This window comes from Ixodes scapularis, unplaced genomic scaffold (assembly GCF_016920785.2).
Source record: "Ixodes scapularis isolate PalLabHiFi unplaced genomic scaffold, ASM1692078v2 PGA_scaffold11__112_contigs__length_91849675, whole genome shotgun sequence".
In the NCBI taxonomy this organism is placed as follows: Eukaryota; Metazoa; Arthropoda; class Arachnida; order Ixodida; family Ixodidae; genus Ixodes; species Ixodes scapularis.
This window is the reverse complement of record NW_024609837.1, coordinates 25230528-25471399: the sequence shown is the minus strand read 5'-3', so window position 1 is coordinate 25471399 and position 240872 is coordinate 25230528. Positions and strand designations below refer to the sequence as shown.

General features: G+C 44.4%; 10 protein-coding genes and 3 non-coding genes across 14 annotated transcripts; 8 read left to right on the top strand and 5 right to left on the bottom strand.

The window, feature by feature from the left end:
- Nucleotides 1-7941: 7941 nt before the first annotated feature.
- Nucleotides 7942-21462, bottom strand: LOC8031714 (28S ribosomal protein S30, mitochondrial). Its single transcript, XM_002406893.4, has 5 exons — nt 20045-21462; nt 17911-18066; nt 17084-17195; nt 16762-16932; nt 7942-8463 (listed from the first exon to the last, which is right to left on the bottom strand). The coding sequence occupies exons 1-5, from the start codon at nt 20654-20656 to the stop codon at nt 8000-8002; spliced, it is 1515 nt and encodes a 504-aa protein (XP_002406937.3). The 5' UTR covers nt 20657-21462; the 3' UTR covers nt 7942-7999.
- Nucleotides 21319-40863, top strand: LOC120844251. The gene is made up of 12 exons (XM_040215924.1): nt 21319-21336; nt 21409-21593; nt 24871-25008; nt 26223-26393; nt 28635-28848; nt 29357-29480; nt 32306-32433; nt 33993-34095; nt 34572-34730; nt 36660-36745; nt 37103-37178; nt 40771-40863. Exons 2-12 carry the CDS (start codon nt 21434-21436, stop codon nt 40861-40863), a joined length of 1452 nt encoding a protein of 483 aa, XP_040071858.1. The 5' UTR covers nt 21319-21336; nt 21409-21433.
- Nucleotides 40864-47533: 6670 nt separating this feature from the next.
- On the top strand, nt 47534-104057 carry LOC8031712 (serine/threonine-protein kinase ATR). Its single transcript, XM_040215910.2, has 44 exons — nt 47534-47643; nt 48224-48473; nt 48802-48876; nt 49186-49299; nt 51596-51790; nt 52737-52901; nt 53806-53898; nt 54646-54803; nt 55025-55144; nt 55653-55751; nt 57376-57490; nt 57609-57677; nt 59783-59871; nt 60579-60711; nt 61550-61686; nt 65245-65356; nt 65598-65735; nt 67711-67872; nt 68517-68690; nt 72351-72456; nt 73186-73336; nt 74056-74149; nt 76990-77073; nt 77360-77475; nt 78074-78209; nt 80248-80390; nt 80849-80948; nt 82449-82571; nt 85217-85392; nt 85580-85775; nt 88014-88124; nt 89485-89553; nt 92186-92388; nt 92877-93003; nt 93623-93712; nt 93877-93984; nt 98279-98436; nt 98531-98626; nt 99427-99580; nt 99746-99811; nt 101429-101514; nt 102207-102309; nt 102450-102563; nt 103671-104057. The coding sequence occupies exons 4-44, from the start codon at nt 49201-49203 to the stop codon at nt 103728-103730; spliced, it is 5028 nt and encodes a 1675-aa protein (XP_040071844.2). The 5' UTR covers nt 47534-47643; nt 48224-48473; nt 48802-48876; nt 49186-49200; the 3' UTR covers nt 103731-104057.
- Nucleotides 104058-106718: 2661 nt separating this feature from the next.
- LOC8031711 (E3 ubiquitin-protein ligase TRAF7) lies at nt 106719-117236 on the top strand. The gene is made up of 3 exons (XM_029989237.4): nt 106719-106988; nt 113892-114207; nt 116015-117236. Exons 2-3 carry the CDS (start codon nt 113908-113910, stop codon nt 117044-117046), a joined length of 1332 nt encoding a protein of 443 aa, XP_029845097.2. The 5' UTR covers nt 106719-106988; nt 113892-113907; the 3' UTR covers nt 117047-117236.
- On the bottom strand, nt 110189-113401 carry LOC121835004. Its single transcript, XM_042288853.1, has one exon. It carries the CDS (start codon nt 113399-113401, stop codon nt 112247-112249), a length of 1155 nt encoding a protein of 384 aa, XP_042144787.1. The 3' UTR covers nt 110189-112246.
- Nucleotides 117237-120674: 3438 nt separating the features above from the next.
- Nucleotides 120675-121585, bottom strand: LOC8031710 (28S ribosomal protein S7, mitochondrial). The gene has a single exon (XM_002406889.4). It carries the CDS (start codon nt 121563-121565, stop codon nt 120864-120866), a length of 702 nt encoding a protein of 233 aa, XP_002406933.3. The 5' UTR covers nt 121566-121585; the 3' UTR covers nt 120675-120863.
- A 339-nt stretch (nt 121586-121924) lies between these two features.
- LOC8031709 (protein PRRC1) lies at nt 121925-143597 on the top strand. Of its 2 annotated transcripts, XM_029989235.3 has the most exons (8): nt 121925-121991; nt 122375-122482; nt 123239-123581; nt 124473-124508; nt 129224-129377; nt 130001-130055; nt 136280-136553; nt 140954-143597. In XM_029989235.3, exons 2-8 carry the CDS (start codon nt 122380-122382, stop codon nt 141252-141254), a joined length of 1266 nt encoding a protein of 421 aa, XP_029845095.1. In that variant the 5' UTR covers nt 121925-121991; nt 122375-122379; the 3' UTR covers nt 141255-143597. The 2 variants fall into 2 exon arrangements, with proteins under 2 accessions (XP_029845095.1, XP_029845096.1); XM_029989236.4 differs by lacking the exon at nt 124473-124508 and having other exon boundaries at nt 121933-121991.
- A 43-nt stretch (nt 143598-143640) lies between these two features.
- Nucleotides 143641-144418, bottom strand: LOC8031708 (NADH dehydrogenase [ubiquinone] 1 alpha subcomplex subunit 2). Its single transcript, XM_002406887.4, has 3 exons — nt 144289-144418; nt 143932-144038; nt 143641-143785 (listed from the first exon to the last, which is right to left on the bottom strand). Exons 1-3 carry the CDS (start codon nt 144381-144383, stop codon nt 143694-143696), a joined length of 294 nt encoding a protein of 97 aa, XP_002406931.1. The 5' UTR covers nt 144384-144418; the 3' UTR covers nt 143641-143693.
- A 9666-nt stretch (nt 144419-154084) lies between these two features.
- On the top strand, nt 154085-172921 carry LOC8031706 (cytochrome P450 1A1). The gene is made up of 9 exons (XM_029989199.4): nt 154085-154254; nt 156160-156339; nt 159948-160041; nt 162382-162537; nt 164534-164742; nt 167107-167232; nt 167723-167827; nt 169324-169455; nt 172566-172921. Exons 1-9 carry the CDS (start codon nt 154095-154097, stop codon nt 172919-172921), a joined length of 1518 nt encoding a protein of 505 aa, XP_029845059.2. The 5' UTR covers nt 154085-154094.
- Nucleotides 159088-159160, top strand: Trnas-gga. The gene has a single exon. It is a non-coding gene; the product is annotated as a tRNA-Pro (tRNA).
- On the top strand, nt 159392-159464 carry Trnap-ggg. The gene has a single exon. It is a non-coding gene; the product is annotated as a tRNA-Pro (tRNA).
- On the top strand, nt 159696-159768 carry Trnap-ggg. Its single transcript has one exon. It is a non-coding gene; the product is annotated as a tRNA-Pro (tRNA).
- A 27700-nt stretch (nt 172922-200621) lies between the features above and the next one.
- LOC8031716 (cytochrome P450 1A1) lies at nt 200622-228424 on the bottom strand. The gene is made up of 10 exons (XM_040215915.3): nt 228175-228424; nt 225116-225291; nt 221202-221381; nt 218682-218775; nt 216927-217082; nt 209179-209387; nt 207371-207496; nt 206768-206872; nt 203274-203405; nt 200622-201136 (listed from the first exon to the last, which is right to left on the bottom strand). Exons 2-10 carry the CDS (start codon nt 225273-225275, stop codon nt 200781-200783), a joined length of 1518 nt encoding a protein of 505 aa, XP_040071849.1. The 5' UTR covers nt 225276-225291; nt 228175-228424; the 3' UTR covers nt 200622-200780.
- Between the last annotated feature and the right edge of the window lie 12448 nt (nt 228425-240872).

Sequence of the window (240872 nt, the reverse complement as noted above, 5' to 3'; positions counted from 1 at the left end):
ATTAAAGACCAGTTTATGGGACGTTTTCGAGACTAGCTTCGACGCAAATGTCACGCCCACAACTCCGATCGACATTTCGTTTTTTTTTTTTTTTTGTTTTTGTTTTTTTTAATAATTTTTGATTGATTTGACTGAAAATTGGAGACCGAAGCAATATCTCTTTCTGAACTGCTGACCAAATTCTTTAACCAGTCAAAGTTTTCTCTGCAGTTACTGGATTTTTAGATTACGCCTTTCGTGTAAATTCTAGCAGGCGACTCTTCACTGGCAACACTAGACAATCCCTACTTTTCCCTACCCGTCTACGGGTGGACGAACCAGCGAACAAGAAGGGGTGGTTTCTTCAGCGAGTTTCTTTTTTCCGCAACTTCAAAGTTGCAAATCCCTTTGCAACGCATGACATGATCTTTTACAAAGGTGAACAGATGCTATCATACAAACTTCCAGCGCGCTAAATTATCTCAATAACCAAAATACGCAACTTGTGATGTTACCACTAAAAGATATCTAATCATTTTTTCAGGTAACTTTTTTTTTTTTTAAATGTGGTGATTGCATTTAAACTGAAAACTTAGTCACTCTTCCGTATATTTTCTTCAATTCGTTACATAGGTATGTCGGGTTCTCACTTGACTATTGCGTAGTTTTGTGTGGATCCTCTGAAAGCTCTTAAATGGACGTGTAGTGCTAGACACACACACGCACACACACACACACAGATATATATATATATATATATATATATATATATATCATCTCAAATCGGGCAGGCTAAAAGGGTCTAATTTTTAATTTTCACGAAAAAAATATATGTTTTTGGGGTATTTCTCAAATGAAGGAGGGCGCAAACCGCATGTTCTCCCGATTTTTTGTTCTCGAGTTACGAGCCGTAGAAGCCGCAGTGGCAGAAACTAGTGTTTTTGCCTGCCGTCGCAGGTCGCGTGTTTGACACCCTCTGCTGACGTTATTGTATTCTCTACACCCTTCTAACTTTTCCCCATCATTTAATAGGTATTATAAAAATACCTTGATGTATTCAAATATTTTTAGGATATTGATTGTTTTCTAAAACACTGGTCAAACTCGTCACTCCGGTCGCTTTTCGGTTAAATTTGACAGGTCATTACTTTGTCTGTACTTCAGGTAAATTTTCTTTCCTTGGCTCTACAGAAAGCCCAAAGATGTTCCTAAAGTCCCTCGATGTTTTTTACGTTAGATGTTCCGTTCTTTGCTGGCGTTTTGGGGAAGATCTCACGCTTCAAGCGGTCCTTGCGTGAGTCCTGAAGTTACCAAATGCAGGCAGACAAAAGCTACCGAAGCGTCAAAGGGTCGATACTGTCTTACCACTTATTTCTGTTCGAAGTAGGAGAGGTGATTTGATTTGGCGATTTAAAATATTCTGCAGTAATGCATTTAAAATGTTTATATATTTTAAACGCGAAAGAAGCATACGTGAGTTCGTCGATTTTGTTTTAATTTCGACATTCGCTTGGCATATCAGCTTGTGGAGGCTGATTTCTACCGCAATAAAACAAACATTGCGAAAATTTCTTCAGTGAAGCTAAAAACAGAACAAGCTTTTTGGTAGTAGCGCGTCACATTTGGAAGTTGTGAAAGTCTCGCGCTGAAGATGCTTCGTTTGACCCGAACCAAAACATTCTTGATTCAGTATTCTATGAATTAGAGGCAAATGTATTAGACGAGAACCCGCACACCTTTTATTATGATGTTCGTCGATTGCGCGTCTTGGCTGCGATGAGCCTTTGGTCAGCTGTCACTGTTGGGCGGCCAAGAAAATCTCATTGGAGAAAAGGCGGCGTTGAAAAGCTCCCCGGAGAGAAGCTCGGCGGTGAAATGCTCACCGCAAAACCGACAAATGCGGAGAAAAGCTCATTTACGAAATAATTTATTCAACATTTAAAATTTAATATTCTCGGCATTGTTCGCACTGCGGTGTTTATATTTAAAACTCACGTCCACACTTTGCTCACCGCTCATTCTGCGCTTTTTGGGTGTTCGTATACTTGTAAAACCAGGGGTTCTTGTTCAGTCCCAGAAAAATAGCTTACTTTCTAAGAAAAATGGGGAAGAGGCAGACGAATCCACAGTTTTGCAGAATGCGAACAATTAAAAAAAAAAAGGGGGGAACTCGTTTTTTTTTTTTCATTTACATGGAGTCTTAGGCCATATCACCGAAAGAGGTCATTGTTTATTACAAAGCAAAAGAAACACGGAACATAATATTGCCGCGTGCGCAGCTGGCCAGGTAGGCAACACGCCCATGGCCTAACGGTGACCGTGCTTACCTTCGACGCAAATGGCCGAGGTTCGATGCCTGGTAACGGATACACTTTTTTGTTGTTTCTGTAATGTCGCGTTCTGATAAGTTCTGAGCCCTGTTGCTTATTCGAGGTTAGCTGATTCTACCGCCGAACCTTCTACGCCGATTGTCCCAGAAGCCCATGCGTGTACATAAGGGGCTCCGCGTGGCGAGCCGCAGTCAGTCTCGATCCTGCTGTTTCACCGACATCGACGCCTGCGACGCTAACCTTCTATTTTGTTCACCCGATTAAACGTTTAGCTTCTAAAGTTATTCACCGCCTCATCAGTTCTCATTCGTGACAATATATTTATTCTTTGGATGCAAAAGAAAAAAACAATATTTAAAAAAACGAGAAACGATCTGGCCAGAAACCATGATGTTCCATAAAACGGCGTTCTACTAAACGGCTTCGATGAAATTGGGTTCCAATAAATGGCGTTGAAATAAATATCTTTGATAGAAGAAAGTTCGATAAAATATAGAGAGCTGCGAAGAAATAATGTTAGATCGGTTTGTAAAGGTGAGCTTTTCTTCGCATGTATCAAACGTCTGGTGAGCTCCTCTCCGCATCGGCGGAGAAAAGCTCACAGAGCTTTTCTCCGCCGGAGAACAGCGCAACACCGAGAAGCTCACGGGAGAAAAGCTCACCGCAAAACTGACAGATGCTGAGATAAATCCACGCAAGTATTATACGGTCAAGCTTTAAAATTTAGTATCTGCGGCTCTACTCTAGGTGCCCTGTGGGGAACACAAAAGGAGCTATATACAAAATTTGTATATTACAGACACCAATAGAAACGAAGAAGTCCACAGTTATGCAGGATGGGAACATTTAACAAAGTGAAAGACACGTATTTTTTTTTTTTCTATGAAGACATTGCCTCAACTTTGAGTTCTATAACGAAGAGACCTCGTCATTGCACCCGACGACCACAGACCAAATTGTGTCAGGACCCATCCGCACCAAAAATCATAAGTTGCTCAAAATAAAAGATACGGAAACGATTGTTGCTATTATCCATATACCAAAAGAATGCCATTTCCGAAAACGAAAATCGTAGGCGAGTTTCCACCGCATTCATCAAGAGGCCGGTCAGCTTTTCTCCGCGTCGGTCGGTTTTGCGGTGAGATTTTTTCTATTAACTTTTTTTCCGAGATTCGTGACTTCGGCATCGACCTGCACCTTTTTATATCGGAACCGCAAAAAGATCGCACGTGCCTGAAAGACGATGCTGGTTTTCAGTCATCATATTTTCACAAAGCGAGGCATCTGAGGTTCTGTAGCGCACTAGATCAACCGCACCTGGAACCGGACATTTCACCGAACGCCGTTTCATTGAATGCATCATAAGTTTCTGCGAATGATATTTGAAAATTTATTCTCTCTTCGAAACCATTGAATCTTGCAAACTAAGAAGTAATTTCTCATTGTCCTCTCGTACGACAGACGCTTAGATGGCACGACGGAGGACACGCCTGGAGTTGTAACCAAGCGGATGGATTCGCGGTTTCCACCACCTCACCCTTCCACCAACCCCGATTATATATATATATATATACAGGGTGTCACAAAAGAAAATTTACACGGTCTTTTTCACTGCAAAAATAAACTAGCCATCGCCGAACGCTCATTCTCCGCCCAAAGGTAGAGCTAGAGGTCACAACCAGATGCCAAAGTTTCATCTTGATCCGATTACTTAATCAAAAGTTATAAGTGATTTTCTGAAAATTTCAATGGGAAAATGGAGCCCATTTTTGCCCGTTTTCGGTTTCTGGTGCCATAGAGCCCCATGTGTTTGAAAACTCCGTCGGCAACCATTTTCCCATTGAAATTTTCAGAAAATCACTCATAACTTTTGATTAAGTTATCGGATCGGGCTGAAACTTTGGCATCTGGTTGTGACCTCTAGCTCTACCGTTGGGCGGAGAATGAGCGTTCGACCATGCCTAGTTGATTTTTGCGGTAAAAAAGACCGTGTAAATTTTCTTTTGTGACACCCTGTATATATATATATATATATATATATATATATATATATATATATATATATATATATATATATATGTTTTTTTTTTGATTAGCAACATTTTTGTATGTTTTTTCCGCTATTAAGATTTTTTGTTTAAAAATACCGGCCAATTGTTGCAATTGAAAGTTTCGGTACGGGACGACCACCTTTTCGATGAAACGGCGTTCGATTAAATGTCCTGAAACCCTACGCGTTTCTCATTTTTCCGTTTTTTTTCCTGCGTTTTTTTTTTTTTTTTTTTTTTGTTTTGCTCGACGACAACTTAGGTGCAGAATTTGAGCCCCCCCCCCCCCCCCCCCCTTTTTTTTTTCTCCCTCGGTACGCGGAACACGATAACGCTTTGCTAAAACTTCCTATTGATTCCGAATGAACTAAAGGAACACAACACGGTAACCCACTGTGGCCAACAAAGAAGAAGGCTCCAATAAATATAGCTTAAAAAAAGTTTTTCGGCTAGTTTTGGCGCAACATGTGCGCTTGAGGGCAGGATGGCGCAGCGAAAGTGGATTGGAATGGCGCATCGCTTCCACCCCTGCGTCTGAATCAAACCCATTTTGAATAGTCCGCGAAAGTAAAATAATTCGACATCCATCGCGCGAGCACGAACATAGCAAAAACAGCAGCTCTGATCTAGGCATTTTCAACTTCGCAGTGTAGCAACTCCTGTCGAGCGAAAATAATAATAAAAAAAAAAAGAACAACTGCACTACGTGCAAAACCGATTCTCACGACCTCTTCAGGTCGCACGTTTCGAAATTTCGTTTTTTTGCGGTGGTGCTCAGATATTTATTCCCCATCAATACAAGCCACGTCGTCGTCCGTTCATTGGACCTAAATTAAAAAAAAAAGAAAAACAATTTATTGATATATTTATGTATATATATAAATATATATTTTTAAATCTGAGCCGCTGTCATCTTGTGCTAATTACGCAAATTAAATTAAGAATTCAATATTCAAACGTTATTAATTTTTCTAAAAGACCCTTTGAGAGAAATCAACAGGATATCAACCCTTTGCATTTGTTTTTCAGTCCTAGAACTCCTACCTAAACGGCACTATTGTAATTTTTAGTCGCAACACAAGTTGTTGTTTTATCATGAGCTTTTTTACTTTGGGCTTTCACTGTACTAAGAGAAGAAGGAATTCTTTTGTTGGTTTTGTGGGCATGATCTTTTAAAAGTAAAAGGTAAGGTACTCCGGCGTTTTTTTCATACTCCCGAATTTGCCTGAAAATCTGCTGAACAGACCCATAAACATCGTGAGAATAGTAACCCAAATATTGGGCCAAAATAATTTATTTTCGCGAAGTTATTAAATTTACAATTTTGGTCATCACGATGTTTTTCAAAGTGAAAGTCTCGTCTGGCAACAATGAAAAAGTGACGTCGCCCGAAGGCAGCGGTTCTCTCTTTAGATTGCAGACTTCGTCCCAAACGGATTACAAGCACTTTCATGGTGTCAAATGAATGCTTTGGAGGCTCACTTCAGCACCCGCGCAGAGGCACGAAACAAATGCTCGGCATGGTCCAGTTTTAGACTGCCCGGTCGACCTGCAAGCTTGCCTTCCACTGACGTCACGGCACTGAAAAACGCGGGTACATTTGAATGTTTCTTTTTGCACAATATTTACTTGGCGATTTCACAATAACTATTCTGAATTTCGCGATACTATATAGCATGCCGGAAAGAGCAAAGACCGGTGATTTCGAATAGATAGTTGGGGTAGCCCAAGAAATTCCTGGAATACCTCTTTAAAGGGATACTTCAACGAAATTTGAAATATTCCCGTCGTGTACTATCGGGGAAAAATGAAATGCGAACAGAGGAGCGCGTGGCTTGCGGTACAGGCTGCGCCGCCTGGTAGTGAACCGAGGGGCGAGGGTGCTTGGCCTACTTCGATGTGTTCACGCCTTTCGATTGGCGCTCCCCCAGCTTCGGCAGTGCGCCTCTCGGTGCGCTGAAAGCTGTCACCGCTATCTTTGCCTGCTCGGCGAGTGCGGCGAGCTTCTTTGCACCACACGCGCTGAGCCAGCAAAGATAGCGGTGATAGCTTTCAGCGCACTAAGAGGCGCACTGCTGAAGCTTGGGCAACGCAGAGGGAGGGGCGTGAACACGTCGCAGTAGGCCACGCACCCTCGCTCCTAGGCTCACTTCCAGGCGGCGCACCATGTACTGCGAGCCACGCGCTCCTCTGTTCGCATTTCATTTTTCCCCGATAGTACAAAAATAGGTTGAATATGATCCACAATATCCGTAAATGACAATCGCACATTTGTATTTTGATCCTGGTGGCTGTATTTTTCGTTATAAACGACCCACTCTGGCAAGCGCTCGGAGAAGGCCCAGCTTAGAGCACGTGACATCCAACGCAATCGTGACGTAGGTCGTCTCAAGACGAGCAAAGCTACGGCGAGGCTGACGTCGAGAGGATGGCCTAGTCGTTCCAGCCACCGAAGCGGCTGCTTTTGTACGAATTTTGAGTGACGGGTTAATCTTCTATAATCTTCTAGGGGGACAATAGCGACTTCTGCGACACACAAAAGGGATTCTCGGGAAGAGTGGAGTTCCTCCTTCCCCCCTTCTCTCGTCGTGGCCGGAGACGAGACAACCTCCGTCACTAGCTGTCAAGGTTCCTAGACGAGCATTACAAGCGAGGCGTTAGCGACATCCACCAGGTGCTCTTTGATAATCGTTTAATTCGTTTTAAAATTCCTTCTCGAGACTTTTTTAACAAGATATTGGTATGTTCCATGTGATACTGCTCTTTTGAACACATATAGACCAAAAAATGAGCGCCTAAATTTCGTTGTAGTATCCCTTTAATACAAGCGCCTTTATGGGAAATTGCATATAAACACTTTAAACATTCTTTGCTTTGACAGAAATTTAACGGACACTAACCTGATTTTTTTTTTTTCTTTTCTTCTTAGTGACATTTGAGAATCGGTGTCCAAAACTCACTAATATAAACATAAAATTGTGCTGAATAAAAAAAAAGTGAGGATTTTAATTGGCTGACCCAGTACAATATATCGAAACTCGGATGAAATGGAGCTCCGAAAGCTCCGCTCCCCGAAGAGGCGACGTGTTGCGGTGCCACATTTACGCAAGAACGAGGCGGGGAAGTGTGCGCGCAAGTAGTCTGCTAGTTGGAATTTCGGGGCAGATGTAAAAACTTGTTTTTTTTTTAAACAAACTGGTTTTTCCGTCACAAAGCCAAATCCTTGCCCAAAAAAGCAAGGCAAAATGGAGGAACACAAGGTTAGACTCGGAAAGTGACATGGATTGTTTGTTGCATTATATTTAGTAACGGATCAATTCCATCACTCCTAGTAATGAAGGTACCCTAGACGGCTTACACTACTTCTCAAAAAGCCAGAATACTGCATTCTCATCATATATGATTGAGAAAAAATGTGGAGAAAGGGCAGTCCTCAGCTGCCATTTCCCCACAGGTAGTTTCCACGTGAAAAGCAACACAACCTTGAGCCACAAATTTTTTTACGTGCTCTTGTAGGTTATTACAAAATCTGGATGCACAAAAACATATATAACTAAAAAAAAAAAAAAAACACTGCCACAGGGTTTTTAGACACAACTAATCCTGCTCCTTTATTTCCCTGACCCGTCCTCTGATGAAACACTACTTCAGCTTGCAGATCGAATAGGGAGCATCGGGGTGCCTCTTGTAGATCTTGACCCAGAGTGGGACTTCCCTCTGGAGGGCTTCCCGCAAGATGAACCTGCAGTCGTAGATCTTCATCCACTCCTGCATCTTTGCTTTCCTCTCCTCCTCGCTGCGCATGTCCTCCCCCAGGTACGGCCTCAGCTCGAGTCCCTCGGGAGCCTTCGGCCGCTGAAGCACAAACCTCAGCAGTGTCTTCAGTACCTCGTCGTCCAGGCCCTTCAGCTCGCCGTTTTCGAACACCTCGAAGAGGCGAAGGTTGCCCGACGACCAGCACAGGTTGCGGGCCGTGTTGTCTTCGTAGAAGTCGGGGTGGAGTGACACGGTGTTCAGCTGGTAGACTGCAAAGGTCCAGTGCTGCCCGTCCGTGCTCACGACCTGGCTGACCAGCGGGTAGGTCGGGTCGTGGAAAGGGCTGAATCCTGTGCAAGCGACCAGATGCAGGCAACTCCGTGAAGGTTTGTAATGAGTTCCCTCAACCAAATATGCTCCACCCTATAAAAATCTTCGACGAGCTACCTCAACCAAATACGCTGAACCCTGTAAAGATTTGTGACGAGTTACCTCAACCAAATATGCTTAGCCCTGTGAAGGTTTGTGATCAATTATCCCAACCAAATGTGCACAACCCTGTGAAGATTTATAACAAGTTACCTCAACCAAATATGCCCAACCCCGTGAAGATATTGCCGCGTGTGCAGGTGGCCAAAGAGGCAGCGCGCGCGTGGTTTAATGGTTATCGTGCCTGCCTCCCACGCGAAAAGCCAGGGTTCGATTCCTGGGAGCCACGCATCTTTTGTTATTCTTGTTGCTTGTTCAAGGTCGGAATGTTCTATGCGTCAAACATTCTATGCCCATTCTTCCAGAAGCTCACGCATGTGTATAAGGGGCTCTGCGTGGCGAACCAGTCAGTCTCGCTCGATCCTGCGGTTTCGCCGACATCGATGCCCGCGACGCTCTGCTGTTTTCTTGTGTTCATTTTTTGTTTTGGGCAAAAGTTCGCCCCATTAAACGTTTAGTTTCTTCGGTTATCATCGCCTCATTAATTGTCACTCGTGACAATATGTGATGCGTTACCCCAACCAAACATGCTCAATCCCGTGAAGATTGTAACAAGTTACCTCAACCAAATATGCCCAACCCTGTGAAAATTTGTGATGGGTTACCCCAACCCAAAATGCTCAACCCTGTGAAAATGTGTAATGAGTTATCTCAACTAAATATGCCCAACCCTGTAAAAATTTGTGATGAGTAACCTCAAACATATATGCCCAACCCTGGAAGTTTTGTGATGAGCTATGTCAACTAAATATGCCCAACCCCATCAAAATCTATGAGTTACCTCAACCAACTATGCCAAATGCCAAACCTTATGAAAATATGTGTTGAGTTCCCTTATATCAAATATGCCCAACCCTGTGAAGATTTGTGATGAGTTCCCTCAACAAAATATGCCCAACCACATGAAAATCTGGAATGATTTACCTCAATTAAATATGATCAACCCTGGGAAGAATTGTGATGAGCTACCTTAATATCCCCAACCCTGTGAAGGTTTGTGATGAATTACTCGAATATGCTCAACCCTGTGAAAATTTATAACAAGTTACCTCAATCAAATGTGCCCAACCCTGTAAAGATTTGTGACGTGTTACCCCAACCAAATATGCTCAACCCTGTGATGACTTGTAATAAGTTACCTCGACCAAATATGCCCAACCTCTGAAGACTTGTGAAGGGTTGTCTAACCCCGTGAAGATTTATGAAGAGTTCCCTCAACCAAATATGCCCACCACATAAAAATCTGTGATGAGTTACCTCAACCAAATATACCCAGCCCTGTGAAGGTTTGTGAGCGATTACCCCATCCAGATATGCTCAACCCTGTGAAGATTTGTAACAAGTTAGCTCAACCAAATATGCCCAACCCTGTAAAGATTTGTAAAGAGTTACCTCAACCACATATGCCCAACCACATGGAAATCTGTGATGAGTTACCTCAATCAAATATGATCAACCTTGGGAAGATTTGTGATGAGTTACCTCAACCAAATATGCCCAACCCTGGAAGATTTGTGAAATGTTACCCCAACCAAATATGCTCAATCCTGTGATGATTTGTAACAAGTTAGCTCAACCAAATATGCCCAACCCTGTAAAGATTTGTAAAGAGTTACCTCAACCAAATATGCCTATCCCTGTAAAGATTTGTAAAGAGTTACCTCAACCAAATATGCCTATCCCTGTAAAGATTTGTAAAGAGTTACCTCAACCAAATATGCCTATCCCTGTGAAGATTTGTGATGAATTATCTCAACCAAATAAAAAATGAAGATCTGTGATGAGTTCCCTCAACCAAAAATGCCTAACCCTGTGAAGATTTGTGATGAGTTACTTCAAACAAATATGCACAAACCCGTGAAGAATTGTGATGAGTTACTCAGCCAAATATGCCCAACCTTGTGAAGTTTATGATGAGTTATATCACCAAATATGCCTAACTCCTAGATAATTGTGATGAATTAGCTCTATTCCATGAAGATTTGTGATGAGCTACCACAACCAAACATGGCAAACTTCTTAAAAATATGTGACGAGTTAGCTCAACCAAATACACTAAAACTCCAAGATGACTGTTCACAAGTTAGCTCAACCAAATACAGCAATCCTTCGTTATAACGAAATAGCTTTTTTCGGATTATCGCTTTTATCAAAGTTCAATGTGGTCCCAACCGAAATGCACACATTTTTAACCGGGTTATTCTAAGTGTATCGGCAGCCGACCATGCTCATTACGAAGGCCGCGACACTGAAAGCACGCAAGCCTACGCGGAGGCACACAGAGACCCTTGCGTTCCCTCCCCCTTCTCAACCGAGGCAAACGGCCAACTGGGAAAACGGAGTAAACGGGTGACAGAGGGCAGAGCGCACAGAGCTGGCAGAGTGCCGCTTCCAATGCCGATAAGCTGACGCAGGTACGCAGGCAGGGAGCAGCAAGAGTAGTGTTAACGTTCCGACGCTACTTGCGGCACCCGTGGTTGACGCTGCCCGACTCCTGTCAGAGTTGGGTCAAGGGATCAATAGAGCCCCAAGGAGAGCATCCCTTCACGAGCGCCCGACGCGCACGCCTGCGGCGTACTACATGCGCATGTGCGTCGTATGGGAGATTTGAAGTGTTTACCTAAAGTCGCTCAGATCTTCGAGGTTGAAAAAAGTGGCTAGCCCAAGTTCGAAATCGCCAAAGAATTATAACAATCCAGCATCGGCTGTTCGACATTGCCCAACATTTTTCAGAACAAGCAAGGAATATCGGACAGGTTCAAGAAGTTTTTCACGCAGTGGAAAGCGTGCCCACTACCCGAAGATGAAAGATCGCCAACTGCTTCGCGCGCGTCGTATTTTCTCTCGCGAGTGTGCTTGCCGAGCCTGCACACGATTTCCATAGCTGCGACAACCTCTACAAAACTGTGTGAAAACATGTTGGCAAAGCCACTGAGGATAACTTTGATTCGTTTGCGATTGTTGATGCGGACGTTCCCGATGTTGCTCCTGCCAAGGATGCTCTGATCGTAAACCTTGCGTGCGGCCAGGGTAAACACGAAGCGACATCGGAGAGGCACCTCGAGAAATGCCGACGAATGCAAAAACGCAAAACATCCTACGACTGCTTTGAAAAAAAGTGAAGTGCAGCGGCGGTGACAGTGTTCTTGCAATGCCTGGAGCAGTTCGAGAACTGATGCCCGGATGAAATTATAATTATCGGCAAACTCAGCTTAATTATTTCTTTTTAATCGGTCGTACCGCGAGATGTTCATAACCAAGGTTTGTTTGATTAAATATACGGTCAAAGTTTTCTGCAGTGTTCCCTTCCATCTTGAAGTCTGCAGGCACTGTTTTTTGGCTCTATCGCTTTTATTGAATTACCGCTAATATCGAATTTTGTTGCCGTCCCGTTGACTTCGTTATAACGAGGGATTACTGTATGCCCAATTTCGTGATGATTTGCGGCGACCTACCTCTATCAATAATGCCCAACCCTGTGAAGATTTGTGATGAGTTATCTCAATCAAATACACCCAACTCTAGATTTGTAATGAGCTGACTCAACAAAAATACACACGACCCCATTAAGACTTGTGACGGGTTACCTCCGACCCAATACACCACATTTCGTGAAGATTTGTGATGAGTTATCTCAAACAAATATGCCCGACCCCATGAAGATCTGGGATGACTTACCTCAACGAAATACATTCAACCTTGAGACGATTTGTGACGAGTTACCCCCATGAAAGGAGCAAAAGGATTTGTATTTTAAAAGTTCTGTTCATGTCCTCTTTAGCTTATTTCTGGTAATTCACTATTTCCCCAAAGAGACAAAGCTAATTTGTCCCTCAATGAAACAAGAAAAAGTTTTGTCTACTCCTGCCATGTTCTGCTAATTCACGATTTTAAAGGAGCTGTGCAACAATTTCAGTGCTCTGCTTAAATAATTTGGGAGTTGGTATCTCGACCTTTCAGAACCAAAGAGCAAAAAACCGCTTTTGCCTGCATGTCCTAATTTTTATTTTAAAAATAAACAAAACTTGAGGTTTCCGGCACCTCTCAACTCCTTCACCGTCTTCCGAGTTATGTGCGCTGTGACTGGAATGGGGGATGCGCATTGCTCTGGTGAAGCTCTCTCTCTTTAAAGCCATCAGTGAGCAGCGAAAACTCACCCGCTCGTGACCACGTGCTTGTGCAGCGCGATCAACATGCCAAAAGGAGGAAAGTCTTGCTCAGGTCCGGCCATCCCCGTCCGGTTCTGCCCCCGTCCCCCTCCGGCTTCTCGCGGCTCTTCGTGGTAGCAGATAGAGCTGACGGTTTTGTTGAACCCGGATAGATGACGCCACTAAAACTCCGTATAATAAAAGTTTCGTCGATGATACCAGGTTTTTGACACATTTATATTTATGTTGGAATGACAAGATTTATAAAAGTTACTTTTATCGTGCAGGTATTTGCACAACTTGCTATCTATTTACAAGTCCCGTATTGACGTGATGCCACATGGTTCTCATGGCTGCCGCTCAAGAAATATTCTAACTTCTACCTCGCGATTACGCGGCGGAATCGCAACATTTTGAAGGAAGGAGATGTGCTTTCTGTTCTTTGTGACAAGATAAACAATGTCAAAAATAGAAGATGCAAATTCTTTCAACGTTAAAATCGTTGGACAACTCCTTTAAAAGGGGGTGCAATGATTTTAAAATTAAAAGAATTTGCATCTAGTCATTTTATGTTGTTTATTGTGTCTCGGAGGATAGAGAAAACATACCCTTCATTAAAAAAAATGCCACAGTTCCGCTGCATAATCGCAAAGCAAAAGTCTAGCTTTTTCCCCTACCTGCAGCCGCGAGTGGCAGCCGAAGGAATTACGGCGAAAAGATTACGTGACCTCGCTCGGCTCTAAGCTGCAGAATAACGCCCTCTAATCTGAGCAGAGAAAGGGAGAGGAAGCGTCCTCCGGATAGCACACAAGAACCTACACGGCACCCCGAATCACGTCACTAGGAGTGCGACCAGGAGTAACCTTGAAGACTGGCAGTGAGTTAAGGGGTGCCAGAAATGCCAATATTTATCTTTTTTTTTTTTTTTTACACAACAACTAGGACACGCAGGCAAAATTGGTTCTCTGTTCTTTACTTAAGAAGTGTCAGAGGGCAACTTCCACAAACTTTTGGCCGAAGTCCGGAAATTGAGCGCCCAAGAGAAGAACAAAGGAGATGCAAAAATTGTTTGCCGGCTATTTGCAGCTGCATAGTGTAAGTGTCAATTAATTTTTACTTGTTCCTTGCATAAAGATTGAGACAACAAAAAGAACCTTGTTTATTCAGTTTTCAGGTAAGTTGTCAAAGGATTAGCATTATTGCTGTTCAAACTAATATTGCCTACATCGTAGCACATATCGCCTGATCCAGGTAAAACAATTTATAGTGGTTTGCCTGTTCCTTAATATTTCTTAAAATGAGCAGAAAACAAGAGTGAGCCATCTTTCGCGGTATTACAGTACAGTGCCATCCACTTATACCGATACCACATATGACAATCAGTTTCTAGTTTCTAGACTAGAAACAATCAGTTTCTGGTCAAAGATACGATAATCGGTTAAAACGATTGCATTTTCGGGTCTTCTCATTATTGTTATAAGTGGGTCGCACTGTAGTTCATTTCGGCACAGAACCTTTCAGTGTTCATTTCTATTTCTTGCTAAAGTTGAGGTTTGGGCGAGTTGGTGCAACATTATTCGGGATTAAAAACAGCACAAAAGACGAAGGACCAGACGAAGCAACATGCCGCGCTGCATCTGTGTTACTTCTTCGTCTGGCCCTTCGTCTTTTGCACTGTTTTTAATTCCAAATCTATTTCTTGCTTTTATATACTAATGTCCTCGCACATCTTCTGTAATGCTAGTATGAGCTCACAATAAACAATGACGATGATAAGCAAACGCCTCAATTTCCTTTTGAGCACTACTTATTATCCATTACGACGTCACACCAACTAGTCCGACTTCCTGCCCTTTTGAACTAATGCTTATACCCGTTGCCAAAAACAAGTATTATTCGACCCATTTCTGGTGAAGATGTGGAAGATGAATGAGTGTACTCAAGTGTGCTGTGCTTGCTTGTAATTGCTTACGTAGGTGGCCCTGTAGCACCATTCCATCCGCACATAACCTGGCTAAAGGTTTTGAAGTATGTGAGATAAGTCTATGCACTGCCTGTGAGAAATTATCGCTTATAACATTGTCCAAACAATCTCACGCCCGTAGTAAAAGAATGACTCGTGAAAATGACAAAAATATGCAGGGTGTTTTTTTTTATCGAGTACAGATTTGTGTAAAAAAACAATTTGTGAAAGCTACACAAATGTGGTCTGTGCAAGTGAGTCATACGACCAGGCGGACATTATGTTCAAGAGAAAATGCAACTAAAATTTATTAATTAGTGAAAGTTCACAAATTACTCTCTTGATTAGATGTCTTAGGGCACATGTTTATATTGAAGAAATGGAGGCAATCAATGTTGAAGGCCAACCCAGTTTTTTAAAAAAATCCTCGAACGAGCATGCAGTTGAAGTGCTCGTTCGAGGATTTTGTTTCGGAAATCGGTCGTTACTGAAACCAAATGCAAAATGCCTGCCAGAAGGACAATCCTCGATTGATGCTAGAGGGTCACGTGCAAATGACGGAATTTGCGTCGCAATGCGCCGGGGCCGATTGCAGTCGGCGTTCCGCAGCTGGCGAACTAGAGCAATAAGCCACCTTATCGGCCAAGACAAGTTGCTTTGCTTTGCTGTGCAACATCACTGAAATACACGTGATTGGTCATATTTTAGCTGCATTCTCTCTTAATAATGTCTGCTTGGCCGTGTAACTCACTTGCACAGACCCCATTTGTGCGGCTTTCATGGCTTAATTTAGAAAAATATGTATTCGAAAAAAAAAAGAGAAAACACCCTGTGTACGTAGGTCGAACGTGTTCCAGGGTTCCCCGACAGCGGGCGCCAGCATAGAGTATGTTCCCCCGTCATAACTGACAACAAGCGAGCACAGCGTGCTTGAGAACACTCAAATACAAATGTGTGAAACAGCCTTAAAAGGGCACTGACACGCCAAAATCATGTTGTTTTTTCAATTGTCCGAAACGATTGAAAACGATGCCTGGATATTACCCTCAAAATTCGAAACTTTGAAATTCAGTATTTGTGAAGTAAAAAACAATTTCCCAATGCCGAATTTAAAGTTCCCCCGTTATCCACGCCAGTGCAGTGACGTCAGATATTGAGCGGCTTTGTGAGTCGACTTTCTTTCACGCCTCCGCTCCAAATGTGTGTGTGTGTGTAAGAGGTGTTGGTGTAAGCGTTGTCCACCGTTTACGCTGCGACCCGAAGCGAGGAGGTGAGGAGCGGAAAAGAAGGGCGCCGGCGTACCGCGAAAAACCGGTTTCTTCTGTGCTTGCCGTGCCGCCTGCCTATCGCTGCGAGCAGACGACGCTTGACACCTCGCCGCTTCTCCGTGAAAGGCTGCCTCGGCGGAGTCACAACCAAAACTATGATACACAGACACCAAACCCGTTGTTTTGACCGTTTGACGATTTCCTTTTCGAAGTCTCAGAGGTCGTCGGGCACCTAAAAAAGACCATTTCGTCCGATTCCCCGATCAGCCATGTTTTCCAAGGGAGGATAAAAATCCAGGAGGTGACATCACAACAAACTCCGATTTTCGGAATTTAAAAAAAAAGAAAAGGGCCGTAGTGTGTTTGCTATTGCGTTAAAAAACATGTTTAACGATAGCCGTTATTAAACGCTATAGAAATGTCGCCTACAAAGCTTCTAAATTTCGTAATATTTGACGTCACAAATCAAACGAAGCGAGGAGGTGAGAAGCGGGAGAGAAGGGCGGCAAAAATAAACGCCAACGCATAGGAAAAATTTTTTTTTTTTTGCAATGTGGTATTTTTTGCATGTTTATGACTACAACTTGCATCGTTTTAGACAATAAAAAAAATACGACCTTTCGGGTGACAGAGCCCATTTAAGTCATCACCCTCTGTTTGTCACTTTCTGTGTCTCCCTGTTGTGTCCTCGTCCTCTTGTGCTGTTGCTTAGTATCACGAGTCGGCCAATTTGCGTATAAGCCGTTGCCATACCAAAAATAGCCGGATACCAAAACTTACCGAGTTGGCTGGCAACGCCGTTGAGCCAACCGAAGCCTGCTATGATGGCCGACGCATTCACCGCATCGTTAACCTCTTCTGCAGTCTTGAACGGACTTTTGTCGTTGATGAGGCTGGCTCGCTGATGAAAGCTGACCAGTGGGAAACTGCATCCATGCAGGGGCCAGGTACCTACAAGCAGGATGACTCAGCAAATGAGCCCCATGATGAAACCCTCTGGATGTTCGTGTAGTGCATGGGTGATTGCACAATGCCGCGTTTTACGCATCGGGCAAGAACACACCTGTGACTGATCAGCTAATTGCAACAATTCTGCACTTACCAGGCAGACTGGTCAGGATTTTGTTCTTGTGTACCCATCCGAAATTGCAAGGATGGAAAGGAAAGTCGGTCACTTCTCTCGATTGCACCAACGGGTCGTCCATGTCAACAACCTGCAACAAACCACCACTTAACTAAAAAAAAATGTATGGCTAATAATCCACAACACTTTGACCGCTGGTGGTCAAAGTTTGCATGACTTCACCACTCCACATGACGCAACAAACATTGCACCAATTAGTGCATGGACGAAGTGACACGCCATGTATGCTACGAAGACGCATTCGCCACACTCACATTTTATGAATGAAATTTGTTCAAAGTAGTAATAACCTTTTAATGAACTACTCATTGCAGCTATGAAGTGAGCATGGCGGGGCGAACGGTCACTCCGTAAATTTGGAACTTACCTGGCAAAAATAAGCTACAACTCACGAACACTACTTCATGACTTGTATTAATGCACCTGACGGGAGCACGTAACATTCACGCGAACAAGCACAGTGAAGGCATTTGGGAAGAAATGCAAAGTAAAGGCTCTTCTCACTACCACCGGCCAGCATCTACAGTCGAGCCACGACTGCACTTGCCCTCAAAGCAATACTCATTATTACACCAGCCGGATGTCATGAGTGGTGCTCCAGGGCTACCTACGTAAGTGATTGCAAGTGAGCACAACACACTTGAGTTTGAGTACACTAGGACCGCAATCTGTGAGCCAGCCTCTACAACTTCCACATCTTCAAAAGAAATTGCTCGAATAATATTCAGAGTGATTGGCAAGCATATCTCCGTGCCCTCAAGGTTCAAACAAATTGTGTGACTCACGGGAGGCAGCGGTTCCACCACCCTGATCTGTGCATCGGGCTTGCCTTGGTACTGGAATGGTATCGTCACAAACTCCTTGCCCTTGTTCCGCCCCCTCATGTCCGGGTAGTAACGGCCGTGCCACCAGAAGGAGTCGCAGCGTGGCGACAGGTCCACCTGCAACCAGATCGACGCCGCAAAACAGCTCGTGGCGCTCGTCCGCTTCAACCTGGGGGACGGACATTTCACCAGGTGGCGCTACATTGAGCCCCGGGACACGAGAGAACAAAAAACAAACCTTAACGACGAAACCCGAGGCTCGTAAAACTAAAATAAAAGTAGAGTGATCTTCATTAGGAGTGGAGATGAAGGCGCAAAATATGACCATGCCTCGGGTTGTCGTCTGCTTACAAAGTTCCGAGTGTTGCGTGTGACGGTTAGCGCTTCGGTAGACGTAGAGTAACATGCTCAATCAAATTTTATGAGTTGCCTTTACTTTTGTATGGAAAGGTTGCAGACAAGAGGATATCTTCCAGGGACATATTAAAGTCGGTTATGTCCAACCTTAATGCCGACCAGCTTGACGGAGCCACATCTGTGCTAAAGAGTGGCATGCACTAGTGGTTTATTTTGCGCACAGGTCAGCGTAGAGACGGGTCGATATCAAGAATGTAAAAGTGACTGTGTCTACTTCATTCGTCAATTTTCCCTCCATTGAAATACCTGGAGGGCCATCTAGTGGCTGAAATATCAGTCCAAATTGTATGCTCATGGCGGATAAAATCTGATACCTATTCATCAACGGTAGACATACGGAAATTGGATGCTCAGGCTCTGCATCGGTTTCTGTCTTCAAATTCTTCCTTCACCAGCCATCAAAAGGGCGCCAATCGCATGTACAGTGGCCCAAGTTTTTAATAATATCAAGCGAGCGTCGACCGCCGGGATGTGACGACACGGGAGTGATTAGGCGCGTGCGCAGAAAGCTCTTTCCTTTGCGAGCGTCGTCTTCTAGGCTATTCCGTTGCTTGCACTCAGCCCCTGTTCATTATCTGCTGGCAGAGCTAGCTGCCTTTAAGCAAAGATCTGAACAGCACTTGCTTGCCTAATACAGCTCAGGCATGGCATAAACTGCATGTCATCTCAAGTTTAATTTAGTTTCTTTTTTTTTTTTTTCTTCTTTTATGTTTGCGTTTACCTTGTGAGCACCAACAAAAAGGAAAAATACGGTGAAGTGACAAACTGAATGCAACGATGCATTAAACTATACACTGTGTAGCCAATTCTAGGAGCCATCAAAACGAATCCAGTGCTTTCACCCTGCCACGTGCACTTGTACCCAACTGGAAGCCCACGTGACACACTTTGAGCGATGGACTGGCCAAGATGGCTTGTAGCGTCGGCTGCAGTAGAACACAAAGTAAAACGGAGTATAGACAGGGTTTTTGGTATTTTGTATTATCAAATGTGTTGTTGCTGTCGTCATCTAGCCTACGTAGCCGGGCAGTCACACTCCTCGTCAAGTGCCCATAGAAACACGGGCACGTGTTGTGAGAATGTCGATGGGCGGCAAGATGCAAAGGGATACAGCTATAACAGTCGGGGTTACACAGACTACCGTCAATAGGATTGTGAACGCCCTTCAAGAGGGGCGTATCGGCGATGCACTTTGACATTGCAAGCGCCCTGCCCTCCTTTGCTACGGAGAAGGGGCTGTGCGCAGTCAACGGAATAGCCTAGCAGACGATGCTCCCACCAGACTTTGGCTGGCTTTGTGCGCACGCGCTTAATCTCTCCCGTATCGCCGCAAGACTCCGCGGCACGGGGCTGGCCGCCCCTGCGGTCGACGCTTGCTTGATATTATTAAAAAATTGGGACACTGTACAGATGATGCACACTTAGGTGATGATAGCAATCGAAGTGGCCAGTTCGCTTCCGTGATCTTTTAAAGCTACATGTAAGAGTCCAACCTAGGTGCCCAGAACATGACGGCGCAAAACTGACAAGGCTGCAAATCCTGCGTCAGTTTTATGTTGTTTATTGTCATCGCACGAAGTTGTACCAAAACACCAATCATTGTTGTTGCTATAATAACAGCGGCACGATCATTTCGACGGGAGTCAATGGAATGTTTACGCAGAAAAGAATCATTTACCTGTGAGGTTTCGAGGTGGGGAACTTCATTGCCGAGTCCCTTGAACAGGACGGAAAGAACCTGGGTGATGATGCAGTTCTGTCTGATGGCCTCGCCGTCCTTGTGCTCGGGCAGCCAAGATGTCCTGTCTATTTCCAATTCGGAAGTTATAGCTTCGACAAGGTACGGCTTAATTCGAGCGTAAGCGTCGTCAACGTCCAGTTTTGCGAAGCGCTCTGGCAGCCCGTCGATCAAGTGCGTCCTTGTAGCGTACTGGAAAGCGGGCAGGCTGTTGTAGTACGTGGAGTTTGGTGTCGCGATGTACGTGAAGAATTGCCTCCCCTTTTCGACCATGTCCCGGTATTCCTGCTCCACCTCCGGCTTGGCGACGAAGGCGATCTCGTTGAGTTTCTGGTCAACGGTCGGAAGATTTCGGATGTGGTCGTACCACTGACGGCGTCTCCGCAGTTTGGTGCCTTCGTAAGTTGTGTCGTGGATCGGGGGGTATTGGGGCACATCTGTGTACTCGTACTCAGCTTCTAGGTCCGCGTTGATTCTCTTGGTGTGGTACTGAGCGCCCAGGAACTTTGTAACGGCGCCGACCCGTTTCGGCACTAGTATTTTGGCGGCCATCTTCGACGAAGCACATGGATGATCAGGGTTGTTGCGTTGTTGCTATCGTCCGCTAATTTTAAGCGACTATCTAGTCGCTTATAATATAAAGGAATCAAACTTAACTTTGATATGCCCACAAAAAGATGATGATTTGTGGTTTTAGACTACTCATTTTCTTCTTACGTAATAAAACATTTCAAACTAACCTCCTTGGGTCACAAGGTTACAAGACCTCGGTCTTTTTTGTGTTTTATATTTTTATATGACCGGTATTTGTTCTTCATGTCGTGGTCTCGTGGTCGTGGTCGTTGTGTCAGTTGTGCTTTGTCTGCCTTGATATGTGAGCGCCAAAACAGCTAGAAACCGCCAAACGTGCAAACGAAAGTGACGGCGAAGTGATCGATTGGCGGGAAGTGTCGGGACATGTGCGCCCTGTTTCCTATGGTTTTCAAACGCCGACAAAGCGCGGTAAATTTCACGTCATCAGTCGGCGTACGGTCATGATATCATGATATGACTACACCAACTTCACTGCGATGAATGCGTAACAGCCGCTGGCAGTTCCGAAATCAAACATAAGATGTTACAACCTGCGTGTCAAACAGCTTGCTAGAGAGATCTGGCGAATACGTCATTTGGTAAGATAATATTAGAAAACGTCCTTGATCGGTGGTGCCTGGGACTGGCTTGTTAGGAAAGTAATGTCTTTGTGTGGAGAACTACACATTGCTAGGTGAATAACTGGGTAAACGTCTTGCCTTTCTTTCAAGATTGTCGGAGACAGTAGGCAAAAAGATGGCACTGAGGCACGCAGCTTCCCTGACGGCGCTGACAGCCCTCAGCCAGATCGATGGAACTTCCAACCCGGCCGCAGTGCCTCACGAAGAACTGACGCTTCGCTACAGACACTTGCTTGACAACATCCTCACCTCTCTGCTGAAGGATTCGGAAACGGGTAAGCCCCAATAGTCCTCATCAAAAAGTCCCGATGTCACAGAGGATGTCTGTAAGGCCGCCTGGCAGTGATTTATACATCCCCCTCCAACCCCCCCCCTCCCCCCCAACCTCCCCTTCAGGGTGAGCCCGACATCCCTCCAGAATTTTCTGCGCAAAGCACATACAGGGCTACATCCCCCCTCCCCTCACCCCCTCTACGCCCCCCCCCCCCCCCCCCCCCCCTCCTCCCAAGTTGAAACTTCTGGATAAACCTCTGCCGTCTGGATCGTCTTGGTTTTCATTCCATTCTGGGGGCATCACTTGGTGGCTTCGAAACGAAAAATTCTGAGGACACCTAAGCACTTCTTATGAGTTGTGAATGTGAAAGCATCAATGTTGTTCTTCCGCTCCCTTAGGTCGTCTGCAGTGTACTAGTGCCACGTTTCACTAATGCCGGGGTTGCGGCCAACGGCCGAGCGCACGCTCTTGTAAAGTAGCCACGTAGCCACTCCGGAGCCTGCCTGTGCGGGCTCTGCTGGCTCAGCGGCCAGCCGCTCCCTCTTACCGGCGGCCAGGCTGCTGCGCCGCCATGGAGAGGGCTTCTCTGGTGGCATTCCTTGGAACTACGTCGTGCAAGAGCCAGTGTGTGTGTACGTGCATGCGTGCGTGCACTTTGCCTTAGAATGGCACAGGGTTGTTAGCCGTTTTTGTATGTGTATCTTTCTATTTTGAGTGTTTGTATTTATTCTCCTCTCCCGTATCCCGCTCCCCACTTGGCGGCGGGCTAGCAGGCGCACCTGCGTAAGGGTCTCAACTTTTCTGCCTAGCCTTGCACACTGCCGAGTGGGTATCACAATCTGTGCAAATAAAAATTATTATTATTATTACTTAGGTGCCGTTTGGTGTAGCTTCGAAAGCTGAAAACGCCAATTCGCTCCATGGGACAATTAATGCTTTCGCATTAAAATGAGCAGGTGCAAAGTGAGGGCATTGTTCTTCTGTCCGGAACGACCAGCTCCTGTGATATTTGACACGTGATGTGTATAGCTCTACTTTCATATATCATTTGGCTTTTTCATCATTGTTCGTGAACCCTAAAGAGGAAATCATTGAAAATATGTGGGTAAATGGAATCCCAAAGAAAAAGCTCATTGGAGAAAAGCTCACCGCAAAACCAGCAGATACGCAGGAAAGCTCATAGGCCATTGAGCAGATGCGGAGAAAAGCTCACCGATTTTTTTTTCTTCTTTTCATATGGAGGCTGTTGGATCATGTGTAACATACTTCAATTTACTATCATTAAAATTAATCAATTTTGTAAAAAAGAACCTTTTTTGTAATATTTGTTAAGCTTATTGGGTATATTTCTCTCAAAATCTTATTTGCGGGCGAGAGTTTTCTCTGGTTTACTCTCTAGGCAACGAAAGCCTAAGTTAAAAAATTATTAACTTGAAAAACAGGAAAAAGTTAATGCCAGCCTAAAACTTGAAAAGCAAAACGGTAAATGCTGAAAATCTGAAAGTGCATGCACAACGTGGTGCCTGAAATTCTCTTTGAAGCTTTTGTTGACCTTTGAAAACAGGATAGAATGATTAGTAGTATATCGAGGTTTCTTTCTTCCACAGGCAAGCACGTTTTCTAGCCGTTCGTGCTGGTGTTTCCACACGTTGCCTTTGTATCATAGTACCCTTCTACGGCGAACCACCTATGACCTTCACAGCTGCACACTGTCACCGCTGTTACTCGTGACCTATAGACCAACACACGGCTCTGACGTCGCACAGCTGCGGTGGCGCTGTCGATGGCGCTGCACATGCGCTGACGCTTCACTTCACGCGAATTAGGTTTCTGTGCACGTGCAGTGCCCACACCTGGTGTGGGCAAACACAGGCTTGTTTGTAAACAGCGTGTCGGTTTATATGAGAACTACTCTTCTGCAAGGTAGTGAATTGGGTGAGTTGGTAAACGTTATACATGATGATACAGCTCGAACGACGAAGAGGGAGTGAAGACAACAAACACGACAAGACAAAGCTGTTCTTGTAACTAAAGTTTTATCAGTGAAAAAAAGCAAAGAAAAAAACAAGCCAACAAACACCTACTCATCTATCAGGCACCACATAGTCTTCAGAGCTGAAACGGTTCACACACCGCTAGTCATATTAGCTTGCAAAAAACAAACCTCTTTATCTGACACAGCTACCACTGGCGCACTGTCAAGCTGTCAAAAAATTGTCTTTTCTACGGGTGTCCCATGCTCTGATTTTATACTTGCGGCATTATTAATTGGCAGAAGGGTGATCGCTAATTTCTGAGGAATTTATAAATATGCCCAATAAACTTCAACAATATTACAAAACGGGACAATTATTTTAGCAAACAATTATCCGCTAAGCAAAAAAAAAAATTCTATGAGCTTTTTTTGCATTCGCTCAAGGGCCGGTGAGCTTCTCTCCGCATCTGCCGGTTTCGGGGTGAGCTTTTCTCCGGTGAGCTTTTCTCTGTTGCCCAGGAGAATGAGCCATACTGATAGAACGGAATGCCTAAGTGTTACAAAGCCTCCGAAAGACAAAATCTTTGGCAATGCTAGAGTTCAAACTCTTTGCTGGTTAGGTATGCTAACCACGCTGACCTTCGGCATTTCCCGTCTACCTTATGAATGCACCGAAACGAGATGTGTCCAGTCGGGTGTTCTAGATGACACGTCGCTGAGTGGAATGCTGTACGACACTTATTGGCACGCAGTACGGCCTCGTTCTGCTCAAGCAGTCCCCTCACTGTTTGTCCCACCACGTGTACATGTATGCATTCTTGTTTATAAGCTTTAACAAAGCAGTACCATCATCTGCGTCATTTCAAAGCCACATTAAATATATCGCGAAGCAGTTTCACCGCCGCATACGGTCTCTGAAGAGGAAATAATAAAAAAAATATGTAAGTGAATCACCATGCTGATCAAATTAAGTAATTGTTATGAATTAGTAGTTCTGAGAGGCTGGAGAAGCTAGTCTGCCTTAAGATAGCATCTGGAGTCTGCGTTGTACACGGGCAGTTTAACCAGTTCAGTTCGATTGCTAGCCTTGGGTGTTCACTGCACGAAGTGCAGTAGGGACTGCTCGCTGGTATGACGTTTGTCCAGGGTGCAGTTTTATCTTGTGGAACAGATAGATTAACAATTCTTGAGTGGGAGCTTGTAGGATGCTTAAATTAACAATTCTTTGGTGGGAGATTGTTCTGTTGCAAAAAAGGAGTAACTTGAGGGCATTTTAAGTTGATTGCCTTTGTTCCTTCGGCAGCTCTTGCAGATGCAGCACAGAGCGCCTCGGTGCTGGAGCGCCTGCTGGAGTGCGTCCAGCACTGTGTCCAAGCACTGCCGTTCCTTTTTCTGCCTCAGGAAGCAGACGGACAGGACGCTGGAAAACAGGATGCGTTACGTATGGGATACATCGAATGCATTATTCAGTATCATTCGCCGCTTTATTTGCCGACAGAAATGCCCGACCGCCATTGCATGCTCTTTCCCTGCCTACATGCTTTGGCTGTACGTGCATGCTCGGAGTCCACGAGACTGCAGAATGTTGTCGATGGTTAATTGAAAGCTTGCGTCGGAGGCGGGGTAACCGAAAGGCTTTTCTGCTGTTTTGATTTCACCTGGTCGAGATAGATTGCCTTCTCAGTTGATAGGTTGCTCGGTCGCCACTGAAACGCGAGGACGTCACTTCAGAGGTTGTCGCGTTTTGGTAGTGACAGGAAGACCTGGAACTACCAAGAGTTGTCAGATACCCACTGCAGTGCAGTCTGCATACCGCACAGCAAACCCGTGTGTTGCAAAATAATTTTTTTTTTTTTGCACAGGTTAGCTTTTATATTTGGTAAGCCTTACTTAAAATTTGTGTGTTTTGTCCCTATCTAAAGCGGAGGTGTAGTAAATAATTAAGCATATTTTATCTGTTGCAACTAGTTACAATTTCATTGACTCGATACTTTCCCGAGTTCCCAAGAAATTTTTCAACTGTTAAGTTAGTTGAATTTTTGGGGTAACCTATGATTTAGCTCAATTACTGTTAGTCTTCAGGATATAGGTTATGTTGAGAAATTCACCAGTCCACATTGATGCCAGTGTCGACATCAACACTTGGTGTTGTTACTGCCATGAGTGAAGTGCTAAATCGAGACCTAACTGGGCCTATATCTTTTCCGTGTTGGAAACTAAACTGTTTATTGGCTTTTGTAAGTAACTGTTGCGAAATACCTCTAAAAAATATGTAATTGTACTTGTAACCTAGTTCTATTTTAGCAAAAGCAACTTTTAATTACTTTTAAGAGTAACTTTTACAGTTCTGGTGTATTGTAATTCTTATTATAACAGCTTGCTGTGTGAATGAATGCTACAAGTTGGTTGTAACTGCATTTTAAGAAAGCTCTAATTAGGGTAAAGAAACTCTGCGAGTGTTCACTTTCTGGTATCTTATCATAATACCCCAGAAACAGACCAGCCTGATTTTTCTCTTTTTGAAATAGCATGGAAAGATGGCGCAGCCCTGGAAATCACATTAAGTGGGTTGAAACGATTTGTGCAGTGAGTTAGGGTACATGGTTTTTGAAGATGTCACTTACTTTCAACAGTGGAGGGCTTGGTGCATTTCAGGTTTCAGTGAGAGCCTCGTGGGCCGACTGTTGGCACTACTCAGCATCCCTGGATTGGCTCCCCTGTGTGGGCAGTTTTGCCAGGTGCTGGAGTCGTTGCTGCGCCTCTACAAGCGCCACAAGGTTGTTCTCCTACGACAGTTCTTGGACAGCCTCCTGGAGCTTTTTGTTGGTGAGAGCACGCACACTTTTGCTTCGGTGCCACTTTGGCATTGGCCGCTTTTTCGCTGTGGCCTTGAAAATTTTTGGTACAAGCTCAATTATTGAAGCTTCAGCTAGGGTGGATAAGCTTTTGCTGTCGTTTTGTAGCTCTACAACACTTCGTTATGGGGGTGGTACGTAGGGTCCTAATTGATACGGGTGAATGGCATTGAATAATTTTTATCTTTAGTGTGAAAAAGTGGGTTAAAGCAATGCGGAAAGGGTCTAGGTGGTCATGTCCTAAAAGGGCCCATATCGCTGGCCGACGCATTAATATACGCCAGAAAGCAGGAAAACACCAGCTTTAAGGTCTGCACCTAGCCAGGAGTGGAACGGTTGCGCTATTTTGCGCCAGACGCATTTGTCTGCGCCATCCTGTGCCATATTGCGGAAACTGTGCCACAGCCAATACCATGTGCCATTATGCACCAAATTGCTAAACGTGCGCAAAAAAAAAAAATATATTTTATCTTGGTTTCGGTTTCTATCGACTCGATTGGCAACAATGAGCGCGTTTAGGTTGGTCGACCTTGCAATCCTTTGTTCTGTTTATTCTCCCTGTGTATCCCGAGTTGGGAGCGCGCGAAGAAACTTGGGGGTCGGATTCCAAGCGCTACACCACCTGCGACTGGATTGTTATTCTTCGACCATGAGCGGTTAAGCAAGTCAGCTGAGGTGAGGTCGAGTCGTTAAAGGGATGCTGAACCGAAATTCTGATTTCGCAAAAAAAGCTTGCACAAGTGTTCAACAGGGCGCCATAAACCATGAAACGTCACTCATATAGCCATATATTGAGCGGATGGCCAGGTTTCTGGAAAATAAAGGAGCGAATGAGGGAAAATATTGACGTCATCTTATCGCAGAAGAGTTGAGAATGAGGAGAAATGGCTTTGCTCCCTTTCCTCTCCGCGCCCTCGCGGAGTCAAAGCGAAAAGAAGAGGAAATGAGAATCGCGAGGTCACGCATATTTTCGGCCTTGTGCGACCGCGCTCTTTTTTTACAAAAAAACGATGAACCGTTAGAGATACCGCTTTATGAGTGACGTTATGGGATTTCTAGCGTCCCGCCTATCGATTCTGCATTGTTTTCTGAAATTCGATTTTCGGTTCAGCATCTCTTTAAGCGTCAGAGTCAGATTGCCTGAGGCTCTGCGGCCCGGGATTCGGACGTCAACAAATTGAAAACAAATGAGCAAAAGATTCCTTTTAGTACCTCATCGTTAGAAGTTGGAACCGCATTCCCGCAAGATAAATTGTAATTTGATAGAGCTGAACCGCGGTTCGGTCTGAAACCTTGCCGGCACTAGCAGCTCTTGCGAATGGTATATCTGCTCGGCGTACTTTTACCTTGCTCCTGCTTATCGCTTCGAATGCGATAACTCCGTTAATCGTAGTCTGCTGCTTCGATATTGAGTTGCGCAATAGTATGAACTCTTAAATTTGTTGCTCTGTTCCTCTGCGCAACTGCTCGTCCGTTGCTTACGCACGTCATGTGGTTCGCACATATAATTACTGTGTCGAGCACGTGTGGGTTGTACGATAAGCAGTGCTGGTTTGCATTTGGAGCAGCTGAAACCCACTCAGAAATTATCAAGGACACTATCTTCAGAAACATGGTACTTGCCTTTTGGTTCTTATTAAGGCCAGCAAAGTTTCAAGTTTTTGCATCTGTTAAACTGTTATCCCAATTACCTAGGTTCCTAACCACCCATGTTCGTCTGTGCTCTAAGCACAATTGAAATTGCCCCACGCTTGTCTAAGACACAAGCTGGAGGGCAATGACTGCTGATCTGAACCCCTCCTAGCCTGCTCCAGAATGTAGTTTTAGCTGCTCCCAACATGCTCCAAAACAGCTGTTTCAGCTGCTCCCGTGGCTGCTCCCAAGTACATTTCATGAGTTCCACCCCTGCTAGTTTTTTTTTTCTAGCTCGTTTTGCAGAGAAACAGCGGCATTATGCATCATACAAAAATAAATGCAGTCAACAAGTACTCAAAACAACTTCAACTCATCACGGCAAATAATCACGCCTAACCTATCATCTGCTTTCATTCTCTGCATATCTATTGTTCTCTTGATTCTTTTTCTCGAGACCACTGATGTCAGTGTTTATGATATGCCGCGTTCTGTTCCTGTCTTTATGGGTTGTGTCTAGCTTATCCTGGCTATTACGGTAAACCAGTCAGAGCAGTGATTGTTAATTCCCCATCCACAGATGTTTGCCAGTTCTGTGCGAGCGACACTGGCAATGCTGCCGTCACGAGCCAGTTTGGAGTGACGCTTTCGAGCGCTCCCGGTCCTCCAGTCTCTTCGGAAGTGCGGGCAGATGCAGAACCGGCGGGAATGCAGGAAGAGGCGCAAGAAACTGAGCGGGCGGTTCTCCGGATCGCGTTTGTGGACGGAGGATACGCCTTTCGTCTGTCGCTCGTGTGAGCATAGTTCTTTCCTAGGCATGTGGGCCAAAATGTTGTGCTTTTTTTTCTGTGAATTTTGGGGTCTTAAAAAGCCATAGAGCCAGACTTGACCTTCGTTTGCCAGAGTCTGGTTATCTTGGCCCTAGTTCGCCTAACAAATGCAAAAGAGGGCTTCACTGCTGGCAGTTTGGCTGTCACCTAGCGTCTTGGGGCCCGTGTCGCCAACAAGTGCCAGAGTCGGGCTTCGTTTCTGGTGGTTCAGGTTTCATGTGGCATCTACGGGCCTAAATTGCCAAACAAGGGCCCGATTTATTTTTTTTGTTCCTGTTGCTTGATTCCAGGAAAGAGTGTATGCCCAACGAACACCTAAGAACAGGGTGTCAATGAGGACTGTCCTCGCTTAGAGCGAAAAGCAAAGCAACTTCCAGAAAACGGTGTTTTTCGGAAACCAGAAAGTCTCACAACCTGCACTGTGTGCAGCTGTTGATTGCTAATGCCTGGCTGTCAATCATTGTCCAAACAGCAAACTGATGGGTCGGCTGGCCAGTGATCTGGCGACGTTCGGAAGTGGACGCCGGTTCGGGCGAGATCGTCTCACCCGCTGGACCTGCCGCCAAATGCAACTGGGTGACGCGACGTTAACGGAGGTCAGTTCTGCGAATCAAAACCTGCTTGTGTCGAGTAACCCGGTTGGATTGCGGTGCGTGTCAAGGGGCCGGAGCAAGTTATTTCTTTGGGCCCACACAGTCCGACAGCTGTGGCTAAATTTGTGGCTCAAAAAAGCCGATTTTTTTTTTTCTCGTGCCCTCGTATAAAGTAGAACTTTATCAATCCGTTTTTCGAGGGACTGCCGTAAACCGACATCTCGGGAAAAATGTAACACACCAACTTTGGGCCTAATAATTAGTCCGGAGGCAAGTGTTTAAATGCAATTTATTTTACGTGGATTCTCGTGGCTGTGGGGTGCTGCCATATTTATCCGGATAGAGGTCCAAGCTTTAAAAAGCAAGATTTTTGAGCATACCGACCTAACCCAGATGTGCCCCCGTGTCAGCCACTGCTCCTAGCATGCCGACACAACGCAGTGAAGCTCGACGTGCGAGCCGGTGCAAATTGGTCAAGAATGGACCCTTTTCCAGTAACGAGCACCGTCTGCGGAGTTGCCTTCGAACTACAAATGAAGGGCAGCCCAACTTGCCTCCGCCTGTCAGAAGACATTGGCATTGTGCTGTTGTATTAATCTTCGTCGTCTTTTATGACACATACTACTATACTCCGTTCACCCTTAAGCTGAGACTGGAAGCTCCGCCTTCAGCGTGAGCTCACTGGCTTCTGCAGTGCTTTGGTTACACGTGCTTGCGCGTTCACACTTGTGTTAACAAGGGCAGAGTGTTTGCACTGAAGGCGGAGCTTCTAGCCACAGCTTAAGAGTGCACGGAATGGCCGAAAAAGACGAAATATGTGCAAAGATAGGTGCTGAATATGTTGGTCGACTGGAACTTTGCCCTTCAAAAATGGCGACGGCAGGAAGCAAGGTCAGAAGAGGGGGTGCACACACGCGCAGAAGCTTACTGGTGGAAACTGGTTAATTGCTAGACAGCAATTCTGAGCCATTTATTGGAATATTCATTATTGAGTCCACTAACACACTCTTATGTGTAATTGCTAGGGGTGTGTAACCATTCAGAAGCTGATCAAGTAGAACCTGGTGTTCAATTTAAGCTAAGAATGGGTGACTCTTTAACCAAACATACAAATTGAATATCAGAAGTATGAATATTAAAAATTTTGAATACTCATTCAACCCCAGTGATAAAAATGACAGGAGGACACCTGAACTTTGCCTTTAAGAGTGTAATGCGATAGCTAAACATGTAGACCCCCGCTTGTTCTCAAGCCCTGCAAGCGTGTCTGGCTTGCAACCAAAGGGTCATGGGTTTGCATCCAACCTCAGCCTAAAATTCTTTAGGGATTTTTTTGTTGTTTTGTTTAAGGCAAATGAATTACTTTGTAAAATGAAATTATTTGAGACATGCGATGATCTTTAATTTGCATTACATGTCAAGTTTCAATCACTTTCATTTCACGCGTGACTTCACATGAGCGTTGTGGGTTTTTTAAAAATTCCCGTGCAAGGTCATGTGGGTGTGATGTCATGACCCTATCTACCAATCGGGAATTTCCCGTTCCACGCCACCGGCGCCGGCTTTTCTGCGATACGAGCACCTTAAGGCTATCACTTTAAAAATTACAGGGGGATGCTTAAGCTTTACCTTTAAGAGTGGAATGCGATAGCTAAACATAAAAACCCCAGCTCCTTCCCGAGCCGTGAAAGCGTGTCTGCATGGCCTAGTCGGTAGCGTGTCTGGCTCACATCTGAAGGGTTGTGGATCTGAGAGGTTGTGGATCTGAAGGGTTGTGGGTCTGAAGGGTTGTGGGGAAAGAGTGTGGGCACACACTCTTTCCTAGAATCCGGCCTCTGCCTAATATTTTTTGTATTTTTTCTTTAAGGCAAATTAATCACCTGATAAAGTGAAATCATTTAGACATGCGGCGACCTTTAATTCACATTACATGTCATGTTTCAATCACTTTCATTCCACGCGTAATGTCACGCTTTACGTGAGTGTTGTGGGTGTTGTTTAAGATTCCCGCTCGAAATCATGTGGCTGTGACGTTACGATCCTATCGACCAATCAGGAATTCCCCGTCCCACCAACGCCGACGCTGGCTTTTCTACGACATGAGCTCCTTAAAGCTACAGTTAAACCCGTTTTTAACGAGCAGCAGGAAACTCTACGATCAGTTCAATATAGCTAGTAGTTTGATATAGCAAGGACCATTTACAACGAATTTCTGCGATGCGTTTGTTGTAAGGCGAGAGCTTATCTTTCTTTCTCATCTCATCGCTTTTGCCTTGTAACAAGGCGCTAGAAAGTTTTTTTGTTTTTTTGCATGCATGCAGAGTTTTTTTGTTTTTTTAGCTTTTTTTTTAATTCTGAATTGCTTCTCTTCTCTCAATTTTGTTTGCAACTTAAGCTTTTAGAATTTTCTTTCTTTCCTACTTTCTTTTGTTGGTGGGGGCGGAAGAAGGGACAGGCTAGAAGACGACTTTTTGCGGGTTTTTGGAAGCCTTCCCGGGGGAAAAAAGTTCCAATATACCCTTGCGAAAACAAATCAACAAAACAAATAAAGAAAAAAAAAAGTTGTTATAAAAAAGTACTTTTTACATGCTATTTTATTTAAATTTTACGTGAGTTTGATATCGACAATAATTAGCTGTTTGTAAGTTCGTTCTAAACGGGTTTCACTGTATCACTCTAAAAGTACATTGCAAATAAAATGCTGAGCTCTTCTCGATTAATTTTTTAACAATCGCACGCACCTAACAATAAGACGCGAGTTGGTCAATTTTTGGAACAACTCGCGAGTGATGCGGTGAAGCGTTGCAACACTCTTGCGCCATCTGCAGGAGTCCCTGAAAACCCTGCAAGCCTTGCTGGAGCAGTACTGGCCTCTCACAAACAACACTGAGGCTCAAGTCATCCTGTGTCTTGCCCAACTGCTTCAGCGTGCCTCTTGGGACGAAGCCTCGATGTCGTACGTGACGAGTTCGTTTCGTTTTTTGTGAGCATTATTTTAAACCAGGGGTGGCCAAGCTGCTCTTTGCGTAATGAAGTGCGGCTCTCGACTCCCTCCCCTACCACCCTCCCCCTACCCCACCCCCCCCGCCTCCCTCCCGGTCGCACGAGCACTTTCCCTAAAAGAGAAACGGAATGGGTTTTAAATCGAAAGACAGGTTGCGGTTTGGTTTCAACTGACAAGTTCAAACCAAACCGCAACTACTGCTACCTTACGTACACGTGTGCTACTGCTAGCTTACGTACACTTGGACTGTTTTGACTCAGATAGATTGAAAGTAGTTTGAGTTTCGTTTATTGCCCTGTACGAAATCTCTCTCCCCCCCCTGCGGCTCTTGGAAGTTTCATGGTTTTGTTTGCGGCTCTTAAACCTGGTCAACCTGGCCATCCCTGTTTTGGACGGAGAGTGCGCAATCGCTTTTTGCGCGCTGGCTGCACATTGCTACGCTCTCGCACTGTAAATACCGAGCACGCACTCACATCGAAACAAGAGCCCACTCCTCACTTTCAAAGTATAATCGAGGGATGTATCGAGCCCGCATCCCGGCAAACTTGTGAGCCGACCGGGCTGACCGGGATGATCCTCCGTGTCAGTTGCTTCTTGGAGCTCACCGGTGCGAGGCGGTAAAGCTTTACGCGCACGCATGCGAAGCGGTGAAGCTGGGCACTAGAGCGCAGGCGCAAAGCGGGGCTCGGTGAGAGCAGTGGGGGTTCTTTAAAATCGAGGATTTTGGACCCCTATACTCCTACACAGCTCTGTCGGATCAAACAGGGTTTACTTCACCCTTCCACTTTTCTCCTCTCAGACCTGACACGTGCCCATCCCCATCTTCTCATGGCTAATGTCTCCGACCTGTGGGTGGGCACTCGATCAATATTTCACGTTATTTACTAACCGCACCTCAAATGTACAAAATCACTGCTTGCGTTCAGAGCAAGGGTGCACCGTTGTCTGAAACCATTTGTGGTATTAAACGGGCACGACTAATGAAACCAGGCTGTAACAAAATTGGGGGAGTTTGAGAGATTTGCTTTGGGGCATGGAACTTAAGAGCCTAAAAGTCTGGGAGTGAGGAACCTTGCATCAATATTTCTAGGCAAGGCGTTCAAATACTGTAAATGACTTAATTTTCGCGAGGATCTAGTTTCGCGAATCGCCTACAATTGACGAAAAATGGGTCCCCCGAACAGTTCCAGTAAAATGTAAACACATTGAAATCTACATTGAGATCCCACCGCGTCGTGAAAATTAAAACCCGCGAATGGTTCCAAAACTTCAGCTTTGTCCTAAATCGCGAAATACTGAGCCTGCGAAAAATAAGTCGTTTACAGTATATTTTCTTCTTGGACATTTTTTTTTCTTTTTTTTTTTGTGAGTTAGATAGACAGTTGTTGTGTGACAGTTGCAACAAACATTCTGCATATTTTATTGATGCATTTTATGCTTGGTTTGTCAATGCCAGAATGGGCGCACAGATTTGAGTTCGGATTGAATCATATTAAGCTGGATTTTGACAGGCCGTCCCTGCTGGAAGCACTGTCCTCCCTGGTAGGAGCCATGCCAGAGTTTCCTGGCGTCTCTCCCTACGTCACGGAGGAGATTCTCTTGGCTCTTTCTAAGGTGGGTGAAGAGTGTTTGGTCCCTGGCACAACGTTGCCAGTTTCTTTCAATAGGGCACGTGAGAATCCACATTTGTTATGAACAAGACCAGTAGAGGCTGACGACCACGCTCCTTGTTAGAAAGTGTTGGTTCGTCACGTCCAACATGGGTGGGGGGTTGGCATTTGAAATTACATCATGACGGTCAGCCTACGAAAGTGCACATTCGAGGGGAATGGCCACCAATCCCCTCGATTAGTTTCAGGATGCAGGCCTTTGTCTTTTAGGAATGCCGCATTTTCACGAGCAGTCCCGCAAGTTGACAATTTGTTGGAGTGCTGCTGCAATTAATTGTGTCGTTACAACATTGAAAGTAACGTAGAAGAAAGGGCTTTACTGAAAGGGGACAGTTGATTTTAAACATGCCTACTCCTCGAGCTCACGTTTGTAGTTTCTTTATGAAGAACTTACGTCCCGACGAAACTTTCGTTGCATAGGCCATGTGCAGCATGCGGCATCAAGATGGACTGTTGGCTGCGACGGCAAGGTGGTTTGGAAGCCTCTCCAAGAGCTGGAACTCTCATCCTTTGGAGATTGTTCTGGCAGAGTTACAGAACAGCTTGCGGTCCTTGCTCGACTGGAGCGATCCAAACATTGTGGGTACCTTTGATCTCTCTCTCTCCTATGGCTGCAGTGATATTCACTAATTGCATTGCAAATTTTTTTTCCTAAAAGCTAGTTCACACATTTGAGTCTAATAGATGGTGCCAGTGTGCTAGTCTATTTTCTCATCACCAATCGCAAGCACTTGCAACGCAGCCAATCACACTGAATTGCAAGTGTGTAAACCGTCCTTAAGTGGCAGCTGCACTTTTTCTTGTTCAGTGCGGTTGCCCTGATTCGAGACTGTGTAGCTAATGTGAAGTGTGAAAACGTCTAGAGATGTTTATCTCTTTTCTACCGTATATAAGGTGTGCATACATGCGTATGTCTTAAATACAGACATACCAAATTGTTTTTTTAGTCGTATGGCCCTGGCTGGAATTATTTTGGATAGACCTCTCACTGTATATGTAAACGTTTGTGACATCGCTTCTGAAGTGGTAGCTTTATAGGGCCAATCAACCTCTGGAGCCGCGTAAGCACCAAATCTGTAGAGCGGTCAGTCTGTAACTGCTAAACTACCGTATTTATTCGAATATAGGTCGACCTTTTTTTTTCGGAAATGTAGTCAAAAATTAAGGGTCGACCTATAATCGTGACCAAAGAATTTCGACCTAATTCGCGACCAAAATTTGAAACCCTACCGAGGGTATGGAGCTATCAATCACCTAGCCGGCGTCCCGGTAGAGCCACGCGGCTTCTTGTTTCAAAAAGCTTTTGATGCACAAAAACAACCGAACAGCAGCAGCCGACAGCCCGTGTCCGCCGGCTACGGCTCTCGCGCACATTCCTCGGGCGTCGAGTTTCGCCATCACGCCTGTAGCGTTCCCCTCGCTGGGTAAGGGGGAAGGGGAGGGAGAGGAACCTTGAGGAACGCGATGCGCCATGCACTTTGCACTTTGCCCTCCTATGCGCTCCATTCCTCTCTCCCTCGCAAACGCGCAAACAAAAACAAAACAAAAAAAACGGAGGTACTTTAGTTTTTTTTTTTTTTCGGTGGGTCGCGTGTTGCTCATGGGGTTGGAAGCGTTGCTCGTGTCTTTGTGTTTGATCTTTCGTCGCTCGCCCGTCTCCACCTTCTTTCGTTTCTTCTTGTCGTCATTCATTTTACAACGGTGTCAGTGAGGTTTTGTTGCCAATTTTCGAGGATGTCTACCAAGCTGACTAAGCTTTTTTGACATCGCCCTGTGATTTAGCTGAGAGTGCTGTAAATAAAGGTTTGTTTCTTTTGCCCTAACTTTCCCCTGTTCCTTAAAAAAAAAAAAAAAAAAAGAAAGGTCGACCTATATTTGAATTATTTTTTTTTATTCTCGGTGGGCTCGATAAATAGGGGTCGACCTATTTTCGTGGTCGACCTATTTTCGGGTAAATACGGTATCTTGAAAAAAATGGCAACTAGTACCAGGAATCGAATCCCGGTCACCGGCATGGAAGCCAAGTGTGCTGTTGATTGAGCTATGGACCCAGATTCCAGATTGCAGGAACGGGAGGTGCAGAAGCAGGTGGTGTGAGAAAGCGTGCGGAGTGGAGAGGGGTAAAAAGGGCAAGAAAGAGGAGCAGAAACAGGTTGCCTACAAAAAGTGTGCAGAACAAGTAGTGGAAAGGGCAGGAAAATGCTTCCTCACTTCGGTGACGCGAAAAATTCAATGAAAAGGCTTTGTTATCTGGGTGCTGCTGAAGGGAAGTGCAAATAGCGTTACAAAGAGGCAGTGATGTGACATAATCTTTTTCCATACAAAACCCTGCCCTAGGCACGACCCAAACTAAGAACACCACATTTAAACGCGTTTGTCAGAATGACTAAACATAGAGCCAATTTTTCTTCACCGTCTTTATTTTTTATTTTTACGTATACAGTATTGCCGTTATCTGCTTGCTTAATTTTGATTAGCGGTCTGAAGGTATGCTGGATTGCTTTGTAGGTTCCCTCCAAGACATACACTGGCATTGTGTTGGTGACACTCCGTACATCTCTTTATGTGGACAATGAGGAGATGGACGTTTCTGGGTAAGCTTCCTATTTCAAATTTTTTTCTCGTGTCTTGGTTGTGAGATTTTCATTTGTGATACATGTTACACATGCAATAAAGGATCATCTTGTTGTCACAGTCAAATTAGGCATGTGTGAATGATACTGATGACCTCTTTATGGATACGCTTTTCTGCACCAACCAAAAGACGTATTCTGCAGTCTCCACACATTTATCCGAGCAACGGCGATCTGCCCAATTCCGATCGATTCAAGTATAGGCTGAATATTCAGTTTGCCAGTTAAAACAAAAGGGCAAAAGCAAGGTGTACATTAGAAGTCTGGAGGATTCAGCTGGTTGTCGTGCAAGTACCGTAAGTGCACATTTCGTTTCAGGAAGTCTGATTGCGTCGCTGCCTGTCTGCGCAGCAGTTTCGTGGCGGAGCACCTTGAGCGGCTTCTTCAGAACCGGGTGGGTTGTGTCAGGTTTATGCTTCCCACCATGTGAGGCTTGTGTTTTTTTTGTACCGAGCAACGAAAGTCGTTTTGTTCACAGAACGGAGCTAAATTTCCTCAGTCCTGCGCTTCTTACAAGTAGGGACATTTTTTGCGGCACTGTCTGATGGACAGCGGAGGATTTTGCAGGAACACGACAGAGTATAGACCGTTCCATTAGGGTCATAGCAGAGAGAGTAAGAGAGAGAAAAAAAATGCCCTCCCTCTCTCACCCGTTTGTCGTCTGCTCCGCCGAGTGGGCTGTACCTAGCATCCGGCTGGCGTATAAACTCTGTTTAAAATCGCGTCATTTTGGAAATTTCAAGCGCAGATGCGCAGATTTTGGTATCCCAGTTATTGTGTAATACCATTCTAAATAAAGAAGACTAACAGGGTCCAATTACGCCGTTACCTGCGTGCAAATAAAAAAAAAAAAAAAAAAAACAATAAAAAACAGGAAAATTGTGTCAGATTGGCCGGTCTCTCCGGCGAAAAGTTAATCCGGTTACTGTACCTTTTTTACTATACAAACTTCGTACTGGTGTAGGCCTTTAGCAACCATGAGTGGGAGTCTGCAATAATAAATAAAAACGTGCTCTCCTGCTGCAATACATGCAGTAGTTGAGGGTGGTGCTGCTGGCTGACTCAAATGCTATTTAAGTAAAGGAAAAAAGATATGCTAGTTGATGATTTGCCAAAATAGAACAACAGAGAGCTATAGGCTGATATTGGAGTAGCCATAACTTTACTAAGAACGCAAACCACTTCACAACGGCAGCCACGAGCGAGAGTTTGATGTTCCGTACAGCCCACCGGTACAGCCCAAAGATGGAGAATGGCAACCTCCCGGTTCGTCGTCTGCTAGCAGAGTCGGGCGCGTGCCCTCTCTCTCGTTTTACCCCGCCGAACCCGCTGAACTTCTTGGATGTATGGAGAGGGCGCTGCTGTCGAACAATATGGTGCCGCCCAGAGAGCGGTAAATGGAATGGTCTATAGCAGTGGAATAAACTGGGAAGATGCCATTTTCTTCCTTCAGAATGTACTTTGTCATGTGGGGGGTGGCTCTCGCTACTTGTAGGAGACTGCTAGGCACGGCATCAAGGGACCTTTGAGCAGAGTCCTTGGGAATTGTGCAAGCCTTTGGTTGTTCAGATATATCCCTTTCTGTTTCACTGACAATTAATATTTATGCAGTTTGTGAAGTTGTTTTTAACATTTTCGTTATTAACTTCCCTGAATAAGCTTCAAAGTATCCAAAGTTCACTCAGGCCTTTCGAGATAATGATGGAGAAGTACATATTGCTAGAATTTGCAAATATTGACACTCTTTTTTAGCCTCCCTGAAAGGGTGAACAGCATCGATAAGATATATGCAACCGTACATCTATAGAAAGGATTGAAATATCTGTATGTGCTGTAATGACATTTCTTGAGTGTTTGTAATTTTTGTGAATAGAATATAATTAGGAAAAGTTGGTCACAAATAAATCTCTTACATCGATTATACACCAACTCATGTTTACAAACAAACCGGAGCGCCCCTAGCGGACGTCACCGGCGCCGCGCATGCGCCGTGGATGGTGGGCAAGAAGCCCGCCGTCGCCCATAAACAAACCATTGAATTGCGTTGTTGTCGGCGTCGGTGGGAGTCCCCGTGCTCTTTTTCGCGTTGGAATTGTTGATTCTACGTCCTCCTAACAATGTCTGACTACTTGAGCGGCTTCAGCAAAACTATCGAGGCAAAACTTTGCGTGAATAATGTGACTTGCGGCGATTCATTTCACGTGGACGCCGCAGAATGGGCGCTAAAGCCTGACTCCCATGGCGAGATTCTGCTCGCTATTTTCAGTCGCGACGTCGCTCGGACTGCAAAAGCGTGTACCGTAGCTGAGATGGTGGACATCGATACTGAAAACCTCAAGTAGAATCGGGCATTACAAGTAGGTGATGGCCACTGGTAACAATGATCAACAACTTCTTGTATCTGTTTACACTTAGCCGACTTACCCCAACCAACCTTCAAAAGTGTTTTGAGGCCTGCACTTAGTTCTTATCGCAATTACCGGGTCAACGTTTGGTTTACGAGCCACTGTCGTTTGAACGAACTGACGACAAAAAGCAGCCAAGTTTGAAAGAGCAGACGACAGTTGGAACGCACGCGCAATGGAGTACGGGCAAGAAGCACCGCGTCCCGCGTCAACAAACCATTCGAATGTCACGTTGTCGGCGTCTGTGTGAGTCTGCATACTCTTTTTCGCGTTGGAGTTGTCGATTCTACGTCCTCATCGCAATGTCTTACCACTTTAATCGCCTGAGCGAAATCATCAAGGCTCGTTACGCCGCTAAACTTTGCATAAATAATTTGACGTGCGGCGATGTATTTGCATGACCGCCGCAGAATGGACGTACAAAACCATGATGAGACTCTTCTAGCTATTTTCGGTCGCGACGACCCTCGTGCTGCAAAAGTGTAGAAGGTAGCGGCGATGATCGACGTCGATACTGAAAATCGGAAGCGGGAGCAGACAAAGCATGACAAGTCGTTGATGGCCACCGGTACCAATGATCAACATCTTGTATCTACTGCTTACACCGAGCCTAGTTAAGTCTTTTGAGGCCTGCAATTACTTCTTATTGCAATCACCGGGTCAAAGTTTGGTCTACGGGCCGCTTTTGTTTGAACGAGCAGACGACAAAAAGCAGACAACTTTGAAAGAGCAGACGAAAGTTCGAACGATCAGGCGGCCGTGTGAATTTGAAGACGCACTGAATCCGTGGGTGGTCCGGACAACTTGGGGGTTTTCTCTCGGTCATGTTGGAACAAAGCAAATACATCTGGCGACTACAAATTGTGGCCCGCACACGCAATCGTATAGTTCGACAGCGTCAGGTTTGCCCTTTTCACGGCTGCTATCGACGTTCTCGGACGAACGGAGGGTGCAAAAACACATGAAAACTGATCTTCAAACCTTCCCAGACTCTCTTTGTAAAGCCCCCGTCGCAGCATTTTGACGAGAAGGCAGGTGTTTTGTCTCGTTTCTTCCAAAGGAACACAGGAATGCATGTCTGGCACGGGGACTTCTGCCCACCGCCCCAGACCGGAAGTGCGTCCGGCGCGCCACCACCGTGGCGTGACGTAGGAGTGTTGAGTTGGTGTATTGCATGAGGCCCACATATTAGTATGGTGCTGACCGCATGACTTCATTCCCGCAAAATATTTGTAAAAGTGGCACTTTTGCAAATACGCAACACTTTAAGCCTGGGGATGTACCCTCTATTAGAAATGTGCAGCAAAATCTCTGCGAGCGCCGTGCTCCCAGAACGATATTACTGCATTTTTATCAGGCATACTCACTCCTGTTGAGTAGCGAGGGTAATCGATTATATGTTCATCGCAAGGGCATTTTGAGCCATGTTCGTGAGCCATGGAACGGGAAATTCAATTTTGGATTTACTTCCAAACTTTTACTGTGGGGTTTCGACAAGTGCTGTTCAGTTTTGGTCGTGCCTGAGATGCCATTAGCAATTGTTCCGTCATCATTCCGAAGTGAGTAATTTCTTGACCGCAGGAAAACAGCCTCGGAAGCCTTCAGATGGTTTCCCTCTGTTTGGAAATCCTTCAACAGGCTGCTGTGAGAATCACACATTTCTCAACCATGTAAGTTTTTTTTTTTTTTCTTTTTTTTCTTTTTGTTGATGATAAACTCTTATTAATTTGAATGAGGGTATAGTCTCTCTTGTTTGAGTTATCTTGCGCTAGGAAACACAAATGCAGAAATATTAGTAAACCGGCTGCCTGTTTAGACATCTAAATCTTGTCACGTGACTGGAAATATGCTTCATTCGTTGGCTTCTTGCTGAGCACGGTAGGGCTAAGAATTGAAAGGCGTTTACAAATCTCTGTAACGCTGAATTAGAGTGCAGCCCTTGAGGTATTTTAATTTTGCAACATACCGTGACGGGAGGGTACGCAGGAGGAGGAGGGGAGGGTACAGAGGAGGAGGAGGGGTTTGTACAGAGGAGGATGGGAGAGCATGGAGATGGAGGAGGGGAGGGTATGGAGAGGGGCAGGGAGTAAAAGGAAAGGAGGGTACAGAGGACCCTCCTCTTCTCTTTTCTCCTCCTCCCGCTTCTCTTCCTCCTCCATTACCTCCCCTCCTCCCACAGTTTCCCCGCTAAATTTAGCTGGAAAAGTGATGCCACGTGACCTCAACACCAATTGAATTCCCCGCTAAATTTAGCGGGGAAATGAATTGGTGTTTAGGTCATGTGACGTCAGTTTTACCGCTAAATATAGCGGGAAAACTGAATGCGCAGTGTTGCATTATGGGACGTCACAGATCTACATATACATTCAGTTTCTTCGCTAAATTTTGCGGGAATTGAATTGGTGTATATAGGTCTGTGACATCCCATAATGCAACGCGCCCGGTTACGGCAATGGCGCAAAACACGGGAACGAGCGCCTAAGTGCTGCGCTCTAGAATAATATTATGGATATGGATGTGACTATGACTGGAATGGCTATCTAAACTGGATTCTCTAATGATTAGCATGCTTTCTAATAACTGTTTGTTGGTGACTTCACCAATGGCCTTTAATTGTATCGATAGCAAGGCCAGCCTTGCTATTGAGGCTGGCCTTGCAGTCGATTAAGACGTTTTAGGGAAACATTCAAATAATTGCAAGCCAATAAAAGTTTAAGATAAGATTTGTGCAAACTAATTGAAGAGTCTCAATTATCCAAACTCGAGTTAATGACAGTTTACTTAAGTGTATTCCTAGCCCACTTGTGGATGTTTTGCCACAATGTGGCAAGCTGATTTGTGCACTGCCTTTCTCATTTCGACGCAGCGAAGCAGAAGGCAGCGAAGAACCCGACTTGTCCGCTGAGATTTCAAGTACTGCACTCTCTTTTTTGCTGAATTATGCGCCATCGATATCTGCGCTGGTCCTGCAAGGGCTGGACGGATCTCCGGATGACGGCGTGCTGACGGAGCATCTTCGGAACCTCGTCCTACTGATGCGCTGCCGAGGCGAGTGCTGTGACAGCTCTGTGAGATAGTATTCATCAAATCTAGCTTGCTCCTTCGTTTTTTGTTTTTCTCTGTTCTTTTTTTTTTTTTTTGACTAGACAATTTTCATTTTCACGTGACTATTTGCATTTTCCGGCGACTTAATTTCCACTTTGCGGATGACGAGCAAACAATTTGCTGGAAATAACAGCATCGGTCAGATTGCCTGCGGACCCAGGTTTCCCCGCCTGCTTTTCTACTCGGAAGGACGTCGGACAAAAGCGGTGATTTGGAGTCGCTGGAAAATGTGAATCTGAGCCCGCATATGTTGGTGACTTAGGGTTGAATTTGCTTTGGCCTGATTGGGTTGAACGAGCGTCTCGACGGCTAAGTGGCGTAGGCCGCAGGAGCGATCTCCTCATTTTTACCATCTTTTAGTCGACCGGAATTTCGCTCTGGAAAGGTGTTTACCGGGCTAGGAATTTTGTGGCCGTCATCGAGCGAGGTTAAAAGAGTCAATTATAAACCTTATGGTGATCGTGTGGCACTTTCAGAGCCGTCAAGTACCGAAAGCCTTGTCCAGTTTGTTTCAGTCGTCGTGACGCCATGGGCATCCCGATTTGTGAGTGATATTTCTTTAATGTCCTTTGCATTGTTTGTCTATCATGTTTAAGCCATTTTTCATCTCTTACGTTTGATCATGCTTCAGTAAGGTTCTTGTTGATGAGGAGTGCAGGTATTATTTAGACGTGTACATTTTCGGCTGGTCACTTCAAGATGAAGCTTGTGCTCTGTTGCAATTCTCGGGCAATAAACTTCTTGGGTCGGAGGAGAAAACGGCCCAAGTCAAAAGTACCTTTAGTGCCCAAGTTGGTCTGTGACCATCTGCTGCCATTTGCACTTGAAACATTCATTGTGCAGTTGTTGTACATACCTTATTCTAGTGTAAAAACAATCAATGGGGTTGGGAAATTGGTCTAAATTATGGTTACTTCTCAAAATTTTGTTGCAAAATACTCTAATGTATACTGATTTAGTCTGAGCATCACTGCTATGTGTTGTCTCTTGTCTCATCCTCTGCTGTGACAAGGGTGCTGAATCGAAAGGGAACTGTATCAATATCTTCTCTGTGCTGGAGACAGCAATTGTAGCAGTACATATCGGCATCATGGTATATTTTGAATGTGATTGAAATGTGACTTAGTTGCTTTTTGTGTATAACTGTAACTAGACACGTTTGTAAGAATATAACTGAATTTGTAATGCAACCTAACTAAATTTAAACCCAGGCAACTAATTTGAATATTTATAAGAGTATAATAAAGCAAGACTAATAGTCGAGTTATAGTATTGACCAAAATGGATCTTTACTGCTTTAAATGAGTCAAGAGATGATATTTCCACTAAAGGTGCAGACAGGCAGTTCCACTTTCTTTTTCATACCTTTGCAGCTTTACTTGTCATTTTCATGTGTTTGATATTTAACTCTGTTGCTTAATGCTGTCGTGGTGACACGTTTTTGCAACCTACTGAAAACCGGTACCCTGACAGTGGCGGTGTTGGAGGCACTGGACTGTGTACGTACAAAAAGGCTTCCAGATAAGGCTATGAAAGTAAAGACTTGCAGACCCTCTGTCTTACAGTGAAGTGCGCTTTCAGGGTGGCCGACCCAACACAGAGTTCTTGGACAGCGGGCGTCGGATGAAGACTGGGGGAAATGACCCTGTGCTTTGTGCAAGCCTGGCAACCCTGGCTTTCTTCTGCCCGGATGACCTGCTGACGGAGCCGCTTCTGCACCTCGCTCTTGTGAGTTCTTCCCACCTTCTTCGTGGAACTTTGGGATGTTCTCGTGTCTCTAAAGGGACACTGGTGTGGATTCAAAACTTAGTTTTATGGTTCAAACATAAAGGGAGGTTATTCAAGGCAATGCAGTCCAAGTTTTTTTCTACACAAACAGTCACTCGGACGGATTACTACTTCTTAAGTACTCCGAGTTTTGTTTGGAAAAGAGTGACGGAAGCCCTGAACAGCTAACGCTTGATTGATTGGTGGTTTTCATAGAGAAATAAGCCTGATTTTGATTTGAAAGTGTTGTGTCCTGGTTGTTGGGCCTCCTTAGGTTATGCTTCTGTTGAAATCTATGCTTGAATCCTGTCAGAGGCCATTTATGAAGATGTTTAAGGTAACCAGACTAAGTAGCCGCCTCAAAGGGAATTTCTTTGTTCTGCTCCCAACAGACTGAGGGATCACCACAGGTAAAGGAGGCGGCACTTCGTGCCTTGGCTCCGTGCATCCTTCGAGGCAACTGTTCGGCCAACATCGTACGCAGCTTGTTGTGAGTCGAATCCTCCAACCATTTCAGCATGCAGCATTGCACCGATGGCGCATGTTTTTACTTCCTAGCCTTGGTTCAGAATGCAGCTATTGGGCACATTCAGTAGCGACTCCCTCAGCTCCGAACAGAGTAACTCAAGTCGGAGCTGTCGGAGGGTCTACTGAACAACAAAAAAGCCGGGCTTTTCAGCTGCTCCTATGCAGTTCCCGCTTCTTTCCCTATGGCAGACGCTCTCTGAATTAAATGGAAGCAGATTACGCCGAGCACGATCACTTTTATTTGACGCCGGCATTGAAGAAATCTCGACAAAGTTGTTAGAGAAAAAGCGAGTAACCAGACATCAGCGCTGCTGTTCGAAGCAATACAAAGTAATTGAGTCCTTCACAGGGCAGTGCAAAGGCTGCTACTGTTAAAAAAAAAAAAAACAGTGAAAACATAGTCAACTCAGGCAAAATAAAAAGCTCGGTGTATTTATGCCGCCGACTGTGATACTTTTATACAGTCATATGTTTGTTCTGCACTTTTTTACAAACTTTTTATAAAACTTATTCATATATGGTGCAATCCACTTATAACGATAATGAGAAAACCCGAAAATTTGATCATTACAACCGTTTATTGTTATATCTGGACTTGAAACTGAGTGTTTTTAGTCTAGAAACTGATCGTTATAAGCAGTACTTCATTATTTTTGGTATCATTATATGGGGATTGCACTGTAGACACGGGAAGTTGGCCGCACTTGGCAATCAAGGTTTTGTCGGCCGAAGCGAGCGTCGGCTGATGTCTCATACTCGCACTCACCCCGATTTAGCTACGCAAACAAAACATCAATCAGGATCAGTGGGAGTGTCCAACCGCACACGCCAGAGTAACGTTCACACCCTGCCTCGCTCTATTCTGCGTGGACTGGTCTATCGTCGGTAATCACAAAATTTGTGTGCAACGGCGATCAAAACACGGCGCCAAATGAATATTTACATAATTTATTAGCAAAGCCAAAAAAAAATGCTTTAAGACTTTTTTTAAAAGAAGTCCGAGCTGGTAACGAAATTCAAACGTGTTATTCGTTTTACCTTGAGCACTTTTCATTAACAAAAGCGAACGAACCGCAGACCCACGCCGCAGCCGTCACGGCTTCTCCTGCCATTTTTTTGTTTTTTCTCTTTAAGCGCCGAAGCTCAGTCCGCAATCTGGAAATACGTCATGTTTTCGACTTCTAGTGGAAGGAGCGTTGGCTCCTTGACTTCTGGAGATCCGGAGACACTGCTGAATGCGCCCACAGATAATTCAGAGTGTGCAGTGGCGGTCTGCCTACGAGAGTGGGCTTTGTTGTCCCGCTTGCTCAAGATGTCTCTTGGTGTTGTTTGCCAGGTTGGCGATCGACAATATGTCGGAAGGCGAGCTGTTGGCCACTGTCTGTTGCATCAAGGACCTGTGCTGTGTTTTTTCCAAGCAGGCAAAGAGGTTTGCCGATTGTTTCTTTTTTTTTTATTATTTTTTGTTTTCTTTTTGTATTCAAAATTCCTTTTCTTTTCTTTCTTTTTAGTGTTTACCGCGCTGTTGATTGGCAACAGTCCGTCGTCATCAGCTGCTCTGCCTGCGGAGAGGGTGAGATGCTGTCTTCTCAAAGGCGTTCTGTGTCGCAGTGAGATTCCATTTAAATGCTGCTGTTAGGGTGTCCTTGGACTCTTAATGAGGGCTATTCATGGTCCTCGAAACCTCCAATAATAACCACAAATGGTCTTCATTACTGGATTGTATGGATTCATGTAATATAGTAGGACAGCGGACTACATCACAAAAGAGGGAATGAGTGGGAGAAACAGGTGAACATAAAGGAATTAGTGAATGGAGCTTTATGTAGTAAATAATTACTGTTTTACTCATTTTTGCTCTCAATGTCCTTGTGTATTCAGTTATTTTACAAGGGGAGCTGTTAAGGGCTAGTTTCCCCAGAATCGTGTCTCCCGCAAAGAAATGTCAACACAAAACTCTGGTTGCCTCCGTCGCTCACAGATGGCGGTAGCTGTCCAGAGTGTTGTGTTTGCCGGTTGTCTGCGGCCGGCCAGTACTTTCTCCTTCGTCCTCATCTCTTGGCGCCGTTTGAGGAAGAAGAGCGGGAACGGAACGAGCGGCGATGTGCGCAGTAGTGCAAATGGTTTCGCAACCGCCGCGAGGCCGCTTTCGCCTAAAGTTACTCTGCGTCGGGCGCTTCAGATTCCCTTGGGAAAGAAGAGCAGATCGCTCACCTGGAAAGCTACTGCCGAGAACAGAAGCTACAGCTCCGCTGCTCTTCCTTTTTCACCGCAGTGGAAAGGCTGAAAGATTTTTTTAAGGTGAATCGAGTTAGTTGCTAGATTATAAAAAATGAAAAAAAGAAATGGTGCAAAATACAAGAGAACACACCACTGCTCTGACTTACAATTTAACTTTTATGTACAGTGACAATCTAAGTACCAATGACGTAGACCGAAAATGCTAAAGTAAAAAATCGTGGCCTTTCTTGTGATTTTATACTGTTTTGGGTTGACGTCTTCAGAGTTTATTTTGTGACATCAACTCAAATAAAGATCAGTGTTAAGTCAGTGCTGTGGTGTGTTAGTATTCTCTTCTTTCTATCGGCCTTTGCATGTGTTGTTTTTCAGTTACTTGGTTCCTAATTTTTCTCTCTTATTGTGGAAACACGTCTTATTACAATGCCTTTATGATTCCTATATTTCAGGGTTTATAAAAATACACTTCTAAGATGAAGGCTAACAATAGAGGATGATGATTGTGCAGGGTCAACAAAGGCTCCCCTGTTGGAGATTGAGAGTGGTCTGCTCAGTGAATGCCTTGTCAAGTTGTGTTCCAGCACCCATGTGACGGTGCGAGACGGTAAGATTGCCTCAATGCTGCCACGTCACGAGGTACCGTTGTCTACTTTGCGGCTGGTTCATTTCCCGCCACTTTGGGGCTTGTTCATTTCATGCAGGGGTGGTGTTCTGCCTTTCAAGGATCTTGAACCACCTTCCCGTGGACTCTCATTTGGTTGCCAAACTCTTGGATTTTCTCGTGGACCCTGAAGCCAGCATCCGATACCGGTTCAGGTAAGAGTTTCAAACCGCAAAAGCATACCATTGTATTCGTTCTTCTTCGATTTTGCCCACACGTCGGCAATTCGAAATTAGATTCAAACTTTTGTGCAGCTCCGTTAAAGGGGAGCTTCCTAGATAAGTGAAGCTTTGCAAGATGCTTGTTTGATCCTCAGAGTCTTCAAGGTGGTCCCCTCCTTGGTCCTTCCAAGAAAATACAGTAGGGCGCACAGAATAGGAACGAGAGCCAGTAGCTTGCACAATTTGTGGTTCACGCATATTGCACAATTTGTGGTTCACACACATTGTACAATTTGTGGTTCATGCACATCGTGCTAAACGGAGCGGTAACACCAATGAAGGATTGGAAATTGTGCCTGCACAATATATTGTCACGCTACCAGCTCGGATACCAATCCTACTTTGTGTTTGTGGAAAGGAGGGGAAGGTATGCTTTTCGGAAGCATTATCAATCCAAATCTGTTGAGACACTTTTTTCTGTTTTTCCACTGCTAGGGAAACTTTTTCTTTTCGGGTACGGAAAAAGGAATAAGAAACTTTCCCTCTATAGTGGGGGAAATTTTTTCCCTAACAGTTCATCGCTTCAAGGATTAGTGGCCGCCGGAGGCTCGGACCTTCAGGACCAGGTCATCCGTCGGCTGAGGAGAGCATTGGACGACGCCTGGCAGGCATCCAACACCCAGCTGCAGGACTCGCTGCTGATTACAGTGTCGCAACTTGGCCGTCACCCCCTTAACACCGAGCTCCGCGAATTTGCAGTGCTGTGTTTGCTTGAGCACTCACTCTGCTGCTCTCCTAACGTGGCCGAAGCCGCTACGCAAGAGGTCAGCCTTTTCTAATGGCTTTCTTTAGAGACTTTCATGTTATACTTTGTTATCCAGAGTGTTAAATGGATTCTTGTGAGAACTTATTAAAGGGTCCTGTAGAAAAATGTCTAGGGATTGTAAGGACATTGCCTAGACAATTTAAGTGTTTTTGCTGGGTTTGGGCTTTTTTTTTTTTTTTAAGAGAAACAATGTTGTTTGCATTTTGATTTAGGAATTGCTTCCCCAACAGATGTTCTCTTGATTTCTGTTTTCTTAGCATTTCCTTGCTCTTAAATAACTTTCTAAAAATCCTCATTATTGACTGTGTATTTCTTTTCCTTTTCAGTTGGATGAACTGACAAGGGCTCTCAGCTCTACCACATCAGACTTCTTCAAGCAGTTTCGTCCGCTGGTGGGCAAGGTACGGTCAACTCGGATATCACTCGTTACCATGGTACATCCCTAACCTTCGCATTTCTTTATCTTGCTCCATTATGATGACATCTCTGGCCTCAAATTGTTCGATATTTTTCATTACTTACGCGCGACCCTGCCTTCACATTACTCTGTTCTTCCCACATGTGATTCTTCGCCTGTTCCCCTCAAATGTAATTCCTCGTTTGGGCGTCCACTGCACGTGGCGAGTGCACATCTCTCCGATGCCAAAGTTGGTGCATCCAACTTTGGCGTTTTTATGTAACTTTGCGGCATTCTTTTTCCGGCACTCCAGTTCCTGTTTGAGAGCATGATCAAGTCCTGTTCGGAGCGCCGGTTCTCTTTGGGGAAGTTCCTGAGTCCGCTGGTGGGGGCCTTTGGCTTCGCCGACGTCCGCGCCTTGCTCATAGTGAGTGGTTTTTACTTCCGGCGCTGTTCTGAGTTGACGTGCACCTTTGTAAGCACAGTGCAAGTTTGTCTGATCCTTTTGCGAGGGTTGTGGTGACAACAGAACTTCAAGCTCTGATCGGCTCAGTGGGTAGACCTTGAAGCGAGCTGCCTTGAGGTCTACCCCATGTCCTTCAATCGGTGCTCAGCGTTCCTACTTCACCGCAACTCCCGCAAAAGAAGCAGACGAACTTGCACTCGGCATATTCATCATTTAAAGAAAAGTGTATGAGGTGGGCACAAAAGAAACGCGAGTTGCACAACTCGTTGCATCGGTTGTGTCTCTGTCTTTTGCACACTTTTTAATCAATAATTTAAAATTATTAGTGCCATTATGGAACAATGTATCCGTGGCGACTAACCCAGCATACAACCCTGTTGCACTTCGCTGTATCTCGGCGTAACTAATCTGTGCCCCTGCACTACCAACCTGCCAGAGGCCGGGGTGAGGTACGAACTGAACACAAGTGCTTTGTCGGCGTGTGGCTCAGACTCGTGTTCAATGAGTGAGAACACAGGTTCCTGATGTACGCTAACTCACCACTCCTGTTCAGTTTGTGCCTGAAAGAAGCGAATGTGAAAGCATGCTTGCATGTTTGGATAACCAATCCTCTGTGTGCAAAGGTGCTTGGCACTTGGGACGAACCACAGAAAAGAGCTAAGGCCACAAGAGCTCTTGTTTGTTTCCTAATTGAAACATGCTTGGACTTTTGCTTGTAGAGGATGAACCTTAGCATTTGTGAACAGTGCTTCCCCTCCTCCTTAAATAAAAGATTTTTTTAATCTCCCCATCACTCTTCCCCAATGCATAGTGGTCAACTGGAATAATTACCTAGTTAACTTCTCTGTCTTCTTGTTCTGTTCCTCCTTGGAGCACTACAGCCTATGCGTGAACTTCCCACTCTAGTCCCGCTGGAATGATAGCTTTGTCAGGGCTTTCTTTTGAAAACACTACACCTGACAACGTTTGCGCCGTACCACTGCTTCCGCTGCGATAATATGGGAATCAGGTGAACTTTTGTAAATTGCCTACGAGGTAACTGTTTAACGTAGGGGTGGGCGAATGTATTTGTTTCTTATTCAAATTGAATAACGATTCTCCGAATAATTTGATTCGACTGTAGAATTTTTAGTATTCGAGTGTTTGAATAATTTGATTCAATGAATATTCATTCTGCTGGCAAAAATTCTGGATTATTCGGGAACACTTTTCATATGATGTAATAGTCCTAGCAGGCCTGTGTTTAGTCATTTAAATGAAGCCCACATTGAGAAGCTTTGCCTCACGAACCATTTCGACAGAAGGAAGTTCCTTTCTTGTGTTCCTCGAACGAAGCAGTCGTTCTCCCCAGATTCTCCGATGTGCTCAACGAAAACCATTCGACCACACACGTCGCCATTTTACATTCAAAGATCTTGCGTCACCTGTAGCCAACTTTGTGCACTACAAAACCTGTTTTCGGTTGTTATATTCACAGTATGACACAATATGATCAAAATGCAGATAGCAGCGATAATTTAACCAACCTTTTCCGCTAACCCGTTGCTCCTCGCCGCGTCGAGCGAGGAGCCAGGGCTAGGGCAGTAGTGCAAGACGTCACTCGATTCAAACGGTTCAGAACGGTGCATGTCCACGACGGGGTAGATTATTCACGCCAGTCTTATCTTTGTTTGGCGTGTCTTACAGGAAAATAAACATGTATATGTTTTTGTTTATGAGGATTTTTGTTTTTTTTTAGTATCGTGAAAATTGTGTATAACAGTTTTGGTATTCAATTCAACATTCAACTTTTTTGACTACTGTTCGATTCGAATTCGATTTGAGCTGAAATTTCACCATTTACGCACGTCTACCATAAAATACTGAAAGATGCCCCACCCCTGAAAGGTGACCTGCCTCTTATCTTTGGCTTGATTCGCTGTTTCATTTTAAGCACCGTAACATAGCCCACTCCTAGTAATCGTAGTGTTCGGATCAACAATACCTCAGCGTAAATGCGTCTAGTTAGCTATGGCGGAATATAAGTGAACGTTACTGACTGGGAAGTATGGTCGTCTTTGCTTTGTCGCCCCTCGCCGTGATAATAAGCTTGACAGAGACACATGATTTAAAAATAGAATTCTTTTAAACTTTTCTCGATTGCACACCGAAAGTTGACCCGCTCCTTATTTTCGCCCAATTTTCTCTCGATTTTAGGTGGGCCATCTCTCGGGATTTTATGGTAGCTTAATTTTTTTTGTCTCTGTTACTTTGTCAGAGCGTGCTGCGTTTCCTGTTGCCGCCGCTGGTGCTCCAGTCGGACACATCTTCCTCACGTCTGCTTCGTGCCCTTGCGCGGGAGTTGAAGACAAACCGTCGAGACCTGCTCATGACGCACTTCCGACACGTCTTTGCTTACCTCGTCTGCAATGCCGCTGACAGCCAGCTTGCAACCGCCCTCTCCTTCGTCGAGGTGAGAGATCGACAGCGATTCGGTCGAACGAACCAGTAACCTTAGTGGTGTGTGGTGTTGCCCCACATTAGAGAGATAAAGGGGTCTTTTTAATGTCAAGGAAGGCGAAGAAATGTCATTTAAACAGCCATCCAGCGCCTAAATGCAGCGTGACATTGGACAGCGGCAATGTTTTGTTATCAGCTGAAATTTGAGCACTTTGCTTTTCTGATAGTTTTTTTTGCAGGATTGTTGCTTAGCTTTTGCAGAGTTTTTTTTTTTTTATTTGCAACACCACTTTCATTTTATTTGTTAAAAGTGGGCTAAAATATATTAGAGGTGTGCCAGCAAGAGCGGGCAACGAACATCAGCTCATTATAACCAATATTTTGCTATTCCCAGGTTTCTCATAACTGAGTTTGACTGTACTTCACAAACTGGATAAACACTTTAAAAGTCAGATGAGTCACCCTGTCCACAGCTAAACCACTAAGTTCGCCACAGTGATGGCACAGAGAATACATTCTTAAATTTGTGTACAAAAGCATAGAATAGCTAGCGGGGAGTGCATTTCTCCAAAGAGGTACATGTATGCCATCTTCCATTTACATTTCCAGTAAACCAAAGCTTCACTTGCTACCATTAATATGGAGGTATCTCAGTTTACAGGTTTGCCACAAAGTGATAAAGGGGCCTGTTTGTGTGTGTGAATTGTTTAAACATTAGATTAGGTAATAATGGCCCCAACGTTCAAGACTGCATTGACGCTGCGCATTGAACCGCCTGCACATTGAACCTTTTGCTACTATTAACGTTTGGCAACCCAGAGCTGCATACTTCGTCACGAAGTCACACTTGTAACTATTTGCTGATTCCTGTGCTTTACATCAAATTACCTTTTTTCCCTTAACTGAGTAAAATGTGTCAATCACCTCTGGCTGCTAACTTGCACACTTTACGTTTTGAGGCGGAGACGGGCCTGGGAATCGGCAATGTCTTGCGCTTCGACTTCCAACGGATTCTCAACGAACTGCTCTTTCATCTGGGAAGCCACTACGACCAAGTCTCCGACGGACTGCTCGTCCTGGCCAAGGAAGACGGATTCCGTCCCGTCATGACGACTTCCGATTTGGTACAGTGCCCTCGTCAGCGTTTCCCACTTTGCTGAGGGAGTTCTAGTAGATCGTTTTAATACCTCCAGTAACGGTACCATTAACAATATGACGCATGCGTAAAGGTGTCGGCGGAGTGTCGGATATCGTTATAGGAGGTATTGGGACAATCTACTAAAATTGCCTATTAAGGGAGTCCGGTTTTAATGGAAAAAGTGACGTAAAACAGTGTTTGTAGCGATACAAATCTGAGAATGCACTGCTTAGGCAAGAAAGTCTGTACATCGAAGTTGAAGGTGCAGTGCCAAGAGATAGGGAATAAAGATGGTTATAACTTATAAAACTTCCATTTCAAGTGCACCTGCACAGATGGTAATTTTGTTTTAAGATTGGGCTGAATGCAAACAGAGTAGTCGTACCCATCGAATAATTTTTGATCAAGCGGAATTGTTTTGAATAAATTGAATAATGAGTAAGAAAGGTGTCATGTCTTGTTGCTGCACCATTCATAGCACTGGAGGGAATTAACAGAAAATAAAGTCTCGCAAAAAGAAAAATTTTTTTAGTCCTCTCTTATTCTCTAACACTCCATATGTATTCTATTCTGTGTCTTTGATTTAGCGCATAAGCATCTGTTATAGTGTTCGCTGTTTTCCAAGTTCTGTGTTCGCTGTAGGTAGTGCATGCTTTCTTTGATGTGTTGTGGCATCATTTGTTTGCCCCTCCCCCACTATAGTGTCCTCGCAAATGCTGTGGGGCGTCTGGAATACTCGTTATTAGAGAAATACTCAGTTTGGTTAGGGGTGCCAAAGTTGTTACCGTATGTAGGTAATGCCAAAATGTCACTATGCGTTTAGGTGCTGTTTTTGGACCTGCCTGAGAGTTCTGCCATGGTAAGGGCGGCGCTGGTGTTTGTTTTTTCAGACCGACTTCCTACAGCCGAGGCTTCTGGGGTTTCTGACATTCTTTGACCTGCAGCTGTTGAACAGGAATGTCACAGACGTCAAAAAGAAGCAGGCACGTTTGTTTTCTTCCCATTTCTTTCGCCGAATATGTGTTGTAGAGTCGGATCGTGGCAGTCTTTTCTTTAAATTTACTAAAGGAATTAAGGTGGCAGTGTGCCTCATCTTTTCTCTATACTTTTATCTATGCTTCATCTAGTCTGTTTCTGCTAATTTGGCACTCTGTAGAAGCTATGGTCCAAGTGACTCAATGGTGCATAGCACTGTGGAACACCGTCATGTGACTTCCTCTGTCGCTTTTAATGAATCAAAGAGGTCGTAACTTGCTATTGTCAAGTTAGTTTAAAATTAAGTATTAAGCAATATACACGTTCGCAAGTCCGGTCTCAGGGCGCCGCCATCTTGTTTAGTGGGGAGCGCTTGGGCGCTGCCATAATCCGATTACGACGCCAGGCTTTGTAATCGGATTATGGCCGCACCCAAGCACTCCCCAGCCGAGCAAGATAGCAGCGCCCTGAAGCCGGACTTGCAAACATGTATAGCATCAGCGGTAAATGCATCGGTCAATGTAACACTTCCGGTATGCTTTATTGTTTTGAGGTCAGTGCGTTGGTGTTGTCTAAAAACCTACGAAAGAATTACATGTAGAAGGACAAAACACAAACAGCGCATATTTTGTCTGAAAAAAGATGTGCTGTTCATGTCCTGTCCTTTTATGTGTAATTCTTTCGTCAGTTTTCGGTATTGCTTGGTAAGGTTCTTTTTGTTTCCTTATAACCTATGGATGGTTTGTTTTGAGCAGGCGCTTTCAAGCCTAGAACGGATCATCAAGCTCATGGGACAGCGTCACGTGACAGCGCTGCGGATGAAGCTGATGGCGACACTCAAGCTGGCTCTCAGGCTCCATCACGGGGAATTTCCGGCCATCAATTGCAGCATTTGGAACACCTTTGTGCACAAGTAATTTGACCTTCGCTTCTCTCTATACCTTAGATGGCCACTCTGTCCGGTTTACGGGGAGCTTTTGGTGCAACCCTTGCTGCAGTTGTTGCACAACCTTTGCTGCAATCGTTGTGCAACTTTTACTGCAACTTTTGCTACAAGTTTTGCTGCAACTTTGAGCATGCAAGAAAAAGTGATAGTCTCTGCAAGTTCAGGTCTAAGACGTGCATATTGTGCAGCCTCGAACCAGCATCTTTGGGTCCGATGCTGAGCCAAGTGACGGCCATCTTGCTCCCCCTCCTCAAACTCGACCCAGGAGGAGCCAAGGACATCTTTGACTTTCTCTTTGTTGAGAACAGGTGGGCACTGAGCAATCTTTTTTGTTGGTCAGAAGTAAATTAGCTCTTTTTACAGCGGAGCTGTTAAAGGCTAGTTTCCCCAGTATCGCGTCTGCGGGCAAACAAGTGTCGACACAAAACTCTGACAGCTACTGCCATCTATGAGCGACGGCGGCAACCAGACAATTGGCTTGCCTGCAGCTGATGGACTAGTTACTTCAGTCCTGTTAAGGCCAGTTCGCAGGTACACCATAGCACTAAATCAACACTAGAATTATCAATGATGCAGCACTGAATCACTAATAAAGTTCAAATCCTGCACTGCATCAGCAAGGTCAGCACTATTTTCAACACTGACTAATACCACTAAGATAAAGTGCTGTGGTGTATGTGAAACCAGAGATCAGTTCCTGCACAAATTTGAAAATGGCCCAAAACGACGCAAACTGTCTTTGCGAGAGTCTTAGACTTCTTTTTAAGTGCTGTTTATTTAGCTCAACTCCTTTGACAAGTTTGCTTCCCCATCTAGGGAACGCTTCGAGGAGTATTTCCCCGACCTGCACTTCATTTCGGAACTTCCGGAGCTGGAACACGTCAAGGACGCTGTGGCGCCCTCGGAACAGTCTGGGTAACTGCACTCCTTTAGGTTGCCGAATGTGCCGGGCTGAAGGCCCTTGGATCACCGTTAGTCCTGCGTCTTCGTGTCGAGGACGGCTATAGTCCGTTGCAACCTAAGACCGAAGGGCGAGGGTAAGACGGGCCAGGGAGGAGGAAGCAGACGGAACGCTGAAGAGAGAAGGAGGTTTCGCCCTCTCTTCTCTAGCATTCCTTCTGCTTCCTCCTCCCCGGCCCGTCTTACCCTCGCCCTTCGTTCTTAGGTTGCAACGGACTATAGTTTACATGCGAGGCTGCCTCGTATTGTAAACTAGTCGCTGCCTCGTACCGTAAACCTGCAGGGGTTTTCAAACTTGAATTTCGAAGTACCCCCACCTCCCCACTTTGCTTGAATGGCATCCGGGGAATCGTTCCCGGTCTCAATATTGATGCGATAAAGCAGTGCAAAAATGTACTGTCGAGACCGGTTATAACGAAGTCAACAGGAATCGGAAATCATTTTGCCAGATCCGCTATTTCGTTATAACCGACTTCACTACAACCGGTCTCGACATGCCGATGACAGAAAGTGTCTGGTCTATAGATGGGCACAACTCAAATCTGCTAAAACAGTGCTTGAACTGCAAATGCACTTCCCTCGGGGACGAACGGTCGAGGGAATTGGGGAGCACAAGCAGCCCTTGGGTTCTCAGGAGAAGCTGCTCTAAGGTGAGGTTGATCCAATTGTAAAATTAACACTCCCCTGCACCTAAATAGTATCATTTCACTTTCTGTAGTCCCGAGACAAAATTAAAGTCTTAAATCCTCAATTAGAGTTTGTACCTTCATTAACCTGAGCGTGGAGCTTGACTAAGGCCGCCGACCAATCTTTCGGACTTTGCAGGGACCGAAAAAACTCCCGAATAATTGAGCGGTCCGAAAAATCGGCAGATTAAAAAACTTGCCTTTATTGCATCTAAGCGGTCTTAGAAAAGCCGTTAATACTGCCTTGTTTCAGGTTACACCGCCGCTTGCGTTTGGCCACTTTCTATCGCCTTGAAAATCGCTTCCTTCTTTTCTAGCATTATGGTCAAGTACTTTTGCGCTTCTTAGCAACACTTTGCGGGGCGGAAGAACAGCTAGGCCCATGACATCCAAGGCAATGTAGCCCGAAAACAAAATTCACCAAGACGAGATGAGAGGCGCAAGTCCACGACTGCAGGATGGTGAATGAGCAAAGCAAAATGGTTACAATGGTGATGATAATGATGCACATAGAGAGAAAAAAAGCCATAGCATAGCGTCACCGTAGGTGACTCTATGCTACTGCTTTTGTCCTCTTTAAGTCGAGATTGGTTATAGCGAAGTCGGTTATAACGAAAAAGCGGTTACAGCGAAGCGATCACGATTTCCCATTCCCTTTTGCACTTCGTTAACCGAAGTCGATTATAATAAAATAGCGGATATAGCGAAGTGATTTCGGATTCCCGTTGACTTCGTCATAATTGGTCTAGACAGTATATGCGTCATGTTGAGTTTTCCCTTGAGCACCTATGGTCTCATTATGGCCATCAGCTGTTTGGGAAGCAATGAAACAAATTGATTCTTTAAGTCTTGTATTTGCAGGTTTATTTGCTGAAGCATTGTTTTCTTCCCAGGCAAGCAGGCCTAAGCGCCATTCTTGGCAGCTGCTTGCACGGAATTGCTCATGAAAACCTGGATGTTCGTCTGCTTGCATTGGGCAAACTGAAGAAGGTTCTCTCAGCTAATCAGGTAAAAACAATAGTCTTGATTGTGTGATTGCTTGACCCGTTAATGCATAGACTACCCTGATGGCTTTTGTTTCTTTGCTGTCGATTGAGTGATTGATTGATTGAAATTTTATTCTCAGAATGAACTGGCTGAACACCTCCTCACACGAGAATCTCTGGAGCCACTGGTTTCCAGGCTAGTGGTGCAGGTATGTTTGCAACCTATAGTTTTCATTTTGGGGGTTGAGGGTATGATTGCAATATGACTCCGATTGAATCTTGCCATGTTGTTGTCTAACTATAAATTGCACTTCCTAGGCTATTGCTTTCCATAGGCATTTTAAATTCCCTAGTATGATTGCCAGCTTTCAACTATAAAAAAAAATTGCAATCACTTTGTTCACGTCAGTTGTGTCTTGTCCTGTCTGACTTGTCTGAAGCCACTTTGTTATTTTTACTGCATTTTAGTTCAGTGTCCTCTGTTATAATTAGGGTTCGGAGTTTTCGGTTTAAACCGATAAAAACCGATAAAAGTACGCCGAATTTATTTTCGGAAATTCGGTTTTTACCGAAAAAGGTCAGTTTTTAGGTTCGGCATTTTTTTATTAAAACCGAAAAAAGTAGGTCGAATCAATTTTCTAAAATTCAGTTTTAACTGGAAAAGGTCACTTTGACCTTCCAGTCGTACCGCAGAGCCGTGGCGAAAACGTGGAACGACAGTGTCTATCGAAACGTGTCCGAATGTAGGGGATACACGGATGCCATCTCGACGTTTTGGAATAATGTGCGCATCATCGATCGGAACGTGAAGTCCGAAATGCCCAATAACTTCGCCATGTACGAGCGATTTCTCGAACTCGTTGTAAGGAAGACTGACTTGATGCAAGCTCTGCATGCTGTGTTGAGCTTCACAAAGTCGCACCGTCTCTCTTTCGGCGGTCACAATTGGTTGATTGGCCGATTTTGGCTCAGGCAGCGCTTCATCTCCTCAGCCTGCCAGTGTCCAGTGTTAGCGTTGAGAGGGCATTCCCGAAGCTCAGGGTCATATTAACAGGAAAGAAGGAGTGCGGATCAATGTGGAGAACCTGGGAACGTACATCTGGGTGTACTATTATAAGATAACATAATCCTGATGTACAGAAGGTGAATTCTATGTTTTTCGGGCATAGGCTTCATATCTGACCTGCTTGTGCTTCTCAGGTTTTTCCTTGTTTCTATTAGAGCTGCACACATTTGCCAAATAAAGTGTCCATTTCTTTTTCAATGTACCTGTGGCGTTATTCTTTGAGTGATCACAAATATCAGAGCTACAAGGATCATCCGATCCGGTGTCCGTTGGTTTTTATTTTATATTCACCGAAAAAAGCCGATAAACTTTTGTGGTCATAAATATACGCCGAAAAAAACCGAAAATTGAATTTTAAAATAAACACCGAAAAAAGTACGCCGAATTTCGAAAAAATAGAAACCGAAAACGCAGAACCCTAGTTATAATGTGCATTGCCTGTGCAATTTTTATTTAAATTTCTTTTTTATTTTTTTATTTTTGGGTGAATTTAGTTTCTGCTGGTGGGTCAGAGAAGCTCGCAGCTGAGGAAGGATCCACAACTTGAATTTGAATGTCAAAAGTTCTTTGGCTAGGTGTTGAGTATTTTGCGAAGCTCAGATAAAAGCGTGGCCACGAGGGCCAACACTGATTGGTTGACGGGTGGGAGAGGAGGAGTGAGGTGCTCGACGCTGATTGGTTTACAGGGAGGTCATGTGACCAGAGGGGTAGGCGAGAAGGAGTGAGTTAGGCAAGGAGGAGCTCGACCACCTGTGCGCACCGAGGGAGAGGAGCTCGCGAGTATGGAAGGCTCTAGAAGATCGGCCAGGTTTATCAGCTTGATTAGCAGTAGTATTGCTTTATTCTAGGAACAACTATCAAGTGTACACATGGTAAGCATTAAACTACCTGATGAAGAGTGCCTTGAACGTAGGCGTCTGGCAACTCTGAGTATTGCAAATCGTTTGTAATGCTAGAATGTTTCCTTGTACGCAACACTATTGCCTAGCAATTTGCCATCATTTTATGCTCCCATCAAGTGGTCACATTGATTGCTAGCTGCAAGAAAAGCAGCGAAAAATATTTACGATGAGGCAGTCGTGATGTGCCTGACATGGTACGGTAGTCCATCATACTCTCTTGTTTTGAAGTTGGGTTAATGGTGCTAATTATACGTCGTCTGTCTGTCTGCTTTGCCAGTTTCGGTGGCTTTTGTCATATGTTATAGTGAGCAATCAGTTCATCAGCTACCACATCATTGCATTCCAGTTGCTCAGTGGTTGCAGAGAAGCGGACTCCAAAGTTCACATTCTGCTGGCTGAATGCTTCGGCGAACTTGGCGCCATTGATCCTGGTCGGTAAGCACCGTTTTTTTTTTATCACACTTGACACGATGGCCCACGCCTTTAATTTTTCAATACTGTAAACTACTTTATTTTTCCTAGCCCAATATTTCGTGGATATTGCCGAGTGCACGTTTCGGTAGTTGTTTGCGGGCACAAAAGTTTGCGGTTTGGAATTGTATTCCATGTACTCTTTGCCATGGGGCAATATATTTGCGTGACAAATTTGTCGTGGAATTATATTTCGAATTGTGAAATTCCCAAAAATTATGTCCTCGCTAACATTAAATCGTTTACAGTACTCGATCAAGGTTTGGGAAGTTCACGCCTTTGGTTTCACCGTGTTTCGATTTGTCTGAGGCCTAAGTTCAAGTAAGGTCCAAGTTCAACCAAACTCCAAGCTCAACCATGTCGCAAGTCTAACTGAGTTCCAAGTTCACGATAAGCCTAAGTTCACCAAAGTCCCGGTTCGGCCAAGGTCCCGGTTCGATCAGATCTCAGTCCAACCAAATCAGTATGACTACGTACCAGTTAGACCGAAGTCCCAGTGTCACCTAAACGTCCACTGGTAGCGAAGTTTCAGACTTCTTACTGCACTGGAAGCTTCATTTCGTCGTAATTCGCTGTTTAATCTTGAATGAAAAAATCTTGCAAGTCCTGCAATGGTTGCTTCTTGGAGCTTGGAAGCTTATTGCGTGATGTGTATGTGTGTTTGAATGCAGGCTTGAGCTGAAGGCCCTCTCGACTGGCGAAGCGGTTGTGGTGCACACGGGCATAGACGACGAGAACTTTGCATACGACCTCCTTCAGCGACTCTGCCGGTCCTACCTGGCAGCGGAAGACAGCAGGGTTCAGGTGCGTCGGAAATCGTCTTGGCAGTTGTAGGCACACAGGTGACGTGTGCGGTGGGTTCAAAAAACGAGGTTATCAATTAACAGTATTGCTTATTTCATAGGTTAGTTATTTTGAAAACGAGTAAACCCATCTTGGTGTGTCGTGTCATTTGCCGGTAGTCCTCTATTGTACGATTTGCTATATTGTTACTAGTAATTCATAACAGTATCATTTGTGCACTGTATTCATTGACAGCTTAAGAAGCGTAGGGCATGGCAAGTTTTGAGCATCTTATTAGTGCTCTGTAACCAGCGAGATTTTAGCATCAGCCAATGCGAACACCAAAGAATGAATCGCTAACCAGGAAGGGTGAACACAATAGCCTACGCCATGGGTCTCAAACATGCTGCACGCGACTCTGGGATGCCGCCCAGAGAGTCGCAGCATTTCTATCGCCTCTTGTTTTGTGTGTTTTTTTGTCCAAAATGTTGATCTAATGTTGTGTGCCCTTGACATTTCGGGGGTGAGGTGTCTGGCCCCCACACTCAAATGAGTTTGAGACCCCTGGCCTACTCCATGAATTTCTTAAGCTATTAGTGATACTGTAGTAAGTATATCCTTTTAACATATACATGCATGATATTCGTACATCCTACGTAACTTGTCCAGTGAAATTTGCTATTCTGCTTTCTGACTCTTGATAGGAGTGTCGCCTGTCTGCCCAGAGAGAAGTCTCTTATTTTTCGTACATAATCATAATTATTTTTTAATAGTTTAGAAGGGGCAGTGATAATCCCGTGGCACTGTTTAGGTCCTCATTAACGAGTGTGGCTTGTTCTGTTGCAAAACGATCGTCCAGGACTGTTCATCGTATGCCATCCAAGAGGTGCTCAAGATCTACAACTGCAGTGACAGCCAGTCCAAATCGGGGCAGAGCCTGTGGAAGCGGTTTTCATCCGACGTCCAGGAGCTCTTCACACCAATGCTCAGCTCGAGGTACTGAGGAGACTGGACTTTGGATGCGTTCACGTTACTTATGGAAATTAATGAGGCATAGGTAGCAGAACTGGGCTATGCTCACAGCCTACATGCAACTGCATGAAACGGTCACTTAGTAAACTTGCTTGTTATGTGCGTTATATGCATACCTCGGCAAAGCTCACTCATGAGCGCCCTCACCATCACAGGTGAGGTGAGGGTGAGTGAGTGAGTTTCTGAACCAAGAAAATTCATGACTGTGAGGGTGAGTGAGGACTGTGAGGACTGTGAGTGTGTGAGGGGTATGAGTGCTTGAGGACTGTGAGTGCATGAGGGCCATGAGTGCATGAGGGGCATGAAGGTGAGTGAAGGGCTGAAGGTGAGAGTGACTGAGGATAAGGGAGAGTGAGGGGCTGAGGGTGAGTGTAGCTGTGAGGGTGAGTGAGGGCCTTAGGTGAGTGTGGCTGTGAGAGTGAAGGTGAGTGAGGGCGACCTAAAATGCTGACCTCTGGTTATAAGTGAGGCGACATTGGCACAAAGTGGGCCTTGTTGAACATTTAAAATGGTTCTGGCTTGTGATGACAATCCAGAACTTACTCAGCTGCCATGCTACAGTGGAACCTCTATTATGCGTCCCCGGTTTATGCGACATCCCGCATTTTACGACGAATTTGCCGGGTCCCGACGAACCCCCCACATAAATAGTGTATTAAAAGTTTGGTTTACATGACACGTGAGTCCTACGCGTCCCGCATCATAAGACGTTCCGGCGGGAAACGCACGACGAATTCAATGGCTGCATGAGGAGGCGGGCAGCGGCTCGGCAGTGCATAAGAGTTCTGTGTGCCGTTTCAGAGGGTAAGAAAACATGCCGCCGGCGACCAAAGTCAGCCGCAGCGCCGGGAGGGAGCGAGAGACAGCGCTTTCTATTCTCCCCGGGTTCTGAAATGCCCTGGCGTTTTCGCGTTGTGTCCTTGCTCCGCTCATCCCATCATTTTCTCATCTCTTGTTTACCCTCACTCTCCTCTGCGCTCCACTGTCTCCATCTCGTTGCTCCTCCCAGGATTGAGCACACTTCCGCTGGTTCCCGCTGCTCCAGCTTTCGGAAAGCGTGAAAAGCGACAAGGATCCCGTCGTCGCGATTGTGCACGCCAGTGAACGATGTCTCGCAAACGGGTACCTTTGTCAAAGAACAGCAGATTATTAACTTGGACATCATTTAAAACCTCCGCTTGTCTTTTTTTGGTGCAAAGCGGATAACTGTATGCGTAAATATAGTTTTTTCGGATGATACGACTCGTGGATTATACAACGATTTCGCGCGGTCCCGCAAAAGTCATAAAATCGAGGTTCCACTGTGATGGGTGTTCCTTGAAATGAAAAAGTTTTACTCCTGCATGCCTAATAAAATAGTAGAAGCATTTTTTGTAAAGTTGTATACAGTTGACTCTCATTAATTCAAACTTGCTGATAATTCAAACTAACATGCAGGTCCCATCCTGTGCACCTCTATGGGAGGAAACTCCTGATACAGTGTAGACCGCATATAACGTATGTCGCGGGAGTCGCGAAAATCCGCACTATAAGCGGTACCGCGTTATAACCAAAACATCTATTTTTCAGGCCAAAATACATGCCATGAGACAACTTACCTTTGTAAAAGAATTTATTTTATGTTAGATGAAAAATAAAGCTTAGTCTGAGGAAAGTCTTTATTTCACCAGACTAGTACAGTTCTGTCTCAAGTGTGTCACACATTTTGAAAGAAATTAGCGGCTTTTGCCTGGCGCAGCCTTTTAACGGCGTCGCGGGTTGCGGACGGACGTTGCGAGCGTTCAGGATTGCTAACCCTAATCACTTTTCTCCGGAGATGAAAACGCGTGAAAATTCGCATCCTTCATACGGTACGCGCCAGTAATACCTTGAACTTGAGCACACGCATGAAATGCGCCAAATAAGAAATCCGGGCGATGTACTGTAGTCGAAGTAAACAAACACGACGACACGGGCGTTTCTGCCGTCTCGAGAGCGCCGCCACGACATCGCCGCACGAGTAGGTGAATCTTCCCTTCTGGTACGTGCTGGGTTATCATAGCGACACACAACGAAAATTCACAGTCAAGGATAGCGCTTTTACGCAGAACGATGAGATGAACTCCGTCTACGACGACGATCACAACCGACACCATGTTTGCGGAGAAGCAGCCGGCCCGCGACCGGCACGCAACGCGCGCGAACACTTCTCCTCGATCTGCGATTGGTCTGTCGGTGCGGTTGTTTGTTTCTTTGTTTCCAACGCAGCGGAGGGACGCACGCACGTGTCGTGCGTCCCTCTGTCGCTACGGCGACTGAAGCCTCTCTCTTCGCTTCTCCCCACTTCTTCGAGCAACATCCTCGCCCCGCGCCGTCAGCGCCGTTATCTAGTGTCGCACAGGGAAGCGTGCCCGCTGCTCCGGTCGTCGGCGCGGTCGGCGGGCTGTGCCAAAAACCGCACTATAGCCGGTATTTCCCTTCGCGCGCCTGCATTTTAAGCGGTATGTAAATACATGGAGTTCTATGGGAGGCGAACCGGTGGTTTAAAAAAACCGCGTTATACCCGGTCCTGCACTATAAGCGGTTACGTTGTAAGTGGTCTATACTGTAATTCAAACTTTGCTTAATTCAAACAAATTTTCGGTCCCCCTCAAGTTTGAATTAATGAGATTCGACTGTACTCTGTTTCACAATAACTTGGTGAACTCTGGAGGCTGTTGGCCTCCGCATCCCAAAAAGAGCGTCGGGGCAAATCACGCGATAACTCTCCACGGTCGGGGTCACGGAGGCCTAGTTACCGCCACAGCAACAGCGCCGTACGCGACAAAAAGTAGTTCTACGTTTATTTTTCTTTTAACGGCAATGGAACTCGCACAATTCCATCTCTATCGAGAACATATGAAACATAAGGACTAAATATCGACGAATTTATGAGTTTTCCATATCTGCTCCCCGATTTTTTTCTTGTAGCGCCGTGGCTGTTGGTGATTGCAGCTGTGTAATCGACTGCTTCCGCTCACAACATCGCCCTAGCCTTAGTACTCGCCACAGATAGGCGGGTAAATTGAGTGTATTGTCTCATGAACTGTTCCCGAAGAGCTCGCTACCCTGGCGAACGGCAATGTTGCAGTGGTGGACGTTCATCTGAAGTTGGTTAATTTCGCAGCAGACTGCTCTTGGTCAGCAGACGACAGCCGTTTCCTTAACGCAGTGACACACGCGCTCCCGTGACGTGATGATACGTGCCTCGCTTCAATGCTCTTGTTGGGTCGCGGGGGCTCTAGCCTCCACAGTTTGTCAAGTTATTGTGAAACTAAGTATATGCAAAGTGTGTTATAGGCATATTTACTTCTTCAAATGTTTTGGACGTGTGCAGCTTTTGGCTCCCTGGTTGTAGCTTCCTTGGAATTAAAAGCTAGATTGAGGAGCAGCAGTGACTTCTAGAAAACTGTCTGTACTTGCATGGAACGTTCTGATTACGAGCTTTGCATCGATACGGTGCAGAAATCAAGAAGTTGTAGCCCTTCCTTTGCTCCCCTGCAGATACAAGGCCAACAGTGTTTCCGAGAAGTACCCCCACCCTTTGTTTGGGAGTGCCTACGGACCAAACTTCCGTGACTGGCTTGCAAACTGGACCCTCGACCTCTTGGACAAGGTAGCGTATGCTTGTAGCAGCACCGCAATAGCTGAAAAGAATGACGGTACAATTGAAGGTTGGTTCTGTGCATTAGTAGTAATTCAGAATCTTCTACCCCACATTGCTTGTTGCTCTTATGACTGAAAGATTTTACTATTGTTAATTAAGCAATACAGCCTTTGTAAGTTCAAGTAGGTGCTTGGTGTTTTCATTTTATAGTCAAGTCACTTATTGATGTTTTTTGTGTTTTTTTTTTCAGGTGAAAGAGAAGACTGCGGTGGATGTCTTTCGAGCGTGCTCACTAGTGCTCAAGAATGACTCAAGCCTGGCCCTCTTCCTTCTGCCCCGAGTTCTTGTCTGCGCGCTGGCGGATTCTGACCAGGCCGGCCGTGAGGAGGTGATTTCATTGTCCTTCAGTTTTCTTTCAATTCGTGGTTTGCTCTTATTGTTATTGAATTCATTAACTGCACTTCTTTTTCTTCAATTGATGGACTGAATGTAGTGCAAGTTAAGTTAAGAATGTGTGCATCTAGTTTGTTCACTGTTGTAACCGTTAATTAGCTTTCATTCACGTAGAAATGCCCCATGCATGTTGTTACCACCAGGATTGTATAAATTACTCCAAAAATGTGCCTAGGATAAAATTGCAGTTGGTAGTGTTCAAATGTACCTTGTGCCAGTGTTTCGTGCAAGAACGCCATGTCCCTGACATTTCATTCCCACGGCAATTGGGTGTTTACTTTCCAATTTGCCTGGGATGAAATGTTCATATCAGGAAATACTTGGACTGCAGTTTTTTTCTATCTAGAGTGTTGTGCAGATAAGAGCCTTTACCCATTTGCTGATGATACCAGAAACATACTTGTGGGAAAGTACCTTATAGCTATAGTAGTGTCTATAAAAAGACTGATATATACATTGTGTGAATACAGATTATAGAGAAGCACACTTGATGTATGATTGGGTGCTGACATGGTCATTTGAGGTAGTACTGATATTGTGAAGATACTGATACAGTCGGGCCCAATTATATCACACCCGGGTATTTTGAATTATTTGTATCGAACAGTCCAAACATCCCCTTGAAAATCACATGTAATAGTGTAAGAGCGTTGTTTTTCTCTATTGAACTCCCATGGCAAGGGCACTCGATATAGCGAATTAAGCATGGCCGCCCCTCACTTCTCTCAGGGTCGGATTGCCCCAGTGGGGGCTCTCGTTGCAGGGCTGGCAGAGGGGCTGGCAGACTGCCAAGCCAGCATATGCGCACAGGGATACGCAACAAAACAGCAATTGTAAAAAAAAAAAAAAAAAAAAAATGTGGAGGTTGGCAAAAGCAAGGGGAAGGGTACATGCCACGCGCTTAGGGAGGGCAGGGAATGCCCGCTGTTGGAACAGCAGCGTGCGCTCTTTCCTCGAGCACTGCTGTCGCTGGGTGACTCCTTAGCCCCAAAATAAAATAAGCAAAAAAAGAAAAAAAAAGTCTTTGTCAAGTTGAGTGTGTCGACAACAATGGTTGAGCAATCGCTTTTTGAATGCCTTACCCTTGTTTACCTTTTTCTTCCGCCGTTTTTTGCTTTGCCTGTTTTTCCTTTTTTTGCTTGCCTGAATTTAGTGAGGTTTCTTTTTTGTTGCTTGCTTAACTTTATTCTATGAATCGAGTTTTTTTTTTTATGCAGCTCGCTTTTTTCGTTCTTTTATTTCATTTTATTATTTTGTGTTTTGTTGTTGGCACTGTGTGGAGGTCGTGGCCCAGCGTAAACGATTGCAAACAACATCGCGTAAATGCGGCGGTGTTTGTGATCTCAACCAACTAAGCTCTACTGCATTAGGAGCTCTTAGAAACTCTATTTACTAAGGTCCCGTTTGTCGCGGCCTTCGGTAGTAGCAGAGACGCGCAGAAATTTCAACTGGAGCTTAAGTTAACATATTTTTGTATATCAAATTATCGATATATCGAACTATTTTACAATCCCGTTTGAATTCAATATATCCGGGTTCGACTTTGGTATATTGAATATATTTTCCTCGAACAACTTGGCTTTCTCATAGAAGATAGTTTGTGACATGTTAAGAGTGCTAAACATTTTATGTAATATACAATTACAGTTATCTTTTGTCAGTTACAATATATGTGTGTGTATAAAAATTTTTTTTATCAAACATAACTAAAGCAAACAACAGTTTGCAATACATTTGTATCTCAGGCACAGGAAGAGTACCTAATTACTGATTGGCAGCTGCTTGTGCCTACATTTGTATCTTTGGCACGGGAAGAGTACCTATGGCAGCTGCTTGTGCCTAGGTAGGTACTCTACGTCCCTGAGTACCCCCTGTGGTAAACGCTTGCATCTTCTGTTCCGTCTCGCCAGGTGATGCTGGAGGTGCTTACGGTGCTCCGGCACTGCGAGCAGACGGACGCCTCTGGACTTCACCACCTCAGTGCCCAGACAGTGTTCTCCATGCTGGACTACCTTGCAGTGAGGGCCAAAAAGTTCCGGAGTACGACGAGTGCCGGTCCGTCGTCTGTTGGCTATGGTTTGTTGCAGAGAATTTAGCATCTACTAGGTCTGTAAGAAAAAATTAAACCCATATTTTTTTTTTTTTTTTTTTGTCCTGCATAAATAAACTGTACATCGCAGAAAGCTGGAACTCCGTGCGTGTGATAAAAGGCAAAAGAGAAAAATGAATTTTCTCTACGAGTTGACACCTACCTAAGCTTAATAGTATTCGTTAAACCAGGAATTGGCATTGCGAATGCCTGTTGTGTCTATATCCGCAAAAAAAAAAATGCAGCAAGAAAGAAAACAATATTGTATTTCTTACTAACAAGTGCTTTTTTCAAGAGGAGACTTTTAAGATAATTGTTATAAAAGAACCGTTGTGTCCTACTTCCTACTTCAACTCTAATTTAGGAGACAAAATTATCTTTAGATGTTGTATGTAGTGCATATATTGATGCAGGGTTATTCACTGCAAAGGGCTACTGCTCATTAAACTCGCTTGCGCTAGCCCCCTGATTGTCTCATTTTTTCTGCACTGTAGCAGATTAGCAATGCATGTTTCCTACGGAAAACGCTAGATTGTTTGTTTTTTTCAAGCAGCTTTCTGACGACTGGTTGGAATGACCTCCTTTTGTGTGGGCAGCAGCGTTTGGTGATGAGATGGTTGTGTGTGTTCAGAGACACTTGTGCTGGGGGAGGAGGAGGCAGTCTTCACACGGAGCATCCCTCAAGACCTCCTGGCTAGGGTCTCCTTCAACTGTCAGGCCTACACACGCTCCTTGCTTCACCTAGAGACTTACCTGCACCAGCATCCAGCCAGCTTGCAGGAGCACCTAAGATTCCTCCAGGTGATTTAGTATGAGCCAAACCTTGAAACTTCAAGCAACAAAGGAGAGCTGTTCCTGTTGTTGGAAGTTCCACCTATCAGAAAACAAGAAAACCACTTTGGAGATATTAATGAGTATTTAGCCAAGCTTAATTTTTGCAGAAGTTTTACTTATTCTTCTTGAAGAGATTCTACTGCATTTGTGTAATGCATTTTTTTCGTACCCAGTTATTTGTAAACTTTCTGGCATCTAGCATGTTGACGTTCAAAGCTTGTCCGAGGCTGAAATTTCACGCCAGTCTGCTAATCTTCAGAGGATTGTGATAAACTTTGATGTCTGTGTCTTATTGCACATCACCCTAATACAGCATTCCGGTAAATAACCTTCAACATTGGTAAATAACCTTCAACAATGTACAACACCTTCATCTGGTGTTGTACATTGTCATCAATGCCGACACAGCCTGTCTCTGCTTGTTCAGGTTTATTAGGGGCGAAGCTCCTTAGGGTCTAGCCCTGTCCGTCCGGCGTCCGTGCTCACGACTATCTTGTTGGTGCTCGTGCTCGTGATCGTGATCGTGCTCGTGAGCTCACATGCTCGTGTAGAGCAAACAATGAAAAATGGTGAAAAAAAAAAAAAAAGTTTGCGCAGTCAACAGGATTTGAACCTGTGTGGGAAAACCCCAATGGATTTCTAGTCCATCGCCTTAACCACTCGGCCATGACTGTGGGACGAGTAGTAACTCAAAAGCTGGGGATGTCATGGATGAAACGTTGCATGTAGCCGCTCAACGTCTATACAGGAGAGGGCACTGCGGTCAAATGCATATATAATTGCGTTAAGCTTTGCATGCATTGACTCAATGTTTATACATAGACGAGAGGGCGCTGTGGTCAAATGCTCAAATGCGTATATAACCACATTCCATACCACACATTCTCTTTCTGACATGGATGAAAACGAACGAAATGCACAGCTGCTACGCAGACAAGCACCACCAGAGCTTCGCCCCATTCAACATCGTTCACCACGTGGAGATGCGGTCAAGTTTTTTGTACGCCGTGTGGCACAGCCAGTGTGAACATTACGTCAACACTTTTGCATTTTTCACAGGTGGGGCATTGACGCAAGTTTGTGCTAACGACGTCGTGTTGCATTCAGTTGTGCTGCATTTAGCGTTAATTACAGTCATGTCTCGTTATTATGGACGCCTCCGTTCCCCAGAAAAATCGTCCATAATGTGAATCGTCCATAATAACGAATCAAGGTCAAAAACACAAACATTAGGTAATAATTGTTAAAAAAAAGCATTGTTTATTTCGCAAAGAACGAGGAGATATGAGTTTGCACTGACGCTTTCGATCCCACTTTAGTGTCCAAAAAGCGCAACACTTCGGCCACTTGAAGTGCACGTTCTCCGTCCCCCTGCTGCTCAAGGTAGGCGATCGCTGTCTCCAAGCCACGGCGAGCTTCACATCGAGTAACGGTTGGTCTCTCTTCTTCATCGTCTGTTTCTGTCGGCGCAAAGTTTTCGACAAGTTGATGGCCCTGTTGAGCGGATTCACCGACAAGCTCCATGATCTGCTCGTCGCTCATAGGCTCCCAGCTGTTAGTCTCTTCGTCTATGTCCAAGAATGCCGATGCCTCTTCATCTGGGTTTTTCTCCCCGAGTTGTCGAAGAGCTTCACGAAGGGCCGCGAGCGGAAGTTCATCCATCGGATCCTCCACCTACATAGCAGAGCTGTTAACAAGAATACCTGCGTGACGCCAGCAGTTCACAATGGTTTGAGGCCTCACCGCGTCCCACGCCCTCTTCAGCTTTTGAAGGCACCACCTCAAGTCAACAGTTTGCGGTTTGTTGTCTTCCGCGCAAGCGATGTAGTGCCGCACAAGTTCACCTCTGTAGTGTGCCTTAACCGCGCGAATAATTCCTGCGTCCAAGGGCTGTATTTTGTCAGTCATGTTGGGTGGAAAGAACTTCAAGGTAAGGTTTTCATAGTCCGCACAAACAGAATGGCATGATGCGTTATCAACCAACAAAACAGCCCTCCTCTTCTCAGCCTTCAAGAAGCGGTCGAATTTTGCCGAGAAGATTTCAAATATCTTTCCTGTTATCCATGCTTCCTTGTTGCAATTGTAAGAGCAATACATGTTCGGGTCAAATGTCTTTCCAAAACATCGTGGTCGCTCCGCTTTTGCCACGACAATGGGCTTCCACTTGTGGGTGCCGCTCGCGTTGCACAAGAATCCCACCGTGATTCTCTCTTTGCTTCGCTTGTTTCCAGCCACAGGTTCAGATGCCAGAGTCGAAGATGGGCCCAACTTGTAAAAAAAACCAGTCTCGTCGAAGTTGTAAATATCATCTGGAGAATACTGAGCAAGAAATTCCGCAAGCTGTTTCCGAGCACTGGCAACGGCGGCTGTATCCACGCTTCCACTCTCTCCATGAATACTGTGGCTTGAAATTCCATGCCTTCTCTTAAACCTGCTGAGCCAACCCCTTGAGTAGTTCAGGTCATGAATGTCTGCATAAAGACGTGAAGATTGCAGACATTAAAATAAAACCACTGAAGAGAGAACAGAAACAGTTATTTTAACGTAGATGCGTAATTGCACAAGAACGAGCAACTAGAAAAATCATTAGAAGAAACAACATTTTTGGGGAGGAATGCGTAACATTTTGAGAAAACATTTTCAAACTCGGTGCTTAAAAAGATACGCTCAGAACTCACTTACCCATCGTTGTGCCGAACTGCTTCGCCTTTTCTTGCAGCATCTCGTCGCTGACGGCGGCCCCTCTGGAGCGCATTTCCGCAAACCAGATGTTGACGGCCTCCTCCAACTTCTCAAACTTTGGGGGTCGCTGCCGGCAGGAACTGGAGCTGGCTGTGGGAACGCTCATCCATTTCTTTGATTCTTTTAGAATTGCGTGGACTGTCGATTTTCCGAGATCAACGCCAAGGTTTTTTCCACTCCACTCTTTCACGTAGTGAACAGACGCTGAAGGCTTTTCAATTTTGAATTTGCATATCTCTTTTTTCAGCTGAGCAGAAAGCTCTGTCCGTTTACGCTTAACACCTGCCATCGTCTCCACCTCCGAAATGACCGGAGGAGCGTCCAGCCCTGCCTCTTGCCTCTTATGCACAACGAATGTGATTCATCACGTATGCCAACCCGGAAGGAGATGGCATACGTTTAAGCTTAAAAGACAAGAAACAAACAAACAAAAAAAAAAAACGACCACCTTCAGGCGCGCAGCTCTTATCTCAAGGGCGGAGGACAATAGTGAATTCCGGGTACAAACTGTGACCTCTACGATTCACTAACCTTTTCTTCTGTCGGGTATGTGGACTCGCCTTCAAAGTAACCAGGCGGGGAACAAAAAGGCAATGGTGAATTCCGAGTAGTACACACTGGGGTCACTAATATTTTTTTTTCGTGGACACGTGTCCATATTAACGAGACAAAAATGCCTGTATTTTCCCGTTTCGTCCCCAAAATAGCCGTCCATAGTCCGGACTGCGGGTTTCTGTATTAACGGGGCAGAATTGCATGGCGGGAGACCGGTCGCCGAAAATTTCGTCCATATTGCGGGGTGTCCCGATTAACGGGGTCCATATTAACGAGACATGACTGTATTAAAATATTTTACAATTATATTGTGCTTGTTTCTGTTTGCAGAAAATCTATGTGGCCTTGGACGAGCCAGACGGCATTGCTGGCGTGGCAGCAGTTCGCAACGGCCGTGCTTCCCTCGAAGATCAGATCGTGGAGCATCAGGCCATGGGTGAGTGAGCCTCTTGTCACACAATCACCTGAGACAGTCACATAACCACCTTTTGAGTTGTGATGCTGGTTGCACATCGTTATCTTTTGGATGAACCTCTTTTCAGCGAATGCGACTGTGGTGTTTGATTTCTTTGGATGTCTTACCTAACCTCCCCTAAATAGGATGACTTTCTTTTTAATGGATGCAGCCCTTGCATCTCGGGGATGTTGGTACTATTGTTGGTTTGAACCTGCAGACAATTTTTCCGCAGTCTTTAGTAGCCCACGTGTTTGGGGATTGTTGGGTGTTAAAACGATTGTTTTATCGCAGAATGTGTTCTAGGGCTGGTTTTTAAGCCTAGAGCCTCACAAAATGTGGAAAAGAAAATAGGATAACCTGGCTAGTTGTCTTTACAAAAAACCCCACTCAGCAGCCTGATTATAGCTGCTATATATATGCTTGTGTTCTCACAAATATTTGTTGTTTTAATAGTGGAAGGAGCTCTAAATAAGGTGAACCGTCCGTTTCTACAGATTTCATTTGTAGGGTTAGGATACATTTAAATTTCCCTCTGGCATCTTCTGGATTACCACGTACAAACAATGTTAAATGTCGTTCTTGCCATCTCCTTTGCCCTCCGCCTTGTAGTTCCAATACTCACCCTCCAGAGAACCCTAGTTTTTAAAACGATGGTTTAGGAGTTAGTTGTTTGACCTTGGGTTTGAGCATGTGACCTTGGGCTTGCAGGCAAGCTGCAGGATGCCCTTGCCTGCTACGAGCGTGCACTGCGGCTGGAGCTACCCCAGGCGTCCCGCCATCAGGGACTGCTTAGCTGCCTGCTTGGTCTGGATCAGCCCAGTACGGCGCTGACCCATGCGTCTGGACTGCTGGCTCAGAGGTATCGTCAATGGACACGCCTCCCTTCTCGATTTACCTTGACCAACTTTTAGGAGGGCCTTCAGATTGCATTTGGCTTTAGCTTTTGCCTTGGTTAGCTGCATGCCATACACTAACTTAGACACTTTTTTATTTGGAGCAGATTTAGTGAAACTGCTCATGTCCCAAACACCCTTTCTTCTCCTATAAAATGTTTCAACTTTAGAAGGTATCTGATGTCTTGAGATGTTTTTAGTGTTAGCTTTAAATGTGTCTTGTTTTTTTTTAGCTATTTACTTTTATAAGCCTTTCTGTATATAGTGCGAGACTGTTAGCACAAACAAATAAGCACCTTTTTTTTTAGATTATTTTTTTTAGAATGAGAAGGCTGGTCATTGAAGCTAACAGTGTGTTATAAAGTGCTCATTTGAGGCACTAACCTAAACTGTTGAATTCGCTGTGAACCTTCAACATGGAATGCAAAAAACTGCCAATGTCCTTTTCGTGCCAATAATGTCGTGCAGTCTACATTGCCTGTGTCCCACGCTGCGTGTGGTTTGAAAAAAAGTACAATATTAGTAGAGGAACCGGGTGTGGCTTCCCATTTCATTATCAGTGATTGTTTTTTTTTTTGTTTTTTTTGCAAATCTACGCTTCTGTTTTTTTTTTTTTTTGTTTTTTTGTGAATGGTTTTGCATTAAATAGGCAGACATTTCTTAATGTTTCTGGCGATTTCTGCAGGAGCGACTGGCTTCGAGACATCAACGAGTACCGTGTAGAAGCGGCTTGGCGACTGAGCAGTTGGGATTCGCTCAACGAGTTCCTCCAGGCACAGGCGAGTTTGCTTCTCAAAAACATACCTCACAGTTTGTTTGGAGTCGCTTTATTTTTAGCCTTAATGTAGCATTCACTTTATACTGCTTGCCATTTTACATTGACAGTCTGGTTTCGTTTGGGGGTTTAAATAATGACTGTAAGCTGGGACCCCCCCCCTTTCCTCAGTTAACGCCGTAACATCCCTAGTCGCCGCCTGAAATTCATTAAAAAAAAAGCGGGTGGGCCACGTTTCACCGGGTAAGTGCAAGTTTAGAAAAAGCTATAAGAACGCCCATTTTTCTGTACGTATCTAGCATGGCTGCGCAGGAGGTACATTAAAAGTGGACGAGCAAACAGAAGGAAAGAAACTCTCCCTCAGTTTCTTTTCTCCATTTGAGAAAGAAAGAGACCCTTGTCCTTCCTGCGTGAAGTAGCTCAAAAACCCACTCCTGTGGGAAGAGGAGAAGGAAAGAGAGCGAGAGTGAATGGCAAGAAGGAAACGTGGAATCAGTTTTCTGCCCGGCAGAAGACAATTCTGCAGGTCGGCCTTGAAACCTTTAATCTCAAATTAGTTTAATTGTTTCACACAAGAAATGCTTATGAAAGAATGTTGTACTATTGTGAAGTCCATTGCTTGCACATGCACAATGAAACCTGTCAGTCGGCACGCAGCGCGAGCGCTTGTTCCTTGAAAGCGCGTTTCTAGCACCACTATCTTCTCATCGTAATTAAAAAAAAAAAAGGTCAGCAAGAAAATATTAAAACCAACCAGGGGCAACGAGCGAGTGAGCAAAACAAGCGATGCTGGGGAAGTGGGAGAGCCGTCGATCATACTTTGGTGTCGGGCCAAATTGGACACCTTGTGCAACTTTCTTGTTTGCTGCACGCATGCGTCCGTCCGTGCGTGGTTTGCTATCGACGCGGATTGAAACGGCATCGCTGCACGGCGTGGACTGCACCACGAACACGGAGCTCGAAACGGGACGCTATACAAGCCTCTGTGTGCGGCGTTCCCGCAAATCTTCATTTTCCCGTCGGCTTTGTCTCAAACATTGCACAACCTTAGCAAGTGTGGTCGCAACATTCTGGGAGAATATATCTGCGGTGACCCTATTTTGACGGAGACGGACTTTGACCTTACACTCCGCGGTTACGTTCAAGGATATGGGTGTTCGCTGAAACTCGCGGTGCCTGAATGGGTTGCTGCTTGTGTTATCTTTTCAAATTTTTTTTTTTTTTTAATAAACTTTGTGAGCACTACAAAGTTTTATTATGTTATCTCCATTGTTTTCCTTTCGCACGTATGTACTCAGATTTCGGAGTCGCGGAAACCGGGGAGGAAATGCGTAAACAAAGTGAAGTGTCTTTCCCTCCTTCATTTTACTTTGTTACGGACGTCCTCAAACTGTAAGGTCCGCGGCCATGTTATTCGGGTAGGATGTATGTTTGCGGATCGCAGAGTCCTTGTTGGGGCATTTGTAGGGCCAGGCGATCACTGTGTTTTTTTTTTTTTTTTTTGGAAATCGATATTTGCCCGAAAAGTGGGATGGGTGATGTCTTGGGTAGGGGCAATGTCTCGGGATATTGCCACACGTGTCTCTGAGCAAGCGCTCCCGTGGCCGAATGGTTATCGGGCTTGACTCCTATGCAAAGGGGTCAAGGTTCGATGCCTGGGAGTGGAAGCACCTTTTGTTATTTTTGTAAATGTCGCGTCCTGGTAAATTTGAGAACCTTGTGGCTTGTTTGAGGACCGAATGTCACGAATGACAATTGACAAGGTGACGAACAAATGAAGAAATCTAAATGTTTGATGCGGCGAACTTGTGCCCAATACAAAATAGAAGAAGGCTAGCGTCGCAGGCGTCGATGTCGGCGAAACGGCAGGATCGGGCACTGGGGTGACACTGACTCCGGCTTGCCACGCGGAGCCCCTTGTGTTCACGCGTGGGCTTCTGGAACAGTTGGCGAAGAACATTCGGTCCTCGAACAAGCAAGAGGGTTCTCGAATTTACCAGAAAGCGACATTTACAGAAATAACAAAAATGTCAGTTTTCAGGCTTCGAACCTCGGCCTTTTTGCTTGGGAGTCAAGCACAATAACCATTCGGCTACGGGCGCGCTTGTTCGGAGACGTGCATAACAATATTACGGCAAGCCTCTTTCTTCAAATTCACAAATCGCACAACTCTTCTCTGATTCGACCGATTTCCTTTATTCTTCTAAATTTCAGCGATGGTGAGAAAACGTTTTCTTGTGGGAAACAATAAAAGTATGAAAACTTAGTTTTAAGCAAATCATTTGAGCACTCAGTAAAAAATAAGACTATGAAATCCAAGAATTTTTCCAAGACCAGTTTGATTGAACCTTCTTTATTTTCGGTCTAACTTTAAAGTAATCACTTCTTTCGTTTAAATGCTATGTGACTTGACAAACATTCTCATATGGGATGCATTGGAAGCGCACAGCTGACACATACTATGATAAGGCCTACCTGGGTTGAAAAAACTAAGATAGTTGAAAAAAATGTTTTGTTCCTGTCAGGTCCTTCCTCACTCCATTTGAGTTAGATAACTTTGGTTTCTTTCAATAAAGTGTAAAAACATCCGCAAAAAAAAAGTTCTTTTAAAGGAACACTATATCAACTAAATAAATATCTCGCTTGATGCTGGAGGACAAGTAAGGAAATAGTATAGTGCAGCATGCTCAAATTGACCCGCAAATGCCCCTCTTATTCAATGGCTCTGCACAGCTCAGAATGATTCGGTTGTAAAAGTTTCCCCCATTAGTTTAAGGGTTTAGTAGAACATTTCGTCAGGTACGGTGAAGCTCGCTCAACGATTGGTGTACCTTTTGTGCCCAGGAGAATGTCCCTCAAGACTCTGGGAACAACTGGAGCAGTTGGGGTGTTGCCACTGGAAGGATCCTTCTCGCTGCCCACAACCTGGTGAGCACTTGAAACTATACTCAGCACCAACCGGCTACGTTGTCAAGACCAGCTTAGTTTCTGCAGTGCTCCAACACAGTCAAAGCTACGCTTGTGTAGTGTCTGTGAACACTGATGCACAGTGGGGTGTGTATGGTTCACACCTATGCCTCAGTGCATGATTCGGGTATGCTAACATGGTGCCTAGACTGGGAAAACGCTTTGAACCCCGGGAATTACGATCTGCCAGTGCGTCCCGTCTCCCGACAGCGGTTGTCGTACTGATAGTGTCCCTTGCACATTGCAGCACGAGCAGTCGTTTGTGGAGAGCTTGGCGCAGGCTCGCAGTCACCAGACGAGCCCTCTGGCAGCGGCAGCCATGGAGCAAGAGGCGTACCAAAGGGGATACCATTATGTTCTCAGGTAGCTCTTTGAATCTTTGAACCCCCCCTCTGTAATGCCCAAAAGGGTCCTTGGGGTAAATGAATAAATGAAAAGAATGGATGCATTGCTGTAGGAATCTGTGCTCCCCGACACTCTGTTTTCTAATTCTAGTTCTAGTCACGAAAGACTGTGTTTTTCTTTTGTTTGTTTCTCACAGCATTTTCCTGGAAGCAGCAAGTAAAGCACAAAAAGAGACATGGCCAGTCTTGACATTAACACCTCAGTAGTATATGCAACATTATAATACATAGAATGCCAAAGGAGGGATACAGACAGAAACCAAGTAAGAGTAAAATGGCAGACACGAGTAAAGTAAAAGTAAAATGGCACATAAAAGTTACCATTTTTTGTGTAAAAAACATTATGATGGTACACTTGTTATTTCATTGTTTAGTGAGCCCAAATGGCTTTTAAGATAAATGAACATAATAAGGTAAGGTAACGAGACGAGACGAGGTAAGATAATATAAAATAAGAATAAAATGGCACATACAACTCATCATTTTTTGTTTAAAGAACATTATGATATTGTTTCATGAATGTTTAAATTTTAAAAATGACGAAATTGGATTTTCAGGCTCCACATCCTGACAGAGGTGGAGAAAGGTTTTGGCGTCCTTCTGAACCTAGATGCGAGCAGTGACAAGGAGGAAAAGCAGACGGCAGTGACATCTCTTCTAGACGTCTGGAAGTCTCGCAAGAGCCTGGTTCAGGTGTGGTACCGTAAAAACTGCATCTATCTTAGGGTGGAGCTCCCTTTTGCAGGAACAATTGTCACATATCTGTGGTGCAAAAAATTATGCCTCTCAAAGATGACATAACAACTTGCTGCCCTGTCGTGTCCTCACCATGCATTGTTCTTTCGACATGTTTGCAAATTTTGTTCTTGTAACGGATGCTCCTCAGACACATGCTTGTGATATGTCCTTACGACGCACTGCTCTCATAACACACTGTTCTTGTGACAGACTGTGCTCATAACAGACTGTCCTTTTGATGCTGTTTTTGCAACACATTGTTCTTGTGACACAGTGATTTTGTGATGTGATGTTCCTGTGACATGCTTTCCTCTATGGCTCGCCATTCTCAGTACAAATTACCCTATTTACAGGATTGTAAATCAACCCCCATATTGCACGTCAGCAAAAAAAGAAAAGAACTTTCAGTTTTTCTACTTTGGCGAAGAAGGAAGACCAGCGAAGCTGTACTATGGTGGGAATGAAGTAATGGCCGGCCGCAAGTTGGCAAGCTAAAGTGGAAAGGCTGGAAAGGTTGCCGCCATCGCTAATAGATGGCGGTAGCTGTCCAGAGTTTTGTGCCGAGATTTGTTTACCCACGGACACGATACTGGGGAAACGAGCCCTAAACGACTCCGCCGTAAAAAAATCTTCAGAGGCACACTTTACGGCGAATGCGCGAGAGCGGCAGGGTACCTCTTTCGAAAGCCCAGCCTCCAGCACGCCATCGATGCCTTCTGGCGTGCTTTGGCTGTGCATGGACGCGCGAGGCGCATGAGGTTCCCAGGCGCTATCGAAACTAGGAAGTTCACGCTGGAGGCGGGACAACTAAGGCTGCTCCCTCTTGTTCTCACTCTGTCCGCGACTAGAGACTACGATTCGTCCGCACTGGTGCTGTTGTTCGCGTCGTCATCACTGCTACGTTCTCAAAGCACGTCATTGGCGTCGTCCAGCGAAATCTCGCACTTGGCAAATGACAGCATCAACCGCATTCTTCTGCACTTGCTCAGCGATCGCGTTGCACGTCACGGGTAGGAACCGATTGTGCACTTCTGCGGCGTTTGTTGCAAGCCTGGCCTCTTAATTCCGGAAGGCATTTCAACCTATCCAGACTTTGGCCCACCGAAGCCTCTTCGTTTGCCGTCGCAGTTAAGATCCCGCGCCGTTGCAGACTACTGTAGCACCACCCGCTCTGCCGAGTCAAACTTGTGTCCAACAGCGCAGTTTTTGTTTCTTCTGGGTGAACAATGACTATAAACGAGCACCGAAAACCTAAACTGCCCGGATCAGCGTGTCAATACAAAAAAACATAGTTGGCCCTCCAGCATGATCTCGACACTCTATCAAACGATGTGCCACCGTGAATAGTACGAAAAACTGCGAAAAGAAGCCATGGGGAGTGAGACACGAGGCTTTTCTACTGGCACTTCCTGAGTGGCTCTTACATGAAGTGCCGCCATCCCCGGGAGTCGGATGCACCATGCGCTGTTCTCCGCCATACATTCAAGCTAATTTGCGAATTGCTATCAATAATACTCGTTTGCGCAAAAAAAAAAAACAAAAAAAAACTTTGTAAAATGAGCGCACAGAATAGCGCAATGCCACCAGTACAGCCAGCTGAACTCGTCGAGGTCTTCTTGATATCACTATCGTTTCGTTTTTGTCGGCGGTGGGATGCTTTGGTTCGATTAAAAGTCAAACCTCCCTTTTCAGATTTTCAAAAATTGAAAAATGGGTCGATCTACACTCTTGTAAATAGGGTATGCTCATGACACTGCCTTTGTGACTCCAGTCCTTGTGACATGCTGTCTCTTGGCACATCAGTCCCATAACATATTTCTGTTTATGACTTGTGATCAGTGCAAGACACTATCCTCGTGACTCGTTTTGGTGGTTTATTGTTCTCATGGTACGTTTTTATGCCCTACACTCCCTTGTGGTATGGTGTAATAGTACTCCGGAATGACATTACATTTCTAGCACTGTGCCGAATGACAGTGTTGTGTCATTTCAGTGCTCTCCACTCTTCATGGAGCCCCTTCTGAATGTCCGGAGGGCATTATTGACCATTGCAAGGGACAAGCATCATGACCTGGAGGACCTCTTGCAGACAGAGCTGGCCAAATGTTGGCTGCAAAGTGCCAAGCTTGCCAGGAAGTGAGTTGGACTGTTTTCTTTCTACAACTACACTTTTGGCGAGAGTGATGGGAAATCATTTATTTTGAAGGAGACTATGGGTGAATGAGTAATGGCTTGCTCATTGCAAACGTCTTGTCTAACGATCAAATTTTGTACAACTTGAGGGTTCGCTTTTAGGATGCTCTTATTATGGTGCAATAGCGTCTGTGTACCAGTAAAAACAATTTACAACAGAAAAAATCTGGAGCTACTAAATGTGAAAATTTTATATTTTGTGTAAATGGACTTCACTAAATAGTAGTGGGATTCGACTGGATTTGTATTGGTGCCGATTCCCGAACAGATCAACGGACTAGCAACAGCTTTGTTTGGTTCGGCTGAATTTTGGTTGGACATTTGGTTGTTCATTGCGGCAGTGTCCTCGCATTAAAGCTCTCTTTGTTTCTGTCTCGTTTCATTTTCATAACATAACAAAGGACGGGACACCTGCAGCAGGCCTACAGCTGCTTGCTCGAGACAGAAATCTGCGACTTGCCGGACGTGTTTCTCGAGAAAGCCAAGTGGCTCTGGGCCAAGGTGAGGGAAATAAAGCAATGTTTAGGATTTATTGCACTCAAATGTCCTAGGTTGGCATATAAACCCTTTGATTGCCGGCATATTTTTTCCCGCACGCCGAACACAAATTTTGGCCTCGGTAACACTGTGGCATGCTCTGCAAAGAATATTAATTTATTGAAGATACAATGTTTCATGGGAAAAAAGTTTATTGATCTCTGAGTGCTTCCAACCTACGACATTTTTCTCGCGTTACACTTTCCGAGACACGGTACCACGCAGTGGCACCTTGACTTTGCACTCCAAGGTCACTATTTTGAGTGGACTCTTTCTGCCATTTTTTCTTCGGAACTGTAACTTTCGTGTTTTTACGGTCGTCAAATACAGAGTTTGTCAGTATTTTCTAGATCTCGGTGTTCGCCATGAATCGCAAGGTCGAACTACATAGACTCACCGTTCCGTAACAGTGGGAGAGCGTACCGAAACAGAGGTCGCCTAAAAGGCTCTTTTACGTGCCATAGAAAAGTGACACAATAACATAAAATATTGCTTTCTACACCTGCTCATACGTAGCGCTACACATAAAAAAAAAAAAAAAGAAATTGACAGCCCAGCTGGGAGTATTAGGGAGAAAACCGAAACTGAAGCCACATGGGTGTGCACAATAACATAAAATATTGCTTTCTACACTTGCTCATACGTAGCGCTACACATAAAAAAAAAAAAAAAAGAAATTGACAGCCCAGCTGGGAGTATTAGGGAGAAAACCGAAACTGAAGCCACATGGGTGTGCACAATAACATAAAATATTGCTTTCTACACCTGCTCATACGTGGCGCTACACATAAAAAAAAAAAAAAAAAAAAATTGACAGCCCAGTTGGAAGTATTAGGGAGAAAACCGAAACTGAAGCCACATGGGTGTGCGTCCCAGTATACGCGAGAATGGCACTCAAGGGGTTAAAGAAAAACTAAAACACTTCTTGAAAAAAAAAAAAAAAAGAGTTGGAGGGGGATTTTGGCATATTTTTATTCCGTAAATCTTAATATCACGTTTGTTTTCCCCATAGATGTAACTAAACGTGAGAAAACACTAAAAACCTCTGGCCAGTCGTGGCGTCATACTAAGATCTTTGGGCCGCCAAGCGCGTGTTGCTCGTGGGGGCAGCGCTTGCTATCGTAAGCTTGTCAGGTGTATTTTTCTGCACCGATGCCAATCATGACGTCTATTTGTGACCTTTTTCGAAATAGCAAGAGTGCGCGTGCATAGCTTTGACAGGTGCTGAAGATGCGCGAGAGCAGGGATTCCGAAAACTCCTGGTATGATGCCACGCCCCAGGAAGGAGGGGCTTCGGCGGTACTTTAAAAATTAATTTCTGCAGCTTCCGTGCACCAAACTGAAAAATAATCTCGTTATTTGTGATCCTGGAGGCCGAATGAAGACGATTGAGGTGTTTTTCCTCAAATACAGAACCGCTTCAGTTTCCGTTTAAGGTGACTGTTCTCTTTCGTGGTGGTGCAGGGTGAGCGGGAGCATGCCCTCAACGAGCTTCAGAGGGGCATAGGACGCCACTTCTCCAACCTGACGCCGAATTGCAGCGGCGACCTGACCACAAGTCCCGAAGACCGCTACGTTTGTGCAAAGGCAAGTCGAGCGTGCGAGCCAATACTGGCGTCGAAAGTTGTCGCCTAATGTCTCGTCATTCGAGTGTGAGTCGTGCTCTTTCGCTGGAGGTTTCTTTCTTGCCATTTGAATGTGGGAAGAGCATGAAGATGAGCCTTTAAGATAAGGGGGGACGAGGGTCTTTAAACAACAAAAAATTACAAAATTGTTTTGAATTTTTCAAAAATCACAATTTTGAAACCTTATTCAGAGTGGAGGGCGTGCTGATATGGATAATATTAATCATGGGAAGAACACAAAACACAAGGACGGACAAGACGATTTCCCAACTGGCAGCAGACGTTTATGGCTCGAGTATCTCTCCACAAAATATGATTGCTCATTTCAAGGAGAGACTTGAGAGTGATTTGCTCTACTTCTTTCTTTTTCGTCCAGTACCAATACCTAACGGGGGTTTTGACACTGTTCTCCTAAATGGATATCGGGCAACTTGCATCATTGTTTTCTGCAATAATTGAATTGCACCCTAAAGCTTTACTTATTGCCTACACTCGATAGGTAAAAAGTAATTAGCAGCCACTGAAGGTAATTATTGTCCCATTTATTTTATTTTCAGAATTTGGATTTTTTTTTATATTAAATAACACTACTTTATAAAGATTCCGTTAGCTTTAAGCTGTGGAAATCACAATATGCGGTTAGAAGGAAAGATTTTCAGCAAGATATTACCCTAATGACTTGTAAGAAATCAAGGCCCGTTCACGCACTTGCAACCTCTTAGAACCGAGTCCCTTGGAACCTCTTAAATCTCTTACGACGAGAGGACACACTGGCGCCATCTATTGGGTAGCAGTGTAAACTTGGTGGCCTGGCATATTTTCTATTTCTCTCGCGCATTATCCTTTCTTTCTTGGCTCAAAAAACTTTTGTCAACATTATAAACGAGCCTTTCTCCTAGGTATTACGCACATTTGACCTCGGAAATCCTGCAAAACCTTCGCTCTTGCGAAATGCAGTTTCAGGGTCATTGCATAGATGGCGCCAGAATGCCATTGTGTTCCCTTGTCCTAAGAAATTTTAAGAGGTTCTGTAGGTCTCGTCTTTTTCGGTTGTACTCGGTTGAAATTGTACACTGCAAAAAAAGTTTATTTTGAAAAATGCCATATTTACATCCACCAACATCTAGAGAGTGTTCCCAGAAAGTTTCATTAGTTTACACTGCATAGTTAATTTTTTATAAATTATTTTCGGTCCACCAAAGAAAAGATAGGGGTCAGAGCACTTTGAACACATATTTTATATTTTTGTACCACTTTTTCGCATAAATTTCACTTTAGGAAAACTGTCGTTCGGTAATGAAACAAAAGGAAAGACTCACTCATTTTTTTTTAACTGGAATTTTGTTAGCAATGCGATTGGGGAATTGTGTTTTGACTTTGTGGATATCTTTTATAAAAGATGTTAAATTTTGTCGACGACATAAAAGGCAAAAAATTTATTTGATTTTTCACTGCAATGTTAGCATAAAATAAATTACTTTTAGGAAATTTTGTTTTCACAGTTGCACTCTCCAGGCATTCTGCTGCAGATCTAGTGAAAAAATACATTAGGTGTTGTATTATTTTTCAAACGTTTTCCTGTACAAAGTCAGTGTGTTCTTGATAAAAACAACTATAAGTTATTTTACAATTCATGTACACATATGAAACTTTGCACTGCATTCTGCCCCACAATGGCCAGTATATACTGTAAATTTCATTCATATTAAGCCAAAAGGTTCAAAAGTTGACCCCCTTGGGTAGTGTCCCCCCTTAAAAACCTTTTAAAATTTCTTTCGCCATCTATCCGGTAGGCGTGAAACACTTGCAGTTTGCTCATGCTTCCTATTTTTTCCATTTATCCATCTTTCTTTTTTGGCTCGAAAATTCCGCAAAACCTTCGCTCTGGTAAAATGCAGTTCCGGGGTCACTTTGTAGATGGCACCGGCGTGCCTGCGTGTTTTGTCATCGTAAGCGATATCAAGAACTCGGTTCTGAGCAAACGCAAGTGTGTGAACGGGCCTTAGATCTTCCGCAACGTAAGATTGGCAGTAGATGCTCCACCTCCAGTGTGAGCTTTCTGCCTTCGATCATACTTCATCGCGTGCGAGGCCAACCGTGCCGGCAAGGAGCACGTGCCGTTTCAATCTGAACGAGCGTCGTACCGACGTGCGCTCGTATGCTACGTGATCCCTACTGCGTCAGAGAGCCTGGCTTAACAGTCGTACTGCACTGGCCAAGTTTCCCATCTATAGTGGAGACGCCAGATGCCATTTCACGGCGGGCTAACTTCCTAAATTTTCCTGCAACCAATGTGGCTTTTTTGGCTGGCGAGTGGGTGTAGATTTAATTCCAAACGGAGACTGTGGTAAAATGACAAAGACCTTGTCTTTGGGTTGTCCTTCTTGTTCTTATCCTGTCCATGCTTGTCTTTTGATTGGCATCTCCAGTTTTCGAACAGTATCCAACTGGAGCATTCTCAAATCATGAAACTCGTTTGGGTGCGAGGCGAATGAGTAGCTAAATGAGCTAATCAAACGGTTAATTACGTATTCGGCAGGTAAATGGTTAATTGAACCGAGATTGCCCGGATTAGACGTGGTAACCGAATTGGGTACGACGACGCAGGCGAAGCTCCTACTGGCACGGTACAGCGAGGAGTCGGCGGCGGTGGAAAGCACCAAGCTCGCCATACTGTACAAGAGCGCTGCCCAAACGTGCTCCGCCTGGGAGGACGGACTCTTCCACCTGGCCAAGTATTGCGACACCGTGCTCAACCTCCACGAGAAGCAGGAAAAGAGAGCGTGAGTCCGTCGCCCCTCGAGTCCGAGACAATCCGCACTCAAACTCGCGTTTGCGCTTCCCTCGTGTGAGCGGCACACTGAAGGCTGCAACAAATGCCTTCTCAATAGTAAGATGCCACTATTTGGTGGGGGGTTTGTGAGTAAGTGAGTAATGGGGGAAGGTAATGTAAGGGGGTGCTCTCCGCAGGGAGGTGATGGTGCACGTGGTGCGGCACTACGGGGAGTCCCTGCGCTACGGCTGCGAGCACGTGTACCACTCGATGCCCCGCCTGCTGTCCATCTGGTTTGATCTGGGCTCCCAGGTGGCCGAGATGGGGCGCGCCCGCCGCTCTTCCGCCGCGCGGGAGAAGCTCGAGCAGTACTTGGCGCACATGACCGACAAGGTGGGGACGGCCTCCTGGCTCGTATTGGATTCTGACGGTCAAAGACTTTGTTTGGTCGCAAAAACCTATTTTTTAAATTGTTCCTAAAAGGGTACATACTTTGGCGAGTCGGTGATTCATTGTACGGAACGAAAGTGTCAGAAAGACGACGGAAGATTTAAAGGATGACGAACACTGCGAAGCACTACTTGCAACTGAAGTATAATAATAGGAAGACATTATGCACCGTGATATCAAAAAGACATGTGTACTAGCCAAAGTGCTTTGTTGATCTAGATCTTATTGTGCCAATGTTTACCGCTCAAACAATTTCAAATATGCCATCTCAGAGGCACACATTATAGCGCAGTGCAATGAGGGCATGTGTGTCAGTGCCTCGTCGATACCCTTGCTTGGCTCTGAGATGGCATATTTGAAATTGTTTGAGTGGTAAACATTAGTGTGATAAGATGTACATTGACAAAGCACTTTGCCACGCGTCTTTTTGATATCAAGGTGTATATGTTTTTTATTATTATTAAACTTCAGTTGCAAGTAGTGCTTTGTGATGTTGGTCGTCTTTTTAGCAACTTTATCCTCCTAATTAATTTAGTTCTTTTTTGATGTCCCATTTCCTTAGCTTTCTCAACCACATGTAGCATTTCGGGATTACTGACCGGCACAACGAATGCATTTGTCAATTCAGTGGGGGTGTGCAAATATTTGAAACTTAAAATACTTTGTGAATAGCGCTTGCTATTCGATTCGATTCGCTTCACACTTTCGCTTTTCGAAGTATTCGAGTCCTTTGAATACTTCAAAAACTATGAATAACGTGGAACTCGCTGATTAGTGCCAACTCGCGGTCGATTTCCCCATTTTGTTTTTGTACTGCGCAGTGTGATTTCGAGCTTGGCAAACCCAAAAACCCGACATAAGGGCCTTTTTTTTTTATTAAGCACTGGAAAGTTATTTTGCGCTCGGTAGCGCCATCTGTCCTTTGCTTTGAACACCGAACGTGGAAAAGGCTCTGTTCTCATGTTCTCATGGTTTAAAGGGATGCTGAACCGAAATCTGGATTCCACAAAACACCTGGCAAAAGCGTGCAACGGGATGCTACAAACACCAAAACATCACTTATACAGCGATATCTCGAACGGATGACCGTAATTTAAAAAAAAAAAGGAGGCGCATTTGACAGATATGTTTATGTCTTGTTTTTCCGGGAAGGAGGGGGAACAGCCTCGCGTCTTCTCCACCTCGCCGCCTTGAGGGGGCAAAGCAAAGAGAGGAGGAAAAGAGATATCTCTATGTCACTTTCCTTGTGGGCGTGGTTCAATCCCGACCCCTTTTTCCAAAAATACAGCCGTCCATTCGAGATATCGCCTTAGTAGTAGTGTTGTAGGGATTGTAGCGTCCCCCGCCTACATCTCCTGCATTGTTTTTTTTAAATCTAAATTTCAGTTCAACATCCCTTTAAGGACGCAAGGGTGCGAAATTCGCTATTGGCTGGTCAGCTTGTTCAAACGAAAGCAATCAGTTTGGCGTGTCTGCTAGTGTATGATGACTTCAGCGTGAGCAGTGGTTGGCTTCAGCGCAGTGGCTCCAGGTGAAAGGGCACCAGCCCAAAATTACGTCTTTCTTCAAATAAATTAAATAATGAATCAAGCTAACGTGGTTTTTGCGTTGCAATTGATACCCTCATGTTCCACTCTATTTTTTTAAGGCTGCTTAGTGACAGCTAAGGATCTCGTGGTCCACGATATCTCGTTTTTATATCTTAGTGCAGTGCACGTTCTTGCACGGGCTGATTGCAGCATTGTTCGCGTAAATTTTTGTGTGTGCTTTTATAATGAATATCGCATATAGTGAACAAATTTCTGCTCGTGATGCTAGTTTGTTATAACAAGGTTTAACTTAGTAGTGAATAGTAAGTGCCTTGTTCCTATTCCCTTTTAAACTCTGCTGGGCATTGGGCATTTATGGGTGCAATAAATCAAACTAAATAAAAAGTGCCGGTGAAGGAGCTTTCTGCCTACAAAAAAGCACTATAAATTAGTTTATTTTTATTGTTTGATATATTTATCATTTCTTGGTAACATTTTTATTAAATTTTGCGAGTCTGACTTGAGTTACTAAAATTTTAGAACCCACCCCACTATCGGGCGATTGCAGTGTACCATGGTCTGCACAGCATAAACAATTTTTGAATATGTTTCTAGTTTGTTGTGTTTCAATGTTGCCAAATCTGCTTTGCAGGTGGTGGCTGTTTTTGCTGATCAGCTTCCCTGTTACCTCTTCTTCACCGCTTTCCCGCAACTGATCTCGAGGATCTGCCATTCACACGAGCAAGTAGCTCGCCAGCTCAAGGTGGGCCTCGGACCAGTGTTGATCGATCTACGGCTTGGGCCAAATGGACCAAACCCACTTTAAGTGAATCACAAACGTCAGTTTTGCATGCTACGGCTCCATACTTTGCCACAAGCGCGTTTGCTTTCTCAAAATTTTGAAGTCAAAACTGTCGTCATTCGGAAGTTTGAGATAAGAGCCAAAATTTTCCTATGAATCGACGTCAAGTTGGAGCCTTGTTGGTGCCGGGAGTGAAAAAGATGTGCAAGGACATGTTTTATTATATCAAAGACATTTGATTTCACAGAAACGAAAAGAATGAAAGAAAATGATGGAGCTTTTTCGAGTAATGAGTGCCGTCCGACGGCTCGTCTATAAGCTACCAATGCGAGGCAACCTAGCAGACCACTGCCTGTCAGAATGCATTGGCGTGGCATCATCATATGCCGTAGAATACCGCGCATCCACCCATTTTACATTAAGCGCCCATTCCCAAATTTCTAAGATCTGAGAAAATATGCACAGTAGCTTGATATATAAAATTGATGACCGGACATGCGCCCGTCCTCCATTTTTTCGCGATTATCTCTAAATTTTGAGTGGGCTCTTGTCCGGTATTTTACGGTAGGACTTCATAGCTTTTTTTGGCCCTTTATTCTTTTTCTTTCTAAAATTCACTTACATATATCTTAATTCTCCTCATCAAGGGGGAAACTGATAATGTTCCGCAAGGAGCCAAACTTGTTTTACTACGGTTCTTGAGGCTTCTCTCCTTGGGGAATCTGCACGAGTCTCTGGTACCGGTATAAGTCACTTCTCTTAATATTTTTGGAAATGCTGCTCTGGCTCCCCAGTTGGAGCACTATGCTTCTCGGCATCCATGGTCATGCCGGTTTGGCTCGGAGCAGTTGGTGGCAAGCCGTAGTTTCCCATCAATTGATTTTGACAGAGTCTCGGTGTGATTGGCCGCAAACACGCCAGGACAGCATTTTAAAAAAGAGATTCAGGATTAAATGTTGCATTTTTTTTACAAAGCATACGAGTCCACTTAATCAATGTAATCTACGAAAATTGATCAACTCAAATTTATATTGAGAAATGGGAGAAATATAGGCTGCTAGAAACAGCTTCCTTTTGTTTTCTTGCCTGTATTCTTGAATTTATTCAGGTGCAGTACAAGATGAAGTGAAGGGTTGATCAGGCCATTGGGTTTGTGCATCATCACTGTTCATGTCTCTAGTGTAGCACATGCACATATTGAAAGTTTTCTAGGAAGTTTGGCATGTGAGATGGTAGGACTGGAACATGTTTTATTTAGGCAAGAGATTCTTAGAGCAGGTGTTCGCATGTGAATGATTTTTCTTTCTGCTTTGGGTTCCAGGCAATTGTTGCTCGTCTCTTGAGAACCTACCCGCAGCAGGCCGTGTGGATGATGATTGCGGTGTCCAAGGTAAACTATATTCTGAGTTTTTCTTGGTACCTCTTGTGGAAATTTGCGTACCGCCGCCGATTCGCCGTTTCCCACGTGGTCCGTCAACAACCCGAGTCCAGCCTGGTTCTTTCACGGGAGCGGGATTCCGCTCCCAGTTTATTAGTACAATAAAACACAACGCTACAAAACACTCAATCTAAACTACAAATACAAGCTGCATTACACAATTATTTACAAATGCACGTTAAGCCTAAAGCTAAACACAAAGAAGGCCCTTAGGCCTCGCGTCCCGCGATATCCTAGATCCGGTCGCCACCCACTTGCCTGCCAGTGCCTGCGTCTCGGTCGCGTCCGGAGCTCTTAGAGGCCTCTTGCCCCCTGCCCCACCGAGTATATCTCTCGATGGGCGAGGAGGTTTCTCCTCGCCTGCCACGGGGGCGCCTGCAGCGCCCTCCAGTGGCTAGGAGAGAAAGCGGCGCGTCGGGAGCCGAATTCGAGATCCCGATCGACCCCGCGGCAACACGACCATGTGATCATGTCGCGGCCAAGATTGGCCGAATGGTTTGATGGGCGCCCTCATGAATTCATGGTGTGCCATACTCTTCAATAACTTTGTCAAAAGCAAGCCAGTAATTTTCGACTATTCTGAGTAGTAAGGCTGTGCAACAATTGAAATCGTGAAGCACTGAAATATGAATGGTTGGGAAAGCCATTGGTATTAGAAAAATACAGTAGCACCACCTCTTATGGGTCCCTCCTTCCTCAAATAAAGTTTTATAGTATTGTTATTCTATGGAAAAAGTCAGGAGACAAGAAATCTGAAATGTGCGGTGTGTTTCGAGCTGCGCTGAGTATTTTTTTGTGAGCTGTCCCGAGTTCCAAATTTGCACCAAAATCTGCTCGATTTAGCGGACTTGCGTGCCGCTGAATTTGTCAGGAAGCGTTTCTCCACCAAATATAGCGGGGAAATGTAAATTAGCGTATAATTATACATTAGTTCAACTTCAAACTTGTGTATCATCGTGCACGAAAAAAGTCCTTTGTCTCGAGTGACAACGCGCAGAGCAGCATGCTTCTCAAAAGCGTTTCTTGTCTTACTTTTTTTTTCTTCCTGACAAGGCTTGGTAGCTGCTGCGGCTGTTTCTCTCTCCCTGCTCGACATCATCTTCGACTCTTGGTCTTTTTCTTTTCATTCTTTTACGTCGAAGCTGTATATGACTCGTTGGTCGGGTTTTTTTCGCGTCCGTCGACAGAACAGTATGTAGTCGGCAGAATAGTCGACAGAAAACCATCGCCCGCGCCTTGTCTCTTATCATGTGGTTCTGGCACTTGTTTCAACAAGAAATCCACAGAACAAATGTTGAAACCATGTGATAGATGATAAGCACGTAGCGCTCCCCACTTGCGTTTCTCGGTAAAGATTGCGGTTGCATAAGCTTCCATGGCAACGGCAGCGTTAGTCTTTCATATATAAAAAAAAAAATCTTTTGGTACACTGCATTTACTTTTCTTTCGTCAATCATTTGGCATAGACCATTTTTCTGTTTATAAACATGAACTGTCGCTTGCGTCCTAAGCGACTTCCGGTCGCACCGTCTTTGCAAGCCTGTAGAGCTTGCTTATGTCACCAGCGCTAGAAAGCATAAATGCTACACGAACAACAAAGTTGGAGATTTAACGAGGGCCTTCGGCTTTACAATAATACATCTTGGAGGAGGCAAGCTGGTTTACAAAAATACTCTAAACATTTTAAGAGATCTCGCACTCCTTCGTTCTCTTAGCGTTCACCTAGAGATTTGGTGGTTAGACGTTTCATCTACATTCCAAGCAGCGGTGTTAAGGTGGCCTTTATTCATTCTTTTTATAAACCGGAAGTTCTCTGGGACGCCAAAGGCTGGAGCACCATTTGGTGACGTTTTCCATAAAAAGGGTCTATAGTGCGGTGGGCAATCGTTGCAGCTGATACCACAGCTTTGCTGTCCAACGACCTTCAGAGTGTGGATTGGAGCCTTAATTATTTTTCTTTTTTTCTGGGTTTTTTTGGTTTTAGCGCGTGCAAGGAAAATTTGGTACCTTGCCCTCCGCTTATCTCGAATTCTTTTCTAGTCTTTATGAGTTTGAGTTAAGGAGGGTTTACGCTTCATGTGGGCGGGCTCTTCCGACCAGCGGACGACTTTTGTTCTAGCATTATTGCAACTCGGATGTTTCTTATTTTACCGTCGGGATATAAACGTAGTAAGTCCCTCGGTAACTGTATTTGCCGTTCAGAGGCTATAGTCACCGACAGAGCAAAAATAGCGGGACGCGCCTTTCTAACGCCCGACCTCCAGCACCCGCTCCGTGCTGGACGTCACGCCTCGACCAAGCGCTCGTGCTCGAGGTGTATGAGATGTTGAAGCGTCCTCGAAGGTAGCGAGCTTGCGCTAGAAACTAGACATTCAAAGTTCTCTGCTGTTTTCACCTCGTCAGTGACTATTCCCCCCCAGCCCCCCGTATGCATAATCGAGGTAGGTATATAACATGTGCGTGCCACCTGCTTCGTCGGTTACAAACCAAGCCACAGACGCGAAAGTGAACAGTGTCCGTTCGTAACTGTCGTCGCGTTGAAAGAGACAAAAAGGGCCGACCAGTCTTAACGTTGCGCTTGCAGTCCTCGTACCCGATGCGAGTTCAGCGCTGTCAGGAGGTGTTCCAGCTAGCCCGTCAAGAGATGCCCAGCCTGGGCAAGTTCCTCGGCGACACCCTGGCCCTGTGCGACAAGCTGCTGGAACTGTGCAACCGGCCCGCCGGCGAAGCCCACGTCCTCAGTATCACCCAGCAGCTGAAGAGCCTGCACCGACTGCTCGAGGACAGGTGAGCCCGAACCGCGGAGCCTCGAGCATGCGTCTTTGTCCGGCACGTTTGACGTCCCATCTCTAACCACGCGTCCATGTGTCCCGAAGTGGCAACGAATGATTACGGGCAAAAAGACAGAAGTTTGGGCAAAAAGTGTAAGCAAATGCGACTGTTGTTGTTGTCTCTACAATGTTCCTTCTGCGGGGACATTGAGACTTTTCAACTTTCCTTGTTTAATTCGGGGTGGTTCATGAAAACGGTACACTTTCATTGTTCGAAGACATTGCCATGGGCACTGATTTACCGAGCCCATTCTATTAGTTTCCGCAAAGCCTGCCTCCAACGAGCTTTGCGGCCCTCGGGCAATGCTGTCGACGAAGGTCCGTCGTTATCTGTAAACTAAAATTCACTTCGGCATCCCTTTAACGGGAGAGGGTATTTCGGAAAAGAATTAAGTAAAAACTTTTAGGAAGTGCCATTTTTTTTTCTGGATGCCTCTTTTTCAGAAATTTCAGTCAGATACTGCTGCCCCTGCAGTCTGCTATTTCGGTGACCCTTCCAAGTGGAGGAGCTTCCAGGGGCCACGACCCGTTCCCACAGACTCCAGTTCACATTGTGGGCATCAACGACAAAGTAAGAATGCCTTTTCTTTTTCCGACAAAGTCGGTCTGCGTTGTGACGTAATGCGAGCTCTGTGCAAAGTGTCAATGTTCGAAGGAGCTACCTCGAGGCAGACAGCTGCAAGCTCTGTGCAAAGTGCCAATGTTGCAGAGCTAGGGTGTGGATCTGCCTCGAGGCGGACAGCTGCAGTCCAGCTTGTATGTGTTCAGAAGATTTCGAAGCCACAGGGTCAAAAGCGCACAGTCTCAGGCTCGCAAAAACCTTTATTAAAGGTGATTAAAATCTCAGTGACAATGTTTTTGCTGAAATACTATATAGCACACAAAAGATTGAAGTTAATAAATAACTCCTTTACATATATCTTTTAAGAGTTTGTGCATTATTAACTAGTTTATGAGACCGCTCCTGCCTTGAAAGTCGAAATCCTATAAGTTTGCTGAGAGAAAATTTGTACATAGTTTACATTTGTAGAACTTAAATTGTGTGAGTTTCAGTTCTGTACTGGTGTTTAGCATCTTCTGGGAACTAGAGAGACTCTTTGTTCTGCCGCAGAAGACGGTGAAAGGGTATTATACATTCTGATGGTTCAGCTCCCTTTCTAGTTTCAAACTGGCCTTTCCTTGCATTGCAGGTCGAGATCTTGTCTTCCCTTCAGAAGCCCAAGAAGATCACCATTAAAGGAAGCGATGGAAACTCCTATGCCATGATGCTGAAGCCTAAGGTATTCAAAATTGCATTTGTGCTTCTATCACGGAATATAGTTCTCATTCACTGTTAGCGAGCACTGCCGAATAACAGAACCTGAAACTTGACTATTTCTCTGCAGTCTGAAAGTTGGGGTGTGGTTTCTGGATGTCCGGGTGACGGGAATTGTTGCGCACACAGGATGACCTTCGGAAGGACTGTCGACTCATGGAGTTCAACAACCTGATGAACCGCTACCTCCGACGCAACGCAGAAGGACGGCGCAGGCGGCTGCACATCCGGACCTACGTGAGTAGTGGGGGCTAACGCAATCCAGCTTGTTGCAATGCTAAAATTCAATTGATTGCAGGTTTTTTTTTTTTTTTTTTTTTTCATTTATGTGTACTTTTTTGTCTTGATACTGATGGTCTGTAGAGCAGTCATCTGTCATAGTAGGACTTTGGGTTTTCAGAGAATGCTAAGAGATTCCCCGGGGCAGCAAGGATTGAACGAGAGTCCCCGATGTAGTGACAAAAGAAAAGGCAAATTGGACGTTGGATGTTCCGGTGGTGTGGGGTCAATTTGCCTTTTGGATATGGCAACACTGGTTCACGCCATAGATGAGATATTTAGCCAGTGTACCATCAGCCTGGGGTCTTTAACGTGCACCTTGCACTAGCGAGTGTATGACCGCACGCTGGTACGACGCTCCCCTAGATTGAAAAAGGCAGGGACGAAAATCATACCCAGGAACGATTCCCGGATCCTACGGCCCATCTCTGGCGCCGGCTCCCAAAGTGACCGACAGAATAGAAAGGCGGGGCGTTTCTTTCAGATGCCTGGCTTCCAGCATGCGCTCCATGCCTTCCGCCATGCTTTAGCTGTCCGTGCATGCTCGAGGCCCGGGAAACGCCATCCCGATTCGCATTGAATTAAATTTGTAAATAAGATATGATTCTCTTTGCTCGCGATCATGGTTGCTTTTGAAATTAGATTGTAAAAATGCAACGTCCAGTTTGTCAATTCTGTGTTTGTGTAAAGCCAAATGTTCTGAAATGGGGAAGTTTGGGAAATGATTTTACATGTGCTGTGTGATTGCTAAATCTCAATCGAAAAAGTGAGCTGGTCTGGCCCACGTACTGCTTACCGCAGGTGCCACATGTCAGGAGGTATATCGCATCACTTGTGCCGCAGTTTAAGTTTCCGTGAAATATGTGGTTGAAATTGAAACTCATACTCTCTACCGTGGTTTTAGGTGTCACGTGTTGACACACCTCGCAATTTGTTCTTCCGCAAGGGCGACTGCTAGTGCTTTCAGTGCACAGTGCAAGTTGTTCTAGATCTAACTATGGCGCCCAAAGATTGCATGAGCGTCTATAGACTACTCGGAAAACGGAAGGAATGATTCTCGGAAGGCGGTCACTTCGCTGTAAAATGTTAAAATGTTTTCTTACTATGGGAAAGGGGCACGCTGGCAGTGTCGCCTGTCGCCTATCGTTCGTAGAGAGCCTAAATTGTAGAGAGGGTCCAACTCAAACGATGGGGAGCGTTTGCAGTTTAATGGCGGACTCCTCTATCGGAGAGCAGTCGCAAGTGCTCATGCGCTGCGTTATCGCGTGGCTAGGAGGAAAGCAGGTGGAAAGGGGGAGACGCTCGTAAACGACCAATGCGTTCGCCCTGTGGATCGTATTGCAAACGCGGCCCATAAACCAATAATTTTTAATTAGTGAAAATAGACACATGGTTCCAATTAGAAACTTGATGAGCGTCATCGAAAACCACTAAATCAACTCTTTTTAGAAAGAAAAAATGCAGGGGCAGCATTTTACAGCATTGCGGAACAACACTAAATTTGGATGCGTTTCTAGGTTTCTGCCTATTATCAGAGCGCATTTCTGCACCCGCGGTCCTTCTCCCCAGTGGTTGAGACGCACAACACACATGCGCGATACTTCCTTCCATCCTGCGAGGCGGTGGCTTCGCACCGCGACCACCAAGGAGCAGGACCGCAGGCGCGAAGACACGCTCCATTAAGAAACCGAAACCTAGTAAGGCATCCCAACTGTGCGTTTTTCCAGAACGCCATAAAATGATGCCCCTGCCTTATATATTTCTAAGAAGAGTTGATTTAGCGGTTTTCGATGATGCTTCGCAAGTTTTTAATTAGAACCATACGTCTATTTTCACTAGTTAAAAAGTTAACAAATTCTACCTGATTAGCAGACTGATTGTTACGATTAGCCCCCAGTATTATGTTCCCATGACCGTATAACTCGCCTACACAAACTGCATAAGTTCCGCTTTCATGGTTATTTTTAAACAAATCTGTTAAAGGGGCATTGACAGGTCAAATAATATTTTTTTTTTTTATGTGAAAGGATTGAAAACATTGCCTGGACATTAACCTCAAAATTAGTGAAGTAAATCATAATTTGTAAAGTAAAAAAATTTCCGAAAACCGAATTTAAAGTTTTTGTGGGATCTGCACCAGTGCAGTGATGTCAGAGATTGAGTCGTCCTGCAACTCCAGTTTCTTTCACGCCTCCGAACCGCCCCGACCCAAAGTGTCATGTTCGCCCGCGTCCCGCAGTCAACCGCTCTTCCCCATGCCTGCCGCCTATCACTGTGAGCAGACGACTCTTAACTTTCGAGTTTGAAGCTCTTTTAGGGCCCTTTCAGCGATCTCAATTTCTTTGAAACATTGTGAGTCGAAGAGAATGTGCAGTGGACTTTTGTGAGCGATGTGAGGGGTCACGTCGCACCGGTTCTTCGTGAAAGGCTGCCCCGCGGAGTCACAACCGAAGCTATGGTACACAGACACCAAATCCAGTTGTTTTGACCGTTTGACGATTTCCTTTCAAAGTCTGAGAGGTCGTCAAGCACATAAAAGAGATCTTCCGATTCCCTGACTCACTAATCGTCCTCAGTGCTGCATGTGCCGAGCGCCGCCAGTGCCGCCATGTTTTCTGAAGGACGATAAAAAGCCAGGATGTAACATCGCTCCGAACTCCAATTTTCGGTATTTCAAAAAGGGCCATAGTGCGCTCGCAATGGCGTTAAAAAACAAGTTTTACGAATGCCGTTATTAGATATTATAGAAATGTTGCTTAGAAACCTGATAAATTTCAGAAGTCTTGACGTCACGAATAAAAAGAAGCGAGGAGGTGAAAAGAGAGAGAAGGGCACCAAAAATAAAAAAAGCGCGTGCGCACATGCAAAACTTTTTTTTTATTGTGGTATTTTTTGTGTGTCTACGAGTACAACTTGCATCGTTTACGACAACAACAAAAAATATGGCCTTTGGGGTGCTGTGTCCCTTTATGCTCGATAAAAGCACTATTTTTTTTTTTGTGTTTGAGGGAATCAAACCTGCCGTGCAGTAGATGCTAAAAGAATCTTAACACATAATATTTGCCGTGGTATGAATAAAAATAAAGTGTGTGCATGTGCTCCAAAAGTACTTCTTAATGCTCCAACATGGAGTTCTGGCCGCTCCAGAAGGTGCTCCAGAATGACTCGGGCCAATCACATCACTGTAATTATCAGTACCATGATTGTTGTTTTCCTACTCATCATTGCCATTATCATTGTTATTACGGTTATCAGCAGGGTGTCTAGCGACCAGGGACACCGGGAATTGTCAAGGAAATTTCAACTACCGGCAAAAATCAGGGAATTGTCAGGGAAATTGTCAAAAAGCGATCCCAGTCAGGGAAAATGAGCCAGAAATGGCATCGAGTTCCCTGAGCAAAAACTTCAGGACTTTGGGGGCAGAAAAATAGGATATAAGTTCTGCTCAGAGCGGAGCACAGGCTCTGCTCACCCGATGTAGAGTGTACTACCCGATGCAAAGGGAACAGCCGAAAAATCCAGTCCAAGCCATGCATTGGATTGGGTTGAGGGCATGACACTAGGCTAGATCCAGTTAGAGCTACTAGATTTAGTAACAAATGGGAAAGCCGCCGACCCCAATCCAATCCAAGCCTTAAGCCAAAGTTATCCGAAAGTGAGCATCTGGCGGCCATGCTGCCATTCGGTTTTTGACGTGTGTGGTCGAGCGTCTTGTTTTCATTGAGTTTCCGGAAATGGCCTCTTCACTGATGATGTCGGCGGCAAGAAAGGGCTCATTTAATCCGGTCTGGACGAACCCGAATATTTCGGAATATGCGAGTTGGATTCAGTCCGTGCAAAATAATCCTCACAGTGCTCAATGTCTATAGTCCGTTGCAACCTAAGAACGAAGGGCGAGGGTAAGACGGGAAGGGGAAGGGGAAGCAGACGGAACTCTGGAGAAGAGAGGGGGGAAACCTCCTTCTTTCTTTAGCGTTCCGTCTGCTTCCTCCTCCCCGGCCCGTCTTACCCTCACCCTTCGTTCTTAGGTTGCAACCGACTATAGTGTTATAATGATCTTATATACATTTAACCGCCTCTACGGTGGTCAGAAAATTTCACCCGAAATCGTCAGGGAAAACCTGGAAAAGTCAGAGAATTTCAAAATAATATTTTGCTAGACACCCTGATCAGTATCCGAATTGTCACAATCCTTATCTGCATCGTCATTGTTATCATTGGGGTCGTCGTTGCGTCGCTGTTTCCCCTCCAGAACGTGGTCCCCCTGAACGAGGAGTGCGGCCTCATCGAGTGGATCCCCGACCTGCAGGGTTTCCGGTACATCCTGAACCGCATCTACCGGGAGAAGGGGCAGCTCACCACGGGTCGCGAGCTGAAGGACATGATGCCCAAGCTGAGCGCTTCGCTCGCGTGTGTACTCTTCCATGAAATTATCTTTTTTGGTAATGAATCAAATGGCTTCTTAATTGATCCTTTGCATGCCACAAACTCCTTTGTGCTACAGAGAGAAGCTTGATGTCTTCAAGAACAAGCTCTTGCCTAGGTTTCCGCCAGTCTTTGTGGAGTGGTTCCACAAGAACTTTCCTGATCCCACAGCCTGGTGAGTGCCTCTCTTATCCTGGCAGAAGTAAAGAACTTTCCATTTATGCATTAGCATATATGTGGCAAGTAAGTAAACACTCATGACGAGGATGATGAAAAGGGCTGTCTTGAAAGGGCACCGACACAGCAGTAGAGGATCAGAGTGGAGGACTGTGGCGTCAGAAAATCCAGGAGTCGCCGGAAATCACTTGGGTTTTCTCTCTTCCTGTGACTAGGCATTCAAAGTTTTTTTTTCTTTTTTATCTCTGCAGTTTTCGGTGTTTTGGCGGTCACAAAAGTTGTTTATGGAAATAATTCTTTTTATTAATGAGGACTTGCTGTAAGCAGCTTGCTGCCTTTCAAATATCATGTGTTCTGTGTTTTCATTATCACGAGCGACCGATAAAAAGAGGTCCAGGAAAGCCATGCACAGCCGATTCTCGGCCGATAGCTTTCTTCCGGAGAAAAGCCAGATTTCGAGCCGCAACTACCACTTGATCGTTGCACCTTTTAGGTCTCATTTCCGTAAAAATCTAGCCACGCATAAATGCCCCGCTATCTTTACACCCGAGGAAGGGAGAAATCTTTCTTTTTTGCTGCATAGATGTGGTTCTGGGCCCCTAGTACTGGGGAAACAGTGCAAAGTGGAATGTGGAGAGGGAACTTGGGAAGGAATATTCGTTCATGCTGAAAATTATTTATTACGTTTGCCAAGCGACGTTCTGAATTAATCTGTCTTGTGGAACTTTATATTTTTGTTTCCTGTTTAGTGTGTGGTGCAATCACAATCTCACATGCGCCATATCGTTGTCGTCCCAGGTACACCGCGAGGCTGTCCTATGCGCGCACGCTTGCAGTGATGAGCATCGTGGGCTTCATACTGGGGCTGGGCGACCGCCACGGCGAGAACATCCTCTTCGACGCAAACTGCGGAGATGCGGTTCATGTTGATTTCAACTGCTTATTCAACAAGGTGAAGACATTGCTTCGCTTTGCTCCATCTTGCTCTTGTTTCTTTTTTCATGCATGTGCATGTCTTTGCCTGCTTTTCTTACATGTTTATCGTTGTGGCCTACATGTTCTTTTTTTTTATACCTGTCTTTCCTCTTAACATTTTTCTTTTCGCGTGACATTTTAGGGGGAGACATTTGATTGGCCTGAGCGTGTGCCTTTCCGCCTGACGCACAACATGATTGATGCCATGGTGAGTCTTTGCTTCCGACGACGATGGAATAGCATGTGTGACAATTAATGTGATGATAGAGACGGCATAAACTTAAATGCAGTTTCATTTTGAGAATCGCTTACTCTCACAACCCACTACGATAGACCCTTTATGCCGCGCCATCTAGCGGCGCCGATTCCAAACTATGCACACTTGCTGGGAGTGGTCACATACGCTGCTTCGGCGGGTGCGCGGCCGCCATTATGGTGTATATGGCTGCAGAGGCTAGAACTCTGTAGTGCCCGCATAGCACGTTTCCAGATACTTTTTTATAGCTGTGCGTCACTGTGCGAGATGAAAGGCGTGAAGGATAACCTGACAAACAGGACGAGATTTACTGTTTTTCTGCAAAACTACAGCTGTCAACAAAAAACGCATCAATACGAACCACAACCCATTAGGTGCGCGCTCCCTACGCTCAGAATGAATGAAGTCGGGATATGCTCGCGTGCACGAGGATTCATTGTGACAGCTCGTGCAGCAAAAAAAACTGTCATGGCTATATGAGCACATGCTCATGGCACGTGGCAGGTGCTACGTCGGGCAGACGGGGCGCTGCCTAAATGATTAGCTTTGCAAGCACAGTAACAGTTTGCAAAAACGAAACTGAGGCTTTCTTGACTTACATTGCAAGACTCGCGGTTGTACCCCACTGTTGGATGGATGCGTAAAAATTGGGAAATGCAAGTCAACATTAGCACGCGAAATTGTAGAAGCCGAACATGTTGATTATTTAGGAGACACGTGTGTTGCTGTGCCGCCGATTGCGTTATCGGAGAAGGAACTGGTTTTCCTGAGAACGAGATAGTGTTTTTCCCAATCATGCTCTGATGGTTGTTTCTTTGCTTTTGTTGTTTTGTTTGTTGTCGTTTTTTGCGTTGTGACGATGGTTCAGATTACAAATACCAGTACACATATTCAATAATAATCAGTTGAGAGTTGCGCCTCGTTGTGTCCTGTTCTCCCTTTTGTCCTCAACCTTGCTGCGCACAAGATTGCATAAGATGTCAAACCAACTCGCCCAAACAACCACTCTTCTTAGTTACACCACTGAACCCGCATTCCACCGCTCCGAGGCGCAACACCTCCTAGATAACAAAACCGTAGTGCTGAATGAGATGGCGTCATAAGAGAAGGCCAACACTGGGCCCAGATTGAACACACGACTGTGTCAATGTTCGGCTCAAAGTTCAAACTTGACTCGAAACCGAGTGCTGACGCGGTACTCATTTCGAATCTGCATCCAGCAGTGGCCTTCTCTGATGTCGTGATCTCATTCAGTACTAAGGCTTTGTTATGTAGGGGGTGTTACGCATTGCCCTCTTTCTCTGGCTCTGAGCCAGCTGTGTGTGTGACTGACGAAAACCAAAGGGCTCGTCTTAATGAAAACCTGGCGGTGTCTTTTATTTTCTCAGCTATGGGGAGAGAGGAAGAAGGTGGGGGAGAGGTTGATGCATGCTGACATCAGCGCTTTGAACCAACGAGAGCTTTGAACGCGTCACGCTCTCTCCCTGTAGCTGACAAACGAAAGACGTGCCGGGCGTTTGTCAGAGCAAACGTTCTAATGCTAACGCATTAAAAAAAATCTTGTTTCAGGGTCCCCTTGGTTATGAAGGCATCTTCAGGAAGGCCTGCGAAGTGACACTGAGGATCATGCGCAATGAAACAGATGCTCTTATGAGGTGAGTTAGTGAATGCCTTCAACAATAAACAAGACTTGGTTCTATGTAAGTGTTGATTAATAACAATCTAGAATGACAAAACAAGAGAACATAAAAAGATTTATTGACTGTTATTTACCTCTTTCTGTTTTGCCTTTCTAATTTGTAACTAATGTGGATGCTCATTGAAAGTGACGTTTATCAAGACTTGTTTTGCATTGGAATGCTTCATAGTAGAAAATTTTGCTTAGGAAGAGCTTGCACATTTTGGATTCTTGTCCAATGCAACGACACTGACCCACAAGTTAAGTTTCCGTTCCGTTATTTTTCATCCGTCCGCTTCTAAAACCATTGTGTGATCCAAGTGACCAAGCGGGTGATTGGCTGATAATATGTGATCAGATTTTTTGCCACATTTATCGGTGCCTTGCACCCAATTTAGTAGTCCACTGGAGTGTGGTACTCTGTCAGGTAGCAAGCAAGGTTGGAGAACTGAGGAAGTGAAACGAGGGTCCGTGCAATTCAGTAGTTCTATTTGCTCAGCCAATCACAATGGTTAAATGGACGAGCTTTCAGGTAGGAGTTTTAAAGGAGTTATGGGTCAAGGATGTCTTGCAACGATACCCCAGTGACAGCAGTGTTAAACACCTGATAGATGTTGCTGATTCTTGAAGGTGTTTTTTGATGAATGCTTGTTACCTCTTTTTTTGTAGCGTGTTGAAGCCATTCGTGCATGACCCCTTGGTCGAGTGGAGCAAAGCACCTAAGGGATCCAGGGCCAACCCACCGGACTCTGGCGAGATCATCAACGAGAAGGTGTGTTTGCTTTTTTCTGTTGCACCGTGTGTTGTGTGTTGTAGTATTTGTAGTTTTAAACTAGCATCCATAATGTGGCTGTCAACTGGTGTAGGGAGGGACGCTGGTGATTGTGTTGAGACGTTGCTCGTCCTCACTAGGCCCTCGCCAACGTGAACGGGATCGAGCAACGGCTCAAGGGAGCCTACAGGGGACGGAACAAGGCCGCCGGACCGCCCCTTTCCGTGGAGGGGCAGGTGGACTACCTGATTCAGGTGAGTCGGATGGGGGCAGCCATCTTGGAACACCCAGTGGTTAAAGTGACTGTGAGGGCAAGGATCAACCCTGTCTCCCACGCGTGATTACCTCGGAAGGATGTCACTGGGTGTCCTGCGTAGCACGGATTGTTCTGAAACAACTGTTGGCTGCAGTGTTGTTTTTATGTTTTGTTTTGTTTATTTGAGCTTTGCTACCTCTTTTGCAATCATTGCCTGGTAAAGGGCTGTCCACACTGAACACGATTTTTGACATCCACAACAAAAGTCGTGTTCAGTAAGGCAGGCCCGACTAAGCGAATCATCCATTGCCAAATAGTATCCTTTTGTTGTTTGTTTCAATTCATTGCCTAACAATATTCTTGTTTGTTTTAATAAAAGGACCGCCTGGGTGGATAGCTGGGGAAGAAAAGGAATGAGAGCATCTTAAAACATGTGCATGGAAGCAATAACAGATTTCTGTTTTGTGGTTTTAGCTTTTGAAATGTTTATGTTAGTTGAACTACTAGTCAAAGATGTGTTTGGGTTAAAGTTTTACAAAGTCTTGCAGTGGCACAATCATGAGAGAACACGAGGATAACGAGCCAAAAACTTAATTTCTGCCACAAAATTTAAAAAGTAAGGGTGGATTTTTTTTTTTTTTTTAATTGTGTTGAACTTGCAGTCCTGAAAGTTGACACTTTCAGTCTCGAAACGCAATGACGAAATGTGACTCACGTATTGCCCTTGAGCGCTGCATTGTTGCTCGGATGGTGCTCACAGTACGCTGGGGATGTGTCGGCAGGCATTCGTTTTCACGTTTCTGACCAACTAAAGCGGTTATAAAAAGCGGCAAACATTTGTGGCTCTAACAGGCGAAGGAACATGCAATAGCTTGTTCTAGCCACTAGTTCGGGATACTTGCAACAGTTCCAAGATTGTTCTAGGAGCACCGTTTCTTTCTTGCTCGGAAGCTGAATATAGCCCAATATTTTGGTGAATTTCACGAACTGATTGGTCCATTTTGTTTTAAATGATTTCTGGGTTAGGAAATCAGCAGCATGGTCGATTAAGGTTTGGTTAGTGTTATCCAGATATGTATAATGGTGTTTGTTTTTTTGTCAACAGGAAGCCACGAGTGAAGTCAACCTCTGTCAGATGTACGTGGGCTGGGGTGCCTACCTCTGATTGGTCGATGCATCGCTATGGTCACAGCCGCAGCATTTCTAGTTTGCCTGTTCTTTCAAAAGTGGTTCTGTCTAGTTCGAGCAAAGTCTCAGGGCACAAGTGTTGTTAGCTCGCTGAAATGAGCCACATCTTCCGTTGTAGGCATAGCGTTTCTTATATCGGAGAGTCCTTGTCTTGTGAGTATGTTGTGTTTCTTTGTGCTTATTCATTGTTTTCTTTTATTTCTTTTTCACAAGAGCCTCAGGAACAAATTTTTTAAATTTTGGCATTGTGGCATATTTTATGTTCATACTTTAACTCGAGTTTTGTTTCGTTTTGGAGTTGTAAACTCGTTGCTTGTTTTAAATAAAATTCTTTAAACAATTTTAATGTCATTCAAATTTACTCATATATTTGTTACTTGTTAGTGCTAGTGCAAACAATTCTGTGATAGCAAGCCGTTTATCATACACTCATTTTCACTAGTTGCGCACAGAACTTTGAAAACATAAGTGCATGAATGCGTTACTTTGGAAAGTACTTACCTTGCGGAAGCGCTTCTCTTAAACAAAACATTTGGTAGATGCCCCTCTCAAGCCTCTGACGGTGCCACGCACTACTCATGAAATTGAGTGGAGAAGGTGTTTTCGCGTAGACTTCAAATAAATTTGCCCTTTTCCCAGACTATTGAGGCAAGAACAGCAGTAGCAGGGAATGTTTCTGTGTGTCGCCCTGTGGCGATGTTGCACGGGCGAACTTGATAGGCATTTTGTGCTTTGGGCGTACGAACATCATCGTGCATAGCATCTCAAAGTCAGTCCTGCCTAAACTAGCGCTCGAGCGGGGAGTGGAATGCAAAGTTTGCAATTGCGTCTCTAACATGGTCATGTGCCTAGCTTGGACCCTGCTGTTTCACCACTCTCTGCTTCCTCCTAAGCATGTGCTTGTTCTCTTTCCACTTGTCTCCTGCACACTTTATCGTCATGTGCAAGCACCCTCAGTTAATACCTTGTAGCATTGGGAGGAAGGACAGAATAGGGGGACGGAGAATTTAACCTAGGCTTGTCTCCCATTTGACTGTTATGCACTGAGGGAGGAGATGTTTAAAGAGGAAAGGAAGGGGAAAAAAAAAAGTTAAAAGCTACGAGGCTAGAGTGCTAAAAACTCTGCACCATCCTGAAATGCTAAAGTTGACCCTCTACAAGCAGAAGTCCAGGCATACAGTCTAAGCTCATTATAACAGACCTGGTTACAACAGACATTTGGATATGACATACCAATTTGTGAAGTTCGGTTGGTTTTCCTCTTTGCGCCATTGACTTAACTTCATATCTGCATACAACATACTCTTTTTACAACAGACCGAAAACTTGGAAAAAATCAAGGTATGTTATAACGAGCTTAGACTGTATTTGGACCGATGCCTTTATGGGCTTTGCTTTTTTTCTGCGGTTTGTCCCAGGCACCAAGCATGTTTGCCACGAAGAAAGGCCAATTTTTTTAGGCATGCAAGCAGGCTTCAGAATTTACTCCTTTATTTTATATGTCGCCTACCAAAGGCTACCGTTGCACGCATACTAAGACACAGGTGCTACGTCGGTGTTCGGCTGTGACTCAATCGATGAGGTTGCGAGAGCCAGCCATGCGTAGTCGAGCCGCCGATCGCACAGCAGTTCACCGGATTCAAAGGCATCTCGCTGCCGACTGAGCATACGAAAAGCGAAGCGATTGTTCATGCATGTGCAGGGTCCCATCTCACTCTGCCAATTGACGGCGTGCCCCGGGTTAGCGGGATAATAAAAATTGCCGAATGCTTTCCAGACATACCCCGTAAATATTCTGAACGAGATGGTTTTTTTTAACACTGAGTAACTGGTAAATGCAGAGCTGGATTAAAATGGATACTGTAATATCCCTAGAGATAAGTTTTAAAAAATGCTAGTTTTAGATTCTGTGACCTGCAAAACTTGGGATCACAGGGAAGGGAGATGAACCATTAAAGACTATTGCCCTTTCCAGTTGGCAATGTTCGCTTTTCTCCTGCCGTAATTAACACCGTTTTTGCCGAGGTCACCATTAAGCTATCTTTTGGTGTTTCTGAAAAAAAAAAAAAAAAAAAAGAATAAAAAATAGCTAATCATGCCGAAAACGAAGGTGCCGGTTACCTTTCGGGGATGGGGCATCTCTGGATATTTAATATTTATGGTAGGTTCAGCAGGATATCACGAGGGTTTTGAGAACCCCTTCCGAATTCCCTCCCCCATCCCACTGTCCGCGTTGCACGAGGATCAAAATCAAGGAGGTTCCTTGATCAAAATAAGGTAAGGCCAATAACTTGTTCAAATTCATTACCAGCGCAGCTGATGCTCTTTTTTTAGTGTTTCTTCGAGCATATTTTTTCGCTTGCCACTGGCTGGCGGCCATCTTCTGGAGGCGGGCCTGAGTATCTGGTACCTGGGCTTTTAACGGCATTTTACAGCAACGCCGGTTGTGTCGTCTAGTTCATTGTGAATACTGAATAGAGGGCAGGGACTAGGAACATAGATGACTAGGAACGACTGACGACTCGCACACCACCTCCTCGCCCTTGGTAAACTGGTAAACTCGCGCTATCTAGAACATGGAACATAGGCTATAGGCTACATAGCCTCTAATTAACTTTAATGCCATGTGCAGCAGTGGTGTCGGTCTTCGGCAGTCAAGGGGTCAAGGGCCACCCGCATTCATATCAGCGCGACGCGCGCGCGCTCGGATTTAAAGTGCTTTTGGCTTGGATGGGATTGAATATTACGCGCTATTTAACCTTTAAAGTTGACTTGCTCGAATAATTTAAAAAGAGTGAACGTTAAAACAAAAGCTGTTTTCGATTTTAATTTTTGTCAGTGCAAGTATTACGGTTTCTCATTTTTTTGCCACCAGACAAGCGGGTGGAGCATCGAAAGCCAATCCGTAGTCGCAGTCGATTGGCCGATTGGCGGAAAACAAACAGCGCAAGGACAAGGACAGAGTAGAAGGCGGTAGACACACACAGCGCTGTGCGTGTGTGTCTACCGCCTTCTACTCTGTCCTTGTCCTTGCGCTGTTTGTTTTCCGCTAATATGAATGACCAACTAGCCCAATCGTCAACACTACTGGCCGATTGGCCATGGCATGGTACATTGTTCCCCCTTTTTTTGATTGAAGTTGACGGCTCGCTTTGTCGGCGTGTGGTTTGAGTGTTGTCAGGTTTAAATCCCACTGGTGTTAGCAGGGCCCTTCATCGTTAAGCTCCGTGAATCGGTAAGCACACTTTCTTTGACGATTAGCACTACCAGTCTCCAGAAATCATTATTCGCGGGTCCATTTTGACTGGCCGCATGTGAGTCGTGTTCGATTGTGTGCAAACAAATGTTTTTTTTTTTTTTTTTTAGACGCGCAGCAGGATAGCGTGGGTTCGATGTTCGATCCCACTCTTGCCGATTTCAAGATGTACGGGTGCTCCCTAGAAGCCGTAGTACCTTTATTAAAAATATTGCGGAGCAAAGTGAAGATATATAAAATTTCGAAAGAAGCACTTCGACCAATACACATGTTCGGGAAGCAAGACAGCGAACAAGAGAGGAGCCGTGAAAAGGTGTGAGGGATCGATCCTGTTTACGGACAAAGCTCTACAAAATGCAGACGTCATTCTCTTTGGTGGGCAGCAAGCAACCTCGTGGCCACAAGTTCTTCGCTTGTTCACCCTGCAATTGTTTTGTTGGCAAAAAACAACATATGTCCTCTGAACAGTTTTCCCTCCCCGTTTCGCGAAGGCCTTGCTCGTAGGCAACCGGTGGATTTCCGACGCTGCATTCCCATTGCATGAGGAGCGACAATGATCAGGACACGCCCTGCCCTGCGTTTATTGAAGGGGCGCTAAACCACTTCCTGAGATAATCTACTTATGGTCATAACTCAATCTATGGGCTCTTAAGCATCCTAAGAAACCAAACGGTACATTCCCATGAGCACAAGATGTCTCGTAGCCGGCTTGAAACAGTCGACTAAGCAAAAGACGTCTTGGGCTACACAAGATGTCTCAAGATATCTTGAGACGTAGACGTCTAAAAGACATCTCAAAAAGATGACTCACGTCTTGGGCGTCCTGTAGCTGTCACTAAGATGTCTAGGAGATGCCTTGCAAGGCGTCTTGTAGCCCAAAAAAGAGGGAGCGTTATGAAGTCTACAAGGCGGCTACAAGATGACAAGAAGTCTTAGGCTATCACGTCTTGCCAAGACGTATACAAGACCTCTTGTTCGTCTTGCCAAAACGTCTTTAGACGTCTAATAAACGAATTTGTGTTCAGTGGGACTCTTGCGTGGCTGATTTCTCTAATAAAATTGGTATGAAAAGATTAGTACCTCGGAAGTATCGCAGGCACCAGAGGGCGTCGTCGCACGAGGGAGAGCCTTCCTCGTCCAATGTCATCTCATGTCATTCTTTTGGTTACGATTAATACAGAAATTGGCCGTGCGTGTATATAAGGTTTAATCTTTTAGGATGCTTAGAGCCCTTAGATTGAGTTATGGCCATACGGCATACACAGACTATCGCAGAAAGGGGTTGAGTACCCCTTTAAGCTGTTGGTGGCATTAAAGGGATACTACAACGAAATTTCGGCGCTTATTTTTTTATCTATATGTGTTCAAAGGAGCAGTATCACATCGAACACACCAACATCTTGTTAAAAAGTCACAAAAAGGAATTTTAAAACAAATTAAACAATTAGCAAAGAGCACCTGGTAGATGTCGCTAACGCCTCATAGTGTGATGCCCGTCTAAGAACCTTGAGAGGTAGTGACGGTAACTGTCTTGCGTCCGGCCACGACGAAAGAAGAGAGGAAGCAGGAACTCCCCTCTTCCAGAAAATCCCTTTTGTGTGTCCCAGAAGTCGCTATTGCCCTTTACAAGATTATTGAAATTACCCCGTCACTCGAAATTCGTACAAGAGCAGCCGCTTCGGTGGCTAGAGCGACCAGGCCACCTCTCGATGTCAGCCTCGCCGTAGCTTTGCTCGTCCCGAGGCGAAATACGTCACAATTGCGTTGAATGTCACGTGCTCTCCGCTGGCTGTTCTCCGAGCGCTTGCAAAGTGGGCCGTTTATAGCGAAAAATACAGCCATTAGGCTCAAAATACGAATGTGTGATTGTCATTTACGGATATTCTGGATCATATTCAACCTATTTTTGAACACGACGGGTATATTTCAAATTTCGTTGAAGTATCCCTTTAATGTGTGATGCCGGGGCTCGACACCACGATGCCACGTCACCCCTACTCAGAGAGCAGACAAACTTCTGCCCTTGTGTCCGCGCATTATATCCTTCAATCGGGTTGAGGCTGTGACATCCTTAAACTACCATGAATGGAACAAAAGAGTTTTAGAGAGCACTGCAGCGGGGTTTACTTAAAACACAGACCTGGTGTAAAAAGCCACTGTTGTTATTTGCATCGAAATTGCAGCCCCACCCCAGCCCTGTCATTCATTCATTCATTCATTTATTTCATTCATTTATTGATACTGTCAGCCCTTGCACAGGGCTATTACAGGGGTGGAGAAAAAAAAGGACAATAACAAACAAACATGTACGCTTACACGCAAGCATACACAAAGGTTACAGACATATTGAGAGGCTTCGTCATTTCGGCAGTTTACGAAACGAATATCACTTCGTAGTTGTGAAACATTTCTTTACACAAGCTGTAGTGGTTTTAGTTTGTAGCACATACAATAATATCACTGACACGGTCCAGAAATTCATTTAGCGACATAGATGACACAGCAGAATCAGGTAATATATTCCAATCTTTAATAGCCCTCGGAAAAAAACTGTACTTAAAGCAATCGTTTTTAACAGATGGATTAGGAATGTACATGCTATGACGATGTCTTGAGGATTCGGTGGAGGAAATTTCAAAGTACTCGGATTTCCTTATTTTTACGCAATTATGAATAATCTGAAAAAGAAACTTTAACCTTTCATACTTCGTTCTTGATTCAAATGTAGGAAGATTGGCAAGTTCACATAGTTTTGTGGGGGAATGAACGTGGCTGTATTTATTAAAAATAAACCTGGATGCGAGTCGCTGGATTTTCTCCAGCTTATTGCAATTTGTGACGGTATATGGGTCCCATACAATTTTAGAATACTCGATGACGGGTCTTACCAGTGTCTTATAAGCTAGACTTTTTATTTCAGGAGTTGCAATAGCGAGGTTTCGTCGAAGGCACCACAGTGCTTTATTAGCTTTGATGCATACGTTATCAATGTGAGTGTTCCATTTTAGATCAGGAGTAAATATTAAGCCTAAGTATTTATGTTCTTTAACTCTCTCCAACTCAGCACCCGCAATGCAATAATTATAAGCCAAAACATTTATTTTTCTCGTAATAGACATGAAGACAGATTTTTCAGGATTTAGCACCATTTGCCAATTTTGACACCACTTTATAATTTTTTCTAAGTTACAGTTTAATTCGACTTGATCAGCCGATGTTTCAATTTTATTGTAAATCACACAGTCGTCGGCGAATAGTCTGATTGGAACCGAGATGTCATTGCGCAGATCGTTAATGTAAATCAAAAATAAAAGAGGACCCAAGACACTGCCCTGGGGTACGCCTGAAACAACTGGGGACATAGTGGATTTGCTACCCCCAACTTTAACGTACTGTTTCCGTGATGAAAGATAAGAGGAAAACCACTTCGTGATGGCTGGATTCTTAAAAACAGCACTGATTTTCAATAGCAATTTGGGGTGAGATACTTTGTCGAACGCCTTTGCGAAATCTAGGAATATTACATCAGTTTGACCACGACAGTTTATCCTTTGAGAGAGATCATGAACAGTTTCTATGAGCTGGGTAGTCGTGGAAAGACCTCTGCGGAAACCATGCTGCGATTTAAATAATATGTCATATTTTTCAAGGTAAGCCAGTAGATGTTTAGATATGATATGTTCAAGGAGCTTTGAGCATGTACTAGTAAGGGAAATGGGGCGAAAGTTACAGACGTCATTAACACTACCGCTCTTGTGGATGGGAATAATTTTTGCTATTTTCCAAGCGCTGGGAAAAGAACCGCTACTCATAGACAATCTAAAGATGATAGTAAGGTATTTAGAAACCCACTCAGCATACCTTTTTAAAAATTCATTCGGAATTTCGTCTGGACCTGGGCTCTTTTTTGAGTCGATGTTAAGTAGAAGGTTAAAAACTCCTTGCTCACTTATATCTAAGTTATTGATGGGAGGATTGTTGGAAGAATCACTAAAGCTTGGCAAATTTCCATCATCGTTGGTGAAAACGGATGAAAAAAAAGTGCTAAAATTTTCAACGCTCTGCTTTTCATTTTTTAGGTCAGAGGCACGCTGCTGGAACTTAGCCGAAGGGTTGACGTACCGCCAGAACTTCTCAGGTGCCTCGCTAAGGAATTTTTTAAGTGTTATACTATAAAACCTTTCTTTAGACTCTCTAACTAGACGCCTCAGCTCCCGACTCAATCGCTGAATGCAAGTTTTTTTTTCTACACCTGTACCATGTGAACTCACTCGTCTCCGCTTCAGTTGTCGTTTTGCGTGGATTATTTCCCTTGTAATCCAAGGATTTTTGTTCGCGATTTTTTTAGGGCGCTTTGGTATAAATCGCTCAATACACCGTAACGTCATGCTTGAAAAATAGTCCCATAACGTGTCTGGGCTAGCATCTGATTGGTAAAGAAACATAAAATCATCAAACGATTGTTCAAGGCAATCAAGTACGCTTACATCATCAGCACTTCTAAAATCCAAAAACATCTTTCTTGAATGACTGTGCGATTTTTCTGGGGTAACATTCAATGAGACGAGTACCATCCTATGATCGGATAGGCCTTCTTCGGTTTCACATTTCGAAAAATATGGTTTTAAACTCTCGGAAACAAAAACTAGATCTAAAATTGTTGACGTTGTTGAACATACTCTAGTGTAATCTGTTACCACCTGGGATAAGTTATAGCAAAATACAAGTTCTAATAATTGATCGCAACTAGCTACTTCCGCCGTTCCATGAGAATATGATGACCAGTCAATCCCAGGTAAATTAAGATCTCCCAGTAACAAAATGTTGTCTCCGTAACGTAAATTGGAATCCATGTAGCCCCTTAGTTTTAACAGCATTTCAACTGGCGAATTCGGGGCTCTGTACACGCCACCAATATAAACTGTACGGTTATTCAATTTTGTCTTGATCCATAATGCTTCTACATCCCGTACTTCCTCAAGGACTTCAAATTTGATGTTATTTTTAATCATAATAGCAACTCCGCCTCCCCTTCCCTCTCTATCTTTTCTTATTATTGAATAATTCGGTGGAGTAACTTCGGAGTTTAAGATATTTTCATGAAGCCATGTCTCGGTAATTACGGCCACTTCAGGATCGTGCTCTAGCATTATGCTTTCGAACGCGTCAACCTTGTTTGCAATACTTCTGGCGTTTATGTTTAATATTTTAAAACATGCTGAATCATTTTGTTTTAGTCACTCGTTATTTGCTTCCGGTGGAACGCGACACTTGTATCTCTCATTGCTGACTTCATTCCAGGCGTACAGAACATTGTTAAGCCACAGCTTATCAAAGACTAGATTGACTTTGGCACCGTTTTTCCTCTCCTCTGCGGTTGAATTCCACAGGTTCTTTCGAAGCTCAACAACCCTCTTGGAATAGTCTTCATTGATGCTAATTTGGGTACCTTTAAGTTTGACACAGTTTTTCATGATAGCCATTTTCTCTTTAAAATCCCCAACTGTAAGTATTACAGGGCGATCTCTACCAGTCATCTTTTTTCCAAGTCGATGTATACGTTGGATAGAGTTCAGTTTTTGACCTAGTATAGCGTCAAACACCTCATTGTTGATTTTCCTCATTAGTACATCCTCGTTTTCAGAAGACTCTTCCTTAATTCCCCTTACGATAACGTTATTTCGTCGTGAACGATTTTCTAAGTCATCAATTTGTTTTACAAGAGTATTTATTTCGACATCGTAGCCACTAACAGAGTTTTCAAGTTTAGCAAGCCTGTTCTCAGTTTCACCTACGCTCTCAAGTTTTTTTTCTATCGCAAGTAGCCTGTTTTGCATTTGTAGCATACTTTCTTCCGAAGAAGTCTGTTTTACTTGTACCTCAGTAATTTTAGCAAGGATCTCCTTTTGTGTCCGAATCATATCATTAAACATTTCTTGCGTAATAGGCCCAGGGTTTTCCTCCACATCTCCAGCTAGTATGAGCAACAGGCCTGCTACAGAGAAACAATCGCGTACACAAGCTGCAATTGTGTGTGGACACGGCAACACAATCAAACAGAGGTAATCGCTGTGAAAAACATGTTTTCTATCACCAACCTGCATGAGTAGTGGTACATTAGGCGACATCATCACGGCTGGGTTGCCGTGTCCACTGACGCCCGCAGCCGCTTGCGTTTCCTTTATAGGCAGTGGTGGCGCTGCTTCTTGAAGTTCTTCTGACGTCATCGTGCCCGTGAAGGGTGCGCTGTAGATGTTGGCCACGTGTAGCAACTGCAGATGAGCGATGTCAGCGCGATATCCGATAGGCGATGAAGACGACGTTTGGCCCGAAGCGATGAGTAGGCACCAAGTGCAAACCTGCATGAGTAGTGGTACATTAGGCGACATCATCACGGCTGGGTTGCCGTGTCCACTGACGCCCGCAGCCGCTTGCGTTTCCTTTATAGGCAGTGGTGGCGCTGCTTCTTGAAGTTCTTCTGACGTCATCGTGCCCGTGAAGGGTGCGCTGTAGATGTTGGCCACGTGTAGCAACTGCAGATGAGCGATGTCAGCGCGATATCCGATAGGCGATGAAGACGACGTTTGGCCCGAAGCGATGAGTAGGCACCAAGTGCAAACCTGCATGAGTAGTGGTACATTAGGCGACATCATCACGGCTGGGTTGCCGTGTCCACTCAAATGCGATTTACTACGCAAATCGCATTTGCTCTGGCAAAGTGTAACTGAAGCCGCATTTTCGCTGCTTTTGAATGCACAAAATATCGGTCTCGAATATATCTTCGGTGTATCCAGGCAGCTTGGCGATTTGGAACTCGAGTGCATTTGGCCCATCAGTTTAGCGGGTGCCCATTAAACTTGGTCTCATCTGGCACCATTACAGGTTTGCCTCCGAGAAGATGGCAGCAGACGACCATGGCGCCGTAGAGGCTCTTTCCCACCGCATGGTTGGCTTCTCCGACGCTCTAGACTGGAGACCGCTGCTTTTCGTGGAGCCCGTCATCGCAGAGCGAGCTTGTGCCCTGTGCGGTGTGGTTTGCGGGACGGCGGTCAGGCTGAGCTGCGCCCACACCCTCTGCCCGGACTGCTATGCGGAGTGCGTCGAGCAAGGACGCACCTGTCCGCTAGACCAGGAGCCCTTTAGCGAGGACGACCTGCTGCGACTGGACTGCTCCACGAGCTACCTCGGCAAGCGCAGGGTGAGTTGGTCGGAGACTTCGGAAGGTGTAGACTACGGTTTCCAGAGCGCGTCTTCGATCGGTGTGTTTACTACATCCTCAACGGTGGTTCCTCGATTTCTGCCCGACGACGTCAGCGAAAAACAAAGCAGATGCGGGACGGGATGCCGCGTCAACAGAGGCACCTTGTGGTCGCCCATCTTTTTCACCAGGATCGCGACGTCCGACAGCGAGGCATCCCCGCTTCCACGACACAATTTATTGCCATTTGAGACCACTTTTTATGTGTGGGTGGGATAGGGTGTGAGTGTAAACGCACTGGTCAAAGATACGTTCCAAGCACCGTAATGCAGACACATATTAACGCCACGGTGACCGTGATACCCTGCTGCAAGGTAGGCCTGTCCGGACGATTGCGAATGACGTGAGATGCTCGAACTGGTAGACAGGGCTCCATCTTTCTGGACGTTGGGTTGCATGCGACGCCCTGAATCCCCGTTGCAAAGACAAATCTGTGAAAGATGCTTCTGAGCATTTTGGCCTTTTTCTCGACTATGCTCCGTATGGTGGATTGCAGCAGACGCCAAGTGCCGTCGGAGCCCAGGCAATGCAGTACAAATGTTGAGTAACCTTTCGGAGGGGCGCAGCAACGTGTGGGGCGTAAAGTCACACGTCGCATTCACGTCGTATTTGGCTCGGAGCGCCCGCTGCAATTCATTGAAAGGTGAGGCAGACCATAGTTGTACCTTGAGCCACTGCGTGTGCCCGCTTCAGCTGCCAGAAGCACTAGTTTTAACCTTATTTTCTGGTCTTGAAAAATCCCCTTGAACCGAGATTTTTCCCATGTTTATTTTTAAGGAAAATCGGAAGATGTTGTTTTTGGCATTCTTTGGTTAAAACCGGAATATGTGAAAAACACATCAGCGCCCAGTTGCCATGGGCAGTCATTGTCGCCGCAACTGGTGAACAGCACGGGCATATTGCACTGGTGAAGTGGCTTCAGTGATGCTGAAGCTGCTTCACCGGTCACTTTTTAAATTTTTATAATGAACTATTTATTGTATTTACTCACGTAATGAACGCATTCTCTACAACATAATTGTCAGTATATTGACTTTTCTCTTCTCCTACGGATTCGCTGACTCAATTTAGCTACCAAGCAGCCAGGCCAAGCCAAGCCAAATGAAGCATGGCAGCACCCGCGCACAAGTTATGAATATTATAGTGTCACTTTATTGTGGGTGCAAGTGGGAAGCTCTGGAAGCGATCAGCAGAGTAACTGCGTGGCACGCACGACCAACAAAGCTTGTGTTGAGGAATCGCCCATCCCTTGGACATATTACGTCCATCAGATATGAATTGACGTCAACGAACATGTCGTGGCCTGTGGACCATTTTGGATGCTGAAATAGTGAGTGGTTAGGCCCAGCCCCAAAAATGGGTGCGTCAGATTTTGTGCTTAGTGCTGCAGATGCGAAAACTGTGTTGAGTGTCGTAGTGTGCTTTTTTGTATGCAAAAAAGACGTTAAAAGTTTGATTTTCACAAGTTGGCGTGCTCGGCTAGCTTCGCAAACGACAGTTTTTTCGACTTCAGTGATCGGACCAAACAAGGGCCCACTTGACCACATGCTCCTTCTGCACTTTTACTCTTGGACCTAACAAGTGCCCATTCCCCAGTTTTTTCACAATTAACTTCCAATTTTGAGTGGGTGCTTGCTCCGTATTTTGATGGTAGCTATACAGAACCAATTTCCAGATAAGTAGCGACGCCAAACAGTTGCTTCACCAAGCTGTAACTCACATCGTGCATATTGTTTCCTTTCTGAAGGTGGCCTGCTGGAACGCACCCAGTGGCTGCGACTTTATTGGTCCTGTCACAAGTCTCCTAGATCATTTCAAGCAGTGCACCTTCCACACCGTGTCCTGCCCCCAGTGTCACTTCCCTGTGGTGCGAAGCAACATAGTGAGACACTGCAGAGGTGGCTGCTGCTCACGTCCAGCCACGGATACAGTTGCCAAGAACCGCCAGAGCCGTGAACGTGACAGCATTCAGCAGGCACGTGACGAACTCAAAGAAGCCCTGGGAAAGGTGTCTGAAGAGCTCATCTCGCTGCAGAGCGGTTTGAACCAGTGCCGCGAAGACATCAGAGCAACTAGAGCAACGGGTACAAGCTGTCAACATCTGTTGGAAAGTCACGCTCTAAGGCTCAATGCTCTCAATGCACTCTGCACCTCATCCTTCACCGAAGAACGGAGGACAGTTGAGAAGGTTGCGGCAGATGTGGCGGCGATGAAACTGAGCAGCAGTCTCACAAATATTGAGGTTTCGACACTGCGTTTGGCACAGAGTACGCAGAGCAACCAGCTGATTGCAGCCACAGAAGACTTGTCTTATAACTTGATTCGTTTTTGTGGACCCAAGACATTTCACTGGTACGTTAGTGATTGGGCAAACATGAAGGCAACAGCACACCAAGGTCGCACTGCCTCTTCCGAGAGCCCTACGTGGAATGCCTTTGGTTACAATGTTTGCTCCTTTGTCCAACTTGTGAAGAATGATAACCGGGGGCTCAATTTCAACTGTTACTTCAAGATTTACGCTGGCAGCAGTGATTCGGAGCTTGGATGGCCCTTCAGCAAGACTGTTGTGTTCAAAATTATTCATCCCAAGGACAAGTCAAAGGACATTTCCTACAAAATGGATGCAGATAATTATAGAGAAAACGACTCTTTTCACAGGCCAACAGGAACGTCGGATGTGGGGATTGGAATCTCTTCCCTCTGCACTGCGGGCAAACTTCATGGAGAAGGGTTTATTCGTGACAACAAACTGCACATGCTTTTGCAGGTCAAGCCATAGATGGCCAAAATGCTTTTCTTTTAGTACATAATGTTCTGGCGAAAGATTGATGTGACAACCTCTACCCAGAAGTGTATCAGATATGTATTTCTTTAACCTTGGAACTGCAGGTATGTATTTTTTGGCAGTGAGCTCTATCCAAACAATATTTAGACGCAAATAAAAGATTCCAACTTGATGTGCAAAGAAAGTCGAAGCTGTCCCCGCTGTCTCCTTTGCTGGCATATATGACAGGGCATTCTTTTATTCCTATGTCTTGGCTACTGCTGACCTTGCCTGCATTTTCTCAGACTTGCACCCTGTATAGTACATACTTCATTCATACAAGCTTTATTTTTTGTTTTCCACGACATGTCATGCGAACATTTGCGCCATACATTTGGAGTTCTGCTACCAGTCTCGCCAGGTTTGATGTGCACGGGCCGTGCATGCGCATGTGTGCGTGCAATCGCTAAGGCGCGAGGCATGTGGAAAGACCACTGGCCTGCAGTGGAGACGCATATCACCGTTTTGAGACAGACTGAATGACTCGTCAAATTGACAGCAAAAGGTCAGTCTGCATGTTGACATCATGTCACTACGAACTGACATGACAACAGGCAGGAAGACATCATAGTTGAATTGGCCAGATGGTACAAAATATCCTGTTGGGTAGTTTCAAGTTGTGTAAGCCGCCTATTTTTTAAAAAGTGAATGCCTCTTAATTACAATGTCAAAAGCAGGGTAAATGTCAGTTCATGTGTATTTTGAAGGTGATTCAGTGCCATGGCAGACATGGGAAACATACATCCCCAACAAATAGACTTCTATGTTGCATTCAAAATTTATTAAACATACTGGTAGAACTTAAAGCATGTCTTCATATCTTGGGGATTTACATTTCATTAGAAAGAAGTTGTATTTAAAGTTACTTTTATATGCACTGTCTAAGGTAAAGTCGGCACTTTTTTAAGTTGCGAGTACATTTTGTCATTCATCTAGCGAAATTTCGTTACAAAGAAAGGTAAGTAGACACCGTGGTGTGGTTTTTTTTTTTCCCAAACACTCGCTATTTTTTACTATGACCGCCGCAAGCTAATGCCAAAGGGACTGAAATAGTTTGCTTACATTTGCTTGCACTTTTCTCTGGGCATCATTGGAGGTCACAGTCAAATTCGATGGTTTTACACGCCAAACCAATGATGGGCATCTGGCACGCCCCAGAGGACTGAGGATCAATTTGGACCACCTGGGGATCTTCCGACGTGCAACCAAAAGCTCGGTTACACGACGCCTTCTCCGCAATAGGCCTCAGTCAGATTTGGGGCACATCAGTTGGGATTTGAACCCACCACCTGGGGATCTGTAGGCTGGCGCTTTGCCTTGGAGCCACCAAGGCGGCTCATCAGTGTTTGGCTATTCCCACCACCGCAGCAATTTGACATGAGCATCAACCCAAATGTCCAGCTAGGCATTGACTAAACGTCGTAACTGATCCCCTGTCAAGCTTGCAGTGCCCATGTTCAATTCTTGGGCCACATATGACTCGCTCTAGGGTGATTCCCGCTAGAAGCCGACAGAAACGTCGGCTGTGGGATTTGGATTCGCTCCCCTCTGCACTGCTTGCGAACTTCACAAACGAGGATTTCTTTGTGACAACAAACTGCATATGCTCTTGCAGGTCGTGTCATAGCCTGTTTATTGCACTTGCATCGATCGTTAGAAGATTGCCCAACTGCCGGGAAAGGTAACGTGAACATTTTTCCTTACAGAATGTCTCGGCAAGAGATTGACGTAATAATCTTTTCTCAAAAGTCGGTAACATAATTGTTTCTGTTGTCTTGAACCTGCAGATATATACTTTTAGGCAGTGAGCTCCACCTAAACAATGCATAGACTCAAATAAAAATCTGATTTGATTTGCAGAGAGTCGAAGCTGTCCCAACTGTCTCCTTTGCTGGCATGTCATTCTTAATTACCAAGATCAATCTGGACATGGGCATGTGTGCCCTCTACATGACTTGAAAGGGCGTATGCACGTGAAGGAACAAAAAGGACATTCCCGTATTCCTGGCTGTCCATTACCTTGCCTTCATTTTCCCAGGCTTTCACCCAAAGTAGTGCTTAATTTGTATTGGTGCAATTCTTTTTTCGTTGGCCGCCGCCTTAACACACTGCAACATGCTAAGTGCCGACCTTGTCATTTTTTACACAGGCGTACTGTGAATGAACAAGTGCATGTAATCGTTAACCCCCCCCCGTGCGCTGCACTCGGGGTAGATCCCCCCTCGTGATGCCACTCATTTATCTAGCAAAACTTGTGGAAAGAAGGTGGGCAGACTGTAGGGTGGTTTCTCATCTCAGTCTCCCATACTTTTCACGTGGTTATGGCAAGACAGTGCCAAAGAGGCCATAAAACGTCTTTTTGGGATTTTCGTTACATACTGCTCATAACCTATGCCAGTGGTTCTCAAATGGGGGTCCATGAAGGCATTCTAGGGGTCCGTGAAGCTCTGCCTTATCAGTCAAGCCCAGCAATTAAAGTTGCATATTTTTTTTATATTGGCATGAAACAATCCAATTTTTGGGCGAGTTTTCTCGTGTGTATACCAATCAGAAAATTCTACTTCACACTAGCCCATAGTTTTATTCATTTATTAACTCGTTATCATAATTAACCTAAACCTTTTCCTTCCCCTCACCACAAACAGGGTCCTCCATCATATCTGCCAATCCACAAGGGTCCACAAAACATCAATGGTTGAGAACCACTGGCCTATGCAATGTGCACTAGTCTCCCTCTCAATGCATTTGTCAATTGTAAAAAAGATGAAAAATTAGCAGCGTTTCTCCCTCAACTCTTAGCTAAGACAAGCAATAACGTGGAACAATGCTGATCCCCGAGCATCCCACAACAATTGGACATAAGCAACAACCCAAATTTCCACCAAGATTTTGATGCAACAGAGTTCAAACCATGCACTCCCGCAGTGCTCGTATCCAATCTGTCGACCGCATTCGACTACCGTCACACTGGTGGAATCTTTGTGACTGTCGACAAGTCTCGCAAAGACTGAAAGAAACAGTCTGCAACTATAATTTAAATTGTGCAGCAACAAGAAAGCTTCTGGTGCACTGGCATTGCTTGTAAGTATGCTTTTGTAAAGAGCCTAACATTCATATACAATATTGTTTCATGGCCCCTTTGATTAAGCTCAAATATCGATCAGAAATTCCATGAAGTGAAAGTATACATGGCTTGCACATGAGGTCTTTGCACCATGTTGGTGGTCAACCCTACTCGTTCTTGCCAGAGTACAAATTCAGTGATGCAAATTAATGGCGCAGAGGCTAACGGCTCAGCAGCAAGACCACCACAATGGCAGCCAATGTGACGTCAATGCAAGCCACCCGTACACAATCTGCTGCGTTGGCCATGACAGCAAAAGCTTGTTGGAGTTTCATGCTACAATGCTTCTGCATTTGTCAAAGTAAAAAAATCTTAGTGTATCAAGTGCCTAACAAAGTTATGTGAAATAAGACTTCGTAAGAAAATAAGATCAAAGCACTCGCCACAGCAACAGGCTCGCGCCGAGATTGCACAGCGCGTCCACTTTCAAGAGCATGGAATTAATCGGACAGGAAAATGGCCAAGGAATGGGCACTCTCAGCATTGCTTTGTTAGCCATCACTTTACAAGATCTCGTAAGTATGAAGACATACTACTCAAAAGGGTGTTCAGGCGCCATCCTCAATGTTCTGCTCATCTAACGTTCGCTAACAATTTACGGCAGTACGTTAAAGCATAAAGACCTGGCTCAGTGGTAACACTCATTTCTCACGACCACCTGTAATGAGCGTAAGCCTTGTTGGCCTCGCACTGCTTGTGCAGTTCGTGCTTCTTCTTCACCACACGGCCCTGGTTGTTGAACGCGTCCATGATTTCCTTGGCGAGCTGATCTTCGAAGGGAACCCTCTGGTCTTTGTCATTGGCCGCGTCAAGCATCCACTTCATTGACAGAAAGCGGGCGCGGTTGGGAGTCATCGGAATCGGGACCTGGTAAGTGATACCGCCCCGCTTGATAGGCGAGAGCTCTACCACCGGGCGACAGTTCTCGAGTGCCTTGTGCAGGATGGTCACTGGGTTACACTCGATGCTCTCCTTCGCGTCGGGGTCTTGCTCCCGATGGTACTTGGTGAGCTGCATCTTCTTGACGTTGAACAGCGCGCTTTCCACGTTCCTGGTGGCGAGCGCCTTCTGTCCCTTGCGCATCAGCATGTTGATGAATTTGTGGAGGACGGGGTCGTAGAAGACGGACGACGTGACATCGCTGAGTGCCGCCTTGATGGGGGCGAACTTGAGCTCCTTCGTTTCTCCGGCGGCCTCCAGTTCTTGAAGTTGCGTCTTGTCCACAATGGGTTCTCGGTATCCCTTGTGGTAGACGGACGTTCGGACTGGCACCGCGAACACTGGGTGTATTCTGTTCGAAAAGAGAGTTCGCGTTTGGGAGCACGCGAGAACTCGAGTAGACGCCGCCATTTTAAAGGAAAAAAAACTTGTTTGTCAGCGTTACCAGACGACTGAGAATTAAGCGCTAAAATTATCCAAATGACAGCTTTTAAAGTTTACGTGATTAATTGGAAGCATATTAATTATTATTATTTCAATAAATCTTCAGCTTAATAATCATTTTAGTTGCGTGGGATTTTGATGAAAGTAACTGACGCCGCTGACCCAAAGGGAATGTTTAATACAAATTTATAAAGTTTAATAACGTTTTCCGTACGGAACACTGAATGGAATTGAAAACCACATTTGTTTGTGGTCAAGAATGAGGAATTCGGTTGAACCGGTTCAACGATTTCTGCCTCGTTTTCATTTGCGTTTACATTGCAAAACCATCACCCAAGCAACACTGGTCTAGACGTGGCGACAGTTCGTGTTTTGTACTCCCGTCGCATCTCGGTAATCTTTTCTCACTCGAATTTTCTTCCCTCCCTATCACCGCAATCGAATTTTCGATACAAATTGTGAACATACTGCCAATCTTTCCTAGATTTAGACATGCCCAATTAGAATCGAGGCCCGATCTGTAGACCGGGCAGCAGGCAAACATATCGTACCCCGATTCACATTTCCTGGGGACTCCTAGTCTTCCGGTCTTGGCGTAACAGGTTTTTAAGAAGCGACATCCCCTATAACTTAAAAGTTCAGTCACGGCATGCGATCTCCATGTCATTATCCTAAATAAGATGACCACTACATGCGGTCGGTGCACGGTTGCATGCTGCCACCGAGCTGAATGCATGCTGATGTGTGCGTCCATGTTTGTGTTTTCGTGTCTTCAGCCAAGATGATGGAAGAGGCGGCAGACGACACAAACGGCGACTCCACGTTCGAGTTCGTGGGAGTTAAGGATGCGACTGGCCACCAAGACGCCGCCGACAAACAGCCGGGTATGTCCACGGGGTCAGAAATACGGGGTGTTCCGAGGGAAAGCAAACACGTCGAGAGCCGCTTAAGAAGAGCGACAGGCTCGTGCAACACGTTGCATCTGATCCGATTGATGCTGTTAGCCATTTCTCACACAGTACCAAAATTTCAAACCTGTACACATTCCGCACGAAAACCTGCGATAAGTCATCAGCTTTGTTGGCAAACGTATTCCCTTTCGTATTAGAGTTACAGTTTGATTTGCTGTGTTGGATGTCATCTATCGTGCAAAAATAGCAGGCGATGCCTGCGACATTATTTATTGCTACTTCGGGATTAATTTTGACGGATGGGCGCACTATAGGATGCTAGGCGCACCACTCCAAGACACATTCCAGGCATCGTGGTCCTGTCTCATGACTTATTGAGGACAATTTTATAGGACAAGCCTTTCCAACAAAGTTCTTTGCTCGTTCTGATTGATTGTTTCCTCCTCTCCGGCATTCACTTTGCTAAAGTTGAAAGAGTGGGGGGCTTGGTGGGAAAAAGCTTGTCCTGCTTTCCTTAACCTGCAAAACAGATTGTAATACTACTTTTCCTCAACTTTTTTTTTTCTCGTGTGTTGGGAGTGGCAAGTAAAATACATAGATAGCATTCCGAAATGATTAAATAGAGCTGCAGCTTTACTAAGGTATTAGGTGCACCGCAGCTATTTGCGTTTAGCTGTACCTCGATACCTATCATGATCTCAGAAACGCTTTCTTCCTGACCCCACTCAGACGGCGGCAACAGCAGCACGGGGACTGGCGACAAACCACCGTCGTCCGCACCACCCATCGTTGCCACAACAAAGCAGACAATGTTCCAACCTGCCTCGCCGCAGACGACGACCCAGGCGCAGATTCCTCCTCGACCAATCACGTCGCCGTTTCAACTGACTCAAATGCCTACATATGCCGTGCCAGCGCTGCCCACTGTACCAAACGTAGCGCCAGCTGCCGCTGCACCGGGACCACAGAGTTTTGTGTCGAGCTTCCAGCCTCAGCCGGGTTATCAGCCTCAGCCGGGTTATCAGCCTGCCACACAGCAACCAGCAGTGGCTCAGCCGCCACCACCTCAGCAGTGAGTGGTTTCTGCCGTCTGTTTGTATGAGTTTTGATCTATACGAGTTTATATGAACTTAAGTGAATCAATACGAGCTTATGTGAGTTTTATGGGATCTGTGCGAGTTTATATGAGTCTTGTGGAATTTATATGAGTTTAGTGCAATCCACTTGTAACGATAATGAGAAAACCCGAAAATTTAATTGTTATAACTGATTGTCATTGTATCTAAAGCAGAAACTGATCATTTCTAGTCTAGAAAATCTAAAAACTGATTGTTATAAGCAGCACATGATTAAATGTGGTATCAATAAAGGTGGAGTGCACTGTATATGAATTTCATAGAATCTATGCGAGTTTATACAAGTTTTTTTTGCTATAGACAAGTTTTACAGCGTAGTGAAATTAGCCGAAAATTGATTTGGGTGTGCCGGGTTTTATGCTGTTGCTCATACAAGCCAGTAGAAATGTCTTCACTGTTTTCATTCCTTAAAAATACAAATGAACGGCTGAAAAGCTGCTTTATAACATTTCATTATTACAAAGATAACAAACTCACTTTGGTTATTCATCCACACTCATGGGAGTTGTGGCTGTGCCTTCCAACTGCAGATTAGGAAGATGGAATTTCGTATAATGTCAAAACTAAGCTTAAAATAGATTCTGCTCTTTAGGATTAGTGGCATGAGTTGGCACTCACATCTAGACATTGGTAATATGATTTGCTCTCTGGTCAGATAAAAGTATCTTTGCTATCCTATTTTAACCAGCTAGACACAAAACAAAGACAATCAAAATAGTAACCATATTTCAAGCTGAGGTTACCATTTTGAGCACCACTTAACCAAAGGGTACTAAAATGTAAACCTGGGATGCTTGTGATCCTTTTTCTTTACCCTCTCCTTGCAGATATTACACCCCTGAAACTAACTATGAGGCTTACATGTAAGTCTCTTCTTTCCAAATCTCTCGCTGGACTAACCGCTTGCTTGTCCACAGGCTGGGTAAATTGGAGATGCCGGGTCGCATTAAATCTACTTTAAATGTCGCTGGCATATGTTGGGTCGCATTAAATCTTTTTTGGTGTCTTGTGCAATAATTTGCTATGTAGTTGTAGCTATACTGTGCATATTGTTTATAAAAATATACAAACATATAATCTGGATGAAAAGTTAGACAAGGAAGCTTCTTTTCATCCACTCTCCACAGAGAAAATCTGCAGATGATCTTTGCTCAGTTGACAGTGGTTTGAAGCTGTCAAAGGCATCACATCAAAGTTAGCAGCGGTTATTGGCCATCACTATGATTAGGCTAATACCATCTGCTGATTAGCACTGTCATTATTGGCATTGGGATAAAGCGATGGTCATGCCTGCGCAGCATAGCACATGCATATTTACACACACACACACACAAGAAAAAGTTTTTTACTTTTTTTTGTGTGTGTGTGTGTTTTACTGGCAGCGGGATTTACTGCTGTTTATTGATAAGTTCTTGCTTTTTAACTTTATGTCCAGATAACTTCATATTTCCACATTTCGAGTGCGAATGGGCATCGTCTCATTACGCAACTCTGACGAATTGCTGTGTGGTAACTTGAAGAGCTCCTTATCAGTCCCTTTCACCCACACTGTTATCCAGTACAATAACCTGTTTCTCAGATTATACAAATCCTCCTAACCTGATTGATCAAAACTGGGGTTTCGTCAAAACTGGCATTGCTTCAAATACTTGTAAAGTGGCCTCATACCGATAAGAGGTCAAACAAGACAAGGGGTATGGATTCGAAGAAAGAAGCAGCCTCACAAACAGCTCATTAGTGTTTGTGTTCCAGGTAAACGCAAAATCATGATGTAGTTACAGATTTGCTTCCTGGGAAGCTTGGATTTTCTTCGTTCAAGGAGAGCTCTGATTTGGGGTTTTTGGGTTTTCTCAGCTCGGGGGTTAATTTTTGGGGTTTGTTGGTACTATTTATTGAAATTACGGAATTCTTACCATAACCAACGAAATAATGTGAGTTGATGGCCGAGTTGGTTAGACACAGGGATGGGCAAAATACATGCAAATATGTATCGAAGTTCAAATACAAAATACTTCGTCAAAAATGTATTTAATTACAAATCTAATTACATTTCCAGAAAAAGCATTTAAATACAAGATACAAATACAACCAAATGTATTTGGTCTCCTCCAAATACTTTTCCAAATACATTCCTTAAAATTTGCGTCAGCAACTTCAGGGCACCTGCAACGGGTTTCTGGGTATCTCATTTTAATTTTGCATCGCACACTCGGGAGTTAGTGTGCGAGGCTCTAGTAACGTAATAGAATAATAATCACACAAAAAAAATGTAATCAGCTTGAACGTAATAGGTAAAAAAAGTACAGAGCTTCAAGCAGCTTTTTTTTGTCGATTACATTTTGGTATAGACCAACAAAGAACCGGGACTCCCCCCCCCCCCCCCCCCCAAGACGCGCAGCACTAGCTAGATATTTCTTTTATTGTTGCAACTCGCACCAGTTACGAAAATCTACACGACCCGCACATTTAGAATTGCCAGGAAAAAATATGGATGGAACATATGAATCAGGCTGGAAAGCATCACAAGTTGTCACAGGCACTTATTTACAGACTTGGACGTAGTTCAACTACTCTACTCAAACTACTGTAGTTTAACTACTTTTTCGAGTAACTTGGTAACTTTCGATTAGAACTTAATTTGGGTAATTTGTAGTTTAATTTAACTACTTTTTTCAGGTAACTTCTACTCAAATTACTAACTACTTTCGAAATTATATAGTGCTAAATTTGCCCATCACAAAAGTTTGAGCGCAGAAATGAATAAGACGCCGGCAAATAAGGTGGCATTCCCGAACAAGGGGCCCCCTTGTTCGGGAAGGCGTCCTTGGGCCAAGGTGGCGACGAGCAGCCAAAATATAACACCGGCACGCACGAACGCAGGAAGAGATGCTTAACAAGCCTTGGTTGGGTATTGACCTAATCCGGTAATGCACGCAGGCGCCGCGTTTCCAGCTGCAACCGTGAAAGACGGGGACACTCCGAGAGTTGTTGTTTTCGTGTTGTCTCTCTGACTCAAGCGGTAGGTTCCACGGGAGGCGCCACTGGAATGACCTCGCAGCTGAACGCCTGTTCGTATGGTCGCCTTGTTGTCAGCGCATACGCCTTTGCAAAGCCGGACTCCCCCGCGCACAAACCCTGGCACGGATAATCCGTTCATGGGATTACGTTCCCGCTTCCATGCTTGTTCACGTAATCCTTCGCGTCCTTCCGACCATCCATGCCTGGGAGACCTCCTCTTTGTTAAAAACGATTTACTTGTCAGGTGTGTCAGGCGCATCAGAATATTGTAGTCGCCGGCGAGGATTGCGAGTTACCCTTGGGAGATCATTTTGTTGGACCCGGCGTCAGCGGCGAAGTATGCTTCGTTTCATCTTCTGTTAAATCAAAACTAGCACTACAGCGGGACGCGCAGTCGTCCGGATGATCTCGTCGTCGTGGCGCGAGACTTGAACCATTGACGGTCTGGTGCACTCGCTCGGCGTACTCTCAGAATGACGTCGGGATAAAGAGGGGCCAGGCATAAAAATCTCAACTTGACGAAGAAAAAAGAAAAAAAGGAGGAAAGTTTGTTATAAAAGACCCTCCGAGGCAAACCTCACGTGTTTAGTCATGGGCACCTAAGATGCCGACACTCGCTTACCCGACCCTGCACAGCCTGTTTCTCAAATTCAACGCTGCGGTTCCATCCAGCCCGTCGGTGGAACGTCTATTTAGCTTGGCTGGGGACGTCCTTAGAAGGAAAAGGGGAAAACTCTCCTATCAAGAACTTTGAAAGTCAATTGCCTCTGCGAGCAAATAAACTATTTTGGCGAAAACGCAAGCCATAAATCGAGTGCATTCATCTTCTGCTCGCATGGTTTTTCATTAATCAAAACTGCTGTTCATTTTGCTACCACAAAAATACAAAAAAGTAACTTCGAAAGTAACTTCAAAGTAACTCGCTACTTTTTTACAGTAGTTAGTAGTTTACTCAATTACTATTACAAATGCGTAATTTCTACTCTACTCCAATTACTTTTGGCGTCGATACTCAGTAACTTAACTTAACTACCTTTTTTGAGTAATTTGTACATGTCTGCTTATTTAGCCAGTCTGCCTGTGAACGTCGATTTCGTCACTATTCTTGCCCTGGACTAGCACCGTAATCACAAAGTCACTAAACGCTTGTGCTTGAATGAGAGACACTGCATTCGGTGCAGAACGCAGTTTTCTTCCTGCTCTGGACAGTGACAATAAATTTGAGGGATATATTTTCGCCCACAAAATTGTATTTAATCGCAATTGTATTTGAAATACCCACGTTTTCGTATTTAAATACACACGTCAAATACATTACCCAGTTTGTAATTAAATACAAATGCAAAATACACAAAGTATTTGAAATACGTATTTCAAATACTTGTATTTGAAATACTGCCCATCCCTGGTTAGACATTTAAAAAATAGCTAGCACGAAAGACAAGGACAAGTAGAAGACTGGGCAGGACAGGTGCTAATTTCAAATGAGGTTTTAATAAAACAACTAAAAATCAAAACTTAAAAAAACAAAAAAATGAATATGCTTTTCTGAAGGGGTTGGTAAGAATAATAATTAATTAATCTAAAATTAAAAAAAAAAAAAATTAATAAAAGAGCAAAGAGACAAAAATTAAGTTTAGGAAAAAATATGAAAGTAGTGATGGGACAAACTTTTTTCCGAACCAAGATTCGGACTTGAATCTGGAGATTTGGAAAGGTTCGGATAATTGACCAAATCTTCTAGCAATTCAGACGGTTCGGATAGATTTGGAACGTTGCCAGACCACACCACACCCTTTGGAAGAAGCAATGAATCCTTTGCTCACTCAAAGATATTTATTATACGTGCATTATAGACGACGCATTAAGCTTCCATATTACGTTCAAAATCTGTATCATACGAAAGGTTGAAATGAATAAAATAAGTACTCACTCAATCCTAATTCCTGACAAAATGTTGGGACGTACTCCTATGCGTCCTCAAAGCGCGAAGACCCCGACCCGAGAATCGGGCTTGACGCCAATGGCGGAGATTGAACCTTGTAGGCACGCACCATGTGCATGAAACAAAACGATGGGCTACCCGTTTCTCTTCAATAACGTCTATAATAAACAAAAACTGATTTATTTTCGCGAACAATACAAGACCGCTGACGAGTGACAACCGAACCTCCGAATATTCGTCTCGCAAAGTTCGGAAACTTCCAAATTGACCCGAATCCGAATCTCTGGTGATTCGCCTCATCACTAGTTGAAAGTACCACTTGCCCTGTCCAGTCTCTTACTTGTCCTTGTCTTTCGCGCTAACTGTTTTTGAGATATAACCGATCATCACCACAAGGAACCTTTCCCTAAACTTGCCTGCCACTTCTTTAAAAAAAAAGGACCTGCCCAGTTTTTATGGCTTTGCTCGCTTATCTCCCTTTTGCCGGACAGCCACCAGCTCTTCGCCATTGCACAATTCTGTGCGATGGCGTCATGAGTTCAGGAGCGCGCCCCGGACTGCAGAGTTGGAAGTGACTTGAAGTAGTGCCTCTTCTTCTACCCTCCTTTCCTCCAGTGGATCTGGGGACCAGTCGTCCTTCTCGTTGTCCCTTCCGACGGACTACGAACAGGGCGTGCCCCACTCTTCGGCAGGTGGGGCCCCGACAGCTGGGGTCTGGGGCTGGTTCAAGGGAAACGACTTCCTCAACAAGGTGGCCGAGAAGGCCAAGGTGGGCCTCACTCTTTCAATTCCTTTATACAATCCGCTCCAGTCTGACGTGCATCTAAGTCACGGAGAGGACGAGTTGTAAGTGGAGCCCACATTTCTTATCTGCTTGTTGTTACGACCTGGTGATGGTCAGAACTTTAGTCTGTCCGATCTCTCCAAGGCATCTCTCATATAGCTGCCTTTCATTCCCCCCCACCGCCCTCTCTTGACCCGTGTATATATCTATGCTTCCCTTCTTCGCACAACAGAGTGCCACTTTGCACAGCAAGGTCCGTGCTGCATGCTCCACCAAGGCCACATCCCAGCCTCTGACGCCAAAGAGCTAGAGCTATAAATGCTGCACATTTACAAAACTTCTACCTGTTTTAGTTTTTACTCAGCTAAGTTCATTCTTCGAAATTTCAATACACAAGATTATCCCGGCTGTAAGTCGTAGCATGATACAGCAAGAAACCGATCATTGCAGTATTCTGGAAAGGCTAACACTCCACCAGTCCACTTGGCTTTTTAAATTTTATATTTCGAGCGATCGACATTCTGGCACCCCGAGATATTGGATTTCGTGAATGGTATTTGCATACACTCGTAACATTTTTCACGAGATATATATTCTTTTTCTTACAGAACTCTGTGGATTCCATGATTACTACACTGGATCCTGGGATGAAGGAATTTATTTGTGAGTTCTTAGCTAGTTTGTTTTGCCTGTTTATTGCGGGCTGTACACGAATGTTATAAGAAACCATTTTATCTTAAAACCCAATCATTTCTCTCGCACTCCTTTTTTCCAATTCTCCGTTACTGCCAATTGTCTTGAAGAAACAATCTCTCTGTTGTAAATCAAGAAACAGTCGTTTTGAATAACCACAATCTATGACTGCAATATTCAAAAAAAGATGGCAATTTGCACCAAATGCGAATAAGCACAAAATTCAAAGTCTACCGATTGCTGAGCCTATTTAGCGGTGAATTGGTTAACAACCCTCACGCACGAAGTTTTTGATAAGCAGTTCTAATGTTTCTTACATTAAAGTAGAATGCACTGCGCGATAGATTCTTTACAGAGATCCCATCGAGCAACATTGGTGGTCACCATCTTTTGGTGACCACCATCTTTTGGATTGTTTTGGGCGCTTTTGGGCGACGAACGCGCAACGGTGTTCGGCGCGATGTGCGATTTTTCAAATTTGTGTCGTAATATAAGTAATTTTGAAAGAGTTGCAGAGGTGCTTCTGATGCGTGTGTACTTTTGAAAAGTGATAAGACTCTAATTGCCTCACGGGGACGTTGAGGAGGTGATCAACGTTTTTGGCGGGGAGGAAATAAGCGGGATGCGACCGTTGGAAGGAGCGAAAAGTGACTCCGATCGAGATAAGCGAGGGGGCAGAAAAACTACAAGAACTAGAAAAACACCCCAAGGCACACCTCAAGGAAAGACAGATAACAAGGCCAGCAAGCCAAGTAAGAAGGAGACAACGAAACAAGCGAATACGACCGAGAATGACGGTGGAGGGATGGTAAAGTGCGAGGGATGCGACCGATGGGTAGATCTAGAGGCGACGCCATTTGAAGCACTCGAGGAGGCAGAGGCAAGCCGCTACAGATGCGCGCTGTGCATCAAAATTGAGGTACTACAGGAGATTTTAGAGAATGCCCTGATGAAGGCAAAGGAAGAATGGAGAGAACGAGAGGAGTGTCTCAAGACGCTTTTTGAAGAGGAGAAAACTTTGAGGACAGCAGAACAAGCGAAAAGGGAGAAGCTAGAAAAACAAGTTGCAGAGCTCATCAACACACTAGAGACAATCCAAGGTGAGACGAGGAAGGAAAGGAGGCCACCGAGCCCGCACATGACGCAAGAAGGGGAAGGGAGGATACAGGAGACAGGCCAAGTCAGGCAAGAGGGTACGATGGCACCTCCGAGAGGTCGAAGAAACTCCCAGGTGGGAAATGAAACCCAGGAGGTGATAGACGGGGACAGCGAAGTGATAGACCAGAATGGGGAGAAAGCAAGTAGGGTAGAAAACGAAGAAAAGACAAAAGCTGAGGAAGTGACTAGCACAGACAGAGAAAAGACGGACAACACAGGGGCAAAAACAAAAATAGCCTTCCTGCTAGGCGATGCCAATGCGGAGAAACTAAAGCCCGTACTGGAGGAGGAGGTGAAGGATGCTAGAATGAAGACGTGGTTCAAGTCAAGGGCAACTTTGGGACAAACTCTGGAGCAAGCAAGAGATCTGAAAGAACTGGATGGAAGAAAAAGAGCCCTCGTAGTCATACACGCAGGCATGGAGGATGTCATGAGTGGACAGGAGGTCACCAGCACGATCGAAACGACAAGGATCCAACTGAAAGAACTGCTGGAGAAGTCACAATGGCACTGCTATGCAATATGTGCGGTACCTATGATACAAACAAGAGGGCAAGAGACCTTACAGAGAGCAACGGAACTTAACGACAGCCTGAGGAGACTATGCAGAGAGATGGGCCCACGAGTGGATTTCGTCCCAGTGACGGGAATGTGGAATAGACCAGGGTGGCTGCAAGGGACACAGTATTCGAAGGAGGCGGCAGAACATGTGATGACGAGAATGAGTGCAAGGTTTCGGGCTTTTTTAGAGACCCCAAGGGGGCCCAAAACACCGAGGAGAAAAGAAGGCAAACGAGATCAACTGGAAGGGCTGCTGAGAGCCTTGATGGAACAGCTGAAAAGCGGGTAGTTGAAGGACGCGACGAGCCTGGGGCAGAGGGGCCAGGACAGGCAGCGGAGCAAGGGAGACTAAGGAGAGTGAGTTTGAACTCGTTTGGTAAAGGCACCAGAAAAAAGAGACATAGAAGAGGACGTAAACGCAGGGAGAAAATCAATCTTGCTTTTTTGAACATACAGGGGGGTCGAACAGAAGGGAAATGGGAAGAGATATACAACCACATGCGGCAAGAGCGGATAGCCCTGTTTGGGGTGGTGGAAACTCACCTTAGGGGGGAAGAGGTACCACCTCATGACCAAGACTTTGTGTGGGAGGGCTGCAACCGAACAACGGAGGACAGAAGAGGAGGGGGCATTGGGTGCCTCTGGATCAAAACGCAACAATGGACTAGAAGGACCCCTGAATGTAAAGAGCACATGTGGATGCTGGGAATGCTGATGGGTAGACCGGTGGCCATAGCAGTGGTGTATTTTTGGTCAGGGAGCCAAGAAGAAATGAACCAGAAAATTTATGAATGCCTAATGCAAGACATACAAGAGCTGCAGGGGCAGCACGAGGTGATTGTGTTGGGGGACTTTAACGGACATCTGGAGGAGCTAGATGGAAAGATGGACGCCAATGGCAGGCGACTGATGAACCTAGCTAGACGAAACAACCTGGTGGTAAGCAACCTGGAGGAGAAATGTGAGGGAACCGTCACATGGACAGCAAGGGATCAATGCTCAAGCATAGACTATGGTCTACTCTCACCTGGAATATATGACAGGCTGACGAGCATGAAAATAGATGAGGATGGCTTGGGCAACCTGGGGAGCGACCACAACCGCCTCAGGTTGATCTTTGAGACACATGGGGACAGAACAGAAAAGGGGAAACAGGAACATAGAACAGGACACCCAACAGAGAGGGAGATAGAGAAGATAGCAACAGCACTGGAGGGCTTGAACTTACCTCTCAAGGGATATGAAGACATGGAAAACGCAATGAAAAAGGCCCTGAAGGAACAGATCCGGTCACGACCCCGACGGAAGCGAAGACCGAAAGCTTGGTGGAACCAAGAGGTGGACACGGCGGTGAAGAGAAGAAGAGAGGCGAGCCGATACCACCGCGGAATCGTAAAGAGGGGCAGGCGAGAGGAAGTCAACAGAGCCTGGGATCTCTTCAGAAGCTGCAAGCAGAAGGCAGCAGCTTGTATCCAGGCCAGTATACAACGGTGTGATCGACGATTTATGGAAGAACTTCGAAGAGCGGGAAAGAGTGCACCACAGCGCTTCTGGAGGAGACTACAATGGGAGGCCAGGTCAACGAACCACACCCAGATATTGAAACAGCCGGAAACCGGAGCAGAGATGTTGGGTATACAATGCATCCCCCTCATAGAAGAATGGTATGGGAACATGATCGGGGCAGAAGAACCAATGCCTGTGGAGGGAGATCAGGAAATCCCTGATGTGGACAATAAGGACCAGGGGCCGCCGGCAGAGCTTAGAGTAAGACCCACAGATGGGGAGCTATCAAGAGCGGCACGGAGGGTCGACGCAAAGACTGCAATGGGAAGAGACGAAATCCCCATGTCACTTATTCAGGGTCTGGGACCTAGAATGCGAGCCTTGGTGGCAGAAAACCTCACAGAGATCCTCGCGGATGCCCAAGTACCGGAGACATGGAAAGAAACAAGAATGAAGCTCTTGTACAAGGGAAAAGGCGAAAAGACTGATCTCGGTAACTACCGGCCGATTAGCATCACATCAGTGCTTTACAGAATGTGCACGCAGATTATCAGAACGAGACTGCAGAAATGGGCCGAGGAAACGGAGGTGCTGGGAGAGCTGCAAAACGGTTTTCGAACAGGAAGATGCATAGAAGACAACCTATTTGTGGTAACACAATGCATCGAAGTGGCAGTCCAGGAGGGCAGACCACTTTACGCAGCTTTCCTGGACATTTCCAAGGCATACGACACGGTGGACCGGAACATACTCTGGAGTCGACTTCGACGGCTAGGAATAAACGAGGCAGATGTGAATCTGCTGCAGGCACTGTATGCTGGGGTCTCAGTGCAGATTGAGTGGGAGGGCCACATGACCAGGCGTCTACCAGTACCCAGGGGCCTGAGGCAAGGATGTCCACTATCCCCCCTGCTATTTATGCTGTACGTGGCACCGTTGGAGAAAGCGCTGGAGCAGTCGAGTGTGGGCTTCGACCTATCATACAGAGTGGAGGGAGCCTGGAAGCGGCAGAGAATACCGGCCCTCATTTACGCCGATGATGTGGTGCTCCTTGCCGGCTCGCCTGAGGACCTCCAGGTGCTTCTGGACATATGCGGGGAGCTCGCCACGCATTTTAGACTCCGTTTCAACCAGAGGAAGAGTGCGGTCCTAGCCTGGGGAGACCGAGATGGACCGAATCGGGAACCAGAGGAACAACGGTGGCACCTGCAGGGAGGGAGGTTGACAAGACAAAACACAGTCAAATACTTGGGAGTGACCCTGACTGCGGAGCCCGACTACCTGAAGGTCCATGAACGGGAGAAGAGATTGGGAGCGATAAGGGGGAAAGGAATCCTGGCGAAGAAGAGCACCTGGACGTTCAACAGGTTCGAGGTGGTGAGGGGTCTATGGAAGATGGCCATCGTTCCGGGACTCACGTACGCAAATGGCGTAATCGTCCTCTCATCGCAAACAAGGGCCTTCCTGGAGAGAAGACAGAGGGATGCGGGAAGAATGGCCTTGGCAGTTTCAAGAACAGCACCCAACGAGGGTGTCCAGGGGGACTTGGGCTGGTCGTCCTTCGAGGCCAGAGAAGCCAGCGCCAAGGCACTGTACGAGAGGAGGGTGCACAGACTCCCGGATGGGAATTGGGCCCACCGCACCCTGCGCTACATGATATACCAGGGAAGAGGCACCAAATGGATGCACCGCCTCCGAAGGCTGCGGGACCGCTATGGTTTCGAACCGATCTGTCTGGAGTCAGCGGGCGAGAGCCGGGAGGGCCCAGCGGCAATCAGAAAGGGCATCCGAGCAGTGGAGACGGAGAGATGGAGAGCGGGAGCGGCGGCGAAGCCGTCCCTCGCGATGTACTACGCGGAGAAGGAGGCCATAGGGAAAGAGCCCTGGTATGACAACTCGACAGGCAGTGGACTCCTCGCAGAGGCCCGCATGGGCACATTACGGACCCGGGTGTGGAGGGCCAGGTTCACGCAGGGACAGGAAAGGACGTGCACACTCTGCGGGCAGACCGACGAGACGATGGAGCACCTAGTGCTGCAGTGCCGGCACATTGTACCGGTCCCAAGTACAGAGGTGCTACCTGTAGCACTCGGTTTCCGAATCGGCGCAGAACAAGGAGAGGAAGAACAAAAGAACGTTCGATCGGCGGTAGACGTGACGAAGAGGCGGCTGGAGGTCTGGTGGAGGGAGACGCATCGGCGGAGGGAATGCAACCGATCAGCGGAACATCAAGCGGAAGCGGAAGTCGCGGGAGGCGCGACAGGCTAGATCCAGTATCCGTTGCTGTTGATCGCCCGATACAAAGGGAAGAGCCGCAGACTCCAATCCAATCCAATGGTCGTCGCTCCAAACACAGAGCTTGCGATTGGACCCGAGTCCATGCCAAATGCTGGCGCGGCGTTTGTTTTCTAAGACGTGCTCAGTACGAGTCTTGGACTTGCATTACTATTCGTAGTCCCCTGTTTCGTGTCTATGTAACTGTGTTAGAATTTCTTTGCATTCAGTCGTATGTCGTGCCTAGAGTCCTGTGTCATAACTACTGCATCGTCTGAATACACCAAAGTTCCTATGTGCTTTGATTTATGCCTGGCGAGTTTTCTGGGTCACAATTATTTTGTAACGTCATAATTAATCACATATGGAACGTAAAAATAAAGTATATGTATTCATCCATCTTGCATTTAAAAAAAAAAAATTGACTACATTTTTAGATTTTTTATTTAGATGCTATTTATGTGTATTTCTCTAATACATATTTCTTTTTGTACTTGTTTATTTTCTGCTTTTGAGACCGTAACAGATACCCAATCCAAACCTATGGCCAAAACATTTAGAGGCTCAATGTGGGCTAGGGATGTTACCTTTTTTCATCAACGGAGTAAACAATGTTAATGAAATAAACATAGCAGACTCGTTTTTGCTGTCATAGGCCAAATGCAAAACGAGGACATTCCGTTAACGGATTTCAGATTCTGGAGGTGACATCGACGTCCTGGTGGCGTCTGACGACGAACTGCGCGTGATTGGTCCGATCCGCGAGGCCTTCCAGAAGGTGTTTGGGAGGGCCACCGTGACGGGCATCTCCATGCTGCCTTCCAACATGGCTCCCCAGCCGGTTGGATTTGCGGCCGGATTGCAGGCGGCCGAAGACAAGATCACCTCCCTCCAGCAGACGGGACGTGCATCGCCCGCACAGCCGACGATAGCCATAGAGAATTTCATTGCAGAGATGACCTCGGAAAGGTATGAAATGGTCTCTTGCTGCCGCTGGGGTCACTTCGGACCGAAAAGCTCCAATTAAAACAGTTCTCCGGAGCTTTGAAAAAGTCGGAGCAGTTCTTCAAGGCTCGGAAGAACTGCCCTGCTATGCACGCGTGCTCGTGAAATGAGAGCGTCGTTGAGGCTACATGCTCGTGCTTATGGTAAAACGCAGTGTAGTTGATGCTACCGTGCATGTGCTTAGGTTGCATTTCAAACAGCTGGCATAACATACTACGCATGCATTCCCACCAGTCAAAGAATTCACCCTGCATGGTATTCCAGATTGAAAAGCTGGAGGTAACTATTAGTCATGTAGGCGAGGCTGATAAAGATGAGTAATTCGCAAGCAAGAAAAAATGGTTATATTTGAAGATTTTTAATGTTAGTCATGATCATGCATAGGTGTACTTATATCATAATACTATTATAGTCCCAAGCAGAGCTGATGGTGTTTCTAAATAAAAAAGAAATCCAAAAATAACTGTTCAAAAGTGTGCTTGAACAGTCCTGTACGAAAGAAAAGCAAACGACGGAGTCAATGCCGGTGACTGTTGCACCGCTCAACGATCATCAGCGCAAGCTCACATGCAGCCTGCGGTGCGCTTCAAGATTAGTGACAGTGCCAAGTGGCCTGCTCTTTTGGTATGTGCTATACGCTCAAAAATTTGTTTCAGCACTCCGCTGAATTGGGCGCTAATCGCCAAGTTGACGATACGGCACACGGATTTTGAATGCCCGGTAATGACACGCACAGAAATACAATACCGACCTTAGATCGAGATTAGAATGATGCGACGATTCACCCAGTAGCGTGGGACCGATAGAAGAATTGTTTTCGTGTGCCATGACTGGGCTTCAAAATAGTGATCTTGTACAATCAAACAGAAGCAGTGCAGACAATTGTAACAGAGCCAGCTTGCCAGAGGGCGTACGGGCCGGAAATCTCCATTCACTATCTATATTACGGCCTACTCGATATAGGAAGCCTTGGCGGAAACTAGCACGTCTTTCAATCGACTGGAATTCATCTGCTGTTCGTAGCTCCTGCCTTAACATTTAGCATGCCTTGTCACGTAAGATATGGTCTGTCCCCTCCCCTGCCAAAGGTGTAACAATAAAATGCACATTCACTTGGTGTGTTTAGTCGAACGCAAGCCCACGGGGCAAGCGATGCCCAAGGCTCCCTAACCGATTGAAGACCACTAGGACGCCACACAGGCATCCACTAACCATTAACATGTTCTATGTGCTACAAGATTTGACGGTAATGACTGGGCTGCAGTTTCCGACTCGGCGCTTCTCTCAGCCTCGAGATGGCTGAAACCGGCCAGTCAGAAAGCTTGGTTCTCCAGTTCAAGCAGGGGTTGTGAACTATACAGTCTCAACCAATATGAAAGATCCACTCGGATCGCGTTGCCAACACAATTGCTGGCAGGGGAGCGGCACGCGTCGTGGACACTTCCACATCGCTCTCGATAATGTAACCCTACTGAATCGGCGTGCACCGAAAAAGCGTCTCCCCTCCCCTCGGTGCTACATGGACTGAACCTTTCTTGAGTAATGGGCCCTAGTGTAGCCGGTCTCGAAACGCAACCAGAAGTATGTTGCCCTGCACTTTCCTGCACACGCTACACTTTTCTGCACCGGTGCAGATAAATCGAATGATTTTTCAGCCCCGGTCGGATTGAATTGAAAATGACGACAGCGGGAAGCAAGGGTCGAGGTGTACGCACGTGCAGAGGGTTACTGGAAGGTAGTGACTATTTCGGCGTCCACCATCAAAATATTTCTCAAATTATTTTCACGTCTGTGACGTCACTTCCATGAAACGTCACAATAGTGGCCTTATTATTTCGACGTCCCCTGTCCCCCATCAAATGGAGCCGTCACAGTGATAGGGTGATGGCCTTTGCGTCGTTGCGTTCTGTTTAGTTTTTGATGGATAGTCATGCGTCGCTGTGTCCCATTGCTGAGATGTTTTGGTCCTACTTGACACTGGAAATGTCTTACAGACATTTCCAGGTCAGTATGAACAGGCACCATGCTAACCTTGCTAGTCTGACAAACCTACAAAAAAAAAAAATAAAGTTCTAAGAAACATTCTCTTCTTCCCCCTTCCTCCCCCCGGGCGCGTTGGCGAATCATCGCCGAGTAACGTTGCCTCTGACGACCCATATTTTTCTTTCTTTGTAAGATAGCACTTCGAACACATTGGAAACAAAACAAAAAAAAATTGTTTTTCATTGAAATGGATTACAGGCGACCCTACAATCCATACTGCTGATGCAGCGCGGTCTCACCTTCCTTCAGCGTGTCGCTGCTGTAGAGATCAGCGGTTGCTGCACTCAAGCGGGAAGTCACGTGGTGCGCTCTCGGCGTTCGATCGGCTAAATGGCTCATTGACTGCAACTGGTCCATCTTGTGATCAAACATTCATGGACGCGTAAGCCTCCGTGCCTAGAGAGCCGCAATCCGCTCCCACACTTGGACATTTCGTAGCCATGTGCCAAGCGGTGCTTTGAAATTGCCGCCGCCGCTACCGCGCTGCCAGGGTCAATCGAAGAAACAAAGTAAAGTTGAAGCTCTCCAGATGCCTACTCAGAGGCAGGAACTGAGCGAGCTCGCCGACCACGCCGCCGACCTCGTGTATTTTTTATTATGTATGCAATAAAAACGAAATGTAAAAACATCTGACAGTACATACGATTAGTCTTGGCAATATAAGAAAAAAATACACCCGCAACTTTTCTGATAAAGACCAGTTATTGACACCATTGGCCCTAAACTGTTTTCGTTGAACCGGTGACCCTCACATCGGATTATGGATGTGTTCCGGTTCGGGTTCAATATGAAGCATTCGATATCGGTTTTGTACCGGTTTGGTGAAAAATAACGGGTTTGATCCGGTTTTTGGTTCGGATTCGGTTCGACACCCTGGTCATTTCGGCACGTGTCTTGCGTAAAATGTTAAATCCACACCAAAGCCGAGCTTGATATACCTCTACTGCACGTAACAAATGTAAGTGCATACACTATGTAACGCTGAGAGTATGGTACGCTTTCTATGCCTCCGAGTCTCCACTACCGTGCGAGTGCAGATTCTTCTGGTGGTTGAAGTCTCGCTTTGCATCTGGCTCCCAGTCTGTTTTAACTGGGTTTCATGGGTCCTTTGTTTAGTTTATATTTTATTTTCGGTTTGTGTATAACAAGTGGGTTAACGACGAAATGATTGGGATGCTAAAGAAGGTGTTGCGAGTGCAAATATTGAATTCTTGATGTATCTGGACCGGTGCAAAAGAACAACAAAGATTTTGACACACTGAGCAAAACATTCTCATACGTGAAATATATGAAAAGCAATGGTGCTACATTCTGTAATGTTTAGCGCAACTAACCAAACATTACATGCAGCCCGATAGCTGATTTACACCGCTAAGTCTTCTTTGCATTCTCCTCACTTCGAAGGTAATAAAAACTGCAGTTGACTGCACAACACTGCCTGCAAGCAAGATTATATTTTTTTGTCTGCCATTTTTGATCTCTTTTCAGTCCAGACTCCAAAGCTGTCCAAAGTTCTAAGTTTAAAACATATAAAAAAAGGGGAAAAAGATAAATATATACAGGGTGTCACAAAAGAAAACTTACACGGTCTTTTTTACCGCAAAAATAAACTAGACATCGCCAAACGCTCATTCTCCGCCCAAAGGTAGAGCTAGAGGTCACAACCAGATGCCAAAGTTTCAGCCCGATCCGATAACTTAATCAAAAGTTATAAGTGATTTTCTGAAAATTTCAATGGGAAAATGGAGCCCATTTTTGCCCGTTTTCGGTTTCTGGTGCCATAGAGCCCCATGTGTTTGAAAAGTCCGTCGGCCGCCATTTTCCCATTGAACTTTTCAGAAAATCACTAATAACTTTTGATTGAGTTATCGGATGGGGCTGAAACTTTGGCATCTGGTTGTGACCTCTAGCTTTACCTTTGGGCGGAGAATGAGCGTTCGGCGATGCCTAGTCTATTTTTGCGGTAAAAAAGACCGTGTAAATTTTCTTTTGTGACACCCTGTATATATATATATATTTTTTTAGGAGGGGGGCACCAAAATAATTTTGAAAATATTTTCACAGCTTTAGGAAGTGGTGTCACGGATGTCAAAATAATACTTCAAATTATTTTGAACATGGACGTCGAAATAGTCGCTGCCTTATTGGAAAAAGGTCCATCGCTCAAAGCGCGAGCAATACCTCCACCACCTGCCGTCTTGGTTGCATACTCTGGTGGGCCTTTCCCATTGGTGGAGACTGTATCCCAATAGTGTTCGATGGCTCTGAGCAGTCACGCCGGAACCGCCAAAAAAACATGTTCTCCCGTCCACATCTCACAGCTGGTTCGACCTGTGCTGCCTGGTGCTCAAGGACGGCACCCACAACGTCTGCCTGCACACCTTCGGGCAGCCGACACCCGTACCCGCCGAAGTCGTGGCGGAGATCCAGGACCGGACTCCGGCGGACTACCCGCTACGCTGGTGCGGCCTCGCCGTCACGGTCGGCGAAGTCGCCGGACCGCGGCTCTGCGTGCCGCAATCCGAGTGGCGCGCCGTGCTGGGCGGCGTCGGAGATGCCCAGCTGATCGCTTCCGCCGCCTACACACTCGCCACACTGTACCGGAGGTCGTTGCACCGGTGACCTCGGGGTCATTGATCTCGTTCCCCCACCCCAACCAGCAAATCTGAGACTCTTGTGCCGTAGTCCCACTAGATTGACAAACAAAGGTAACAGACGCCGGTAAGCCTCAGGCATGTGTAGGATGCATGCAAAGGTGTCTTCGGAAGGCTTGTAATCACTCGTGTGTACAATACGAGCTGAAACATTCAGTCCTATGCGTACAGCTTCCACAAGCTCTATTAGTATCTCTCAAATTGTGAAAGAGTTCAAAGATTGAGGTCCAAGCTTTCTGTACCAACACATTTTAGCACAAAAGCTTTTTTAAGACCGACAGCTAAACTGAAGAAGCACGGTGGGTTGTTTCGGCTCGTATTGGCTGCAGGAGTACCTTTGCGTGCACGCTGCACAAGTTTGAGGTTGGTCGGTGTCGGTTGCTTCCGTTTGTTGCTCTAGTGGGATTCAAGCGTTGGCGAGCGACGTCACTCAAAGGAGTGGCCGTGATATTTCAGGATTTTGGGGACGCACGTTTCGTGTTGCCGGTTTTGAGGACTGTGATCGGCTGTGGCTGAGGTCGATGCGGTTTCTATAGTCCTTGCACGGCGTCTTTTTTTTTGTTGCGTGTAATTTTTTTATTAACTACTTGGCTGCGAGAGTTACGAATACAGCTGATGCGATTCTGTTGTCCTGAGCGAAAACAAGGTTGCACCGAATCAGTTTCGTAGCGTACAAAACACATTGCGGTGTTACTGTGTTCTAGGTTGATTTCTTCACTTTTTCTTTTCCACATCTAGTATCTTGGTTCTCATAACCTTACCCAGCTGTTTCAGCCGCTGCTATTGAATGTTACAAAGATGGGTCTGGAAGCTAACAGATTGCAATGGTGCCAATGTGAGCTTCGGGTCTCTCTTATCATGCACTCGGGACTGTCCTTTTATCCTTTTTGGGTGCCGTTTGCAGAGCCTTTGTTCTGTTCTTTAGAGTCATTGCTGAGCCAAGAAGTTTGCAGACTTGCGACTGAAGTAATTCTTGCCCTACTGTTGTTTATGCTGTGCGACGTCTTCGGTGATTGTATCAATTTAATGTTTACAGAGATTATCGAATTCTTGGCAAGAGTTATTGCTAGGGCTATTGTGCCAAGACCCGCACGCTTGTGTAATGATTTATGGGAATGCTCATTGGTGCTATAGTTGGTGGAAATGCCAGATTTTTCTTGTAAATGAAATTATGAAGCATGTTTCGTTTTTTCTCAGCCATGTACGCCGTTTGATTGGACTTGTTCGATTTCCCCTTCTGCTCCAGGTCTTCTCGAGTGTGTTGAAACATTATCTTTGAGGCACATGTGGTTACTTTTGTCTCGATTAAACGTGGTGTTCCTTTGCCCCTCTAGTTTAGCATAGATTCCGTTAGACATGTTGTAAAAAAACAATAAAGGGTTAGTTGTACCAACCTTTTCTATGCAGAACTGGCAAGTGAGTGATTATTGTGTTTTTATCTTTTGTAAAGGGCTGTGTTGTAACAGTATTGAATAACGATGGGGTTGGGGTTAAATTTGCACATTAAAAAATCAATGCCAGTCAGACGTCTGTTTATTTCTACAATCCAGGGCCCTGCATATCTTGTTTTCCTGGCGTGTGCAAGTTTGGTTTGTGCTAACTTGACGTAGAGTGTAACACAGCATGAAAAAACTAATTTTTTTTTACTTTTACTAGTAAAACTGTGTCAACAATACTGGTGCGATGGACTGCAGACGTTTGCAGTACTGACTTGGGAGGCAAAACTTGGTGTGCCCTGACACCTTGTCTAAGCTAAGTATAAAAGAGCACCAATCTTGTGTTCATACTAACTGAAACGCACAGTGTATATGGTGCGCATAAAATTTTTGGACGACGAGTCTATACTCTGCCTACCATTTTGTGTTACGTTGCCAAGACTAGTGTAGCGTCTGTAGTGTTCCAACTCTTCAAAGCCAGTTATGAGAGCGCATGTGGATGAACCACAAGACAAAGCCACGTGCTCTAGCTAGCAGTAGTGTTGGGCTGCGGTACCTATGCTAGCCTTGAAAATGGGGCACAAGGTAGTTAATGCAAAGTACAGAAATGCACCGCTTCCAAGAAAGATAACCTGCATTCTGTGGCACCAACATGTGACACCAGCAAAAACTATTACAAAATATATAGCCAGTGCATGCCAGTCATGTTGCATTTGTTGGGTGATGAATGACTTTGCTCATTTTTAACTTGTTTTTTTTTTTTTTTTTTAGAAAGGTGTGTTTGTGGCTAGTGCATGGCCTGGTGGCTGCACTAACATTCCATGGTACCTTGTGTTTTCTTTGGTTATGCCGAATAAAGTACAGTTGTGGTGGCATATACTGGTGGTTGATTTCTTTTCATGAACACAGACAAGGAAAGAAACTCAACATAATCATTTACTACCACTACCTAAACGAAGGATTGACACTGCTTAGACAGTCTTCTGAGCAATCTGCCCGACAGCAGCCAGAACTTGATCGGCGGTCATGCCTGCCAAAGGTACGTGACTTTCTTTTCCAAATGCTAGAAGAAAAGAAAAATGCCAAAGGTGAAGAAACCAAGAAGTGTTAACCTCGGCAAGGTCAAAGCAATATTTGCAACGATGCACCTGTAAATTGTACAAAACTCGGACTGTTGGAGTATGGGCTTGAGGAGGAAATGGAGCTTACCATATCTTGCGTACAGCTTTGGCTGAACACCGCTGCATTCCCGAATAAGCACGGGTAGGGTTGGGTTGCTTGCCTTCAGCGAGGGATAGTGTTTTGTTATGAACTCCCTGCGAAGGTATGAACCATGTTATAAGTAAAACAAATCTAGGTTATCACTACAAAAAAAAAAAAAAAAACAACACTCCATCTATCGAACGCGGTTAAGTAAGTAGGTGTTTTAGATTCTGCAAAAACAATTTTTCGTCATTTTACTTCGGACGCGCTTAGGACGTCCTGGCAAGAAGAGAACCACGTTGCGATAGGTGACAGTTTGTAAAACTTGAATTGCGCGTCCTCAATACCATAGAAAGCACTTACCTGACACCTGCACTTTCGGAAGATTTCTGGCAAAGATGAAGACGCAATTCTTTCAGATGGGCACCGAATTTTGCAGCAGCTTTGGAAGCGGCCATCTTGCTTCCTCAGTCTGGCTTAGCTTGGCTTGTCATTTGCTAGTCTTTAAGACTTCGGATAGATAGATGTTATTGGCTGCACACTTCGTAATAGAGGGTAGCTTGCGCCACCTAGCCTAAGTCTAAAGAAACAAACATATGATTCCTTCCGTCCTTTTATGCCAGTTGTATGACATGCCAGAATGAAGCCAAACTATCATCGGCAGCGTTTTTGGACGCATTTTATCAAAAGAGAACAGCTACACATCTGAATATCTCAGACATTGATAGTGAGACACATGGAGTGGTTTATCATGATCACCACTAGAGATCAGTGATGATCACGCTTCTTGCTTGGTGATTCGTTAGTCGGTGCTTTTATCGACTGATGCCAAAATCGTGTTGGCACTGGGCAGCGGATGGATAATTACTTGCTCGGGGCCCACCACGGCCCGCTGTTCTTAAACCTTCAGTAAGTAGAGACCGTTCCATTAGGGTCATAGCAGAGAGGGTAATAAAGAGAAAAAAAAAATGCCCTCCCCTCTCATTCCGAATAGAGTAACTGTATAGGCTCTGCTTGCAACTGTATATCCTCCGCAAGCGGAGCATATACAGTTACTCTAATTCCGAATGTTGTCTGCTCCGCCGAGTGGGCTGTACCCAGCATCCAGCTGGCGCGCAAACTCTGTTTAAAATCGCGTCATTTTGGAAATTTCAAGCGCAGATGCGCAGATTCTGATATGCCAGTTATCGTGTAATACTATTCTAGATAAAAAAAAAAGACTAACGGGGTCCAATTGCGCTGTTACCTACGTGCAAATAATAATAATAATAATAAATAAATAAGGAAAACTGTGTCAGATTGGCCGGTCTCTCCGGCGAAAAGTAAATCCGGTTGCTGTACCTTTTTTACTATAAAAGTTCGTACTGGTGTAGGCTTTTAGCGACTATGAGTGGAAGTCTGAAAGAATAAATAAAAACGTGCTCTCCTGCCGCAATACACGCAGTAGTTGAGGGTAGTACTGCTGGCTGAAGTGACGGAAAAAAGATACACTAGTTGATTATTTACCGAAATAGAACAACATAGAGCTATAGGCTGATTTTGGAGTAGCCACAACTATTCCAAGAACGCGAACTACTTCTCAAAGGCAGCCACGAGCGAGAGTTCGATGTTCCGTACAGCCCGCCGGTACAGCCCAAAGATGGAGAATGGCAACCTCCCGGTTGGTCGTCTGCTAGCGGAGTCGGGCGCGTGCCCTCTCTCTCCTTTTACCCCGCCGAACCCGCTGAATTTCCCGAATTTATGGAAAGGGCGCTGCTGTCGAACACAATGGTGCCGCCCAGAGAGCGCTAAATGGAACGTTTTCTGCAGGGCACGGCGCGAGATGATACACACATCAAACGAAAGCAATCGACCAGGGGAAGTTTAAACATCGCTCGCTTAAAATATGTTCGAGGCTTTCACAATAAAAAGCCCCAAAGCGTGCGTAATATTAAAAAAAAAAAAAAAATACTGTTGCTGCGAACTGTTTTTCTACCCCTGTTCGTGATCTCAAACGGGACGTTCTCACGGACTATATGACTTCGACAAACCATGGTTTGCGAGTCGTCCGCTAAAGGGCGAATTTCCTAAAGGGGACGCCACTGCCACTGGGGAGTTGTAGCAGACAGTTTCCGCAGCCCGCTAAGCACCCGGATAGCGCTCCGTAATCCGCCACAGGACCTTGAACTATGCAGACAAGGCTGGCGGCGCGCATGCGCAGCTGCGGTGTTTTCTTCGCGGATACCAAAACGATCTACTACAATTCCCTACACTCTAAAAAAAGGCTGTGCGTCTTCTTTCCTGCTTAACACGCGAGCAGCCAATCACTGCTGTTTGCGGAATCAACACAGCGAGTGACAACGCCGAAACATATGTTTAGACCAAAAAGTGAAGTCTGCGATGTCGCATCAAGCAATGCAAGCGTGACGTTTTGCTACATCGCAGACTTCGCTTTCTGGTCTAAACATATGTTTCGGCGTTGTCATTCGCTGTGTTGGCTGTTCGCGTGTTCTGCGGGAAAGAAGACGCACGGGCTTATTCTGTTCCCGTTTCTTGTTCTGTGATTGGTTCGTCGGCGTCTTTATCTGCTGATGCCGCGTGCTGTGCTCCGTGTGGCAGTCGCCATATTGAAATACGACGTAGCTGGGTGGCTGGGTTTTGCGAAACAAGAAATAGTTTAGGCATATATATATATATATATATATATATATATATATATATATATATATATATATATATATATATATATATATATATATATATATATATATTGCTATATATATATATATATATATATAGCAAGGCAAAAGAAAAAAAAGAGTTCTATTGATGGCACGAACCTCTTCAATTCTAGCGCCTTCCAGTCGGCAAATAATGTGATTTGCTATTTCTTTCCCCAATTCAGCTACGTTATAATCCAACATGGTGGCGGTCACGAACAAGCGGTCTATAGGTCATTCGCATCCGGGACCAACGTAAGGAACCACGACGTCAGGGGAGTGAAAAATTACACAAAATCTAATTGGAACTATATCTCTATTTTCACTGATTTTAAATTTCATTAAAAACTGATCGTTATGATTCACTCTCTATATTGTGTCCCCCTGGCCAACACACCTGCACAAACCGCATAAGTGTAGCTTTCACGACATTTGTTCTTTATCTGTAAAGCTTAAAAAAACACATACAGTGTTTATCTGTACAGGGTGTACAAGTTTAATTCTAACATATTTATATAAAAAAAAAAAAAATCCGTGAAAGGTACCGTTATGCGGTTTATGCTGGAGAGTTGTACGGCCATGAGGACATACCATAGGGGGTTATTCCTCACATTTCGTCGGATAATTCACTAAGATTTGTTAATTAGCTTTCTAATTAGTGAAAATAAATAAATGAATCCAATTAGAAACTTGCTGAGCGTCATCGAAAACCCCTGAAAAAGTACATTTCCGATGAACTCGAAGCACACGAAAACCACTGGGGTGCGCTAGTTACCACTCGTGCCACACGCGCGAGTGGTAACATGAAGTGAACTGTGTGCGCATGTGTCACCGCAGCGGTATGACGTCGGTGCTGCGATCTTCCTACTGGTGTGGGAAGATCGTCTGATAGTGGAGCATTGCTGAGGTGTTACGTATACCCACGGCCTCGGCAATGCTTGACTCTCAGATGATCTACTCACACCAGCAGCAAGATGGCGGCGCCCATAGGCAGTACTTGCAAACGTCTACGCACCGTCTCAACCGCTCGCCACTGCGGTGGCGCTGATGTCAGCCTTGCGCATGCACAGGCGGTTCAACGCACGCGAATCTTGTTTCTGCGCACGCGCAGTCCTCGCACCTAATCTAGGAAAACGCGGGGTTGTTTTTAGACGGCCGCTGGTGTATAACCCCGTAGACAAAAGTCAACTCAACACTAAAGACCGACTTTTACAGCGAGAAAATGGGAAAAAAATAAATAAATAAAAAGAAACGAGTCTTGTTTTACGGCAACACGGAATTAAGTTTCCTTTTTTTATTCTTACTTTCACGCTTTGCAGTTACACACAGTTTAATAAACGAAGGGCGTGGTCTACAGCGACCACGTTTCTTGCTTGGTGATTTCGTTCTGTGATGATCTGGTTAATGGCTTCGGTGCCATGATGCTCGGTTGTTCCAACAATATACAGTTCCAACTACATATAGTTGGCAACATAAATACGTGTTATTATCTTAACGCTATCATTATTACTTATTTACAATCCTGTGTTTCGGGAGAGGGCAGCTCGTGACTCGTGGTGTGGCTGGGTTGGAGACACGGTCATCGTCTTTACGTGAAAACCTCTGCGTAAACGGCTCCTCGCAAAACAAAAAAACGCGTGCCCAAAAGTTTTCCGTACGCAAATAAATATCATCGTAGCCGAGCGCACCCACCGCTGTGCCGAGCGGCCCGAGCCCGAACCGAGTTTCGGATTGGCGCATGGCGACGCCGCGACTACTTTTTTGTACGCACATAAAATGAAATTAACGACGTGAATAAAAGTGCACGACGTGCCTTTACTTATAACGAATATACAAACCGGGTCACCTCAACGCCAAGGCCCAGCGGAAGGAGACGAGCCCGTGCTGTAGGCGGAGCTTCTATTGATCTCTTATCCTTTCATCGAATATAGACCTTTCCAGCGCTTACCACCCAGGCGAAAAATGCCGAGTAATTCTAGGTCGTGTACGCATCCGCGGCGCACCTTATATTTTGCGAAAGAGAGCTACTGCGCACGCCGAGAACGCGTTCAATCGCCCAGTAGGAAAAGATGGGCAACGCGCGGCAGGCGATTAATGGTGAGGTCAACAATCAGACAAACCACTCGCCGAGGACTTGCGCCAAATCAGTCTCTACGTCGCGTGTGAACGTTATCCAAGGTCACGGACGACTGCCACCGGGGTCCGCGTGCGTGCGTTTGAGCTTCGCAATCCAATTTATCGTGTCGTTGTTTCGTTTGGGGCATAGGTTGGGGGCGCGTCATCGACTTTGGAAGCAAGGGCTTGGACGCAAGAGCGGTCCGTCCATGCGTGTGCGTGCAACGTTCCTGTTTTGTATTCGTGAGTGCTGCGTTCTTTAGCGTCATTATTGTTTACCAGCGGGAGGGCGGGTGCACGTAGTGAAGAATGAGTTCGCACCCTCGTGATTGGATGTGATGGGCAGCCATTTTATGTGAACTTTGGTAACGACAGCGTGCAGGAGCAAAAGTCCATCCGTGATTAAATCCACAACGTGTTCCAAACAAATAAACATCTACGTTTTTTTGTTTGTTTTTTTCACCGCAAATATAAACTACGCGTCGTCGAAGGCTTATTTTCCTTTCCAATCTTGCTCTAGCGATCCGAACCAACGCCAAAGTTTTAGAACTAACCGTTATCTCATTAAAAAGTTGCGTGATTTTCTGAACATTTTAACGGGAAAATAGGGAACGTTTTCGCCCATTTTCTCTAACTGGCGCAATTCAACTTCGTGTACGCGTATTCGAGACCTTCATCGCCGCCATTTTTTTTATTGAAAATATATATTTAAAAAATGCTTACAAGGTTTGAAGAAGCTAACGGTTAATTATGAAACTTCGGCGTCTGGTTCGTTCGTACCATTTTAGGGCTACATTGGGGACAGAAAATGGGCGTTCGACATCGCGTACTTTATTTTTGCGGTAAAGGAAACCCTCTAGGTTCTTTTTTGGGAGACACACCCTGTACGTGAAACAAGATATGTTTGACTGCTTAATGGGTGGCGTGCCACCATAATTGCATTATGAATGTCGGAAGTGATTACATTCATTTCTTTACGGTATAATTTTAGTATGTATCCTCGAAGTTGTTAGGACCATTTATGTAAACTTCACATAAAAATATCATTTGTCAGACATAGCAAGAAAGCACGGAATGAGCAGAATATGTCATTGTTATGCATACTAAAAGTAAATTTTGCTTACATCTGAGACGATTTTTCTTCTTTAGAATTTGAAATGTTATTATTTTGCGTGCTCAAATTTTTTCTTAGTTCCTAATTAACAATGCGCTGTAGCACACGCTATGTGCTCATTGTCGTCGTTATTCTAGGATGTCTCTTGAAGCCAGTAACATTCAGAAATACAAAAAAAATATTTGAAAATGAAAAGAGTGGATGGAGTACATTAGAAATGACTGCTAAAATACGAAGACTAAAATAAGGTGGAAAAAAGTGTTCAGTGTATAATACACTTGTAGAACAAATGACGAAGGTTTTAAAAATACAAAAATAGAAAGACACAGACGCTAATATACATCTGGGATAGCACAGCGTCTTTGCCCTTCATAGCGTACGATCGTTTCTCGGGCGTTAAGTCACCACCACAGACACTGGTCAAGTTTTTGTAAATAAGTGCAGCGAACCTAACGATAGTATTTTAACTGCATTATCTGGATTTCAGATTTAAAAAAAAGTTGTATATAATTGTTCATCTCTTATATTCTTCGATCACTGCAATTCAAATTGAACTGGACGGATTCACCTTTAGGAACCGACAAGGTCTTCTCGGCTACAAAGGACATATTGCCCCTTCTCAGGGGTGAGCCAAGTCTGTCAATTCATTGCCGGCAGACTAATTTAACGCAAATTTATTAAGGAAACAAACCTTTTTTTGTTGTTTTACAGATTCCCTATCTGTAAGGAGAAATTAATTTACGTAGAGTTTAATAAAATAGACTTTATTTAAACTAATTTATTCACAAGGATAAATTAGTTTGTATATAGAGTCAAAAAACATCCGACGCACAATCGCAAGCCAAGTTTCTTTACCCTATAGGGGAACTCGTAAAATTTCCTAGAGATTCCGAATCATAATTCAGAATACCCACTAATATATTTCTTCTCAACCTTCAGATACCCGCCCCTATGCCAAAAACGATCGCTACACAGCTACCTCTTTGCTCTCTTCTGGAAACGCTGACGCAATCATAATTGCAACGCTGTTTGACTCGTCAGTTAATATCAATAAACAACTGTAGGAATCTTAGTTTTTTTTTTTAACTCTTCCCGACCCCCTTTGATATCTGAACTTGTTGTTTTTTACTTTCTGAAGCGGTTGCGGTTTTTTTGACACAAGTCACTGGCGATATTGAGCTTCAGTTTTTATTTTACTCTGGGCACTGGAAGGTTACACCAAAATAAACCGAACATATTTTCTTCATTTCTCCCAGAATTCCCGCTACCTAACCTCTATGATGTATTGATCAACAAAAAATTGCAAACGACCGCACAAAGTGACTTGCTATTATATAGGAGCGGTAGCTACTGCATTGTAGAAAAGCATATTGAAGGAGATTTGCCTTCATTTAGCGTGCTGTACAATGATTGCAATGGGTTCTTTGCTTTCAGCAGGATTGGTGTAGGCGACGTGTGTGAGGAGATGTGTGCTTTGGTGGACCCCGATTGTACGAGATGTTGCATGTGTGAGAGAAAAACACAAATACGTGCTTTTCTTTCTTTCTTTTTGCCTGAAACTGTTTTAAAACGGGGGCGTCCGTTAAAGGGGTACTCCGGTGATTTTTTGAGCAACCCCAACTAACTATATTTTCGAAATCGCCGTCTTTTACTCTTTCCGTTGTGCTATTTAGATCGCGAAATTCAGAATAATTATTGTGAAATCGGCAAATGAAAATGACGCCAGAACCAAGATTCGAATATACCCGGGTTTTTCATTGCCGTGACGTTACGGGATGGCAGGCTTGCGGTTCGAGCGGGCTGTCTTAGAAATGAACTATGCCGAGCATTTGTTTTGTGCTGCTGCGCGGGAGCTGGAGCGACCTCCCTTGCTTCGAAGCGCATTTATTTAACGACCGCATAAAGCATTCATTTGACACCATGAAACTGTTAGTAATCAGTTGGGAACAAGGTCTACAGCCCAAAGAGTGAACCCCTCCCTGCCTTCCCAAGACGTCACTTGTTCAATGTGGCCAGTAGAGTTTTTCACCTTGAAAAACACGACGAGGACCAAAATTGTAAATTCTATAACTTCGCGAAAAAGGTTATTTCGGAGAAATATTTGGGTTATTATTAAGCAATGTTTGTTGGCGTGTTTAGCAAGTTTTTAGGCGAATTGGGGACTACGAAGTAGACGCCAGAGTACCTTTAACGTGCCTGCGATGGAGGAAGCCAAAATACGTACATACGCGAGCCGTTCTGCAGAGGCACGAAACGCAAACGAGAACGGAATCTGGGCGGTGGGTTTCTTTGGTGGAACGGTTGTGCGAGATAATGCATGTGTTAGAGAAAAACACACAGACGTGCTTTTCTTTTCTTTGCCTTAGTTCTGTTTTAGAACGGGGGCGTCCGTTAACGTGCCTGCTATGGAAGAAGCGAAAGTACGTACATACGCGAGTTGTTCGAAAGCACGAAAAGCACACGAGAACGGAACCTGGGCGGCGGCAGTGAGGTGGCGGGGAGCGTGTCCGCACAGCGCGACCACGTGTGTGCTTCGCTACTGCGGCCGTCGGGGAAAGGGAAGGGGGGAGGAGGGAGAGGGTCACCGGAGGGTGGATGTGGCTGGAACGGCGGGGAGGCGGAGAGCATTCTCGTGATCACGTCGGTTTCCCGGAACAGCGGCGGCCTGCAGCAAGCTTTGCTTGGCCTTGCCGTGTGTGAGGAGGGACGGGGAGAGGGAGAGCAGTACCTCTGCTGTAGAGTGGGGTTTTGCGGTCGAAATCTGAGGAGTTTTTGGCCGGGAAGGCGCACTAACAGGACAGCTATCCGCTGTAAAAGTCACATCAGTGTACGTTGGTCGATTCGAGCCACTTTATGCAGCTAATCGCAGTGGAAATTCCGTGGATGTATCTGCAACACAAAATGCACTCTAAAACATGCGTATTCATTTGGTTCATACCCATTTAACCGTATCTTCAGAGCAAAGCGCTTGTTTCAATTGTGCTGATAAACATTGTCTGTCGATCGGTACGATTTTTAAACGTGCATTTTAAGAAATACGCAGCGTCTGCTTTCCCGCAGAAAACTTGGAAAAGTCAATTGCTCTGCAATCTACGGATAGCGATCGGCGTATAATGGTGCTTATATAGACCCTCAAACAAGAAAAAAAAAAAAGAAAAAAGAAAAACAATCTGCGCTGTGGCACCGAGCATGCATGCTGACACGTAAGGCTCTGTGCCACAGCGCAGACAATTTTTTTGTTTATTGAAACACATCAGCCCCGTCACTGGCCGAACCCCCTCCGTAGACTGCAGCGATTGGCCCTCTCAAGTGCTTTGCGGGAGAGTAGACTCTCAAAACTACAAATGACCAAAACAAATGCTTTCGAAACATGTTTATTTTACATACCACTTGGTGAATATTTTCCCCCTTTTTTCTACACATTTGTTGAGGACACATAATCGCACCTCGTCATGTGGGTTTACGCTGGAGCAGGCACAGTATTTAAAGGGGCACTGACACCCCGAAGGTCGTATTTATTTTTATTGTCTAAAACGATGCAAGTTGTAGTCATAGACACGCAAAAAAAAACCGCATCGCGAAAAAAAATTTTCCCGCGCGCGCGCGCGCCTTTTATTTTTGGCGTTTGATTTTCCCGCCTCTCGCCTCCTCGCTTCTTTTGATCGGTGACGTCAAAAATCAGGAAATTTAGAAGCTTTGTAGGCGACATCTCTATAACATTTAATAACGGCAATCGTAAAACATGTTTTTTAACGCAATTGCGAACGCACTACGGCCCTTCTTTTTGAAATACCAAAAATCGGGAGTTCGTTGTGGTGCCGTCTCCTGGATTTGTATCCTCCAACGGAAAACAGGCGACACCGCTCAAAACCGGTCCGCCGCAACGCCGGCGCTAGCCGGCGCTCGCTCCTATCCTCCTCGCTTTGGGTCGCCATGGCAACAGCAGGGAGTGGTGACAGGAAAGTGGACTCTCAGGTCTCCTCAATTTTTGACGTCAAGGCACCGGCGCCGATCGCGCGGGAACTTCGAATTCGGCATTTGGAAATTGTTTTTTTACTTCACGAATACTGAATTCCCAAATCTCAAATTTTGAGGGTAATGTCCCGGCATCGTTTTCAATCGTTTCGGATAATAAAAAAAAAATGATTTTGATGTGTCAGTGCCCCTTTAAGATGCATTTTAGAACTTATATCTCGCGGTTTTCCTTCTATACCTTCTCGCTAAGGTGAACCAGTAACGCCATGAGCTTTCTGTCGGAGAAGGCACTCTTCTTTTGGGACTGGCGATGGTTGACGACGGCCCTTGTTTTCCTGCTCTCCTATCTCGTGGTGCGGTTCTATCACAAGGTGTCCAAGTACCCGAAAGGCCCATTCCCGCTGCCCGTTGTCGGAAATCTTCTGGGTGAGTGCTTTGGCGATCGTTTGTTGTAGCGTATCTGATGCAGACAAGAGATGTGTTATCAGTACCCCCCGTACAGCTCCTTCGGTAGGTTGTATACGATAAAGATTGATAGCTTATGAATGGCACCAGAAATCAGGGCACGTGTTATTGAGCAAGAAGTATTTTCTCATATATACAGTATATTACTACTATTCGGGTGAATCGCCACTGCATCCATTGTAACGAATGGTAGCTTGTATCACCATATGTATATAGGTACAACTTTCAGCATTCGAAGCTATTTGTGCTGCTTTGAGGAACGAGATTTATCAATGGGTCACATTACTATTTTATTCCGCCATCAGAAATTTGACGAGCGTAATAAAGGCTACAATACACAGACCGGTGCATGGAATGCTGCACAGCGTTTTCTTGAGAAAGGTTAATCTGTGTTTACTAGGATGCTTCCAGCTTCTTCGTTCAAAATTCTTGACGTTAGTATGTTTCTTTTTCGTGTGTGTGCAAATTCCACAGCAACCTTTTTAGTGTGAGACAATTTGTGATCGTTTTCTTAAAAAAAAGAAACCAACTAGTTATTTTGTGTATTTTTTTTTGTTACAAAACGTGGCCTGTTCTTTTTAAACAATGAGTGTACGATGCAATGTGTGTGGTATTTTTTATACTGGTTCTATGGTCGGTGCGAAGTCGAACTTTAGTTTTTATTTATAAATTATACTTAGCATAGCCATACCACGAGCTTAATTTGCAGAATGCGCTGATCATCTCTTCGAACGTTTTTGCGGGAGAGCATATGCACCGGTACTCTTGCATTTTGTTTGTTTCTCTGAGCTCCTAAATATTTGTCATTATCACAAATCATGCCTGGGACCGCACTTCGAGAGGTAACTGCATATTCTGCAATATATCCCACTGAATATCTAAAATGTTGGACTATATATCTGAATTTCGAAAGAGACCTGAAAACTGAATTCGGACTTCTCGCTTTGCCTGACTTGTCATTTTATTTCTTGTCATCTCAGAATCCTGTTTTTTTCATATTCACAAGAAAAAAGGTGAAATCAATCGATGATTGCAAGTGCTTCTTGGCAATAGTCTTGCGAAGCAGTTGCCGTTTGCGTTCTAGAAAATTGTGTCACGAATGTTATGCGCATGTGCTGTTTGGTTTCCTTGTATCTCTACGGTCAAAGGTTTCGGAAACAGGCACATATTCTAAAAAAAAAAAAAAAAAATATATATATCTTTTTTTTTTTTTTTGCAGTGCATTAGGTTTATGCCGACCGAGGTGATTTTATACTTTGTTAGCCTTCGCAGTGCAAAGGCTAACAAAGTATAAAATCACCTCGGTCGGCATAAACTTATTTATTTACTTATTTATTCGGGGCAATGAGGCGTTACAGTAAGGCGGCAAGGGGGGGGGGGGGGGGGAGGAGGAGAGGGAAATGAAGATGAAATTCGAAGCAGAAATAGTCACGTAAAGCGTAGAATATAACAATCACTATGCCATAAAACATTTTGAAATTCACAACACCGAGCATAATATTTGTCAGGCTGTTCTAACATTCTACAAATATACTAGGAACTCTATAAGGACAATGCTAAATATAAGATTCGGTCGGTGCAATGCTATCCAGAAAAAAAACTGTCAGTCTGCTGCAATCATATTTTGTTACCGGGTTGGGGTGAGGGTAAATAATTCTGAAATATCTTGCTTCTGCAGGAGCATAGTTTAACTCATAAGCATGATTCTGTCATTGTGATTGCGATAGGTGAAGGTATGTTTCTCTTTTTCATGCCAATTCTACCGCGAACCAACTGCTTAAACAATTACGGAAAAGTGCGCTGAGGACGCAGCATCCAATTCTATTACTCAGTAGAAGGCCCTATACAATGTTTCGTTTCCTTTAGAACTCAGGAACACCAAAGAGCTTTACAAGGCTGCCAACAACTGGTCTCAGAAATTCGGAGACCCAATCACTCTGTGGATGGGTGAGAAGCCAATGGTTGTGCTCAACACACACAAACTTGTGAAGGAAGCGTTCATTGAGAGGAGACACGAGTTTGCTGGACGTTTTTCTACCAAAATGGGTGAGTTATTGGCGCTCAATAATTATTTGCCATTTGAACACGACGTAGTTTCGTACTACTATTCGAGGTAATTCAAGATATTTAAAACGTTTATTTCTTATAAGCTTTATAGTTATAATTATGTTTCATTGTGTGTTTCTGTGCTACCGTGAGAACCAAATAACTATCGTCTTCAATTTATTTTTATAGATATATCTATATTGTATTAAAAAGGATATATCCTCTTACACGTATGAATCTTGCAGTTTGTACCTGCAGTAATAAACGACGAGGACGGGGGGGAACGAGGGAAAGGGGGCATTAAGCCAGCAATCTCTTTTGCTACTTGCACCCTACCGAGATGCCTGTGTGAACTCAACTACTTAATAACGTTTCTAAATATCCAGACTCTCAATAACATAAAGAAATACCAGGGCGGTGCTTGCACCATATTAATTAACAGTTGGCAGAGTATTGAGCGTAGCACAGGTCAGTACTAAAGAAGTGACGGCTTATTTCTATAAAACCATTTGAGCCTAAACATTTGACATAATTCTGTCTGGTTTAGGGAACAAGAATTGAAAATAAATGTGAAACCCGGCCATGATTCCAATGGTGGAAACCTTTCGAGGCCTAATTGACTATTTTTCATTGGTGACTGTATAAATATGGGCCATGTAAAGCACGTTTCTTTGTCCTTTTCTTTTTCTACGGTGATGTCTTTCTCATCGTATCAATTCGACGCCGCGGCTTATGGTAAGGCACAGAGGGACCTATTGGTATATCCTTGTGTGGTATGAATCTCCGAGAACTCCAAGCAAAGTCCCTGTCATGGATCAGTCTCAACGTCTATAATGGAAATGTTTTAAAGTAAAGACGGTGCTCCTCAACATCGCAGCCTACAGAGACCGCGCTCTGCAGTGTTTGTTCTCAGTCGACATCGCGATCGTCGTTCTGATGTTGGCGGATCCTCTCTTACAAGTTCTTTGTTTTGCCGAAGTATGTGGCTGGCAAATATTTGCCAGGAATCTAATAGATGCCATCTTGTGCTATATTTTTAGGGGGCGATATTTCGCTTTTGCCGAGCAAGCTATGAAATTTAATTTCGACGAATGTTTTTAGGGATGCGGTGACCTAGCTGTCAACTTGAGAAAAAGAGGGCACTACATTAATTTCTTTTTTTTAAAACCTGGCTTGGCACTTGCGAGTTAGGGCTTTGATCAAACGCTTAAGAATCCTATGTCCCTGGGGCGAATGAACGTGAAGTTTCAGACAAAGGCTTCCATGAACCACGTGATCTACTAGAGTCTAGAACACAGCATCCAAATCAAACCAGAAAATATCAATATATGTCCTTCAAACCTTTAGCAGACGGCTACGTCAGCGGCCTTCACAATGTAAAAAAAAAGGCACCCTTGTATACAAAATAAATAAATAAATAATGCTCCCGAACGGTCATAGCCATTGGCATCCCCAACTCTATAAGGACAGCCTGAGAATGCCCCAAAACGTTGGGTTTCGGAGAGTTAGGGCTTAGTTGGACAATTCCTTTTAATCATTACATGATTCGTTCCTAAATTAGGGATAAAAAATAAACCATTTATAAACTATGAGTATGTCCAAATAGATTTAAACCATGCTCTCCATTGCCAAAGACCACCGCCTCTTGGTGAAACTCATTAAACCTGCCCTAGTGAGACGATCACCGTTTATTCGGTGTTCCGAAGGGCTCTGAGGAGGAGGAGGGGCATACCGTCCCCTCCCCCCCCCCCCTTCTCCCCCTCCAGAGCTGCGCTCCAATTCGGCATTATAGGGAGTTGTAAACATCTTTCATTTTTTTTTGTACGCACTCCTATCATAGTTTTCGCTGGGGAACTGATAGTAATTCGAAATAAACAAATAAATATATAAAATTTTATTTGATTTTTTATTTGACAGTCAACAATCTTATCATAGAGTGAATTACAGAAGCCATGTAAATTAAGTTATTAAACAAAACATAATTTGTAGCAATTGTTCAAAAGACAATACATGCCATGTTCAATTCAAATACAAAAAAAAACCTATTGTTTCTCCTTGTTTATTACTGCAACAAAATAACACTCACTATCGTTGAGCACCAGAAACACGCTTTTTTTTTAGTATAATATAGCAGTTCTTAGCTAACCTTCTACTTCTATTCGACCAAATTACTGCTCTAATAAGACTACAAGTTTACTTCTGCTCTCACTATTGTGACTTTTTTTTTTTGCGTTATTGCAAGTACCTCGAACCTCACGTATTTGAAGTGTTTCCACTCGATTATAATGCAATTAAATGCAAAGGTGCAAGCGAGCTGGACAAGAATGACGAAAATAATCCCTGGAGAAAAGGAACAAGAGGGACAAAGGACAAACACAAATCTCCAAACACAGCTGGTACGCGACCGAAAACATCCGCCTGGTCCGGGTATCGAACCCGGGACGTCGCCATTTCCAGTGGAGCGCTCTACCAACTGAGCTGATCAGGGGTTAGACGTCTGTCGAGCAAACGGGTTTTATCGGTCGCGCACCAGTCACCTAGCTGTGTTTGGAGATTTGTGTTTGTCTTTTGTCCCTCTTGTTCCCCTTCTCCAGGGATTATTTTCGTCATTCTTGTCCAGCTCGCTTGCACCTTTGCATTTAATTGCATTATAATCATAACCTTAAAATGCAAGCCTTTCACCCTCGTTAGGGTTAGACTGGTGGCAGCTGGTAAAACCTGTTTGCTTTATATATACTGACGTCTAACCCCTGGTTAGTTCAGTTGCTAGAGCGTTCCACTGGGAATGGAGAGGTCCCGGGTTCGATACCCGGACCAGGCGGACTTTTTCGGTCGCTCACCAGTCACCTAGCTGTGTTTGGAGATTTGTGTTTGTCTTTTGTCCCTCTTGTTCCCCTTCTCCAGGGATTATTTTCGTCATTCTTGTCCAGCTCGCTTGCACCTTTGCATTTAATTGCATTATAATCATAACCTTAAAATGCAAGCCTTTCACCCTCGTTAGGATTAGACTGGTGGCAGCTGGTAAAACCTGTTTGCTTTACTGACGTCTGACCCCTGGTTAGTTCAGTTGCTAGAGCGTTCCACTGGGAATGGAGAGGTCCCGGGTTCGATACCCGGACCAGGCGGACTTTTTCGGTCGCTCACCAGTCACCTAGCTGTGTTTGGAGATTTGTGTTTGTCTTTTGTCCCTCTTGTTCCCCTTCTCCAGGGATTAATTTCGTCATTCTTGTCCAGCTCGCTTGCACCTTTGCATTTAATTGCATTATAATCATAACCTTAAAATGCAAGCCTTTCACCCTCGTTAGGGTTAGACTGGTGGCAGCTGGTAAAACCTGTTTGCTTTACTGACGTCTGACCCCTGGTTAGTTCAGTTGCTAGAGCGTTCCACTGGGAATGGAGAGGTCCCGGGTTCGATACCCGGACCAGGCGGATTTTTTCGGTCGCGTACCAGTCACCTAGCTGTGTTTGGAGATTTGTGTTTGTCCTTTGTCCCTCTTGTTCCCCTTCTCCAGGGATTATTTTCGTCATTCGTGTTTCCACTCTTCCATTAGAAAAGAGAAGTGAACGCGTAAAGAAAAGTGTTCAAAGTTTCGTTCTGTCTTTTCAAGCGGAACTCCAGAGACAAGGAAACCACAACATTATGTTTGAGGACTATAATTCAACCTGGAAAACCCTGCGAAAGTTGGCACTCACCGCCGTCAGGTAGGCGATATTAACACCACGCGATTAACAAGGATGGCATGGTCCTTTTAATGGATTGCATAAATTGGCTCCTTAACGCATCGCCATAGATTTTTGTACAGAGCAGGCCGAAGATAGTGCATTTGCTGTTTCAATAATTCAAAAACAAAATTACCTGAGTAAACAATACAACAAATGATGATCTTAATTGTTCTACTTACAATATCTGTCCGCAGAAAAAAAAAATATTAACATAAGAGCCGACAGATAAAAGGTACACTCTAAGAAATGTCTGCGCGTCTACTTACCCGCAAAACATTCGAAGAGCCAATCATCATTGCGATCTACGAAATCAGCTCAGCGAATGATGAGGCGGAACATCTGTTTAGACCTCAGAATTAAGTCTGCGCTGTGGCATTACGCTATGTAAGCATGACACTTTGCATTGCGTCATGCCACAGCGCAGACTTCATTTTTAGGTCTAAACGGATGTTCCGCCTCACCATTCGCTGAGCTGATTTCCTAGATCGCAATGATTGGCTCTTCGAATGTTCTGCGGGTAAGGACGCGCAGGCATTTTTTAGAGTGAAAGAGAGCAAGTGCGCAGAAATTGGTCTCCGATAGCAGACGATACTTAGAGTCGCATGCGGAACGTGAATTTTCAATGTAGCGGATGACTTATATTTTCACGATTAATGCACACTGATTAGCCACAAAACCAATATTAATCAATAATTTGGTTGGAATATTTCTTTCTTATATGACAACAGCTGCCGCCATTCTTTGCCTCAACCAGACGTCTTCATTTGTAGAGGGCCACATAGATAACATATTCAAGATCTTCATTTTTTTTTTTTAATTGTGCATCTGCGTAATTTTGTTAGTAAATTTGGTAACAAAGTGGACCATTTTCAGCCACCTCTGCACAATCTTGGCTGGATACGTTAAGAAACCAATTTACGCTGTTCCTTCAAAAAACCAATGATTCATTTTGTTGATTAGCAACGTCAGAGAATGTTCATGTTGGACAGGCTTGTAGGACAGTGCATTTGGTAAGGATCATCTTAGCGAACGGCGGGTAGGTAAGTGAAAGGTTGCTCTCAAATTTTGTTCCTGAACACACACACACACACACACACACACACACACACACACACACACACGCACACACACACACACACACACACACACACACACACACACACACACACACACACACACACGCACGCACGCACGCACGCACGCACGCACGCACGCACGCACGCACGCACGCACGCACGCACGCACGCACGCACGCACGCACGCACGCACGCACGCACGCACGCACGCACGTATATATAAGGTGTTTTGTACTAAGATTTACAGATTTGTTTGAAAAGAACCGTGAAAGTTGCACTTATGCGGTTTGTGCAGGTGAGTTATACGACCAGGGGGACATTATGTGGGTGGCTAATCTTTGCGATGAGTCGGCTAATTAATTATATAAAATCTTTAATTAACTTTTTAATTAGTGAAAATAAATATACGGTTCCAATTGGAAACTTAGAGAGTGTCATCGAAAAAAACTAAATCAACTCTTTTTAGAACGACTTAAAGCCGCGGGAAGCTCGGGGGCGCACCAAAGTTACCACTGGTGAAGCAGGCGCAAAGCTGGCAGTGGCGAAACGCGATGATAATCTAATCATCCGCGTTTTGCCACTGCCAGCTTTGTGCCTGCTTCACGAGTGGTAACTTTGGTGCGCCCCCGAGCTTCCCACGAGCTTCAAGTTGTTCTAAAAAGGGTTGATTTAGTGGTTTTCGATAACGCTCTTTAAGTTTTTAATTAAAACCATATGTCTATTTTGACTAATTAAAAGTTAATCAACAACTTTTAATAATTTAGCCGACTTATCGCAAAGATAAGCCACCCACATAATGGCCCCCTGACCATATAACTATACATAGTATATATTGCGAATTTAAGCGATCGAGGTGTGTCTATCAAATATCGAGTTTGGTGGCAAAAGTGTGGTTTGCTATAACAATAATACAAATCATTTGTTGTCTTGTTCAACATACTCCGCCTCCTTTATCTATTGCCATTGGATACTAATTTTTCTTTGTTGGAATTGCATGTCGTCATGTTTGAACCGCTTCAGCGGCGCCACCGCAATGTTTTCAATGCTTCTGTTTGCTTAAACAGATAAAAATGTACAAGCCGGTGGGATAGGGGATACGCAAATGCTTTACGCTATGAAAAGCGTAGTTTTCAATACACGTAATATGCATAGCACCTGTCATCTGACGTGCTTACTTATTTGTAGTCACTTGGAGTGCAGGAGCATGTATGAATGCATTGATTTGTATCGGTATTCTTTGCAGGAAGTACGCCGTCAGTGACTCGTTGGAGAACCTTTGCTGCGAGGTCGTGGATGCCTTCGTGGATTCTTTGAAGGTGGGACCCAATGTAGTGGATTCGAAGACTCCTTTTGAGTACATGCTCTACAACATAATCGGCTTATCTGTTTACGGAGCAAAGTAAGCTTATGTCACGAACTCACGCGAGCTCGATACTCTCATGTAGGGTGCCTTCATGTGTGCTTTGCTTAGGGTGGAGACATCCGGCCATTTTGTCCCACACGTTTACTTTTCTTTTTTGTCCAGAAGCGCGTGAAAGAGCGTGTCCCTGCGCGCGTTTGTGGCGCTGACTCTGCTATGGCGACATTTTTTTTTCCGTCGCTTTCTTTGTATTTTCCCCTTGAGTGCGTGCCGTCGGCATCGAGTACTACATGGGTGGCATCACCCTAAACAGAAGGACATTGAGGCACCTATATTATCATGTTGACAGCTTGGATTCCTACTTTTGTTCTCGCCCAACCGTACTAAAAGAATAAAAAAAAAAAAGAGGATTGATTAATGAACGATATATACTTGCTTCAAAAATGAGCAGTGGTTAATTTCGCTTCTGTTAACTGCATTGCATAGAAAGAAAATGAAACGGTTCGCAGGACAGTGGTACTTTTATCTGGGACTAGTTTATGAATATGTATGCGCTGGTGCATCTAGCCATGATGAGTCTAATTGTGGTGAAAATGGATCGAAAAAAACAACAAAACATATACGTCTATTTTGTCACTTCCTTAATCAGAACCATTCTTACATTGCTGTGTACCAAAGCGGGGCTTCCTTTTATCAAAAAATGTTTTTTGTTTAATTTTGCAATAAGAATCGGAGTTGCGAACCATGAAGACAAGACTCAGTGAAAGTGAATTCTTTAAATTACAAAAATAATGGTAACGGCGCCGGCAAGATGGTAAACGTTCATACCTAAAACAAAAAGGAAATACTCGACACAGGGTAAAATGAGGGGACAAACACAACGAAGCCTCAAATTGAGACTTCGTTGTGCTTGTCCCTTTCTTTTCCCCTGTCTCGGAGTTTCTTTTAAGTATGGACTTCGAAGTTGCCGTATTCTAAATATGTTTGACGAGTGCAAATAAGCGACATGTCAAAAATCCCGTTTTCGACACCACACACAGAAAAAGGTCTGGCAACAGTGACGTGACTAATCATTTTTAATTTACAAAATTCTTAAGAATGGGAGGAACAAAACAGTTGACATTTATTAGTTTCGAACTATACAGCTGTAGATATGGAGCTGAGTATTTTCTGTGATATCACGAGGAACTAATTGGAGTCTCCAGTATTTGCGTTAATTTGACAATTGGGCGAATTGACAATAAATGAATAACCCGTCACATTTGTTTAAATACGATCCCCTCGAATGTATACAGGGTGCTAATTTTTTAAAGGTAACATATTTGTTAAAAAAATAGCCGGGAAAGCTACACTAATACGGCTTGTGCCGGTGATGCCGCCAGGGGCACGTAAGATAGGGGTCTTAAAAATGCGTTTATTAACTTTTTAATCAGTTAAAATATACGTATGGTTCCAGCTAGAAAGAAACTTGCTGGGCGTCATCGAAAACCACTATATGAGTAATTTTTTGAAAGTCTTAGAGCACGTGGGAAACGTGGTAATCCGCTGAAAAAGTGAACATTTTTGCAACCGGCAAAAGGCTGGGACGAGAAAACGCGGTTGATAAGAGACGGAAAACCCGCTTGGTCGCATTATCGCACAGGCAGCCTAGCTCCTGTCGCACGAGTGGTGACTTTGGAGCTCCAGGCTGCTTCCCACTTTCTCAAAGTACTTCAAATATTGACTGATTTAGCGGTTTGTGGTGACACTCAGTAAGTTCCTTATTAGAACATATTTTCTATATAACGTTATTTAACGCATTTCACTTAATTAACCAACTGACTGTTACGATTAGCCCCTTATACTATGTCCCCCTGTCCGTATAACCCACCTGTACAAACCGAAGAAGTGTAGGTTATTTTTGTTTACGTGTTAAGATTAAAAAAGAAAAGCCCCGTGTATAATAACGATATCTTTATATTTAACGCTTCTACATTTTTTTTTTAAATTATGACCCGTTGTATCTTCATCCACTCCCTATATGTTTCTGTTTCAGGTTTGAGAAAGAAAGCCCAGAATTGACCAAGCTGCAGGCCAGTAAGAAAAGATTCCTCGAAATAGCACCAAATGGACTGCCAAGTGACATCGTGCCGTGGTTGGGTCTGTTTTACCGCGGGCGTGAAAAGAAGGTCAAAATCCTTTTCAAGGATTTTATCGATGTACTTGATGGCCTGTACAAACGAGCTGCAAAATCCTACGTCCCCGGTACGTTCGCATTTTGTTTTGTAAGAATTTTTTATCGGCAGCATTTTCTACACCATAGGGATAACCACCTTGCCCCAGTAAATTCGAGACAAAGCGTTTTCCAACAGAACCCCAGTTCACGGGTTCGAATGCCGCCCGATGGGCCCGCTATATGACGGAGGCCTATTGAGGAGAAGGCGCAGTGCGAACAGATGCCCTTTCATTGGTTTGGTACTTAAACCCCCCAAACTAATTATGAACGAATAATATCAAGGTTAAAAATTCCTAACGTTTGCAGAACCGGCCAAAAGGGTATGCTATGCCTAGACACGAAATTCACGGAAATAAAATTGTGGATTCGATTTAAAATTCTTTATTCCTTTCGTAATTCAATTGCGTTTGCTTTTTCAAAGCGTGCGACCCTGGAGAAATGCTTTATCTCCGAGTCAACAAAAATATAAGAATAAATGTATAGTACATCCCGCAATTCATTCAAAAATTGCTGAACGTGGAATATACAGGGTGATTCAAGGAGAGGCCAGGCTCTTTAAATCGACCGCAAAAATTCGGTTTCTCAACCTATCGCGCTACGACTTTGTGCCGCGTTGCCCACAGATGGTGCATTTTTTTTTGTGTAAAATTTGCAAAGAACGAACTTACTTGACGAAAAGGTAAAGAAAGAAAAAGGCTTAGCTCCTATGGAAACGCAGCGACGCCACCGGTCTTCAAACAATACGGCGCCGTTTCGTACGGGAGGCAAGAGATAGCGCAACGAACGCCGCCAACGAACGAGCATACGGCGCCGAGAGCCGGCGTCTTTAGCGCACGATCTTTTCGACTCAAAAGCGGCGCGCATTCCGCAGGCGGCGACAGTCGCAGACACAAAAGCAGGCGCGGTAACAACAAGAAACTGCAGTTCCTTGTCTGCTAAAGACGCCGGCTCTCGGCGTCGTATGCTCGTTCGTTGCAGGCAGTTGGCGTCGCGACCGCTTGTGCCATCTCTTGTCTCCCGTGCGAAACGGCGCCGTGTTGTTTGAAGACCGGTGGCTTCGCTGCGTTTTCATAGGAGCTAGACCTTTTTCTTTCTTTAGTTTTTCCTCAGGTAAATTCGCTCTTTGCAAATTTTACAAAAAAAAAGAAAAAAAAAGCACCATCTGTGGGCAACGCTGCACAAAGTCGTAGCGCTATAGGTTGAGAAACCGAATTTTGTGGTCGATTTAAAGAGCCTGGCCTCTCCTTGAATCACACTGCACAGTGTCCTCATTGACGTAAGCGAATGACAAAAAAAAAAGAAAAAGTGATTATCTGTAGACTAGGCTTGTTGCCTTGTTACCTATATGTGTTTGGGAGCGTTAATAGATAGCCTTTTTATTACAATAGCAAGATTCAATACCGCGCACCGCTGTGTTCAGCGGTGCGCGGTATCTTTGGAACTTCGCGGCATGCACACTAGTACCTGCGAACTATGAGGTATGGACATTGTAATGCATAAATGGTCTGCTAAATTATAATATTGCATAGTCCTTGTTTTTGTGTATGTTCCGCGAAAAATTAGTTTTAGTTTTTGTCCTGTTGACGTTCAAAGTAAGGGGCATATTTCTACGTTGCCTGAGGGTCTGTTTCCACTCGTTTGTGTCGCCCACCGATGTTTCACGTAGCGACTTCGAAAATGTGCATCAAGTTCGTTTGTAGCGTGACTGGTGGAAGCTTTAAGAACCCCTGAATTCCTTTGTTTTGAAGTCCGTTCTACAACAACCAACATAGAGGCAGCAAGTTACGTTCCAAAATGCAAATTAATTTGTTCTTTTTGTTTGCACGCTTCAATACTCGGAAGATGCAGATCTCTTAAAATTATAAATGTAGACACGTTCCTAATACAATGCGCATGTCCCAAAATCAATCAGAGCATCAGATGAATGTACTTGTTTCACAAATCACCACAACACTGGTAAATAAAAAAAAAAAAAAAAAAAAACTAGGAATGCTTAGTGCATGGCAACCACAAGGATAAGATGTATTTTTCAATGCCTCATTAAAAACCAAGCTCTATATTTTGATATATATAAACCGATGAAGGCAGCCAAAACGTAGTGCATTACCTAACAATTATATATCCGTCTACTACATTTACCACGCCTCGCGCATATTTTTTACACTTTCCGCTTATAAGACCTTTTTTTGATTGTGTAGATGAGAATCTTTTAAACACATTGAACAGGTTTCTTTTGTGAGTTCACTGCGAAGTTCACTGTTTTGTGATGATGGAAATTGACGAAGTTTCGGCCAAAATGGAGGCTTAAAAGAAACGGAGTTAGTAAAGTGACTTTGTGCATTCCATAAAAAATGTACGAAGATGTTTTATTTTATTTTTTTACATGCTCTCAGGCAAAATCGAAAACTTCACGCACTCCATGTTGGCAGCGAGAGACGAAGCCATTGAGCAAGAAAAGAATGACGCTCAGTACCTCACCGAAGCCAACATGGTCCAGATCATTATGGACATCTTCGGAGGTGAAGAAGACATAACTACTTTCTGCACATAGGTGTATCAAAAAATAAGAACCTATATATTTAATGTTATGTACAAACAAAGCTTATGCTGATACACGCATGTGACATATCCATGATTGATGGACGATCAAATCATATTTGTCGCCATGTAATGATGGTATTGATTGCAAGTACGCTCATTACGTCGCGAACTCTAAAGCTCAATTCGCACATTGGTGAAGTTTTAATATGAACTGTAGATAGTGCAAACAGGCTTTATTGGTGTTGCTACATTACTTATTTCCTACTTAAGATCACATACCAGCAGCTCTATTGCACTCACTAAGGCTACTTTCTTCAAATATGACATCCGGCTGAAAAATCCTCTAAAATAAAGGTTATTAGTCGCAACAGTGTCTAGGTTAGACTTAGTTAGATCCCATATGTGTTCATAAGTTCGAGTCGTTTCGGCATTATTCCATATACATCTGTTATTAATAATCTTTTTCAGCTGCAACGGATACTTCATTGGGAGAGCTACAGTGGTTATGTCTGACGATGACCAGAAAGCCAGAGATACAGGAAAGAATAAAGGAAGAAATAGAAAGAAACTTGGGTAACTAACGCCTTTGTCTTCTTGCGACTGCTTTCAGCGGACCATTTTGTGCGTCTCTTAGAAGTTATACGCTTTTACACACCGGTAATAAAGGGAACGAGCAGCGAAAATATGTGTACGGAAGCAACTTCTCCCGTTAGGTCTAAACCGAAACTTTACCCATAATCTCCTCGTGGCAACTGTTTTCCTTAGTCACTGACGATACGTGAACGGCCGTAAGGCCCTCCAGCTGTCCCTCCTCCAGCGCAAGCTTTCTACCTTCGGTTGCGAAAGTCGAACGCCATGCTCTTGCGTTCTGTGTTTTAACGGGTTCGACGAATGCAGTGGAGATAAAGCTACTAGCTTTCGCTCTACCCACTAATCGTTCCAATCATAGCTCAGAGTTCTGTCATCCCAGCACTCTTGTCTCCTCCTCTTCCTCACTTTCTAGGCACATACTGACAGCTTAAAGGGGTTGTCCGGTCAAATTTAGTATTCAAGAAAACATTTAGACCTCATTGCCAATGGCTGTAAGTGTAGAAGCATCTTCCGCGACAGACCTGAATTTTGTCTGCTTCCCTGAACGAGTAATTGTATTTTAAACCAAGCGTGCATAAACTGCGTTTTCTTCATCCATTTTGAGAACAGCGGAGGCTCTGACAGAACATAACGCAATGATGGCGCCGAACTGAAGCGACCTTCGTAGTCTGTCCTCCGCGTGAGTGCTACGACGGGGTTTAGGCTCGTCGCTGCGCCAGTAAATTTGTTGCGAATGAAAGGGGGCTCTCGTTGGTGCGGTTGTCACGCTCTGCACTTTTCCGCGAGATTTACAGTAGCGAGTAAAATGGAACGCCAAGGTGGGTGTCGGGAGCACTGTGTTCCCACGGAGGGATGAGGCATAGGATATGGCAATTGCAAGCCTGGTGTGACGTTCCACGAGGCATTTGAGCGCAGCCATGGATACTTGAAGAATTTGGCTTGGAGTTTCGTCATTGAGTGCACTACATTGGGGGTGTCGTTTCATAGAATAAGAAATGGTCCATGTTAATCATTGGGCTCCCACCAGGCAACCATCGAAAGGTCTTAAGAACTTCCGGTTTTCACTGGACAATCTCTTTAAGAAGTTTAGTGCGTGGCGTGTCCCGTGCCTTCGTCTATCGCTCCAATGGGATTCCGGCATTTGCTGATAAAACCGCGAAAGTCACAAAAAAAAAGAAGAAAAAAAAAACACGAAGAGAGTAAGTTACTTTTTGTACAAATACGGAAACAGACGATCAATGCGCAAGGTATGGGTGCATACGTTTCATTTGATTCATTTAGCCGGTTAGATCGCAGACGCGCGCCCCACAATATTATGAACGCCGTGTTGTAGCAATTTTGGAGTTCTGTGATCAAACCCAGCTGCTCGTAGCGTCGGTTGCGCTCCAGTGACTTAAGCTGCACAAAAGTTTAGATTGGTTCCACACCTTGCACTGTGTGCGCGGTAGCATTTTCATCTCCTGGACCATCTGAAACAGGGCAAGCTCGACCCGGAATGCAAGACAGAGGAAAGCTGCCCTACACAGTGGCCTGCCTCTTGGAGACCCTGCGCATGTACCCCATCGTTCCCCTAGGCCTCCCGCATAACACGACATGCAACACAGAAGTTGGTGAGTCTAGTTTCATACTACGGCTCGCTGTAGTACGGGGGTGGGGGAGATTCTACAATAATCGGAATGTTGTAATAAAAATACTTTAGTTTTAACAACTTGCCGCGTTAATCACCCTCAATGTAGTCTGCATTTGAGTGATCGAATGCTCCGATCCAAACGTGTGATCTACTTTTCAAAACAATTCTGGAACTCATCCAAGGTAATGCCTTTCAATGCCACCATCGTTTCTTGTTTGACCTCTTCCACATCCACAAAACGTTTCCTCTTCGTGACTTTTTTCATAGGGGCGAACAGAAAAAAGTCACGCGGGCCGTGGTACCGTGAATAGCGGGGGAAGGGAGGGGGGGGGGGGGGGCGGGCAGCGTCATGCTATTTTTGTTTGAAAATTGTTGCACTGACAGGGTGACAGGGCAGTCAGTGCGTGCTGGGGCATTCGCATTTTTGGGTCGTGGCGAACTGGAACTCTTCCACGACTTGACTGTTGCTTTGTCTCAGGATCGCAATTGTATCACCAGCTTTCGACACCTGTAATAACTTTTGAAACAAAAGCTTGGGTCAATTTCCAAATGTTCATTTAGCTTTGACAAGCGTTTACCCGAGACTGTCTATGATCAGCAGTGAGCAAACTACGCACAAATTTCGCAAAAACCTTTTTCATGTTCAAATTTTCAGTCCAAGTGCGTTAACACGAACTCAAGGACACTCCACTCAGTCCAGCAAGTTGTTCAATTGTCTTTCTTTTGTCTGCCAAAACCAAATCCCGAATTTTCTCAATGTTTTCATCAGTTGAGGATGTTGAGCTTTTAGGGAGGTTGGTCGTCGATCAATAATTCACCAGACTTGAAGCGAGAAAACCACTCGTGGACCTGCGACTTGTTCATAGCATCTTCTTTGCAAGCTGTCTAAAGCAGTACAATAGCTTCCGCCGCCGTCAAATCAAATATTGCACGAAAACGAGGAATGAGTTCGAAGCGCTGGGGAAAAAAATTCACAACATGCTGCTACAACATTAGCAGACGACGCCGGTGGGCAAACTGACGCGGAAGTGGTGCCGCTAAGTGCTGCTAGTGGCTGAAGCTGGTACTACGAGCTGGACGTCCTTCAGGAATTCCTTCCTGTTACTTTTGGGTCCCCCCTCGTATAGCGATGTGCCCCTGATTTCCAGCGCTGATCTATGCAGCGGTGTGTGTTTCTGCTTTAAACTTCTGAAGTCGTGTCTCATACTACGCTTTATGCTTCATATGAGGTTATGTGGAACATTATATGAACCATAATAGCCGCCATAGTTTCAATACACTAGTATATTAAATCGTTACAATAGTGGCGAAATATTTATCGCTAATGATAAAACGGCAGTTTGATACTTTAGACCCATGTTACGGATAAAAAAAAATTGGAAGCTGGATGGCCAAAAAAACATGCTTTTCGTTTATGGCTCGTCAAATTATGAGGCGCTGGAGAAATGCAGCCTTCTGCGTTAAGTTCTTATTTCGAACTCTTTTTGTTCGCCTTCCGCCCATTGGAATGCATGCGGGAAGGGCCTTAGAGCGCACCTGGTATCGCTGCGCCGCAGCGTTCTTCCGCAACATAAAGTTCGTCTGCTTTCCTCGCCGTCACCATGGCAACGAACGCCGAATGAATAGAAGCACGCACAGTACCGCCGCTTGAAGCCAGCAACAGCTGACGCCATTTTACGGACGGTGTCAAAACTTTAGGTATAAGTGGCTTGCGTTGATGTCACGTCGGCCGCCATTGCTCCGTTCCATGCTCCGAGCCTTGCCGAAAAGAAAAAAAATTCGATGGTGCCAAATGTTTGCCGCAGAAGGTGCGGGCACGGGAGCATGGTACGGAGAAATGGCGGCCGCTAGGGTGTCATTCGACGTTACTCACAAGGCGTGTATAAACAAAAAATATTAAAACTGAGATGGTGAAAAGTGCCGTGGTGTGCCCAGATTTACGCTTTAAAATCCACTGTTGAAAGTAGTGTGGGCTTTCCGCGTTCGCTCTTACTGCAACGCATAGTTGTATGGGCTTGAATCAAGGCTGCCAGCACGGAAAGTCAAGATTTCCCTGGCGAACGCCTGAAATTTCTCTATTTTTGCCAAAAGGTTCCTCGCTTGCCCAAATAATTAATAGTAAATATTCGTCGCATTTTTGCATCACTTCCATTTTTACAGTGAAAGATATATTATGTTGCCTTTAAGCCTCGCATGTGCTTAGCAAAAATGAGCTCATCGGGTCAAAACCCCGGCCAAAGCAAATCTGGCCAGGGGAAGTGTTACCGGGAGATTCATGCTGAAGATTGAAACCCTATGTTTACCTTAGATGTTACGCACGCCATCAGAACATGGTACTGCTTAATAACTCCAATATCGAAAACAAAAGGTACAACACAAGCGAAAGTTCTGGAACTCGAACACAGGGAACACGACATATACTTACTACCATTTCGTGCACGGCACTTCACGATATAGTATTAGTCATGGTAAGTCTGTATCTCCAGACATCGCAGCATTTCTTCATGTACTAAGGCTTCCTTTTTCGAGGAGGCACAGCGGCACTCTCAGAAGTGCTTCCACGGGGGCGATGAAGGCGAATGAAAATTGATTTTGCCCGAAAAAAGTTGGTCAAGTGCTCCTCAGTATTTCCAGATGGTCGCCCACCAAACCGCGAAAAGGCTGGAGGGTATAGCCTAAATGGAGCCAAAGCCGCTGAATTTTGATGTTATCTCAAAATGAAACCATAATTGACATATAAAATTCCGGATATATATTGTGCCTAAAATTTCCCTCAAACTAGCAAGATTTTTCTTATTACTACATAGACCGGAATTTTATCTTAATCTGTAAAATTTCCCTCAGGTCGGCAGCCCTGGCTTGAATGTTAAGTGTGTAAATAATTGAACGCAGTTAACGATACGATATGGCGTTCACTAAGAACAGGCATTACTATGAGTATACCGTATCCGTATAATCGTGGAACTGCCTTCAGCAAGCGGATCAACTATTCGTTCCCTGTGAAAGTCTAAGTCAACTTTGACAGATGAAACGTTAGTATATACCAAGGTGTGCTTCTTTTCTGCTCTTCTCATTCCCATGCGAACACAGGCGGACAGTTCATTCCCATGGACACTGGCATCTTTTACAACATCTACGCCATGAACCGTGATCCCCAGCTGTGGGCAGAGCCCGAGGTCTTCAGGCCGGAAAGATTCCTGGACCCTGTCACGGGCAAGGTGAACCAGGAACTTCTGCCCCAGCTGATGTCTTTCGGTCTGGGTCCCAGGACGTGTCCAGGAGAAAAACTGGCACATGTGGACATGTTCTACGTCCTGGTGCGCTTTATGCAGCGCGTGAGCTGCAGTGCACCGGCGGGGAAATCAGGCTCTGCAATAGCGGCAGTTAATTCCAACCTTTTCTTGTGTCCAGCAGAACAAGACATTGTTTTGACTAGAGTGTACTGACCCGGAAAATGCATCTCATAAGTTATGCATACTCAAGAGCGTTTGCATTGCGAATTTGTGTTTGCTTTGAAGGCATTGAAAATGAACGACCGGCAGAGAAAATATTAACTCTGTGTACAGAGAAAGCCGTTATAAATAAAAATGGCAAACAAGCCACCACACGTATTTGTGACTGCTTCTTTCTCTTATCAGGTTTTGCAGATATGTTGTAAAACGTGATAATTAGTTATTAATCTTCACTGTTCGCTGAAATGTACTATTCCCTTGCAGGCTCCAAGGATTAATACTAAAAAGGGCACCTCTGTCACGCGTCGATATGAAAAAAGATATATAGCTTTGTTTGAACTTTTACCGCAGACACAAAGATGATTAATCTTCCTGAGCGGCATAGGTTCTCTAGTAATCTCTGTGCTGCCGCATAGTAGGGCCCTTAATGACACTAATTACTTACTCCATGTCGTGCGCATCTGTCTCCCCAACTGTTCGCTAATGTATGTTACCTCTAAACTGCGTTCTTAAATCGAGCGAGCGATGAATTCATGTCGAGGATTAGGCACGTTAACTTGAAACTTGTCTTCGTTCCGTTTTGTTGCGAAAGGTATGCTAAGTACCGAATTAAAACGGAGGTTCGGGCGAGTTGGTTGTTCATGACTGACATGGAAACAGCGCACCCTCAAAACAAGCACTCTAAGCTTTCATGCACACAAAAGAAAGAACCACTTACACAGCGCTGAGTAAGTGGTTCTTTCTTTTGTGTGCATGAAAGCTTATAGTGCTTATTTTGAGGGTGCGCTGTTTCCATGTCAGTTAAGTACCGAAACACTCATGAGCTGGATTTTAATTCCGTTGTAAGTAATACACTATGTATTTACCGAAATAACTTCTCTTTTTTTTTCGTCAATGTTCGAACTGTGTTTAGTTTGTTTAGTAGTCACTGCGTGGCGCCGCTTACCTTCCAATCACACGCAGTAAGTGCGCCGCAATTTTGAGTTACTTTTTTTTCTTGTTGTTGTACGTGAGTGGTTTAGTTGGTGACAGCCAACGTTACTAGAACACTCAGTTGGGAAACTCGCCGTCGAAACTTGGGCCGCTGGCGTCCACCGAGACCGAGCTAAATACGGTAACAGCGCCACTCTTTATCATTTTCCTGTACTGTGGTCACCTTGAGCTTTTAGAAAGCATGTTTTTGCGTAAAAACAAACAGAAAAGACTCTTTTTGTATGAAATTTATTGGAGTTTAGTACCAAATGATGGGCGCGTGATGTTTTTTTTAAATCTTTAGGTTGCAGGGTTTTGCGGCACAATTAATATTGTTTTTATACAACCATGCCTCAGCGGTGCTTTCAGGCAGCGCGTCCCGACCTAGGTGCATTTTAACTTGGGTGGTGAGTTGCGGCGCGTCCGCTGGAGAGGCGGCGGTGGCATTCATGTAACCTCATCTGCTGTATCTGTTTCGGCTCCACAATGGCCGATTAATGCCAAAATAGAAGGAACGTACAATTCCTCGAGTGGTCGCTGCGGGAGAAATGGTGGCGTTGTATTCGTCATTAGCTCGGTTCTCGAGGACACATCGGGGCCACTTTTTCAGATTAGTCTCTATGGCAGTTTCCCAACCGAGTGTTTTCGTAACGTTGGTGACAGCAAACCCAGAAAGAAAACGAGAGCCGTGACGATGAACGTTTGGCGCTGCTCGATTTTCTCCATCGAATCGCAGCGCAGGCTAAAGACCTTTGCAAATATATCTTTGTCTGCTGGGATGTGGAACGCTTTCTGAGCACGCGCCGTTACTCTGCTGTGCAGAATATCAAACGCTGCGCAAGCGCCCACAGCTCAGTGACTCAGCATTTATCGCCCGGGTGATAAGCGATGGAAATGTCTATAGGCAACCTGCAATGCTGTTTGGTTTGGCGTTATCTAGCAACTGAAGCAAGAAATATTGGGTATGCCTGGGAGTCGCAGCTGAATTGTTCAAACGTGAGCTATTACTGTGGTGGCGCCGCTTAGCGTAGTGTCTGAAGCAAGAAATACCGGGTAGGCCAGGAAGCCGTTATCGCAAAACATGCCATTACGGCTGAAGCTGCGGCCTTGGCGGATCAATCGGAACGTGACTACATATCACCGGAGTGCGCTTTTACTGCGAAGAAGTGTCAAACTTCTCGCTGCGTCATGCTCCCGTTGACCGCGATGTGGGAGCTTATCGTTGTCCTTTTGCCAAGTTACAACCAGACAGGGTATTAACTTTGGGCTCTCACTCTGCTGGTGCTGCCTGGCTGTTGCCGGCTGGGCTATGGTCGGACTTGAAGTGGACCGGGGTATGAGCGTATTTTTAGTCTCGTCATCCACCGAGCTCACTTTGCAGGGTGCAATAAAGTCCCTCGACATTTCTCTTTACAAGTAACGACAACCAATACAGATGACGAAGCACATTCCGCTGGAACGAAATGACGTCGTTCAGTTCAGTCCTCTGCCGTGCGCCGCCCTTCGCTTCCTAAAACCTGCACCGTCACACAGTCGGCGCTTCAAAAAATGTCGCTACTTGTATACGAAGCTCTTATTCTATAAACTTTAGGTGGTAGCCATGAGATCACCGTGTGCACTGCGGGAAACTATGCGCTCCAGATTTTTTAGGGTTGCATGGTGATTGACGGAGCGTTATCTTTGTTACTTTTGTCCAATGACTCCGTCGCCGTTTTATCTCGTATTTCCGCGAGGCTGGGGCTCTAATCTGGTTACTTGGCGAAAAGGTCGGCGAAGGATGCGGCGGCCGTGATAGGCAGGCGCCGCTCTCGACCTTGGAGCCAGCCAATCGCGACCGCCAGATTCCTTGACGACTTTTTCGCCAAGCCTCTATAGATAAGACAGCCCCTGGACGATTGTCTTTTTTTTAGGAGAACGCGGCTCATTCGCTTGTACTATTCCCGCGAAAAGCGACTTTTTTTTATTATCTCACTACCACAAAGATAAACGATTCGTCTGCATTATTTGCAAAGTTTGTTGAAGCTGTGCATGTCTGTAAAAAACAAAAGAAAAAAAAAAGCGTTAAGCAGCAAATTAAGGAAACTCTGTTAAAGTCACGAGTGTGTAAAACCGCAACAGTATAAGTTTCTGTAAATGTTTCCTTGTATATATATATATATATAACGTTGACAATTCATGCTATGTAACTGGCTCTGGGTCCCTCAGACCGGGTCAATTGCGTAGATCGTTGTTTGTGATAAAACGTCAGCGTGACAAGACAACACACCAATTTCGATCCACTGCTCGGTGTGTGTACCAAGCGGTCACCCGGCAGAGTCTCCGCTCCGAAATAAAGAGTGTCGCAATGTTTGACCGCTCTGGGCGGATTTCAGAGGCTTAGGTCGGAAGCCCCGCTTGAAAGCCGGACTGAATTTGTCGCAATAACGAACCGGGGCTCTTTCGACTCCGCCCGTAAGTCGGGCAGTCTCCTAGAGCTCGTCGAAGATGACGAAAGCCCCACTCGAAAAAAACGTGTTCCTACTTCAGATAGGGGCACCGAACTGCACGGGCTTTTGTTTCCAACAGAGGGTCGTCGCTTACAGAACCGCCGACGGTTTGCAAGCGGGATATATATTTCTTTCATTTTCCTTTTTTAAGATGGATCTCGGTAAACCTACCTTTTGTTTTGTTTTTAAGGTTACTCGGTAAACATTGGCGAGCCTGCATTCAAATTTCAAAAAAGTTCCTTGACGTGTCATAAAGAAAATAATCGGGTTTCTTGACCGATATTGTGAACAGAACGGCGCACGAAAAAACATGAACAGAGAAAAGGAACATGCACGACACACAAGCGCTGATCGACTCGCAACTGAATGTACACACAAAAGGAAAAAAAAAAAAAAAACTTGCTAAAAAGTCTTTCAGCAGGTTCTCTTCTTCTTCCTTTTGCGTATAAATTCAGTTGCGAGTCCGCGCTTGTGTGTCGTGCATGTTCCTTTCCTCTGTCCTTGTCTTTTTATGCGCTGTTCTGTTCACTATGGCGTCGTACCGCCCAGCTTACCACACTTCTGCAGTTTCTTGACCGCGAATTCGAAAGTTGGCATTTAAATATCTGCACACTAGTGATAGGGCTGAGCAGGCCAGTTGAATGGAAAAGGGAGTAAAAGAGGAAGTAAAATCAAGTCAGAGAGGAATGCAAGAAAAATCAGCTTTAACAATGTACAAATCAGAAAAAAACATGACATAAGAAAGGGAGAGGTGTTTGATAATTTACGTGGAAGTGTTTTCTTGTTCGAGGAGAGAAGCGTTTTCTAAAATCTTGCTAAATACTACCCAGATTTCCTGGCTGAAGTTAATAACCGAATAGACTTGCCTTCGTTTATATTTACAAGCAATTGGCCCCGTACGCGATGACGCCACAACATGGCGCTCCGCTCTAAACAAACCTTTGCTAGGGCCGTTGTAATGGTGAAAACCGTCAAATGCATAGGGGCTCGACCTGAGGTTAGAAATTGTCTGATAGAAAAAGTAAGTAATTTCCTGTAAGCATTGAGCCTTCTTCACGTCTAACCATGAAGGCTCTTTCTATCGTCTCAATACCATAAAGCGACGACAAAAGCCCGTAACAAAGTTTCAGAACCGGTTTTACCTTGTTAGCAGACGACACAATGGGTTAGCAGACGACACAATGGCTTCGCAGGTTCAACGGTTCTTTCTGGGAGCGTACGTGACCGCGTTGAATGGGGTTAGTGACGATCGACGAAACTTATATTCTCGGGGTCTCCTTTCTGTGGGATTTTCGGAAGCGAAGAGTGCCCGTGCACAGACTTGAGCGACGCTCGAGGTGTGCGAACGAACGCCTTCCCGTTGGACTCGCTTTCGCACTATTTGAGAAGGCGAAAACACTTTGAAGCCGAACTGGCCGAACCACGTACGACGACGGCGTGAAGTGTACCAAGGTCGAAGTGCAGGTCTACACTCGTTTCAAGGATTTTAGAGCGCAACCCTTAGGCGCCCGTTTCCAGCTTGAGCGGCGTCGGCGTCGCCGTCGCCGTCGCCGTAACCGCGCGGTGCATTATGGGTAAATTTTTCCGAAGGGACCCGAGGACTCCCGAAGGAACCCGAGGTCGTCCCGAAGGAACCCGAGGTCCGTCGGGAGGACCTCGCGTCCCTTCGGGAGGACCTCGGGTTTCTTCGGTAGGACCTCGGGAAAACCTCGGGTTCCTTCGGGAGGTTCCTTCGGGAGTTGTATGCAACTGGTTGCATGCAACCTGGATTGCATGCAACAGGTTGCATGCAACCTGTTGCATGCAACTCCCGAAGGAATTCGAGGTCCTCCCGAAGGAACCCGAGGCGCATCCGCATCGTCATCATCACTGATGACGTCATCAGGGACGTCACTGATGACGTCATCAGGGACGTCACTGATGACGTCATTGGCATCCGCATCGTCATCGTCATCATCACTGATGACGTCATTGGCATCCGCATCGTCATCGTCATCATCACTGATGACGTCATCAGTGCCGTCACTGATGACGTTATCAAATCGTCATCGTCAAGGTCACGTGACCTCAGGGGTTCACGTGACCTCAGTGGGGTGACGTGACCTTAGGGGTCACGTGGCCGCCTGAGGTCACGTGACCCTCTGAGGTCACGTGATTCTCCTGAGGTCACGTGACCCCCCTGACGTCACCCGACCTCCCATGAGGTCACGTGACCTTAAGGAGTCACCTGTCCCTCAGTACGCTTCCACCCTCCTCCTCAAGAGCTGCGCTCCAACCGGCGTTACAGGGAATTGTAAACGGCTTTCATTTTTTGTCAGCACAGTTGCTTCAGTGTACATATTTTTGATCGAGCGAACTCTCCGTAAGAGATATAAATTGTCGCAGGTGCAAACAGATCGAAAAGGGTAAAACAGAAAATCAAGATTTAATCGGCGAACTTGTGCCTAGATACAAGGGAAAGGCTGAGCTTCGACGGCCGCAGCAGCGAGTGAGGATGCGTCGGCGTGACACCTGGCTGTGAGTCGACAAAACCGCAAGCGGCTCCTTACACTCAGCACCTCGAGCATTCGACCTAGATTGTTCGTTAGTGAGCTAGGGCGAGACTGATTGGGCAAGGTCATTTTGACCTCCTTATCTTTTACACTCGGGGTAAGAGTAAACTCGAATCTTTTAGAGGCTCGGAGAAACGTTCCTTCTCAGTCATGTACGTTTGAGGTCTTACTTAAAGCTAAAGAATAACCAGTTTCTTTTTTCTCCGTTTGATGATATACAGGGCATGAACGAAACGCACATGCACCCATATTGCGATCCTGAAAAACGAGATTTGGGGTCTCGAGCCGCTCATGAAAGTCTCGAGCCGCTTATGAAAGTAGTAGTCAAAATAACTGCTCTTTCATTACACCGCACGTCTACTGCAAGATCAGAAGGAGGGCCTAAAGGCCGGTTCAGACACTTGCGTTTGAGTGCGTTTGACTGCGTTGCGGCGAGAACCGAAAGCGAGTCACCGACACATCTCTGCTTCGTATGAAGCGTGGAATTCAATTCAAGGAATAATCTTGGCACGCGATAGAAGCAGCAGGGACGTCCTGGTTTCTCGCTGCCGCAACGCAGTCAAACGCAGTCAAATGCAACTGTCTGAACCAGGCTTAACGCTCTTTGAATGATATGATGTTCTAGACAGATGCTTTTCTCGCTGTATCTTCAGCAGATCTTCATGCGTGTGATGGTTTTCACCACACCATATCGTATCGCACGCAAATACAGTTCGTTTTTATACACCTGGTGAGTTTTCTTAGGCCTGCCATGTTCCAAATAATAACAAAATCGAAATCGTATCTTTGTGCAGACGACGCAAACTGTTGCAGACAGCATACTTCAGTTATTCCGGTGGCGTTCGTCACAAGTTCGTCGTCTGCAACAGGCACCTCGAGGCGTTTCGAAAACCGGAAGTTGCCGTCGAAAATATTTCAACAACGGCCGATTCTCGGCAAACGTCTGTCGTGGTAAGTGTGAAATCTAGGCTTCCTTTATCTATCATTTTTAGACCTTTAAATTCCACGTCCGATTTTCGACAACTTTCAAAAACGAATAATCTAACAATAGTTTTTCTAGAGCCCAGCCCTTAGGCGCCCATTTCCGGCTTGAGCGGCATCACCGTTGCCATCGGTGTAGGTGTCGTCGTCGGCGTAACCGCGCGTTGCATTATGGGATGTTTCCTATAATGACACCACACGTGCTGTCACGTGTGACATCATGATGTTCACGAGGATGACGTTACGTGTGACGTCACTCTCGTGACGTCACGTACGGCGTTTAAGATTAGGGGAAACATTTCCCCGCTAAGTTTAACAGAAAATATTTCCCACTAAATTCAGCGGAAAAAATTCCCTGCTAAATTTAGCGTAAAAATTTACCCGCTAAATTTAGCGAAAATATGTCCCCGCTAAATTTAGTGGGAAAATTTTCGCTCTAAATTTAGGGGAGAAAATTCCTGCTAAATTTAACCGAAAAACTTCACCGCTACATTTAGCGGAAAAATGTCTCCGCTAACTTTAGCAGAAAAACTCCTTGCTAAGTTAACGGAAAAAATTCGCCGCTAAATTTAACGGAAAAATTTCCTCGCTATGTTTAGCGAAAACATTTCCGGGCTAAATTTAGCGGAAACATGCATTTCCCACTAAATTTGGTAGAAAAGTTTCGCGCAATTAGCGGAAAAAAGATTTCCAGCTAAATTTAGTGAAACAATTTTCCCGCTAAATTTAGCAGTAAAAATATCCCACTAATAATGGCGGAAAAATTTCCCGCTAAGTTTAGCGGAAAAATTTCCCAGCTATATCTAGTGGAAACATTTTCACGATAAATTCAGCGAAAGATGTCCCTCTAAATTTAGTGGGAAAAAACTCCCCGCTAAAATTAGCGGAAATATTCCCCCCTAAATTTAGCAAAAATCCTCGCAAAATTTAGCGGGGAAATTTTTTCGCTAAATTTAGCGGGGAATTATTTTTGCTGTATTTAGTGGGGAAATTTTTTTTGGCTATATTTAGCAGGGAAATTTTTGCTAAGTTTAGCGGAAAAATTTCCCGCTAAATTTAGAGGAAAACTTTTCCACTAAATTTAGTAGAAAAATTTCCCCCCCCCCCCAAATATAGCGGAAAGAAATCCCCGCTAAATTTAGCGGTAAAACTCCCCACTAAATTTAGCGGAAAAATTTCCCAACTAGAGCTAGCGGAAAAATTCTCAGCTAAATATGGCGGAAAAGTATCCCCGTCAAGTATGGGAGAAAAATTTCCCCGCTAAAATTAGCGGAAAAATTTTCCCGCTAAATTTAGCGGTAAATTTCCCTGCCAAATATAGCGAAAAAATGTCCCCGCTAAATATAGTGGGGAACTGAATTGGTGCAGAGGTCACGCGACGTCAATTTTCCCACTAAATTTAGCGGGGAAACTTAACCCGTTATATTAAGCGGGAAACTTTTTGCTAAGTTTGCCGCAAAAATTTAGTGGGATATTTAATGAACATTTCCCGCCAAATGGGAGGGGAGCACAAGAGGAAGAGGGGCGAGTACGGAGGGAAAGGAGGGGCATACCCTCCCCTCCGTACCCTCTCCTCCTCCTCCTCGGGAGCTGCGTTCTAATTCCGTATTCCAAAGAATTATAAACCTCTTCCATATTTTTTTGTTGTCTTTTTACAGCACGAGCAACTTTAGGAAAACGCTATAAGACTGGGAAGTTATTTTACTAGGTGGGCGCGTAAATTAGCGACTTCGCGTTTAAAGCGGACAATTTCTCAAATACGTCCTTACCTGGTCACCTTATCGCGTTAAACATTCCAATCTCAATTCCAAATACGCAAAAAAGAAAAAAAGAAAAAACTGGCGAGAATATCTTGTGCCAGAGTCAGTTCATTTCTTTTTCTACTAGGAGTCGAAACTTTACATTAAAAAAAAAAAATAAAACATGTATTATATAACACGTATTTGAAAAATAGTCCTAATTAATGTCTCAGGTCGCTGATGTTTGCGTGCCATTTTAGTGCGGATCATGCTTTTATTTTTGAGACAGCCAGTAGATAAAAATGGACACTTCCATTCAAACACTAGCAGTGATTTATTCCTCAACCAACTCAATCTTTGGCACTCGACAAAACATAGCTGGTGTATGTTTTTTCCCCCTAAATGAGCACATTAAAAAAACTCCTTATTTGATTGATCAATCAGCTGTCAAATAAAGAACACAAATTGTTCAACATTTAACGAGCCATTCTCAGAAATTATCATGCACCACAACGAACAAAAGCAATGCCAACACTTGAGACTCATTTTTTCTTATCAAACAAATGTTCACTGGTGCAGACTACACTAAAAATAGCAAACGCCTAATCATAAAAGACTTTCATCCCTCTCAAAAAGAAAAAAAAAGAGTATTTTTGCACATTTCGTTTTACATAAGACGCCCCAAAGCTTCAGTTCGACGTGCTGCGCATTGATGTCAAACCAACGGTAGCAACTTTCGCGAGACGCGTGGTACAAATTATTAACATAGGTAATGCACGTGTTACTGACTACTATATATAGTCAGTAACTAACTAGTAACTACTATATATGTATATATATATATATATATATATATATATATATATATATATATATATATATATATATATATATATATATATATATATATATATATATATATATATATATTAGGAGGATCGGTGTGGATGGGTTTAATCTGATGAGGTTATCCCAGGGTTTCAGAAGATGGCGGTTGAAAACTGACACCGGATCTTGCTTCTTCTTTGTTGGTTGTTAGAGCGCGAGCACACCACGAATGCCAGTACAAGCATGTTGCTTGAAAACGCGTTATAATGGTTGTTAATAGGTTCGTGGAGGGCAAGCACGTTTTCATATCAAAAGCTCTGTATCTATAAATTTCTACGATGTGGAAAGCAGCACTTCAGCAGAAATAACTTTTTTTGGAAAACTGGACACTTTTAAATAATCCCAACGATTCGATTATCAGTACTGTAAGAACCTAGTCTATGGAGACCGGCGAAGTACAAAGCCATGTCGAAAAAGAGAGCTCGCGCTCTACTTCTCAAGATCTCTTCGATCTCTAATACCCTTGTAAGACGGGCACTTTAAATGACATTTACCTGAGATGACATTTAGTGTATATGTCATTTAGGCAGTGTCACACGGCAACTCAAACGACATTTAGCTTGAATGGCATTCGAGCTCGACCGAGTTCCCGCAATCTCATTCACGGCTCGTAAATGTATAGTCTCGTCAACACCGGTTTGCACAAGTTGCTTGAATTGAAATAAAACATTATAGATAATATAAATACATTTGAAAACAATGCTTGTACAAAGTTGTTTTAGAAAAATAATACTCATAACGCGTATATTTCGCACACCTTTTGCGATATAGTTGTTTAATATACTCGCGGTCTCAGTTGCCCAGTAGGAGCCTAAACTGTCTGTCGTCTGCTCGCTCTGGAAAGTGCAGCAAATAATCGATGCTATCAGAAAACGTTGCCATGAGTTGGAGAGGAGACCTGCTTCGTATTCAATCGATGAACAGATGCTACCTTTCACGGGACGGTCCTTTCTGCGACAGTTCATCAAAGGGAAACCACGGCCAATGGGACTCAAAAATTTTGTCCTGACCACTTCCAAGGGCCTAGTGATGAGCTTTGAAATATATCAAGGGAAATCAACCCCCCTTGCTGACACAGCACTTGGCCTTGGTCCTAATGTTGTTTTAAGACTTGTGAAAACCCTGCCGGAAAACTCCCTCGTATTCTTTAACAGGTGCTTCAAAAAAAAAAAATCTTTTTTTTTTGGATGAGTTTTTTACGGGGGACATTAAGGGAACAGGAACAATAATGGCAAACCGTATTAACAACATCCGGTTTCGAAGTGACAACATTATGAAGCAGGGAGAATATGAGGAGTACACCCGAGGCGATGGAAATGTGGTTGTGGAAGGACAGCAGAGCAGTGACTCTTGCATCGACTTCTACTGGAGCCAATCCTGTTGAACCTGACAAGCGCTGGTCAAAACAGAAGAAGTACACTGACGTGGCAGCACCGGCAATTGTTCGAAGGTACAATGCGTGCATGGGAAGCGTGGACATTTGTGATCAGCTGTTGGAATATTACAGGATCGCCATCAAGACGAGGAAATGGACTTTAAAATGTCAGCTGACACACGATCGACCTCTCTTTTGCCAAATGCTGGATGGAATACAGGGACACTTGCAGGGCAAATGCTCTACCACGACGAGACACCATGGACCTTCTCGACTTCCACCTGGCAGTTGCTGAAGCTCTGTGCTCAATATTCAAAAGAAAAAGAAGCGAAGCCGGGGAAGAGGACGGCCTCAAATGACCAGATTCAACAGCCTTACAAGGTGGCAAAGCTTCCCTATGAAGATAAGCGTCTAGATTCGTTTGACCACTGGCCCACCGTGGACTCCCTGAAGACCCTCCGAATATGCAGGCTGTCGGGACGCAACTCATGGTCGCGGACACGTTGCAAAAAATGCAACGTTTACCTATGGGTCTCACAAGCGAAAGGAACCGCTTCAAGTTATATGATACTTCACTGGGAGGCAAATGTGTCTGTGCAGCAATGTTTTCTTTTGCACTCATTTGTTTGCAGTTGGTGAAATTCATACCAATAAAAGTCCGACCCACACATTTGTGTGGGTTTGTTTTAAAAGTGATATAATGTTTTAGACTTTTACCGCAATAGCTCAACTATGACGGCCTAGCCTGTTTGCGGCGAGAACCACGCTGCGGGGCGCCACTGAGCAGCACTTGAAGATCACGTGATACCCGTAATGTCAGGATGCCCGGTTTGTTTACTTTAGATCGCGCGCGCCGTAGCGGTATGGAAGGATCGTTTGCTTTCGGACGCGGCGCGGCCTGGGGCACAACTCACGCGACCGGAAGAGGTGTGAGCCTATACAAGAGGAGAACAACTGGGGAAGTAGAGATTATATTGAAGCAAGCAGGGAAAAAAGGTGTGGGCGAGCGCGATAACCAGTTCGAACCACTTGCCGTCTGCTTTGACGGCGAATCTTGTACTTTGAATTATGTTTTCATTTTCTTCGCAAGTGTTTGTTTCGTCCTCTATACGAATTCCACTGGCGGGACTCGGCCCCGACAATAATCCGATAATCCGCCTTGCTTTTTACCCTGCACCTGAACTCCTTTCTCCGTGTCGTCGGTGTCACCCGTCGCGCTGACAAGTTGAAAGAGTCCTCTTTCTGTTGTCCGAGACGAAAGGAGGCTCCTGTCTCTGCTCAACCAGTCGGGTCCCAAAGATCCAATATTCGAGCGAGTCTTTCCTTTCTTGCGCTGCAGCAGCCGCGGCGCAGTGTTGTGATCAAGAGAAAAAAAAATTATGCTGAATGTTTTACTATTTTACCTACGTGTAGACGCCGCTGGGATCTTTTTTTTTGTTTTTTCTTAATAAAATATGTTTTTCTGATCCTTTTTGCTCAGTACTACAAGTGCTGATTATTCTAGACGGCTTGTGGTCAGGGCAGAATGTCATGTAACGTCCTAAACTACTGGCTGTGATCCTAGGGTGTGTTGTGTTTTATTGACAGTAATTATAACCGCACCACAAACGTGTTTTTTTCATTCGCAGGTCAGATATAAACAAATTCCACATCTTCTCTTAATTGTATTATCATTACGGTTATCACATAACATCTACATCTGTACAATATCTCAAATGGCTGAAATTGTAGCCTTACTATTCAATCGAGCGATTAGTCAGTTTAAATGCACGATCTTAGCGAAATGACCCCTCGATAAAAATAATTTGACAAAACGATTTCCACTAAAAGCTTACCAACGTTTTTTTTTTTTCATTGCGTAGAATGATCTATTTTCGTTCTTTTTTTTTTAAATTTAATTCGAGGTTGGCTTTTAAATTGTACGCCTCTTCAGAATACAAAATTTCTTTTAGCATTAACTCTATAAAAAGGACTCATAGTCATCCACACTTTATATGCTGGGAGCATTCGCTTCTTCACTCTAATTACCAAAATAATAATCGTGGTGCTGCTGCTGATTTTATTAAGCTTACTAAAGACCACGATGTGTATGTACAAAAGCAAATAGGTGCAGGACTGCCTTTGATTTTTAAAAGATGAAACATTCGGAATAGAGAACTTCTAAGTTTATCTCAAGGGAGGAAATAAGGATTGCTGCAAGGAAATGGGACGATGAATTTGTTTTTAAACTAATTTAAAACATTAGTGAGCTAAAAGTGAGCGTCTTCACCGTACTTAGCCAAAGACAAAAAAAAAAAAAGTAATATTTTCGGTTTTTTTACGTGCCCAACCCACGACGGGCACCTGACACGCTCCAGTGGAGGACTGAGGATTAATTTCGAACACCTGGGGATGTTTCGACGTGCAACCGAAAGCTCGGTTACACGGCGCCTTCTCCGCAATAAGCCTCCGTCAGATTGCGGGCATTCGGCCGGGATTCGAACCAGCCACCTGGGGATTGAAGGCAATGCCGGGCGCAGTATTTGAAATCGTCCGCGTCAAATGCAAAATCTTCTTATAGAAAAAAGATTGTGGTACACCTAAGCATTCCTTATGAGTTGTAAATGCGAAAGTATGCAAGCCGCTCGTCCGCTCCCTTTGTCGTCTGCTGCGTACTTTTTGTCGCTGGTCGGCGCGTGCGCTCCCCTAGTGACCTTGGACACTCCGCGCTGATGGACACGCAGCGCCATGAGGTGAGCGGTCTTGGAAACTGACGAGCGCAGTGGCCAGTGAGAGCCCCTTCGACGCGCGCCAGCCAGTGGAGCCGAAGGAAACTATTTGCCGTTTTCGCGCTTCAGACTAATGACGTCAGCTCGCTCCATAAGCAGTTAATGTTTTCGCATAAAAAAAAAAGACAATATGAAATGTTTCTAGTGAGACAGCCAAGCTGAAGGAAAGCCCTTTCAGCCCGGAAGCGACGTCGGGAGCGTCGGCGTTACTGCTCAGTTTGGGTTGTGCTGGTCTTTCGTTAGATGGCGACAGCGAAACTTGTCGCCGCGAATACTATACTATAGTCAGGTACAAGAAAAGACTGCTCCAGAAGCTCCTCCTCCCACGTCTTCCTTACTGCCAGCCACCATTCTTCCGCGATGGGCAAATAGTCCACTGCAACCGTGGAGACCGCAGGGACACAGCTCGTAGGACATCCTAGAGAAGGCTCCGCCGCAGACATCATGACGGAGCCCTATGCTGACAGGCAACAATGATGTTCGAGGCACGTTTGCTTGGTAAATTATGTAGGCTTCCAACGTGTCTGCAGACGGTTCTTGTATAACAAATTCGACGGGACCTTCGGTCTAATCCTATAGAGTCACAGGCCATGCTTCGGCACCCTTCTATTCTCCACTTATGCGCGCCGCCATCTTGGTGCTCTGTGCAGATCGCGCACGTAACTGGGAAGAGTTGAATGGTTCGAAAATGCTACTTCCTGACCTTCAGACGGGGTGTCAAAAACCACGGTCAATGTCGCTTTAGAGCGCAGTTCTTAGGCGCCCGTTTCCGGCTTGAGCAGCGTCGCCGTCGGCGTCGGCATAACCGTAAGATTGCGCCGACGGCGACCCCCCATGTCACGTGACACCCCAGGTCACGTGATCTCCCCCAGGTCACGTGACCCCCCAGGTCACGTGACTAGGGGGGTCACAGAGGGAGGAGGAGCATACCCTCCCCTCAGTACCTTTCCCTCCTCCTCCTCAAGAGCTGCGCTCCAATTTGGCGTTACAAGGAGTTGTAAACGGCATTCATTATTTTTAGAGCGCAGCTCTTAGGCGCCCATTTCCGGCTTGAGCGGCGACGTAACCGACGACGGCGGCGACGGCGGCGTAACCGCGCGGCGACGTAACCGACGACGACGACGACGGCGGCGTAACCGCGCGGTGCATTATGGGTAAATTTCCCTGCTAAATCTAGCGGAAAAATTTCCCCGCTAAATCTAGCGGAAAACTTCTCCCGCTAAATCTAGCGGAAAAATCTTCCCGCTAAATTTAGCGGAAAAATTTCCCCGTAAATCTAGCGGAAAATTTTCCGCGCTAAATCTAGCGGAAAAATTTCCCCGCTAATTCTAGCGGAAAAATTTCCCTGCTAAATCTAGCGGAAAAATTTCCCCGCTAAATCTAGCGGAAAAATTTCCCCAGTAAATTTAGCGAAAAAATTTCCCCACTAAATTTAGCGGAAAAATTCCCCCGCTAAATCTAGCGGAAAAACTTTACCCGCTAAATCTAGCGACAAAATTCCCTCGCTAAATCTAGCCGAAAAATTTCCCCCTAAATTTAGCGGAAAAATTTCCCCGCTAGATCTAGCGGAAAAATGTCCCCGCTAAATCTAGTGGCGAAATTTTGGTCACTTGACCGGGGGTCACGTGACCTGGGGAGTCACGTGACCCCTTCCCCTAGGTCACGTGACACCCCCAGGTCACGTGACCCCCTCCCGAGATCACGTGAACCCCTCCCGAGGTCAGTGACCCTTTCCCCTGTCACGTGACCCCCCCCCCCCCCCCGAGAACACGGGGCCCACAGTACCCTTCCCTCCTCCTCCTCAAGAGCTGCGCTCCAATTCGGCATTACAGGGAGTTGTAAACGGCTTTCACTTCTTTTTAACTGACTGATTTGAATTTTTTTTTTTGAGGAAGCAAAAGCATTCTTGTGATTTCAAATAAAGCTTCGTATTACTGGCAACAATGATTTTAAGCGCAAAAATGGCACCTCGGCTAGTCTTGGCTGGCCACTCAGCGGGCCCAGCCGAGTTGACTTTTGCCAGGCCCTCGACGGAACTCCCGGCGGGCGGCCCCCCGTTACAAAGGGGTCGAAATTAAATCCAATCCAATCCAATCCAATTTCTGGCTGGAGTCAGTCGAGTGTCGTTGCTCCGATGCGTGACCGGCCGTTTAATGGTTCCAAGTAACTATTTTCTTCATTCTCACATTTCGACCGTCTCGCCGCGGCATTTTCAATACGCTTTAATCCATCATTAGGGGTCGTCCCCTAATAATGCTTCATCTCCGAAGAGATTGTGGCTGGTATGTTCTTACGCAAATTATTCGATGAATGTCTACGCTTCCGTGAAAATACATATAGGCGAAGTTTGTTTTTCTTGCAATTACACACAAAACAACAGAAATTACATATCGGCAATCAATACGATCGTAAACGAACAAATAAAACGTTGGGAACCCCAGCAGAATGCGTGGGCGACAGCTCTGTTAATCACCAGGCAACACATTCCGAGAAACCGGGATGATAGCGCCGTATAAATAATGATCCTCAACAACTTCTAACGACCTTGGATGACCTCTAAATAACCTTGAATGAACCCCTCTTGGGCCCGCACGTAAAAAGGGTTGTCGCCCCCAAACCAAAAAAAAAAAAAGTGTTTTTGTCATTTTGCCTTTTGTTTTACTGCATATTAGGTCTTGTCTATCCCTAAAGGAAAACAAAAATAAAAGGATGTCGAACGAGGCGGCCAACACAGAAAAGAAGTTTGTAGGCGAACGTCGTTCCTCCGGCCGTTCCCGAATAGTTTGGTGCTTAGGCCCTGACAAAGATGGATGTGTGACCGCCGCGTTTGAAACTTAAGTCAATAACTCCTCCTTGGCCTGTTTCGCGTGTACGTTCGTTCCGGTCAGAAGATCCCCAACCCGTGTCTCAGACTACTCACGCTCATCCTCGCATGAACATAGGCTCGTAGACGCTGAAACACGAGAAAGGAACTAGTGAACATCGAGATTGATTGACATCCAGAACATTGAACGGGGCAGCGATGCCAGCCGGTGCAAGCCAGGGGTTTATTTTTTTCTTTTTCTTTTGTGGGTGTTTATTTGTTTATTTTTGCTATGGGAGGGCAGTTCGTTTGCTTTTTTGGATGTTTCGGCTTCGATTGGGTTCCTCGGAAAACCAATCTTTGTGAAAGTGTTGGAGCCACCAAATTTGCATAAGGTGATTATTATGGGCCGTCGGGGCTCGTTGTCGTCTTTCTGACTGTGCCGAATTAGACTGCTAGTTGTTTGTTTGCGGGAGTGCCGCTTTCGACCCCTTGCCCGTATATACACATACTAGAGAGGGGAAATTAATGATTATTTCGCAAAGTTTGTCAGCCGAGGGAACAGCACCAGTTACTTCGTCTCATTGCTATATGTAAAGAGAGAAATTTTGTTTGTTGGTTCGTTGTTGTTGTCGAGTGTGCGTAAACTTACAGTGTCATTGACCTTCATATACTTTTTATTATTATTATTTATCGGTCAGGCACACTACATTAGCCGAGGAACTTTCAAAGTTTTCAGCGTAGTTCACAGAGGACCTTGCCCCTGACACGTGCTACAAAGACCTTGTTTTCTTATTTTTTTTTTAGAAGCGCTAGGGTAGACGCGTCAGTCAGGGAAACTAATCGGTGACCTTGCATCGGTCCCATCTATGCGGAGAACAACTTCGTCTGCTTCTTTTGCAGGGGTTGGGGTGGCGTCAAAACGTCGAACTTTGATTGGCTCTGATTGAACGATAGTGGGTAGACCTCAAGGCGGCTCGCTTTGAGGTCTACCCACGATCTTTCCATCAGAGCCAATCAGAGCTCGACGTTTTGACGTCACCACAACGTTCGCAAAAGAAGCAGACGAAGTTGCGCTCAGCATATTCGATCGCAGCTTGAGAAATGAAGGACGTGGCCTGTTCACACTCATTGCTTGGTGATTGGTTCTTATTGGCTAACGGCGGAATCTGATTGGCTGCGGAGCAATAATGAGATGCCATGGGACTCGCCACCTGCTGCGTTTCCCAAGCTATCAGCGACTATATACATCTATATACCGGATGTTCATTTTAATTCGGACAGATTTATTACAAGACATTCGTAAAGGATACACTAATGCGGTTTGTGCAGGTGAGTTATACGGCCAGGGGGACATTATGTGGGTGGCTAATCTTTGCGATGAGTCGGATAATAAACTAAACTTCCTTAATAAACTTTGGAATTAGTAAAAATAATCATATGGTTTCAATTAGAAACATGCTGAGCATAATCAAAAACAACTGTATCAGTCAATTTTACAACGATTTGAAGCTCGTGGGGAAACTCGAGGGCCCGCACCAGGGCTACCACTCTTGCGGCAGGCGCAAAGCTAGCAGTGGCAAAACGCGGATGATTAGATTACTTATCACCGCGTTCCGCCTCTGCTAGCTTTGCACCTGCTTCACGAGTGGTAACTTTGGTGCGCCCCCAAGTTTCCCACGAGCTTCAAGTCGTTCGAAAATTGGCTGATACAGCTGTTTTTAATTATGCTGTGCTTGTTTCTAATTAAAACCGTATTATTATTTTTACTAATTAAAAAGGTAATTAGGAAAGTTTAGTTAATTATCTGACTTATTGCAGGTATTACCCACCCACGTAATGTCCCCCTGGCAGTATAACTCACCTGCACAAACCGTATTGGTGTATCTTTTACGAATGTTTTGAAATCAATCTGTCCGAATTAAAATGAAACACCCGGTATATACTAACCATGCGAAGAGAGTGACGTATATCTTTGATGTATCGCTCAGTGGAAAGGAGCAGCCCCCTTCCTGTTTTGTTTCGTACCTATCGTTTTCTCGTGCATACGCGTGTAATGCTTTGCTTTACAGTTTTCCCTTTTTCACTGAAAAATGTGTTAATTAGTACGTTTTCTCGTTTGTGGTATTGTAGTTGATTTGTTGCTGATCTCGCGTGACTGAAAAAAACAAACAAAAACAAACAAACAAGAGAGTTAGGTGCAATGATACTTAAAAGGTGTTTTTCATCTTGTAGGCGAACAAATAGTTCCCCGCAACTGACGCACCCCGCAGGGGGCACCCACACTCGTAGGTGTCTGGTGAGTGGTGTCACCACGGACCCCTATAGCCAATTGTGGATCAACCTAGAGAGTCTTTTTGGTTAAGCATTGCACCCACGCCTGGCTGTGCCTTGCGCACCCGTGTCCAATCAAAAGGGCATCCTGGTGGTTGAGCCAAGCCCGGCGTTAGGTTCGGACCCTTTGGTCGCCGCTTCTCGCAGTCGGGTGTCCTGGTATGACCCGGCCAGGATGACTCGGTCAGTCGCCTCTTAACGCTCCGTTTCACACAGGGTCTGAGCGCACCCGACGCTTAATTCTAAGCTTAACCCCCCCCCCCCCCCCCCCCTTCCCCCCGATTGGCGTCCCAGAAGAGGGCTGGACCCGAACCAAATTTTCCTCCTTAGGAGCACTAAAAGCAATTCTCGGGTGCATTACCTAATTTTTAGTCGCATATTCTGAAGTGTAATCGGAACTATTGTCTAAGATGTTTGGTGAATGCTTCCAATCCACTTGATACCATCCGAAGGGGCAGCGTGCACGCTCGAAGAAGGGTATGCGACATCCAGGCATAATCGCTGGGCTGCCACTCTTCGCCACTCTTGAACCCCTGGATCCTGCGACTGGATCGTAAAAATGAAATGTATCACCGGACACCGTTTTCAGAAATCGCCGGTTCGGGAGGATTTTGGTATGAGCTTGCGGCACGTGCAAGCGCGAGTACTTCACTCGAAAGAATGTGCCATCATAGCGAGACCTGGCGCAATAGGTCTCTTGCAAAAACCCCCAAAAGTCGCGCACGAAGTCTTGAACGTTCCTTTTTGCAGCCTCAGGATATACCGGGTAACAATGAAGAGAGAGAGAGAGAGAGAGAGAGATAGAGAGGGGGGAGAAAGAGGATGACCAATGACGGAGCACACCCTATGTGACGTCACGGTTGGAGGCTATGGGATCGGGCCAGATCTTTTCTGCTTGTGTGTATCTATGTATCGGTACGTACAAAACACGACTTCCTGGAGGTCGTAATACAGACCTGATTTTGGACATACCCTTCCTGGAATTCCTTCGGCGCCACTTACAGCTTTGCACGTTTTGCGACAGGACTATTGAAGCAAGTGTGGAGAATAAAGAGCAAGATTATTTAAATTGTGATTTAAATAACACCGGTTTTAGTAGGATGGCTTAAATCAAACCTTTCCCAGCTGTACAAAATGATTTCCCAAAACGAACCATTATAACGGCAAATGGTTCGTGGCAAAGGCAAGTTGCGTCTTACATCCGAAAACAGCTGTCATCCTCGAAAATTAGGGACCTTTTCACGGTTTTTAACGCGGAGAAGCTAGTGGAGTGTCTTCAGGTAGAAGGTTTGGGAGGAGTGACGCTTTTAGTATAGATGTGGAAGTATTTTTATACTCCTTACAGCATGATCCATTCCTGACGTTAGTGAAAGAGTTCATTGAAGCTAAGGGAGACCCGTCGTTGAAAAGCTCTGGTGGTATAACCCTGGAAAGCTTTATGGAATTGTTGCCATTATATCTGCAGTCAATGACAGCAGGATAGCGTGATGGATAGCAGCCAAAGTCAGGCCTGTGTATTAGGTCCCGTGTAGCCCCCGTATTAAGTGGCCTTTACCTGGGTGAACTGGATTATGTAGTCGAAAGAACGCTTGGCAGCATGAGTGTTACCTAGGTAGTCTACTACGTAGAAGCCTTGTTGGTATTTCTAGAAAGAGGTAAACAATTGGAAACGCGGGAGGACAACGTGGTGGAGATTGGTATTTCTAGAAAGAGGTAAACAATTGGAAACGCGGGTGGACAACGTGGTGGAGATATTTACGAAGTGTGGGAAAGGCCTCAAGTTCACCTTCGAGGTTCCAAAAGAAAGGGTACTCCAGTACCTGGACCTTTATCTCCCTCTGCCTAGAAGACTCATATTTGCTGGACTTATAGTGCAAGATCGAAGAAAGGTATTCTGGACTATAGGTCGGCTCCAGGGATTGGCAGTATTTCAAATACAAGTATTTGAAATACGTATTTCAAATACGTTGTGTATTTTGCATTTGTATTTAATTACAAATTGGGTAATGTATTTGACGTGTGTATTTAAATACTAAAACGTGGGTATTTCAAATACAATTGTAATTAAATACAATTTTGTGGTCGAAAATACATCCCTCAAATTTATTGTCACTGTCCAGAGCAGGAAGGAAACTACGTTCTGCACCGAATGCAGTGTCTCTCAATCAAGCACAATTGTTTAGTGACTTTGCGATTACGGTGCTAGTCCAGGGCAAGAATAGTGACGAAATCGACGTTCACAGGCAGACTGGCTAAATAAGTGCCTGTGACAACTTGTGATGTTTTCCAGCCTCATTTCCATCCATATTTTTGCCTGGAACATTCTAAATGCGCGGGTCGTCCAGATTTTCGTAACTGGTGCGAGTTGCAACAACAAAAAAAATCTCTAGCTAGTGCTGCGCGTCTTGGTCGTCTCGGTTCTTTCTTGATCTATACCAAAATGTAATCGACAAAAAAAGCTGCTTGAAGCTCTGTACTTTTTTCACCTATTATGTTGAAGCTGATTATATTTTTTTAGTGATTATAATTCTATTACGTTACTAGGGCCTTGCGCACTAACTCCCGAGAGTGCGATGCAAAATTAAAAAGAGATACCCAGAAACCCGTTACAGGTGCCCTGAAGTCGCTGACGCAAATTTTGAGGAATGTATTTTGAAAAGTATTTGGAGGAGACCAAATACATTTGGTTGTATTTGTATCTTTTACTTAAATGCTTTTTTGGAAATGTAATTAGATTTGTAATAAATACATTTTGACGAAGTATTTTGTATTTGTATTTCGATACATATTTGCGTGTATTTTGCCCATCCCTGGTCGGCTCAATCAAAAAGTTAAAGAGGGGCATCGCTCTATCATGTCTAGGCTCAGCCTGAAAAAATCGTGCCTTCACACTATGAGAGACAATTTTAAGACGCAAGCTGACAAGCTGAAAAAACTCTGACTATACATCGGCACTACTGTCAAACGTGCCAAACACCCTGCTGAAGAAGGTTAAGGGCTGCCAGTTCACTAAACGTGGACTGGCAGGAAGAGGCCATGAGTCATCTCATATTTTCACAAAGTCTCTCAGAGTTAAAGAAAAAAATGTTGGCAAGCCGCTATGAAATGCTTGTTATTTTTTTGTTTTTATTTTTTCTCCACAAAAAAACCAGTCATATTTGTCCCAAAGTTAACGCAAAGAAAAAAGAAATAGCAGGGAACAATTAAGTGTTTGTAAGTAACATGCCAATCCGTTGGTTACATGTGCTATGGAAGTAATATATCTCGTGTGACCGCACAGGACTAACACAAGTGGCGCGCCTTGCAAAATTCGAATTCCAAACGTAGATACCTGAAATTGGGCACGCGAACGTAGTTTCGCAAAATATATTTATGAATATTTTTAGTTTTTCAGAGCTTAAGTCAGAGATGGTAACACATTAAAATTAAAACACTCGTCGTCTGTCAATACCTCTGTTTCTGGTTTTTCACTAAAAAAGTAAGCAAAAACGGGGGCCGTGGATTTCCTATGGCCTTTACCGGGTGTTCGTCGTCTGCCCAGGGGTTCGTGAGCTTGCTCTCAGATGGTCATTTTTTACACATTTCGTCAAAAGTATTAATTATCGCGACTATCTGGCTCTTCGCCAGCCTCTGCTATTGGTTTTTAGCGTTTTTGCGTACAGCAAGCCACCGGGGAGCGAGCTCATAAACCAGTATGCAGACGACAAACAGGCTGGTATACGACATACGAAATACACGGCTTCTAATTTTGCTTTATTTTTAATATTTTACTACCTCAAAATTGAGGTTTAAATCATACAAAAAAGAAAAACTTCTGAGGAAATTACGTTCGCCTCCCCATTTTCCCGCATGTACGTCTGGAATTTTAATTTTACAAGCCGTGCCAAATGTGTTAGTCCTTACGGCCGCACCCTGCACGCTTGGCAGACGGGACGTTGACTGAACGATGGGCTCTGAAAACACAGGTATTCTCTAGGAGCTAAGTCCTTCGATAAAATTCACGCTTTCAAGCACCGTAGTAGTAGATAATGTTCACCAACTCGGCCACCGACCAATCACAGCACAGGAGGGCGGGGCCAAACACGATCCGACCAATCACAGCAAAGCAGGGCGGGGCTTCTCCCCTCTCTCCCATCCCGGTGACCAATGACAGGCCGTGGGCATTGATGACCACGCCCACAGCGATCACCGACATATTAGGTCCTGTGCACAGGACAATGGCCAGTGACCAATCGGAGTTCATCGAGGTCCCGCCCCCGAGGGACGTACGCGGTATAGGTGTGGTGCCACGTCCGCGGCGAGTGCCAGGCGCGTGCCAGTCGCGTGGGAAAGACACGTATCAGGGGATGTCATCACCAGGTGTTGACATCCGCTGTCATCACCTGATAACAGCCACGCGATCTCACCGAGTTCGAGCTGCATCCAACGGAGGGCGCCAGGGGCTATGGGATTTGGATTGCGGCGCGGGAAGGTTGATTTGTGGGGCGTCAATGCTGCGGTCACGTGACGACAAAGGTCATGTTATATTATTTGAATCGCTGTGCTGTAAATTGGGAGTTTTAGAATCACGCACGCTAAAGTTTGCGTACGCAAAGGGTAGCGTCGTCGTCACTGCGCATGCGCTGAACGCTAACGACGTTTGGCGCTTTGCGTGCTATTTTTCGGAAATTGCGCGCGTACGCGAATAGTCTTTGCGCTCCTCCAAGGAGGATTCAGGACGAGAAGTTGGCTAAAGCCAAGACGAAAATGGTGGCTTACAGGACGATGGCTTTGACCGCTTTGGCGACGCCGTGAGCGCGACGTCGGGAGCATCCTGGCGACTGCGATTTTCAATACGGGACGACATTGCACTCAGTTTGGAAAACCCCGTAAGGTGGGCAACTATCACCGGCAACCTGATGCTTGCGACGCGCGAAGATTTCTCGCCGAAGGTACTACCTTTCTTTTCGAAGCGACGAAAGCGGACACGACCGGTCGACCGCTCGCGTCGCATTCTCATGTTTAAACAAATCTAAAATGTTTCTCTGGACCAAAAAAAAAAAAAAAATCTCGGTTTTTTTTAAGTTACAGCATTTTGTGTGCGAAATAAAAATTGTGACTTTATCATTGTGGTGTCGCAAGTGACAGATGCTTGGGTTTTTGCGTCGCGGCGAAGAAACGCTATTCTAAAACTCTGTCGCGTTGCGTGCGCCAACGCAAGCGCTAAATTTAGCGCTAGCGTGCGCTAAAATGGCGTGCGTTATTCTACAACTCTCTAACGTTTATTCGCTAAAAGGGCTTCTGCGGTGAGATCGGGGAGGGTCCGCTTTCCTGTCAATGGTTCTTGCTTTCTAGGGGATATGCAACCCTATTAATGTAAACAGACCGGAAGGAAAACTATCGTTCGATTTTAAGGGCAAAATTCGGCTTGTGTAAGTATTGATATTCGTCTTTTTTCAGTGTCCTTTGTAGGACATCCCAGAAAAGGTAAGCATCAGGGCAGAAAATAAAACAGTACGCTATAGTTTTCGGCTGGTTACAAAGGCGGGAATTGATTGACCCCGGGACAAAAATTCCACGTTCACGAAGCCAGTGTTTTACAGGTAACGTATAAGTATGGAGCTTAAAGAAGAATGACTTTGCTATAGGCGATACATGTAGTTTTCGGACACTTCTGAGAACATCTTTTCCTGGCCTTCACTATATATGCTTCGGTGCAAAGGTTCAGGGAACGTTATGTCAATCAGATCAGCATACTATAAGACTGCGTGAAACCGTAAATAAATGCTCCAAAGAAATACGAGCTGTTACAAACTCAATCGCGCTCACTACTTCTTTGAAGTATCCCACAGGACGTGATGTGCTTGCGGATATTGTCGTAACCACCAAATAAGGTAATGCACTCGAGAATTTTGTCTGTAAATACGAAGGAAATGATGAGACGCAGTTCTGAAGAATAAAAACCTTGGTATTACCTGCTTTAGAAATATGTGTATGAGACCGAGACCGCCGACATCGTTGGGGCGAAAGAGGTTATCATGCTTTGTAGGTTCCCAAATGGAACTCAATATAAACGTAGCCAACACTCTATGGAATTCTTGAATATAGCTTCTGGTACAGCAAATCAGTTGAAGTATATACCAAAGTTTGGCGGCGAGGAACGTATTGCAGGCCTTAGCTCGGCAAAAAACTGACCACTGGTCAAATGTCATCTTGCCAGCTTGACATTTGATTTTTGATACCCGTTCAGTCCAGTAATGACCATTGTTGCGGATACAGATAAGAGGAACTCCTAACTACTGAGGAGCAATGCAGCTCCACGATATATCGGCATACTCTGAAGGTGTTGTGGCCCATTGCCAACACCAGAAACCTATACTTTTCCCCTTATTAACGATTGCGCCGGTCGCGTCACAGAAGTTTGTGTTATTGTAAGAACATTGTCGACGCTGTGTTTATCGGCACAAAAGAAAGCTACATCGTCAGCATATGCCAATACTTTAACTTCGGAAGATTAAAACAAAAAGCTTCAATGACAGGGTTGTAAAGTACACTTAAACAAAGAAACCCGAAGTAAAGCGAAAATAAAAGCGGGGATAACGGACATCCTCGTTTAATGGTCGATTCTAGACGAATTCGATTTGAAAGTGAACCGTTAACTATAAACCTCGTGGCACAGTTAGGTTAAGATAACTTAATACCTCCTAAAAGTGTTGGTCCTGGGTTTACATGACGTAAAATAGCAAACAGGAGAGCATGGGGCATGCGATCAAAAGCCTTAGCCAAGTCTACTTGAACCATGGCGACTTGACCGGCATTAAGAACGCAATTTTCTGTCACCGTACGCGCAACGTGGATGTTAGTTTGTATACGTCTCCCGCTAATTCCACAGGTCTGGTGGTCTCCAACTTCACATGACGTGACCCACTGTAGTCGTTTCGTTAAAAGTTTAGCAAAATTCTTGTAATCAACCTTGCATAAACTAATTGGTCGATAGCCTTTAGTGCGATCTAATTTCTCTGGGTCTTGAATTTTAGGGAACAACACGGTATGGCGCTCATAAAATGACGGCGGTAAAGTTCCCATCTCATACGCCACCAAAAACACCACAAGTAGGAAAGGACATAGCAGGTCAATATTGACAGATGGATCAGTTGGTACATAATCTTTTTTGACAAAATGCGTCGCGAGACAGGGACAGAGTAAAGGAGACAACACGAAGCGCTACTTTCAAGTATATAAATAAACTATTCTATTCTAAATGTTTATTGAAACGGCACACACCATTGATACACCCAATCGGGCTTCTCAAGCACAAATTCAAATTCCTTGTCTGTTAGATGGACTGTCGGGGCACTTATGCATCTTTCATCCTTCTGCAATCTAATGTTGAATGACTCGTACAACTTTCTCGATATTTTGCTTCTTAGCTTTCCCAGAATTTTTTTTTTCCAGTTCCGGGGCGCAAGGGCATCTATCGTAGTGAATAGCTGAATTGCCCAAGGGGGAATTCCTTACTGATAGCGCGTGCTCTCTTGCCCTTCCATTAACGCATCTGCCCGTTTGGCCCACGTATACCCTTTTCCACATGTCACTGGAATTTCGTACACGACTGAAGATGCGCATTCAACGAATTTCCTAGAGTGTTTCTTTCGGAAAACGTCGCCTCCGTATTTTTTTTTTTTTCGTTTCGGCACAGGCTGGACAGCTATTTCGGGTCCGAAAACACAACCGGCAAATCAAAGTGTGCCGCCACTTTTTTAGGTTGTGTGAGTCCTTGTGGATATTGAGTATAACAGCGGGTCTCACTCTCCTCCTGGGCTCCTGTGCTTCCTCTTCTTTCTTTTCCATATTGGAAACAAGTGTTTCAGCCACCTCTTGAAGAAACCGATCAGGGTAACCTACAATTTTAGGCGTTCCACCTGGTTGCAGAAACTAGTTTTCACGGTATGCTGGCACGATTTGGCAAAAGATGCCTTCAAAAGAGAGGAAGCGATCTATCTTTTAATCAGCTTAGTGTGTGTTGAATTAAAGGCAACGTGATGGCCAAGCCGATCCACCTCTCCTCCACGCGCCCGAAATGCCGAGAGAGAAAAGAAGCAAAAAGAAGGAGACTACCGACTAAATCGCGTCTCGCGCCGTCAATATTGCTCTAAAAATTTCTTTTTGCGTAAAATAATTCTTCGACAGGCGTGTCCCAACCAGACTGTTTAAATTTTTTTTTTCTTTTCAGGAGCCTGTTATTACTTTGCGATTCATCGTTAGCAGCTTGGTGACTCGTAGCAGACGTTGCTCCTCACGCCATCCGACCCAATTACTTATTACTTACAATTACATCGATTACTTATTACAGAATTCAAATGCAGCTCAGGAGTGTTTAGGTACTTAGCATACCTTTCGCAACAAAACAGAGTGAAGACAAGTTTTAATTTAAAATGCTTAATCCTCGAGATGGATTCATCGCTCGTTTGATTTGAAGAACGCAGTTTGAAGACGTTATACATTTCCAAGCATTTAGAAAGACACATGCGCACGACATGGAGTAAGTAAGCAGTTGGTGTTACCAAAGGCCCTACTATGCGGCAGTACACCGATTACGAGGAAACTTGTGCCGCTTAGGAAGATTGATTATATTTGTGCCTGAGTCAAAAGAAAATATCGATGCGGGACAGAGGTGCCTTCTTTAGTATCGATCCTCCGAGCCTGCAAGGGAATGGGACATTTCAGCGAACAGTGAGGATTAATAAATGATTATCACATTTTACAACATATCTGCAAAACCTGATGAAAGAAAGAAGCAATCACAAAGACAACGTGTGATGGCTTGTTTGCAATCTTTACTTAGGACGGCTTTCTTTGTACACAAAGTTCATCTTTTCTCTGCCGTTCGTTTATTTTTAATGCATTCAAAGCAGACACAAATACGTAAAGCAAACGTTCTTGAGTATACATAAGTAATGACATGAATTGTTCGGGTCAGTACACTCTAGTCAAAACGATGTCTTGCTCTGCAGGAGTCAAAAACAAGTTGGAATTAATTGCCGCTATTGGGGTGTCCGATTTCCCCGCCGGTGCGCTGCAGCTGACACGCTGCATAAAGCGCACCAGGACGTAGAACATGTCCACATGTGCCAGTTTTTCTCCTGGACACGTCCTGGGACCCAGACCGAAAGACATCAGCTGGGGCAGAAGTTCCTGGTTCACCTTGCCCGTGACAGGGTCCAGGAATCTTTCCGGCCTGAAGACCTCGGGTTCTGGCCACAGCTGGGGATCACGGTTCATGGTGTAGATGTTGTAAAAGATGCCAGTGTCCTTGGGAATGAACTGTCCTCCTGTGTTCGCATGGAAATGAATAAAAAAATAATTACGCTTTGTAGCCTTTTCATCTGGCAACGTCAATGTAGACTTTCATTAATGGGTTTAATAAACGCCATTTCGTTGAACTGCGTTCAATTATTTACACACTTAACACTCAGTCCTATTGAAATATGCGCTGTTGTGGAGAGCGTACGCGGAGAGCCCACACAACTTACTTTCAACGGTGGATAAAAAAGCGTGGATGAGGGCACACCGCAGCACTTTTCACCAGCTCATTATTAATATTTTTGTTTATACATGCCTTGTGGGTGACGTAATATGGCAGCGTAGCAGCCGCCATTCCTCCGTACCACGCTCCTGTGCCCGCACCTTCTGCGGTAAACATTTGGCACCATCGAATTTGTTCTTTTGGGCAAGGATCGTCGAGAAGAAGTTCGGTGGTGCCAAGGAGCATGGTACAGAGCAATGGCAAAAGCAAGCCATGTATAGCTAAAGCTTTATCATTAGCGATAAATATTTCGCTTCAAGTGTAGCGATTTAATGTAGTAATGTAGTGCCACTAAGGCGACCATTGCGGCTCACATAGTGTTCCACGTAACGTGATATGAACCCCCCAGCGTAATTTGAAACACGATTTCGAATGTTTAGAGAAGAAACACACTCCCGCATAATTCAGCGCTGGAAATCAGGAGCACATCGCTATACGAGCGGGGACCCAAAAGCAACAAGAATGAATTTCTGGAGGCTATAGTGGCGAAAGCTGCTACTGCGAACGGCTTGTTCGTAGTACCAGCTTCTGCCACTAGCACACTTAGCGGCACCACTTCCGAGTCAGCTTGCCGATCGGCGTAGTCTCCTAAAGTTCTAGCGGCATGTTGGGAATTTTTTTCTCCAAACGCTTCAAACTTATTCCTCGTTTTTTTTTTTTTGCAATCATTCTTCGTTTTTTTTTTTTTCAATATCTGATTTGATGAAACAGCGTGCGGCCGTGACATTCTGTTTTCTTTTAGGGAAGATGGTGGCGGAAACTTGCACTGCTTCAGACAGCTTGCAAAGAAGATGCTATGAAGAAATCGCCGGTCTACGAGTGTCGTTTTCCCTTCAAGGCCGGTGAATTACCGATCGACGACCAACCTCATTCAGAACAACCCTCCACATCTTCAGCTGTTGAGAACTTTGATTAAGTTCGAAGTTTTGTTTTGCCAGACCGTCCGAGAACAATTGAGGAACTTGCTGAACTGAGTGAAGTGTCCTTGAGTTTCTGCCAACGCAATTTGACTGACAATTTTAACGCAAGTTTCAACGAAATTTGTGCCTATTTGCTGACTGCTGATGAGAAAAATTTCCGGGTAAATGCTTCTCGCAGCTTAAAAGACATTTGGAAATTAACACAAATTTTCTTTTCAAAAGCTATCACAGGTGATGAAAGCTGGTGATACGGTTAGGGTCCTGAGACAAAGCAACAGTCAAGTCAGTGGAAGAGATCCAGTTCGCCACAACCCCCCCCCCCCCCCCCCCCCCCCACAAAAAAAAAAAAAGCGCGTCAGGTCAAGTCAAGTGTTAAAACGACGCTGCTTTGCTCTTTTGATGCGAGGATCATTGTTCACTCCGAGTGTGTTCCTCCTGATGAAACTGTTAATCAGGTGTTTTACCTAGGAGTTTTGCCACGTTTGCGCAACTCAGTGATGCAGAAGCTCCCGGATTCGTGGGGTTCTATCACGACAATGCCCCAGCACACACTGCCCTGTCACCCTGTTAGTGCAACAATATTTGAACAAAAATGGCATTACACCGCCCCCCCCTCCCCCTCCCCAGCTATTCACCGTACTTCGGCCCGCATAAAAATTTTTCTTTTCGCCCGTATGATCAAAGTTACGAAGCGGAAACGTTTTGTGGATGTGGAAGAGGCCAAACAAAAAACGAGGGAGGCATGGAAAGGCATTACCTTGCATGAGTTCCTGAATTATTTTTTAAAGTAGAACACACTTTTGGATCGAAACATTTACGCAAATATAGACTACTTTGCGGGTGATTAACGTGGCAAATTGTAAAAAAAAAAAAAATAAACAAATATGTTTTTATTACAACATTCCAAAAATTTTTAAGTCCCGCCTCGTACTACAGCGAGCCGTAGTATGAAACTAGACTCACCAACTTCTGTGTCGCATGTCGTGTTATGCGGGAGGCCTAGGGGAACGATGGGGTACATGCGCAGGGTCTCCAAGAGGCAGGCCACTGTGTAGTGTAGCTTTCCTCTGTCTTGCATTCCGGGTCGAGCTTGCCCTGTTTCAGAAGATTGAGAGATGAAAATGCTACCGCGCACTCAGTACAAAGTGTGCAACTTTGGTGCAGCTTAAGTCACTGGAGTTCAACCGACGCTACCGAGCGGCTGGATTAAATCCAAAGAACACCAAAATTGCTACAACACGGCATTCATAATCTTGTTGGGCGTCTGCATTCAAACCTGCTAAATCAATCAGATGAAAGGTATAATCCCAAACCTTGCGCATTTATTGTATATGTCCGTATTTGTACAGGACTTGACTTACTCTCTTCGTGCTTGTTTTGTGACTTCTACGGTCTTATAATCTAATATCGGAATCCCATCGCAGCGATAGAAAGATGCACGGGGCACTCCACGCACTAGGTTTCATAAATAGATTGTCTGGTGAAAAATGGAAGTTCTTAAGGAGTTGTGATGGTTAGCTGGCGGGAACTTAAAGCGCCGTTCACACACTTGCAACCGAATAGGACCGAGAGAGACAAGACCGGTTTTAAGCCTCTTGCGACGGCGGAGAACCGGATGCGCTGCTGCCGAGCAGGTCCTACGAAGTCGCAAGAGGCTTCAAAACCGGTCTTGTCTCTCTCGTTCGTACTCGGTTGCAAGTGTGTGAACGGCGCTAAATAATTAACATGGGTCATTTTTTATTTTATTAAATGACACCCAAATGTAGTCTAATCAATGACGGATGATTATACGAAACTCTGTGTCAAAGTTTGCAAGTATCAATGGCTGCGCTCAAATGCCTCGTGTGACGTCACACCAGGCTTGCAATTGTCAGATCCTATGCCTGAATCCTCCGTGGGAACACAGTGCTCCCGACGCCACCTCGGCGTTCCATTTTACTCGCAACTGTGAATCTCGCGGAGAAGTGCGGAGTGTGGCCACCGCACAACGATAGTCCCCTTTCATTCCCAACAAATTTGCCAGAGCAGCAACGACCGTAAACCACGTCGTAGAACTCACGCGGAAAACAAACTTCGAAGGTCGCTTCAGTTCGGCGCCACCTTTGCGTTACGATACACCAGAGCCTCCGCTGCTCCAAAGTTGGATGACGAAAACGCAGTTTATGCACGCTTGGTTTAAAATACAATTACTCGTTCAGGGAAGCAGACAAAATTCAGGTCTGTCGCGGAAGATGCTTCTACACTTACAGCCATTGGCAATGAGGTCTAAATGTTTTCTTGAATACTGAAGTTGACCGGACAATTTTTTTAAGCTGTCAGTATCTCTATGCGCCCAGAAAGTGAGGAAGAGGAGGAGACAAGAGAGTGCGGGGACGCCAGGACGCCGAGCTATGGCTGGAACGTTTAGTGGGTAGAGCGAAAGCTAGTAGCTTTGTCTCCACTCCACTGGTGGCACGCGTTAGAACGCGGAACGCGGCGTCCGGCGGTTGACTTTCGCATTGGAACGCGTTCGACCAGTGCAGTGGAGAGAAAGGCAGCTATAGACCGTTTTGTCGTGGGTAGCGCCATTTTGAGAGCGAAAGAGAAAAGGGGAAAGGCCTACGGCGCTTTCCTCCTTTCTGATTGTGTAGAAAGAGTGGAAGTCCCGGATGAGAGGCCTGGCCGGTGTTGGGCGTCTGCAGTGCCCCAACTTCGTTCGCGCTTTTTTTTACGTTTCAAACTCCCAAACTTAATTAGAGTCATGGTCTTCGATGTCGACAGTCCCCCGGTCATCGGGGCACCATTGCTGGGTAATAGGGTGCACGAATAACGACAGAAAGCGTCGAATACTGTCCGAGGACCTATGTAGCTTGCATGAAATCTGGCAAGGCAAGTACGGCTGGAATGTTTTTAAACTCCATTGTTTTCCGCATGACTGGAAATGATGAACCATTTATACATTTTTGCTTGCAATGGCCTATTTCAACGTAGCCGCTTTTAGTTGTAATCAACAAGTTATACAAGAAACGGGAACCTCAATTAACTTTGTAAACGCCCGGAGCTGCTACATATCGTCTTGCTCAGCTGTTTTGATCTTCGTGTCCCTGTTCTTATATTTCCTTGTGAATGAACGACGAAGACGCTCCAGATGTACTTTTATCGAACCACAGAAAGCCTCGAAGCAGCCACGAATTATCTTACTATTTGATGCAATATTTTGGGTACTCACCTCCAGTTTCTATAGCTGGCGCGTTTGCTGCCGCTGTTCCCCCCGTCGCCACACTGGCGGCTGCCATGACCCACACAAAGAAACGTGCACACTGGGCTCCAAAACGCAGATCGCAACACACGAGACGTTCCCTGCAGCGACTATCAAGCGCCTCAAAGCGCCTTAGTCAACGGAAACAACCCACCAGCGGCACTCCAAGGACGCTTTTGCCGGCTCCCTGGTATCGCGCAGAAGATCGCGATTAGAAAAAAACAACAATAGAAATACGTTTTCAACAATTTCCAGCCTCACCCGGGGGCGGAAATGAGCCTTCATCTAAGTGTTGTAGATGATAAAATCGAGTCAGTCACCACTGCAAATTATCGCTATTAATATAAATTCAGTTACAAAATTTTACAAGCTGAAACAGCAGTTATCATGAGAAAACTCGCACGCAATTTTGCGAGCGTACCCCATGTTCATCGGCGGTACAGCGTTTGGTGCGCGCTCCACTCACGAAATGTTCCGAGCGAAGTCGAGAGGATGGCGTTGAGGAGACGCCTTTTCGGTTTACGGAAGCAATCCACTGCCTCCGGAGACAGGGGTCATGTGGAATGCGATGGAGCTCAAAGACATTGCAGCCGCTCTCGCCTTGCTGGATCCTTTGCAAGCTACATACGTCCTCGGACAGTATTCTACGCTTTCTGTTTTTATTCGTGCACCCTATGACCCAGCAATGGTGTCCCGATGGCCGGGGGACTGCTGCCATCGAAGCCGTGGCTCTAACTAAGTTTGCGAGTTTAAAACAGGAAAGAAAGCGCGAACGAAGTTCGGGCACAGCAGACACCCAACACCGGCGAAGCCTCTCATCCGGGACCTTCACTCTTTCTACACAATCAGAAAGGGGGAAAGCGCCGGTAGCCCTTTCCGCTTTTCTCTCTCGCCCTCTTTCAGTAAAACGGTCTATAGCTTTCGGTCTACCCGCTAATCGTTCCAATCAGAGCTCGGTGTTTTGACGCCCACCCCCGCGCGTTCTCGCCTCCTCTCCCTCGCTTGGAAAAGAAGGAGACGAAAGCAAACAGTTGTCACGAGGAGATCACATGCACGTAGAATGGGTAAAGTTTCAGTTTAGACCAATCGGGAGGAGATGCTTCTTTACATGCTTTCGGTTCTTGTTCCCTTTAGTAACGATGTGTAGAAGCGTATATCTTCTGAGAGACACAAAATGGTCCGCTGAAAGCAGTCGCAAGAAGACAAAGGGGTTAGTTACCCAAGTTTCTTTCTATTTCTTCCTTTATTCTTTCCTGTATCTCTGGCTTTCTGGTCATCGTCAGACATAACCACTGCAGCTCTCCCAATGAAGTATCCGTTGCAGCTGAAAAGGTAATCAATAACAGGTTTATATTGAATAATGCCGAAATGTCTCGAACTGATAAGCATATATGGGATATAGCTAACTCTAACTTGGACACTCTTGCGACTAATAAGCTTTTTTTTTTTTTAGATGACTCCTCAGCCGGATGTCATATTTGAAGAAAATAGATTTAGTGAGTGCAATGAAGCTGCTCGTATGTGATCTTAAGTAGGAATTCAGTAGTGTAGAAATTTCAATAAAACTTGTTTCTACTATCTACAGTTCATGTTTAAACTTTCTTTACCAATGTGCGAATTGAGTTTTAGAATTTGCGACGCAATGAGCATATTTGCAATCAAGATCACCATTACATGGCGACAAATATGATTTGATCGTCCATCAATCATGGATATGTCACATGCGTGTATCAGCATAAGCTTTGTTTGTACATAACATTAAATATATAGGTTCTTATTTTTTTATACACCTATGTGCAGAAAGTAGATATGTCTTATTCACCTCCGAAGATGTCCATAATAATCTGGACCATGTTGGCTTCGGTGAGGTACTGAGCGTCGTTCTTTTCTTGCTCAATGGCTTCGTCTCTCGCTGCCAACATGGAGTGCGTGAAGTTTTCGATTTTGCCTGAGAGAATGTAAAAAAAACAAAAAAAAAAAACATCTTCGTACGTTTCTTATTTAACGCACAAAGTCACTTCACTGACTCCGTTCCTTTCAAGCCCCTATTTTGGCCGAAACCTCGTCAATTTCCATCATCACAAAACATTAAGCATCGCCGTTAAATAACAAAAGAAACTGTTCAATGTGCTTAAAATATTCTCACGAACAAATAACAAAAATGCCTTATAAGCGCAAAGTGTGCAAATATGCCCGCGAGGCGCTGTAAATGGAGTAGATGGATATGCAGTTGATGGTTGATGCACTGCGTTGTGTCTGCCCTCTTCGATTTATGTATATCAATATATAGAGCTTGGTTTCCAATGGGACATTAGAAAATATATCATAAGCTTGTGGTTGCCATCCACTGAGCATTCTTAGTTTTTTTTTTATTACTTACCAGTGTTGTGGTGGTTTGTGAAACACGTACATTCATCTGATGCTCCGAGATATTTTGGGACATGCGCACTGTATTAAGAACGCGTCTAAAATTATAATTTTAAGGGAACTGCATCTCCCAAGTATTGAAGCGTGCACACTAAGAGAAAAAATTACGTTGCACATTGGAACGTAACTTGTTGCCCCTGCGTTGGTTTTTGTAGAACGGACTTGAGACCAAAGAACGTCAGTGGTTCTTAAAGCTACCAGTAGTCACGCTACAAACTAACTTGATGCACATTTCAGAAGTTGCTACGTGAAACATCTGCGGGCGATACAAACGAGTGGAAACACACACTCAGGCAACGTAAAAATATGCCCCTTACTTGGAACGTCAACAGGACAAAAACTACAACTCATGTTTCTGGGAGACATACACGAAAACAAGGACTATGCTATAGAAACATTTAGCAGATTATTTACCCATTACAATGTCGATACCTTATAGTTCGCAAACACCAGTGTGTATGCAACGAAGTTTGCAATGATACCGCGCACCCCTGAGCATGCAGGTACTAGACATAGCTACAGTAATACAAAAGCTATCTACTAAAGCTCCCAAACACATTTAGGTAACTAGGCAACCAGCCTAATCTGCAGATGATCCTGTTCTTTTTGTCATTCGATTACGTCACTGAGAACGTTTTATATTCCACGCTCAGCTATCCCGAATTGATTGCTGGTTGTATTACATATTTGTAGCTATACTTTTGTTTTGCTTCGAAATGAAGCATTACTGAAAGGTCGCATGCTTTGAAAAAACAAACAAAAAAACGCAGTTGAATTTGGAAAGGGATAGAGAAAGTTAAAGCGAATCTACAATTATATTTTCGTGAATTTCGCGTCTAGGCATAGCATACCCTTTTTACCGGTTCTGCAAATGTTAAGAATTTGTGACCATGTAATATGTCAATCATATTTCGATGATTGTGGTATAATAAACACGAGGTTTGGGGTTTTTAAGTACCTAACCAATGAAAGGGCATCCGTTCGCATGTGGTGACGTGCAACCAAAGCCTCAGTTGCGCAACGTTCTCCTCAATAGTTCTCCGTCATATAGCGGGACCCACGGGCGGGATTCGAACCCGTGAACTGGGGTTCCGTTGGAAAACGCTTTGTCTCGGAACCACTGGGGCAAGGTGGTTATCACTAGGGTGTAGAAAATGCCGCCAATTAAAAATTAAAAAAAAGAATAAATAAAAGCTAGCGTACCGGGGACGTATGATTTCACAGCTCGTTTGTACAGGCTATCAAGTTTGTCAAGAAATTCCTTGAAAAGAATCTCAATCTTCTTTTCACGCCCTCGGTAAAGTAGACCCAGCCACGGCACAATGTCACTTGGCAGTCCATTAGGTGCTAATTCGAAGAAGATTTTGTTAATGGCTTGCATCTTAGTCAATTCTGGGCTTTCTTTATCAAACCTGAAACAGAAAATATATGAAATGGATGGAGATACAACGGGTGATAATCAAAAAAGTGTAGGAACATTAAATATAAAGATATCGTTATTACACACAGGCTTAACACGTAAAAAAATTACACCTACATTAATGCGGTTTGTGAAGGTGGGTTATACGGACAGGGGGGACATAGTATAAGAAGATAATCGTAATAATCACCAGGCTAATTTAGTGAAAAACGTTAAATAACGTTATATAAACATGTGGTTATAATTAAAAACTTGCTGAGCGTCATCAAAAACCACTAAATCAGTCAACATTAGAAATACTTTGAGGCAGTGGGAAGCACGGCGGGGCTCTAAAGTTTGTGCAACAGGAGCAAGGCTGCATGTGCGTCCTTCCATGGCAAAGGAGACGGCAATTTTCGTTATATTTTGGATATGCTTGAAAAAAAAATGAATAGAGACTCGTCTGAAAGTAAAGATGGCTAAGTTTGAGGGCTGAATCACGTTTATGTTTGCTGACGTCATGCCCCAAAGTTCGGGGAATGAAAGAAAACGTTCTGTACTTCGACAAATTGCTTGAAGAAAGCTATTCTTAACATATAATTTTAAGTTTGCATGCAATCGAGAATATATTCTATATTTTCTCGAAAAGAAAACGCCTTACACAGCCATTTTGGGTTCAGACAGGCACTCCAAACCTAAGCAAATATAGTTAAGATTTCTTGATTTTTTTAGTCAACTTGAAATTAGAATTTGACTGAAAAGTTTTTTTTTACTTACTTTTTTTCTGAACCTTAGGCTCGACTAGGTTGCATTACAATTGTAAAAACAATATTCTGACAATTTTTAATTAAAAAGTGAATTGTCGCTTTTTTTCAAAAACGACCATAAAGAGGAAAAAAACATGTGGGCAACGGTGCTCGCAATTTTATAAATAGGCGAAAGTTCAACTGGCCCCATCATTTCGACAAGTAAAAAAAAAATTGAAAAGTATTTTTTGTTATTTTCGAGAAATTATTTTTTTAAATAGGAGGCAGAACGGGCGTCGCCTCCAGGCGGCCATCCGTCGGCAACGCACGCCGTCGTCTGCTACGGTCTAGTGAAACACTGCACGTGGTAGTTAATTTCGTTAATTCTATTTGTATAGCTAATGCTGAGAATCTTGACATTGACATGTCTATTTATAGTGACTAGAAAGTGCATCTTTTTTGCTCTAAACATTATTTCTTGGTGTGCTTGCAAGTTGAATATGGACAACTAGAAATATTGTTTGGGATACTTTTTATCAAAGGCAAAACAAAGCACATCTATAGCGCACCGGTGTTTTTTTCTTCTTTTGTACATAAATATAAAATATAGTCCAGAAATACTATATCCCATTAGAATATCAGTGTTTCATTAGCTTTCAGTTCATGTGATAGGCTAGAACACTGCGCACGTCTCGAACGTCTCCGGTATGATTCGTCTACTGCAATATCTTTGAATTCGCACGCAGAACTCTTCCTGCACGCAGGATGTGGGTGCTACTTTAGCTACCACGTAGTTTCCACCTCAAACACTGTATGAACAACATGGGTCAAGCTGTTACAGACCTGCCACACAACCAACAGGATGATCTTTGTCGACGGGGAAAGAGGCTCAAGTCTACCTTCACGGACATTTGCGCACATCATTTTTAGATGTACTTTTCTAAGTACACAACCCACACCACTTCCAACCGTGGCGTGGACCCCTTCGCGAAACACAGAAGAACAAGCCGGGGAACTTCTGTTATTTCTAACACTTTGGCGCAAAGGCTGACATCCCTCGGCTTAGTTTCTGGTGACGGGTTATGTCCCGAATGTTACATGAGGTGTAGAAGTCTGAAAGAGGCATCTGAGCTTGACGGCGACAGAGCAGCTCAAATGTCATCCTGGGAAGATGTTGCGGATACACCTTATACAGCCCCACAATAGAGGCCTATGGAAGCAGAGAGCGTCCCGCAGAGGACCGCGAGAGCCCTAAGCCATCTAAGTGCAGAAGTGCGGATTCGAATCCGTGCGTAGATGCCAGTACAAGTGTCTATCCGAATATGTTACAAACTAATATTCCTGTAGAGGACAAATCAATGTTGCGCGATTATAAGTCTTTGTGCGTAGCATGCGAGAAACATTTCAAAGCTCGAAGTGCAGACAAGAAAAGCTGTTAATTCTAGCACTATGCCCGCCATCTTGGACAATATCTGAAACTAGTGGATATTTTGGTTGCGGCAAGAAGATAGTGCGAACTGCCAAACGACTCCGAGAAACGAAAGGAATTCTCGAAAAACCCGATCCACAAAAAATCGTCCACATAGACAAGTGGAGGCCTTTTACCAACATGACAGGATATCGCACGGTCTTCCTGGGATGAAAAACGTCCTAAAAATCAAAAGTGGCTTTTTTTTTCCTGAATTTAAAGGAAGCATTTATTCAATAGAAAAAGAAAAATCCAGACCTGCCAGCCCCCTTTTCAACCTTCGCCTCTCTGCGTCCCCCCTGGTGTGTATTATCAGGCTCAAGTGGCACACACTCTGTGTGTGCGGGTACCATCAAAACGTCAAGCTTATGTTGCATGCATTGGAAAAAAAAGAAAAAAAGAAACTGTGGTGAGCTTATGGTTTTGACTTTTTGTTCAATCGAAGAAGAGAGCTACATGACGGACACCTCCTCGAGATGCCCAGGGCCGGAACCGCTAAAACGTTTTCTCCAAAACAAGACTCCCGAAGACGACGAAACAAAGTACAAGCGGTGAGTGCACTCGGACAGGTGCCTGCTCGTGACAGTTCTATCGAGTACCGCAGAAGTAGTGGGAGAACTCCTCGAAAAGCTGGAGAGCTTGAAATGTCATCACTATGGGAGTAAAACTCAGCCAAATTATCTTATGTTTTTGAAATCGCCACTTCCACCAACCGAGGCACCTGTCATCATGAACTTTGCAGATAACTACAGCTCCATCGTTCTGGATGCTGCCCAGTCCTTCCATTTGAACAGCACTCAAGCGACACTTCATGCTGTTGTTGCCTACACTCGAAGCATGAAGGAAGGAATTGACTCCTAGATTACACATTTTTTGCGTGGTTGTGTCCGACTCCCTTCAACATGACAACGTGGCAGTGCATGCATTTCAACATCACTTTCTGCATGAACTCGGAAAACAAAAGTCAGACCTCGCCAAAGTTCATTATTTTACGGATGGCGCTGCTTCTCAGTATAAGAACAGGAAAAACTTCCTTAACCTCTGCTTTCACAAGGAAGACTTCGAGTTGGAAGCGACGTGGCACTTTTTGGCCAGGTCTCATGAAAAAAACCCTTGTGGTGGCTTAGGCGGCAGTATAAAACGGCTGGCTAACAAAGCTAGCATTCAAAGGTCATTTGACAATCAGATCATCACAGGACGAGATCTTTATGAATGGGCAAAGGCTTCGATTAAAAATGTGAACGTTATTGGTTCCAGATAGCGTCGTCACAACTGAGAGAGAGAAATGCAAAGACTCAGCAACAGCTATGAGCAAGCAAAAGCCACACCAAAGACATGTCAAAACCATTATGTGGCGCCTGTAGGGCAAGGGCATGTGGTAGCTAGAATGACATCCACATCAAACGTGCAGGAAGAGTTCTCCGTGAGATGCTAACGAAATTGCAGCAGATGGACTATACCGGTGATGTCCCAGACGTGGGCAGTGGTCTAGATTATAACGTTGTATGAAAGCCAATAAAACACTGATATTCTAAATGTGATATAGTATTTCTGGACTATATATTAAATTTAAATACATAAGAGAAAGAAACACCGTAAGCTACAAATGTGCGTTGTTTGGCTTTTGATAAAAAGAATCCCAAGCAATATTTCGAGTTTTCGCTGTTCAACTTGCAGGCGCACCCGTACATATTGTTTAGAGCAAAAAATTATGCATCCTCTAGTCACTATAAATAGACATGTCATACTTTCAAGATTTTTACAGTAAGCTATACAAATATAATTAACGAAATTAGGTACCACGTGCAGTGTTTCACTCGACCGTAGCAGACGATGACGTGCGTTGCCGACGAGGTGGGCGCCTGCCGATCTGCCTCCCATGAAAAAAAAAAAAAATATATATATATATATATTTTCTCCAAAATAACAAAAAGTGCCTTTCAATTTTATTTTTATATGTTGAACAGATGGGGTCGGTTGAACTTTCGGCCATTTCCGAAAATGCGAGCACCGTTGCCCACATGGCTTTTCTTTACCCCCTATTCGAGGACTGGAAGGTGGGGAAGGTGATTCCGGTCCATAAAAGTGGCGATAAATCTAGCCTGAGTAATTATCGTCCGATTTCATTAACGAGCATCCCCTGCAAACTTCTGGAACACATAATTTATTCTCATCTTGTTGCTTTCCTTAATTCTAAGTCTTTTTTCACCCCGGCTCAACATGGATTTAGGAAACTATTTTCGTGCGAATCTCAATTGTTAACACTTACTCACAATCTTCATGTCGCTCTTGATCGTTCTTCCGCGGTAGATTGTGTATTTTTAGACTTCTCAAAAGCATTCGACAAAGTTTCACACCGGCTTCTTCTTCATAAACTCACTGTCCTTAACATAGAACCCCATATTCTTGCTTGGATTGAGTCTTTTTTAACTAACCGCTCACAATTTGTTCATGTTAATGGCTGCAACTCAGATCATTCACCAGTAAGTTCAGGCGTTCCCCAAGGTTCCGTACTAGGTCCTCTTTTATTTCTTATTTATATTAATGATTTACCTACTCATGTTTCTTCATCCATTGGCTTATTTGCAGATGACTGTGTCATCTACAGGGAAATAACCAATGATTCTGATATTCATTCTCTTCAGTCAGACCTTGACAGCATTTCCCGGTGGTGTGACTCATGGAATATGAAACTTAACATTAACAAATGCAAATCCATGAGAGTATCACATCAAATGAACACATGCCATTCTTACAATATTAGCGGCGTTGTCCTTGATTCTGTCTTATCATATAAATATCTCGGTGTGCATATAACAAATAACCTCTCCTGGGATACTCACATTCAATACGTAATCAACAATGCAAACCGCATGTTAGGCTATCTTAAAAGAAACTTCTCTCTTGCTTCCACCTCTTTAAAACTACTTCTTTACAAGTCTTTGGTTCGAAGTAAACTTGAATACGCCGCAGCTATATGGGACCCTGGTATAACACTTGCGTCATCACTTGAAGCCATTCAAAACCGTTCTGCTCGATTCATACTGCATAACTATCACCGAACATCCAGCGTATCAGCAATGAAATTCAATCTCTGCTTACCTGATCTCTCTCTTCGCAGGAAAGTGTCACGCTTGTGCTTATTTCACAAGATCCATTATCTTAACACGTCAATGCGCCAGCTTTTGTTAATACAACCGTCTTATATCTCATCGCGCGTCGACCATCGATATAAAGTTGGCATTGCTCACTGTCACACATCACGTTTTTTTCAGTCTTTTTTGCCCAAAACGTCACTGGACTGGAATCGCCTTCCCGCAGCTGTAGTCGAGATTGCCGAGAGCTCTGATTTTCGAATTGCTGTCTACAATTATTTTTTGCATCCTCTATAACTCCCTTGTTAAGTGAATTTGTTTGTGTATATATTGTTTCAAATTATATTTTTGTCCTGTTTAACTCACTAGTTAGGTATATTTCTTTTGTTTGTATATTGTTGCTATGCCCACCCCCCTTCTGTAATGCCTTCGGGCCCTGAAGGGTATCAATAAATAAATAAATAATAATAAATAAATATGACCGTTTTTGAAGGAACATATTCACCATTTAATTAAAAATTGTCCGAATAATGTTTCACGATTGCAATTCAACCGAGTTGAGCACAAGGTTCACAAAAATAAGTAAAGAAAAAAGCTTCTTAGTCAAATTCAAATTTTAAGTTTACTAAAAAAAAAGCAAGAAATCTTAAAAATTTTGCTTAGGTTTGGAGTGCCTGTCTGGACCGAAAACGGCGGCGTAAGGTGTTTTCCTTTCAAGGTAAGATATAATATATTAGTGCTCGATTGCATGCAACTTAAAATTATGTGGTAAGAATAGTTTTTTTTCAGTAATTTTTCGGAGTACAGAAGGTTTTTGTCTGATTCCCCAAACCTTAAACCATAACGTCAGCAAAAAAAAAAAAAAAAAAAAAACACAACGAAATTTTAGCCTTTTAAGTTAGCCAACCTTATTGTCAGACGTATCTTCATTTATATTTTTTTGTTTCAACCATATCCAGAATATGACGAAAATTGCCGTATTTTTTGCTATAGAATGACTCATGTGCGATAACGCGACCGAACGGGTTTTCCGTCTCTTATCAATCGCGTTTTCTCGTCCCAGCTTCTTGCTCGTTGCACAAGTGTTCACTTTTTCAGCGCACTACCACGCTTCCCAGGCGCTTAAAGACTTTAAAAAAATACTGATTTAATAATTTTCGATGGCGCCCACCAAGTTTTTTTATAGTTGAAACCATACGTCTATTCTAACTGATTAAAAAGCTAACACATTTTAAGACCCCTCTATTACGTGCCCCTGGCGGCATAACTCACCTGCACAAGCCGTATTAGTGTAGCTTTCACGGCTTTTTTTAAACAAATATGGTGAACTTGAAAAGGAAACACCCCGTATACATGCGCAGGGATCATGTTTAAACAAATGTGAGGTTGTATTCATTTATTGTCAATTTAAATTATCGCATATACCGGCGACTCCAGTTAATGCATCGTGATTCCCAGCAAATACTCCGCTCAATATCTACAGCTCTATAGTTCGAAACTAATAAATGTCGACTGATTTGTTCTTCCTCTTTTTAAGAATTCTGTAAATTAAAAATGAGTAGTCACGTCATTGTTTAAAACCTTTCTGTGTTTGTGGTGTTCAAAAACGGGATTTTTGGCATGTTGCTTTTTTGCACTCCTCAAACATATTTAGAAAACGACAACTTAGAAGTCCATGCTTAAAAATCTCTGAAACAGCGGAAAAGAAAGTTTGTTTTCAGGTATAAATGTTTACCAGTTATAACCCTTGTTTTTGCAACTTAGGAGATTCCCTTTCACTGTGTATTTGCTTCTTGGTCTGCAACTCCGATTCTTGTTGCAAAATTAAACAAAAACAATGATTAATAAAATAAAGCCCCGCTTCAAAGGTGTATTTCGGTACACAGAAACACAAATATGGCTCTATTTAGGAAAGTGAAAGAATAGACTTATATGTTTTTTAAGTGTTTTTATTTATTTTTACCACAGCTATAACCCTCATGGCTAGATGCACCAGCGCATAGATATTCATAAACCAGTCCCAGATAAAAGTGCCACTGTCCTGCGAACCGTTTTTTTTTCTATGCAATGCAGTCAACAGAAGCTAAATTAACCATTGCTTACATATGAAGCAAGTACTTATCATTCATTAATCATTCCTCTTTTTTATATTTTTGAGAACCGTTGGGGTGAAAATAAAAGCAGGAATCTAAACTGTCAACATGAGAGTACCGAGCTCACGTGAGTTCGTGGCAGGAACTTACTTTGCTCCATAGACAGACATGCCGATTATGTTATAAAGCATGTACATAAAAGGAGCTCTCGAATCCACTACATTGGGTCCCTCCTTCAACGAATCCACGTAAGCATCCACGACCTCGCAGCAAAGGTTCTCCAACGAGTCACTGACGGCGTACTTCCTGCGAAGAATACCAATAGAAATCAATGTATTCATACATGTTCCTACACTCCAAATGACTACAAATAAGCAAGCACGTTAGATGACAGGTGCTATACATACTACACATATTGAAAAATATGCTTTTCTTAGTGTAAAGCATTCGTGCATGGCCCCTTTTACACCCAGCAATTTGATGTAGAGTTTCCATTCCCTATCCCACAGGCTTGTATATAGGCGTAGACTTCAAGAAAAGGGGGGGGGGGGGGGAGGCAGAGCCCCCCCCCCCCCTTCCCCCCTTCCCCTGGGCCCGGGCCATGATCTTTACCGAGACGCTGTTTACGTGCCATGTAACGAGCTTCTAGTAGTGACATGTAAACAAAATAACGCCCACGTTGCCTTTATTCACAAAATACATGGGAAATGGAATCCTAGCGTGCTTTTGTTAGCTTCAATCTTGGGTTCTGGAAAAAAAAAATAACGCGCAACGCCCCTCCCCCCCTTCCCCCCGCTCCCCACCCCCCCCCCCCCCCCCCTCCGGGAAAATGGAAAGACTACACCGCTGGGCTTGTACATTTGTATCTGTTTAAGCTAACAGAAACATTGAAAATATTACGGCGGTGATGCTGAAGCCGTTGAAACACGATGACATGCAATTCCAACAAATAAAAATTTGTATCCAATGGCAATAGATAAAAGAGGAGGTGTATATTAAAGAGGAAAATAAATAATTTGCACTATTGTTATAGCAAATCACACTTTTGCCACAGCACTCGATATTTAATAGCCACACCTCAATGGCTCAACTTCGCAATATATATATGTTCAGGAGAGCAACCTTTCATTTACCTACCAGCAGGTCGCTAACATGAGTTTTACCATATGCACTGGCCTACAAGCCTGTCAAAATTAACATTATCTGACGTTGCGAATTAACAGGCCTACGGCGTGAGGCAAATTAATCGTTGGCCTTTTGAAGGAACAACAGATACTGGTTTCTTAACGTACCCAGCTAAGATTGTGCAGAGGTGGCTGAATATGGTGCATTTTGTTATCAAATTTTTTAACAATAAACATATGTAAGTGCAAAATTAAAAAAAAAAAGAAGATCCTGATTTTGTTATTTACGTGACCCTCTACAAATGAAGACGTCTGGATGAGGCCAATCATGGCGGTAGCTCTTGATTTATAAGGAAAACTAGTGCAACAAAAATATTGATTAATATTGTTTTGTGGCCAGTCAGTGTGTAATAATCATGAAAATAACAGTCACGCACTGCATTGAAAATTCATTCTCCGCATGCGACTCAAAATATCGTCTGCTATTGGAGATCAGTTTTTGCGCATTTGCTCTCTCAACTTCCTCTATTTGTCGGCTCTTATGACAATAAGACTTTTTTTTTTGGCCGACAGATACTACAAAACGGGAAATTAGCATCATCATCCTTTTTTTTTATTTTTTACTCAAGTAATTTCGTTCTTTGCAATAATGAAATAGAAAATGCACCATCTCCCAGCTTTGTACAGAATCTATGGCGAAGCGTCAATGAACCAATTTATGATATCCATTTGAAGGACCATATGCCATCCATTTTAATCACGCGCTGGTAATCTCGCTTACCTTACGGCGGTCAGTGCCAACTTGCGCAGGGTTTTCCAGGTTGGATTATAGTCCTCAAACATAATGTTGTGGTTTCCTTGTCTCTGGAGTTCCGCTTGAAAAGACAGAACGCAACTTTGAACACTTTTCTTTTCGCGTTTACTTCTCCTCTGTGATGGGGGAAGTGGAAACACTTTAAAATGTTAAGGCTCGAGGTATTTTCAATAACGCGAAAAAGTCACAATAATGATAGCAAAAGTAAACTTGTAGTCTGCTTAGAGCAGTAATTTGGTTGAATAGAATTAGAAGATTAGCCTAAGAACTCCTATATTATACCAAAAAAACAATCCTGTTTCTGCTGCTCAACGATAGATACTTTTGTTCCAATAATAAACAAGAAGACAAAATACTTTTTCTTAATTTAAATTGAGCATTGTATGTAGTTCGTCTTTTCAACATTTGCTAGAGTTTACGTTTTCGTTTGATAATTTAATTTACGTGAGTTCTGCAATGCCCGCAATGATAAGGTTGTTGAATGTCAAATAGAAAACGAAATAAAATATAATATATAATTCAGTGAAGTGATACGGATGTCAGGCATCGTTATTAAGAAACTGTAAATGCCGTTATTTCTGAAAACCCCATCATAAGAGCCCTTCGGAACACCAAATAAACAGTGATCGACTAACTATACTCTACGAAAACTTTTCTCGGCATTTCCGGGGAGAGGAGGAGAGCCCGCGCACAGCTTTATTCAGCGCTCAAAATGGGAGAGGGAACGCGTGTCTCTAGCTTCCACTGCATTGCCAAGAAAGGTTGTCGCGGAGTATAGCGCAACTTTAAGGAGTTTTACCAAGAGACAGTTTTTTTTTGTCAATGAAGAGCGTAGATTAAATGTGTTTGGACATACTCATAACTCATAAAAGGTTTATATTTTTTTATTTCTAATATAGGAGAAAATCATCTGATGACTAAAAGTAAATGTCCAACTAAGCCCTAACTTTCCGAAACCCAACGTTTTGAGGTATTCTCAGAGTTAGGTGTGCCAATGGCCATGGCCGTTCAGGAGCAATTTTTACTTATTTATTTTGCAAAAAATGGTGCTTTTTTGCTCTTGATATCGGGAAGGTCTTTGACGTAGGCGCGCTTGATAAAAAAAGGCTCGAAGACATATTGATATTTTTGGCTTGATTTGGATGCTGTGTTGTAGTTGATCATGTGGTTCATCGAAGCCTTTGTCTGAAACGCCTGGTTCATGCGCCCGGCGACACAAGATCCTTAAGCCTTTGACTAAATAAAGCCCAAACTCGCAAGTGCCAAGTCACATTGAAAAAAAATCAATATAAGGAACCCTTTTTCAGAAGTTGGCAGCTACGTCACCGCATCCTTATATCCGTCGAAATGAAATGTCATAGCTTGCTCGGCAAAACCAAAATATCGCCCCTAAAAATATATCCCAAGGTGTTATCTATTAGATTCCCGGCACACATTTTTCAGCCACATACTTCGGCCAAACAAAGAACTCGTAAGAGAGGATCCGCCAACATCAAAACGACGACCGTGACTTCGACTTAGAACGAACAAAGCGCGGTCTCCGTAGACCGCGACGTTGAGGAGCACCGTCTGTACTTCTAAACACCTGCATTATTGATGTTGAAACTGATCCATGACAGGGACTTTGCTTGAAGTTTTGGAATGTTTAAACCACACTAGAATATACCAATAGGTCCCTCTGCGCTTTACCATAAGCAGCGGCGTCTAACTGACGCGAAGAGAAAAACATCGACGTAAAAGACAAAAAAAAAAGAGACAACAAAAATAACGTGTTTTACAAGGGCTCTATATGTAGTCCCCAACGAAGAAGAGGCGTATAGGCCTTGAAACGTTTCCACCGTTGGAATTATGGCCGGGTTTGACATTTATTTGGAATTATTGTCCCCTAAACCGGACAGAGATATGTCAAATGGTTTGGCTCTAATGGTTCTATACAAATAAGCCGAGATTTCTTTAGCACTAACATGTGCTACGCTAGGGGTATATAGATCATACTCAATACTCTGCCAACTGTTAATTAATATGGTGCAAGCACCGCCCTGGTATCCCTTCGTGTTATTGAGAGTCTGGATATTTAGAAGCGTTGTTAAGTAGCTGGGTTCACATAGGCGTCTCGGTAGCGTGGTAGTAGTGAGAGAAATTGCTGCCTTACTGGGCGCCCTTCGCCCCCTTCCTCCTGTCCTCGTCGTTTAATATAAGCATAAACTTCAATATAAATATATATAAAATGATATATACCGTTTAATCCAATATAGATATGTATAAGATGATATATCCCGTTTATTGCAATATAGATATATCTATAAAATATATCGAGGACGATGGTTCTTTATAGTTCTCGTGGCTGGACAGAATGCGCAGAATGAAACCTAATTATAACTACAACGCTTATAAAGAAACATTTTAAACGTCTTGAATTACCTCGAATAGTTGTACGAAGGTATGTCGTGTTCAATGGTAAATAATTATTGAGTGCGAATAACTCACCCATTTTGGTTGAAAAACGTCCAGCAAACTCGTGTCTCCTTTCAATGAACGCTTCCTTCACAAGTTTGTGTGTGTTGAGCACAACCATTGGCTTCTCACCCATCCACAGAGTGATTGGGTCTCCAAATTTCTGAGACCAGTTGTTGGCAGCCTTGTAAAGCTCTTTGGTGTTCCTGAGTTCTAAAGGAAACGAGACATTGTATAGGGCGTTCTACTAAGGAACAGTTGGACGCAGTGTTCTCAGTGAACTTCTCCGTAGTTGTTTAAGGAGTTGGTTCAGGGTAAAATTGGCATTAAGAAGAGAAAGATACCTTCACCTATCGCAATTACAATGACCGAATCATGCTTATGTGTTAAAGGATTCCCCTGCAGAAGCAAGATATTTCAGAATTAATTGCCCTCCGCCCAGGTAACAAAACAGGATTGCAGCAAACTGACAGTGTTTCTGGCTAGCATTGCACCGAATGAATTTTATATTTAGCATTGTCCCTGTAGCGTTTCTGGTATATTTGTAAAATGTTTGAACTGGCTGCCAAATATATGCTCGGTGTTGTTAAATTCAACATGTTTTATGGCGTAGGGATTGTTGTATAGTGATCGTATTTTCCATTCATTTTTGTTTATCAAACCATACAGGTATGGGGACAATCTTGGTTTCTGCGCTATATGCATGTTTTCCATTGTCGGACGTCACATTTTGTTAATACATATGTAAATATGAAACTTTTTTTTTCAAGGCATGTTTTTGTTTTTACGTCTTGTATTTTCTATTGTTTGAGCTCTTGCACGTATGCACTGGTGCACCCTCCTGTAAGCCCACGCAGGCTGTTAAAGGAAATTCAAATTACAAAATAAATAAATAAACAAGTATATATACATATATAAATAAATATTTCTGCGTTTTGCATAACTATTTCTGCTTCAACTTCCCACTTTATTTAACACCCCCCCCCCCTGCCCCCTTACTGTAACGCGTCATTGTCTCGAATAAGTAATTAAATTAACAAGTTTATGCCAACTGAGATGATTATATACTCTGTTAGCCTCTAACGCTAAAGCATTGCGCAAAAAACAAAACAAAAACAAACCACGGCTTTTGTTTGCTTTGGCAGGTGTGCCCGTTTTCGAAACCTCTGATCGTAGGGATATAAGGAAACCAAACAGCATGTGCGCATTGCGAGAGAAACGAAAGGCAAGACTACCGGTGCATATACTCTCCCGCGAAATCGTTACAAAGAGACTATCACCGCATTCTGCAGATTAAGGTCGAGGTATGGTTATGCTGAATATAGTTTACAAATGAAAACTAAGGTTCGATTTTACACCAACTTAAAAACAAGCATCTAAAATACCACACACATTGCAAGCCGCAAACGTTTTTTCTTCTTCCTTATTTTTTTTTTTTTTTTTTTGCTAGTAAATCGTGTTTCTGGCGTTTAAAATTTTCAAGCTATCTTCCGCAGGAAGCAGTAATTGGCTCTGCAAATGCTCTGCGAAAAGGGTGACTCATATTCGTTCTAAGAGAGTATAGCAGTTATTGTAATTGCGTACTTTGTGCACTCATTATTTAAAAATGAACAGTCGACGTTTAGTGACAAAGACAAAAAAAAAGCTAGTTAAATTCTTTTTCTTAAAAAAGATAGAGCACAAATTGTTTTCAATTCAAAGTTGTTGTGGAATTCGCACACACTAGAAAAAAAATACTAACGCCAAGTTTGTTAAACGAAGCTGCAAGCACGAAGCTGCAAACACTATATAGCCTTACATACACCAGTCTGTTTATTGTAGCCACTATTATGCCTGTCAAATTTCTGATGGCGGAACAAAATAGTAATGTCACTCACTGATAAATCTCGTTCCTCAAAGCAGCACAAATAAGCTTCGTATGCTGAAAGTTGTACATGGGCGGTTTCATTTGGATTCAGGCAACGAGGGGCAGTCGAATTTTTTATTTTCCAACAAATTTTTATATTTTGTGGCGTATGTTCCAAGAAGAACAATCCTTTTTATTTTAATGTCCTGACGTATTTAGTTTCTAAAAACAAAAATCGCAAAGAAGCGGGAAAGAACGACGAGGTTTTGACGATTGTCGTTTCTCGCGTTTTTGAATTACTCTCAATCTCAAAGTCTTCAAAATAGAGCATCTATATTTTTTGTGTGTGTGATATATATATGCAAGTACGTAAGACGACATTATAACTACTATTTATTATTCGTTGATCTAATTTTTTGTAAAAATACCCAAACTGTGACCTAAACTGCGGATTATTTTTTAGTCGACTATGTCTAGTTTTGTTTTTAAAATAATACCACGTGCAGAACCTTTTATTGCCTTCCACATTATGTACAGTTTGTGTCTTAATCTCGTACGAGTTTTGAGAAATAAATTCTGAAACAAAGAAGGTTTTTCACTTTTCGTTCAATTTCAGCACACTGGCTAAAAAAAAAAAAACATTTTCAATATTTTTGTCGCGTTTTTTTATACCCTTTTTTACCCAGAATACATTCCGTTAGAGGTGTATGTACTGGTTTTGAGTATTAAGCCTCTAAATATGCTTAAAATGATTCTGTTCTGTTGTCAACATGAATTTTGTATTAAAAATATAAAATTTCGCATTAAAAATATAAAATTTCGCATTTAAAAATTTAGGTTTCCACTAGGAAGTGTATTTTTACTCTAATGTTTTACAATATTATATTTTGATATTTCTAACGTAGCATCGATTATGTAGCACATAGGGCTTAGGTTTGAGGCCTCTGCAATCATGGCACCGGCGGAAATTGTTTGAAAACCCGCTTTCGGCAGTTGCGATTTTATAGTGTTTAGACGTTTGGAATTGCAAACTTGTTATTATACGCCTAACGACATTAATGTCTTTTATATTAGTATTTATTCAGCGTCCCTTAGATTATTATAACAAACAAGAAAATATACAGCTTTAACCCATAAACCTACCATCAGAATATTTTTAGCATATTTAGAGGCTTAAAACTCAAAACTAGTGCACATACCTCTAACGGAATGTATGCTGACCAAAAAAAAAAAAAAAAAACAAAAAAAACAACGTGTTAAAAAAACGCGACGTAAAAACAAAAAAAATTTTTTTTTTTTACACTGTGCTGAAATTGAACAAAAAGTGAAAACCTTTTTTGTTTCATAATTTATTTCTCAGTGCTCGTACGTGATTAAGACACAAACTTTACATAATGTGGAAGGCAAGGAAAAGTTCTACACGTGGTATTATTTTAAAAACCAAACTAAACATAGTCGACTAAAAAAAAGATCCGCAGTTTAGGTTACAGTAATTCACGGAGGCATGTCTGGGGATTTTTACAAAAGAGTAGATCAACGAATAATAAATAGTAGTTGGAATGTCGTTTTACCGACTTGCCTATATATCACACTAAAAAAATATACAAGCTCTCTTTTGAATATTTTCAGATTGAGAGTGATTCAAAAATGCGACACGCGACAATCGTCAAAACCTCGTCGTTCTTCCCCGCTTCTTTGAGATTTCTTTTTTCTCAGAAACTAAACATGTCAGGACATTAAAATAAAAAGGATTCTTTTTCTTGGAACATGCGCCACGGTATATAAAAATTTGAAGCCAAATAAAAAATACGACTGCCCCTCGTTGCCTGAATCCAAATGAAACCGCCCACATCTATAGATAATGTGGTACAAGCTACCATTCGTGACAATAGATGCAGCGGCAATTCACCCGAATAGTAATATACTGTATAAATGAGAAAATACTTCTTGCCTAATAACACGTGCCCTAATTTTTGGTGCCATATATAAGCTATCAATCTTTATCGTACACAACCTACCGACGGAGCTGTTTGGGCGTCCTGATAACACATCTCTTGACTGCACCAGATACGCTATGACAAACGATCGCTGAAGTCCTCACCCAGAAGATTTCCGACGACAGGCAGCGGGAATGGGCCTTTCGGGTACTTGGACACCTTGTGATAGAACCGCACCACGAGATAGGAGAGCAGGAAAACAAGGGCCGTCGTCAACCATCGCCAGTCCCAAAAGAAGAGTGCCTTCTCCGACAGAAAGCTCATGGCGTTACTGGTTCACCTTAGCAAGAAGGTAGAGGGGGAAGGTGCGAGATACAAGATCTAAATGCATTTTAAATACTGCGTCTGCTCTGGCATCAACCCATATGACAAAGTGCGATCATGTGTCCTCAACTAATGTATGGAAAAAAGGGAAAAAATATTCACCAAATGGTATGTAAAATAAACACATTTGAAAAACATTTGTTTTGGGCATTTATTATTTAAATTTATGTACAAATGAGTTTTCCAGATTAAAAAGTCTGGAGCTTCTAGACTCCCGCAAAGCACTTGAGACGGCCAATCGCTGCAGTCTACGAAGGGTGTTCGGCCAATGGCGGGGCTGATACGTTTCAATAAGCGAAAACCTCTGCGCTGTTTCACTGAGCCTGACGTTTCAGCAAGCATGCTCGGTGCCACAGCACAGATTGTGTTTTTGGAGTCTTTGTAAGCACCGTTATACGCCGATCGCTCTACGTAGATTGCAGAGCAATTGACATTCCCAAGTTGCGGATGATGCGGATTTTTTAAGATGCGTATATAAAATTCGAGCCGATCGACAGACAATGTTTATCAGCACAAATGAAACAAACGTATTGCTCTGAAGATGAGGTTAAATGCGTCTGAACCTAAAAAATACGCATGTTTTACAATGCATTTTGTTTGCAGGATACAGTCACGCAATCTCAGACATCATGATTAGCTGCACAGAAGTGGCTCGAATCGACCAACGTCAATTCGAGCCACTTTGTCGATTTGCTGCAATTTTCTGTCGAACAATATATCGTATAGGTTGGGTACCGGGAATTATGAGAAAAATGAAGATGTTCGGTTTATTTTGGTGGAACCTTCCAGGGACCAAAAATAATAGCGGAAGCTGAAAATCGCCAGTCACAATTGTGGCAAAAAAGTTTAAAAAATACAGAAAGCCAACAAACAAAATTTGAGAAATCAAAATGATATCATAAAGAATAATTTAAAAAAAAACTAAGATTGCTACAGTTGTTTTCTGATATTATCAGACGAGTCAAACAGCGTTGCCATTATGATTGTGTCAGCGTTTCCAGAAGAGAGCAGAGAGGTAGCTACGTAACGATCATTTTTGGCATAGGCACGAGTATTTGAAAGTTGAGAAGGTATATGTTTGTGGGCATTCTGAATTATTATTGGGAATATTTAAGAACATTTTACGAGTAATGGTAAAGAAACTTGGCTTGGGATTGTGCATCGAATGTGTTTAGACTCTTTGCAAACTAATTTATCCTTGTGAATAAATAGTTTTCATGGAGTCTATTTTACTAAACTCTACGCAAATTATGTTTCTTCTTACAGATAGTAAATCCGTAAACAAATAAAAAAGTTTGTTTTCTGAATATTTTAGCGTTCAATTAGTCTGCCGGCATGAAACGACAGACTGGGCTCACCCCTGACGGGGTGTAATCTGTCATTGTAGCCGAGAATACCTTGTCGGTTACCAAGGGTGAATCCGTCTCGTTCAATTTGAATTGCAGTGGCCGATAAACAATGATATACGACATTTCTTTATTTTATTTGACATCCTGAATAATTCAGTTAAAACACTATCGTTCGGTTTATTGAACTTCTTTACAAAATACATTTGCCAATGTTTGTGGTGGTGATTTAACGCCAAAGAGGCGATAGCACGCTATGAAGGGCAAAAACGTAGTGCTATCCCAGATGTATATTAGCGTTCGTGCCTTTCTGCATTTGTATTGTTAAAACCTTTTTCATTTATTCTACAAGAGTATTATACTCCGGATGCTTTGTTTTTCAATTTTCTTTCAGTATTAGTATCTTAGCTGTCATTTCTAATGTACCCTAGTCTTTTCATTATCAAATCAAATTAATTATTTTCTCATGTTATTGTCTTCAACAGACGTCCTAGAATAACGACGACAATTGAGCACATTGCGTGTGCTACAGCGCATCGATAGTTAGGAGCTAAGACGAAAATTTGAGTACGCAAAATGAAAGCATTTCAAAGCTGAAAAATAAATCGTCTCAGATATAAGTAAAACTAAGTTTTTTTTTTGCATAACATTCACATATTTTGCTTAATGCACGTTTTCTTGATATATGTCTCACACGAAATATTTTTACGCGTAGTTTATATAAGTGGTCTTAACAACCGCTAGGATAAATACTAAAAATATAGTGTAAAGCAATGAACGTACCCACTCCTCACATTCGTAAAGCAATTACGGTGGCACGCGACCTATTAACCAGTGAAACATATCTTGTTTCATGTACAGGGTGTCCCTCCCCAAAGAGATCTACAAGGTTTTCTTCACCGCAAACATGAAGTACGTATTGTGTAACGCTCATTTTCTGCTCCAATTTATAGCTCTAGTGGTATGAACCCAGATGCCAAAGCTAAAAAATGAACCCTTTGCGTCTTCAAACGTTAAAGCATTTTTTTTTTTAAATATATTTTTAATGGAAAATTGTGGCGGACTTAGCTCTCGAATACACGTACATGGAACTGAATTGCGCCAGTTACTGAAAATGGGCGAAAACGTTATCTAGTTTCCAACTGAAATGTTCAGAAAATCACGTAACTTTTTAGTGAGATAACGGTTAGTACTAAAACTGGCGCCTGGTTCAGATCGCTGGAGCAAGATTGGAAAGAAAAATAAGCCTTCGACGATGGGTAGCTTACATTTGCGGTAAAAGAAAAAAAACTGTAAATGTTTGTTTGTTTGGAACACGTTGTGCATTTAATCACGAAGAATGGGCTTTCGCCTCCTGCAGGCTGTCGTCAACAAAATTCCCATAAAATAGCTGCCATTACAGCCAATCACGAGGGTTCGTACTCAATAGTCAGTTACGAGCACCCGCACTCCCGCTGGTAAACAATAATGACGCCAAAGAACGCAGTACTCACGAATACAAAACAGGAACGTTGCGCGCACGCGCACGCGCGTGGATGGACCGCTCTTGCGTCCAAGACCTTGCTTCCAAAGTCGATGACGCGCCCCCAACCTATGCCCCAACGAAACAACGGCACCAGAAATTGGATTGCGAAGCTCAAACGCACACACGCGGACCCCAACGACAGTCGTCCGTGACCTTGGATAACGTTCACGCGCGACGGAGAGACTGATCTAGCGCAAGTCTTCGGCAAGAGACAAGTGGTTTGGCTGATTGTTGACCTTACCAATAATCGCCTGCTGCGCGCTGCCCATCTTTTCCTACTGGGCGGTTGAACGAGCTCTCGGCGTGCGCAGTAGCTCTCTTTCACAAAATATAAGGTGCGCCGCGCGTGCATACACGACCCAGCATTGCGCCGCATTTTTCGCCCGGGTAATAAGCGCTGCAAAAGTCTGCAACGTGCGCGTTATTTATGACTGCGTACGTTGTGACCGAAACGACCGAAACGACCGCTCTGCGCCGCGCGTACACGCTCCTGCAAACACCAAGGCAAACACTGCAACAAGCGCAGCGGGTCGTCGGAACGGCGACCGCTTCTCCGCCGCCATCAGCTGTTTCAGCGGCGCCTCTATAAAGAAGGGGATGCGCTGCCACTCGCGTAACAGAAAATAGACAGAGCGTTTTCTATAACCTCAAGCTTTATTATTTTTTTCAGTATCGGCTTGCTAAATAAAGTATATATATATATATATATATATATATATATATATATATATATATATATATATATATATATATATATATATATATATATATATAACGGGCATGGTGGCGGGAGGCCGAAGGCGTGGGTATAAAACTGAGAAGAAAAAAACCCTTAGTGAAAAACAGCAACAACGGACGATTTAATCTTCTACGTTTCGGCCGGAGTCCGGCCTTCGTCAGCAAGACGAAGGCCGGACTATATATATATATATATATATATATATATATAGAAATAAAGAAAAACATGCAGTACACCGTCTTAGACGATCACAACTTTAACACTCGACTGCCGATAGCACAAACCTTGCCACACGCTTTTTCTACGATTACACAAGGCGATGTAACCTTAGCAGCGATATAGCAACGTAGAAATATCATCTCGTGATCACATAGATGTTGCGAGCGTTCAGGAATGCTAACACTAATCACTTTTCTCGGGTGATGAAACTGGGTCGAAATTCGCACCTTTCGTATACATGCCTTTAAATACAGTACGCACCAGTTATACCTTGAACTTGAGCAAAAGCACGGAATGCGCGGAATAGAGATTCGGCCGATGTTCGAGGACACAAATGCAAAGAAAGCTCCACTGTAGTGGAAGTAAACAAACAACACGACGGCACAAGCGTTTCCGCTGTCTTGAGGGTGCCGGCAGAACATCGCCGCAGCACGAGTAGGTGGATTCTCCCCTTCTAGGACGTGCTGGGTTATCATCGCTACACACGACGAGAATTCCCAGTCAAGGAAAGCGCTCTACGCGGACGGACGAGCTTCCACCACGCCGACCACGTCGACGATCACCACCGACGCCATACCGTGACCCACATGCAACACGCGCGGCCGAGCTCTCCTCGACCTGTGATTGGTCTGTCGGTGCGGTAACATAGATACAAATAACATAGATACACCGTAACATAGATACAAATAGCGTGTTCTACAGGAAGAAAAAATACCAACACAAAGCATTATCGTCAAGCTTTTCTTTTACCTTCAGAAGCGCCGAACAGCTCCCTTTTTCTCTGAATCTTTCCTAACAAATGAATACTCCATTACGATGTTTGGAGCAGTAGTGGAACCACACTTCTTAAGGCCCGTTCACACTCATGCGACCGAGTACGACTGAGAGAGACGAGATCTCTTACAACTTCTTAAATGTTTCTAGAATGAGGGAACACACTGACATTGTGGCGCCATCTATGCGGTGACCCTAGAACTGCATTTCACAAAAGCGAAGATTTTGCGGGATTTCCGATGTCGAATGTGGGTAATATCCATAGAAAGGCTCGTTTATAACATTGACAAAAGCTTTTCGAGCCAAAAAAGAAAGGATATTGCGCGAGAAATAGAAAAAAAATATGCCGGACCGCCGAGTTTACACTGCTTCCCAATAGATGGCGCCAGTGTGTTCTCTGGTTTAAGAAGTTTTAAGGAACCCAGGTTTAAGAGGTTGCAAGCAGTCGCAAGAGTGTGAACGGGCCTTTATTCGTAGGGTGCACTATGTTCGACCCGGGGGGGGGGGGGGGGGGGGGTGGTCTATGCAAGACAGCGGGACGAGCGGACTGGGACACCGCCGCCTGCTGCGATTGGTCAGCGAAACGCCGCTGACCAATCTCAGCTGGCGGCGATGTCCAGGTCCGTTCGTCCCGGCCGTCTTGCATAGCCCCCCTGACTACAATGCCATTCTATCTATCGCGTAGTATCAGACAACATAAAAGAATTCTGAGCAAAGTGCGATGACAAAACCGGAAGTGATTTTCCCTGAATTCTGTATTAACAAAATCTCTTTGCACTCCGTTCCCCTCTCAACCCGCCCTACCATCTTGGCTTTGTTTCTTGCTCCACCGGGCTCTCTATCAAGCATAAAGCTCCTTATGCAATTAATTTCCCAGCCTCCTAAATACCTATTGTTCAGCGCACAATGTTTCCCCTCGCTCGAGATTAAAGTTCGATCGTGCTTTCAGCTTTCGGCACGGTAACGTTCTGCAGCTTCCCCAGCACCATAATGATCGCTAAGACAAAACGCAATTAAGCGAGAGAACGGCGAAGACGTTCCATGGCGGCTCTTCGCGTACACCGAACCTTTTTATATTTCTCCGCCATAACTTGGAAATACGTGTGTACACAGAACCGAATTACCTCCCAACGGATTCTTCGTCTCGTAAATGAACGTTCCCGGGGGACAAAACTTGGAAGGGCGCTAGATCTATAATCCCCTCGGCGGTTCTGCGAGAGTGGCGCGTTTCGCAAAGGTCGAGTTTGTTCTAGGGATTAGTCCGGCTGTATGGACGGGCGTTAGGCATAGACGACGTGAGGTTAAGTCGTACTTTAGGCTTAGCTCGAGCACTAAGCTAGGCCTAACGTGTCCTCCTCCCGGGCCGCCCTTTACATTGCCATCTCCAGGTTGGGGAAACGAAACGACGTGAGTTTTTGAAGGACGTTCAAGAGAGAGTTTAGCCAACACCACCTATAGAATAATCGGAGCCCGTGCACTAACATTTCGACGTCATTGCAGGGAGATCGAGAGCAGACGCGTGCAGATTAGAGTGCTGCCTCAACGATCGGTTGGCCCTGGTGTCCAGTCAAATACGTCGAAGGACGCCCCATTCGGGCCCAATAGCTGAGTTAGCGTTAGACGATTGCCATGACGTCACGTGCATGTTGAAGAGGCTTTTCACAGGCTTTCATGATACTGCAGCTGGTGGTAGGTTAATACTCAGCAGACTCTCCGCCTCCAGCGTGCACGATGCTCATGTGCATCCAGACGGAAACGGGCAGGCGTAAATATTTGTGTTGTGTGCATGTTTATGCCGCCGGAAGTTGGCCTGCCCTCAACGAGCGATTTGTCTCTAAGCTACAGATGACCAATTCAGCCAGTGCGTTACAACCGCTAGCTTGGGGTCTTTAACGTGCATTGCACAAGTAGTGATGCACGATGCTCATCCAGATCGAAACGGGCAGGGGTGGGAATTGAGCCCAGGATCCCTGGGTTCTGCAGCACGAGCTTTCGGTCCAGCTGCGTGTGCGCTGCGGTGTGCCAACACGATCGGCCACTGATCCGCCATGCGAACGGGTTGGCGTGTATTTGTGCGTACATTAATAAATATATTCGGAGTTTTTTTTTTTTTTTTTTTTTTCACTCCCCATCTTGCGGTGTGCGGCAGCGAGGATATATCACACGACTAATTACTAAGGAGTCACATTTTGCTTTCCAGGATTGTAGATATTGGCCTTCTGCACATTTTTGCATGCCTGTGTACTTCCCTGTGTATGTGGGGGCCCTTAGCAAAAAGAGGCCGTACTTCAAACGAAGTTGAGATATATTTAGTACGAATATTCATTTTGTATTTATTCTGTATTATTTTAGCCGCATTCGAAATACGCGCGTAATGTATTCAAGATACATTATAAATATGAATCAAAAAATATTTTAGGTATACCAAAAATTTTATTCCTTCACACTCAAGATGCCATTTGTAAATAAAAACCGGTTACACAATTTTTTTTTTATTTTCGATTTTGTCAGCAAATGGTGTCCCTGTGGTATTTGAAGGCACTACTAAATAGGGGAGTCGCGAACCGGCCGCGGTTCGAGTTCGACCAGGTTCGACTTTTTCGAACTTTTGGTGGAAATTTCGACGAACCTTCTATTGAGGTTCGACTCGTGTGCGCATGCGCGACAGGCTGGCCAGTTGGCTTCGTATTGGATGATAATGGCTAAGAGATGAATTAAGTGCAGCGCTGATTGGTTATTTCAGTTAATACAGCACAAAACAATTAAGGTATTAACTTCTTCAGTGATTAGAATTGGTTTCTTTAATTGCAACTGTTCATAAATTTAAAGGTAACCCTTCGCATAAAAAAAATTTCTCCAAACTTAGACATGCTTTTATAAAGGTCTGGCCACACTGTCCACAAAGTCGAATCGGTCGAATTTGGTTAAAAGTTCGAAGGTTCGTCGAACCGGTTCGACCCAGTCGAACCCCGGAAGTTCGATCAAAATTTCTGGTTCGACAAAAGTTCGCGACACCCCTACTACTAAATACATCTCACAAAGCCACATTAGAAACGAACACAAACACAAACACCATGACGCACTGAGGAGCTCACTTTTTTTTTTTTTTTTTTCTTTATTGCCGTTTTTACAAGTCACTCACTGCGTACATGTCTGAGGTAGTAAAACAGCAGAAATGACAGTGTTACTTTCTACCAGCCGGCCTTTGGGCTAGTAGAATAAATTAAAATGATTTCAAATGCCTAACGGTTTCCGCACATTGAATCCAATCTGGCACGCAGCTCTGTGCCTTGTGTACTTCTACAATCAAGGCAAGACTCTCGCCGAAATATTCCCGAGCCTCACGCGCGTCGATATCGGCATGGCGCGTAGCCATCCGAGACCGCCAAATACTATGCAGGCCCAGTAACATAATCATATCAAAGGGCACGCCGTCCTCGTTTTCAACTGGAAGGTATCTAATTCCCTGCATGTCTAACGGAAAATCCTTCTTCAGGGTGCGTTGGAGGACATCCCAGAAGAAGAGCACTGAGGAGCTCACTCACAGTCCCGTTGACTGCTCTAGAGCCTTATCTAGCCTACATATTGAAGGTAATAATTTTTTCGGTGACCACCTCTGCGCTTATTAAGGTTACAAGTATTCGATCTTCTCCTCGGGAGCCTGTCAAGGGGGAAACAGTGTTTTGAAGTTCGTGGACGATATCTCTTACTAAAAGGCATTGGTACAACTAATAAAAATTCGGCACAGTCCCTAAAACAATATCCACACAAACGACTCATAAAATACATGTCATTGCTTCTCTGCGTAGCACCACTCAGGGCGAAGCGAATCAAGGCAGTTTCTTCACTTTAAAATACTGTAAACGACTTTATTTTCGTGAGGACCTAATTCTCGCAAAGTTGGCGAATCGCCTACAATTCCGAAAGTAGGTCCCGTGAACAATTCCGGCAAAATGTAAAAACATTAAAATCTATATTGCGATCCCAGCGCGTCGCGAAAATTAGAATTTGCGAATTATTCCAAAACTCCAACTTTGACCTAAATCGCGAAATATTGAGCCCGCGAAAAATAAATATTTTACAGTAGTTGTTTTGCCTTTCCTTTTTAGTACTTGACTATTTAATATGGTAGTTAATGCATGTCACTGTATTAAAGTCACTATTCACATCACGTACAATGGTGAGTATATACACGTTCAGTGAACTAACATTGTGCTAACAAAACCACGCCAAACGTCTCTGTTCACAGCACCTGCTGAAGCTTTCCAGCATCAGCAAATGTTGTGGTTGTAGTTCCCAAACCCCGTTTGTGATTGGTGTGCAAGGAACTGATCAGGTGTGTTCTTGATAGAAAAAAGAAAACAATAACATAAACTGGGCTGATTTATCAGTGCGATGCTGCGCAATTCAATTGCCAAACTAATCAAATGTATTTAGGCGCTTCAGTGTACTCCATATCTGCTTGAAGTGAACTTCAGAAGGGGAGCTTTTAAATATCTTGGTAGTTTAAGTCAAACTACCAAAGTATTGCAGTCAAAAGGTACTTAGAGTATAACACAACAGTATTTACGATTTTCAGGTATTTTAAGAGTATTCTGCACGTATTCTTGATTGCTCCATTTTTTTAGGGTTGGAGTATATTTTGCATGAATTAAATAAATATTTCAAGAAATATATGTGAAAGGTATTTTGTGCCTATTAATTTAGTATTTACATATTTCACAACGCATGAAGGGAACTTCAAATGTAGTTTAAGTAAAGGTATTTTAAAATGATTTTTAGAACTATATCTTAGTACTAAGTAACAAAAAAAGAAGTTTATATTTTCGGTATATTTTTCGTGTACTTATAATTATGAATTGTATTTCAAATACACTCAAATTAGAATGTGGTATATTTCAAACGTATTAGTTTTCGCTAAGGGGGGGGGGGGGGGGGGGGGGGGGGGGAGGGGAGGGGTGTGCGTTCGCGAGTGTGTGTGGGCGTGCGTATATGTCACTGTAAGTATGCGTGTTATGCTTCCCAGGATGTCATGATCGTTTTGTGGCGCGTTTTCTGGACATGTTTCTAAAAAAAAAAAAAAAAAAAAATGGCTCAGCTTGCTTGAAGAATTTGAATTTTTGATGCGCTGGATATTCCGACGGAATTCACCCAGCGTTCCATTTGTGTTTGCATCGTGCAGATGCCTCGCCTACGTTATGAAACATTCACGCTGTGGACGTCCGCGTAGCATACACTTCATGTTGTTTCGAATACTGGCGTTCTTAAAAATTCTGAGAACAAAAGATCTGGGGGTTCACGTTCCGAACGACGGCATAAATGATTGACCATAACTGCGTTGGCGGGGCTTGATATAGAGTCAAGACTTGGGTTTATTCGGAGAAAAGGGCAATGGATCGGGGCCTCTGAAGTCAGAAAAAAGGCTTGACGATAACGTTTTATGTTTCTTTTTCGAACACAATTCACAGCCTGCACGTCCAACGTGGTTTACGAGATACCACTAACATGCGGGCGCGTTTACATAAAACACACGGGGCGATGCTTCAATGAAAGGGCACGTGTGCATCGACTTGCGGTTCGTAATAAGTCGGAAAAGGGGGAGGGGGGGATCTTGCGGTTCACTGCATGCGTTGCGGGTTCGAACCGCATTTAGAACTAACAAAGTTTATCAAGGAATTAACAAAGTTTATTAAGGCTGAAAGAGAAAGCTTGAGGCGTTGTTTTTTATCAGAGCTTCGGGTGACAACTGCGTCAGCACGCCATCCTATTGCCTTTAGTTACAGAGAGGTTTCTTTTTCTGGACGCTTTCGTCTAGCGGTGTATGTCACTTAGGATTTGGACTCGTGTGTAGAATTGTGTTGACAACTGCGTCAGCACGCCATCATATTGCCTTTAGTTACAGAGAGGTTTCTTTTTCTGGACGCTTTCGTCTAGCGGTGTATGACATTTAGAATTTGGACACGTGTGTAGAATTGTGTCGTTTGTAGTCTTTTTTTTAAAATCTGAATCGGAGACGCGAGTGGCAACTATGTTCACACATGTGCGCGCTAGTTTGACTTACTGGGAAGAAATACCAGTTGCAAGTTAGCGCCCGTCTGTGTCATGTGTGTTTGCTTTTTCGCCCTTGTCTAGTTTTGCGCTTTGAACCTTTTAGGCGAATGTGATATAGAGCTCCGAACAAGTAAAAGGGGACCCGAGAGGGCATGGTTTCGATATGAACCTCTGCACTCTAATAAAAAAAAAAAAAAAAAAATCTGGAACGTCAACTTCAACGTATTTGGGAGAGCCAGTCGCTGTAAGGCATGGAAAGAACTCGGCGAATTACGTAACTAAACATATGTGTAGGCATACCAAAACACGTCTGCTTTGTAACACTGAGTGGGACGTTTTACCGTTCTCAGTGCCCACAACGAACTGTATTTTCTTTGTCTAAGTGTGGTTGACATATGCGTCTCCACAGGAGAGGAGGCAAGCTTTCATAGCGTTTATAAATAAGTAAGCAATTTATACAGCTCCCCCCCCCCCCGCCCCCCCGCCCCCCTCCGTTTCCTCCATTTATGCATTGAAATAGGTATTCTTCTTCATCATCTTCTTTTCCTCCTCCTCTTTCCCTCAGCCTCGTCACAGCGCAATCTTAGCTGAGATAAGTCGGTGACCGTCGATGATAACAACAAGAGATGAGGACCTCACTATCTAATAATGCCAAGGAAGGCCGACTCACGCGATATGCCCCCTCTTTTTATTTATACTTGCCACGATCAATCGGAACGAAGGAACGCCGTTTAAATGGAAGTTCTTTTTTTTTTTTGTTCATTTTAATGGACACATAGCTTTCCATATCCTAGCACCATAACAGCCTTCGCTGTAAAAAACCTAATACTTTAGAATGCGTTGCTTATAAACTACAGAGATAAAGAAAAAAAATCTGGCGACCCAATGTTTTTAATATATTTTTTATTTTATTTTTCTAGTTTAGACAATGCGAACATAGAGCCCAATATTCTGAGCAGGTAGCTCAAACGCCAAAACCAACGAAGCGTTTCAAAACGTTTGAAAAGACTTAGCTCGTTCTACGAATGCCCGTTAAATTCCTCTAGGATACAGAAAAGAGAGGAGAGGTTTAGCATCGTATGCATTTTTTTTTGTCAATACTCAATATGCAAGTACAGGGATAAAAGAGACCGGCGAAACCACCGGACGTACTTTCGAAGAGCTCGTCTTAATCGTCTTAATCCGTTGGCCGTATTGCTGGTCATTTTGCTCATTGTCGGGAAAAAGCACATGTGAGCCTTCCGTTGCTCCTCGGCGCAGTTTGTCCAACATCCCGGCGCACAACACTCGTAATACATCTACCTTCACACTCGCACACACCAAAACATACTGTAAAGATTCTTCTCGCCGAAAAACGCAGTGAAAAAAAAAAAAAAAAGCTCGTGTTTCGTCTTTGCGTTTTTAGCTACCTTCTGCGTCGCACACCCAGCGTCTCTCTTCTCGTCAATTGCTAACTGCCTGGCATCTGATAAAGTTGCGTCGTCATGTCACGGGTTTTTAGATGCGGAGCATCTCTTGCTCGGGTCTATGTCCCGCGGCGTCGTAGTCCGCACCCACACTACGCATGCGCAACTCTCCTCCTTCCCTCTCTCCAACAGCTGCGCGTTACTCTCTCCGCTCTCTCTCTCTACCAGCTGCGTGCACTTCGCGTGCGTTCGCTTCTACTCACACCGCGCGGTCATGCGCAACTCTCCTCCTCCAGTCTCCTCTCCTTCAAGTGTGAATATAAGCAGCGGTAGCGCGCTGCGCGCGTTCAGTTCACAGTTGTTGACTCCACTTCACTCCGTTCTTCCGATGAAGTGTGATGGAAGCAACAGTCCCGTCAGACAGACGTCTGTCTGGTTGGGAAGTGATAATAAAAAAAAAATTTGACTCCAACCAAAAATTAAACTGGGACCCAACGTTTCAAAAAAAGTTCGGTGTCTTCTTCAGGGACGATTGATCTTAGTGGGTTGGCGCAAGCAAGCGTCAGCACCACCCCACAAACTAACAGCAACGCTACGTCCACTGAAGACAAAGCTGCACAGCGAAGGGCACGCGACGCTGAGCGCAAACGCTTGAAGCGAGCGGCAGACCCTGAACTACGGCAACGAGAAGCGGCGTCCATTCGTTAGCGTCGAGCGGCGGATGCTGAACTACGACAACGTGAAGCAGCGGCAGTTCGAAAACGTCGAGCAGCACAACCTGAGGTTCGGGACCGTGAAGTTCAACGTAAACGTACGAAGCGAGTGGCGGAACCCGACCTTCGAGAACGGGAAGCCGCGTTGATTCGTGAACGTCGAGCAGCAGAACCTGAGGTTCGGGACCGTGAAGTTCAACAACGTTACTAACACCGTTAATAGGGAGTTTTAGAATAACGCACGCTAAAGCTTTGCGTACGCAAAGAATAGCGTCGTAGCCACTGCGCATGCTCCGAACGCAAACCACGTTTTGCGCTTTGCGTGCGCAAATTTAGCGTGCGCTATTTCTCGGAAATAGCGTGCGTACGCAAAGTCTTTGCGCTTCTCCAAGCAGGATTCGTGATGAGAAGTTGGCTAAAGCCAAGACGAGCACAGTTTAAAAAAAAATGTCGGCTTCCAGGATTATGTCGGCGGCTGCTTTGGCGGCGTCGTGAGTGCGACGTCGGCGGCATCCTCGCGACTGCGATTTTCAATACGGGACGACATTGCACTCGGTTTGGCAACGATCACCGGCAACTTGATGCTTGTGACGCGCGAACATTTCTCGGGGAAGGTCCGATGTGCGAAGGTCAGTACACGAGACCTCTCTAGCCAAGGCGACGCAAGCGGACACGACCGGTCAACCGCTCGCGTCGCATTCTCATGTTTAAACAAATCCATAATGGTACTCTGGACCAAAAACACTTGTTTTTTTCTAAAGTTACAGCATTTCGTGTGCAAAATAAAAATTGTGACTGTATCACTGGTGGCGTCGCAAGCGCGAGATGCTTGGGCTTTTGCGTCGCGACGGAGAAACGCTATTCTAAAATTCTCTCGCGTCGCGCGCGCTAATACAAGCGCTAACTTTAGCGCTAGCGTGCGCTAAAATTGCGTACGTTATTCTAAAACTCCCTAATAACGATCTGCGATGCTCCGCATCACCCCATGGTTCCCCTCGGGAAGATGGTGTAAATTTTTTTTTCTTTTACTTTTGTTTATAGTCGTTACAACCAACTCCCATACGCGCTGCTTCGAAAGAACAAAACGGAGGTGACTACGCACAAAAAAAAAAACGAACGAAAAAAATAAAACGTAGAGGTCCCAATAACGTTCCAAGGCCAAAAACGATGTGTCACTCATAGCCTTTGTAGTGCAAAGGAAACATCCATCCGTTTTTTTTTTTTTTTTAGCAGTGTTTAAGTTAGGTATGAAGCAGCGCTATTTGGTTCGTGCGAAATGAGCGCCGAAGGAACAAGGACCAAAAGTAGAATAACAACGACACAGGGCGCCATTCTACTCTTGGTCCTTGTTCCTTCGGTGCTTATTTCCCATGATTTACCAACTGGCCTATCTAAGCATGTATTGTATTTGATTCGCACACCCCTCGTTGGCACACCCCTAGGATGGATGGATGCAGTGGCGTACCAACTGGCTTTCGGGTGGGGGGTGGAAACCAGACCCCCCCTTCCCCCTTCCCCTCCCGCCAGGGCCGGGGGGCGAGGCCCTTGGTGCCCCTTCGGCGCCGCCGGTCAGTGTTTGCCCTGCCCAGTGGCGGCTGTTTCAGGGGGGCAAAACACATGCCTTGCCCCCCCACTCTGAGAACTGGGGAGCAAGTGCCCCCAGTTCCCAGTTCACAGTTCCCAGTTCTCTAAGAATGCATCGCTTTTTCCGTATAGAAATGCGTTACCGGAAGTTAAATTACGACTGTTTGGTGTCTGCTTCGATTTGCAACAGCACACTAGCGGCAGCTGAACCCCTGGCGTACATCGTATTAACTATGTGGTTCACGCATCCCCCCGCCCCCCCTCCCCCCTCCTCTCCTCCTCCTCCTCCTCCCCCCCCCCCCCCCCCCCCCCCCACGGTGAGTGAACGCGACGCCGACACCGAGCGACTTTGCCGTGACGTGTCGCTGCTATCGCTGCGCGACTCTACCGTGGCGCTGAGTCCTGACAGTGTTGGCCGTACACCGCATTACAAGCAACAGCGTTACTGGTACCACATTACATTTTTCGGTCACGTAAAATAACGTACTGGTTAAACTTTCAAGACAGTAACGGGTAACGCACTTACGTTACTTATTTTAAGTAACGGGTAATGTAAATATACGTTACTCGTTACAAATTTTTCAACCAACCTAAAAAAAAGTACAATTCTTTTTTTTGTGCTTCTAAACTTGTTTTTATTTCATGTCCAGACGCAGCCGACGGTATACATGCTGATGGGACGGATCACACAACAACAACATGGCACCATTTTGTCGTTCGGCATGTCCCATTAGCTCGTAGTGCCGACTGCGTCTGGACCGAAGCTGGAACGAAGTATAGGCACCGAGTCATGAAGTATTGCCCTCATTCCATGTACCTTAAAACTATTGCCTGTATTTTAGGCATAAGGTCCTACTTTTAGGAAAACCCCGTCGTTCACGCCTTTTGTTCCAGTGTCGAAAAACGCTGTCGGCAAAAAACAACAACAACAACAACAACAACAACAACAAACGCTGTTACCGTCAATGTATAAATAGAAAATAAAGCAAAAGTGACATGCGGTATTTTTTATCGGCAACGGTAGGGATACCGCGTTCCTTTTATTTTGAGGTAGCGTAGATTCGTAACGCGTTCCTTTATTTTACGAAGAACGAATAGCGTATTTCGTTACTTCTTTTTTTTTTTCGGTAACGCTTACTACACTGATTCTGTAGATTAAGACAGGACTGCGCAACTTTTA

What these genes read in the sequence shown, in the direction of transcription:
- LOC8031709 (XM_029989235.3), top strand. Translation starts at nt 122,380, where the DNA reads ATGATGGAAGAGGCGGCAGACGACACAAACGGCGACTCCACGTTCGAG. An exon ending in ACTAACTATGAGGCTTACAT is followed by an intron (nt 124,509 to 129,223) that starts GTAAGTCTCTTC and finishes CCTTTCCTCCAG; the next exon opens with TGGATCTGGGGACCAGTCGT. An exon ending in AGGTGGCCGAGAAGGCCAAG is followed by an intron (nt 129,378 to 130,000) that starts GTGGGCCTCACT and finishes TTTTTCTTACAG; the next exon opens with AACTCTGTGGATTCCATGAT.
- LOC8031706 (XM_029989199.4), top strand. Translation starts at nt 154,095, where the DNA reads ATGAGCTTTCTGTCGGAGAAGGCACTCTTCTTTTGGGACTGGCGATGG. An exon ending in CGTTGTCGGAAATCTTCTGG is followed by an intron (nt 154,255 to 156,159) that starts GTGAGTGCTTTG and finishes CGTTTCCTTTAG; the next exon opens with AACTCAGGAACACCAAAGAG. An exon ending in GACATGCAACACAGAAGTTG is followed by an intron (nt 169,456 to 172,565) that starts GTGAGTCTAGTT and finishes ATGCGAACACAG; the next exon opens with GCGGACAGTTCATTCCCATG.
- LOC8031714 (XM_002406893.4), bottom strand. Translation starts at nt 20,656, where the DNA reads ATGGCCGCCAAAATACTAGTGCCGAAACGGGTCGGCGCCGTTACAAAG. An exon ending in CCCACCTCGAAACCTCACAG is followed by an intron (nt 18,067 to 20,044) that starts GTAAATGATTCT and finishes ATCTGGTTGCAG; the next exon opens with GTGGACCTGTCGCCACGCTG. An exon ending in TGGTGGAACCGCTGCCTCCC is followed by an intron (nt 17,196 to 17,910) that starts GTGAGTCACACA and finishes GGTTTGTTGCAG; the next exon opens with GTTGTTGACATGGACGACCC.
- LOC8031712 (XM_040215910.2), top strand. Translation starts at nt 49,201, where the DNA reads ATGATCAAGTCCTGTTCGGAGCGCCGGTTCTCTTTGGGGAAGTTCCTG. An exon ending in AGGTTCTCTCAGCTAATCAG is followed by an intron (nt 57,491 to 57,608) that starts GTAAAAACAATA and finishes TTTTATTCTCAG; the next exon opens with AATGAACTGGCTGAACACCT. An exon ending in GGCGCCATTGATCCTGGTCG is followed by an intron (nt 59,872 to 60,578) that starts GTAAGCACCGTT and finishes GTTTGAATGCAG; the next exon opens with GCTTGAGCTGAAGGCCCTCT.
- LOC8031708 (XM_002406887.4), bottom strand. Translation starts at nt 144,383, where the DNA reads ATGGCCGCTTCCAAAGCTGCTGCAAAATTCGGTGCCCATCTGAAAGAA. An exon ending in TCCGAAAGTGCAGGTGTCAG is followed by an intron (nt 144,039 to 144,288) that starts GTAAGTGCTTTC and finishes ATACCTTCGCAG; the next exon opens with GGAGTTCATAACAAAACACT. An exon ending in AAAGCTGTACGCAAGATATG is followed by an intron (nt 143,786 to 143,931) that starts GTAAGCTCCATT and finishes CTTTTCTTCTAG; the next exon opens with CATTTGGAAAAGAAAGTCAC.
- LOC121835004 (XM_042288853.1), bottom strand. Translation starts at nt 113,401, where the DNA reads ATGATGTCGCCTAATGTACCACTACTCATGCAGGTTTGCACTTGGTGC.
- LOC8031716 (XM_040215915.3), bottom strand. Translation starts at nt 225,275, where the DNA reads ATGAGCTTTCTGTCGGAGAAGGCACTCTTCTTTTGGGACTGGCGATGG. An exon ending in TTGGCACTGACCGCCGTAAG is followed by an intron (nt 217,083 to 218,681) that starts GTAAGCGAGATT and finishes TATTCTTCGCAG; the next exon opens with GAAGTACGCCGTCAGTGACT. An exon ending in TGTGAAATCATACGTCCCCG is followed by an intron (nt 207,497 to 209,178) that starts GTACGCTAGCTT and finishes ACATTCTCTCAG; the next exon opens with GCAAAATCGAAAACTTCACG.
- LOC8031710 (XM_002406889.4), bottom strand. Translation starts at nt 121,565, where the DNA reads ATGGCGGCGTCTACTCGAGTTCTCGCGTGCTCCCAAACGCGAACTCTC.
- LOC8031711 (XM_029989237.4), top strand. Translation starts at nt 113,908, where the DNA reads ATGGCAGCAGACGACCATGGCGCCGTAGAGGCTCTTTCCCACCGCATG. An exon ending in GCTACCTCGGCAAGCGCAGG is followed by an intron (nt 114,208 to 116,014) that starts GTGAGTTGGTCG and finishes TCCTTTCTGAAG; the next exon opens with GTGGCCTGCTGGAACGCACC.
- LOC120844251 (XM_040215924.1), top strand. Translation starts at nt 21,434, where the DNA reads ATGGCACTGAGGCACGCAGCTTCCCTGACGGCGCTGACAGCCCTCAGC. An exon ending in TTCTCTTGGCTCTTTCTAAG is followed by an intron (nt 34,096 to 34,571) that starts GTGGGTGAAGAG and finishes TTCGTTGCATAG; the next exon opens with GCCATGTGCAGCATGCGGCA. An exon ending in AGCGGCTTCTTCAGAACCGG is followed by an intron (nt 37,179 to 40,770) that starts GTGGGTTGTGTC and finishes TCTTGACCGCAG; the next exon opens with GAAAACAGCCTCGGAAGCCT.